General features: G+C 50.9%; 14 protein-coding genes and 3 long non-coding RNA genes across 40 annotated transcripts in view; 8 read left to right on the forward strand and 9 right to left on the reverse strand.

The window, feature by feature from the left end:
* Nucleotides 1-21,960: 21,960 nt before the first annotated feature.
* On the reverse strand, nucleotides 21,961-32,180 carry MVK (mevalonate kinase). 2 transcript variants are annotated; one of them, XM_035340122.1, is made up of 11 exons: nucleotides 32,022-32,180; nucleotides 31,787-31,934; nucleotides 30,881-31,028; nucleotides 29,572-29,727; nucleotides 28,495-28,509; nucleotides 27,177-27,280; nucleotides 26,287-26,332; nucleotides 25,457-25,547; nucleotides 24,895-25,011; nucleotides 22,767-22,920; nucleotides 21,961-22,653 (listed from the first exon to the last, which is right to left on the reverse strand). In XM_035340122.1, the coding sequence occupies exons 1-11, from the start codon at nucleotides 32,097-32,099 to the stop codon at nucleotides 22,502-22,504; spliced, it is 1,209 nt and encodes a 402-aa protein (XP_035196013.1). In that variant the 5' UTR covers nucleotides 32,100-32,180; the 3' UTR covers nucleotides 21,961-22,501. The 2 variants fall into 2 exon arrangements, with proteins under 2 accessions (XP_035196013.1, XP_035196014.1); XM_035340123.1 differs by lacking the exon at nucleotides 28,495-28,509.
* A 118-nt stretch (nucleotides 32,181-32,298) lies between these two features.
* MMAB (metabolism of cobalamin associated B) lies at nucleotides 32,299-38,091 on the forward strand. Its single transcript, XM_035340887.1, has 9 exons — nucleotides 32,299-32,587; nucleotides 32,669-32,762; nucleotides 32,874-32,931; nucleotides 33,805-33,877; nucleotides 34,245-34,342; nucleotides 34,673-34,737; nucleotides 35,402-35,461; nucleotides 35,848-35,973; nucleotides 36,248-38,091. The coding sequence occupies exons 1-8, from the start codon at nucleotides 32,299-32,301 to the stop codon at nucleotides 35,933-35,935; spliced, it is 825 nt and encodes a 274-aa protein (XP_035196778.1). The 3' UTR covers nucleotides 35,936-35,973; nucleotides 36,248-38,091.
* A 4,233-nt stretch (nucleotides 38,092-42,324) lies between these two features.
* Nucleotides 42,325-76,374, reverse strand: UBE3B (ubiquitin protein ligase E3B). Of its 4 annotated transcripts, none has more exons than XM_035340110.1 (27): nucleotides 61,104-61,125; nucleotides 60,552-60,721; nucleotides 60,344-60,464; nucleotides 59,214-59,273; nucleotides 58,785-58,889; nucleotides 58,585-58,681; nucleotides 57,976-58,061; nucleotides 57,263-57,345; nucleotides 56,446-56,551; nucleotides 55,656-55,776; nucleotides 55,134-55,311; nucleotides 54,584-54,753; nucleotides 53,684-53,851; nucleotides 52,830-53,001; nucleotides 51,946-52,064; nucleotides 51,708-51,822; nucleotides 51,179-51,278; nucleotides 50,513-50,632; nucleotides 49,994-50,170; nucleotides 49,795-49,905; nucleotides 49,342-49,479; nucleotides 48,867-48,932; nucleotides 47,059-47,117; nucleotides 44,873-45,055; nucleotides 44,501-44,612; nucleotides 44,038-44,130; nucleotides 42,325-43,593 (listed from the first exon to the last, which is right to left on the reverse strand). In XM_035340110.1, exons 2-27 carry the CDS (start codon nucleotides 60,710-60,712, stop codon nucleotides 43,402-43,404), a joined length of 3,213 nt encoding a protein of 1,070 aa, XP_035196001.1. In that variant the 5' UTR covers nucleotides 60,713-60,721; nucleotides 61,104-61,125; the 3' UTR covers nucleotides 42,325-43,401. The 4 variants fall into 4 exon arrangements, with proteins under 4 accessions (XP_035196001.1, XP_035196000.1, XP_035196003.1 ...); XM_035340109.1 differs by lacking the exon at nucleotides 61,104-61,125 and adding an exon at nucleotides 61,032-61,067; XM_035340111.1 differs by lacking the exons at nucleotides 42,325-43,593; nucleotides 44,038-44,130; nucleotides 61,104-61,125 and adding an exon at nucleotides 61,032-61,068 and having other exon boundaries at nucleotides 44,869-45,055.
* Nucleotides 61,558-70,077, forward strand: KCTD10 (potassium channel tetramerization domain containing 10). Of its 2 annotated transcripts, none has more exons than XM_035340124.1 (8): nucleotides 61,558-61,668; nucleotides 62,156-62,369; nucleotides 65,344-65,513; nucleotides 65,814-65,903; nucleotides 66,491-66,543; nucleotides 66,938-67,133; nucleotides 67,722-67,971; nucleotides 68,018-70,077. In XM_035340124.1, exons 1-7 carry the CDS (start codon nucleotides 61,666-61,668, stop codon nucleotides 67,938-67,940), a joined length of 945 nt encoding a protein of 314 aa, XP_035196015.1. In that variant the 5' UTR covers nucleotides 61,558-61,665; the 3' UTR covers nucleotides 67,941-67,971; nucleotides 68,018-70,077. The 2 variants fall into 2 exon arrangements, with proteins under 2 accessions (XP_035196015.1, XP_035196016.1); XM_035340125.1 differs by having other exon boundaries at nucleotides 65,817-65,903.
* MYO1H (myosin IH) lies at nucleotides 71,925-121,732 on the reverse strand. Of its 8 annotated transcripts, XM_035340115.1 has the most exons (37): nucleotides 121,690-121,732; nucleotides 118,045-118,116; nucleotides 115,963-116,118; nucleotides 113,135-113,136; nucleotides 109,257-109,412; nucleotides 107,841-108,002; nucleotides 92,904-93,062; nucleotides 92,251-92,366; nucleotides 91,278-91,476; nucleotides 90,744-90,824; nucleotides 90,127-90,306; nucleotides 89,697-89,795; nucleotides 89,259-89,372; nucleotides 88,895-88,966; nucleotides 88,109-88,228; nucleotides 87,725-87,792; nucleotides 86,867-86,972; nucleotides 86,091-86,171; nucleotides 85,239-85,330; nucleotides 83,758-83,852; nucleotides 83,131-83,177; nucleotides 82,507-82,587; nucleotides 81,934-82,039; nucleotides 81,594-81,711; nucleotides 81,240-81,353; nucleotides 80,563-80,639; nucleotides 79,943-80,011; nucleotides 79,215-79,299; nucleotides 78,649-78,808; nucleotides 77,737-77,820; nucleotides 77,173-77,266; nucleotides 76,407-76,462; nucleotides 75,669-75,804; nucleotides 75,063-75,130; nucleotides 74,574-74,671; nucleotides 73,673-73,772; nucleotides 71,925-72,734 (listed from the first exon to the last, which is right to left on the reverse strand). In XM_035340115.1, the coding sequence occupies exons 6-37, from the start codon at nucleotides 107,853-107,855 to the stop codon at nucleotides 72,711-72,713; spliced, it is 3,114 nt and encodes a 1,037-aa protein (XP_035196006.1). In that variant the 5' UTR covers nucleotides 107,856-108,002; nucleotides 109,257-109,412; nucleotides 113,135-113,136; nucleotides 115,963-116,118; nucleotides 118,045-118,116; nucleotides 121,690-121,732; the 3' UTR covers nucleotides 71,925-72,710. The 8 variants fall into 8 exon arrangements, with proteins under 8 accessions (XP_035196006.1, XP_035196004.1, XP_035196005.1 ...); XM_035340113.1 differs by lacking the exons at nucleotides 107,841-108,002; nucleotides 109,257-109,412; nucleotides 113,135-113,136; ... (1 more) ...; nucleotides 118,045-118,116; nucleotides 121,690-121,732 and adding an exon at nucleotides 106,624-107,018 and having other exon boundaries at nucleotides 92,904-93,064; XM_035340114.1 differs by lacking the exons at nucleotides 107,841-108,002; nucleotides 109,257-109,412; nucleotides 113,135-113,136; ... (1 more) ...; nucleotides 118,045-118,116; nucleotides 121,690-121,732 and adding an exon at nucleotides 103,250-103,390.
* Nucleotides 107,135-108,046, forward strand: LOC118174657. The gene is made up of 2 exons (XR_004754725.1): nucleotides 107,135-107,335; nucleotides 107,876-108,046. It is a non-coding gene; the product is annotated as an uncharacterized LOC118174657 (long non-coding RNA).
* Nucleotides 121,733-124,279: 2,547 nt separating the features above from the next.
* Nucleotides 124,280-139,987, forward strand: FOXN4 (forkhead box N4). 4 transcript variants are annotated; one of them, XM_035341052.1, is made up of 9 exons: nucleotides 124,280-124,362; nucleotides 134,259-134,422; nucleotides 135,293-135,408; nucleotides 135,489-135,605; nucleotides 135,753-135,880; nucleotides 136,276-136,372; nucleotides 136,457-136,664; nucleotides 137,669-138,052; nucleotides 138,564-139,987. In XM_035341052.1, exons 1-9 carry the CDS (start codon nucleotides 124,280-124,282, stop codon nucleotides 138,815-138,817), a joined length of 1,551 nt encoding a protein of 516 aa, XP_035196943.1. In that variant the 3' UTR covers nucleotides 138,818-139,987. The 4 variants fall into 4 exon arrangements, with proteins under 4 accessions (XP_035196943.1, XP_035196944.1, XP_035196945.1 ...); XM_035341053.1 differs by having other exon boundaries at nucleotides 135,492-135,605; nucleotides 138,564-138,817; XM_035341054.1 differs by lacking the exon at nucleotides 124,280-124,362 and adding an exon at nucleotides 128,845-129,146 and having other exon boundaries at nucleotides 138,564-138,817.
* A 1,669-nt stretch (nucleotides 139,988-141,656) lies between these two features.
* ACACB (acetyl-CoA carboxylase beta) lies at nucleotides 141,657-166,068 on the reverse strand. Of its 3 annotated transcripts, XM_035340877.1 has the most exons (53): nucleotides 165,821-166,067; nucleotides 164,630-165,054; nucleotides 161,177-161,309; nucleotides 160,599-160,737; nucleotides 160,303-160,412; nucleotides 159,808-159,889; nucleotides 159,351-159,449; nucleotides 158,936-159,045; nucleotides 158,651-158,761; nucleotides 158,255-158,464; nucleotides 157,870-158,040; nucleotides 157,404-157,565; nucleotides 157,044-157,207; nucleotides 156,672-156,822; nucleotides 156,484-156,587; nucleotides 155,763-155,844; nucleotides 155,145-155,290; nucleotides 154,925-155,075; nucleotides 154,690-154,824; nucleotides 154,278-154,424; nucleotides 153,968-154,156; nucleotides 153,417-153,517; nucleotides 153,253-153,341; nucleotides 153,053-153,177; nucleotides 152,487-152,600; nucleotides 152,294-152,407; nucleotides 151,944-152,033; nucleotides 151,708-151,826; nucleotides 151,364-151,501; nucleotides 151,184-151,283; nucleotides 150,977-151,084; nucleotides 150,813-150,869; nucleotides 150,426-150,467; nucleotides 150,127-150,342; nucleotides 149,853-150,008; nucleotides 149,074-149,277; nucleotides 148,682-148,837; nucleotides 148,427-148,549; nucleotides 147,975-148,244; nucleotides 147,601-147,698; nucleotides 147,322-147,442; nucleotides 147,017-147,127; nucleotides 146,645-146,788; nucleotides 146,441-146,561; nucleotides 146,178-146,274; nucleotides 145,900-145,996; nucleotides 145,504-145,639; nucleotides 144,992-145,169; nucleotides 144,397-144,509; nucleotides 143,635-143,789; nucleotides 143,213-143,383; nucleotides 142,449-142,585; nucleotides 141,657-142,321 (listed from the first exon to the last, which is right to left on the reverse strand). In XM_035340877.1, exons 2-53 carry the CDS (start codon nucleotides 165,043-165,045, stop codon nucleotides 142,195-142,197), a joined length of 7,140 nt encoding a protein of 2,379 aa, XP_035196768.1. In that variant the 5' UTR covers nucleotides 165,046-165,054; nucleotides 165,821-166,067; the 3' UTR covers nucleotides 141,657-142,194. The 3 variants fall into 3 exon arrangements, with proteins under 3 accessions (XP_035196768.1, XP_035196767.1, XP_035196769.1); XM_035340876.1 differs by having other exon boundaries at nucleotides 153,053-153,341; nucleotides 165,821-166,068; XM_035340878.1 differs by lacking the exons at nucleotides 164,630-165,054; nucleotides 165,821-166,067 and adding an exon at nucleotides 162,907-163,105 and having other exon boundaries at nucleotides 153,053-153,341.
* Nucleotides 166,069-166,342: 274 nt separating this feature from the next.
* On the reverse strand, nucleotides 166,343-171,081 carry UNG (uracil DNA glycosylase). The gene is made up of 7 exons (XM_035340946.1): nucleotides 170,916-171,081; nucleotides 170,231-170,434; nucleotides 170,030-170,125; nucleotides 169,282-169,379; nucleotides 168,528-168,616; nucleotides 168,253-168,431; nucleotides 166,343-167,723 (listed from the first exon to the last, which is right to left on the reverse strand). The coding sequence occupies exons 1-7, from the start codon at nucleotides 171,003-171,005 to the stop codon at nucleotides 167,583-167,585; spliced, it is 897 nt and encodes a 298-aa protein (XP_035196837.1). The 5' UTR covers nucleotides 171,006-171,081; the 3' UTR covers nucleotides 166,343-167,582.
* A 105-nt stretch (nucleotides 171,082-171,186) lies between these two features.
* Nucleotides 171,187-172,789, forward strand: ALKBH2 (alkB homolog 2, alpha-ketoglutarate dependent dioxygenase). The gene is made up of 3 exons (XM_035340888.1): nucleotides 171,187-171,427; nucleotides 171,612-171,810; nucleotides 171,952-172,789. Exons 1-3 carry the CDS (start codon nucleotides 171,187-171,189, stop codon nucleotides 172,259-172,261), a joined length of 750 nt encoding a protein of 249 aa, XP_035196779.1. The 3' UTR covers nucleotides 172,262-172,789.
* A 397-nt stretch (nucleotides 172,790-173,186) lies between these two features.
* Nucleotides 173,187-185,698, reverse strand: USP30 (ubiquitin specific peptidase 30). 2 transcript variants are annotated; one of them, XM_035340105.1, is made up of 12 exons: nucleotides 185,548-185,698; nucleotides 184,560-184,742; nucleotides 183,528-183,631; nucleotides 182,578-182,676; nucleotides 181,788-181,827; nucleotides 181,417-181,511; nucleotides 180,599-180,658; nucleotides 179,388-179,474; nucleotides 178,725-178,805; nucleotides 178,007-178,226; nucleotides 177,236-177,344; nucleotides 173,187-176,148 (listed from the first exon to the last, which is right to left on the reverse strand). In XM_035340105.1, exons 1-12 carry the CDS (start codon nucleotides 185,645-185,647, stop codon nucleotides 175,884-175,886), a joined length of 1,443 nt encoding a protein of 480 aa, XP_035195996.1. In that variant the 5' UTR covers nucleotides 185,648-185,698; the 3' UTR covers nucleotides 173,187-175,883. The 2 variants fall into 2 exon arrangements, with proteins under 2 accessions (XP_035195996.1, XP_035195995.1); XM_035340104.1 differs by having other exon boundaries at nucleotides 181,788-181,830.
* Nucleotides 185,699-187,861: 2,163 nt separating this feature from the next.
* SVOP (SV2 related protein) lies at nucleotides 187,862-209,087 on the forward strand. Of its 2 annotated transcripts, none has more exons than XM_035340102.1 (16): nucleotides 187,862-188,334; nucleotides 191,813-191,973; nucleotides 193,541-193,626; nucleotides 193,946-194,044; nucleotides 195,289-195,360; nucleotides 195,709-195,833; nucleotides 198,521-198,584; nucleotides 199,972-200,097; nucleotides 201,126-201,254; nucleotides 202,638-202,711; nucleotides 203,035-203,111; nucleotides 203,418-203,525; nucleotides 204,956-205,067; nucleotides 206,273-206,354; nucleotides 206,589-206,678; nucleotides 207,164-209,087. In XM_035340102.1, exons 1-16 carry the CDS (start codon nucleotides 188,300-188,302, stop codon nucleotides 207,368-207,370), a joined length of 1,647 nt encoding a protein of 548 aa, XP_035195993.1. In that variant the 5' UTR covers nucleotides 187,862-188,299; the 3' UTR covers nucleotides 207,371-209,087. The 2 variants fall into 2 exon arrangements, with proteins under 2 accessions (XP_035195993.1, XP_035195994.1); XM_035340103.1 differs by lacking the exon at nucleotides 187,862-188,334 and adding an exon at nucleotides 188,638-188,773.
* Nucleotides 209,088-212,416: 3,329 nt separating this feature from the next.
* LOC118174649 lies at nucleotides 212,417-213,169 on the reverse strand. Its single transcript, XR_004754723.1, has 2 exons — nucleotides 212,741-213,169; nucleotides 212,417-212,668 (listed from the first exon to the last, which is right to left on the reverse strand). It is a non-coding gene; the product is annotated as an uncharacterized LOC118174649 (long non-coding RNA).
* A 9-nt stretch (nucleotides 213,170-213,178) lies between these two features.
* LOC118174650 lies at nucleotides 213,179-222,131 on the reverse strand. Its single transcript, XR_004754724.1, has 3 exons — nucleotides 222,121-222,131; nucleotides 221,693-221,698; nucleotides 213,179-213,518 (listed from the first exon to the last, which is right to left on the reverse strand). It is a non-coding gene; the product is annotated as an uncharacterized LOC118174650 (long non-coding RNA).
* DAO (D-amino acid oxidase) lies at nucleotides 213,580-220,035 on the reverse strand. 3 transcript variants are annotated; one of them, XM_035340107.1, is made up of 12 exons: nucleotides 219,989-220,035; nucleotides 219,218-219,424; nucleotides 218,921-219,035; nucleotides 218,482-218,558; nucleotides 218,058-218,123; nucleotides 217,734-217,788; nucleotides 217,254-217,358; nucleotides 217,094-217,176; nucleotides 216,180-216,297; nucleotides 215,894-215,992; nucleotides 214,756-214,790; nucleotides 214,394-214,525 (listed from the first exon to the last, which is right to left on the reverse strand). In XM_035340107.1, the coding sequence occupies exons 2-12, from the start codon at nucleotides 219,409-219,411 to the stop codon at nucleotides 214,453-214,455; spliced, it is 1,020 nt and encodes a 339-aa protein (XP_035195998.1). In that variant the 5' UTR covers nucleotides 219,412-219,424; nucleotides 219,989-220,035; the 3' UTR covers nucleotides 214,394-214,452. The 3 variants fall into 3 exon arrangements, 2 of the variants coding, with proteins under 2 accessions (XP_035195997.1, XP_035195998.1); XM_035340106.1 differs by lacking the exon at nucleotides 214,756-214,790 and having other exon boundaries at nucleotides 213,580-214,433; XR_004754722.1 differs by lacking the exons at nucleotides 214,394-214,525; nucleotides 214,756-214,790 and adding an exon at nucleotides 215,708-215,781 and having other exon boundaries at nucleotides 215,812-215,992.
* On the forward strand, nucleotides 222,082-252,676 carry SSH1 (slingshot protein phosphatase 1). Of its 3 annotated transcripts, XM_035340099.1 has the most exons (15): nucleotides 222,082-222,172; nucleotides 225,482-225,522; nucleotides 237,834-237,937; nucleotides 239,260-239,324; nucleotides 239,606-239,727; nucleotides 241,858-241,926; nucleotides 242,347-242,412; nucleotides 243,682-243,876; nucleotides 244,124-244,217; nucleotides 245,374-245,502; nucleotides 246,643-246,689; nucleotides 247,945-248,091; nucleotides 248,775-248,975; nucleotides 249,937-250,558; nucleotides 251,015-252,676. In XM_035340099.1, exons 1-15 carry the CDS (start codon nucleotides 222,107-222,109, stop codon nucleotides 252,290-252,292), a joined length of 3,246 nt encoding a protein of 1,081 aa, XP_035195990.1. In that variant the 5' UTR covers nucleotides 222,082-222,106; the 3' UTR covers nucleotides 252,293-252,676. The 3 variants fall into 3 exon arrangements, with proteins under 3 accessions (XP_035195990.1, XP_035195991.1, XP_035195992.1); XM_035340100.1 differs by lacking the exons at nucleotides 222,082-222,172; nucleotides 225,482-225,522 and adding an exon at nucleotides 234,773-235,148 and having other exon boundaries at nucleotides 251,015-252,292; XM_035340101.1 differs by lacking the exons at nucleotides 222,082-222,172; nucleotides 225,482-225,522 and adding an exon at nucleotides 235,785-236,375.
* Nucleotides 252,677-259,895: 7,219 nt separating this feature from the next.
* Nucleotides 259,896-267,403, forward strand: part of CORO1C (coronin 1C) — a 46,086-nt gene continuing 38,578 nt past the window's right edge. Inside the window, exon 1 of the mRNA XM_035340692.1 lies at nucleotides 259,896-261,030. Within this exon, the coding sequence (XP_035196583.1) occupies nucleotides 259,911-261,030 (1,120 nt within the window). The 5' untranslated portion in view covers nucleotides 259,896-259,910. The remainder of the gene's footprint in view (nucleotides 261,031-267,403) is intronic.

The raw sequence follows: 267,403 nt of genomic DNA on the forward strand, positions 1-267,403 counted from the left end.
ATGGGATGGGATAGGGATGAGGATGGGATGGGGATGGGATGGGGATGAGGATGGGATGGGATGGGGATGGGGATGGGATAGGGATGAGGATGGGATGGGATGGGATGGGATGGGATAGGGATGAGGATGGGATGGGATGGGATTGGGATGGGATGGGATGGGATGGGATGGGATGGGATGGGATGGGGCTGTGCTCCCACCAGCCCAGCAGCCGTGCAGCACCCCAGCAGGTTCCCCTCCAGCACCTCGGATCTCTTTTTGTGGGTAAAACAGCACTGGCGGGGAAAACACGGCACGCCAGCAGGCCCTCTCCTTGGCAGGCAGAATGGCCACCCGCCAGCAGCGTTTTAATGCCATTACACCACAGATACAAGCTCTTAAGCATTAAAGATGGCTTTTATGGATCATAAAATCTATTATTGCCACTCGCTGCAGTCACCAGCCCAGCCGTGCGTGGCGTGGTGAGGCGTGGGTTCTGTGGGACAGGGCCCCTCCTGCAGTGTCCTGCTGGCACAGCCGGGGCTCGGGGGTCCCCTGGGGGGGACCTGTGGCCATGGGGACACCGTGAGGGACCAGAGGACCACCCCAGAATGTGGGAAGGGGCTTGCTCTGGAGCATTGGGTATAAAGGAGTTTTTACAGAGATGCTCGATGTGATCTGGAACTGTGAGGGAGCTCGGGTTGGAAATGCGCCGTGGCTGGTGCAAATGGAGAAGGAAAACTCTCCAAACACAGGATAATTCATGGGAATATTTGTACTTAGGTTTTTTTTCAAAATCTTAAATTTAGGGACAGCTATTACCTGCCAGGGCTCCTTTAAAGAGGAATTAGTGGTAGCTGTTGTAATTGCACACAAGAAGGAGTAGCCTTCTGTGAGAGATAAGCTCATAATAAGCTGTCACTGCCGGGCAGCTTTAGAGCATTAACACGTTCCTTAATAAACAGGTAATTGCTCGTCCCCATCCAGGGACGCCTCTTTCTGCGGCTCCCTGTGGTCAGCAGGGACACCAGGGCCGATGCTTTGGGGTGGCTGATGCTGAGCTGCCTGCACCGGTCCCTTTTCGTGCCGTGCCGTGCCAATGCGCACCCGCTCTGCGCTGAGCCTCTTGGTTAATGCTCAGCCCGCGCCGGGAGGTGCCGCAGGCTCCAGCTCGGAAAAAGGACAGCAAAGGGCAGGCAGGCCAAATGTCACCGCTCTGCCACCCGGCTGAGCACGAACCCGGCTCCCTCCTCCTGCCGTGCTGCCACGGAGGTTAAAAACTCGCGTGAATTCTTGATGGTGTCTGAGAGGCGCACGTGTGGCCAGCCGAGCGCCGTGGCTCTGCGGTGGGCGGCAGCGGCTCGCTTTGGCTGGGGTTTGGGTGGGTGCCACCTCGCCGCGTGCCGTGAACCCTCGGGACGGGTCGCAGAGCTCGGCTGGGCAGGATGGCAGCTGGACGGGACGCTCACCGGGCAGTTGGCTCCCTGCACTCGAGGCTCACCAGCCTCAGGGCTGGGTGGACGCGCCGCGCGCTCCAGGGCTCGCTCCCACCTCTGCCCCGGGGCTCCTCTCGGCGAGCACAGCCGAGAGGCTCTCAGTTATTAGCAACAGTTTTCATTGAAATTAAAAATATAATTCATGAAAGCCCTTCTGCTCGTGTTGGGCTCAGCAAATGCTCCGAGCTTCCTCCCCCTCCTTTTTAATAAAATCTAAACTGTGAAGCTAAACTACTTGACAGAGTCCTTTAAATATGTGCAAATATATATTTGCACTCATTTTTTTTTTCCTGGAGGCTCTTCCATTAGGTAATATTTGTTGCCAACATTAATTTCATTAGATTTGCATGGCATTTTAATAGGAGCCCCGGTGTTTTTTTGCATATATTAGCATGCACAAGAAAGCTAAGATCGACAAATTATAGTAAAATAAAAATCCGCTTTAAAGGCAGCGAAGGGAACTTCTCGGGAGCCACGTGTGAGGATCTCAGCCCTGCTGCTGAGCCGGGGGGGGGCAGCCCGTGCCCTGGCCGTGGTCCCATCCTGCCGCCCAGCGTGGGGCTCGCAGCCGGGCTGGGCACCGCGCGCTGTCCTGTGGGGAACGTAAAGCGGGGTGTGAGGGCTGGCAGCCCCGTAATGAAGACATCCCAAAGCTGATTGCCGCGCACGCGGGGTCTGATTGCAGCCAGAGACCCAAGTGGAAGAGCTCACAAATTAAATACGTGTTGATTATGCAAACTCGATCTCGTGTTTATTTCTCATACATAAGGCATGAGCCGGGGTTCGGCGCTCCCCTGCACGCTTCCGAGGGTGATATTTATTGTATGCAAATGGGGCGCGGGGCTGGGAGGAGAAGCAATCAGCCGCTTCTCAGGCGGCGCCTACGATCAGCCTGGAAATAATAACGGGGAATAGTTCCACGCAGGTTGTGCTGGAGCTTACACGGGGAATTACACTGGGAATTTACGGCCCAGGGGCGCGCGGCAACGGCCGGCGGATGCGACCCCCCCCGGCACCGGTCCCGGGGGTCTGCGATGGATTCGGGTGCATTTTGCAGCTCCCTGGTGCATTTTGCTGAGGCTGTGCCCTCATGGGCAGGATCCTGCAGTGCCCGGCCCCGGCTGCCAGCACGATGACAAATCGAGTTTGAAGTTTTTACAAAAATCTGCTCTGGCCGCCTGTGTGGTCCCGCCGGCAGTGCCACTTCGGGGAAGGCTTGGGAAGGAACCTGTGATGATGATAAATTCACCGAGGGAATTATTATTTTTTTTTTTTTTCCTTCCACATCATTTTATAGGAAATACATGTTGGAAATGAAATTGAAATGAAAATGAATAAATATTTCATAGAATACAATTACCGTGGCTCAGGACCAAGACAACTGCAGCAGATCCCGCCGCACTGAGCGCCTTGGCAATTCAGCCGCCACCAATTGCTCCCTCGCCTTTTAATCTGGCTTTTTCTACACAAATAACCCCCTGTGCCCCGGGAGGTGCCCGGTGAGAGCGGGGCGGTGGCCGCAGGCCTTGGCCACCACTGCAGGACCAGGGCACCCGCTGCTGCCGGCGCAATAAGAGAGAAAATCAAACCAAATCCAATTCCTCGCCGTAAAAGCAAGAAGGGGATAAGGGACGGCGGAGGAACAATGAGGAAGATGGAAAATTCAATAAGAGGTCCTGGCGCAGCAGGTCCCCGGGTCCCGTGGCTCCCGGTCCCCGTATTGATTTCCCGTCTGCTCTCCCCGTGCCGCGGCTCCGGCAGCCGGTGACAAACGTCCCTGCCTGGCCACAGCTCCGTGGGACGCGGCCATTCTCAGCCATCGCCAGTCCGCGGGGAGGAAGAAGCGCCTCTGCCAGAGCGCGGCGGGGAGCGGAGGATTTATGAGAAGCAATTTGGTGGAGAGTTTATTTGGTTTGCTGCCTTGTGGCCGGGGCCTGGGGAGCAGCAGGACATGGGGCCACCGGCCAGGTGGCACAAGACGCTGTCACCCCAGGGCCACCCCAACACATCCAGCCCCCCCTTGTGCTGCCCCCGTCCTCCTTACGGCCAGCACCCATCGCCTGCACGTCCTCCAGAGCGGAGGGGAAGGGAGGTGGAAGGCAGAGCAGCCTTCCCGGCACGCCACCCACTTGCGTTCCCTGCCAGGTGCTCGCGGCAGGGGGATCGGAGGCGCTTTGATGCTCGCGGCACGGCGGCACTTGGGCTGATCGCGGCAGCGCGGGGCGGCGGCAGCCTTTGAACAGGCATTACGGGGAAAGCTCAACAAAATGGCACAGCCGCAGAGGCGCGGCGGCGGCGTGTTTTCCCAAAGCAGGCATAAAGCAGACGCGCAGACAGTGCTTTGCAAACAATTTAATTTGCCTAATGCTTTGATATCGAGGCGGACGCGGCTCGGCAGGCGCGGAGAGAGATGAGAAACTCCCTTGGACGTGGGGGGTGGCTGCGCTGTGTGACGTGCTGGCGTGCCATGTGCTGTGTGCCGTGTCCCGTGTGCTGTGTGCCATGTGCCATGCGCCTTGTGCCGATGCCGTGTGCTGTGTGCTGGTGTGCCCTGTGCCTTGTGCCCTGTGCCATGCACCCTGTGCCCTGTGCCATGCACCCTGTGCCCTGTGCCCTGTGCCCTGTGCCATGTGCCGCGGTGACCCCAGCTCCCACCAGGCTGTGCCCCGGGAGGGGACGAGCATCACATCCCGGTGCCACCCTCGGTGTCACCCAGCCCTGCCCAGCACCCAAACGGGGCCGGGGCTGCAGGAAGCCTCCCCCCAGCACCCCAGGAAGCTAAAGAGACAGGGCTGGGAGCGCTTAAGGAGCGCGGCTGTCAGATATGGGGCGCGCTGAAATATTAATGGAACTAACATTTCAATTACCTTTTATCTGTACAGGCTCAGGCTGCAGCGAGGAGGCTGGGGCCGCCCCCCCGCCCCCCCGCGTGCTGTCACCCAGACATTCATGCTGTGCTGGTTCTTTTTATTGGTTTTCATCACTTTTGACATTGCCAACAATGAACCTTGAAGTAAATTTTCAGTAGTGACTGTGTCAGTGGAAAACCGTCTCCCCGTCATTTTTCTAAATTAGGCAATGATTTGAGTCCTTGTGGCTGGAGCTGGAGGAGAAGCGATGGGGCTGAGGAGGAGGAAGGGGGGGGGGGGGGGATTGAGCCCATTTCCAACCCCCTGAGCTCATGTCCAGCACCCCATTCCTGGCAGGATGAGACCCTGCCACCTCTCACCTCCCCGAACAGCCAGGAGGTGTGCAGACATCTGTGGGGCTGCAAAAACTGCTCTGAGCAGCTCCCAGGTGTGCCCCAGGGCCAGATGGACCCCTGGGCCAGATGTGCCCCAAAACCAGATGTGCCCCAGCACCAGATGTGCCCCAGCACCAGGTTTCCCCCCCCCACCAGCTGTGCCCCAGCAGCAGGGCCGTGGCCCGGCTGCCCCCCGGTCCCTGCACAGCACCACCAGCCCCCTTCCTGCCGTGAAGGCAGACGTCAGAAATCAGTCAGCCTAATTAAATTGCTACTGACTTCCACTTGCGTCCTCAGTCAATAGTTACTTTAATGCTATCGGAGACGGAGCTGGCTCTCAGCTGAAGACGTTTCCTCCGAGCCTGATGCGTTCTGACGGCGGGCTGATGGTTGGCGATGATGCTGGGAGGAGGGCTGGCCGCCGGGGACATCACCACACTGTGGGGACATGGGGCACGACAGTGCCTTCCCAGAGGGACATCTCAGACCTCCAAATGCTCCAAGGACCCCGGAGTGGGGGAGCCCCAGCCCGGTGTCCATTCCCCCCTCCTGCCCCTCTCCTGGGGCTCTCACTGTACCCTGAGTCCCGTGGCATTTGGGGCCAAGGCAGAGCCCCAAATCCAGGCTGAGCACACTCCAGGGGCACAGAGGTGGCAGGGACACAGATGGGGGCACAGGGAGGATGCAGGAGGGACGCAGGAGGGACGCAGGAGGGACGCAGGAGGGATGCAGGAGGGATGCAGGAGGGACGCAGGAGGGTTGCAGGAGGGATGCAGGAGGGACGCAGGCAGGGACCCATTGCAGGGTGGGCTGGGAGTGAATGCTATGACGCTGCTAAAGTTACCCCCACTAGTGCCACACTGAAATCGCCTCCCTACAGTCATGGCAAGCTCCTGGAAGCCGGCTCGGTGCCGGTGGTGCTGGGCTCAGCACCGTTGGGCTGCTCCAGTTCCCGCGTGGTGCCAGCGTGTCCGCACACCTCCACCGAGTCCCAGCCCTCTGAGCCCTGGGGAGACTGAGCACAACTTTAATTTTAATGTTCATCGAGCATGTGAAGGGAAAAAAAAAATCAATTTAATAACTTCTCTTCACAAACAGTGCCTGGAGGCTGCTCGGCAAGCACGGCTCGGAGAACTCGGGCGAGCCCTTCGTGCTGCGCTGGGTCCCAAGGGTGCTGGGGGACGCCGTGAGCAGCAGTGGGCATTACGAGGGGGCAGCAGCAGCGCCACGACAGCCCCTGCCTGTGTTCTGCTGGGTGCCTGAGTTAGTGTCAATCAAGCCGAGAAAATCACCGGCGCTGTGAGACAAACACAGCCCCGAATTTCTGGTTCCTCCTCGTTCCCGCGCACGTGGGTTGCGCATGGCACTGGGGCTGCCTGCATGGGCTGCAGGGGCTGTGCCTGCCTCTGTTCTCATGGGAAGAAGCTGGAAATGCTGCTAAGATTTGAGAATAACACATATGGTGATTAAATACACCTGAGTTTTCCACGGGTGAGGGGTACAAGCACGGCAGCAGAGACAGGGAGCTGTGGCATGGGCGCCGGTGGCCCCGGTGCAGCGTGTGTGTGCCCGCTGGGCGAGCCGCTCAGTGCTCTTGCTGCCTGGATCAACTCTGCAGGCATCCAGGGAATAATTTATTGTTGAACTATAATGCAATTCGCAGGATAAATTATTCAGCAAACTTTGTTCGACGTAGGGCAGCCGCCCGGCTGTCACAGCCGCTGGAGGAGCCGCTTGGTTCACTCCGCCGTGCAGCCCAGGTCGGGGAGAAGCCCGGCTGTGGGGCTGGCAGCCCCTGGCCCCGCCACCGAGGGGCTGAGCACAGCTTTAATTTTAATGCTCATTGAGCGTGGAAAAAGGAAAAAGGGGAAAAAAAATCAATGGAATGAGCTCGATTTGCAGATGGCTGGAAGGCTGCAGCGGGTAGCGCCTGGGGACACCGGCACGTGGCTCCTGTCCCTGCCATGCGGAGAGGCCGGTGGGGGCAAGGGAACATGGGGATGTGGGGACATGGGGACGTGGGGAGGTGGCAGCCGGAGCCATCAGTACGTCTGTCAGAGAGGGGAGAGGCTCCCGGCTTGGAAATGTAGCAGAGGGCAACAGCTCGTGTCTTACCTGTGATGCTGAAGGGGGGCCGCTACGGCAGGTTGGCGGTGCCAGGGAAATCCCTGATTATCTGCAGGCACAGGGGCAGTGCTGCAGCCCAAGCCTGCGAGCACAGGTGGGGGACAGCAGGGGACAGCAGGGGACAGTAGGGGACAGTGGGGGACCCCCAACACAGCAGCGCAGGGTTGGGGCCAGGGCCAGCCACCAGGCAGCAGCGGGTGCCTGCCCCTGCTCCGCCGCCGCGCCCAACGCAAAGCGAAGCAATCAATTCCTTCAGCCACGATTTGGGATTATAATGATTTTGCATTTAAATAATTATCCACTCTCCCCGTTAGCTCTGCTGAGTCGGGTGAAAATTTTGCATCTTATTTATGAATATGGTTTCCTTTAGTCACTCGCTGCCTTCCCTTTCCCTCCTCATTAAATGCGTTCGCAGCACACACTTCAAATGGCACATTGCTTGCAACATGCCTGCCCCAAAGTGCATATTAACAACTGTTTGCTATCAGCTTTTGATTACATTCCTTTTTATCTTTACATTTCAATATCATTACAAATCCTAGTGTTATTCAAATTACATCAATTATTCAATTTCTACTGCTCAGAAAGTGAAGTCAGGCTTCACAATGGCTGAGCAGTAATGATCCAGCCCTTCCGAAAGGATTTAAAATTCAGATGGGATCCATTTGAGTTCCATTAACCTGTACTTTTGGCTTCTGATAAAACCAATGAATTGATTCAAAAACACTTTCAAATTCATTTCAGGAGACAATTTGCGGCGGAAATTATTTGAATAAACTTTCTGTTTACTTTGATGGCAATTTCTCAGCGCCGCGGGTTGCAGCCCGCTTTCTTTTGCTGTTCGGAGAGGGGGGGGCTCCCGGTGCCGGGGCCCCATCCGGCCCCCCCCAGGACCCGGTCCCGGTGCGGGCGATGCTGCAGGCAGAGCCAGGCGCTCGCTGCCCCCGGCGCTTCCCCCCCCCCACCGGGGAAAACCCCCCCTCGCCCCCCCCCCCCCCCGACCCCCCCCCCGGGCCCCCCCCCCCCCCCCCGTTCCCCTCCTCCGGTTTACTGCGGGTGACACGCAGATAAATAGCCCCTGTCATCGCCCCCGTCCTGCAAAGAGGAGGTGTCACGGTGATTTATGGCACTATCTGCGGCGGGCCGTGGTGCGCGCCGGGGCCGGCAGCCAGCGCCGTGCCATGGGGCGGCCGGGGAGCGCGGCCACCGCTGGGACCCCACGGGGACGGCGGCACCGGTGACGTCCCCGGGGGTGCTGGTCCTGCAGGGCACCGGGTGCTGGGGCTGAGGTGCTGCTGGGGGATAAATACATCCCATTTCTGGGGGTGCTGAATGGTGCGGAGCTGCCCTCCTCACTGCGGAGAACCCACAAGCTGTGTCCTAGCAGTGGATTCTCCGGTGGCTCATATGGGGTTGAGCCCTCACCTACCTGCCCTGGGGGAAAGAGGGCAGCCCCTTTATTCCCTGCAGCCCTTTATTCCCTGCAGCCCCACCAGTTTCACCAGCTGGGATTCCCGGTGGGATGGGAAGGAGGCGGAGATGACTCCGACAGCCTCCAGGTGCAGCAGCCACAGGGCCTGAAAGGGCCGATTTGTGAAACGAACACCAGTTTCGGGTGAAGCATGTCGTCTTCACCAGACACACACGTGTGGCCCCCAGTGCCCCACTGGTGTGCTGAAGGAGCGCTCCCAGTGCAAGCCCTTCCCCGGCGTGGGGCAGCTCCCGGGGGACCTCGCTGCCCCCCCAAGCTCCGTGTTGCTGCTCCGCCTGCCCCCGCTGTTATTTTATTTTTGTGCACGAAGCCACGGGCAGATTTTGCCCGAGATCTACAATATTGGTTCTTTCCCACTGGGAGAACATTTTGTATAAAATTAAAGAGAAACGGCTGTAGTCAGCGCTGTCAGCCGCCGACCCAGGGCTACTTAGGAATTGCCTCGGTTAAATGAAATTGAAATAAAATCGGAGACGTGTGTGACATGCAGAGGCGGGCGGCACCGTGCTGTGAGGGCCCCTTGCCTCCCCCTGCTCCATCCCCACCCCGGCTGGGGGGCGATGCCAGGGTCCCCACAGCCCTGGGGACACCGACCCCGCTCCCCAAGCCCGCCAGCTGCCCCCCCCCATGCTGCAGCACCCCCAGATTTCTTTGCTTTCCGATATTTTTGCCTGGCACAGGCGTGATTAACACATCAAAAGGCTGCTTTGCTTTGCTTAACGATATTATATGCTTACCCGCTCCGTTAATTGAATCACGGCGGTGTTTGTTTGTTCAGGTTGGTTTCGTCGCAACAAGTCTATTTTATTTTGACTAGTTTGGTGCTTTGTTAGGACTTCTAATCCCCTCCCTGTGCTGCAGCACATCGGCAGGGCCGGTGTCCCCGAGCATCCCACTGCCAGCAGTGTCCCTGAGCATCCCCCTGACACCGGTGTCCCCAGGTGTCCCACTGCCCTGGACGTCCCCGTCCCCACTGGTGGCATCCCTGGGACAAGGACGTGAAGGAATCGGTCCCCACATCCCTCCTGCCTTTAGTGACGGGTCGGGTACATGAGCAGCCGGGAGGCAGCCAGCAGCTTCCCTGGTGGCTGAGCTGTATCTGAGGGGTTTCTGCATCCCCTGGCTGGGGGAGAAGACGAAGAAATCTTGCAAGAGTGACGGTGGCAGGGACACAAACCTGGGCAGGGAGGTGAGGTCGTTGGGGACGCTGGGGACAGCACCATGGGAAAGCCACCGGGCAAGTGCCACGAGAGGGGTGACATCCTGATGCGCCTCAGCAAAATGCTGCAGGCTCAGCCATGGCACGGTGGCACGGTGGCACGACGGCACGGTGGCTGGGAAGAGGCGCCCGGCTGGGCTGGTGCTGCTGGGGGAGCTGGGACAGAGAAAACCCTCGAGGGACCCAGACGGCAAATAATCTGGCTCTGAAAAGAGCTGCTGATGCCTCATTAACAACTTTTGAAAAGCATCCGGTGTAAAAAGCACTCTGCCCTTGTATTGGGTGTTTTCTGCTCATTCCTCCTCTCCTCCTTGATGAATAAGGACATTTGCATGCAAATTGCCTCCTGGCTCTTTCGGAGCTCCTCTGCAGCTCCAGGCTGTCCCCACCTGAAGCTCCCTCAGGCCCTGCAGCCACTGCCCTGCCAGGCCTGGTGCCGGTGGCATGGCACGGCACGGCACGGCACGGCATGTGTGACATTGCATGGCACGGCACACCAAGCCCCCCCATCCCCACGTTGCATTGCAGTGACCAGCTCGAGCTGTGGACATCTGCAGGGCTGGGGCGTGGGGCAGGGACGTGGGGCAGGGGCACAGGGCAGGGGCACGGCGCTGGGGAAGCCGCCAGCCCGCGGTGCCCGGGGTACGGCGCGCCGCTGTTGTGTGTCGCACGTCGGCTCTGAAATCCTATCCTGTCAAACTGAGAAGTGCCTCTGAAATGACTACTTTTCTGTTTATTGTATAAAACCATTTTACAATTGTTTGAACAAGCTCCCCTCTCCGAGCCTGCGCTCCCGGGAGACTTAATTTTCAAAAACAAATGCATTCACTGAATGCATATGGAAAAGTGCCTCTCAGTTGGGCAATCCGTCTGCCTGGGTTTGATGTGTCATTCCCACATCGTGTCAGTTTAAAAGGGAACGTTTTGTTAATGGCAAACACTTCGGGGCTCTTCCTTCTGCTCCTCTTTCTCCTTCCTGGCCAGGTTTGGGGACGGGCAAGCAGACGTGGTCAGCCCTGTGCCACCGCACTGTCCCCGTGCCACCGCTGTGGTGTCCCCGCCTGTGCCGCATGCCCTCGCCCTGCTGCCAGCTGTCCCAGCGCCGTGTGCCAGGACAGGGCCACCCGTGCGTGTCCCCAGCAGGACGAGGCAGCCGGTGGCACCGCTGTCCCCAGCAGGACCCCTGCACCAGGCCGCTCAAATTGCTGCGGAGCCACGCGGGGACGGGGGCGAGCGCGGCCCCAACCGCGGGGACCCGGTGCTGCTGCCCCCAGGGGGAACGTGCCCAGGCGCCGGCGAGGCTCAGCCAAGCGTGTGACGAGCCTGAGAGCCGCCGACCTCGTGACAATGGTGACAAGGGCGCTGCCTCGGGTAGCTCCGCGTCTGCAGGAGGAGGGCAGCGTTATTTTTAGCCCGGCGGCGCGCCGGAGCCCGGCCGCAGCAGGGACGGGGTTATTTTAAACCCGTTGCGTGCAGCGGAGTGCCACTCTCCGGCACAATGAATTCCCCCAGCCCCTGCTAATCAGGAGTGATTGCTTAATTGGCACATTTCTGCCTGTCTGGGGTCTCTGCCAAAGAGGGTTCCTCTCTGCTCCCGTCAGCCGTGGACTGAAGCCTCCCGCGCGCTCCCCAGGCAGAGCAGGGATTGTCCCGTGACGTGGGGCTGGTGACAAAGTGGGGACACGCCACGGGTGGTGGGGTGGCCCCGAGGAAGGCAGGGGACCCAGGAGGGCCGGGACGCTTGGCAGAGGCTCTCACTGAGCCGAGCTCCACCACCGACTGCACACAGCCTTGGTCACAGCCCGTAGCCTCGAAAGGGGCCCGGTGGCAATGTCACCACCCCTGTCCCTCCGTGTCCCCCGAGCCTTGGGCACATGTGGCACCGGAGCTGCTGGGGGCCCTGCAGCCCAGCGGGACGGTTGGGGTGTGGGTGCCGTGCATGGGGGTGAGGCTCGAGAGCCCCCATTTGTGTCGTTTCCAACCTGCCATCGCGAATCAAAGGAGCTGACACGCACGCTGCAACCCATTCTTCTCATATCACTCACACCATTTCCATGCTACATTGTGACAATAGGGTATAATTAAGGTGTCAGCATATCATTTAGCCTTTTCAATATAGAACCAGGAGACAGGCTGGGAAATCTGTAGTCTTCTTTAATGAGGAATGCAGGGGAAAAAAAAATAGGAGGAGGAGAAGAGGTAGCGACTTGGTGAGGGCGAGACAAAGGCCCCTCGGTGGCTCGGGGTGTTGGAGGACACCGCCGGGGGACGGCGCGCTCCCAGGCCGTGCAGGTCCTGCCAAAAGCGCTTGGGTTCAGGACGAGCTCGCAGTGCTAACGAGCACAACCAGCTGCGTGACGAGGGCTGAGCCACGTGCGCTGCGAGCTCCGGTCGTGCTGGTGCCACACCACGGACACGGACATCCCCGGTGCCCTGGGTGCTGGGCCCACGGTGTCGCCGAGGGGATGCACGGCTCCCATTGCAGCCCCGTTTGTATTTGTCCCAGAGCTCAGCAGCTGGTGCCCAGCGGGCACTGGACAGCGTGAGCCCAGCTCCATCACCGTGCTGGTGAGCGGGGAGCCCCTGTCCCCTCCCCGTCCCTCGGGCACCGCGCCGCGCTCGGGGACGCCGCAGTGCCAAGGGCAGCAGGCGAATTCAACGCCATCAATAACCCCCGATTTCTATAGAAAGCACTTTCCAGAGGAATAAATGCTCACTGCATCAAAAGGAAGCTACAAATCAAGGCAAGAGTCTCCGATCCCTAACGATGGGAACTCGGCTGAGGGTTTGGGGGCCGCACACGGGGCCAGGGCTGTGCCCCCACGGCTGCGAGGCTCACCCGCCCCAAAATTAATGACAGGACAGAACGAGAGCGGGGAGCAAAGAGGATCAGGGCAGGAGTGAATCTGGGGGACCCAGAGCCCAGCCCGTCCGGGTGCTGCTGCCACCGCACCGTCCCCTGGGGCCACCCGCCAAGGACACCCCGCAGGCTGCTCGTCCTGCTGCGAGCTGGAGCTGGTGGTGGGCAGGGGAATAATTTTGTGTCCTGATCCACAGCTAGTTTTCTGCGGGGTGAACCCCTCCACAAACGGCCAGGGCAGCTCGGGTCCCCCACCCGAGGAGGGGACGCGGCCCCGCGGCGCTGCCGTCCTCGGGCCCAGCCTTTGTCTGCTCCGGGCGCGCGCCCCAGGGAAGTTTCCGCGAGATGGATGTGCGGCCCCGCGAACGCAGACATGTTAAATATGAGATCCTGGGAAGAGGTTTCCTTAGCAACAATAATGAAGTGAGAGAGAGAGATAAAAGCTCTCATGGCTCCGCTCCCTCCTCTTGGGACTTTTTAGCGGTTTGGGGTACTTCCGACGATAGAAGTGCGTTTGTGAGCGCCCGGGGCCGGCTGCGGGAGCGTGGCGCTGCCACGAGCCCCGGGCACGGACCCTGCACCTCGGCTCCCTGCACCCGTACCGGGGTTTGTGCACGGGCTGCTCCCACCTGTGCGGCCCTGGCCCTACCGAGGCATCACCCTGGTCCTGCAGCACCTCTGCCTGCTGTCACCAGAGCTCCACCGCTCCCCGAGCCATCCTGCCGGGGCCGCCGGCACGGGGACAACCGGTGGCACGGCCGGGGCCAGGGCACGAGGCCGGGCTCCCCCCACCACAGCACCCTCCTGCAGCGTGTAATCGCTGATCTGCGTTTTTAATTATCTCGTTAGAATCATAGTTCTCCCCTTTCACCTTTCCCTTAATGAAACCACCGGTGAGCACACCTCCGGCAGCGTTAACTTGACGCCCCGGCTGGGAGCGGCGACGCTCCTCTCACGGTGGGGCCATGCCAGGTGCCCGGGGAGGGGGGGAACAGCTTTGTGCAAATCCCCTCGGGGTGCCGGGGAGGTTTAATGGGGCTCAGCACATGGTGATATTTAGACTTCCAGGGAGAGTCAATCAGCACCTTGTTAGCACCGAGCCGCACCGTGCTGCCACTGGCCAAGGTGCCGGCGACGTTCCCATCCTTCCCCAGCCCATCCTTGCCGCCTGCTGGGCTTTTGGGGGAAAAGACGTCCAGTTCAGGCTGTTGTTTGGTTTGGGTTCAGAGGGGTTGGTGCCCATCCACAGGGAAACCTCTCCTGGGACAAGGGCCAGGCGGTGGCACTGGGCACAGCCCTGTCCCTGCGCAGGGGACCCGCCAGCCCGGTGTCCCCTTCCCTCGCCCTTCGTCCTGCTGCAGTTTTCCAAGCTCGCCGCCAAGCCGTCGCGCTGCCCCTTCCTCCCTGGGCCCTGCCGGCTCGTCGGGTGATGGCACTGTGCCTCGAATCACAATTACAGCAAATAAATCCGATTAGAAGTACTTTTACTACCGCATGTGCCTCATTACAATATGCCAAAACCCCTGGCTCCTGGGAGCTCCACTATAATGAGGCCGGGATGTATGTATGCTGGAAAAAATTAATGCTTATTGGAGTTAATTTGTTTTTATTAGCGCACTTCGCCTGGCAGCGGGGATGTGGCCGGGCACGGGGATGGGCAGCCACGGGAGCCGCGTGCCATCGCCGTCCCCTGGGAGCACCCAGCTGGAGCAGGGGACGCGCCAGCCCATGGGGTGATGCTGACGGGGCAGCAGCATCTCCAACAGTGCCCCAGCCCAAAGGATGCTGGACGAGGTCATAGCTCGTTAATAGGCTAATTAAGAGGAAAGCATCAAAACCAAAATCCGAAGAGCCGTGATAAATAATCCACAGTGGGGTGAGCTGGTAATTAACTCGTTAGGGCCACGACGGCTGCTGTGCCCGCTCCTTCCCCGGCCGGTCCCTGGGAGCGCCCTCGCAGTGGGGCAGTCCCAGGGGACACGGGGGACACCAGCCCGCTCCCCGGGGCCGCGCCGTGCTCCATTTGATCGCAGACCCCAGGGGATGCCAAGGAATTTTAAGGCTTTTCCCAGCGCTACAGCACAGTCTCTCCGTGGACAGCATCATCCCCTCCCATGCGGGCAATAAACCAGCCCCGAAATCCTCCCGGGAGCGAGGGGCAGGGCGGCCACCAAGCGTCCCCATCCCCATCCTTCCCCCGTGGCCACCGAGTGTCCCCTCGGCCAGCCCCGGCACGCAGCACAAACATTTACAGCCGCACCTGTGGGGTCGGCCCGGCCTTCCTGCCGGGCTGGGAAATATAGATTGCGCCGTTAATAATACATACATTTATTAAAATTAAACCACCAGCAGATATTACATCCAGCAGCACTAAATTATGGATAGACCTCGTCCCCAACCTTTGTTTTTAATTAAAAAGCCCCTTTCAGTAATTCCATTAAGGCGGTAGCTTATGTTTTCTTTTTCTTCCCCTCTTTCAGTAATGCAATCCCGCAGCATTTAAGTTGTGCTGATGAAACGTCTTTGAAGTTTCATGAATTGCTGATGTAATTGAATAAAAATAATATTAAGGAGAGAGAGAGGGAGAGACAGGCTCTCCTCTAAACCCCAATCCTAATGAAATCACCTTAGCGCACCGAGCGGAGTGACAGCGAGCTCCGGATTTGCGCGGGTTCCAGTAATCCTAAACCCATTAGCGGGGAGGCACCGCGGGGGCCACATGTTGCGGATTATGGCCAAAAAAAAAGCCCCCCCAAAAAAAGAAAAAAGAAAAAAGAAAAAAAAAATCCTTGGTCCTCCCCTCGGGTCCTGCTGGGAGGTGCAGGAGCCCCTCGCAGCCCTCGCCCCGCTGGAAACCCTTCCTTGGCTCCTTCCTCGGGCGCTGTGTGGCCTGCGGTTCATGCGGAGGGCTTTCCGATTACTTTGCCGTGTGCTGTTATTAATGGAAACAGGAATTTTACATAAGTGCCTCTCGCCACCCTTAACGAAAAGCAGTTTTTGTAACACTCCCGGCCCCGCTGGGCACCCACTGCCCGGCAGCTCCGCTCGCAGCCCTTCGGCCTCGGCACCTCCTCGGCACCTCCCGGGCTCTGGGCTGCACCCGGCCGCCTGCCCTCACCTGTTTATTAAAAGCTAATTGAGCTCCGAGCCAGCGGCGGCTCCGAGGCCGCTCCGTAATAAAGGGGAATGTGTCAGGAGGGTTTTTGGCTCCGTTCCCCCATTAGACCTAATTGCAGCTTCCACCTTGCGAGCCGATGGCACGGCGGCTTCCCGGCCTCCTGTTCTTTAATTGTAATCGCCTTTAATGTATTGTACCAGCCGCCGTTAACAAAATGATAATTGCGACATCGATCTCGCAACAATCGCTGCAGAAAACACGGGCTGCTGCCTTCTCACACAGAGGTGAAGGGCAGTTCAGCCCACCGAGGGCAGGGCTGGCACCGGCCGTCCTGCACCTCCTGCATCCCCTGCATCCCCTGCACGTCCTGCATCCCCTGCACCCCCTGCACCCCCTGCATCCCTTGCACCTCCTGCATCCCCTGCACCCCCTGCACCTCCTGCATCACCTGCATCCCCTGCACCCCCTGCATCGCCTGCATCCCCTGCATCCCCTGCATCTCCTGCTTCCCCTGCACCTCCTGCACCTCCTGCACCTCCTGCATCCCCTGCATCCCCTGCATCCCCTCCATCCCCTGCACCCCCTGCATCCCCTGCACCTCCTGCACCTCCTGCACCACCTCCATGCCTGCTCCCCCATGGGATGGTTCCCAGCACTGTGTCCTGCCTGCACGGGATGCTCAGCCCCTGGCCAAGGGGTGATGCTTGGGTGGGAGGCGATGCCCGGGGAGGAGGTGATGCTCTGCCAGCCTCCAGCAGCTCCCAGCCAGACTCCAGCAGGGCCTGGACACACGGAGCATCCCGCACCTTCCCCACTGCCCGGGCTGGGGACCACGCTCACCGGGACGGGGAAGACCACCTCGCCTTTCCTTCCTCCTCTCTCTTCTCATTTCTTTCTTCCCAATTTAAACTCCTCTCCAGGATAATGCAATAAAGACATGAAGCACCTAATTTTCATTGGGGGACAACAGACGCAATGGTATATTTACCCAGTCATACCATCATGAAATCCTACAATTAAGGCTTCAATCAGATAAATGCAATTACATAATACGATCTTATACGATATAATTAAAAACATCTGCAATCAAACTGAAGCCGATGGTACAGTAATCCTTAATCAGAAATTACCCACCAGCGGCTCCAGTGGGGAGGCTCCACGCCGCAATCCAGCGGGACGCGGTGGCAGCTCCGTGGTCCCCCGTGGGCACGGCTGGGACACGGGTGGGTGCCCCGAGGGGACCCCGGCACAGCGAGGGGGACCTGATCCTGCACTGCCGTGCCCTGGAGCCTCGCCGTGCCGAGTGGCACCCGCGTGCGCCGGGACGATCCGTGCTCGGCTGGCTGCGAGCGTTTAGGCAGAATTGACTGTGTATTCAGGCACTTTCAAACACAAGTAATCTTCATCTGGGCGACGGGAAGTGAAATATGTTATTGCTGGCCGCAGTAAATTACCCGTGCCAGCCCTTGCGTATAAAACATTACAGTTGCTGGCCAGTGCACTTACTCACCGCGCTGTCTGCATCCCATGATAAATTATGAAATAAATGGATGCTGGTCAGTTCTGGCGTGCTGCGGGGGCTCGGCCGGGCACACAGGCACTCTGCCCAGCCCCGGGGCCAGGCAGAACCCAGTGCACGGGGCCGGATCCTGCCCCGAAAGCACCGGGGCCAGCTGGCAGGAGCGGGGAACAGGCGCTTGCAGGCTGCTTTATCGCCTCCTCCCCGGGGAGCAGCCCCACACCGGTGTGTCCGTCCCCTCCCCGGGACCCCGTGTGGGTGACCTGGGCCTCGCAGCACTGCAGGGTGCTGGTGCTGGTCCCGGGGCGCCTGCTTCGTTAAGGCTAACGAGCTGCGGTGCTGGAGGCCGGCAGCACCGTGCCCCGCGGAGCTGGGAGGTGAGCGGCGTCTCGGGCTCGTTTCTTTTCCCAGGGAAGGCCTTGAGAAAGCAAAACCCCGCAAACCGTAAAATAAATAAAATAAAATAAATTCCTGCAACTTTAACAATCATTGTGTTGGATTTGGGAGATGTTATTCCTAGTGACAGACAAGGGCAATTATCTGCTATCCGCCAGCAGTTTTAGCCTAATTTCATTACTGCTGTGCAATTCTTCCTGAGCCGCTAGTCTATCACTGTCTCACAGAAAGGATTAGCCGGCACTTTCTTCATCTTCAAATGAATTTTAGCTGTCATGCCCTTGATGAATAGAACGGGAGGAGTGCGAGCCCATGCCGGCGAGCGCGGCGGCGCGGCGGGTCCAGGCCGCGGGGCTGTGCTGGAGCCGCCGGGCCCGGCACGCGTGCGGGATGCTCCCGAGCACCACGGGCTGAGCTCCGAGCCCTGTGCTCTGTACTCTGGGCCGTATTCTGGGCCTGCTGCTGCTGGCAGGAGGGTTTGGGCACGGGTTGATCTTCCCAGAGCATTACAGGCGCTCGCCAGGCCGGTGCATGGGCAGCAGGCCTCCTCCCGGCGTCCGGGCTGGATTAAAACGACCGCGGCCGTGATGTAGGGGAGTAACCAACAGCCCGTCCTCCTCCTGCTCCAGGAGACATTTAGCTGTCGGTCCGGGCCACCGAGGAGCAGCGGAAAGCAATTTGAGCTTCAGAGCTGAGGCAGAAGGCGATGCTGTGGGGAGCAGCGAGCCCTCGGTGGCCACAAGCCCTCGGTGGCCACAAGCCCTCGGTGGCCGCAAGCCCTCGGTGGCCACAAGCCCTCGGTGGCACGTGCGTGGCGGGGGGATGCTGCCCAGCCCCGAAGCCCCCCGTGACTTTCTGATCCCCAGGGACCCGCAGCGCTCCCCACGCACCCGCCAGGCTCCGAGCCGGGCCGGGGGCTCCGTTATTTCACCAATGTTAATTCCCTGCCGGCGCATCGGCCCCCGTGGAATATTTTAGCACCTTTAATGCAATTCCCTCCTCTCCCTGAAATATCGTCTCAATACGAGCCAGCCGCACCGTGTACCTGCTCCCTAATAAACCTCTGCGACTTTAATGAACTAAATAGCAAATTACTTTTTTATTCAAGAATGAAATTTCATCATATTCATAATTCATATTTTATTTCAGACATCTGCTGCTGATTACATTACATTTAACTAAAATTAGATGATGCTCAGAATGTAATTAAGCCCCTGCCAAATTCTCTGGCCCACCAATACCAGCCTCGCTCAGCGGGGGCCGCTTGGAACCTAATATGTAATTAGGAGCTATTTTCTAGCTGTTTTTAAAGTCTGAAAATTAGCTGCCTTTATTAATCACACAGACAAATATAAAGCGGAGCCAACGCTTGCTGAAATTTCTAAAAAGGATTTTTTTTTAATTATACACCACATAGTGCTGAGACTCATTTTGAATGTTGATTTGTTGTGCACTGACATTTTGACAACTAGTTCTCAATTTGTCTGTCGTAGTTAGGCAACAACAAAGCAGACAGTAATACTTAACTTTCAAAACCTCTCGGCGTGCCGGGAGGGGCGCGGGGCGGCGACGGGGGCTGCTCCCCCCCCGCCTCCGAGCATCCCCGGCCAGGCTGAGCCCATGGCCGGGGGGAGCGGTGGGGAGGGACGGGGCTGGAGGCACCCATGGGTGCTGGATCCGGATCCATGGGGGTGCCCCTCCTGGGAAGGTCCTGCTCCGGGGGTGATGCTGCTGCAGGGGGGACACCGGTGGCACTCGGTGCCACCCAGCCAGGCTGGCGATGGCAGCTGGGGACACTGCCCGAGGTCAGGCACTGCACGGAGCTGGGGGGCCCCCAGAGCCCCCCGCCCCCCCCGGCGGCTGCGTGCTGACATTTCCTCGCTGTCCCTGACCCTTTTTTCTGTTCTCTCAAATAATGTCACTGCCTCCTTAGCATCTATTCATCAGAGCAGAAAGAAGCCACTGCTGACACGGATTAAAAAAAAAATGCCATCTGTGCCTCACAGGGCAGGGCAGCGCCCACCACGGCCACAAAAGAGCGCGCGGCCTCGTCTTGGGTGGGAGAAAACCGCTGGGGGCAGGGGCATATGAAGGGATTTTTCTTTTTTCTTGTAGTAAACACCAGTGTCCCCCAGCCAATGGAGCTTTGGTGCCAGGGAAAACACCCCTATCCTCCAGAACCCAGCAGTTAACTGCTGGGGGGCTGCAAAGCAACCCCTGAAGAGCGTCTGTGCTGGGTCCTGCTGAGGATGGGGAAGATCCAGGACCCCGTCCTGCTCCCCGAATCTCCCCACTTCTTCTCCTGCAGGCGGATGGATTGTGGCTTCCCCTGCCCGTCCCCGTCCTGGCTATTAGAGGCAAACCCCGGCTCGTTAGTCTTCCTGCAAAGCTCATCATGTGAAAAATGAGGCTCAAGAAAAATTAGCCAAATTACCAGGCTAATCCTTCAGCGGCAATCGCTGCTCCGCTGCGCATCCGTAAAACCAGACAGGGGAGAGGAGAGCAGAGGGGGCAGCGGCGGCGGGTCCCCGGGGAGAGCACCCAGGCTGGGCTCAGGCTGCGCTCCCCCAGCAGCGAAGCCCAGGGTTCGGGGTGCCCCCTGTCCCTGTTTGCTCCGTGAAACAAGCACAAGGGGTGGCCGTGAGCTGGTGCTGCTGCCGGCTGATTTCTGCGCCCTGCACGGATGCCAGCAGCAGGCTGATGCCCGGTGCCCCCCCCCCCGGTAATCCCGCTGAGAGCAGCGAGGCGCCTGCGAAGCCTCTGATTGAGCCTGGGAGGAAGGAATAAATGAAGGAGAGCGCGGGCACTCCAGCGCTCGCAGATGGATGCTAAATCTGTGCGTACTGCTAACAAATTGGGACCGGCTCCAGCTGCTGACTTATGCAATTCTGGTCCCAGCTGCATGGGGGGGGGCCTCCTGTGCTGCAGCCCCCGCCTCGTGCAGAGACGGATTTGGGAGACTGGGGCCATGCGGCAGGAGGAAAGCTGGGGAGGGGGCCGTGCCCCAGCTCGCCCCGCAGCACCCACCACAACCCCGATCCCTCCAAGGTCTCTGCCTCTGGGCTCAGCCCCCCTCCCTGCATCACCTCTGCATCTCTGTTGCCCCCCCAGCAGAGCAGAGGCCCTCGAGATGAGGCTGAAAGTTGGTGGCCATCACCGCCACAGGTCACAGCTTGCAGCGGAGCTCGTGCCAGGGAGCGCCAAGGCCTCCAGCTACGGCCCTGGCACGGCTGAAAGATGAGAAATGGAGCAGAGCCAGGACGCGGGGCCACTCACTGAAGGACTCAGTGGGCTGGTAGCAGGACCCCCACGTTTTAGTTACGATTTCAAGCAGCAAATCAAGGTTTTTTAGTTCTTTTCCTACCAGAGCTGCCAGGCCTTCTTCTAAGGAGAGCAGCTAACGCTGATTAACCCCCGAGACGTTGTTTGGAAGTGAAGTTTCTTCGCAGGGAACGTGGCATTTCTTTGTGCTCGCCAGGAGAAGCTACAGACACATTTAAGCGGTTATGAAGGCAGCACGCACCCAGATCCTCACATTGATTACACTGTATTAGAAAACGGTAAATTATTTATCAGGCTTTCTGACTTGTGATTAGTGTAAAGCTGTTCTGGGATGCAAATTGGAATTGTAATTAGACACGTAGAAAAGCAGCTTCTGAAACCTGGTTTTACTGAAGCAGCGTACGGTGCTTTTTTTTCCTTTTGTTGCCGGCATAATTATCAAAGAACACTTTGCACGTATAAAATGTCAATTTATTAAACACAGAGACAGCTTTATTTATGTCTGATCAGTGAACTAAACCTGGTCATGAGGATGGCAAGATGTTAGAGCTAGCAGACCTCGGCTCTCACGCTTGGTTTCTTATTCCTGCACTGGAAGGGGAAGGCGAGCTGCCCCACCCCTGACCATTTATCATTTGGCTTTCACGAAGTTAGTTCTTGAGCAGAGCAACACTTAAAAAAAATAACAATGACAAAATCTTCAGCAGGTATCGAAGAGACCCCAGCCACGAAGAGTCAGCTTATTTCTTCAGGGTACTCCGGGGTCCCGTACTCACCTCCCCGTTCCATCCCGTTGGCAGTACACCGGTAAAACTTCAGAGGAAGAAACATTTAGGTTTTATACCTCGCCAATTGCAAGCTGTGGTCAGCTCTTGAAACGTTATTTTTTTCTTACTTAAAAATAATTACTTTAAACTAGAACAAATCCGTGTTTGCTGTTGCTGAGCCCCGCCCCGGCAGGAGGCACAGCTCACACCCCCAGCAGCAGGCACGGGCTGAGCACACGCTCACTTAAGACAGAAGTGTGAGAGATCCCAGAAGAGCTACTGTAAGAAAATCCTAAATTCTAGTAATTCTAAAACTGCCTTGGCCTTCAGGCACCCTCCCTGCAGGTAACAGCCGGAGTCTGAACCAGACCTCGGGCACTTGAACAGAGTCTGCTTACAGGACCCCGCTTATCAGCCCAGACAGGGTGAAAGCAGTGATAATTTCATTAGAGTTGTGCTGGTTTTTTCATGTTAATTATCCAGCTCTTAATTAGTAACAGGTAAGAGCTCTATTGAAATGTTTCCTTTCCGCGGTAAATTGCAGTCCGGGAAAAACCGAGACCCAAGTGTCGAACCCTGAGCTGCCGAGATGCTTTTCACCCCAAAATGTCAAAGCACTCCGCACATCCGCCTCGCCAGCCTTGCTGCACGCCCTCGCGGGACGCCAGGGGAGACGCGCAGAGACACCACATGCATCTGAAGCAGGAGAAGCGAGCAGAGTGTCTTTATCCGTGCTGGAATCCAGCCCAGAGCTCTCCTCCTGCCCCTCGAGATTAGCACAGCAGTTGAGTAAGGAAATTCAAAAGAGGATTTCTGAGAGGCTGGGTAGGACTCGGACCCAGCGCGAGCAGTTGCTCCTGGGTCCTCATCGCGGTCCCAGCTCCCCGAGACACCAGCCCTGAACCCCAGCACCCAGAGGCACGCGGACGGGAGCGCTGGGGAGAAGCTCCCAGGCAGCGGGGCAGAGCCAGCCCAGAGCTCGGCCTCGCCAGGGGCAGTGGCTCAGCCCTCGGAGAGCGCGTGCAGCACTTGGGCGCTTAAAGACGAGGAGGAGTGCAGGGTCACCCCGGCGGCCCCGATGTCGGTCTCCCAGCATTCAAATCCGCAAGCGCACAGATCTCGCTTGGCTGCTTCCACGGCCAGCGGGGTGGTGTCTGCCAAGAGGGAGGCAAGAGCAGCCAGGAGGTCAGCCAGGCCGTGCCTGGAGGCAGGAAGGGGAGACCACGTTCGCCCCCGTGCCGCGCCGGGTGGGCGGAGAGGCACTGACCTGGTCGCAGCAGGGTGATGCCGCAGCCGCCGCCGCCAGCGCCGGTGAGCTTGCTGTGCAGGCCGTGCGAGGCCGTCACCCGGCACAGCCGGTCCAGGGAGGGGTGGCCGACTCCGATCACGTTCAGGTGGTGCTGGTTGATATCGAAGAGTTCCTAAAAGCGATTGCACACAGAGGAGATGAGCAGGCGTGGTGGCAGCAGCTCTTCCCGGCCGTGGGTCCTTCCTCGGGAAGCTGCAGGGGGCTGCCCTGCCTTCCCGGCCACCCGACAGCCACCTCGTGTCTGCGGGGAGCCTGGCCACCAGCACGTCTTTGGGTCCAGCAAGGTTGAGGCCAGTGCTTGAGCCCCGTGCTGCTCATCTGTCCGTGTCCCCATGCTTTGTGCTGCTCCTGCCCACCACCGTGACAGCGGTACAGCATGTTCTGGACCTCCTCACTCAGGAGGGAGAAAACCCTAGTCGCAGCGAGCTGCTCACAGATTATTTCAGGCACTAAATCAGAACTCCCCGATGCCTCCCGGCTGTTTCGCCTCTCCCATGTCACACAAGTGCTGAGCCAGGGACTGTGCGAGCCCCTTGCCGGCCGTGGGAAGGGCACTGCGCCAGCACTGCTTGCTGCTGGCTGTCACCCGCCCTGCCATCCCCCCAGCATCACTAAATCCAGGGCTCTGACACAGCCAGGTCAGAAGCAGCCTTGCTGGAAAGGTGACATGGAATTGCACACTGCAAGCCCAGGGAGGGAAAGCTTTCCCCTCCGTGTGGGCTGCAAGCCAAGGGGCCTCTCACCAGCACCGTGCCAGGCACCTGCCACCCGGCACAAGTGGGGTGAAGAGGAGCTCCTGCCCTCCAGGAGCAGCACGTTCCCCACAGGTTCCTGCTGCCCCCCTTGCTGTCCCGGAGGGTGCCACAAGCAAGAGCCAGCTGGGACGGGACCCAGCAGGACCCCGTGCTCCCTCTGGGCCACCCAGCACCTCCCTGCCTGCTGCAAGCTCACAGTGAGCAGGGAGGGGTGCTGAGCCGGGAGGGGTGCTGAGCCGTGCTGGAACAGACGTGGGAAGATGAACCAGCCCGCTGCACAGCACACGGATCACAAGTTTTGTGCTGGGCTGGACGGGCGGCCACCGAGAGGCTTCTTGACATGCCTGAGCGAGGGCACAGCGCTCCCCGTGCCGATCCAAGACACCTGTCATCTGCTCCGAAACCTGCCACGGGTCGGCTGACAGCTTCTGACACAGCAGACTGGTTGAGATGCAGCGCTGCCCAGATCTGCACGTTCCAGAAGCAGCCAGATGTGTGTTCACGTAATAAACTGCGCCTCCGTGGGCACTTCAGACTCGAGACGAACCCGCACAGAAAGCAGCTCGATGCGGCTCTGCCCTCACGGGACAGCCCCGGGGAGGGACCCAGATGTCACCGAGGAACCTCACTGCTGGTATTGATGGGCCCTGTGTGAGTTGCTCAGCACGTGTCCATGCCAGGTTTGCCTCAGCTGGGCACCACCACGCGTCCTCACCCCACACAAGGCAGTGCTGCACCGCAACGAGCTCCCCCCTCTCGGCAGTGCGTTCCCCCCACGGCAGCAGCCTCTCCTGCTCTGCACAAAGCCAAGCCGAACGCAGATCTCTGTGTGCACCTCATGCATCAACGTCAGGTCAGCTCTGGGCACAGCTCCGTTTGTCATCCTCTGGAGCCAGGACGAGCAGCGAGCGCTGGGAGCTGGCTCGTGACCAGCCCCTCGCCGACCAGGGGCTGCCGGGCTCTCCGCTCCAGCCCTGGCAGTGACAGCAGCAGATGAGCGAGGCTGGCGGCAGCACGGGGACGCAGCATCTCAGCCCAAACACACCCCGTTTTTTTCTAAGGGCACCAAAACCTCTAGGGCTGCAAGTCCCCACATCACCAGGTCTGCTCCTTCCCCCTCCCTGTCCTCTGTGCTGCCGGAAGACACAGAGAGCATTTTCTGTCCCCCAGCTCCCAGAAGGGCATTAAGAGCAGCGCACACAGACCACAGTTTCACTCCGACCTGAACGCTTCCTGCTATCAAATTCTTTCTTAGCCCTAATGGTCTTTAAATGACATTTTGATGTTCAACAGTAACGGAGTCTAAAAATACTGGCGAACAAGCCCCTTACCTCCAGCACAGGGTAATGCTCCGGTGATGGATTTGCAGGCATTGCTTCCAGAACACTTTGGCACTCCTGAGAAATGGCATCGATGGAGTCCAGCACTGGGTTCATTATAGCTGGGAACTGAGAAGCGGGGAGGCAAGATGTGAGCAGACCTAACGCCACCCTGATAAAGCCTCCCCGGCCTTTAGGAGCTGCACAATTAATTCCTCGCCCCACGCAGGGCTCTAATTCGCAGGAAAACCCGGTGCAGAGCAGGGCAGTGCCCAGTTGCTCACACCTGCAGACACTGGAGGGAGGGAGGGGAACAGAAGGAAGCAGGCCGGAGGAAGGAGCTGTTCTGTTTGTGGCTGCACACCGGTGATTTCTGCAGCAAGCCCTGTGAGCTGGATGGAGGGAAGGAAGCTCAGCTCCAGCCCCCAGCTGTTAGCTAGGAGCAAGCTTGAATGCAACGACCCTGAGAGCTCACGAGAGCTCCCTGCGAGCCCTGCACAAGGAGATCAGAGCTCACCAGGGTTACCTCCCCCCAGTGCACGCCCCCATCCCCGTGGCCACGCAGGCGCCGCACCTTCAGGATCTTCTCTTTGACCCCCGCCACCAGGACCTTGGTGCTTCGCGGGACTTTGGTGTTGGTCAGCAGGATCCTCAGCGTCGGCACCCTGCAAGCAACAAGACACCGTCAGCCTCCTTCCTTCAAGAAACCCCCACGGCTCCCAGAGCCCACCGGGCCTCTCAGGGCCTTCGGCTGAGCACGACAAAGCTGAGGGTCCCATTAATCTGGGGGAAGCTAGGCAGGTGCTCAGGCACCGGCTGGATTCAGACTTGTTCCTCTCGGTTACAACGAACAGCTGTACTAGCACAACAAATGGGACTGATTTACTGAAATCTGTGTTTTCCAAGTAAATTCTTCCCTTTGAAATACCGCGAGGCTGGCCAGCAGTAGCCATTAGCTGCTAATAAAGCAATTTCATGCACTGGGGAAGATTTTAATGGAGTCAGATTATCCTCCCGTGGCAGGAGGCATGCAGGGCCTGGACCTGCTCTCTGCAGCTCGCTTTTTCCGCAGCCCGGCCATCAGGTGCGCAAGAAGTTTCCCCCTCCCCACAATGTCATTTGCTGCCAGGAGCAGATCCGTTCCTGCTGCCCATAACGCCATGAAATTAATATTGATCCTCTGCGTGGTGTTCATCTGCTGTCGGGTAACGACCAAACATTTTGTTGCTCTCGCCCACCCCAAACCAAGACGCTCCCGCTCCCCACAGCCGGGACAAAACGTGGCCGCGGCGCCCCGCGGCTCGCAGCCTCTCATCCGTCTCCTGCAGTGCCACATCCACCCCAGGCATTTCTGACACGTTCCGCCCACTGCGCGTAAGAGTTATTTTTAAGCTCCAACGTTACCTCTTTAACGATTTGATTTTTCCTGATTGGTATCTCAGGGCTCCACCTAAAGTGAAACACACGCATTGTCTCAGCACACAGCCCGCCGAGCTGAGGCGGCATTGGAGGAGACAGAAGGTCTTTCATCTTCAGAACCTCACCCAGAGCACATGACAGTAATTGCAAGGAACACCAGCTAAATGAACCATGTTCGCAGGCAGCATGAATCTGCCCGGCCCCGCTGACTTAATGAGAGGGTCTCGCTGGACACAGTTAACCCAGTGACTTTCCCTCTGCCCTCCTCTACTTCAGGATCACGTTCATTTATTTATTTTTCCAAAGGCAAAGAGTTGGGCCAGCATTAAATCTTTGCTGAAAAAGAGACTCCAGCAACGATTCCCCGGGGTAGGGCCAAGCGTGCTGGTTTCAAACGGGACCGTGTGCGCTCGTGTCAGCGGCTGTCTGCTAGCAGGGAACTTCCCTGTCCTGGAAGGATTCTCTCGCCTGGCTCCCGCTTCACCAAGGCACTGCGATTAGGTCTCATTAGAAAGATTCTTAAAAGGCCATTTCCAAAACACTTGGAAGTCTCTGCTAATTGAAACTGCGCGACAGCTGTCCGAGTGCATTTTCTCCTGCCTCGTCCCGGGGACAGGATTACTGTTCTTTGTTCGCACCGGAACGTCTGGGTTCCTTGCAGCAGGGTCTCTGCCCCACAGCACCTGCCCGGGGGATGCAGATCCCTGCTGTAAACGCAGGTCTGCCAGCCCCCCAGCTCCAGTCCCAGGTACAGACGGGGCTCACCGCCTTCCAGAGCTGACACGCAGCCTGGACAGAAGCGGGGCTGCTGCTCTGGCACCCAAAGCCCCTCAGCACCCCCGTTCGGGGCCGGGGAGCAGCACACACGCACGTACCCCAAGTGCCAACAGCGTTGTCCACACCCGAGGGATTGCCGTGGATCACCCGCTCCCCCTGGAAGGCCCAGCTGTTGATCAGAGTCATCTCTTCTTCTGTCCACCTGGAAGGCAAGAAAAAGACTCAAAACCACCCAAAACGGCACACAAGGAGCGACAGAGAGAAGCACAGAGAGCACAGCCCGCACAGAAGCTGATCAGGGTCAGCTCACCGCACACCCAGCCCCATCCACACCTCCCGACACCGTTACCACGCTCTGTCCCGAGACAGCACCAAAAGCTGCACCTCACCCAGGCAGCCCCAGCCTCTAATTGCCAGCTGCTCAGCCGCAGACGCCTCACAAATTGGGTCAGGAGATGTCACTAGAATGCTCGAGCAAAGGCTTTGATTTTTAGGGATTAACTCCTAACACTTCAAGCCACGCTGGGTGCTGGCACTTAAAACACAACGGGGAAGCAAATGCCGAGGAGTTTATGCTGAGAGACACAGGGACGGGCTCTCTGTTGCCCTGGAAGCAGTCACACAGGCTGGAAAGTGCTTGGAGAGGTTAAACGCTGGCTGCAGGGCTCGGGGCTGGGGCAGGCTCGAGGCCCCTGACCGAACACAGCAATGAAGGGGCTGCAGCAGCACAAAAAGCCATCACGGAGCTGCCAGTTGCAGAGCACTCGCTCGCCCATTTCTCAAACCCAGCCACGAGGGAAGCCCGACGTCCTGCAGAGCCAGCGGGTGCTCCCGCGTCCTGCTGCGACACGCTCCAGCACGCACAGGCAGGCGCCTGTCCCGAGTGGTTTAACGCCCCGTGGGATCAGATATCCCAGCACCGGGACCTTCTGCAGAGAGCAAAGCCGGCGTTTGGTGCGGTGACAACGGGTTTTTGGACCACGGGGCCCAGAACACAAACTGCGTGACGGAGGCAGAGGCACAGACGGAGGTTTTAGATAAGCACCAAGCAGCCCTACAATAAGGAACAGCCGCTGACCCCTGCTAAGGCAGGGCAGGAATGAGGGGAGCTCCTTGCTACCTGGAAGCCTCTTCCTCAAACTTCCCACGTTCCCAGGCTGCAGCTGAACATCTTTATCCATCTCCAACACATCTTTCATTTCCCTTGCCAATATTTAATCTGCGAAGCATTCAGGAAAACAGCTCACACCACCGCTACTCAAAATAGAAGCGCAGTTTGCTGTAAACCACTTGTTTTTAATCCTCTTTGAGAGGCTGCGATTCTTCTCGACGCAGGAGTCATTATATCACGCTGTTCTTTTCTTGCAACGTTAAGCAAAAACCTTCTGAAGTCTGACACCCCCATCTCTCACTTACCCCTCTGCATGCCAGCTGGAAGAAGAAAAAAATTACGCTGCATTCAAGCTGAAGCTAAGAAGTGTGAGCAGGGAATGAAGACGTCCTTGCTGCTCGCTGGCTGCTTGAGAGCTGGCCTCTCGTTTCTCACGTCGTGTGACCAGGTTTGCCCGAGCCCAGCTTACAGACCCGCTCTCGGAACGTGTTCCTGGGTCAGTCTGCAGGCTCGGGTTTTGAAGCAGAACAGAGCCACCCCCCGTCACGGTCTCACTTTCAGGCCCCTAAAAAACCCACAGAGCCAACCAGAAAAGGCTGGCAGGGAGGGAACAACAGAGGGTTCTGCAGCCCCAGCTGTGATAGCATCTCTAAGCAGAGCCTCCTCAGACACACAGCAGAGCAGACCAGTTTTTCAGGATTGAACTTCAATGGAAAGCAGGGGAGAAGGGAAGAAACTCCCTTTCAACAGCCCCTGATAAAGGGCAGATTCTGGGCAAGAAATCAGAAGGAAACGGACCACGTGCAGAAAAAAATCCGTGTGGAAACGCAGGAAAAAAGACAGAAAGGGTCTTTGACTCCTTGACAACTCAAAGCAAAACCTAAAAGATGCTCAGGGACAGAGAAGAAAGAGCTAAAAAAATCTACCACATTAAAGCACGGTTTTTATTTTCTCAGCAAAATAAAGCTGCCTTACCCTAGGCAGAGCAAGCAGTGGGTTAAACGTGCACGTTTTACCAAGTCTCTGCGTCCAGGTGCTTTTATCAGGAGAACAGAACTGTAAACACGATTTGCAGGTCAGAGCCCTGGGACAAGACACGCCTCTGCTGCTGGAGCACAGGCAGCAACAGGGAGGGAAGGGAAACGAGCCGAGCTCAGGGTGCCACAGCCACAACTGCACCCAGGAGGTGGCCGGACAGAGCAGGAGAGGTGCCAGTGCCAGAATTTGCTCAGACAGAAGGAAAGAGGGGCACAGCGGCCACGTTGCTGGATGTGCTGATCCGAAGAGAACCCCCCCAGCCAGGGGTTTGGACCCCACACCGCGGCGTGCCGCTGTCAGAGAGCAGAGCTGCCCCCACGGCGTGCCTCCAAGGCGTTAGTTACCTGGCTGTGGTCTCCCCGTCCTTCAGAGGGCAGGAGATGGCTCCGCAAGCGTGCAGCAGCGCCGCCGCCAAGCACACCGCGTAGGCAGCGCTTGACCCCAGCCCGGCTCCCGTGGGCAGCTCAGACCACACCACGATGTCCACGCTGGGAATATCTCTGAAACGCAAAGGGCAGGCTTACAGTGACCTCAAATCCCACCTCGAAACAACACTGCAAAGGCAAAAGATGCCAATTAGGACCGATCAGAGGGAAAGCTGCTGGAAAACCGGCCCCATCAGCACATGCACACGCACCCGACGCACGCAGGCAGCTGAGGAGCCTCGCCGAGCCATTGTACCAGAACAAAGCCTGGCTGAATCGGATCTGTGATTAGCACAGCTCCTCAAGCAGCGAGGAGGGGCACTCCGTAACCAAATACTTGAGCAGCACCATAAAGAGACCCTTCAGAGACTGCTGCGGGATTTAAAATATGTTTTCAGTAAAGACCAAGCGTCACAAAGTCCCAGCCGCATCGTTACACCTCGCTGGAGCAAGAAGCTGCCGGGGATGATGAAAGGCACACGTGTCTGTGGCCACATGGCCTCTTCTCCACTGACCATGTCAGAGCTGTTACAGAGCCCAGCGTCAAAGCCAGGAGCCTGCACCGGCAGGCGAGCAGTGGGAACCACAACCTGGTGGTTTCAGAGCACGCTGGTCACCGAGGAGCACAGGGACTGCAAAGCAGGTCTGTGTCAAGGTCCTTTAGCCTTTGGTCCTTGGCTACCAGTACTGGCTGCAGGCTGTGATGGTGCTGCACGTATCACACCTCGCCCCGAGCACCCTGTCAGTAACTTACGTTATCACCAACAGCGCTGATCAAGATTAGAAACTGGAACAGCCGCAAGCTGCGGCGACCCCCAGTTCTCAAATTCAGGAGATCCTGCTTAGCAGAGGGATCAGCCACTGAATTCACAGCTTGTTTCCCTAGGTGTTTCTCTAACCTATGCTAAGCCCGGATGAAATGAGCTGCCTGCAGGGCAGGACGTCTGTCTGTCTGTCTGCTCCTACTGACCGTGCAGGAAGGGTGGGACGAGCCGCTCTGACTGCAGCGTCTCAAAGCCAGGTGTGTGGGAGCTGATGACTCCCAGCCCCCCACCAATTACACCAGCTCTGAAGGGGTCTCTTGAGGTGCCCAGAACCTGAATAAAGTGTGATTCCCTTCGGTTTCTTATTCTGCCTCAAAGATGTGGTTTCCTTCTGTGACCTTAAGGATTCATCTAATGCTGAACGCCCAAAACGCGTTTATTTTGGGGCAGGAGGACAGCCTTACCCATACTTAGCTGAAATAGCCAGGCACATATAAAGAAAGGCAAGAATAGCAAGGCTGTCGGGAGCTGAGGCTTCGGCAGGGATTCCAGCAAACTCTTTCAGTGCTTCGAGCAGTTCTGCGCTGGGGGGCTTAGACTCATCAAAGTCAGCTAGGGAGGCAAGCAGGGGAGAATTCAAACACTTAGAAGCCAGGAAATTGTTAAACTCAAAAGCTGCATTTACACAAATAACTCCTGTTAGAGGAGGCGGACACAGACTACGAACTAGTTTCACATTTTACCTACAAGCTTTCTGCTCAGGGTAAAATAAAGCAAAACCACCAGCCACCCGGAGAACCTGATCTTCCCCCATCCCCACACCTGCACTGACAGAGGCTCTCTCCCTGCCTTCACTTTTCCCATGTGCCCATCCACCACCAGGCAGGATTTGGCAAGCCAAGTATTTGTTATTAGCGAATGTGGATGCTGAGGTGCTTCAGATGTGTCTGGAATCCTAGCAGCCAGGGCAGGGATGAGCACAAGAGAAATTCTGGCCGCTGCAGATGCTACCAGCGTGCTGACCCCGCAGACTTTGTCCTCATAAGCAAACAGAGCCGGTGAGGGTCTGGGGGCTGGTGCCAGGTCCTGCAGGGGGAAGGGACCCAAGGGGTCACCCGGCACGAGACGCTGAGCGCCCAGGGGGTGGTTTGGGCTGGAGGGGACCTTACAGCCCCCCTGTTTCCAGCCCCCTGCCCCAGCCCCGGGTCCCCCCACCCCATCCAGCCCGTGAGGGACGGGACACCCCCTCACCCCGTGCCCCTGTCGGTTGATGACCCCCCCCTACCCCAACCCAACCCAAGCCCCCAACCCAACCACAACCCCTCCCCAGCCCAGTGCCGCCCCCCCGGCCCCTCCCGGCCCCCTCTCACCCTCGAGGCGGCCCCTGAGGGCGCGGAGGCCGGGCCGCTCCCAGCTCCTGAGGACGCCGACGCCGGGCAGGCGGACACGGAGCCGCTCCTCGCCGCCGGGCCGCAGGCACAGGAAGGTGCGGAGCCCCAGCGCCACGGCCAGCGCCGCCTGCGGGAGGAACGGCACGGAACGGGACGTGAGGACCGGGAACACGACGCCCAGGCCCGTCCCGTCCCGTCCCGTCCCGGCGCTCACCTTGCCGTGCACCACGGCGTGCTCCCCGTGCAGGATCACCTTCCCCGGCGCCGACACCACCAGGCCCCGCTCCGCCATGGCTGCCCGCCGCCGGGCACCGCGCCCCGCTCCGGCTTCAGCCGCCGGCCCCGCCCTGCTCGCTCTCAGCCAATCGCGGGGCTCGCAGAGGGGGCGGGGCTGCGGAGCGGCCAATCGGGAGGCGGCGGCGCGGGGTGGCGAGGCCCTGGCGTGAGGCCGGCAAGGGGCGGGAGGTGGCCCCGGAGGGGTTACGGCGGCGATGCTGCGGCGGGCGGCCGCGGTGGCGGCTCGGGGGCTGCGGAGGCCGCTGGGGGCTGCGGGGAGGCGGCAGCGCGGCGGGGCCGGCAGGTGGAGATGGGTCGGGACCGGGGCCGGGGACCGTGGCCAGGGATCGGGACCAGGGCCGGGGAACCGGGGCCGGGGAACCGGGGCCGGGGAACCGGGGCCGGGCCCGGGAGGTGCCCACCGCCCCCTAACGGCCCCCGCCTCCCGCAGCCCCGCCGGCGATGCCCGCGCCCCGAGGATCTACACGCGAACGGGGGACGGAGGTGGGCCCGGGGCGGCCGGGGAGCGGGCCCTGCCCGGCCCTCACCGCTCCTGACCGCCGCCACCCTCCGCGCCTGCCGCAGGCTTCTCCAGCACCTTCACCGGGGAGAGGAGGCCCAAGGGCGACCGCGTCTTCGAGGCGCTGGGCACCACGGACGAGCTGAGCTCTGCCATCGGGTGAGCGCTCCCCGGGGCATCCCCCGGCCTCCTCCCCGAGCACCGGGGGGGGGCTGCGGCCCCCTCTCACCCCGCTGCCCCGCTCACCCTCACCCCCTTTCTCCGCTGCAGGCTGGCCAGCGAGTTTGGCGTCGAGAAGGGGCACGCGTTCGTGGAGCAGCTTCACAAGGTGAGCGCTGCCGGCAGGCCGTACCCCACGTCCCTGCCGTGTGCTGTGCTCTTACGCGCCCCGGTTTTACACAGGATGCTCCCGTTGACACGCAGGGGTTTAATAAACCTAGTATGAAAACCTTAGGGTTAGGCAGCCACTAAACACTAAGACTCCGAGCCATAGATGCTCCCCAAGAAACAAACATTAACCAGGAAGGAAGCTGGCAGCTCAAGCCGATCAGCTGCGGGCAGATAAACGTATCTACACGTGCCCAGACCTGTGCCCCACACGTCACGGACACGAGTCAAGCCTTGTCACAGCCTCAGGTTTGGGGTCAGGGCACCGTAACGACGTGGGCACGATGGTGGGAGGCTGCTCCCACCGTGGCAGAATGTGGGGTTTACTAATTAGCTTTGCTGTGCACAGGACCTCACAAGGAGCTAATTGGACACCTTACAGAGCTTTTACCAGGCTGCCTCTGAAATGTCCCGTGCTATGGAGAGATGTTCCTCTTGGAAGTGGATGTGACACCGAGCCAGCACCACCTCCAGCTGTTTGTCACTGCCATTCCTAGAGGTTCCTGCTTTGGTGTCCCACCAGCAAAGGGATCCTGCGAGTGCTCCTGGTCCGCTCTCGCCAGGGTCACCCAGGGTGGTTCAATGTGCCAGTGAAAACGAGTACACGCGATAATCTGGTTTCTCATAAAGCAATTAGAGAGCACGTAGCTGATCCCTCCTGCCAGCAGGCTGGGGATGATGAACAACAAGGGTCGGGTCCTCTTTAATCAGCACAACCAGCTGTCGCATCCCAGAGTTTGCTGTGGTTGTACCGGAGCATCAAAGGCTGGATAACGTAAATGCTTCTTATTTTTGTCCTGATTGCCACATCTAGGTCCAGTGTATGCTGCAGGATGTGGGCTCCAACATCGCGACGCCTCTCTCCTCAGCCAGGGAAGCTCACCTAAGTAAGCCCCAGAGGATTTTCCTGGGATAACAGGTCGTGAATCCACGCTGTGCTGGACTGGTGCTGGGAGGCTGCTCCAGTGTGAGGCAGTGAGAGCTGCCCAAGGGCTGCTCCACACCGTGTGCCTGGGTGCTGAGCGGGTACTGCGTGGTTCCATGAGCTGCTGCTGCTGTGTCTGTGTGACTCGAGCGATGGGAGCTGGCCTGGGGCACTGCCGCAGCTGCTGAAGGGGAGCCAGCCCTGCTCCAGCAGGAAGAGTATTTTGGGGTGTTTTCTTAGGGCTTACCAGCCCAAGAAAGGTGAAAGGAGAGCCCCATCTGTGAACGATTCTGCAATTCTTGCAGTTGACTCTTCTTTTCCTTCTGTAGAACGAACCGCTTTCAGCGAGAAGCCTGTCCTGGAGCTGGAGCAGTGGATTGACAGCTACTCAGAACAGCTTCCTCCGCTCAGAGCTTTCATCTTGCCTGTAGGTATTGCTCGTGCCGCTTGCTGCCAGGAGTAGGCTGGCTCTGTTAGGGTCAATCTGCTCCACCACTAGCCGTGGGAGCCAGGAGAAAACAGGTTGTGGAGCTGTTATTTGTGCTGACAAATAGCGAAGAAAAGCATGGAGAAGGACCAGGCCGAGTTAAATTTCCACGTGCTTATGCATTTAGATCTCTCTTCCCAGTTGCCTGGCCTTAACAGAGCGTTTGTTCAGCTGCATGTGTGCGAGATGCGATGAGCTTTGCTGCATTGTCCAAGGAGGTGGATGGCTGGCTGTTAGCAGGCACTGATTGCTGTTTCATTGTCGTTGCAGTCGGGAGGTAAAAGCAGCGCCGCTCTCCATTTTTCCCGAGCCGTCTGCCGCAGAGCTGAGAGGTGGTGAGTGTTGGCTCTTGGTGTAACTGAACAAAATCAGTAGAAGATGATCAGACCGCTACAATAACAGCAAACCGGAGAGAAATCTCACCGGCTCGTTACCTAAGTGACTTGCGTATGAAGCCATTTGTGTTTGCCTGAGCCCGCTGTGCAGCAGCTCTAACCCAGTCACTGTGGGATCCCTGCTGAGCAGCTGGTGTTAAGGAAGATGTTACTGTAGATGTGCTCCCCTTGCAGCAGGGCAACCTAGTCCGCAAAAAGCTGACATCACAGTCAGTTTCTTCAAAAGACAGCTAGAATGAGGGCTGCACACCAGGCCAGAGGCAATGAACAGCTCCGTTCCCTCGCCAGAAAAAGGGTTCCTGTTTACCTGCAGAAAGGCATAATGATCCTTCAGGTTATTCACTTACAAGCTGCTCCCGTTATTCAGAGAAACTCACTCACAGGTATCCTTTAGCGGAGCACAACTGCAGTCCTCCAGACAGTTACGGTAACGGCCTGTGGTACGTGGCCACCACGGGTTTCTCTGGTGGAAGTGAACAGCGCTCACAGCTGCCACGGGGGATCAGGACAGGGGCTCCACGTTTGGTGCTCCAGGAAATTCACTGATTTGTTCATTCAGAGCTCGCAAGTTAAATGCACTAAAACTTTCCTCTTCTTGTTCTAGCGTGGTTCCTTTAGTACAAGCAGGGGAAGCAGATCCAAACGTGGCCAAATATTTGAACAGGTAAAAAAAAATCCACCCACCTCCTTATTCTGTACCACTGGAGCGTGCTTGTTGTTGTTCCCTTAGCCACAGCACAGAACTGTGGGGTTTTACATTTCGAGGAGTTTCCCTTCTGGATTATGATCCTTGAAGTTTTAACAAGCAGCTTTTTAAAAAGTACGGTTGCACAGCTTGTACCTCCCTGCAGACAGCGCTGGGGTGCTGGAGGGGCAGTCCCTTCACTTTCTTCTCGAAGGCGCTTTTGGGAGCCACATTTTGTAGGGGCTGCCTTTGCTTTACTTGACCTGTGCATGTTGTGCTGTGTGGAACGTGCTTTGTAGCACAGCGCGCGCTGCGGATACGCGGGCTGTGAGAAGGGATCTCACTGCTTTTCCCTTGGTTTACAGACTGAGCGACTACCTCTTCGTTTTGGCACGCTACGCTGCAATGAAGGAAGGGAAGGAAGAGAAAATATACATAAAGTCTGAGCAGTGACTGGGAGCTGGGATGTTTGCTTTCTAGATCATGGAAAGGTAAATCCAGCAGGGTGCTTTCCTCAGGCAGGACAGGACAGAGCAGGCTGGCACTGGGAATGCGAGCTGCCGAGAGCTTCCAACTAAAATAGCTAGGACCTTGTTCACAAACGCTGTAAGGAGCACAGCTGTTCTGGCTGGCCTTGTCCGAGTATCTCTGGTAGTAACACTGGTGCTGGCTTCAGAATTACTCTTTGTCCTACACTGGAACTGAGTCAGGAGACTTCTAATAACTACAGATGATTTCTAGAGATGTCTTAATTTCCCTGGGCAGTGGCAGGTTCTGTGGAAAGACTTTGACGGGGCTCTGAGGAATGAAGAAGGGAAAACAATCAGCTTCTCTTTGTAAGTCGCAATGCTCGTACAGAACAGCTACTGTGCAGAGATTCAGGAACTCCGTCCACGGGCTTTGAAATAATAAATGTGATTTACTCGTACCAAAGGGCCCCTAACTGTCATGCTTTAATACTGAGCCCAGCTTGCTTTTCTTTTTTAAGTTGCTTTCAATCCATCAGCCCTGGCTGGAGCTGAGCTGTGTAGATTTACAGGAACGCACTTCGAATTCTTTGGCTCTGGCTGCCTCTCCTTATGCATGTGAAAAATGTCTCCGTGCTGACAATGCCATGCATCCTCTGCCAGGAACGGGCTTGTGCTGGATGGGGATTCAAGGAGGAAGGGCCAGATCCTCCAGGTCAGGTGCAGGTACGACCTGTTCAGTTAGCTGGGCTTAACTCCGTGCAGAGCTGCCCTGCCAGCACGGAGTCCCCTTGAGCACGCCTTGGGCACAGAGACCCCTTTGGCTGCCGGTGTTTTGAGTCCAGTTCTCAAAATCCTATCAGCTGCAGGGCACTTGGGTCCAGTTTGCAGATAAAGGGCTTGTGACAAGTAGCAGAGGCCTGGAGCCTTTTCAGCTGGCACAGCTAGAGGTGGAAGAGGGAGGCCAGTACCCACAGAGGTTCGTACCCCACACGTTAATGTCCCTGGGAGTTTCACTGCTGGGGAGCTCTCAGCAGAGCGATGTCCTAAAGGACGTCCCAAAGCTTGGGGGATCTGGCTGCAAACACCACGATAGAATGCAGTGCTTCCAGCAGAGAAGACATCCTGTCTCAGAGCCCACCTAGGGCAGCTGAGCACTTCATCTTCCAGAACAGCTGCACGTTTTGCTGTTGTTTTTTTTTTTTTTACTGTTTCTTATCATTTTCAGTAAATTTAAGCACATCAGTGTACATGGTATAAGCTTAGCAGCCCAGTCTTCTAGCAGCAAGCCAAAGGCACCTCCAAGAAAACTGACAGAGCGAGCTAACTAAAATCCAGAGATCTTACACACGCTCTGTTGGAAGCTTTTTCAGCTTCCTGATGGATTGGACTGCCAAAAATCCTGGTACGTAAACAAGTGCGTTCGAGCCAGCTGAAAGACTTAACGCCTTGCTACCCACGTCGTAGGAAGAGCAGCCAGACGACTACAGTCCACGCAGTTAAAAGTCCAAGTCCCTCGCAGCTCAGCAATACAACCCGTCTCACACACGTTCTTCCACGTGGCTTTAAGTTGTCCCCTCGTTGTGTGGGGGAGCATCGCAGAAAACAGTGCTACAAGGTGATGGCACAGGCTAAGAGCACTCGTTCCGCCCTAAGAACACGACTTGGTGGTGGGAGCTCTTAACTCACGCAGCTCCCTCTGTTCAATTATTTAAGCAGACACAACTTCAAAGTTGCTCCCCAAAAGTCCCCTGGCTTTTGTGTTAACTTTTTAATCAGAGTGGGGTCAGAGTGAAGAATGCCCAGCGCTAATAGATGCTGCTGGCTCATTATTCACCCTTTTTTTAACGCATATTTCATGGCTATTGTTAATGCACATTTTTCACAGAGTAATTTTCCAAGCCTTAGCCTGTAACACATCCCAGTGACAAATGCTCTTGATTTGGACTGTACCGTCAGCTGCAATGTCACATCAGACATTTTCTCAATGCCTGCTCCAGACAGGCCATCCAGTTTTATGATAGCTCTGTCTCAGTGATCACTATTGAACCTTAAGAATCCAGAGGCTTTTCAAGTTTAATTGAATAAAATTCTTAGCAATATAAATTCTTCATGAATGCTACATAAATCAGCTCCAGGATGGATTTATAGTATTGTCTTTTTTTCCAGCTGGGGGGAAGAAATCTCACTACTGTTTTGGGACCAAAGCTAGCATTGTTTTGAGTGCAAGGAGGAATAAATTCAGCTACCGCACTTTTATACGATGTAGAGATTAAATTTATTAGAGTTCACTCAGCTTCCAGCTCGCCCCCTCTCCCTTTCTGCCCAGACAGCCCCGTGCAATTGTTTCAGCACAGCTGAAGCCCGGGGGCTGGTGTCTGGGGTGCCCCTGTTGTTCTGGATAAGCGGGCACAGTGGGCAGTGCCTGAATTTAGGCACAAGCGTGGTTCAGGCTGAGAGCGGTCCCGGCCCCAGAGCTCCCCCGAGGCCACGCTTGGCCCTTTGCAAGTTCACAGCCTGCAGCGCTCGCCTGCTGCTTCAGCACGGTGTAGCACAGCCCCGGCTCTATTAAAGGGACTCCTCTGTCCCAAACTGCCCCCTACCAAGGGAACTGCTGGCCGTAACCCTGCAGAAAGGCTTGGGTCCCCAGGCTCCCAGGGGCCACTGGGATGGAAGCAGGGACGTTTTGCACCAAGCTCAGCAAAGAAGTTCCAGTGTGGCTGAGCTGGCAGCTGCTAACGCCCAGGGAGCAGCACGCAGCAATGCATCGGAGCCTAGCAAGAGAGGGGACAGGTGAACAAAGTAGGAGTGAGAGTGAAGTACAAGCTTTAAAGTGAGCAAAGCCCCAGTGCTCCGGGTTAGCAGGTGTAGTTCCAAGTCCTTTGTCCCCACCTAGCAAATCCAGCCGTACAACACGGGGGTTGCACCTCATTAATATAACGGGAGGAAGGCAGATGCTTTGTCCGTGCTGACCGTATGCGGAGCCCAGACACATTCCTGCCTAGCAGGGAGCCTTATTTATGATTATGTTGGATCTGCCAGCGCAGACATATGTTGGTAAGGGTCGTTTATTCTTGTTTGTAAAATGTATGGCTGCTCCTAGCTTACGCACTGTCAAAACTGGAAGAACTGGCCCCAAAATCTCTTGCTGCATGATTGGATCAGATGCCTGTACATCTGTTAACGCTGTAGGAGCTGTAAAATGAAATAAGTTTCACTATAACTCAAGCACCTCGATTACTGCCACGATGTGTAAGCAGCAGAGCCGGCTGCTGCTCTTGCAGAAATGACACAAACATACATTTTGCCAAGTTGTATGGAAATTTATACAAGGCAGCATTTGCTCTGCTGGTGCAGAGGAGGAAGGGCCCATGGGAGTGGGCCCCCACCCTGCCAGGAGGCGCAGGGGCTGCCTCCAAAAAGGAAGCCAAAAAGCCAGGGGCCGGCAGCGGTCCCACACTGCTCCTGCCAGGCTGGGGGACCAGAAGGACCAGAGGGACCAGAGGCCAAGTCCTCTGCAGTCGCAGGCCCCTGAAACACTCATTTTGCCTGGAAGAAAATCCCTCCCTGCCCAAACAGCGGTTTTACAGCAAGGTAAGCCCTGGCTAGAAGAATGCAGGTGTGCAGTGAAGGCACCCCAGGGAAGAGGCACAGCCCCTGCATCAGACACCAGCAGACTTGGCCCTGGCTGTGTTGCCCAAATCCATCCTGCTCTCCCACCTCCGCAGCAGCCTGACCGCTCAGCCCCTGCACAGGTCCCTAATGGGCTGCAGGAGCCGGTGCGTCCTCCCTCTCCATCCCAACAAGCAGCCAGCCCCTGCCCAGCGCACGGCCACGGGTGTATAGAAGGAAGGAGTACCGGCCTGCAGCGGGTCGGGGATGTGGAACGGTCCTGGCGTGCATGGAGCCAGCCCCGGCGAGCTCCCGCTTGCTGGCTTGCCACGCAGCGACGGCGAAGCAGGCATTTTGCAGGCCTGGCTGGCTCTTGCCAGCTTTCTGCCTTTGCAGCATCTGCTGTGGGGTTTCTTTCTGCTGTTTTTGACGGCACCATATGCCTCGGTGTCAAAACAATGGTGCTTGCACACTGACTGGGAGCCCTCTTCCACGCTCCCGCCGAGCGCCCTCTCCCCGGCCCAGCCGAGTGCCCACGGGGCTGCCCCGAGCCCCCCGGTCCCGGCCAGGGAACGGGGCCGTCAGCACGGCGAGACCCAGCCCGGGGGGACAATGCGGGGCTCTGAAGCTGGCGATCGAAGGGCTGCACCACCACGCACGTACCCACCTGAACGCAGAGGGGAAGCTGGACCTGCGGCGACAGGCACGGCTCCGCACTCCTGCAAGGAAGCGATCCCAGAGCCAGGCGAGGGGAAAGGCCCAATGCGAAGGGCCCCACACGGGGAAAATAGCAGGGGCTTCCAGCCCAGCTCCTTTACCCCTACATCCAAGAAGCACCTCTACTCTCCTGAAGGTACCAAGGACCGAACTTGCGGCACCCTGTGGACCAAGCAGCGTTTCTCCAAGCACATTCTAAGACACGAGGACAAATCCTGCTCAGAACAACCCTGCCAGGTCCCTCCAGGCTCAGAGGTGCTCTTATCACCACCAGTGGCGCCCCAGGAGCCCATCTCAGGGCCACCCGAGCACAAGAAAGCATCCATCCTGAGTGACAGCAGCCCATTTGTGGTTGTGCCCCAAGCAGGAGCATCACACCCAGAGGTTTCCCTGCCCCTAGGGGAAGGAAGAAGAGTCGTCCACTCATCTTACTCATACCACGTTTATTTTTCTCTTCCCTGCGTTATCCAAGGGATGTACCAAAGGCTCCACAGCAGCAAGTCTTCCATAGAAAAAGCGTCCATCCATGTCCCTCGGCAGAGCCACCCGGCCCTACAAGGAACCCGCGGCACGCAGCAGCGCAGGCAGGGGCCAGACACGTTCCCAGCCCTCTGCTATGGGAAAAAAACGTGTTAAAGCCTCTCAGTCAGCCAGGAGCCCGCTACTCAGGAGCAATATCCTTGTGCACGCAGCCACCAGGGCATCTACCAGATGTTTTATACGCCAGCTACAAATCGGATGAGGTGCCTCGTAGTGCAACGATGCCAGGTTCGGAGGGACCCAGCAAAGGCTGTGGTAAGATCTCTTCTAGGACTGTACTCCTGAGGAATAAGGGGGAAAGGGGAGCAAAGATTTTTGCCTCACTGCACTCACCAAAACGTCTCATGGAACAGTCGTCGTGCTCTATTTAGACCCTGCGTTCTACAAGAGGGATCTCGTGTAAGATTTCAAGCCACGAATGGTGCAGCCCAGAGCCTAAACCTCTCAGCTACACAATCAACGACAACTTAACGCTGAAATGCTATGGAAAAGCAAACAAAAAACCCCAACCAAATCATTTTTACTATCAACTTTAACTTCCCTGGACCTAGTCCAGTACCTTGAGTTCTGTGGGCGCAGACGTTCCTGCCCTCACCAACGCTTCCAATCGCTCCTCAAACTTACCGAGACGACTCAGAAAAAGGCCCCCAACATCGCTTCCAGCCGCTGATTTAAAAATAAAATATACACATATAAATAAAATTCTTTCTTTCTTTCTGAAAACGTGCTAAAGCCAGGCAGAACAGAGAAGGATGAAGCGAAGGGCATTTCTTTCCTCTCGGCTGAACGTTGCCAAGTATTTTCTGGTCTGCTGGAAACGCGAACACCCGGCGGGTAACAGGGCCCCTTCCAAAGAGCCCAGGGAACCTTCCCCGTGAGGACAGGGATACAAATCCCCACTAGACGGACCAAGGCAAGGCAGAGGACGAGGCGGGGTTTGTCAGCCTCACACCAAGCAGCTGCTGCGAGCCAACGCGTGCAGCGAGGCCCCGACACGGCCGTGCAGCGCCGAGGGGCCAGAGCGCAGGGTGGGAGCCGCCAGCGCCCCAGGAAGGGGACGGGGGGGGGAGGCAGGCCAGCGGAGCTACCCACAGCCTCTGGGTTTGGTTTTGTTAGTGAGCGGTGATGGAGGAAGGGGAGAGGGTGGCTGGATTTTGGTCCTGTCCCAGAGCAGAAGGTACGCGGCTTTGCTTTCTGCCAGAAGCCAGCAAGGCCCGAGCGGCCCAGCAAAGTGTCCTCCCACCGGGCCTGAGGCAGGGTGTGCAGCAGCACAAGGGATGGAGCCTGGGAAGCTGCAGACACTGTACAAACAAGGCTCTGCACTTCGTTAGAAACAGCAGGAAGGGTCCACACCTTCCCAACACACACACGCACCCCCACACACGCTCCCACTGTCCTGAAACACAACGTCCTGAAATTCACAGCCACCTGAAAAAGCTGCCTGCTCCAGGCACACAGCAGCTGGAAAAGTAAGGCCAGGAAGAGACAAAGCAACCAAAAGAAAGCCTTTGGCAACGAAGTGATTGGGCTGTTACACAGAGGCCAAGCCTGAGTTCACCCGTGCATCTCCCTAAGCAAAGAGGCTGCAGACAAAGTGAAACTTCTGTCCAAGCGGGAGGAATTTTGCCAGCGGAGGCTTGCAGAGGACTCTCAGCAGCTCCACACGTTCCCCTGCCAGAGGGAGCAGGGGGCACCTGCCCCACTGCAGCGCTCTGCTGGGGAGCGAGGGCTGCCCGAGCTGCGTGCCAGCTCCCGAACTCTGGAAGCTAAATAAAATCAAACCTCTTCTGCTCCCAAGCAAATTCTGACAACTCCTTCCGTCCAAATCACAGGCTTTGTAAGAACTTGGCAGAGGCGCAGCTGGCTCAGCACGCTGACCCCCACGCCTGCTGCTTGAGCTCTTAACCTACAGCACTCCGAAGCCTTCCTGAGAGTGGCAGGGTCCATCTGCTCGCATTTAACCTGCTGCTTCTTGAGCCTGGACTAGTGGTTCATGCTCGAGACGAATGCAAGGCCTTGCACGCAGCAAGGGTGTCGGGAAGCCCCCCCCAGTACCTGACCTGAGTAAAGAGTGCCTGTCTGTGGCACATCCAGTGCTGCTGCCTCGTTCTCGTCTCCTTGGGGGCTCAGTCCTGTTCCTGCCCTTGTGCAGCTTTTCACTGACTGACTTCCACCCAGTAAGAAACTGGAGCAGCTCCTGGGAAAGGAAAAAAGAAACGGTCCCCGGTGGCAGCTGCCCAGCCCGCTGGGGGTATCACGGTCACTAATCTGACTGGCACTTTTAATGCTCCTTTTATGCTCCCCCGGGGTTTGCTTTGAAAGATGATTTACGTGGGTGTCAAGTGAAGTGTATTGGGGCAGGCCCAGCACCTCCTTCATCCTGGAGAAGTGCCCAGGAAGAGCCAGCCCTGTCTAGCCCAGCAGCTCTTCCCTGTAAACCTCTATTAGCAGCTGCATCTCTCCGGCCTCCGAGCGAGCAGCCAGCTCCCGCAGGGCTGATCCACTCTGTGCATGAAGGCCTCCACCTCCAGCAGCAGTCAGCAGCTCTGAGAGCCCCTGTCGTGGAGTCCAGGGCCGTGGCAACTAGGACAGCTCAAAGCCAGTGTTCATGCTGATGGCGTAGCGCAGCTTCTCCCGCAGGATGCTCTTCTTGCTGTAGTTGGGAAGCTTGAGGAGGTTGAAACAGGTAGAGGAGGTCGGGAGGCGCCCACCCGGCTCTTTCTTGCGGATGGTGAAGAAGCCCCGCAGCACGCTGCCCAGCGTGTCCCCGGTGTCCTGCAACGGGGTAGAAATGCTGAGCTCGTCCTGGCTACACACAAAGCCCGTCTGCTGGGAGCGGGGAGAACGAAACCCCAAAGCCCCGTCCCCCACGGCTGCTAGAAATGAGCCTCTCTTTTAACTGCAAGTGCCATGACATGTGCAGGGTCCCTCTGCAGGGTGCAGAAGAGGATCAGCAGCACAGGGCGGTCACATGCGAGGAGAAAACATAACCCTGCAGACAAGCAATAGGAGCCCAACTGCTGCTGTGCGTGGGAGAGGGGAGGTGCAGCCACGAGCATCCTATTAGTGGAAGGCTGCTTTCACCTTCCCCTGCGGAGCACATATCTTTGTGGTTCAGCTTCCTAGTCAGAGGGAGCAGATGAGGAGGCTGGGCAGGGAAGGAAGCCTGCCAGAGGTGAGGCAGGGAATGCACGGGACACGAGCGAGGAGGCTGCCTACCTGATCGTCAGAGACTTCCACACAGCGGATGGAAAACGGAGGCTTGAGGTAGGCAAAGCCCAGGAGTGGAGGCCTAGAGCAGCTGGTAACGAACTGAAAAAGTGATGGACAGTGAAAGACAGCAGCAGTGCGAGCAGCCTGGCTCCGCCAGCCACACGGCTAACGCAGCCGCACTGAACAGCTGCCCAGACTGGCATCTGAGCGCCCCGCGGTACAACGCTGCTCAGCTTTGGTGCTCCGCTAGCCTTTGGAAACTGCCGGCTCTGCAGGACTGTTTGTGGCAATGCAAGGGCATTTATGGGAACTCTGCCCCCAGGGCTGCCCCTCTGCTCGCCCAGGGGAGCAGGGTGGGGATTTTAAGGCATGAAGCGTTCTGATGCTCCCATTAGGGCAGAAAACAGGCTAGCACAGCACTGGCCCAACCACCCCGCGTTCCAAATTGGGCCGAAATGAGCGCATTTACCTTGAGAAACATCGCTCTCTCCTCAGGGCTGAAGTCATTGGCTAGGATGTCCCACAGCCAGATAATGACCCGGTGACTCCCGTGGAAGCCCCCGTAGTACACTGTGTGTTTTCTGGGGAGAGAAAGGTTGTGACAGGCTCATGGCCTGCTGTAGCAGCAGGGTCACAGCTGCCAGGTGCCGGGAGGATCAACACCGCTGCCATGAGTCAGGGTTCACTGCTACAGCAGGCACTGCCAGCACAGAGCCCCACAGAGGCACTGGATCAGAAAAAAGGGAAGGGCAGAGAGAAACTCTGCTCTCAGGAGCCATTGCATGCCAGTGGAGGAAAAGACCCTTCGGGTTCAAAGCAGCAGACTGAGCTGGCCACTTACTTCAGGTCCTCGAGGTCGATCTCGGCATTGTCACCGGAGATCAGTCGCTGCAGCTCCGGCGCGGAGAACATACGAATCCACTCAGGCTTGATGATGGACCTGAATCCACTGATGAGCGCCGCTGTCTGACTTTTGATTTGCGTGTGCATGCGGAAGTGAGCCATGAGATGGATGTAGCTGATCCTGCAGGCGAGAGGCACGGTGGCAGGGGGGAGCCGGAGCAGCACGAGACACCCACCCCACTGGTGTGACACGGGGCTGCCAACCTGCCTCTCCAGCCCCTGGGCACTAGCACTGCCTGGAGTGGCATTATTTCTTCTCCTCCAGGGTCCTGCTCTTTGTTGAAGCAGGAGGAGCTGTTCCTCTGCCTGGACTTTTTTCCTTCTGACTCTGGGCCTGCCTGCTCCTTCCTTAGAGCTCCTTCCCAACCAGAGACCAGCCGGCTCTAACAATTAGCTGAATAACCCTGGCTGAACAGCAGCTGACACAGGGGGAGCATGCAGCCAGCTCCTCTTTAAAGGATCAGACCCCCAGCGACAGGAACTTCTCTAGGTTTGAAAATCAGCTCTCTGGGGGCTCTGGTACTGCCTGCACTGAAACCCAAGGCTGATCAATGTGGTTGTAAGGGGTACCATTCCTGAGCAAGCCGGTAAGCAGGAACAGTTGGAAAGGAAAGAGCCAACAGATGATTTTGCACAGAGTTTTCCATGGCTTTTTCAGACAAATGCAGCTTATAAAATAATTTGATACTGCTGTGAGCGGCCATGTGGACAGAAGCAGCACTGTCAGAGCCTCACACGAGCCACATTTTCTATCTTGTTACAGTCCGACATGTTTTAGATGACCCTGAGAACACACGAATTGCTACGCAGTACAAGCAAAAGAGCATTCAGCGTCTGCTCACAATCGTTAGAAATACCATGCACACGAAATGCTTTGCTATTATGAAAACACAGGCCTGTTCCCAGCTCCTCGGGATTAACAGGTCATGCTCTGCGGAGCCTTCACTGGAGCCGGAACTAACACGCTAAAAAAACGCAGGTTTCCACGCGCGTCCCAGGAGCACAGAAGAGGTGCACGGTTTGTTAGAGGGAGGCACCATCACTATTCCTCTGCTTACCAACAGTGGAAATAACCGAGCTCGCTGATCATCAGTTCCTAGGCAGACACTACCACAATCCCGTTGAGAGGGTTTTCAGCTAGGTAACCTCACTGTGCCGTTAAGAGACAGAACTGTTTCCCGGTTGCTTTCACTTACAATACTTCTCCCGCTCCCTCTCGACTACCAATTTATGTGCACATCTGCACAAAAGCTTCAAAGTTCCTGCTGTAAGTGAGCACAGCAACACACAGGACTTTCAACCTCCTCCCCGAGCTGATTTCTGACAAGGCAGAGAGATCCTTTCAAATGCAAACTCCCTGGTCAGAGCTCAAGAGGGGAAAAGACGGGGAAGCTCAGACTGCGAAGCATGCTAACAAAGATAAATCTTCAGGTAGGATCCAGCTTTCACTTGCCATTAGAGAGAACAACCCCCAGATTACCAGTTCAAACACGCATCTGCTTAATAGATATTTTACCCTGCTTTTATGTTCACTGAAGGGTATAGAGAAGAAAAAAAACAACGAAGGGAACAAAAAGGTGGGTTTGGTTTTCAGGCTCTGGAGTTGACATTTACGATAACTATCTAAAAGCCGGTTATCTGTGAAAATAGCTACAGGGCTCAGTGTCTTCTCTGATTTCCTGTGTCTAAAGTACGACTGTCGACTGCATTTGAATTCAGCGCTGTCTCTTCTGAAGAGCAGTGCTTTATACAACTGCCACATGTTATCATTTTGAGAAGATCTGTCTGCTCCAAGGTGTCTTTGAGCATCTGTGCCCTCTATGTTCACGACTGTGTGCCTGAATTGCTTTGAATCCATCTGTCTGTATCTATCACCATCATTAAATCCTGCAGAATCTCACAGACTGTGTGCCTTTGACCTCAGAAGCACTGTTTCAAGAAGTAAATTGTCAATTTTTATTTTGCAAATCGAATTTAATACAATTTCTGCCGATGAACTGTAACCAGCAAATTCTATTAAGATATTTATGGGCTCCTTCTACTCTAATCTATTTCAATTCATTCCAGATGCAAGAATAAAGTATTTTGCAGTGATGACCTTAAAAATCTAATTGCTGTACTTACTTATTTTCATTGGTAACAGGAATGGTCTTCCCTCCAGGAACAAGTTCATGGCAAACAAGCTGAGGGAAGAAATGATTGTATTGCTAATTACTGCCTGGAACCACAACGGAAAGAAATGCCACGCTAAGCTGTTACCTCCCCATAAAACATTTATTTTTACAATAAAACAGTGGGATTTAAAATTTAAGTAATAATCCTGCTCCTGCCTCAAACCAGTTTCACTTAACTATTGACACGGTAATTGAGCAGCAGGGAACTCCAACTCTCCCACCGGTGGTGCCAGCCCATCTTCGAGGAAGCCTCCTCTCTAGGCTGATCCATCACTGCTGAACCGCACACAAATCAGTTCAAAGAGCCCTGGGGGACTGTCGCCATCCCAGAATCCAGAGACAACAATCTCAGAGCCTCTGCATGGCCCAGTCAAACAGCCCGATCCGAAGCTACCTGCTCCCCGAGTCTCACCTGGGACCACCGGAGTGACAGAGCTCCCCGGAGTTCACTCCCTCAAGCTGGGCACTCAAAACACGAAGCAGAGCATGCTCAGAAAGCGAGATTGGGGGGGAAGGATCCTTCCTGCCCTGTCAGGCCAAAGCCTGGTGCTCAGCCGACAGCACGGCTCACAGATAATGGCAGGGACCCTCGGGGTGCTTGCTACAGCAACAGTTAGGGCTCATCTACGCACCACCAGAGAGGCAGGAATTCACTATTCCCATGTTACACTGGCCTCTGTGCTTTGTTTCCAGGTGACTTCCAAGGTCAGAACGGAGCCTGGCACAGGGAACAAGCTCAGCTCCCTTGTGCCCAACACAGCCTCGTACCTAGCAAGGACGGACAAGTGCATTCAGGAAGCACAGGGTTACCCCACCTGGCTGCTTCAGGATGGCCAAAGCACAATGCAAACAAAAATCTCCGGGTTTATCCTGAACTTTTGAGTGCTGCAGCCTTCAAGGTCTTACTGCTGGGCTCTCATATGCTGGTTTCTTACTTTATTTTTAAAGTGGAAAGCATAAAACAATGTTTTTCAACTAGAAAAGAAAAAATCCTGGCACTAGAGAAGTTAAGGGTCAGAGGGCAAACTTGGTTGAAAGAGCTGTTCTCTGCCCACGCCTAAATATTGAACCAAGCCACAGAATCCCACGGCCAAGTTCAGACAACTTCTGAATCCGAGCCAGCCTTTGAGTCCAGGCTTTTTTTTGTGAAAGATGAGCAGAGCTAAGCCCTAACTGCAATCAAACACAAGGTCATTCATGAGACAATCTCCTCAAGATTCTCGGTCAGATGGGGCCACGTAAAGAATGCAAGTTACCCACCCAGAATCAGAGAGAAAAGCGCTCTGCGGAGCACAAGTTGGAACTGATTGCCTGTTAGATGCCCAAGACCAGCTATCAGAAAGCTCAGCAGAGAAAAATAGATGCCTTCTGCTGGCCACACAGACTCCAGGTGAGTATTGCTGCCCTACAGACACTAATAACAGTTAGATACTTCTGCTCAGGGGTCAAACCTACTTCTGCTGCTAACTGCTCATATTCACAACCTGCCACTTCGGGCATCACAGGCTTTCCCACAGCAGCAGGCAGTGATCCTCAGGATCGCTCTCAGCGCTTCTGAGGCTCTTCCTGGAAACATGAGGCAGGCAAGGGAGACAATTCCTGCAGAAAACAGCTAGGATCTAACCAGGAGCAAGAGGGATTGCCTGAGCCAGGACTGTGGACTCACTATCGGTGCTCATCAACAGATAGCACAGGGAGGGTGTTGAGAACACAGCAGGGACAAGGTCCATGTAATTAATAAAATGAATAAAAGCCTACCTGACCCATCACATCTTCATCGTAGGACAGCGTTAAGCCCAAGTCACTGATATCACCATCGTAACGCTACGGGAACAACAAAGAGAGGGAAAGAAGTTGGTGTTCAGCAGCAGGAACAGCATTTCTGTATCGCTCTCCCACTGCGTGATCCCTAGAAGGAACTAGGCACCAGAGCACAACAAATACCCAACTCGTATATGGGAGAGTGCACAAGATCTGAGGCTAAACCTTGGGAATTACTGATTTCCATTTCCAAGTTTACACCTTCAGACTCCTTTTTCATCCCTGCTTGCCCCAGTAAAAACAAGGGGCTGCTGCATGCCAACTTGCTTTGGTATCAGCAGGCAGCTCCACTAATGCTATTGCTTTCAGGGTGTTTTTCATGATCAGAACCCTAAAGGCATTTGCAAATCTAGTGTTCCCAGCAGCAGCCAGTGATAACGGAGTTCAGCATCAGGAAAAATAATGCTCAAACCTTAATCGAAGTGAGATTTTTATAGAACTCTGAGTCCAAGGAGGGAAGTTCATCTACGGAGCTGTAGAAGACACTGTGGTGGTGTCCAAGTAGCTGGCTCAAGAAGAAGGAAGCGAATGGCACATCCACAACTATTCCCTGCAGACAAGAAGAACGCAGAAGGAAAGTCACTCTGTGTATTTGCTACGTGCAACGTCTTTGCTTACCGAGCAGGCCTGCAGGGCAGATGATGTGTTGTGGGGCAAATGCAAAGATCTAAGACATTGAAATCAGCTAAGAAAGCCTCATCTTCTTAAAATCCATTAGTTAATGGAAAGGTGCAAAAAGGCAATCGCAAAGGGGAACTCTGTTTCCTTTAACGAACTACCTTAGTTGGAGAAGGTCATTCTGCCTCTGACCTATTTAGTGCAATGCTAACAGTAACAATATCCCAGCACGGCAGCTTTAGCTCACCTCGTATACAGCCTTCCCAAGCATCTTTCCCACAAACTCAAAGAGCTGCAGGTAGTTCTCATGAATGTAAGATGTTGGGGATGGATACAGCCTCTCATCGCCACTGGTTGTCTGCACACAGAGAAAAGAACACAGTGAGCCAGGCTGTTTGTGTTTGCAGCTACTCATGACAGCTAGCACCTGCAGCCCTGCAGCATACCTTGAACAAGTTGAGTGCAGGGTCGAACACCTTTTTTATAATTTCTTCCAGAAACTCTTTGAAGACACCGTCTTGATCGATACCAGCCTCATCGACACCCAGATCATTCACAAATTTCACTCTGATCACGCCCTTCATGGCGTTCTGGGAAAGCTGTCGTAGCTGCTCATATCCATCCTACACAGACCGGAGAGCCACGGGACAAACATGTGGTAAGACACGTGAAACACCCACGCAGATGTGCAGCAGAGACAGGAGACAGAGATACAACACGTGAATCTGCGTTTGTCGTTGCATTTGTGTGTCCAAAACGACTGGCGTTTTTCCTAGTCAAAACTCCAGGTCTGCAGCAGTCTGAACTGAAGCCCAACATTTCTCTTAGCATCAATTCATTAAAAAAGCAGACAGAACTGCCACAGGGTCCCTCAGCACCCACAGAGAAGATAAAAACATATTCACATCCCTCGTCAGGCCAAGTTGCTTGCTGGCTTGTTGGCTCCTGCAAGCCCAGTCACTCACCTCCAACATCCGTGAGCGGCGGATGGTGATGTGGGTGACGTGAGGTGACGCAGAGCTGGTTTCAACCAGGCCAAGCTTCTCCTTCTCCTTCGTAACCATGTTTCGGAAAAGAAGCACCCTCTTAAAAAGAAAACCCGGGTAAGCCTTCATCCACAGGGATCCTCACCCTCCCGTGCAGCAGGGCTATCAGATGTTCCTGATGCACGGCTACAACCAGCTCTTGGTTGTCCTGTCCCAGCTTGGCCCTATACCATCGTCCCCCGTTCACTAGACGTGGGGAGGATTCGCCTCCTTGTTCCCCAGTGAGGCAGAGAAATTCTTGAAGCCCTGCTTTGGAAGGGACAAGGTCCTGACAATATTGAAAGTAAAAGCACCTTTCCCATCACCACATAAAAATCCGAGACTCTCTCCAAAGCCACACGGCGCACTGCTGGCTGACTTCAGGCAGCTGCCCACACAAATAAGCTCTCTCCCAGTGAAAGAAACCAAGACAGCTTAGAGGAAACACATGGGCGAGAGCGGGGGAGGGAGGAAAAGACCTTTGTTTAACTAGCATTCCCGTCACAAGCTTCACCCCACGAAATGCTCAAGATACACAACCCTTCCGTCCCAGGCTACCCAGGTCACCCTGGCTTTTCAGCCATCCTTTGTCCCTGTCCCACTCACATTCTTGTGGGGAATGACATGCGGGATGTACTGCAGGAGCAGCTGGGCTCGCTTCTTGTCCTTGTCCAGCTCCTGGAAGAGCACGCTGGGTTTGAGGTCCCTTACAAAGAGAGGCACAAATTCAGAGACCCCTGGGAAATGGCCAGGTATGGTAAAACAGCTGGGGGTAGGACAGAGATGAAACCCGTAATGACTTCCAAAGCGACTGGAGGTGTACACATCTGAGAAGGCCAGAGCCACGCAGGCTGTTAGGAGCTGAGTCCCTTTTCAGAGCATCGCCCTCCGTGAGTAGCAGCTTATCATGACACCACAGAAGAGAAGCACCTCTGTGGGGTATTCAAACACAACGGAAGGGGTATCCTTAAACACAAACAACCCAGGGAGCACTTCCAACCTTGACCTCGCAGGCAGAATGAAAGGCACCCGATCTCAAGGAAGGGTTTCCCAAACCAGACTCCCCAAGGGGAGCTGTTGCACTGGGACAAGCAGAGAGCTGCACAGGACCCTTGCCGCGAGCTGGGACACTTACTTGCGCAACCAGTGGTCCTCAGGAGCAAAACGCCTGCGGCAGTCCCTTTCATACAAGACCATGAGCCAGCCATGGACAGAATGAAACAGCTCCAGCGTCTCTCCTCGGGCATTCTCTGAACAAAAGGAACAAAGCAACAGTGTCCAGGAACCCTAGGTAACAGAAGCTTCATTTTCAAAAATGAATGCCTTATATTGTTCTAATAGCACCCTCAACTTAGGCTACAAAAAGCGCTTACCCACAATTCCATCCCAGATCATCTTAAACACAAAGGAATTCAGAAAAGATGAGATGGTAACAAGCTCCTCCAGTTTGAATGAAATCTGCTCTTCATAGACTTCTATGTCATCAAGAATCCTGCCAGAGAAAACAAATGCAAATGTACAACTGTCAGTTTAATTCCCTTTTGATTTTTTTTCATAAAGGCACATTATCCTTTAGCAGCAGCTTATTTCTATGACAACTGACACACACGAGGATCTGCAGTCATAAAGAACTAAACCTTATTAACTGATTTTAATTGATATCCGATCCTAACAGAAAACAGTATGAAAGGTCTGAGGTAGAAGCAGACAGTATTTCATAGTTAAAAGGACCTATGCACTAGTCCCCAGGAGAGGGGACTTTTTCATCATCCAAGCTAAGAAAACTGTCTCGACTGACCAGCAAGGACAATTTTCCACCACCTCTCCCATCCCTTGTGCTGTACAAGTCAGTGAGCGATACAGCAAGGGTTGCAAACAGAAGCACGTAAGCTGCAGAGCTTCCTTGCAGCTATACCACCATCAAAAGCTCATCTGGAGTCACCAAGCTACATGCTTTGGACTGGTGCAATTGCTGCCCAGAAGCAGCAGAAACGTTTATGTCCCTTCCCTAGCTAGTTCTGCAATACTTTGTCACCACTTCAGCCATCTGTATGTTCCTGAAGCAGCCCAAAGCCGATGGGGGAAGTCCTTTTGAAGTGCTCTGTTCCTCAGGATTGCATTTGAAAAGCCTGCTGCCTTACTCTACCTCGTTATCTTTAAGCGAAGTCAGCACTACATTAACTCTTCCTCTTGAAACCTAAGAATCACGAGAGTTTCACGTTACAGATCCAGAGCGCGCCCTCCTCTCGCTACCTACGTGATAAGGTGGCGAGAGCAGTCACAGAAGAGCATCAGCATGGCCAGCAGCCTCTTAGATTCCTCCGTGTCATTATTCAAGCATTCCAAGAAGAGCTTTAACCCGCCCTGTGGTCCCAGCTCACAGATAAAAGCCCACAATTTGGGCAACAGATCGTCCAGGTAAGTGAGGCCTGGCAATGGAAGAATACAAAGCACACTCAGTAAAGCTTTCTCTGCCTTATCTGTGCATCCTCCAAGAGAGAAGTGAAACTTGGAGCTGACAGATCCTTTTGCAGAGCAACCCTTTGCTTGAAGGGAACATTGGCATCACATTGGGCTCCCAGGCCTGTCTGTATTACGAGGAGATGTGCAGTCACCAGGAAAGCTCCTCCCAGAAAAAGGCTTTTTAATGAGGGAATAATTGTTTGCATATCTGCAGCCCTTTCCCACTGTGGACTCCTTCCTCTGCTCCAGCCACCAGGCCAAAAGAGCACTCATCTCCTCCTCTACCCATCTGGAAGACAGGCAATTTGTTCTTAAAACGTATGAACGCATTCAGAGTTTCCATCACAAAGATTAATACTGCCAGGCTTCTTGAAAACACTGACTCAGTCTTAAGTTTGATATGGAGTAAGCAAGGTTTCATTATAGGAAAACTTGCTTCAATTTGTATTCTGGAGTGTTAATGCTTGATAAAGCAGTGATGAATGATATTGATCAGGTGTATGATGCAGGATGGAACAAGCCTTCCACCCCACCAGTCAATAAACTGTGGTCAGTAATAAAACTACCAACAAGTCAACAGAATTTAATAAGAAAAATCTATTTTTTCTCCACTATTGAGCAATTTGAAAAGCACAGATGTGCCCTCACCTGTGAGTATCTGCAGGCGGATCTGCGTTAGGGTTGTGAGGGTGGTCTGGTACAGGACGCAGATACTGCACACCTTCTGCACTTCTGCCGAGTCCACTCGCTTGCCCCCAACAGGCTTGAGAATGTTGCGGACGGACGCAGACTTCTGGAAAGCTCTCTTGAAAAGATCTGGTGACAGAGAAGCACATGAACCGTCAGCTCAGGAGACAGAAGCGCTATTCCAGACCATTTCTTATCCTCAGCCACTTGGCAACCTTGTGGTGAAGAGGATTTCAGCAAACTGGGTCACAGCACGGACAGCAGGTTTCGGTAGGTTTTTCTCACAGAGCACTGTATAGCTGCCAGCAACACAGAAGAATGTTTTGCTGGGGACATTACTCTGGAGCTTAAAACCTTACCAGAACCACAGTAACTAATGAGCCACAGGATCTAGTGCTATGGACAGCAGCTGGAAAATAGCTACCTGTCTTATTCGAAACATCCTGTCTTGTTCTAAATCTGCTTCTGCAGAGTCCCCGTGCTTCACAGGCCCAGAAGCCAGCTTCACCTCGCTTTTCACGTGGGAAGCTGGCCTCCCCATCTCGCCTCGGAAAGCACCAAGCTGTGCAGTAAGCACTTTAGCTACTTGAGCAACAATAAAGAAGAAAACTGCTAAAATAAGCACATATTTTCACAGCACCAAAGTACAAGACTTGCCCCAGGTCACAGAGGCATTGTGAGCTGGAATTACAAATAACTTAGATCATATCCCCACCTAAGCAGCAGCAGCTGCTGCAAGTAATTACTCAAAGCTTTTAGCTTAAGTGGAAAAGGCCAGCTCCTGTGAGACTGAAACACACACATGCACGCAACCCCTCTCCCCCCAGCATGTAGACACAAAAGCAGCCCTCCAAAACTGACTCTTCATAGGGAGGCTGTTCTGAGGGGAAGCTGGCTGTGCTGGCAGCTGAGCGATTTCCTGATTCTCTAGCAATTTCTTGCTGAGCACATCACTGAAGAGGATGCGAATCATATGGACTCCCCAGAGATGCTGCAGTTGCTTTGTCAGCAGAGGCATGGACTCATTCAGTCTGAAAGACAAGTCAGAGAGAGATGTTAAAAGGCAGGCTGGTATAAAACACCAGCGATCCTCTGATACACTTAGCTCACGACCAAAATGGAGTATGAACCCACCCTGCAGATGGTCCTCAAAGGAAAAAACAATCCACAGGTCCTACACCAAGCGTGCCAGCATGGCCACTGTTACCAATCTAACTATACTAATTGAATTTCCTCGTGTAATCATTTGTGTATGAAAGAGACAATTTGAATTGTGCAGATATAACCTGAAATAGCTGAGAAGTTACTCTGAATAGGGCCACCCTGTCCGTCTCAAATCATAAAACAATTTGCAGCTTACAAATGAACAGAGGCTTAAACCATCCATCAGCATAAAGTCGTCTTCACTTACCCATAATCCACGGTCTGTGAAAACCAGCCCAGAACAGGATGCCAGTGGGTGAGATTGGATTTCTTTTGGGAAACGTACTTCTGGCAGTAGGAGAGCATGTGGATGAGCACACCCACAAAATGAGCTGTCTCCTCCTCAAGAACTTTATCATTCAAGGAGCCCAAGAACACAAGATTACCTGGCAGAACAACCAGTACAGCAAAACTTAAAAAAGGCACAGATGCTGCAGGACAGTGGTTACAGACAAAAGAGACAAAAGGAGCTTGCAACAAATTCAAGTACACAAAAGGATTACTGATAAAAAAACTGCTATTAGAGGCTACCCGAGAGGAAGCCATTTCCATCACATCAGCCACTAAGGTGGTGCATCACTTCGGCATTCTCTTGCAGCCTTCTCATCGGTAACTATCTAAATAAGGGTAAAATTCGGTGAATTGGAGGCAGGTCTGACCCATGGAGAATGAAGATGTGAGTCAAGACGCTCTTCCAAGCACAGGAGAAGGACGTCTTACAGGTGCTTACCCAACAAGCAAAGAGTGTGGCTTCCTTCCAAGCACACGCAGACATCTCGGCACTGCGCTTCACGACTTAAAAACAGGATGAACTTGCGGAAAAGCTCATGAGATTCTATCACTGCCAGACGCTGAAATACAGAATTTAACTGCAGGTGAGGCTGAGAAGCACCACAGAACAACCAGAACTGGTCTGCTATCAGCAATCTGGATTGACTTGCCTTTCCAGATAAATCAGAAAGTTAAAACTGTTGAAGGGAGAAAATCCTCGACTCAAAGCTGGTCTAAGAAGTGAAAAACTTTGCAGCTGAACAGGCCACCTTCTAGTTATAGACAGACTTTGGTCTGCAAGAGCAAAGGATGCCCGTTTTGCGCAACAATTGCTGTCTGCACCAAGCTACGCAGAGGAGCAGACACATTTAATTAATTAGAGGACAGCCTGCTAGTTCCCATCAGAGATCCTCTGCCATGCAACAGACTGATTTCTATTTTGTCTGCCTACAATTACAGAAATGGGAGAATAAGTACGAGCAAAAATTCAAGCTGTGTGTCACATATTCCTTTATCTTTGCTTTATTTATTTATTTGAGGACAGTGCAGTCCATCACCTCACTGGTGTTAATAACTCCCGTGGTATATTAGAAGCCCTGAGCATGTGGAGGGATCAAGTACGTCCTCAACAGAGCTTGAAATTGGAAAAGAAATGCCAGTGTTCTGTTCTAAGAGCCGATAAAATGGAATAACAAGTGGCCCTGTGTGATACTCAGTGGATTTTTGGTACTGTTACCTCACCCACTTACCTCAGGTGTCAGAGTAGCGAGATGAGTCATTATAGCAGGCACAGACATGATATGGATCAGAAACGACCTCAACAGATTGTCTGAAAATTGTGCAGCAACCACAGGGCTACAGAGAGAAAAATACTTCAGTGCAAGGTACCTGACCTAGCAAAGTAAGAAGCAGTCTTTCTAACCGAGCCGTTCAGGACTGGCTTCTGATTCTATCCTCATCAAGAAGCGCGACTGGAAAAGAACACTCACTCACACTTCTGTTATCACAGCAAGTTCACAAAATTGGTCGTGACTCAAGGGAATAGAGTAAGTCAAACAGCTCACAGCATAACGTACTTTTACACAGCTCATCCCCGCAACCCAGAGAGCTATAAATGTTAAGCAGTTCACCTCCTAAGTTCCCCCTCTCCCCACTGCCACGAGGATAGTAATTAAATAATGTTTTCCTTAGGCAGAAGTCAGGAGACTTTCAAGAGCTCTCCACAGTAACAGATGAATGTGCAACAGCAGTTCCTCGTGAAGGGGCACAACTGTACTTATCCAGAGAGCTCCGGTCCCTTCTGAGGGTTCAGCAGAACAGCGAACAGATCCCGTATTCTGACCTGGAACTGCACTCCCAAGTCTAGACTTATGCTTGCACTTATTACTAACTTAATAGCATTCTGACCTGAAAAAACAATGACAGGAAAGTGAACTATTTGCCTACAGCAGCTCTTTTATCAGGGAGAAACTCTCAAAGGCACAAAGAGACTGGCAGAGAGAGGTCTGCAACAGCACAAGAAAGCCTTTGGCTGCACATCACCTCAAGCAGCTCTGGCTGCCTTACCGCAACGCGAGGGAGAAGATGGCAGTTAAAGAGCCTTTGGACAAGGATGGTCTGGATCTTGCCAAGCCATTAGTTAGCAAAATCTGGAATAAAACAAACAAAAAAAACCTGCAGCACTCAGAAAGGAGATTATAACTGTGAAAGATGCTGTGTTCATTTTCAGAGCAGAGAAAGAACACCAAAAAAAAAGAAAAAGAACTACTAGATATCTGGCAGAAACAGAAGGTTCAGGTTAATAATGGCATACAGAGAAACTGCATTCAAGTCAGGCAGCCTGTAGTTCTTATTTCTCTAGGAACTGTACTCAGAAGATTCCCAGGCCTTTAAAAATTAACGGGCAAGGCTCACAGGGGCTTGGTAGCATTATTCTAATTTAAAGGATTAAGTAAAATGACATTGGTTCCTTTCCCCACACAAACCAAAGCCGTACAGTAAGTCAGCAGCAAAGTTAGGAAAAACATTCACAAGTCCTTGCTCTTGTTACAAGACAACGAAGAAGCATTTAGATTTGGCGGCAGAGACAAAAGGCAGACAATGTATTTGGGCTCAGTAGGAAGACTCCGCTCTACTGCTCTTAGGAAAAGTACGCCCACACCAATCACCAGTGCTCCCCACCCAGAGATCACAAAAGCTTCCTCAGAGCACGGACTGCAGCACGAGGCTGGGGCTTGTTTGGAATAAATTGAAGACAATTGTAGCCGCCCGAGACTGACCTGCAGCACAGAATAAAATCCCTTCTGGTTGAGGTGTCCCATGATGTTAGCACAGATGTGGTTCATGGCAGGCCGCAGGGTTTCACCTTCCAGGTTAAAACAGTGACGTTACTAAACCAGCACCACAGTTGCACTGCTTATTCTCTTACAAGCTATCAATTGATGCGTCAGTTCACAAGCCCTTCTTGCACAAATTCCTTGCCCTCACATGCAAAAGAACCATTTTAGCAGCATGTCACATCAAGCCTTGGTAAAATGGAACATTTAAGCTGTAAGGGCCGCATTTCCTCACTATACTGTTTACTTTTTCTCTGTATTTCCTCCACAAACACAGAGCTAAATGTGCATCCCTTTATCCTCTGAACAATTCTGGTGAGTGAGACTCCGGAGAACTATAAAAACCTTACAACAGCTGTTGCTGTTCTAAGGGAAGTGGCCTCCTTCATCTCAAAGGAATCCTTACTGCCAATTCCATGCTTCGTGCAAGCACAGGCATAGCAAATCTTTGTGGTAAGCATGGGGAGAAGGCAGGTGCAGAAACAGCATTCAGGAGATTGGAAAAGCAAGTCCCAGCTCAGCGCCTTAAGACACTGAAGGGGATACACCCACCTTTTCCCCGGAGGATTTTCCAGGTGGAAGTGTCTGTGAAGGTGACGAGCATCGTGAGGTGCAAATTGACCAGCCTGGAGTCCTGTAAGATGTCAGGCTGCAACGAGAAGCACCAGCATTAATAAATCTAATCACCTCTGTGCCCAACTGCAGAACTGTTAGATGCAGGCAGACAAAAACACAAAGAAAATGTTTTTTACCTTAAGCTGCTTGAGAAATTCACAGCAGAACCACAGAATGTCCTTGATCTGTTTGATCCATAAGAGCGTGAGGTCTTTGGAGAGCGCCAGGGACACGTACCACACCTGAGGCAGGCAGGATACAAACGGGAGCAGCGATCGGTGTTTGGGCTAAATACATCACCAGGAAACCCTGGAACAAACCCCCCTCAGCGCCCACTGAACCCAGCAGCGGAGCCAAGTCAGCTCTTCCCAGAGATCCCTTGGTCAGAGCACACCACCCACCACGGAAGGACACTGAAAATGCTGGAGGGATAGCGAGGAACCTCTCCAAACAGTCACGGTGGAATCTCAGCCATGTTCGGGGGAGTTTGAAAGCTAAATAATTCCCACGTCGCCAACCTAAATCCCCACCCATACAGAAACAAAACAGAACAAGGTGCTGCTGACCTTGGGCTCGTTCTCAACATCCATGCTATTCAGAATGCAACGGCACAGCTTTTCGAATCTCTGCAAAAACAAAGTAACAAAAGCGATGTTAGTTCTAACTGCAGCAGGGGCTATTCTGGAAAAGCAGGAGGAACAGCTCAGCAGAGGGAGCAAGGTCTCTACGTATGGACACGTTCCAGCCACGTTCCCCGCGGGCAGTGCTGCTGGCTCCTTCCCCGAGAGCTCATCTACGTGCCCTGCCAGAGCTCTCTCCTTGGCCACGCTGCTCGTAAATAGGAGGAATTCCTCAGCCTTCCCAGGTCGGTATCCAACCTGAGGGGGGTGCCCAGAAACAGAGCGCCAAGAAGCAGAGGCCGGTCCCTGGCTCCCAGGGGGCTGCCGTGCTGCTGAAGGGGAAGGAGGGAGCAGAGGAGACAGATTTCAGCAGCACACCTCGTTACCATAACGCACAACTTCAAACGGATACCGGGCACCTAAAAATCTGTCTGTGGTATTCACGTTTGGTTTTCATGCTGTAAATCCAGACAAATGCATTTGCAGTCCTTGTCCCCCTGTCAGCAGGAGTTTATTGGGACAGAAATGTAAACAGCCCCCACTGCTGCTGCAATTTAAACACAGCCCTTCTGTTTTTTCAATTATTTTCCTTTCAATTAGCCCTCACAGCTCTCTAGGGAAAAAAAAAATCATCGTTTCATGGACAAGGCCACTGCAGCACAGGGCTCTACCCTGAAGCCACAAATTCAGGGCAAGGTCAGAACAGCAGCTGCAGTACAAACAGCCCGCACGCTGCACCACGCCGGGACAGACCTTTGTGGGCTGCCACAATGTACCTGCCTGGGGAGCTGGCCTGACAGAATCATGAGGCACAGCTCAATTACCGCTGCTGGCACCGTCACCAGGAAAAACAGCTGTTAAACTTTGCCCTGAGTACGGAACCACTCCTGAAAAATTCAGGGGTTCTTCTATTTCAATTCCCCAGTAAGAGCTCTCCGAGAAGGACCAGGAGGCAGAGATCACGTTTCTGAAGCCAAGAGATATTGCAAGAGCCTGCAGGAACGCTGGGAAACTATGCAAACAGAGTTAACGTATGTCACTGAGGGAAGAAAAGAAGGCTGGAGCAGAAGCCTCACCTCTTTGTCCTCTTTGTGGTTAAACACAAACAGCAGCTTCCGAGCAATTCTGAAGACAGAAAGCGCGCTCCTTTTGCTCGAGGCGGATTCATTTGCCCCAAAGAAATCCTCCACTTCTCTCCTAGGAAAGGGGGAACGCCAACACTGGGGGTTAAACCCAAGCACGCTCTGGTTGTGAGCAAAGCGCGGAGGGCAGACTGCCACACACCTGATCTCCCTCTGCAGCCGGCAGCGGCAGAGAAACCTCCTGACCAGGGCCTGGATCTGGACGGCGGCACGCTCCCGCTCCTTCAGCTCCCTGCGCTCCTCCCGGGCCTGGCGCGCCTTGTCGAGGAACTGCGCTTTGGAGGACTGGCTGGCGCTGAACATTTTCCCAGCCTGTAAATGTAAGGACAGAAAGAAACAAGAAGCAAACGTGAGGAAAGGAACAGGAAGCAAGCCTAAGGAAAGAGGCAGTCGCTGCAGCCAGCGCTGGGGACCAAGCAGGGACGCACAGAGAGGGCTCAGGACAGGGCTCCGTGCTCGCTCCCAGCGCCTCAGCAGGGCGGCAGCGCCGCAGGGCTCACAGCACAGAGCGGCCAGAGCCCGGTTACGGCCCCCGGGGCTGCGGGGAGTAGACGGTATCGGCGTCGGTGCCTAATGCAGGGCAACGGAATTAAACACGGAACGACCGAGTAACCGGCAATACCTCGCCGTACAGCCTCCGCAGTTGGAGTGCAGGCCCGGCGCTCCAGCTCCGGGCCCGGTGTAATAAAATCACCCGCAGACAGGAACGGGAAAACGGCAGGGACCGAGCCCACGGGAACCCACGGGCACCGACGGGCACCGAGAGGTCCCCGGGAGCGCCCCCGGCCGCAGCCGCTCGCTGCCAGGACTCGCAGGCCGGGCCCGGGGCTCTGAGGGGCTCTGGGGGGCCCTGAGGGGGTCCCCGGGGCTCCCCGGGCCGCCCCCCCCCCCTCCCGCCGGTACCGAGCCCGAGCCGGGCGCCCCGTGCGGCGCCGCGGGGGCCGGCCGCCAACATCGCGCTGCCGCTGCCGTTCCGCCCCGCTGCCGTTCCGCTTACCCTCTCGCTCCCCGCCGCCTCGCCGCGCCGCGGTGCGACCGCAGCGGGACCAAGCGGCTCCGCACCCGGCTCCGCGCCCCGCCGGTGCCCGCTGGGGACGGGCCGTGAGGCGGGGTGGCGAGGAGCGGCGAGAAGCGGCGGAGGGGTTTGGGGGCAGCACCGGAAGGGTTTCGGGGAGGCACCGCGCCGGAAGCGGCGGCAGGGCCGGAAGTTCCCTCGCCCCGGCGCTCCTGGGCCGCGGGGCAGCGCCGCGCCCTTCATGGTGAGGGGAGGGGGGGACGGGACCGGCACCGGGACCGGGGCGGGGGGGCTCGGGGCAGGGCCGGGGCGGCTGGGAAGGCCCCGCTTACCGCGGCCGGGCCTCCGGGATGGCGGCGGGGCCGGGCCCAGCGAGGCCTCAATCGGTGCGGTGGGGGGGGGCGAGGGGCCGAGGGGGGGGGCAGGGAAGGGGCTGAGGGAAGGGGCCGAGGGGGCTCGAGGCATGCGGCCTGTCAGCCCCCGGGGGCGGCTCCGTGCACCGGGGGTTGGCCGGCTGTGGGGCAGGTTACCCGCGAGGTACGAATTTGGGGTTTAAAAGGTGCGAGAGGAACGAGCGCGGCTTCTGTGGGAGGTCCTGGCCCCGGTGCTGCTCGCTCAGCCCTTTCCTGGCCGGTCGCTGCGCCGCCTCGGCTGCTTTCCGTCAGCCCCACGCAGGACGCGGCGCCGTGCGGTGGAAGCGGGTCTGACCGCCGCTGCCTCCTTGTCCCCAGGAAGAGATGTCGGGAGAAAGCGTGGTGAGCTCAGCGGTGCCGGCGGCCGCCACCCGCACCACCTCCTTCAAGGGCGCCAGCCCCAGCTCCAAGTACGTCAAGCTGAACATCGGCGGCGCCCTCTACTACACCACCATGCAGACGCTGACCAAGCAGGACACGATGCTCAAAGCCATGTTCAGCGGCCGAATGGAAGTCCTGACCGACAGCGAAGGTAGGGGGGGGATCCTGGCAGCCCTGACGGCGGCTCCGTGCCTCCCGGTGGAAGCGGGGTAAAACGGGCCGGAACAAAGCTTAGAGGGGAGAGAGAAACATCTCATCGCAGGCCTGGAGATCCCTACATTTTATTAGTGTTAAAATTTGTCGTGCACAGCCGAGGAAAGGCGTTGTTTCCTTATCTGAAGTGCAGATACCGAACCCAGACGTGTCTGAATTAACGGCGTGGCTGAGAGGTGTTGGTGTGGTGGCTGCTGGCGCGGTTTGGGATCAGCGTTCCCACGTTGTGGGGGCGTCGCAGTTTAATTCAGAGCACGGCTTTCTGCTTGTGTGCTGGCGTTGTGCCTGGAGCTGCGTTTGTGCGCCCGGACACCTTGTCTTCAGCAGCGGCTCCCACCTCGCTGACCCCGCGGGTTTAAAACACCTTTCTCACCACTCAGTCGTTACCTGGAATTTTTGCTTGAACTTGCGGAAAGCACCAAAAGCGCCTTGTTTGGCTGGGGGAGGGGGGCTTAGCTTTGGTGCTGGAGAGCGGCCTGTGCTCAGGGGTCACGCGGGACACGCGGTGGATTAGCAGGGCTCTGGCGATAAGCTGTCCTGAGGCAGGAGGAAGTGGATTTGGAGGAAAAAAATAGCTTAGAAAAAAAACAAAACACACCAAACCCGCCCCCAAAACCCACCGAGCTAATCGTCCCAATATCCCCGTTTGAGCTGGGATGCTGGTATTGAAGCTGGGGGAGGTGAAAAGCTGCCTCGTTCTGCTGCGGCCCTGCCTGCTGCGAGCGCTCAGCCGCGTGGCGTCAAGGCTGGAGCTGTGGTGGGTGGGCTCCAGGGCGAGGCGCGGAGCTGGCAGCTCTCAGAGGGCACGTTCTGCCTCCCAGAGAGCGGCAGGCAGTGTTACTGCTAGCACTGATGCTGTCTGGGCTTTAATCTGCTGAAAAATCCCTCTTGAGATGTAGAATCCCAGGCTGGTTTGGCCGTGGATCCCGCTGTGTCTGCGTGGGACCGTTGCGTGCAGCCAGCTGGTGCTCTAATAGGACCCCGAGGCTTCCCGTGCGGTGTCACCGCGGCAGCTCCCGCTGCAGCAGCTCCCGCTTCGTCTCCTGCTGCCGGGCACGGCGCTGGGAACGGGGACAGTAGCGTTAGAGCTGTGGGAGGAAACTCCCCGAAATTCCTCAAAATGCTCCCGATTGGTCACACCCAGCGTCTGGCAGAAAACAAAGTGGTTCTCAGGAAGAGAAGCCGGGCTTGGGGAGAAACTGGAAAGGAGCAAAGTCCGGGCGTGCTCTGTGGGGCGTCGCGTACTGCGTGCCCTCCTCTGTGAGCGGAGGCGTTCCTCAGACCCCAGCCCCATCTCCTGAGCTCCTCAGAGCTCCGCGATCCCAACATGCTGCTGCCTGCGCTGGGGGAGGAAAGGGGAGTTCCCTGCTGGGGGCTGGCAGATGATTGCAGCTTAGCTTAGAAATGGTTCATGATCTGTAGCCCAGCTCGGGGCTGCCGTGTTCCTGCCCCAGGAACTGCATCCCAGCACGTTTCCGTAACCCCGTGGTTAGAAATGGCTTTAAGAGGCTCCAGCTGAGCCCCGCTACTTGGGCTCTGCGCAGCCCTCACCCCGCGGCTCCGGGGTCGTCTTCCTGTGACTCATCTTCGTTTGGCTGCAGCCTCGGCCGTTGGGTTAAAACACGAGGACTTCTTCAAAGCTGCTTTAGCAGCCGCTTGTGGTTTGCAATGCTGCTCGAAATGCGTTCTCATCCCCCAGCCCGCCTGCCAGGGAGCAATTCTGCTTTGCTCTTGCCATCTGTACGCAGAAAGTTGCGGCAGATTTCTGCCTCGGCGCTGACAAACGGGCTGTTCCCTGCCCGGGCTGGGGAGGCGTGTTGTGTTGGTCAGCCTGGATCGGCCTCTTCTTTGATTTCTGCCTCCAGTTCTCCTGCCTCCAGCTTTTTATTCTGTTACTACAGCCTGCACAGTTACAGCTGGGAGCACGCGTTGCGTTTTTGTAGTCAGCAGGGCGGGGAGGGAGATGGGAAGCCTGTAGTAAACTGCAGGAGGCTGGCTGGGCTCTCCCCATAGCAGCACGAGAGGGATGTGTTTCCCTGCCAGGCTTACCCGAACGCTGGGCTTTTACCAGCAATCCCGTTCACGCAGAAGGCGCGGGGTCTGCTTTAACCTTCCCTTATTTGTCCAAAATATGACTCCTTCCCCACGAGCCTTTCCTCGCTGCATTCCTGAGCTGCAGCCCGCGAGTGTCCACCCGCTCGTTTATGGAAACTCCTTCGTGTCTCGGCGTTGCGAAACGCTTCGCGGGGTCCAGCCTGCTTCAGGCAGCAGGCGGGCAGCGAGAGGTGAGGCGCAGAGCTTCCTGCCGGCAGCTCGGCCCCGGAGAGTGGATTGTTGTGGCTGCATGGTGCCACTCGGCCCCTTCCCATCGCATGGCGGAGCTGCTGGGCAGGGGCCGTCGGGGCCGTCCCGCTCACATATTTCAGCTCAGCAGTTCGGGACCCCACACTGGTAACCACCTCGTTCTGCCAAACCATTCACCTGGGGAACGCGGAGCCCGGAGCCGTGTCGGCAGGGACACATCCCAGGTCTGCGCTGCCTTTTTCTTTCTGACCTCTTGCGCGTCTGCTGGAGGTGGTGGCTCACGGTGGTCCTGGCTCAGGAACCTACAGATGGCCCGGCCTGGCTGAAGGAAGAAAGCCCCGCGTGCGTGGAGCAGGGCCCTTGGAAGGCGAGAAAATAGTCAGGGGCTCTGCGAGCAGAGGCAGAGCAGAGCTGGCTGCGCTGAGAGCACGAGGAATTCATTCCTCTGTAACAACAACTGGGGAGCTGTGGGAAGCAAGTGAGCTTTGAGCAGGGGGCTGGAGCCGGTTCCCCTTGGCAGGAGCCTGCTGGGTGCAGCGCTCCGGGGCCAGGGCCGAGGTGTTGTGCCACGTTTCCCTCTGCTGGACTGTGCTCTTCCCCTCACCTAGGCTGGATCCTGATCGACCGCTGCGGGAAGCATTTTGGGACGATCCTGAACTACCTGCGCGATGGGGCCGTGCCGCTCCCTGAGAGCCGCCGAGAGATAGAGGAGCTGCTGGCCGAGGCGAAGTACTACCTGGTGCAGGGGCTGGTGGACGAGTGCCAGGCAGCCTTGCAGGTAGGTCACAGAGCTGGCTCCTGCCGTTTAAATACATGCAAACCGCTCGGTTTCTACAACTCCCGAGCAGCACAGAGCTCAAACAATCCGCTCGGTTGGTCCCAGAGGGAAGCTGCCCCGCAGCTGGAGCGCCAGCTTGGTTCAGAGCGTGGGCCAGAAGCGGGCTGGGCGCCGTGTGGCGGCAGGCTGCGCGCTGAGCCGGAGTTCTCCAGCAGAACAGACTCTGTGGGAACTTCCCGGTTAACAGGAGTGTGCCTTGAGGTCTGTGTGCGCTCAGCGTCCGTTTGCTTCTTGTTCCAGCAGAACAAAGACGCGTACGAACCGTTCTGCAAGGTACCGGTCATCACGTCGTCCAAGGAAGAGCAAAAGCTGATAGCCACCTCTAATAAGGTACGAGAGGCTGCGCCTGGGAGGGTGCTGGCCTGCTGCCCCGGGGCTTGCTTGGGATCTTGACCAAGTGTTTAACAAATATTCTTCAACCCTCGAGCTGCAGAGCGCTGGAAACCCACAGCAGACAAAATATTTCTTCTAAATTAAAAGACAAATGTTGCTCGGGGTGGGCCTGGCTGTGTCCTTCTCCACTGAAGCTGATAAAAGAGGTGTTGTTCTGCACAGGCTGCAGCAGAAGCAGAGTGGTGACGGGGGCTTGCAGATCCTCTGCTGGTTTGTTCCCTGCTAAATAACAACAGAGGCGTTCTTTAAAGTGGATCCTCCTGCTCCTGTCCTGCTGGCTGTGGTGGGCAGAGGGTGCGGATGGGAGCGAGTTAGGGTTTAGTCACAGAAGAGATCTCTGAGGATTGCAGGCCCCTTGCCAGCCGGTGCACGACCCGTCTGTGGCAACAACGAAATCCCACTGGGCGTGGGCCTGATGGCATCGTTTCATGTTGCAGCTCCTCTGCTGTGTGGTCTGGGGCTGAGCTCAGACTCCAGCGCGTACCGCGTGTCCTGGAACTGATCAGTTTTGTTTCCCTTTACAGCCAGCGGTGAAGTTGCTATACAACAGGAGCAACAACAAATATTCCTACACCAGGTAAGTGACTTCAGCTCTTGGAAGTTGTTTGTAGGCTGAATTCCACGATACGCGTTTGGTTTTTACTTCACTCAGTGACAGATTGGTGCTGGCACGTGCTCAGTTTTTTCCCCGGTTAATTTCAAACCTGGGTCGGAAGGAAGCCTCCTGCCACCAGCAGAAGGCTCAGCACGCGCTACTGCTGTGGCAGGCGCTCCCCTAAGACTTAGGTGCAGCCGTGGAGGCTCCTGGCCAGCTGCTGGCCTGCGCTCCCCACGGGCTACACACGTTAGTCAAACACAGGAAGCCTCCCGTGGTGTGGTGCTCTCAGCAAGTGGTGAAGTCGTGAGGGCTGGGACCGTGTCCCCCTTTCCTTCTGTCCGTATCCAACTGCTGCCGCCTTTGTCTCTCACAGCAACTCTGACGACAACATGCTGAAGAACATCGAGCTGTTCGATAAGCTCTCCCTGAGGTTTAACGGCAGGGTGCTGTTTATAAAAGACGTGATTGGAGACGAGATCTGCTGCTGGTCCTTCTACGGCCAGGGACGGAAGATCGCTGAAGTCTGTTGCACTTCCATCGTTTACGCTACTGAGAAGAAGCAGACAAAGGTACGAGGGGACCCCTGAATGCTTCCGGCACCGGGCCCAGCTGCTCTCGGGCTGGCATCCTGACATCTGTTGCTTTCTGAATGCTCTTTTCATTGTCTAGCATCTCAATAGAACAACACGTTCCCATTCAGTGTGAGGGCAGCACAGAGGAGCTCATCCTGGGGGTTGTTGGGGCGTGGGCTGCTGGGGCGCAGCACTCCACACAGGGCAGCTGGGACGTTCCGTGGTGCGGGTTCAGTCCAGCTCTTGTTTTCAGACAAACCCGTGCACTTACCCAAATTTGGTGGCCGGTCCTGTGTAAGGACAGTGCCTGGTGAGCAGCGGCATCCCTGCCCTCTTCCTTTCTACTTCTCCCAGGAGAAGTTTGACTGAATCTGCCCTGTGAGTGGGACAGATCTGAAAATAATACTTGCTGGGTCTCAGTGACTGAAAGCAAATAACAGAAACGTTTGTGCTAGAAAGGATTTCTACAGCTAGTGTACAATTAAGGTTTTTAAAAACTGAGCTATCAGGAGGAAGGAAATGAGGTAACTTGGTGCCTGCAGCGACTGGCACTAGCTGACAGTGACCTTCTCTCCCGGCGGGCAGGTGGAGTTCCCAGAAGCCCGCATTTACGAGGAGACGCTGAACATCCTGCTGTACGAGTCCCAGGACGGGAGAGGACCTGACAACGCGCTCCTGGAAGCCACAGGAGGGGCAGCTGGGCGCTCCCACCACTTAGAAGAAGATGAGGAGCGGGAGCGCATCGAGCGCGTGCGAAGAATTCATATTAAGCGTCCGGATGACAGAGCCCACCTGCACCAGTGAGCTGCCCGACGGCCGCGGGCTGCGCGGGGCCGTCTGGGAGGCACTGCCCTTCCCCTGATCGATTGTCCGCCGCAGAGGACCGGGCAGCTCCTCTCCTCTTCAACCAAGTCTGTAAATTCCGTTTTGTAACAAACTAGGTTATTTGGGGTATTTAAATGCAGTAGTTCTAGGACAGGAATAAGTAAGGTCCCTGGGCGTGCGGTAGGTATGTAAGGCCCCGTTGAGCATCGGGAGAAATGCCCTGAATTTTCAGCACTCTCGTCTTTGCTATTTTGTGCTTAGTGAGGAAGAAGGCTGGCTTCCTTTGGCTTTTGTAATTATCCTGCACTTTAAAACAAACCGACAGACAAACCCAACAGCACCAAAAGGTCAGTCAGCCGCCTGTCTTCCTCCCAGGCACTCCCTGGCCCTGTCTCCTCCCGGGCATCGCGGTGTGGGAGCAACGCGGCGATCCGAGCACCGGAGCTGCTGCAGAGCTCCCTCTCCTCCAGGGCTGCCGGCGATAGGGTTGGTAGCTCGGGAGTGCCGCAGTGCCGGCCCCACAAGCACCGCGTGCTGAGCACCGCGTGCTGGCTTGGCCTCGGCAGTGCCTGGGGCAGAGGAAGCCCCGCGCGGTGCTGGGCCGGGGGAGCTTCTCGTGCTGGGCCCGGGGGGCTGCCTGTGGCTCCCCGCCGTGCTCAGGGCCCTCTCCTCCAGCGGTTTGGTGGAGCTGCTCCAGCGCGGAACTGTGGAGCCCCAGCCCTGCTCTGTCGGTGCAGTGCTGGGGAGGGAGGTTGAAATCCCTCCGGCCGGAGGGTCAGGAGCTAGTTGTACTGGACAGCTTTTCCGTGGGGGTGTTGCTTCCAGTTGGAGCTTAGAACTTCTGCCTGACTCCACACCTGCGCTGGGGAGCCTACTTCCATCAAATTACAGATCAGCAAGCCGTGCTTTCTGTCCTGCTTTCACCACAGGTTAGATTTCATCGCGGGTTCAACCCCTCCGTGCCCGCCTCACGTAGGCTGGAGGCCAGCAGCCGTAGTTGGGTTCCGTGACTGATAGAGGAGCGTTGTCTCGCACTGAGCGAGGGCAGTGAGTACCACGGGGAGGAAAAGACGGCGGCCCAGAGGTGGCCGATCCTCGTTTGCCGTTATCCTGAGCGTATTTCCAAGTCTCTTTGCAGAAATGGCAGCTGTGTGTGAAAGGGCGGAGCTGAAACGTGTAGAGAAGGCTGTATCGTCTCGCTTCCCGAGAGTAGTCCTCTGTTATAAATGAGTGTTTTATCTACCTCCTAGTCTCGTGTTGCCTCGTGTGGAGTCAAGTATCAATTATAGCGGTAGATCGTGTGTAATTCAATCGGAGTGGATGCTGAAGGGTAGTGAGGAGAGCTACGGCTGTAACGGTCAACGCAGCAGGTCTTGGCAGGGAGAGAACCCAGCAGCAGCGAGTCTTAAACTTCCAGGCAGGATGGCAGCCTGGCAGGCACCACAGTACTTCAGTTTATTCCATCATTTTTGACTTTTCACCTGGAATATCTAATGCTGGCCTCGACAGCCAGCTGTCTCACAGAGCAGCAGCTCCGTGCCGTGCAGTGAGGTGGGTATTTGCTTCTGTAAATGTCGTGTTCCAAGGAGTCCTGCTCCTGCTCAGGGCTGATGACAGCATCCTAACGCGTCAAAAACCAAAGGTGCGGTCGGCATCACCAGCTACGTTACGCTGCTGCTCTTATCTCAAATTGCAGGGAAGCTGTCTGGGATCTACCTGCCACGTCTAAAGCCTCTTGTTTTGTGGTGGTTCGCTTCTGGAGCATCATGTAAGACTAAAAGCTTTCACGGTTAGGCTGAAGTTGTCTTTCTAGTAACCAAAGACTTTTCTAAATTACAGACCCCGTTTGTGGCAGATGTGATTGTTGTTCCTGTCTCCTCTTACCTTCCTTCAGCTACCAAGTAAGAGCTCAGCAGTGCCTGTATCGGTGTAGTTGAGCAGCTCCAGCTATGTCCTTCCTACCCTGGGCTTCTGTTTTAAGCCGTACCTGCGTGTGTTGGCACCAGTGCACGCTTTGGGTTCGTACAAGTCCATAGTGCAGATCGCTGGGAGGCCCCGGTGCCTCTCCCTTACCTTCCTCATGCGATAAGCTGGGGAGCATGGACGTAGAGTCCCCTGCGTTGCTCTCTGGCACCGTGTACTTTGACACTGGTGCATTACGGGGCTGTCTGTGGGGGTCTGAGGTCTGTAACAGGCCTGCTGCCCTCCAGGGGTCTGTGCTCTGCCCTGTTTTAGCCGGTCAGCTAACTCCCGTGTCTCAGCAGCTGTGCTCTTGCAGGCCATGGGGGGTGAAAACACCAGCTGCATCCTGTACAACAGCGCTAGCCCCACAGCAACCCCTGCTTCTTTGTTAATGTTACAGAACTGACTCCGGGATGTGTGGGGGCACCTCACCCTCCTGGTCAGCTGGCTGTGGGGCCAGCAGGTGGTTCAGCACGGGGCAGAGGAGCTTTGGCCAGTGCTGGCTGGTCAAACGCCACCCGCTCCCTTCCTGGGGCGCAAGAGCAGCTTTGGCTCCAGGAGATGACGTGTTGCCAGCAGTGCTGAGCACCTGACAGATGACAGCTCTGTGATTAACTGCTCTGTAAATAGATCCCTAACTGGCTTCGGGATTTCCTCTTTCAGGCTTTGCAAGCTACGTTCTTAAAAGATAGGGGATGATTTTTTTGGAATCTTTTACGGCTGTTTATTATAGGCAGTGGTTTAGTCACTCCAGGAGAGTCTGAGTAGGTTTCAGTTTTGGTTTTGGATTATGGGCAGGCTCTGCCTTAACACACTCCAGTCTGAACTAAGGGCCCCAGCTGTGTAATAACGATGTTAATAACGATGTATTGCTGTTGTGTTACAACAGCTTTTACTTACAGGCCACTTGTCCTTGCTTTGTTGAGACTTAATGAACAAAACCAGCTCCCGCAGCCCCTTAATGCCCTTGCACAAATGCTCCTAGCTTTTGAGCCCTTTGCTTTTAACGGTTTTGCCACTACAGCTTTTGGGGGAAGTGAGGGTGCAGGGCAGGCACCCTGCTCACGAGCTCATGGAGTACTGCAGGGCACAAACAGGAGTGCAGCCCTGCCTCCTGGGATTCGCGCACGTTACCCTCCAGCACCCACTGATACTGACAGAGTAGAGCAGGCTGAAGCCGTGCTCCTGGAAGTGATTTTTGTCCATTAGAGCAATGCAGAAAAACTTCAGATCAGCAGCTGGTGACACGGTTAGGGGTATACAGGACAGGCAGGACTAACCACCAGCCCCAGGCTAGCTGAGAACGCGATTGCTCCCACCTCTCACAATAGCTGTAGCTCCCCAAAGCAGCTGCTCCTGTATTTGTGCAGCCAGGTTCTGGAGCCCACCCTGAGCTCCACCTGCTGCAGGACATCACCTGGTCCAAGCCCTCCTGGAAGCCTCCAAGCTCCGCTCTTACCTTTGTGCAAGGGGTTGGAACCTTTTAGTCTTAATGGCGTTGTTGTGTTGTGTGTTCTGTACAATCATTCCCTCCCATTTTGTACTTACCCACAAAAAAGCCTACGATGGATTTCAGTGTATGGTTGATGTTTGCAATATATACTTTTTTTTTAATATAACAAAATAAATTAGAAAATATTTCATATTTACAGGGGAGTTGCTTTATTACTCATTTGAAGTTCAATGGCTAGCGTGCTGCCCTCATGGTTCACAGAGCTCAAAAGAACTTTCAGTAAGAAATATTGCACATCCTCCTCACCCAGCTGTTTGTTTTACCTCCTGGTAACCTCAGGGCCAAGTCACCCCTAATCTTGCTCTGACTGCGGAATTCAAGCTCAGCAAGTCAGGGCTCCTTAGGCTGCAGTTTTAGCCTAGACCAAGCAAGTTTGCCTCAACATGAGGCAGCAAAGCGCTACAACCAGCCTGGCAGCACCACTGCAGCTTCCAGGCAGGAGAGAGCAGAGGGAATTCCGATACCCTGCCCCTTCCCCTTGTAGCTGCCACAATGCACACCTTGGGGGAACAGTGCTGCCTACCCCCCTCTCAGGAGGGAGCAGAACCTCAGCACTGATAGATACAAAGGTTCTTAACCAGCAGGAGACTCTTTTCTTCTGAACTGAGTTACACCAAGGCAGCACGTCCCTCTTAAAAGGGAAGAACTGTGCTCATCTGTCACGTTGCCACTCCTAGAGGCTCACTGCATTGTGCACAGCTGCCTGCAGGGACAGGAACAGTCTCCTACTCCCCCATCAGAGCAGACAGAGCAGCTTACTGAGATATCCTGATGCTGCATCACCTCAGAAAGTTGAGTGCCAGCCTTATTGCTACGTTCAGACAGCTCTGCCTGCTGCTCGGGAGAAACAACTTCATTCATCTCCATTTCACCTTGTTCTTGTGATTAGTACAGTGACTTAAATACAGCTTGGAGAAAGCTCCTGTTCTATCTGAATCCTTCCTGACTGGTCAGAGCTCTCGCCCTTCGGCTAGACGTGGTGCAGAGATTGACATTTTACAAGTGGAGTTGCAACTTTTTGTTTAAACATCTCCCTGTGACAGCAGGGGACAAGCGTCGATGCTTCCTGGAATGTTACAGCAAGGTAAGGAGTTTTGATAAAACTGAATAGTTTTAAGCTATAAAAAGGTGCCTAACGGACACAAGCAAACTCTCAAAGCACAGCAGCCCTATGGCATCAAAGATTTCAGGGGTGATGCGGGTGCTGGTCTCATCCTGCAGGCTCCTTCCCGTTCCTAGCCATGACAGGGACCAGAAACAGGAACTGCTTCTCATCAAGACTTTGCTTGGGTTGACACCTAGGACAAGAACAGGAAGGAGTCAGTAAGTTCAGTACAAACATTATGTCCTTGATGTGTCCTCGCTGTGGGAAGGAGGTTGCGATGTCCCCTTTTAACAACTGGCATATGAAGACAACTCTTCCCATCAGGACTGCAAAGACAGCTAGCCACTTCCCCTGGGGTATTACAGCTTAGGGTGGAATTTTTCCTTGGAGCTGTCAGCTAAGTACCAAACCTGCCAAAAGCTCACTGGTCAATCAGAAAAACAATAAAAATCACCCCTTTTTCTTCCAGCCACACTTCTCTTTACTGCCTCACAGACACAGGCTGACAGAGGCAGGTTTAGCAGGCCCCTCGGCCTGAACATGAGGAAGGACAGAAGCAAAGTTCCCCCCCTCCGTAGCTACACATGGAGTCAGAAATCAGTCTTGGCTAAGCGGGGAGTTCTGCTGAGACTGCCACTAGGTCCAACACATCCTTCCTTCTCAGACAACCTGCTTGATTTAGCAGATAGGCTTTCTCTCTGTCCCACAACCAATTTCAGAAGTGACTTGGTTGATAAAGGCAACAAGAGGTGGAAAAAGGAGGGGTCAGGTGACGTTTGCAGGTGCATGTTTAGTTTAATCCAGACCCAGACCAGGTTCTCCAGGTTACCAAGCCAAGAGCACCTTGCTCTCTCTCCCCTCGCTAGCTTGGAAGAATAAGTAGCAGTGAAAGTTCAAGTAGAGGGCGAGTAGCTGCAACTCCCAACGAAGCAATTACTCTATTACACATCATATGGAGGCAGACAGTGACTGGGTAATTACATCATGCACCTCTGCTCTGTAAAAGGAATCGAGTCCTCCTGCTGAACTCGCACAACAGGGCCCTTGCTAGGACTTAGCTGTGACCTCTGCAAGGGCTGAGCATCAGAGGACAACGTGAGTCACGCTCCCGGAGCTTAGCTGAGGCCTTACCACTGTCAGTTGTCCATTTTTGGCCTTAAAGATCTGTGACTCCTGCCCAACGGTAAACACCATTGTTCCTTCCTTCCCAGAGCCAATGCGAAAACGAAGACTACAAATACAGACAATCACTTATTAGATGCTTTCCTCACGATAGGCTTTACTCTAAGCCCCCTTTATTTCTGTTCCCTTGGCAAATCTTGTTAGGTTAGAAGATCAGAGCCCTCTAGCTTAGGTAAATTTCCTAAACAATTGCATTACAACATACAGCCCAGAAGGGTTTGATAAATGGTGCGTGCCTGCCTGGGCTGGGCTCTTGAATTTTCCTGGTGCAATTAAGTATTAGAAGATAAGCAGATCTGACCCGGAGAAAACCACTGAACGCAAAGAATCTAATTACAATTGAAATGCAAAGGCCAGACAGAGAAGCTGGAACAGAAGCACGGGTTTCATATGCCAGTTTCAATTTAAGTATTGATTTGAGAGACAGACTGCATCCACCTGCCATTAGCTTGGTGGTGTGACCAAGAAGGTTCCTGTGCTCAGCAATCACATTTTAGGGTCTTCTGAATCTTTTAGGGAAATGAATGTTTATCCTGAAGTGACCCACAGGCTCAGCCCAGCAGGCTTTTCTCAGTCAGAGCTGGTGCTAATGAGATCTGCTCTGAGGCCGCTAAACCCACAACCTCAGGCCCAGGTCACATCAGCAGATGAGCGAGTACAGCCAGACCCAGCAGGCCTGCCAGTAACGCAATGAAAAGCATTTCAAGTACAGCCATCTGTAAACACGTTGGGGCTTTAAGCAGAGGGACTGCGGGCAGTTCTCAAAGCTAAGCAGTCCAGAACCAAGCCTTCGAAGCAGGTACTTCCACAAAACACAGCCTACACAACACTACCCATTCAACTTTCTTACCTTCCCTGCACAACTTTCACCAGATGTTGCTTATTGGCCAGCATGCAGAGTTTACTGACTACCTCAAAGATATGCTCACAGTGAAGGATCACATCTCCCTGGAAACAAAGGAGAGCACAGAGTTAGCTGGCGTTACGCCAGCACATACAGCAGCCAGCAGTTGTACGTTCAGAGAAACTCCTCTCTAGTGCTAGAGCAGCAACTTTTGTACAGAATTGAGTACAGGGCAACTACAACAGCCATGGACCCACAACTCTGACTGGTTAAACATCCTCTCCAGGGACTATTTAGGATTTACAGTAACTTCGACGCTGAACAGAAGCGAAAGCTTTTATGGTAAAACAACAACTGTTTAAGATGTAGCTGATTATCGATCAGTAAACATCAGTAATTGTGTATCTGAGTATTTCAAAGGAAAACATTTGAAGTGTCAGCTACAAGACTATTTCTAACCACACACTGCACAGCAGCGACATTTCATCTTCCTACCTTCTGTTTGTTGTCCTCAGGAACGTGAATGACTACAATCCCATCGCTCAGGTTACTGGTAGAAATACCTTCAGAAGAAACCCAAAGGTTAGAGGAAGGGCAGCCAGGCAGTTACACAACGTGATCAGCACCATCCCCTCGGGGTGCTGTTCTCACGGGCAGTGACTCCAGCACTGGCTTGTTTACAGAAGTCCCATTCCTGAAGAGGGGCTCTGCATCTTCTTAAGGATGCAGGAAGTACATTTCCCTACTTAGACTAATAAAAAGGAGCATTGTTTCATTATGTTCCAAGTTTTTAAATACCTTCTGAAGATCACTTTCTGCCATCCATTATCGAGTCCACATTTCCAACAGTAAGCAAGCATTAAGCATTTGCTCCATGCCCTTCCATGCTATCATGAAAGTACTACAATCAGCGTTCTTTCGAGGCACTTGGGGATCGTTAGTCCTGCCACAGAACAGTTCCCCCGCCTCTCCTCAAACCACTGCTTACTTCTAGTTCCCCAACCCAAGAAAAAAAATCTCTCGACGATTCAGAAGCTTGTCTTTCCCCAACCACAGGGTCACGGACAGGAAGGGAAGCCCCACACCCATTTCCACCATTACCTTTCAAAGTGGCGTAGTCTATTTTCTGCTTGATCTTTGCCATCTCCACCACATATGCCGAGGACTGGGTCAGAACAAGCAGCCGCTCTCGTGCTTTGAACCCGTTCCTGTCGTACTTCACCACGGGGGTTGCATACTGAAAACAACGAGGCGGTGTCAGCATTTGTCTCCCCAGCAAGGCCCCGCTCTGGAGGCAGCTCAGCAGGAGGGAACACTGCACTGAGGAGCTGCAGTGTACAGCTCACAGCACCTGCTGCAAGCCTCTGCTTATGATAAGCTCATATTTTGGTGTCCAACACCCTCTCACCCCCCTCCAGCCCATCTGTCCTCCCTTTTTAACACTTTGCATTCAGATAACAGAAGCGTGTTTAGAGAAAGATGCTTCACCCACGCCCATCTCTGCCATAAGCACAGGAAGAGCAATGCACCCAGCAACGCTCTTCCAGCTCATTGCAGTCCAAGTAGGGTTAATGATGCTTTTTAAGCTTTTATTAAAGGAAATGTTAAAAACTGTTTTGTCTGGGTACATTCTGGGACCTGTCTCCGATGTAAGAGCAAGGAAACACTGCACTGCTATTTAGCAGCCTGCCCTGCCACCTAGGAACAGCTGCAGGACAGCCTCGGGCATCATGGATCATGCCGTCTGCACGACTGGCTCCAGGACTCAGGATCTGAACGCAGCCAGTGCAAGGGCAGCACCTGCTGATGGGCTGCTGAGTTCCAGCTTTCTTCCCTTACCTTGATCTTCTCACCTTGGATGAGCTGCAGTACTTTGGGGTTTATATCATTCTCTTCTGAGGATTTAAACCAGAAAGACAAACTGAGTGCACGTGACAGATTGCCACCGCTCCCACCAGCAAAACAACAGAACTGCTGCATTATTTGCCTTAACCCCATTCATCCTTGTCCCACCGGTACGCTTTCTTCTAAACCAGTGGTTTAGATGCTACTCCTAAACCTATGTCAGTGATTTTACTGCGTGATAAGTAATCCATGCTGGGAATTGCTGGCTGATTGTGGATCTGTCCTTGGTTCAGGCTCTAACGCAGAAGGACTTGTGCTGAGAAGAATCCAGGTCACTTTTCTTTCTGCACAGTGCTTCAGCTGAAGCTGTCCAGGAGCTTCCAATAACAGCGGCTCCAGTCCTTGGGATTTGATCCCCACAGCTGGCAATGCTGCATTGCAACATCCAGCTCAGCTTCTCTGCTTCAGCACTGTAAGAACAGGTCCCCATCAGCCCCAGCTTTTTATGCTTGGTTTTATGGCCGTATACCACGAGATATTCCAGATACTCCCAGCGAGAGAACAAAGGTGGGCAGATTGATTGCCAGTGGCCACTAAATGGACAGGGCAAGGGAATTCAAATGGTTGGGTTCAAGCCCAGCAGGAGATGCTGCCTCTGTCAGGCAGGAGTTTCCTCTCAGAAACTTGATTTATTTTGTCAACATTTCCCTGACCTAGGACCACAAGGCCAAGTCCTTCAGGAGGTTTGGTGTGTACTCACTCAGTCGAGTATCTGCAAAAGGCTGGTTTATGCTCTGCGGGTAGCCTTCCTTCTTCCCTCTGAAAACGGCACTTGCTACAACTTTTTGCTGTAACTGTTTTGAGAAGGAACAAAACATCCTTTACCCTCCCAGAGTTTGTCCATGGGCAACAGCAGCAGTTCTAGAGTAAACAGCAATCCTGAACAACGCCATTCTTGCACTTAAGCAATATCTACCTGGCTCATGCATAATTTTTTCCAGAATCTTTACCTTTTTATTTGGTATTACACAGGAGTAAACTAACAAGGACTAAAGAGTCTTACAGATCCTTCCTTTCTGATTGATGGATGTATTCTATTTCAATGAAATGCAGTTTTAACACCGTAAGATGTGCATCTGTAGAACTGCACCGTACACTGCAAGTGCCACTGAAACAATTCCAGTCTCAGAAATGTTTGCTCAGCAAGAGGAACAGTGGCCAGTCAGAAAGTACAGTTTGCATTTGAAAGAATTCACCAGCAAGCACGTATCACATGTTCACAGCGTGTTTCAACTTGCGTGTTAGCATTCCACGTGGTAGTTACCTGCACTTTCCTCTCAGCAGTGACACCTCTGCAGTATTTTCTTACTAGGTTCCTAATGCAGATTTTCTTTAGCATCTCAGATGTCTGCATTAAAAAAAAAAAAAAAAGAAGAAGAAGAGAAGTGAGGCTGTGCAGACAACAGCTCCTGCAGTCCTAAAGGCAGCTTGGATCAAGTTTGTTAATATCCAGTCTCTAATCCATCTCTGCTCCCCCAGCCCGACCTACAGAACACCTTTATTACCAGAGCAAGGTCACTGCCCACGCAGCAGCTGAAGGACACAGGACACCAAGTGGCTGAGTTATTACCAGAGCTACCGAAAGCAGCAAACGCCAGCTGTCACCCACACACGACTGCAGCGCTGTGCAGGTAGCATGCCATTAGCGTTATTCTTTACGATACCTTTAGCTTTTTATCTTCCTGTGCCCACCTGCCCTGCTGCGTACTGGCCACAACCAGCATGGGAGTGATCTGTTCTGGGCCCAAGCTAGACTGAGGGCAGGATCGAAGAGGCAGTAACAAATATCGGCAGCTGTTTCTAAATGAATATTCTGCTGGAAGCAGTTAGTTTGTCCAATTTGCACACTGTGGATACCTGTCCTGCCAAATCCCAGACACAAGATGAAATGCTACAAGTCTATCTGTGCTGACAGTTTCAGAATTAATGCCATGATGTTTTGTTTTTAGTAGAGCTCATTAGTTCACTTCTCTGTTAGCACATCTTCCATTCTACCGCTTAAAACAAAGCTCCCTCCTTCCCCTTGGAAACCTGAGTGACAGTGCCATCCCTCCCACTCCTGTCCTTCCCCAAATACAAAGGATCTGTGTCCCCTGAAGGCGCTGCCACCATGCACACAAATGACCACAGAACAGAAGCCATCTTTATCACTCCCAAAGCCTACAGCAAACCTCACCTCTTCCAGGATAGAAGGAGGTCGGAGCCAGCTCTTGTCCAACACATTTTTTGGAACATGGTCTCTGAGCTTCATGAAGTAGTTGTACTGCACAAGCCGCACAAATTCAATGTTCTCTGGGCAAAGAGGCTTCTTCCGATTGATGAAGCCATTTATGAATCTACAAAAAACATCCACACTCTTACACGTTCATGTTTTTCCAAATTTCATTGAAAAAATAAAACCAGTGCCTTGGATTTAAAAAGGAAGATAACCACCACTTCAGAAGTAGTGTTTAAGGGTGTGGAGAGGCAGGACCACGTAAAAGTGGTGAGATACCTGAAGAGAAAGGACAGGCATGCAAAGGATTCGTTTGGAGATCCTTTGGAGATCCAGAACACCACAAATCTGTACAAGTTGGAAAATTCTTGAAGAGACAACAAGATTTACTGATCAAGCCTAGCTGGCAACTCTACTCTTAACTACAGTGATAATTTAGAAATAGATATGAAGATGGTTTTGACTATCACCATGCTATGACCCATCACCTGTAGCCCTCCCCATGACAACCACACAGTGATAATTACTTCCTGATTATCTGAACAGCCCATGTCCTCTTCTTGGCCTCCTTCCGTGCCAGTGCTCCACGCCAGCAAGCCTCCAGCTTGATAGCTGAAAGAATTAGTCGGTTACTCGTGTTAGTGTCAGAGGTCCTATGCAATGCTACTTGTGAATTCACAGAGCAGGAATTATAACTGTCTCTTTGCAGCTCTTCCCACAAGCTGATTTTTACAGTAATAAGCTGAGAACATTTTATTCTCCATAATAATTGGCTGATCCAGCACTACCTGCACTGAAAAGCTCAACATCAAAGCAGTGTCAGACCTTGCCATCATTCAGGCTCCCCCTGTACCCTGTGCACAGCACGCAGACCATCTTAGAAAGCTGGCCTTTGAGCCTCTAGTATTACGCAGCAGCCTGTGCCCTGTGATCAGGAGGTTTAATCCCCTAGCAGTTAGATGAGCAATGCCTGGGCACCCAAAACCCATCCCCACATGCACAGCAGAGGGTGCTGCCGCTGCACAGCTAACACCTGGGGCCTGGGAGAGGCCAAGAGCAGTACGTGGTGTGAGGAGCTGTACAGAACCTAAAGGGGCCTCTAACTTTTCCACACAGTTACCATCTGCATCTGAACCTAACACTCAAAGACCTGTGGGGAAGCTGTGAGTGCTACCCACAGCAAAATGGATTCGAGACTTCCCCACGCTACAACTCCTATTGGAAAACATAGCCCTGAGAAGGGAATCCTTGATACCTGCTTCTCTCTTCTTCTGGTACTCCCTCTTCCCAAGGCATCCTTTGTATTTGGCTTGTAGTCTTGAAACTGGCAAAAAAGCAGAGACATTGCTTGTATCTACAGAATCACTGCATTTAGGAACTGTGCTCAATCTCACAGTGACTAGACACCTTGTGCAGGATTTCCTGTGTCTGTCGCATTCACTGTGCACAGGAACAAAGGTGCCAGCAAACCAACAAAACAGGAAGAAAAGCAACCCGTGGCATCCCTGTCCCTGGGGAAAGGGACTAAGTGCATCCAGGCACCGTCCAACAGCGTCACTAGTATGACTGAAATGGGGAAGTAGCTCTAAAGGAGGCGTATACCCAGGACTCGGGCAATATAGCTACTGACTTGTCCCCACCCCGTTAAAAGGCTGAGTTTTCCTTAGAATCTCCAGAACTCTGCAGACCAGGGAAGGTCTCAGCTCTCATCATATTCATCTGCTACATGGGTCTGGAGCCCAGAAACACTGTCCACTCAGGCTCTGCTTTTCATCTGTCATAGAATCATTAAGGTTGGAAAAGACCTCCAAGATCATCTGGTGCAACCATCAGACTATAGGATGAACTATATGAGAAAGGGAACCACAGCCATACCTAGGAGGTGCTTTCTGAATTCAAATGCATCTTCAGTAGCAAACAGAGTCTTTGGGAAACGAATGAATATTTTGGTTCTGAAAAAGAGACCAGGAAAAGAGACAATTTGTTCATAGCGAGCCATCATTTCAGCTGCCCTAATCAGGCTCAGACCTCCAGCTAGCTGTAGGACTGACAAGTTAATGTCTTTCCTCATTTGTCTAGCTGGCACATCCCAAAAAAGGCAGGCAGGTTGCCTCAGGCTGCTCAAGCAAGCAAGAAGGCCTGGAGCTGAACCAAGGCAGCCCATCCCTCGTAACCCAGAGACGGAGGGAACATGGAGGGAACTAGGCAGGATTCAAGCTTCCATGGAAATACAAAGGGGAAAATAAAGTGGAAAATTATGCATCTGAGCTTCTTATTGATCCCCTTGCCCTGTGTTCTGTATGCCTTTGGGGTAAGTTTACTTGTTTTAAAGTCACTAAGTCAGTAGCCCTCAGGTTCGCAGATCCAGGTAGGTCTGCCCAGTTCACATGGTAAGCGAGAGCCAAGCTTTAGGGACCTGTTCACACTACCATGTCTTGCAGCTGTCTGGAAGGATAGCGTGGTGGCTTGTAGTCAGACAGAACAGACAACCCAAAATGGCAAGCACCATGCAGCTGACCAGCACAGATGACAGCTAGAGAAAGGAAGTTTACCTCCCTAACTTGTATTCCTCAGGCTTATAACCAATATGCTTGATGAGCCTCTCCACACCCTCAGCTGCTGGCCCGTGCCAGTGTGGCCAGGTAGCTGGACACAAGGATTTATACCTGAAAGATGAGCAAGACATAAACATTAATTAATTGACATTCGAGGAATTTTTCCCTGAACAACCTCCACTACCAATTTCTACTCCTCACTCAAGGCACAAGATGCTGAAGCAGATCGAAGTGGATATAGGCAGCCTCTGCATCTCCTAACTGTGACTTGGCATTTAAACAACCCTTGCTCTAAAGCCCTTTTGGGTGGGCAGATTGTACCTGGCTAAAGGGAAGAACAGCTCCGCTTACCTTTGCAAGAAGAGTTCGTACTTCCTCCGATATGCAAAGCCAGCTCGTCTCACCCGCAAGTGCTCCATCAGTCCCAGGTATTTCACCTGATGTCGGATCAGGAAATCATCAAACTTCCCTGTAGTATGAACAGATACATTCAGTGGTAAATACTGTCTGTGAAAGCTCACTCACACATTCATCTATTGGGACAGATACGGAAAAATTAAATCCACAACTACCCAAGGTGACATCTTAGCTATCTTAACTAAGAAACATATGCATGTTGTCCCTAGCTATAGCTAAAGCCTCCCCCTCTTTGTTCCCTTATCTCAACTGTGTGCTCAGCTTAACGCCTTACCAGGCTCCTTGTTCTCATTTGGTTTAATACAGCGCACGTAAGAAGGCTCCTTGGACATCAAGATTTCTATTAGACTCATCAGACTGTTTTTGAACTGGGTTGCAACCTAAGATGACATTGAAAAAAGCTTGTTTAGCTTTGCAACTCAAGCACTGCGGTCAATGAAATCAACTTGTTCACTGCACACTTCTTAAAACTAAGTAAAAGGCTGACATATGCATTAGTACCACAAAGCTTTAGAAGCATAGTTAATCATCGGTTAACTGGACAGAGTGCTTAGCTGGAATATTTGAATCCCTGCCATACATCTGGACACGCAAGGTAGCTCTTCAGAAACTGAAGGCTGCTAGATGCTGTGCACAGAGCTCATTTTAGAATGATGCATTAATAACAACATTAAGGTCTGTCACACTGGTTGCTGCTGTTTCAGCAGTATCACTGTTGAACTACCAGGAAGTTACCAGGAATATAACATCAGAAAAAAAAATCAGGATGAGGGACAGGAACAGCAGTTAAATCAAGACTTGGGAAGTTCAGTTTATATTCAAAGTTAAGACTAGACATTGAACTCACAGTCTCTGGCCGCCTCCTGTTGTCTAGTTCTGACAGTAAAAAGCAGTCCCTAATGATTCCATTTTTAGAGTTGCACAGCACCTGAAACAGGAAAAATGAGAAAGTGTTATAGTTAGCGTGAATACCCTAACTCTGATGCTTTTAAGCTTGAGCAGCACGGCTGTAAGGATCTTTAACAGAGAACTTCAAGCAACAGTCTCTAGTGCCGAACGTTAAAATAGAAGTGACCCCTGCAGCTATCTGACTTGCTTCACATGTACAGCATCATGGCTAGAAGTTACGTATCTATTAGGATAGCATGTTCTGTATTAAAGGCTAATCTACAAAGTTTATAGCCTGGCTTTCCAAGTTCAAGTCCTCTTGAGTCATCAGGTCACCTATGGGTCCAGCATGAAGTTGCTGTATCTGTCTTGCAGATAAATTCATTAAGAGCCTTTCAATTGATTTTGATTTCATCTAAGGATAATCCTCTTCTACCTAGGCAGGCTTCATGTAAATGCCTGAAGAACACTACAGAGAAATACAGGTTCCTGGTTGCTACAGAGATTAACTATACCTTCTGCGAAACATCTCTGTTTCAAGCAAGATAGTGTACAAAAACAGCATGCCCCTTTTCTCTCTTACCTCTTTCAGGTTTCTATATAGCAGATCATTGTTCTTTTCCAGAAATCCTGAAGAGAAAAAAGAAGGTTTAATTCTGTTTGAAGGCTATGCACTTCTGTGCTAAAGTTTCAAGAGCTTAGGAAAAGACCTGATTTTGCTGGGAGGCAAGAACTCAGCATACCAGCAGCCCTGGTACCCTCCCCACAGCCACCCTGTGTCTCAGTGGGACTGCTTAGAATATGATGGTGAGCATTATTTATCAAGCCACTGGAATATATTTCCTGCTGTAACCACTACCAAACACTAGTTCAACAGATGCTTTCTGAATCTGACTCTAATCAGTGGCAGCCTGTTGCCCAAGGAGTACAGGGCAACACATTTGAGTTTCCTTCCACAACTCAGTGCAGGTAAGTATCACTGCTATGAAAGTCGTCTCTGCAGTGCTAAGGTTCTGTAGCAGGAGAACAAATTCATTTTCATTTTCCTTCTGAAAATTTACATCCTGGGAATTCACACTGCATTTGTGTTTAAGACTTCCCAGTAACAGTATCTTCAGATATTTTGTAATTCAATTTCACGTGGAGTTATTATCTACCATATTGGCTTAAGTGCTCAAGTAACTTCTGGTCTGGCATTTTGTTCACTCACCAACAGCACAGTACGTGACTTCTCCTGCATAATGGAGGAGGCGGAAATCCACCCAATCGATTGATTTTCGTGTTTTCTGATCTGCAAGCTTGCGACTACAGGGAGAAAAAAAACACAGAGAAAAAGCAGGAAACAGATTTCCTCAGCTTGTAGAAAGTGACCTGCACAAAACCCAGCTGTATGACTGCTGGAAGTCTATTAAATGCCTGTTCCTATCAACATGGCTCTGATTATACAGTTATGGCCCATAATCAAAAGATTATCTCTTCATTCTTAACAGCTAGTAGCAGAAGCCAGTGCTAGAAAATGAGAGTCATCTACCACACACTACTGAAAATACCTGCAACCCGTCCATTGCCATTTGGCAGTGATCACACATTCTGGATGGTATTAAGATTTCCTCTTATAACATTTATTTAAACATACTCTCATTGCCTACATGCTAAAAAGATCACCAGCTTCCTCAGTCTCAAGCTGAAACCAAAAGGAAAGGAGTGTTTGAGATATTTTGCCCTAGAATAAGAACACAAATACAAAGGAGGAATCAGTTTTTGAGAACAGCAGAAAAATTTTAGTAAGCAAGGGCTGGAAAAAAAAAGAGCAACTTAATTTAAGTTTCAGCTTTGTAAGCAGTCCCTAACAGCACAGAATTGTGTCACAATAGCACATTAGTAGAAAGTTTCCTTCCAAGAACATTACCAAATACAGCTTCTGTTTAAGTAGCTCTAGCACTTCTATCTAAAGCTTTTAATCAGGCAGAGCAGTATTAAGGCACATTGTGGTGACAAGGAAGTTGGCTACAAATTTTCCACTTAGCTGTAATGATCAGAGATCTAGAAACAGTGACAACTCAGCAGCATGACTCTGAGTTGATGACTAGTGAAAACCTTTCAGTAGGCTTCTGTTAGGATCTGCCAGAACAGCCTAGCGTGCATGTGTTAATCAGCCAGCAAAATCAAGTCTTCAAACATTACAAATTGAGTACTAACTAAAGTGCTATTCATGTGGGACATTCTAGCACGGACATGTTTCTTTTCTCTTCAGATCCCAAGCTCATACACTTCAAGATGAACTCCTCCAAACACATTTATGTACACCTCACAGCCTGGGGTCCTAGGTTCCTCCTCTTCACAATACCTTCAGCTTTCCCTGAAGTCAGCTTGGGACAAACTATTTTAATACTCACAAGATTGGTCTTTTTTTTTTTTTTTTTTTTTTTAATGCAGTACACACCAACATGGAACAAAGCAAGATTCAAAGATCTGCCACCCACTAGTAAAAAAAGACCAGAAACCCCACCACGACCTCCATAATACCCCGGATAATACCCTACTAGGGTAGCACGTTACAGTGGGAGACAATGGACAGGCTGCTTGATCTTCTCCAGTAAAAAGCAAAACTGTTCCCTCCCCAGTACTCTGTTATGGGTGAGAGGTGGAAAGAGTTTCCTTTGTGGTAAGATACAAAGCATAAATGCATACGTCACAAAGTGGGCATGGTCTCCTACTTTCTCTTCCAGCTTTTCCAAGAAGCTCAAATCAGTTGCTTCACCAGGTCGTAAGCATTCTTCATCCTGAAACAGCAGGCAACAGACTGAGCGCTAATTCCACTTCAAGCTTGGCTACGTGACTCTACAGGAAGGGTACTGGATTTCTTACTAATTAGGGTTTGCAGTCAAAAAAGTATCATCATCAGAGTAACTTGTGTGCTCAAGTCTCTTCCATTTCAATTAACTGAAATGAAAAAGGTACTTGGTATTGCAAAATAGGATCCTCGTGGAAAACTCCACGGAGAGTTCCCTTCAGCCTCTCCTATTTCTCCTGCCATCCCTAAGAAGGCACAGAGGGTGTCTCCTTCAGATCAGCAGTTTAGGAGCAGTAACAACAGAAGGGAAAGTAAACAAGAGCAAGACCGAGCTCAGGAGGAGGAAGGCAGTTTGCGTTCTTCCTGCCTGCATGAGCCCTTCTGAAACATCAGGCATCAAGGCTAGCAAGTCACATAAGCACATAGATGGGATGAATTGTCACTTTTACAAGAGTCTGAATAGCTGGCTTCAGGTAGGAGAAAGAGAGAGAGAGATCTAAGTCTCTTAGCCAGCAGAGAAAGTTGCTGTAGAAGCAGCATAGTTCTTTTAAAATCCACTTTTTTTTTTTTTTTTTTTTTAAACAAGTGGATATTCTGCTTTGGAATCTTTGATTATGAAGTCTGGCTATTCGTTAGGTTCTGAATAATGCAGAACCATCACATAATTAGAAAAAAAAAAGTTATTATGAACCATTACAATAGAGCACAGGCAGGCACGATAATTTAAGCAGCACAAACTCTGTTCTCACCAGGATGGAGATTATTCCTTTATGCTTCTGCTCAACCAAGTCACAGATGATCTTATTGTTAAAATATGGAATTGGTTCCCACTGGAAATAAAAGGAGAAAAAATAAAGGGTTTATAGGGAGGGAAGCCTTTTCCTAGCAATTTTTAAGTTCTTTAGGGCCAGGCTCTGATCCCACTGAAGATCAGTATAGCAAATGAGAACCAAGCACAGCAATCCATTCCCCCCACATTACAGTCTTCCTGTTCTCAGCAGCCTAGACAATCCTCCTATTCTCTGTGTTAGTGCACTCCCTCTTTCAATGTCTTGCACCGTGGAGTTCATTTCTACAAGGATATCGTGCCTGTTAACCTTTTGAGTTTTGGGGACTGTCCTACTCCTTTCACAGATGATACAAATTAAGTCTAGGCTAAATTACACTGCAACAGTGGTTACAGAATGGGATCTATGGCTATCCTATACATCACATGATGAACCGTCCTTTGTGAATTTCTCCTGAGTGAGAGAATGACAGGTATATCCTATACATCACATGATGAACCGTCCTTTGTGAATTTCTCCTGAGTGAGAGAATGACAGGTATACCCTGAAGCAGAACAGATATACAGGGGAAGTATTTAAAGTGAGTATATAAATATACAAAAAGGATAGCTTCCAGTGTGGGCAGAAGGAAACATGGCGATTAAAAAAAAGCAAGATGCCTTCTTCATTGACGATCTAAAGCATTCTGTGTAGCAGCTGTTCAAAGGAATAAGAGGGGTGGGGGAATAATAAATTACCTCTATTCCTTCCAGTTCATACTCTTCCTGCTCTGCTTTCAAGGTCATCTCAATCAACAGCTGCTGGAGTTTCTCATTGCAGTAATTAATGCAGAACTGCTCAAAGCTTCAGAGTTGTTAAGTGAGAATTAGTTTTTAATAATTTCATGAATACAGTCTTATTTCTCACACCACAACCTACTGTTTCGCAGTCAAACAGTCTACTCCTCAGCAGATCAAACCCCACAGTTTTTTTAAAATGAAAAACAAGTTAATTATTTTAAAGTAATTGCTCCCTTTTATCTACCTGCTCCTTAACACTGTAACCAGATTAGAGGTCTTGTGTGGGTGGGGAGACAGAGGGAAGAATTGGTCAGGCCTGCCTCTGTCTCCCTAGACATGAATCTTGTCAGCTGTGCTGCAGTCCTGAAGTCCCAGCACCCACCCAGGACACTAGGCTGGGCAAAGAGCTCATTCAGGTCACAAAATCCTAGAACTTGGGCAGCTGGTATAACTGGCATCTCCACAGCACTCCTTCACTTGAAAATGTATGATGGGCCTGAAGTGATTAGGAAAAACAGAACTGTATTTGACTTAAAGCTACTTTTTAATGTTCTTGTTTTTAAAGCTTTAAAACTTCCTCCTAAAAGGGTGTGCATACTGCATAAACTCCTCCTACTCTGTTATACCAATGGCTTAAATCAGGACAAGCAGTCTTAGCTAAAGCTTTCACCATGGGGATCAGCTAATCTGGAGCATTTGCAGACACCTGTAGCGTGTTTTTGCTGGGACAAGACTGTGCTCAAGAAGCCCTGTAGCACTCAGCACATGCTCCTGCCACGAGGGCAGATTACCCCAGGTCTCAGGAGCTGTTGTTACCTGTTTGTGTCCAGCACTTCAAAACCATAGATATCCAGCAGGCCAATAACTGTTTTCCGAGTTGAATCCTGTTGAAGACACCATTTGTAACCGTTGTTTCAGCTGCTGCTTCCTCCCTGCATGATTTCATGTTCTTTTTTTCACCTAAATTTTAAACTTTCACTTTCGGAGCTTCATGTCACACACCAATGGAGTGGCAACAAAGCAGGTAGGTAACTGCTAAAACTATTTAACATACCCCCTTCCACACTTCACTAAACAGTTTTCCAGCTTAGAGCTGTGGGATGCCTCTACATCAAAATGCCCAAGATATTTGGCAACGAGCGCTGTAGGGCCCCACTGGAAGAACTCAGTGTTTAGGTGGACACTAGACGAGTTACTAACCTTGTTGGCTAGAGAGCCATTAATTTTGTTGACCAGCCAAGTGAAAGTCCGTCCATAAATTGCCTTTGCAACTGCATCCCGAGCATAGAATGCCAGATCCACATTCAATGGGCTTAGGACCTAAAAATGAAGGTGTTTGCCAGGTACAATAAACAACACAACTGATCAGAGCAAACTTCTGCAAACCCAGTTCACACTTCTGGCTCGGAGAACTAGCAATTGCTGTAAGCTGAGCACTGAGCTACAGCGTATCTGAACTGTGACTAGCTAGATCTTTATTTACTATTACCATTATTTCAATCATTTCAGTCTGGTAAATCTCCACAGGACTGTGATTCTACATTTTGGAGAGTATTAAATATAGAAAAGTGAGGAAGAGTATTCTGAATTCTTTTTAGTTTTATTTTATTAAGCTTTGTACAAAATGCTCAAAGAACACTTTATATCCGAGCTTTCCTCTATTTATGCAGTCTAATTTCCCAAGAAGCACTTCAGGGACAAAACAAAAGGAAGTTGGCTCAAATACACGGCTGCTTGCACATGTTTTTTTCTAGCTTTGTAATAGATACTACTTCATTCAGCAGTAAAATTCAAAACTAAATGTATATAAATATATAGTCCCAGTATTAAAGTCTCAGGCTAGAACAGCAAGGAAACACGGGTGAGAAGGACAGCCAGAGTTATCTGTTTTTACTGTAACTCTGCTGAGAGCAGAGCTCCTCATCTGTCACTACCACTAGCTGCAGTGGCTCCCAGCTGCTAGGGCTGCACAATACTACCCCTTACCTCTTCGGATCGGGCTTCGATCTTCCGATGGGTGAGGGCTTCTTGCAGAATGGACAAGTGGACACCTAGCAGCTGTAAAGGAATAAATACTGCTCTCAGCATGGCCAACAGGAGACTGCTTACACAGCATTGTGTGATTGTTAAGGCATATTACATCCCCCCCCCCCCCCCCCCATTCAAGTGTTCACACACTGTGCTGGGGGGTAAGGGGGGGGCTACAGTTTGAGATCATTTATAGCAAGACCTGGGTATTAAAATAGCTATCTGTGTCTGTTCCCCAAAGCAGACAAAGAGATAAACAGCACGGTTAAGGCTTTCTTCATGCCATTTGTAATACTAGCACTACCTGGGAAGGGAGAGATACCTTTGAAATCCATTTGATCTGAGCGCCATTGCGAATGATGGCATGTCCGTTGCTATCTTCTTCAAACTGAATGTTCCCAAGGTGCAGGACACTAGCAACAATTCCAAAGAGATGCTAATAATGAGAAATACACCATTAGAAAACAGGTTGCCACAGCTCCATGGAATGGGACTAATTTTCTCTGCAAATGCTCATAAACAGAGTATGGCTAGGCTGAAGGAGGTGGTTCAGACAGTCTGTTTCAGATATCACAATGTACCAAGCAGTAATGTTCCCTACTCACCCACTCCACCCTCCACCTCACCCCTTGAAAAAGATGTCCTCTTCCAGCCTTAATGGATCTCCCAAGCAGGACTGCCTCCATCACTTTCAGAGAGAACACCGCGCTCCTTACATTGCATTCACTTTAGCAGGCTCATTCTCTTTTCATTTCCTTACCTCTAAATCTTTCTCAGTAAAGTCAATGATAGAAAAAGCTTTGCGGACTATTTTCCAGTCATTCTTGTCATTGATAGAAAACACTTTGGCACATCGACCCTACACATTGAGAGAAAGATAAATTAATACAATTTGTTGGTAAAGCAATTTTATCATCAACAACAAACACAGTCTGGCCACAACACTTTCATTTCCACTTTTCTTCGGCTTGTATAGATGCAGTCTGCACCCTTAGGCCATCACATCTGCAACAGTTCCTGCTACAAAAGCAGCTATGTTTGCAAACAATCTGCCTCTGAGTTTCATCCTAACGTGACACACAGGGAGATGATCACAGTGGTTTGCAGAGCACAGTCTTGGTAAGTGAAGAAAGCTGCATTGGGAGATCCTTACAATTCCACAAGTGGGAGAGAGAGAAGTTCTCACTGACCTGTATGAGATAAGCGTACTTCTGGGGGTTGCGCTCCAGCCCAAGCCAACAAAGAAGATCCTTGTCTCCACCCTCTAATAACTGGTAGAAAATATGGAAATTCCTCTCTCCGTGGTTTTGATGGACAACTCGGGATTTCTCAATCAGGTAGCTGAGGATGTGCCCTCCTACTGGAGCTCCCTAGCAAAACAAAGGGGTCAGATCAACCCCAGAAGCTACATAACACCGAGAGGGCTGTTTGTCCACATGTAGGAGGAAGCAGCAGCATCAGGAGATGCATGTTACTGCTCTTACTTACCTGCTAGCTTTTCTGTTTAAGAGTTAGTATCCAACAGCAGTACAAGCTGTATGTAAAGAGTTTTCTGTCCTCCTAGGGCAACTTATGCTTTATAATATATATTAAGTTTCTACTGAGTACCAGCAGCATTGCCAGTAAAGTAGGAAGCTTTCAGGATATATAACTAGTCACCTTACTTACAAAATGCAAGACCTGTAAAAGTAAGGTCAGAAATCTGCAGTGCTAGTAAGCCTTAATAAATCCTCTGCTGCCTGGTAAGTGTCCAAGAGGTTCACTGATACAGCTTGCTTTAAAAGCAGTCCATTAAGTTTGTTCTCACCTTAAAATCAAATTGGATATCCATGTATTTCCCAAATCTACTTGAGTTGTCATTACGCAGAGTTTTTGCGTTTCCAAAAGCCTATGGATAAATAGATAAATTGAGTCACTTCTCATCTTGTCGAGAACCTGACACCCAAAACAGGACAGAGTTCTGGTTACAAGGGTTTGCTGCCTCAGCTGAGGCTCACTACAGCATCTAGAGGGATTAAAGAAACATGAACTAATGTATTCCACAGCTTCAATTGGAACTCAGCTAAACAAATTATGTCTGTTTCCAGTGTAACCTGTAACTGAAGCCACAAGGAACTCTTGTATGGTGTACAGTTTCTCCATACTCCCAGTTTCAGCTATTCTCCATTATTAAACCAAGTTTAATTTTTCTCAATATTAAATGACATTAAATCCTAAGCATTTCTCAGACATTGTGCTACAAAAGAGGCCATTCCTGGATGCAAGTGTATAGACAGACATTAAATTCTTGTGGAGTGAAGCCATCACTAACTCTTTTTCATTATGTCCATTTAGTTTTTACCTCCAGAACAGGATTGGACAGTAGCAGACGATCACGGACGATCTGCAGCTGCTCTGTAGTTGGACAGGTTACTGCATAGTATTGCAAAATCTTCTTGGAAGCCTCTGTCTTTCCAGCTCCACTCTCCCCAGAGATGAGGATGAAATGGTTGTTGTATTCGCTGCACATCACCCGGTAGGCATTGTCAGCTATGGCATATCTGAACAAGGATCACAGGAAGTATTCAGAGAGGAAGCATCCATCAGAAAGGTGTGTAGTCCTCAATTCACATCACAGGCGTTGGATGCGATGGGAAATCAGAGCTCAAAACAAGAGTCTACAACCTAGAATCTCACAGTAAAAACAGTCTGAGGGACTGACAAGGCTTGTTCTTCTTCCACTGTTGATACAGGATTTAAACGAGCTGCATGTATTTATGGTGAACATAGTTTACAGGCAGTAAAGACTCCCTCTTCTAAAGTAGGGTTGTGATTCCAGCAGAGGGAAAATCCCAACTTCTGCTTATAGAGACAGACACAGAAATAACCAGGAGTGGAGCCTTCATCATACATGCTAATTAGCAAGGAAAAAGGAGGAAAACCAAAAAAAAAAACAACCAACTCCAATCACCTGACAACTTCCAAGCACCAAAAAAAATCTGGCTGAGAATTCTGATTTTCAGATTTCCTCCCCCTCCTGCCCAAGGAGAGGCCGTGCATGAGCATTACGCTAGCCTTGAAGACACGCACAGGGCTATTTCAGTGTCTCATCTCCTACAGTTCCCCCAGTATCACTTCTGCAGCCCTTCTGTTCCCCTTTTACTCTCACAGTCAGCTCAAAGACAAACAAATTCAACCTTACCTACTGAAAGGTAAGAATATCAGCATCCACCAGACCTAGTGACTCTGGGTACATATCCTTGTTGCTACTACACAGCATCACAGGGGAAATCCAACGTATTAATATAAGCTGAAGTTTTCAGGGTTCTACTTACAGATGTGGTGGCAGTTCAAAAAAGTTCACCCCTCGATAAAGCTGCATCTGTGTCACTGTGTAGATATCCAGCTCTTTGTAAGGGTTGACAGATACAAGAAGAGTACCAATGTATGTCTGCAGGGAGAAAGACCATAAACAAGTAGGAAATCTGTACCATCACTAGAATGACAGCTCCTGAAAGACGAGTCAAGTACAGCAGGACATTATGTGAAAACAACTGGAAAAGATGGCACAGAATGGGAAAAAAAGAGAACGACCACCTCCCCTCTCCCCCTAAACACAGCCTCCCTCCACCAAAAAAGAGAAAACACTTATCTACTGGCTTTACCATTTCCAAACCTCAAAGCCAACACTAAACTTCCAAAGCCTGCCCCACTGATAGTGGAGCTGAATAATAAAGCAAGCTTAGAGCCTTACATTACCACTCTGCTGGGTACTACCAACACCTAACAAGGTTTATTGTCTCTCTGCTCAAGGAAACCAAAGCTGGAAGAGCATGCTTGCTGTTCTCTGTATTTACAGCTCTTCCTGCCCCTGCAGCACTAGCTTACATCCTATCTAGGTGGGCTATACACACGCACACCCCTCTTCAACCTACCACAGGCTGCATGAATCCCCATGACCAACACTCACACTGGACCACGTACTTACATAGATGAGGTTCTCTTGGTATCGCTTGCGAAGATTGTTCAGGAAAGAGGTCTCACTGGTGTGGGAGTCCAGAAGCACAAAGTCCTGCACCCCAACTCTGTCCCGGGCTATCAGAGCCCCTTCCATGTTTGCGTCAGTATTATCTTCCACCTCTTCCTTCTACAACACAAAGGTGGTGCGATACAGGCTTAGGGGACAGCTGGTAGGGATCCTAGAGGTCAGTTAAGTCCTTCCCCATACCACAGGGCCAAGTCAAGCTTGCACAGATAATAGCAAGGTGTTACTAACACCTCTCCCAAAGGCAGCAGTTTCATGCCAAACAGTTCTGCGCTCTAATTTCTGTAGAGTCAGGAAGTCAGAGATCCATTACTGCGATCAGAGGAAGACCAGAGCTTCCAGGAAGCCCTCGCTATTGGCACAGTTGTCTGAAACAAACCAAGCTCCAGAGATCTGAGTATGATCAGCGACACCTCGTTAACTCAATCTAGACCAAGCAGTTGCAAGCACAAAGTTGGCAGGGAACAGTGGAAGATTTTGTATTTGCTGGTGGTGTAGAAACTACTTTACACGGATAAAAACTGTGCAGATGTAACTAGGAAAACTGAGACCCTCCTGAGGTGGCGGCATTTGACTAGACCTCGACCTGAAAAGATGAATCCTACATGGCACTGAACAAGACTGCTTCATTACTACAAACGGGTTCCAGGAGCAGATCAGAAGCTTTCAGATTCGGGCAGCAGGTGTCTCCACACACCAGCGAGAGATCTGATGTGAAAAGCCAGTCCGCTGATTTGATAGAAGTAATCAAACATTGATTTGGAATAAAACCAGCTAAATCTTTATTAGCACCCCCAACCTGTTTCTCAAGAGGCAGAGGCATGCAGAAAGGGTATCGGTGACCAAACCTAACCCCTTGCATGCTCCCCTTCCAATTCTTTGTCGTGCAATTTGACTTTCTATTGAAAATACTGCTGTGGATCAAGCTCTTGTTTCAAAGGCTATAAGAATTATTTCTATATTTATTGTTTTTAATTAAACCAAGCTGATAATTTCATGTTAGCAAACAGGCAAATGGGGTGTTCTTTATTCTATCGTCATAATGTATTTTTAAAACAGACAGATTACACAGTTCATAGAATAATTCCTGCTCTACGACGTAAAACAAACACTGGCCTTATGACAGAAACGCAGGCAATGCTTTGAGCAACTTACCTTTTAGAGTTCCTGGGCTTTGCAAATTAAGTGAGAGAAACAGGCTGAGTAACACACACGGCAGTTCCTCGGATCCAGAAGCGTGCACATGAGCCCAGCACATTTGCTATTCTCATATTGCCCTTCATGACATTGGATTTTTTTTTTTATTTTTTGCTGCTCCACTGCTCAGGAAGACAGCGCGTAAGATTTTGAACACGTATTAAAAGAGATGGCAGGATGTAAAATGTTTCTGCTAACTCCTGGCAAACCCTGGCTTTGGAGGCAGGCTTTCAGCAGAAGCCTGCACAGCACTGGTGGAAGACGACAGCACTGGGACACTTGGATTTAGATGCAAAATTTCAGTGCATAAGCATTATGAATGTAATTGCAAATCCATTTTTAAAACAGAGCCTTTGGCACGGCTGCTGCAGCGTAAGCCCTCTGTACTCCCAGTACGTCTCCACAGTAAGCCATGAAAGCACACGTGGCACGTCCGTGGGCAGCCACTGTTACCAGACCAGGACACCGGAGCCATTATGTCCTGAGTTAGAGCCACCCAGACATTTCTACCCAACTGCCGGATATTAACATGACACACAGGAGGAGCATCCTCATCTGGAGGACCCCGCACTACCTCTTTTAGGGCTCATAGCATAGGAAGCCTCTTACCCTCCAACATCGTTTTCCCTTACCTGGGAGTTCCTGGTGCAAGCTATTTCTGGCAGTCTGAGCAAGAAGCTACCTGACTTGTGTCCTAGGGTAAAGCAGTTCTTTGACGGAGTTATTACTAGCAAAAAGAATACCTGAACAGCTTCAATGCTTTCAAAATGTGTACAGCATTAATAATAAGAGTGCTCTGAAACCCTCCTTCCCCTACAGGTACCTTGGACCAGGCCAAGCAAAGATTTTTAAACAGAACGCTCTAAACTAAGATTCACCTAAGGAATTACAGAACAAACAGTAGCAAAGCCAAAACTGCTTCCCTTCTTTTTCCCCTTGAGCTGTTGATGCTCATTTTCTCACTCCAATTTGGTGACAGCACGGTGGCTGCCTGACAAGGTTAGAGTTTATCATTTTTTTTGGAGAGATGCCCTGCACGATGCCTGCTGGCACTTCAGGTGGATTTGTCCTCCTGAGCAAGCACTCAGGACAAACCGAACGCGAGCATTTTACCTTCTTTGCAAGCTCGGAAATGTGAAAGAACAAGGCTGAAACCACAGCAGCTACCCAGCTGATCAGGTTTCTTTAACCTAATTCTTTCACTCGTATGTTAATTGGTAAGTGACACTGCTCCCTCTTAAAAATCCCATACTCTTTTCCGGGCGACTTTGTGCTCAGATTTTCTGAGCATTCTGTTGTCGCTGAGGTCAGACAATTTTATTATCGCAGCACTACTTCGCACCTGCCCCCCTCCCCCCCAAACAGATTTTGGGAGCTTTGTGCTTACCTGGTATTATCCCCAGTAACAGATACCTCGGCAGGACTCATCGGCACGCGTTACACCAACAAGACGCTGCTGACTGCTCTTCTTAAAGGATTCTTTTCCTTTCCTCCTCACTTAGCTGTACGTGCCAAGAGCTCTTTCTTGCCTACTGAGAAGCAAGCTCTACCAGAAGACCTACCCCTAACTACGGTGAGGGCTTTTTGTTCCACACAAGGATTTGTCTGTCAACACTGATAGCTACCAGGAGCTAAAGTGTTTCAAAACTAATTCATGAGACGTGCAGCAGTTTTAGGAGGAGCTAAAATAAGGTCAGGAGCAACAGACCAGTTTGTCTGACCAAGCTTGTACCAGCTTTTAGCAAAGAAAGAAGTCCTGACAAGGAACAGTTATTAAAGAAGAAATAATAATAATAATAAAAAAGAGGCAAAACCAAGCAAAATTCACAAAATTATTATTTACCTTTGCCAGAGGCTCAGAACTTAGCTTCAGAACAGGCTCCTGTGTTAATTTTGTTGTTTCTTTGATTGGCATAGCACTGAAGAGGTCAATGTGCAGGGGAAGAAGGGGATCAGTTATGATGCCCTTGTTATTTTGGGAGCACTGAGGAAACACCATGCTACGTGCTGCCCATGCAAACACAAGAAGAGGTCAGAGCTTTAGCTGGGCACCGTCTGTCCCAGAGCATCTTCCGAGTGTCCATTTGGACAGGCAAGCACCTGTACCTCTAGCAAAGGGTCACACAAGGCACCAAACTCTAGATTTATTGTGTCTGTTCACAAGGACACCAATCCCCACAAGAGCAGAAAATCTTCTCAGGACTCTGCTGCTCACCCCCGAGCTATCCCGACCTGCCCGAGATGTTGAATTTCTTTAACGCCGCCCTACAAATTCAGAAGTCTCTTTCCCTCCCACGTGCCTCCTTCCCACTTTACCTCTGCCACCTAAGCCGCAGTGTGCCATCTCCTGCCAACTCCTTCTCCACAACGCTCTTCTTCCATGAAGAGTTAACAGGCTGGAGGTAAGGCCCTCTGATACCCGGGATCGTGTGTCCGCCGGCTGCTCGCCTTCCTCCTTGGGCACAGATCCTAACACCCTGGCTGCTTAATGAATTATCTAGCAAGCTGGCAGCGCTCGAGCTGCGATGAGGTTTATGCCTAAAATCTCATCAAACGGTACTGCAGGATGCTGTCAGGGGGCAGAAGTCTGAGTCTGGGGGCAAAGCCGCAGCCTGCAGCCTTCTGATGGTTCACGGGAGCAAAGCTGGGTACAAAGCACCACCGCCGGCTCGCTCCCCTTCCAGCTTCGCTCCCCACTAGAGGTCACCACGAAACCCGTTTTATTTTGTTGTCTGAAGTTTCTACAGGTTTTCTCCTTTTTCACATGCATCAGGCAGGGTCCCCCACTCTGCCACCCCAAAATGACTTTGCAGCCTGGATCAGTGCTCACTCACATGTACCAGCTTGCTCCCTCCCTCCTCCACCTGCCTGTCAAAGACATCAACAAGCATCTCCCCATGATTATTCTTCTGCATAAGCAACGGTGAGCAGAATAAAATCCCTCCATTTGGGCAGCCAGTGATCCAGAAGTAGCCGTGAGAGCGACCTCCTGCTTCTGTTCAGCCCCAATCCTGTAACAGCTCTGTGTTCGAGAAGCTTCACACCCAAGCCCAACCTCACCAAATAATGGAGGCGTCCTTCAAAAGGCACTCAGAGCAACCTGAGGGTCTACAGAAGTGGAAGGACCCTTTCCGAACCACAGAAGGTCTCTGCCTGGTCTCTCAGAGCAATGTTAAGAAGTTAAATAACTTACCTGATGGCTCGGAGTCACTGAGGAAAGAGGTGAACTGCAAGATCTGGGGAGCTGAGCAGGGCTAAAACATTTCTCATTTGTCCTCAGCTAGTAAACGCTGATTATGACAGGAACACTCAAGACATAAAAACCTCAGTCATTTATATTTCTAACAGACAAGTAAACAGGTCTCTGTCCAACAGGCAGTTTATTTAAAATCATCCATTTCCCAACACAATCAGTTTTTGCTAACAGCGAAAGATAATTCTTACTGACAGGAGCACACTTGTGTTACAGTCTGCAATAACGCTTCCCCCCCCAAAAAAAATCAGAGCCTTATCTAAGGCTGGACACAGTGATCCTAAGGCACACTTCAGTCTATTTGTTCAACTCTGTTTCCAGCTGGCATTCTAGAAAATCTATTGTGATGCCAAACGTTTATGACCTTTTTGCCTGTTCTTCTGTTGTTACACCCTTGAGATCTAAGCAAACACAACTCATGCCACAAGAATGCGGCGCAGTAAGCAGGCATCTCTGGAGCCATCTGATTTAAAATAGAAATGAGTCTCAGGTCTGCCAAGACAGATGAGCTTGGAGCAGCACTGCTAACAGATTCCTTTAGAAACGTCAGCGCTCTGTTTTGGAAATACTCACTGCAACGGGCAGAGCTCCTTGACCCAGGCCTGCACCCCTTGTGCTCAACAGGAATTTGCTCATTAAGGCTCCTCAAAATGGCACAGAGGCACCGCAAGGATTACACCAAGGAAACTCCTTAGGCTGCGCTCCACCTTCCTCCACCTAAGGCTCTCCAAAGCAGCTGTCCAAAGAGGCAGTGACAGAGCTTGATCACAAAAAGCAGTTAAAAAATAAAAGAAAATAGAAGACATTCCGCAAGGCAGGCAGCGCTGCGGAAAGCACAGCCTGCTCGCCCCGTCGGCAAGGTCAGCAGGAGAGCGAGGACGGACCCTGGCAATCACGTGCCCTCCCTCGACCCTGGCAGCACCTTCAAGGTCAGGATTACAGCGTGCCATGGGGCTGAACGCAGCTGCCTGCACAGCATCTGCTCCGAGAGGAGCCCGGACCCTGTCCTGCCTTCCCCAAAGGGAATTTGGGTTCGGTGACCATTGAGGAGCCGGTACTGCTGTATACCTGACGATAAGGCTTGAAGCAATGCGTTACCGCCCTGGAATAATGGCGAGCCCGGGGCAACAGGGAAATGCTTCCCTCCTACTGTGGAAGCTTTGGTGTGGCTCGTAAGAATTAATCCGTTCAGAGTAATTTCCAGATAAACCAGAACTGCATGCAAAACCCATTAAAGCAGATCAGATCTGTACCAAGGGACCACGCTACATTGGTCTGATTGCAGCATCACCATAAAAAAGCCCAAGATTATTACTATTATTATTTTTCAGGCATTTCAGCTAGACCAGCCCCAACATCTCTGGGAGCCTCTTCCAGATTTATACAGAAACAAACACTGCACATCAACCGTGCCTGAAAACACAGAGGCCGTGCAGAAGCGTGATGCTGAGGGTCCGTAAGGCAGCACTCAGGACATCTCGAGCTACTGTACACACTTTGAGGTAGCAGAATTCATAAATACAATTATACTGTGGAAAAAATTACACATTGTAACCTAATTTCTTTTCAAAAGAATACAGAGTAAGAGGGTTTTAAGGTTAATCAACAGCCTAGGGAAACGCCAACAATTCTTAAGGCCTCTTGTCTGTATCCAGGGAATAGCCTACTATAGACTTGTTAAAGGGTGACTGTCTGTCTTTCTCAATAGAAGAGAGGTCGAGGTGAACTACTTCACTTTCATAAATCAAAAGAAAGAAAAAAGTGAGAAAATCTCCAGAGTTCAAACATTTCTTTAAAACCCAAACTTTAAATACTAAATGGGCTTCATGGCTGCCATTTTGAAAAACATTAGTTTGCCAAAGGACCCTTTTGATTTCTATTTGAAATGTAAGAGCTCACAGATAATCCATTGAGAATCAAGCCCCCACAAAAGGCTTTCTGAAACAATCGTGGTGCTTGTGAAGGACAACATTTTTGTGCGCAAAATAAAACATTTTAATGCGCTACAATCCATTACACATATATTCCTCCATTTCCTTTCAGTAATTATTCATTAGAAAACATTTAACGTCACTGCAGATTTCACACTGGGCAGTCTGCACACAAAGGAGAAGAGTTGGCCCATTTATAAGGGACTGAGGCCTTCTTTTCTAATCTGAGAAACTCCAAGGAGGTGGGGGCTGCTGGACACAACGGGCAGGCTAAATTGTGCGGTTAACGGTCAAAGCCCCCCTGCCTACTTTGACACTCATTTAAAGATGACAAGGAACAATAGAGATTTGTTCTTAGCAACTCTTTCTTGTTATGCGGTCTACATCGGCTAAGCTGGGCGGCTCAATACATGAAACCGGCCCTGATACCCGGTTCCACCTGCCATCGCTCGCCCTCCCTCGGCCTGCTCTCTCCTCGTCCCCCCCTTGTCCTTTCCCCACTTTAACACAATGAGACAGGTAAAGAATATCATTAAAAAGAGTCCCATTCAGCGTGTCAGCTTTAATAAAACAATTGCCTGTCGGGTTAATATGAGCAGCTCGAATTTTGGGCTGCTGCCAGTAATCCCGCTCCTCGCGGCCAGGTTAGCGAAAGCAGCCCTTCTCTCCCCCAAATTCCCGGTTCCCTCAGCAAACACCAGCGCTTCCAGGTTGCAGCACTGTCAACAGGCACCGCTGCGTTAAGGCTACCTGACTTCCAGCATAAAACAACTCTTCAGAACCTTTAAATTGGCAAAACCATCACAGAACTGCTAGAAACGGTTGTTTTCCTTTATCAGCTTGTTTTGCATTCAGCAGATATTCTGCTGGCTCGCCCCAGACACGCTAACTTGATCGGCTAGGAAAGAAACAGCAATCGCACCTCACTTGGGAAATGGAAGCCTGTAAAAAAAAAAAAAAAAAACACAAAAAGCAAGCTACAACTCCTGCTAGGACAGAAGACCGACAGTTAAAACCACGTGCACTCTCCCTCTGTGATGGCTTTTTAGATAAAAATGCCAGAGATTTCTTCAGCACTGACATTCTTGCATCTCCTGCTGCTGGGCCGGAGGCAGCTCCTTAATGAATCCTGAACATTAGTTGCAGAACAGAACAAATGATCAGAAAGCACAAACCGCTGGTAAGCTCCATAAAACACGTTCCCTGGGTAACAGGACACAGGATTTCCAGGTGGAGTGCTAACATTCAGAAGTTAAAACTTCTGGAAAGAGGGGAGAGCTGATTTATTCAGTTTCTAGGAAGGTGAGGACAGTCCTTGAACATCTGGCAGTCCGTATGGTACAGGGTAGCACTAAGCAACAGTAAGGCGATGTATTTAGAAGTCTTGCAGATGACCAGAAAGAGATGCCTTGCTTGCTACGGTGCCTTTTGTGTAAGCCAGAGCCCAGCTCAGACCTCAGTTGCACTCTGGTAACTACAAAGAACACATAGCAGGACAGGGGCGCTTCTGGGAAGTTTTCAAAAATTAAAATAAACTACAGGGAAGATGTAAAAGCATCTTTTCTGCCTCAGGTTGCAGTCCCTCTGTATTTACCATTATCGCTTGTTGTGGTCTCAGTTGGGAGTTTGGCTGCTCAGAACAAGCACTGAATTATTCTTACTTGGCATAGGAACAGCGATGGAGTGACTTCCCCCAGCTGCGCGGTGCTGCAGGCAGGAGGTCCGGCCCTCTGACCGGGCTGCAGGTCTGCGCAGACACCTGGGAACCAAAGGCACCTTCTCCTCCTCTCACAGAGTGAATACTGGGTTTTGCACAATCACAAAAGAAAACCAAGTCATGTTCTTTGCCGCTGCTAGAAGCCCCATTCCTCAAATTGTTCCTTCTGTAGTCTGAGCAGTGAGTAAGGAGGAGCATACTGCTCCCAGGGCTGCGGACAGCCCTTCCGTACTCCATTCCACTAAGTACTCCTGGCTATTTCTCAAAAGGCTAATGAAATCTACAAAGACAGGCAATTTACTAGCAGCAGCCACTAGCAAATATGTCAAAATCAGTTTGAGAAGCAAATCTGAGTTCTAATCAATTTTTATCTTTACTCTTAGGATAGAATTCCAGATAGAAAAAGCAAACAAACAACCAAACACCTCGTGATCCCTCAGTGCTGCAGTCCTGTTTTATTTAAAAAACGAACACACTCTCATGGCATTTAGCAAGTGGTCCTGACATCACAGGGGCAAGTCTTCCAAAAAGAACTAGGGGAAACCTGAATGCAAACACCTGATTCTGGCCACAGCAAGAAGGCCATAGATGAAATAAACACTGATACCACATCTCCTGCAGAAGCGTCCTAACACAAGCCCCGATGATAAAACCCTTTGGACATCAGAAAGCAGAGAGATGTTGGCCTGTACAATCACATCTCTCAAGAGGTGACAAATCAGCATAGAAACTGAAAGCAGACGTGCTGAGCAATGTCTGGGACAACAAATCCCTACCCAAACCAAGCTTTTTGTCTCATCATCCCACGGCAAAAGCCAGTCTTTATCCCTGCACCAGGGCCAAGAAAAATCAGGGCTTCCTTTGACAACTATAGCAGAACAGTCACCTGCACCGGCTGCAGCGCAAGACCTCATTCACGTGAATTACAGCAAAGGTCACCCAAACGCTCGCGTTAATTTACGACGTGCACTTGCTCTGGGCCTGGCTCGTCAGGCTTGAAGGAGCATCGGATGCCAAGGCTGCAGTTTTGTACACAGGTAGGAAGAGCTCAGAGGCTGTGAACAGACTCATTATCTAGCTGTAGATTTACCGGCAAGTGTAATATTTCAACAGAGTCTGGAGATGCAGCCACAGTGCAGCAAGGGAACGTTCCTGTGAATAAATTGATTCAGAAGACATCTTTATCAGACATTCCCTGTTGTTTTTAATTTTCCTGGACCTCTCTGTGCACAAAGCACTTTGCTAACAAGCATTTCAATTTAGTAGTCAAGCACGAAGGCGTTATCAATGGGCCACATAATTGCTTCATTCTGGAAGCTACTACCTGGAGCCACGAGAGAGCCTTTTACACTCCACCAGCCAAAACACCTAGCAGAAAGGTTAACAAATTAGACTTGCTTCAAAGCCACCTGCATCATTAAGCAACAGTGTGGGGAGACTTAATACAAAATAATTTTCTCTAAAGGAAAGGAACGGGGTTATCTCCAGGAGCCGTCCCTTTACTACCCCTGTGATACTTTGCAGGGCACAAGAGCTGGTTCTGACAATAGGAAATGTCTGGGCACAGCAGCCACGAGGAGCTTCCATGGCTGCTTGCAGCTCTGAAAGCAAGCGAGGGGAAAGGACAGCGCTCTCTTGTTGACTGGCTACCAAGGTGGGGACAGAGACAGAAAGGGAAGCAGTACTGTGACCCCCTTCCCCCTTAGAGGGTCTGAGTTACTTTTGCTCCACGCTAGGTACAGAAGTGGGGGGAGGTCTCCCCCATCCTGCATGCAGCAGGACCCGCAGGTCAGGGCCAGCCAGGGGCACCTATTCCCATGCTGGTTTTGTTATTAAAATAAAGGTCAGGGCTCCTCAAGCAGTCACATATGAGTTCCCAGGCATTTTGGTGTGTGTACAGATGTTGCAAGTCCCCTTCTCTCCCGATCAGAAAAACATTCCTTTTTTCCTCCTACTTCCAAGTAGGTGAAAGTTAGCTCCTGCCCTCCTCCTTTAGCCACAGCATTCACCCCAAATAACCCTGGATGCAGTTCTACTTCTCTTCCTTTGAGAAGAAAGGAAATAATTACCCCCTACACAACCCAAACCAGGCACCCAATTTGCCAGGATAGCTGTCCCTCCTAATTTAGCAGGAGATTCTCATTTTAAAGCACATACTAGCATAAAACCTTGCAAAGAGCTCTGAACTTACCCCCACTTCCTCCATATTGCTACAAAAAAGTAGCCTAAAGCAAGCTGAGCAGGAAAGGAACAAAATTAACCCCCACCCCCTGAAACAGCAGATTACCCTCTCTGACTACGTTGCATATTCCCACAGCAGAACAAGCTGCAGGGAGAAGCGACATAGCTGCTGGCTGGTATGGTTAAAAGGCTACTTAATGCCTGACATGAGGAAACTTAATCATTTGCAACAGGGAAAACCTGCTAAGATAGGTAAGTGATGAGGTAGGTTTTAAAGGAGCAAAACATTAATACCACCTTAGCCTCGATCCTTAACAAAATTACTGCTATGGTGCAGTTGCTGTAAAACCTTTTCCTTTTTTCTCCCATAGAAAAGAAGAAAGGAAGGTTTTGGTTTCATAAACCAGCAGTATATAAAAGAAAATATGATATATTCTATAGGGAGTGATCTTAGTTGTGCTTAACAGGGATAAGAGAAGAAAGAATATACAAAAATGCGGTTGCTACAAGCAGATTTTTGTATAGAATACCTCAATTTTTAAAAACATTCCCTAACTGAATAGTATGACTGCTTTCAAAAGTGAGACGGTAGCATGATTGCAGGCTAACAAACGTGAGACCAATGTATCAGCAGGTGCTTTTGTATTTTACTATATTGCATTTTATAAGACGGCATGAAACTCTGGGATTTACACACTTGGCTGAATCAGAAAGTATTACTGCTAGAGTATGTGCTCCTCTTTGTCTTGAAAAGTAAATCTGCTCTCATGTCCCACCTGCAGCCACCGAAGTGTTCAGAGTCAGGGCTCCGTGCAGCGCTCAGCTGTCCTGGCTTCTATGAAACAACAATTATCGCAGTAATGAACGTGCCCAGCCCATTTGCTGTATTTCTGTCTCCTGTCATTAATACAGTAAATAACTAGACAGGGAGCCCTGTCTGAGGATACAAACACAGGCTGTGCCAAACTCAAACCATATGCAAGTTGCTGTTTGGTCCTCAACAGTTCACATGGCAGATAATGTCTTCTTTGTTTCGCCTTTCATTATGTTTGTAAAATCTCCCTCTCCATGGCAGGTGGCCACATCCCCTCCCCCAGACACTAGCGCAGTGCCCCCAAGGAGCCCGTATCGCATCGCCCGTGCCCGCCTCGCTCACTGCCTGCCCAACCAGAGCTCGTCGATGCCAGGCAGAGAGGAAAGAAAGCTTGGTTTCGGAACAGGAGAAATTCCTCCAGCCTTGCAGTTCTTCTGCAAATCCGAAGTTGAATGCTTGTCCAATAGTTAGATGCTGCTCCCGTCCCCGGTGGATTACCGCCAGTTAATGAACTGTTCCAGGAACAAGTAGGATGTGACATGCCAGCAGGGCCTGGGGACACTGCAAGCCCTGTCACAACGCTGGAGCTCAGGAGTTTGTGAAATACAGGGTGAGGATACACGAAGCCTATTGCCTGAGGAATTACTCCTGGGTACCACGAGGATTACTGTGCTGATTTTACGGTCCTTAAAGCTGACCTTCAAAAGGACAAATTGAGAAGGAGCAGGGTATTCTGCTCTGTTTTTTGGGGGGGAACGAGAAATGCACATCTTGCCTGTTTTTTCCTGGGAGTAAGAATAAAGAACAAGCAGGTTTAACATCAGCACGGCCAAAGAAAAGGCATGGGGTTATCTGATGTGAGCAAATGATTTTTCTCTCAAGCATGTTTTTTTGTCTGATAACTGTAATTTACGTCAAATACCTGTCAAGCAGTATAAGAGTGGAAAGGAAAACTCTCACAACAGTTCCAAAAGGCCTCAGCTACTACAAGCTGTTCGTAAGTCTGGGTCTGTCCAACAAATATGCATTAACTGGAAGGATAAGATTTTTTCTTTAATTGAAAAAATATAATTCTTCCCTGGGGGAAAAAAAGTAATAATTTTCAAGCCTTCTACAACTATTATTAGGAAGAAATTCCCTCATTCCTGTATCAGTTCAAAACCTCAGCAGCAAGGTACCCATCACACCCCATGAACCAGCCTTACATTTACACTTAACTACAAGCCAATCTGGACCGCTGAACTAGGGCTCAGCTGTCTCTCATTCACGTAGACTATGCACCACGGAGTAGCAACCCTGAAAATCACATGGAAAGTAAAAAGCTCTCAGTGTTGCAATAAGCAAAACCCCAACAGATTTAACAGGATCGTTGCACAGCCAGCCAACCACATCACCTCCGAGTTCAGCAGGCAGTACTTCAACTGACTAAAATGCATTCCTTTCTCTCTCTGAATGGTTCTATCGAAGCAAAACTGATATTCCTTCCTTTCACTGTGTGTTCTCACCAGACATAAGATGGGGAAGGAATTAATTACGGCTAATTAAAAATTAAATCCTCCGTCTTGCCTTTGGTTACTGCATTTCTCTCTGTCTCAGAATATGCAGTTTAAATGCTCTGTTACGTTCCACCTCTGTCGCCTTTTATTTGGGAATAATTTGCTTACTTCTCTTCGGCTTCAGCATCGAGCTCTGTCATTTGGTCCTCACGGGGCCAGCTGCACAGTTCCAGTCCGGCTCACACCTCTGCTCCCTCCGTGCTGCTGCTCGCAGCTGACCACCGTCGCTTCAGCATCCCTCCCCAGCGCCTCGGTGTCACTCCTCACTTCAGGCATCCCCCCAGCCTGCAAGGGCCTCCCTCCCCTCGTGTGCCAAGCTGACTCTCTCCAGCCCAATCAGTTGATGGAGCGGCTCTCTGTGAAGCTTTTCAACTGCAGTTCCTCCTTGGACACCACCTCTGCTGCACAACTGACCTTCATGAGACATTTCCTGAGTGTGAACTCACTGTCCCTGTCAAACACCGACAACCATTTTCTACAGGGAAGAGGAGAAAAGGATGTGCAAAGGCATCATTTTCCCTTTGAGCGGGTCTCAACACACTGATGCTCAATAAATAAATGGAGGATTAACAAAGTAATTCTGCAGCCCGTGGAATGTTTGCCAGGCAGATCACAAGAACTGCACAACGTCTGTCACTTGCTTACAAGCTCTGGACCAAGAATGTCAAGGTTACGTGGAGGTCTGTCCTACAAAAACCATCACCAGGTTTTGTGATGAGATCTGACGGAGATTGCTGGAGGCAATAGTGCCACATCAAGACTGTGACCACTGTCTAAACAGGTCAGCTTCAGAACTTCCAAAGGATTTAGAAAGACTAAACTGGAGTATTTAAGAGAAGTCTGTGGTAACGATGCACGCCATCTACGGAGGTATTACAGAGTTTTTTCTAGAAGTTTTGCTACAATCTATGTCAAGAGAAAAGTCATCAGCAGATACCTAGAAATGTCCAGCTTAATTGTAAGAGCTGTTATAAACCTTTGAATGTTAATATCCTGCTGGAAAAAAAAGTAGCTGTTTTGATCCTGGAGTTCCATCTGTCATCTCCTCTGTCAAGACCTCATTAGCATGCAAGTGAGATGTCACCCCAGTCACAGCTTCCCAGAATTTTCTTTGTCAAAGTCCAAATTAAATTAGCCAGCAGAGAGGGAAAGTGCACACTTATGAACGTACAGGCATCGAGGCTAGAAGTAGTTCCTACTGCTGAAGGCATATTGTCCAAGATAAATGCAACACACGCTCGCTTTTGCACCACAAAGTTTTTGAAATGAGTCTAGATATTTGTGACTGAATTACATAGTTGTGTGCTTTACAAAAATATTAGTTCAAAATCATTATAGCATCACCTAGCCTATGAAACGCACTACTCAAGTATTTGCTAATGCAGTTAATAGAAATTGGAACTACATCTCTAGCTGCTAACAGATCTATCACTACCCCCACTCAGAATTAAAGTTACCTGGGTATCCATCTTGAATGCTGTTAAATTCAGCTGTTAACAATTATTCCAGCTAAACCATTCAAAAGGTGCTTTGAACTTGTTTATGGTCCTTCGTAACACTGTGCTGCTAGGTAGGAGACTACGTTCTCACCCGAACAGAATACCATTAATAATTTACACTGTGAGTCAGGGACTTTGTCCTAGGGTACTTGCATAGGCATAGTGGCCACTTTTCCAAGATAAGAACTTGAAACTCTATCTTCCTTGAGGTTACATTGCAGACACCAGTGATCTTTGATGAGCCGGTACAAACGTTTTCTGTTAATTACAACTACCAGAATAAGTGACTGCATGTATCTGCTCTATTAAAACTGCCCCTGGAATCAGCCCACACCAGGACCATGCCAGGGTTGCAGACCCAGTGGGTGCTCATCTGCTTGTCCGGAACCCTGAGCATCAGTCTGTAGGAGCTGACTGAAGCTGGAAGCTTTAAGGTTAATAATGTATATCCCCTTGTTATAGTATCTCTCTTCCCAGGTTGAGGCTAAGACATGCTTAAAAATTAAAAGTGCAGATATCCTACAGAGGAGGAACAGATGCTAAGACTATACATTAATCTTTAATGTGATTCCAACTCAGAAAGTCGATTTTACTAACTTTCCTGCATTGCTGCAACCTCTATGATCTTGTAAGCCTGCTGTATAAGGTGCAGGGCACAGGTGTGGATACAGACTCACCCAAAGTAGAACAGAATCAAAACAATGTTGTAATGAGTGAGTACTCGACACTCACATTCACATACTGCATTCTCTCTTTTTCTTCTACAGGACCCTGATGGGTTGCAACCAGATCTAAGGACAGGCAGTCCTACCTCTGCTGGCATCCTTGTAGCGCTGTCCTCACACTCAGTCCCACACACAGGAGCTGAATTGTTTGACGAGCTTCAAGCAATTTCTACAGCATAAATAAAGACAGAGAACAATTATTAGTTTGTCAGGTTTATCTAGCCCGTTCCCCTTTACATATCACACAGAGCACCTAAAGTGCATGTGCATATTTATGTGGTGTCCCGCTCCTCCAATAAAGCGGCAATGTGCATAGCTATGTAGAACAAGGAGTGATGAGTACGAGCATCAGAAAACTAAACAGCAGCAAAAGTAATGCTAACAGTCCTGGCTAAATTCTGTATCTTCTGTGTACATTTGCATCACAGGAAATGCTGATAAATACTGCAGAGCCACTCGCCTTAGATCTTCAAGCACATTCCAGAAAAGGGAAATAAAAAAATAATATAGTATCACAGTATAACACATAGATGAAAAACATATGAACTTGCATTTTTGACTTCAGTGCAGAAACCACTTAGGAAAACTCCTCAGTTTATGCTGGGCTAGACGTCAGAGTGAATTTGAGTGTATCGCTGAACGTTGTAAGAGATGGAAAAACAAAGAATGCTCGTGCTTCTAAACTCTTGGAAGCAAGTGCTTCCAACTACTGATCCCTTGCAATCACTTACTTTGCTGATGAAAGCTTTTGTGCCCATCCTCATTCCAAAGTCACTGTCCTTACAAAGACAAGGCAGTACATTTTGAGAAGAATGGTACTGCGTGTTTATTTCAATGCGCAGTGGTGCTGTTACCTTGGCCACCAACAAAAGCATTGTTACTCTTTCAGACAGTTACAACTTCAGCGTTGCTACCAGCTATAATAGATGTTTTTGAGCCATCTGTTTTGGGTAAGGAATGTTGAAGAATTGTTTCACACGAAGTAGGATAAAGCAGACACAGAATTACAGGACAGAAGGAAATACTACTCTCTGCTGACAAACGCAAAATGGCAATTAATTTTACTTGGAATCAATGTGCTGATAGGCAGATATGAATGGGGCTCTTCAATAGGATGAAAAAGTCTTTACAGTTGTCCTGGTTTCAGTTAGGACAGAGTTAATTTTCCTCCTGAGAATTTAACACAGAATCTTGCGTTATTTCAGCATTCACCTTGGTAAAAATAGAGATGAGAATACTGCACTGCACTCCCACTTGCACAACAGAGCAGTAACTCCGTGCCTACAGATAGCTCATGGAGATATCTCACACAGGAAATCATTTTAATATGTTCTGTTCTTCCCTGGACACGGTGCACTTGGGTAACTGGCCTCATTACAGAAGGAATATTTTAGCAGTTGGAAGTGGCTTCATGCTACAGTACCTTTGTGTAGAGAGATCACCTTCAGCGATTATTTATTTCAGGAGTTCAGATTGCTGCCTTCCTGTGACATGATGAATGACTTTTAAGTAACATAATATCTGGTTTCCTCCTCTTTCACACACCCATTTCATTGCCAGTTGTCTTTAGTGACCAGATCTAAAAGGATTGTTTGCAGTCAAAAGGGAAAGAGAAATTCTTTACCACATGCTCAGCCTCCTCTTGTTCATATTTAATTGAATTCTTGCTTGTTTTAAAATCGTTATCAATTATTCACCCTGAGCTCATTAACTCCAAACATCACAGTATAAATAGGACTGCTCTACTGCTCCGTTAAAAATCCCCAAATTATTTTCATTTTCCCTTTTAATCTGTTCTCTATGTAACCGTAAACTACTGAGTGAATTATATGGCTCTTTCCTGTATGTATTATTTAAAGCAGAGAGCAGGCTAGCAGGCAAGGTACAAGAGTCCTGTGATGTCAGAAGGTAGCACGGGCAGATCCATCAGGCCCCGAGTCTCCCCATCATTGTTGGGCCAATGATGGCTGAAGAGCACTGAGAAAAAAGTCCCGTCCTTTCAAATCAGCAGCTCAGACCTCTCTTTCAGCCTCAGTTTTAAGACTTGAAGAGTACTTTTGATGAGCTAGATTAAATCCTTGACATATGTTGTTTATAACCTGCATTCTTCTCAAGCCAGTTGAGAGGAAACAAACAAACAGGAGATAATCTGATCCCAGTAACATTTAGGAAACGCTGTATGTTACTTCAGCTCAGCAGAAGATGTGCTGTCTGTACACAGTGCTACTTGACGGAGCCTGCGCAGTCACTCAGACAGTCAGAAGGCCTTAACCTTTAAAGCCCTGTTGAAAAGAGAATGTTACAAACAGAAGCCTTTTTTTTTTCCCTTTTTTTTTTCTTTTTTTTTTTCTTGCAATTCTTTTGTATCAATCTGGCGTGGCCATGACAATCCATGAAGTTTATGTAGCAACTGGGTAGTTTTGTGCAAGCAATGGAATTGTGAACATATCCCATTACAAACTTCATCTTCACAAGGCAAACGAGAAATCCACACAAATATGATGCATCCTACTGAACAATTCACCGAATGCCTCGGTTCTCCTACCTGTAAATGGGACTTGGTTTACATTTGAATTTTTAATGCCATTGCTCCGAATGGTATTTGGAAGCTTTAAAATCCAGGACGACCTACCATCTCCTGGTCTGGGTCTCAGAGTCTTTTCATGGATTTGGCAATCTAGCAAAACAGATAAAATCATGTCTGACAAACTTGTCTATACCCACTTCATTGCGCCACGCAATACACTAAACCTTCCTTCTCACTTCTTTTGAAATAAACATATCCTGCTTAAACTTGAAATTAGGGGGAATTTCTTAGACCAAGCATTCAGAGTTTCACCCTAAATTGGAAAGCATTCAGACAGAAAGCAATGCTGTGGCTTGACTGTAGTGCCGAAACATACACAAGGTAATTAGCCTGACAAATATGGAAGAATTTTTTTTAGCTTTGTTCTCCTGCTAGCAACAGAGGGGGTGACGTGAAGTATTTTAGCTCTGTAGCTGAAAGGGGTCATTATGCCTACTGCACATATGACAACAACACAGCACAAAGCAACCCTATGTATATTAAATCAAACAAACAAACAAACACCACAGAAACTGGCCTGCTTTTCAGGATCTGAGCCACTTGGGTCCACCTCATCTTGGTCTGTCCACAGCATTGTGCTGTGTCACACAAATACACCCTGAAAGCTTCACTTCCACATCTGTAAAACACAACTAACAATAATTCCTCTGCCTTGCATGGTTGCTGTGAATATTCAGATGAAAATTGTTGCTCGGTGCCCACGTGGTAATGAATAAGGAAGCCATTAAAAACACCAAAGATAGATATAAGGTTTCTAGGAGCACATAAAGCTGTAATAAATCTATTCCAAATTCACTTCTCACACAGTCACTAAATCTGTGCCTATAATATTAGGAGTGTGCTGGCTAACTGGCCACTGGCTATACAAAAGCCTTTTCTCTCCAAGTTCAATCAAAAGGACAACAGCATATGACAGACCCCTTGTATCTTTTGGTATTTTAGCCTGTCACAGCAGGGACCTCCTGCAGTGCTAGGAAAAGAGAGGTTTTTTGCTGGCCAAGCTAAAGCTAACAAAAATACCTAATGAGTAGAGGAGCTGAGAAGCTCATGCATTTAGCTATGTCTAAAGTAGCTTGTGCATACTGAATGCAGGCATGAAAAATTAATTCCAGAGATCCTATTGGATATACTTTTGGATGACTGTTTGGACTAAAAAAAATAATACTATTTTCTGTAATGCTTTTTACTTCAATTACAAATATTTTGTGGAGAAATTAAACGTAACCACCAGCTCCATTTTCTCCCTATAACAGGGGGAAGGGAAATTCTGCCCTGCCGCCTAAACACTGTCAGTGCCTTATGTCTGGCAGGCTTCTGCTTTTCCCTTCCTCTCTCTAGCACTGGTTTCTCTCTGTGCTGATAACCTCCATCCCTCTCACTTGTACCACATTTTTTCACCCATCTAAGCCAACTTCCCATGAATTCAGCCCACTAAATTCAGGGGGGAAGAAGACAAGGTGGTTTGAGGTGCTCGATGCAGAGTGGCTACGCCCCAGAAGGACGTGCTGCGAAGCGGAGCTACAGAAGCCCCATCCTATCCTGAGCATGCTGGAAATGCTGTGCTGCAGCAGCACACTTGTGTGTGCAGCCACGAGGAGCACCATGGCACTGAGCCTTGGGGTGTATGTGGTAGGGAGACGTGGCAGCACGAAGCCGTATGAGGCTGATGGATATTAGGACACACTGTGTGCTGGGCTTTGGGAATGCAGCGTGTGCACTGCAGTTGAGGAGCATTCCCTAAAGAGCTGCAAGGGGGAGAGGTGTGTAACAGTAGCTATGCCAATGTCCTCCCACCAGTGTTACCTGAGATTCCCGTCAGACTTTCAGCATGGAAAATATTCCCTACTGTTGCTCTAAAATCTAACGTGCATCTCTGCAAATGAAATAAATTGAAGTGAAAATGAAAAACTCTAACGGCATCCAACAGCAGAAAGGAGCTGCATTTCTTAGGAGGAATGAAGGTAGAGCAGACCTTTCATATGTGATGGCACCATTGTTTGAAAAAAGCAGAGCAGGGAAAAAGAGCTAGAGGTTCTGTCTAGTATAATAGACAAAAAAAGTATTCATTCAGATATTAGATTATGCTCCAAGTGTAACGTGCTTCAGAAGATTTAGAGACACCTAAGAGATGGCATAACTGACATTTGTTCTGGAATGGATGCCTATGCTCAAGCCAAGAAAAGCAGTTAGAATGGTACAGTGACTATATAAGCATTGGGTAATCCTTGTTCTTTTTGTCTAGGACAAACTCAGCCTATAGGCTTGATGACATAATTTCCATGACTAAGTATCTGTTAATTAAACGCACAATATGTAATTATTAAATGCAAGATGATTGAGCTCTTAAGAAGCCTAGTCACTGCTGTTCCCAACAGATGGATACTTGTCCTGGATTCCTAAATTTACACACTTTGTGAAAAAAGTGTCCAGTTTGATTTTGGTTACGTTTGGCACATCCCATTAGAAAAGTTTTATAGTTTATGTATTTGTCCTTCAAGCAAACCTGAAGAGGAAGCTAAAGCAAATGCAAACATAATAATGCAAATGTACTTTGAAAGAAGTATCTGTTTAAAGGAAAATCCAATATTTAATCAAAGCCTTCTGTAATTAGGAAACTTGGTTCCAAAGTCTTCAATTGAAAGAGGAGTATCACTGGTGGATTACTTGCGTCAATGACATATTGTGGCAAAGCTAAAGATTCAGTAAAAATTGACATCTTGCATTCCACTGTTGACTCACTATATGCTGCTCAGAAAGAGCACAGAGAAGCACTTTACAAACTCTTGTATGACTTAAGGCTACTAGAGCAAGGATTGTGAGACTGACCTCTTCTTCCGTGTGGATTGGTATGTTCCTTCCTAGCCCAAATTCAGCAATCATTTATAGATATGATACCTAGATATTTATAATATCTAGATATTTCAATCACTATATTTATAATATCTAGAGTAACACGCATCTGTGTAACAGGATGGTTTAATTCTTTCTTTAGTCAGGGGTGTCCTTACAGAAAAACACTACTTGATGATTACAAAAATATTGGCTTCATGACAGAAACAGAATAGATTCTCTGCTATGAAGTGGTAAAAATGCCTTTGTTGAGGTATAAACATATACCTTAATTTTAAAGTTCTAAACAAAACTTCCACTTAGGAGTTTTGGGGAAGCTTTCAGGATTTTCTCATATTTGCAAGATCGGTGACTGAAAATCTGTTTAAAACTACGTTAACCATTCTGTATGAAGCTATCACCAAAACAGCTGAGTTTATAGGAGAATAAAGAGTTGTTCATCACCCCCTCATACCTACATTTTCAATTTTCCTATAAAAGCATATGTAGTGATAAGGCACAACAGGTGCTTGAGCAGGTCAGATACTAATTAACCAATATATCATCACGCAACATGCAAGTTTTAAATAATGTAGAGCTCAAAGCAATAAAACTATATAAAAGTGAAGCCTGGAAACAAACACTGTTGTTTCATTAAATTTAAAATACAATTTGACTCTACCATACCAATGCATATGAGCTATCTGCATTAAATTGCGTTTAATTTAACTCTAGAACTATAGGGCCCAATTAAAAATAATGAGGCCTGTCTCCAACTGTCAGGCTCAATTAGAGATAATGGGAACTGATAGTTCCTGGAATAGATTCATTTTTGTCTGATAGACGAACTGGGGCAGGGGTCTTGGCAGGGGTCATTGGAATAGACCTGGCAACAAAACATGGGTCACTCAAGCTTAAGGAGTCTTAAGGAACCCAGTTATTAAATAAGGAAGTAGGAAGTAAATCAAATCCAAAAGCACATGAATAACCCCAACAGATTCTCTTTTTCTGTTCCATACACGTATATTGCAATTCATCTAATCATTAAACTGCCCACTTTACCCCAACAAAATAGATATCGCAGAAAAGTTAAACCTCTTTGACAAGATGAAAGAAAAACTGGAAAAATAAATGCCTAACTTCATATTCCAGTACCAGCTTTCAAGAGTGCAGGAGGACTGATATTTTTATGTGATGTACCAAAGATTTTACTAGAATGGCTGAGCTTTTATTTTACGCATTATAAAAAATAAAACCAGGAAAGTTAATTTGGATATACTAAGAAACCTAGCTCTCCTGACAGATGTTACTTATGACGAACAGAGTACTTCCTCTTCAGCCGCAGCAATAAAAATAGGAAAAATATGTCAGCTTTTGCTAAGCACTTCCAAAGATGTCACTGAACAGTCAGGCAAATCCAAAAATGTGTCTGAGAGCAAAGCAGCCATTTGTCCCTGAAGAAACATGAGTGGATGATACAGCCCCTGACAACTTTTAGGCACTAGACAGTAGCTGTCATTTTAGATGAGTAATTAATCTTGAACTGAGAGGGAGATGCAGAGTACTGTTGACTGTTTATTCAGCTACAATGACAGCGTCTGTTAGAACCACTTTTACCCTGCCTGGAATTCATAACCTCTCCGAGGCAAAGCTTGCCTGTGCATCTATTGTCAGCAGCAATGACTCTGAAGTTCGCGTTGGGCAATCCTGACGTGCTGTGCCTTGGCTCGCCTTTTGTTTCTCTGTGAAGACACTTTTTTAATCTAATGATATCTTTCTCAATGTCTAACGATGCTCGTGCAACATGCTGCCGATGGCATTTTATCCTCTGGTCCCCTCCCCCCTTACATGTACAGGCCTGCAAAGTCATGCTTTGCATTTTAAATCTGTTCTCTGTGACTTCTGAAGAAAGAATTGTTGAGCATTTGAGCTTCTCCACAATGAGCCTTACTCTTTGTGCTGAAAGAATGCACAAATTTATAATTTGATCCATTATTTTCCTTCATGCTTCCCTTCTTGTACGCTAAGAACATCGAGAAGAGACCCTCTGTGGCCACACGAGAACACCACAAACACACTGCTATAACACAGTGGAGAGCTACTGGCAATACAAAGGACCACTTTTTTTTTTTTTTTTTTTTTTTTTTCCTTCTTCCAGTGTCCTCTCTTGGTTAAATGCAGTGAAAGGCAGCAACCAGAGGCTCTGGGTGACAGCCTCCCTAACTTGGTCCATATATGTGTTCACTTCTCAAAGGCTATACCCAGATGGGAATTAACATAGGCAGGAAGATCTTTGGAGCTTGCACCCCAGCTCTCTCTGCCCCTGTGTAAGATCTGAAAGAACTGGGCATAGTTTTCAATGAGAATCCTTAGGAATAATACAGTGTTAAAAAAAAAAAAAAAGTACATATTTACTCTAGTCTTAAGTATACCCAGCTCATGTCATGCAGCACATGGGAAAACAGAAGCACAGAGATTCTGGCGAGTTCTGTTACTCGTAGCAATACACATCACCTGCACTCAGTACCAAAACTGCTCTTCGGACACGGGCTGTCTCTCTCTGCTGGGAATTTAGGAGTACACAGAGATACCTCAGGAAGCTGTCAGTATTCCACAGTCAACATGTCATGGAAATATGCATTTGTATACGTGTGTGTACATATAGGTTCGTATGTGTGCATTTTTAATCCCCGGAAAGCATTATTACCTCCACTCATTGTTGCACCCTTCAGCTGGAAGAATCAGACGTTTTGCTAGCTTCATTCTCAGTTGAGCCTTGTGACTTTGGTCAATGCCAAGAGGCATACTCTGAAATTTTCATGTTCCTCTGTCTTGTTCTCATCCTGCGAGTCTCACGGGTATAGAGCACCTTTGAAAGACAAATATAAGCATCATGAAAAACTGTAACAATGAAATTCACTTAATCCTGCCAGATATTTAAAGTGAGTTAGCATATGAACATTTAATGGGTAGTTGAATTTAATTCCCAACTTTGAAGGGAGTTCAAGGCCCCTGTAACAAAAAGATGCTGGATTTCCCAAGCAGCTGAGCTGGAAGAGGTTTCTTACAGTTCAGTTTTTGCAACATTTCAAAGTCAAAGCCTAGTTTTCTTAAGTGTTAACATTAGGATTTGTGGAAGCAAGCCAAGCTGAATTCATCATTTTTTGCTGTAAGGAAATTTATTTTATTTCTCCTTCATTGCAACAGTGAATTTTTGATATATTTGCATTTCTACAGTCTCTTCCATCAAAGTATCTGAAAATTTTATAAAAAAACTAATGAAGTCTTAGCACAGAAATAGCAGGCATTAGCTGCTTTACAGAAGAATTAGCCAAGCCCCAGATCACCACATTATGCTACTCTCTATTTTTATTTTACAGAACTCATCTAACCAGTTATTTACCAGTGAGTAATTCCAAATAACAGTTATATACCAGTGAGTAATTCCAAATAACAAAGTTTTCAGGAATTGAAGTTCATGTTTTCAACACCAAAACTAGAAACAGATTTACTGCATGGTGTTCCTACCTTGGGTGTCTAGTTCAATTCAAAGCCTGGTATTCAGCAGTTTTTGGCACGTGCTGATAATGAGTTATTAACTTCATTAGCAAAAACATAAAGTATTAGTAAATACTTCAGAAAATGTGAAAATCTGTGACTATGCAGGGCTATACGTATGGTCTATGACAGCACTGGGAAAAGAGCTGTATTTCTACTATGTTATTTGCAATCATTTAAATAAAAATATATAACAATAATAATAATAAACTAGTTTCCAGACTTGCTTTTCCTCCAGTTGCTCTTCATTCAGAAGCTCATTTTCTTTCCCACTAACCAGCTTCCTCCCAGCTCTCCTGAGTTACCCTTGCAGCAGAACAAGCAGCAGAGGCGTCCTGCAGGACGTGAGTACTGCAGTAGCCTGGAAGAAGCAACAGGGGATGTTGTGGGATCAGAGCCTGCGGCACAGCCAGGCCGAGGAGAGCCTGCTCCTCTGAGCTGCTGCATGCTGGAGGCCTCAAAATGACCACAGCTTACATTCTCTAAGATTGCTTTTCCTGTGCAGAACATAAAACCAATGAGAAAGAACGAAGCATCTGATTCCCTCAGTGCACCTGTACTCAATATGCATGGGAAACAACAAGAAAATGAAAAAGGCGAGGAGAAAAGGCATTTGGATTAGATTTCTTTTTTTTTTTTTTAATCTTCACCTGAAATGGAGACAATGAAACCCAAATACGATGCACTAAAAGACATCCTGTAAACTTTGTGAAAATTCTTAGTTCTTAGGGATGAGAATGAATATATTGAATTTCCATTTGCCAGGTTGGTCAGGCATAACATTCTGAAGCTGAGTAAAAGAAAAATAAATAAAACACTTCTCTTCTTGGCTTGCAAAATGGTGCTACATATTTATACAGCACTGAAGTAAAAGCAAAGCCAAATGCCACCTGACAGATTGCAATGTACATGTATCAAATCCCATATAAAAGATAGTTTTATTTATGGTTAATTCTGCCTCCCTCATGAAACCAGAGATTCTTCTGACTTCAGTGGCCAGGACTAGACCCTTGGTTTCTTTTCAATTTCACAATAAAATCAGCTCACTGTAGCCTGACAGCATAATCTTTCTTAAGGGGCTCAGAGTGCATATGCCTGACTTTCTTCAGCAGGTGCATCTTCAGAATCGATTTCTGTTGCTCCACAGAATGCCCTTAATTTGGAATAAAGAGTGAGATGTTGCTATCGCTTAAATCTGAAGACTGTCACCACTGGAATAATCAGACGTTTATCTTACACTGGCATTTGAAGAGGTTTCAAAATACAAAGAAACTCAGCAGGCAGCCGATGAATTCCCCCTGGCCCCATCCTAAAGAAAAAAAGAAAAAGAAAACATTACAGAGGAAAGAGAAAGAGACACACAATTCATCTTGAAGATACCGGAGGTTTTCTTTTTTCCTGTTGAGTGGTTCTAGTTGTGAACAGGCTATGCTGGAGTGCATCATAGCACCGGGGCACCTCCCATCATTCACTTGGTCACCTCCGTACTGTAGCAGAAACTGCCAAACAATCGGTTTATTCTCTTGTGATAGTAACCCAGGAAACAAATCTATGATGACACTGTTACATGCATTCGTGAACTTAGTGGCCTTGTAGGTCACTGGACAAATCTCTCTAAACTGAACTGTTGACAGTTCTTTGCAGGGTTCCCCACAGGAAACTGAAGGTTAATTGACCATTCTTTCAAACCATGAAATGCTTTTGAAAATGTTAGTTTTAAGTACCGTAGCCTAAAACCTGATGAAACAGCGTGTCTGTACTGGGGGCTCTTCTAATTACTGAAATTTTAAATTTTGGCCATGGAAGGCGCAGAAATGGTTTAATTAGATTTCTGTGTCACTGTGATATTGTTTAGAACAGAGATGCTGAGGTAGCAAGACACCTGCCAGGGAAGCTATTTATAATAGAACTGACCACTTATGGTAATTTGATGATGGCCTTATTAAGGGAAGAGACCATACATTTTCAGTCCTAGATCCTTAGAAAAATATGTATGTGCGTATCTTTGCTCACGTGGATTGTCTCACCGACTTTATAGGAATTGGCACACTTGGTTTCTGCAGAATACTTCCACCTGTAAAGTTAGAGTTATGCAAATACTCACATAGAAGGAGAAATTCCAGAAAACAGCCAGTGCTCTTCAATGACTGGAAGGAAAGTAAATTTGCTTTATGAGGTTCAACACAGGCAAAAAACTATTTATATATTCACTTAAGATCTGCAGAAGCTATGAAGAAAATGGTTACCAAATGTTCAGTCCTTTACCATGCTGTATTTGAGCTTTACACGCTGTACTACCCTGACATTCTACGGGTGTTATTTTTTATTTGAAATAAAATGACGTTCAAAAGTCAGGGTAAGGATACGTTTTAATCCCAGCCATTTACACCAACAGATTTTCATCATGTATCTAAGTACAGACGATGCCACCTTCCACACATGCTGGCACTAATAGTTATCCACACCACCGTATCTACAGACAACAGAACGGTTTGAGGAGGCAGTTTTAGCCTCCACCCTGATTTTTCTCATTTCTCTATGCTTGTATTAGATGCTGTATCTCTGAAAGTAACTATTTTGCTGGAGGCTATTTAGATACACACTGAAACTACATTTCTCAGAGATCACTTTCTTGTTAATGAAATTTCGAGGGTTAAAATTTGCTAACAGGCAGCGATAAAGGCAATTATGTCGGACATTTGAAGTGGTGGAACACGTGCCAGCCAACCAGAAATCTCTTGTCACAACATTTGCTTCATAATATTGCATATAACAACCATTGTACTGCACAATTACACTATCTATAAACTATGTTTTGCCCCAAAATAGATACGTATCAAGGCAAAATACTCTCGTAGTCCACTCAAACAGATATAATTGTGCTATGCTTAGGCTTAAGTGGATAAATTATGAACAGATTGGCAGGGTTTGTGTTTCCTAGTGGGCCCGTTTTTGTGGTTTTGCCAGCTCTTAAAGTACATATAATAATGGCTCTGCGTTATCTGCGTTACTGTGGCATTTAGAAGCCCCAGGCCCATTCTTTCAGGCGCTCTGTAAAAATACAGCAGTGAGATCATTTCAGCCTCCAAAGAAATTACCTGTCAAATGCATGGCTTCATTTAGCACAATTCTAAGGCACATATAAGTACAACAAGAAAGGTGAGGCAGATCAGCTAGCTCTACTTTTTCCCTAAATTTTAGCATTCTTCAGCAACATGCTGCTCTAAAAATGACATCTTAATCCATAAAAACATGCCAGCAAAGCAGTTTCTCTTTCTGATGACACACCTCACCCTAACTCACCCAGATTCAGTACGGTGGGTTTTGTTCCTACATATTAACAATTGCACATTAGGATCAGTAGGCTACACAGGGCAACGGTATCATCTTCACAAGGATAAAGATTAATTTCTTACAGGCCAGCCTACCAGCACTCCACACAGAGCACGACAACTGGATAAAGAACACCAGGAATCAGTTTTAGTAAGAAGGGCAGTGATGGTTAAAAGCTGCCAAACTCCTACCACAGGAATCGCTGTTTCTTTGTTGCCTAAAGACGCAACGCAAAGAAAAGGAAGTAAGAGAAGTAGTAATCTCCTTAGAAATTAAAAAAGGCATCTTAACAGGTGTATAAAGCAGGTTTCCCTGTGTTTGGGATATGAGTTATTGAACTTTTAAGCGTAAAGGCATTTTAAAATGTAGCTTTTTCTGACCAAGTCAGGCACTAGGACCTCCAGTGTATTTTCCTTACCTTAGCCGTGAGGAAGGCCTTTTTGTCCGTTACATCCATGCATGTAATCAGTGATTGTGCCCATTGTAAAACTCAGATTCACCATCTGTATGCTCCCAAGTGGCTAGACGAGAACTAAAACCCCATCCCTATGGGATTAATCTGCAATTTCACACTAAATGATTTTTAAGAATAATTTGTTACGATACAGTATTCTAAAAAAAAGTCGGTGCTTTTGCATTTTAATAAAAGGAGGAAGCTTGTAAGTTTCCTATATTTAAATGGGTTGTACGGAATCCACTTGCACTTTAGTTTCATTTAGACATGAATGAATGTCTCAGGAAAAGATCCTTTTGGTAACTGAAATAGCTGCTTTTTATTTCTGAGGGAAAGAATACAAAACCAAATTCATGACCTGTGCACTGAGAAGGGGATAAAGGAAAAATGATTTCTGATTTTGTTCTGGGACTGGGACTTTGCATCATTAAGCTGCAATTTATAATGCAAAGAGAGTATTTCAGTTTTGTACTAAGGGGAATGGAGCGATAAATTGTAAAGGCACTGGGTGGAGGTGCCTTTCACATTAAAAACATCCACTTTCACATTAAAAAACAAAACAAAAAACATAAGGAGATAAAAAAAAAATAGTAACTTCTAAGGCCAGTTCTTTATAGATGAAACTTTGTTTTTAAAACTGTTTCATAGGTTTAACAGTGCTTTAGCTGGTAACTGGCAGACCCTACCGCCTGCTCTGCTTAACAGTAGTGAAAACACCAGCCTGCAAAAATATTTGTATGTGTGTTTGGCAAGGAGTACTACATGTCACTCATGGAGTCAGAGAGTAATTCAGGTTGGAAGGGATCTCCAGAGGTCTTTGCACCAAACCTCTGCTCAAAGCATGGCCAAAGCAGAGTGATTTGGCCAGAGCTCTGTCCAGCCAAATTCTGAGTATCTCCAAGGGCTGAGATTCACCATCCTCCTGTGCCCTTGTGAAAACTTCTTCATAATGTTTAACCAGAACTTTCCGTGTTGCAACTTGCTACGTACTCTTCTATGTGTTTGGTGAACTAAGCTCTTTATCCCTTTACATTTCAGTTTAAGCTCCCCTAGTGAGCAAGGCAGGTACAAACTACCTACACGTCTACTTCATACCTGTTATAATCCGGCCCTTCCAAGCAGGAGGTATGCAAATCACCTGAATGAGAGAAGCAAATCTGTACGTTATATGTATTACTACAAGGAAACCAGGTGAGCAGAAAGTTAAACACAATGGCAGAAGTAAATTCTCAGAAATTCTGCAAGAAGTATCATGTTTTATCTTTACCTCTCCTACAAATATTTTAGCTACAGGAACAACAATGAAAAAAATGTTTTTAAGTTGCAAGGTAAGATTATAAAGACTGCAAGTAGACCTTAAGTTAAAAAAACAACAACAACAACAACAGTACACCAGATTGCAATTTAGGAAACACTTGCAACTGTGCGAACTCTATGCCTTAGGCTCCAGCAGTACTGTTACTTTTTTAATGCTCCTTTTTGGTTCTCCACATGTGCCTGCAATAGGCCCTGATGCTAAGAAGTATTGATTACTCTCCGTTTCTATTGGCAGTAATTAACAGAGGGAGATTTGATGCTCATCAAAGTGAACAGATTCTCATTAAGAGCAGAAGAAAAGATCTGCCCTGACTTCACATTCCATTCCCTCTGTACCACATGGCAAACTGTCAGGCATAAGCAAATAGATTTCTCATGAGAGCTGCATTTTCATTCCACACATGTGAAGCGTTTCCACATTTATACTTTATGCAAAGCCTAAACAGCACGGTTTCATCACTGATTTCAAACTGCTTCTACGTAAAGGCCACCTTTCATGACAAGTAAGGTAGATACCTGCTTCGATGTTGGATTTACAGGATAATAATCTGGTAAAGCAAATCAAGACCCGACAAGTCCAGGCCAATATTTTCTGGGGTTGTCCCTCCACTGGCACAGGGTTTGCCTTGTGGTTCAGGCGTTTTGCTCCCATCTCAGTTACGTGGAGGTAATACTGGCCTAACCTCGCACCTTTACAGTTCACTTCTGGGTAGGTGCAGTGTGCTTAAAAACCCTCTGGAGAAAAAGGTACAAGTGTGAGGTTACTCTCCGTGGCACCCCCAGCTCCCAGCAGGGAGAGCAGCTTCCCCTCAGCCCCCTGCGAGGAGAAGCCCCCCTCGCCTTGCAAAGGCCGGGCTCTCCCCTCACCCATTTAGTTTTTTTTTTTTTAAGGTTTAGGTTTTTTAAGTGGCCCTCTGGAGTTCCCTCGCCCTGCCTTGTGCCCGACCCCGCCACCCTTCTCCCCGCCGGGCCGCTCTCCTCAGAGCCCCGAGGCGGGCCGGCGCCTCCCCGCGGTGTGCCCGCCGCCGGGCCCGCCTGACGGAGGGCTCGGGGCCGCCGCTCGCGGGCACCTTCCCGCGGCCGCCCAGGGGGTGGAGGCCGGCCCGAGAAGCGGCGGGCCCGGCGGCGGGCAAAGCGGGGCTGCGGGCGGGGAGAGGCGGCCCCGGGCGCTGCCTCCTCACCGAGCGGGGACCGAGCGGGGACAGCGGGCACCGGCGGGCGGTTCGCAGCCCCGCGGCGGGGGGGGGTCCCCGGCGGTTCTCCCTCAGGGGTCTCATCCCCACAACCGCCGGTTTGAACGAGGCGGGGCGGGTCGGTGGGTGTCCCGCCCCCCCCCCCCCTTTTCCCTCAGCGCCCTGCCCGGGTGCTTAACGCCCCCAGAAAGTTGGGAGAAGTTTTTTTTTTTTTAATCTTTAATTTATTTATTTATTTTAACTCCCCCTCCCCTCTCGGCTCGTTTAGCGTTAATCACGGCCAGGTCTCCACAGCGTGGAGAGAAAGGGGGGGGGGGGGTGGTCCCGAGGGGGGGTAGGGGGGGAAGCTCGCAGCGCTGCCGGGAAACGCCGCGCTCCGCCGGCCCTGCCCCGGCCCTGACCCTGCGGGCGGCCCCGGCCGCGCATGCTCCAGGCTGGACAGCTCCTGAGAGGGAAATTTAAAAACGGGCTGGAGCCCGGCCGCGCCGCCCAGCCGCCGCGCTCCCCGCCGCCGGCACCCCGTCCCCAGCCCCGAGCCGCCGGGGGAGGGCTTCACCCCCCTGGCCTCCCCACCCGGAGGGTCGGTGCCCCCCGAACCGCCGGGCCGGGCCCCCCGCTGAGGGCAGCCAGCGGACTCCGAGCTCCCCCCTCGAGGGCCGCCTGAGGGAGACCCCGCCGCGCCGGGCCCCCCCTCCCCCGAGGGCCGCCAGGTTTGTGGGAGCGGCGGGGGCGCGGGGTGCGGCCGAGCTCCGAGGGGGGCCCAGCTTCGCCTGGCGGGGGTCCCCCCCCCGGGGGGCTGAGGCAGCGCGGTGAGGGCTCGCCGTCCCCCCAAAGGGCACCGGGAGCCGGGCCAAGGCGCTGGTCCCAGCGCTGAAGCGGCACCGAAAGCCCCGCCGGTGTCGTCCCGGCCGGCCTCGCTGCCCCGCCGGGGCTCCGACGCTCGGGCTGAGGGGGATTTCCCCCCCGGGAAGCCTCGCAGGGCCCAAATAGCGACCGGTGGGCTGGTGGGTGATGGCAGGGCGCCTTTGGCTCCGTTTCCCTTCAGCCCAGGTGTTTCAGAGGGGATTTTGTAGATTCTCCCCCCCTTCTCCGCTGCTGAAATGCTGGATAGCTACCCCACGCCCGTGTGAATGCTTTCTTTCTGTTTTGTTTTGTTTTTGTCTTTTGCGAAGGAGATGATAGAAAGCGATCTCCCGTCCATAATGTCAGGCGTCATTAGGAATTCAGGGCAGAATCACCTCCCTTCACAGGAGTACAGGTGAGGACTTTTACCAGTTCAACGCTACGCACTGCACTGTCAAAGCCCGCTGACGGATGTTATTTTAACAGTTCTCGTGGTTTCCTTACCAAAATGTAGTACATAGAAATCCTGCTATCCTAAAAAGCTAGCTGCATGACTTCTCTGCTCCGCATTGGATTTCTCAGGTGGTGACTGCTTATAATGCTTTACTTATTTACAAGTGTTCCTGTCTAAAGCGTTTTGGTACTAAGCCATTTTTGATAAATACACCGCCAGAGCCTTGGGCTGACCTTCTAACAAACTCTCTCTACTGTAAGAATGTTGCCAGACAAGGATGTTCTTCTTTAATTATGTAAAAGTTCCCTTTCAGATTGCATTTTGCATTATTATGAAGTAGTCATTGAATGACTACATCACATGCAATACATGCTGGAAGAGTTTTTCATTAAAACGAGTACTTACGTAGTACTTCAAAGCGCTGACTTATGTCAGAGTTCTGCTACTACCAGTGGGAACAAATCTGTTTTTTTCAGCAGCCCCTGATAATTTCCCTACGCCAATACGCATGCATTTATCATGTAAAAGTGTTGTTGGAAGTCATGGGACAGTTGTGCATGAATTGCAGTGCGCTGGGTTAACTTAGGTTACATCTGTCACATGATGCCAAGTTCCAAGAAACACATAACAGCAGAACGTGATCTGGTTCTCACAATTAAAAACAAAACAAAACTCTTTTTTATCATTTTAAAATAAGGAGTGACGGACTATCACCTTCCTCCCAGCCCGAGGGTGTTCTCACACATTTCTGTGCATTAGAGCGGTCAGCCGCAGGTACTCTTCTAACAGCCTCTTTCTATTCACAATGCAAGCCCTGCGCTGCAGCTTCTTGCAGCTCAACAAGTGATTTGTAATACCCTCTGAAGCCACTGTGGAAAAAAAGGTTTGTGGAACTCTGTTTTGCTGTTTATTAAGATGCTGTTTGCTCTAGGCATTTTGTTGGCTATGTAAATATTTGTAAAGAAATTATTCAGTATTTAATGAAGGGTGTGTATGAGAGAGGCTTCTGGGTACTCATGTGTAAGTCTGTACCGGTGCCCTGAAGAACTCACCACCTCAACAAAGACCCGTAGTGTGGAGAGAGCTGTTCTTTAACTCAGAGCTGCAGAAAAACAAAAACACTTTTTTCTGAGAAAGGTTGAATTTCTCTTACAGCCAGCAAAGGAATTGTAAGAGTTTCTCCTTTTATCGGGGTCAACTGCTTTTTAAAACTACTGTTAATTCTCTGTTAAGCATTTTGAACTCAGTGATCGGAGTTCTCTAACGTTTTCCACCCATTTGTGATTTCTTTATTGCAGTTCTAAAATTAATTATTTGACCTCGTTTAATAGTGGCAAATTCTGATAAAAATGCATAAAATCTGAACTGCACCATAAATGCAGAGCAGTATTTGTCCTACTTCATGAGAAAACACTTTGGATTATGTAAAAGAAAATCTTTTAGACTGAATGATTTTAAGAAAAGAATAGACCTGTCAAATTCTATCAGCTCTGTTTACTCTCCTGCTGTCACCACAGTCCAAGGCTGGAACCCACAGTCCTGAGTGCTCCATGGGGGAGCATCAAGGCTCCACAAAATGGGAATGGCCTCCAATTAGTGAGTGGGAGGCTGGGGCTGTGCTGAGAATACTCTTCTGTCTCACTTGGAATCTTTCAATTGGGCAGTTGGACTTAGAGGAGACCAGGCTTTCCTGGGAGGCTGCAGGAAGAAACGCTGCAAGGGAGAGAGCGCGTGTGCATGTGGGCAGGGGATCAAAACAGTAAATGCCAATACGTTTTCCTGCATTTACGAATAGAGCTTGAAACTATGGGTTTGCTTGTTTGTTTTTAAAAAATAGGGGAAAAAAATCCTGATTTTAGCAGACATTAGAATTCTCTGGATCTACAGTAAATTTGCGATAGATTTGCTTGGACTCTATGCAAAGTCCAAGCACTATTTGCACTATAATGAAATGATTTTAGACAAATATCTACTCTGAGGATTCAGCTGTTGGATATAAAACATAACACTGTTTGTGAATGATTAAGGGCCATCTTAGCTTCCCCAAGTCCTGTGTTGTTATGGAGCTTTCACTGCCTGGCTATCAGTGCAAAGTAAAACTTGGTATTAGCAGATTTTCCCAAAGAAAATACTGCTTCCTTCAGTGTTTTCGTAATTGTAGTGGTGACAAACATTTCTAATGATTTCATGTTACATTTCAGGGAAATAAAGGCAGAGAATAATAACTCTTGGAGTTTTTAAACACTTTACTAACACTTTGTTAATTATTATTAAAAACCTAATGTTATGTTTTAGTGTTAACATTTTGATATCAGCATCAAAGCATTAAGCAGGGTACCAGTGTACCGTGCAATGGTGCACATGTGGTTATCTCAGCACAAAGCCGCGTGTGTTATAGGAGTGGACTCAAAGCTACCAAACCAGTGGAGAGCTCCCGTGGTCTTCACTGGGTTTGGAGCTGGTCTTTGAGATCCAGCTCGTGAGTGTTGTGGTCTTCTTGCAGTATTATTTTTCCTGAAATTTGCAGTCCATCTTCATGCAGTCTAGTTTAATTGGTGCAAGAGAAGTAGAAGATCTACGGCAACGTATGCCAGTGCAGAATCAGATTGAATATGAAAGTCTTTAGCATCAGCAGCCCCAGTGAGGCAGATGAGGTTACAGGAACGGATTTACAACAGTTTACTTTTGGCTTGGCTAAACTGGACTTGAACTCCAGCAGCTCAGCATTTTGTGTAAGGACAGTGGTCTTATTCTTTCACTGTATTGCAGCTGTGCATTATTACGTGCTTCCGACTGACAGAAGCCTTATGTAGTATTTTAAAGGCCTTGTAATGCATTTTCTATTCACGTTAAACTGAAATCAAGTTCTGAATAGCAATCCTGGAATCAAGTTCTGAATAGCAATCCTTTTGGTTGGTCATCAGCAGTTACTCCAACATAAAGCATTAGTGCGTTAGTGGACTACATCCCCCTTCATCCCATTTTAATTGTCCCTTTGCTTCTTAAATAAATTGGTCTATATTTAGCTGATTAGGCACTCTGATGATTATATTTTGCTGTAATAATGACTTTATACTACCGTAGTTTATCATCTAATCATGTTTAAAAGGCAAAGGGTTTTCTTGGTTAAGCTGTTCTTCAGTTCTTGTCCCAGACAGTTACGGTGTCACTTTCTCCAGCTATTGATCCAGCAATTACTTAAGACTGGCATCAAATCCCCTAAGCATTGAATTGCCACGTGTATAAATTAATGAGATACACGTAACCACTGCATTTCCTGTGTTCCAGATGTGACTGCATGCAGTGGTGAAAAAGGTGGACAGTCTTTACCTTCTGTGATGCCAGGTACCTTTCAGCTCCCCTAAGTGGTGGTGTCATGGCTGGGTTTGAAGTAGGGAGAGCGAGCTACAGTTCGGGATGTCTGCCAGTCAGTCCCGCGGGTAGATGGCGGCTGGGAGTTTGCAAGAAGTAAATTTCTGCAGACAAAAGGTTACAGATGCATAACTAACGACACCGTAATTGTTCCTGAAGAAAATGTCAGTGGCCATTCCCTTGACACCATGTGTGTCTGACAGGGAGTGAGATAATGACTCGATGTGTCGGAGGAATTCCATCACAGTAGTTGCTTCATTCTTTCAAAAAAATGTGAGAAACCTCCTAGGAATCAGTCAAACTCGGGCTGCTGTGGATTGATTTAAGTGGATTAGCTCAACTGTTTCCTATGCAGTTCCTGAAATGTGCTAATCAGCATTAATAAAAAATAGAGGCCCTTGCTCCTCAAATTGTCCTGCAGCTACTGCCAGAGCTAGGAAGGACTGGTTTGTACCCAGGCAGTATCCCGTGGGCTTCTGTGGCTTCTGTTTGAAAACAGTTCTGTGAAACCAGAACTGAGCTCCTGTGTTACCTCACAAAAGGTGCTTGACCTCCAGCTCAGGACAAGGAGGCAGAAGAGGAATCTGTATCTTTTCAGCATTCCTCTGAGAAAGCTCCCGTGCTCAGGGCGCACCGCTCTTATTTCACCCATTGACCAAAAACCTCGCCTGTGCAGAAAGCAGACCTGCTGGGTGACCACAGCAGCCACTAAGGCAAGGGAGGCAGGTTCTTGCACCGGTGCAAAACACGGGATGGTGTATTTTATGTTCCCTGTACACTGGAGTAAATGTCTACACAAGATCCCAGGCAAGTAAATCAGTTCAGTGCTAATAAACAACAGCTGAAGCAATGTTAAAGGAAAAAAATAGCTTCCCTGGTAGACAAGACGATTGATTTTTACAGAAAACGTTCATGTAGCGCCAGATACTTCAACACATTTTTGCGTCAGGAGAAACTGATTTTGACATTAGTCACAGCAGACTTATTTTTTTAATTTTATTTAAACAAAACAGATTGTAGATTAAGATACAGGCTGCATTGGGCAAATCTTACTGTACGGGAAGAAGGGATGATTGTGTGGGTGAAGCAGAGCAAGGAGCGAGCGTCTGGGGGTTCAGGGCTGACATTGCTGCTAACTTCCTGTTAGGCTTAAGCAAATCATGCAGGTCACTCGTAATTCAGTTTCCCTTCATCCCATCCCGAAATGATGTAACGGGCTGTTGGGAAAGCCCGAGCTGAAATGTATAAAAGTCTCCAAGAGCATGTATAGCTGGAGCTGTTAGAGCATAAGTGTCCTTGTGGGAGGTTTTTGGAGAATCGTCTTCTCTTCTGCACCATGGTGTAAGGAAAGGAGAACAGCAACACCTGACAGGGTAAATTGTGTTATTTGCTTTTTCCTCGCTAGCTTTGGTTCATCTAATCCAAAGTTTCCTGAGTTGTAGCTGAGGAGGGATGTTCTGGCTGTCCCTAGAAAGCTGCCTAATTTCTGTTCTTGTTTCCAGCAAACCCAGCAATTGCTAGAACTTGAAGGCAGGGAGGAGAAAGGCAGGCTAGACATTTGGGACTGGCTGGGTGGCGTGACTTCTAAAGGCGAGGTGGAACTGAGGAGCGAAAGCAGTGAGTGGTGAGAGCTGCTGGCTGTCAGCAGGTGAGGAGCTGGAGGAGGAACGGGGAGGAAGGAGGCAGGTGGTTGTGCAGCGTGGGAAACAGAACCTAGTGCAGGGAAACACCTGCAGAGGGGGAAAGTGCGAGGAGGAGTGTGTGGAGGGAAAGAGCAGAACAGATGGGAGCAGAAGGAGATGGGGAAGTTGACTCCTTTAATAAAGTGGAGTAATTCTCGCCATGGAGACAGCTGAAGAGGCACAAACATAAATATTTTCCTTGTGTTGTTTTACATAAGGGAAATTGTTGTGCTTGTTCTAAGGACGTTGCGTAACCCAGGACAAAAGCAAACAGTTCCTCATAACTGCTTCAAGAATGGGTTTTCTGAGGACTTCTCCAGTTCAGTTGTCACTCACTGGGTGAACTGTTGCAAACAGCTGATTAAGGATCCATCACCCTGATGGCTTCTACTTGTTGAACAGTGCCATTGCCTGTGCATAAGAAAAAGCTCAGAAGTCAGTGCTAGCAATGGTAACAAAAATTGTCTATTGAGTGAGAGGTGTCCTGAAACTGTGGCTGAAGCTGAATATGTCAAATGCAACCACGATGTTTGGTCTGAATTTGTTTAGAATAGAGGCAATGACGAGTCACCACCATGCTCTCATCCCTTTGGGACAGCCCGTAGCACTAGATTCACCCTACAACATCAAGTCTGAGTGCTTGGCATCTGTTAGGGACGCACTCCAAGAAGGCAGAGCCCCCTGAAGTGTGGGAGGTTCAACGTGCACAGGAACGTGTAACTTCGCATACCATATCACAAGATAAAATATTTTAGGGTGTGCTGGCCACTGCCAAGCTTTTCCTTAGTCTCAGCAGGCGTGTTTGGCAGACTTGAGTAGTGCTGAGGGTTCTTGCACTCTCCAGTGCCAAGTTCCTCGCACAACAGAGTGTGGAAGCAGGGAGTTCACGCTGACAGCAGCCTGCGGTGGCGCACCACGTTACATCCAGCTCACTAGGTCCAGCTGCGTTAGAACAGCTCAAGCAAGGAAGGATGCTAAGGTCAGGTTTACGAATATAGAGCCAAATTCAGCTCTTATGTCGCAGGCTTCTGCAAGGTGGTGCCAGGAATGAACCTTTCCCTGTAGCTAGGTGCTCTGTTGGTGTCTCCAGCCAGTGCCATGTAAACTGTTTCAAACAGCAAATGTGCCAGCAGCACACGTGTACGTGAGGGGAGGAAAGTGAGCTATCCTTCGGTACGTGTAACACATGATTTTGCACTGCTGACGGGCTCTTGTGAGCTTGGTCAGACGTGCAGCCAGTGCGGGACTCCAATTTCTCAGGGATTCCTGGCAGGAAACTGTAGCTCAGCATAAGGAGGTCTGGAAAGGGGACTCATTTTATCAGCCACTTTTCCTGCTTCAAGTAAACTTTCTGCGGGCTGGCTGCTGGCCAAGGGCTATTTCCCTGAGCAGGTAAATATTTTGGGCAAGGTTTGAGCAGACAGCAAAGGCGGATGTTAGCACTGAGCACTGCGGCATCACGTACCGTAGCATAAATCTTCACCGGCGTGTGGAGTCTTACGGATGTGGTGCCCTTTCTAGGACAGAAACACATAGAAACAGAAGGGTTTTTCCTGCAGAGATTTGAAAGGAGACAGGTAAAAACGGAGTCGATAATTTCACCACACCTTTAAAAACTAATATTAGGTTTGCAACACGTTTGGCATGACGGGAGCCTTTCTGCCTGGGGGTGCAGTGGCTCCGCGTGTGTAGCAGGCAGCCCTGGGGAATGTGCAGCTGGGGACACTTTGGGCAGTGTGCATTAATTACAGCGTATCACTATTTATCTCATTTACATGTCTTGAAAGGAAATGGCTGCTTTTACTACAGTGCCCCATTGTGCCAGGGCTGTGAACACCCATCTGAAGGCACGATCTCTGACTCCTGAAGTTTACCCTCAAATGCGAGATGAAAGGGATGCTGGAGGGGAACAGAATCAGAGTGCACGAGATCACAGCCCGTATTTATCCATCTGTAGCTGGCCTGGCACAGCCCATTTTGCAGGTCGGACAGATTGAGCCCCAAGAGATGAAAACATTAGGTATTACTGTGCACAGCTCTCCTTCCAGAGACAGTTAGCTCAGCGTTTCTCACTGAAAGCTGGACTCACACTGAGCTTATCTGCGTGCTGAGATAAGCTGCTTTTAGCTGGGCACTCAAAACACCTCCGTCAGACAGCAGTGGGTGTGCTGTGAGCAGCCTCACCTTCGTTAGGGTGTATGAAATTTCAGCATTGATTTTGAGGACAGCCAGATGAATAACCCTTAACTGAAATACTTGTTTTACTCTGATTAAATTTACTTTTAGTTCCATGATCAATGAAGACAGTTATTCTGGCGGCTATTCAGTGCACGTGAGCAGCAGGGGTGACTGCAGAAGAGCTGTAAGCTCAGTTTCAAAGAGCCGTGCCGTACTAGCGTGGGGAAGGGAAGAAAATGTCTTTGTTTTGGAACAAGATCTGGCTTGCGCACCTTGCCCTGTTACTGTATGTTATTGCATCTTGGTATGAGTTTAAAATGGAGCTTGGTGACTGTGGTAGCGACCTAAAAATGCAGCCACTGTCCTCGCCACCACCTGGTCCACACTGGCCACGGGAGAGCAGGGATGGGATGGGATGGGATGCGCGTGGGCCTGCGTGGCCAGGGAGCGATGCTGCCCAAACCTCCAGGACGGCGCCCAGCGCCCCGCAGGAGCTGCGTGTGGAGCCACCGGTGCAAGAACTGCAAGAACAACGTGGGGAGACCTCTTCCCCCCAAAGAGACGACGGCTGCTGCTGCTGCGGAGCCGTGCAGGGCTGATCCCCGGGCTGACAGGCGGCGTGTGCAGTGGGTGCTGACCCGCGCCGCCCAGCTGACCCCGGCGCTCGCTGCCCGGGCTGCGGGGACCGGCGGGGAGCGGGGTGCCAGATGGCGGGTGTGCGCTTGCTGTGTGTCGGCTGTCATCCGGGCAGATTAATGTGGGGTTTGTAAAAGGGAGGAGGGGGGGAAAAAAACAATTAAGAAAGAATCCCAAAAACAATCGAGGCCACGTGCCACTGGGCAACAGTCGTTGCTCCACAATGGGTTATCGGCTTACAATGAAGGGGGCCAACTGTTGCAAACGACATGAGCCTGCCCAGTTTTCAAATCATTTAATGCCCTTGTTTTCTTCCGATCCAGCCAATGTCTGGGCCAGCAGAGCGGTCACCTGACATTCTTTTTATGTATTTAAGTCCCAGGCCTCACAAAATAACTGAACAGGGGTAACCATGGCAATGCTAATTATTGCACTATAACTACAGTAAGAGAAAGAAGCCAGGGGTAGGCTAGGAGAGAGGTTCGAAGATGTTTTGGCCAGGATTTGGGCTTTTGGCTCCTGCTCATGAGTGTCTTTTCTTTTTCTTTTTCTTTTCACAGTCTTTTTACAAACATACATTAAATTCTGCTTTAAAGATCTAGTAGATAATAGTTTGGGGAGGTTTGATGCGTGTTTCTGGAAATCCTGAATAGAGGTGCTGAAAGCTCCTGGGCAGCCAGGCACTACAGCTCTGGCTCCCTCTGTTAAGCTGCTTTGGACTCATGTAAAACATAAAAGATGCTCCAGCAAGAGACCAGATTTATTTAAGGCTTCTGCATCATTATTTGGCAGCGAACACGCGTTAGTGCCATGCAGCTGGCTTTAACACTTCTACGAGAGAGCTCTTTAAAGGCTTCGCTTCAAAAGCAAAATCAACTACATCCAACCAAACTGTTCTGGCCAAGAAAGGTGTCTTCTGGACCGGAATCCTGCTGGGTTTGCCCTGGGTCTCTGATGATACCGTACATGTCCTAAGTGCTGCTGCACTCCTCAAGATGCCCGTGACTGCTGGGACAAAGTTTAACACAAGTAAAGCAGTTTATCCTTTCATTCGCGATAGTTTTTGTTGACTTTAATTGGAGTTTTGACCACACAGGAGCTTGTGAGTACTATAAATATCTCCCGTTATTTCAGCTTTGTCCAACACATGCCATCAGAAGCAAAACAAAGGCAGGTGTTAAGGAGCATGCAGAATGTGTCAGAGCAGAGCTTTAAACCAACAGCAGTCTGGCACAGCTCTGCCTCGGTCTTGTCAGCTGAAGACAGACTGGATGGTCTTGTGTACTCAGTCTGTAGCTCTTCCTGCCGATCATTTAGGATGTGCAAATTGCCTAAAAGATTTGTTTCACGTGCCTCATGGTTCCTTGTAATGTATCAATAACTTCATATGCCCAAACAGAAGAGATCAACAGCTCATTCTGTAATTTTGTCTATGCAGCAGATCTCTGCCTGTCTGTCCCCACCAACGGGTACAGGGGCTGGGAAAAGCTCTCTCCAGGTGTTAAAGCCAGCAGCAGGTTCTGGAGGATCTCAGCACAGAACCTTCTTCCAAGGCTGGCTGCTCACTGGATTTCAAGGTTAATGCAAATTTGCCAGGTTAAAAATCTTGACAGGTTTCTTCTACATCAAGGCCATAGGAGTGCAAATTTCTGACAAATATGAAAGCAATGAATCAGCTTTGGGTTTGTTTCTAGGCAGTTTCTCTTCCAGGTTCTCATGCTTTCTTCCCCTCCAAATGCTGCAAGAGAAGTTTTCTTAACTAAAACATTTCAAATTGTACAAAGCAACACATGATTACAGGCTAAGGACGTTGGTAACCAGCTAGCTGTGAAACAAAAGGTCGCAGCTGAACTCTGCAAGCAGAATCCCAGCCTGATGTGTTTTCCCCGCTGACCTTCATGAGCTTCGGCATCCCAGACATCTCCTGTCTTACCAGGGACAGTCTAGCAGCATCTCTGCCCTGTTCTAACCTTTCACGCTATTTTGCAGGCTCTTAGCTTCTGACCCCTCCCAGCTGAGCGAAGATGACCTCCCCAGTGACTTGCAGTCCTTGTCGTGGCTGACATCTGTTGATGTTCCTCGTTTACAACAGATGGCCAGTGGAAGAATGGATTTTAGCCTCGGTGCTCAGAATGCATTGCTACAACAGACAGGTAAACTGTCAGGAGGTTAAACAACCGCTCTCGAAATGTCACGGCCTCCTGCCCCTTTTACTTGCCTCCACACATGCCAGCTTTCCTCTTAGTAGATCTGTTTTAGGTACATTACGTTTCACTTCCTGCCAGAAGACGGCAGGCTGTCGTCTCCTGATAATGAGGATATCGTTGATATAGTTTTTTCACTTGAAGAGGCAGAGTGCTAGCAGTCACAACAGCACTCTCAGGGTCCGATTGACTGTTCTGCTCAGTGTAGTTGCTGTTGCCTTGTGTGAACTCGGGACAAGGTATTTAAGACTTGCATTTCAGAGGTTTTCAACAGCTTTGAAATTAGGTAATTAATCTTTCTTGTTTGTTTCAACATTGATAAAATTAAGAGCATCTTATTTACCCCATACCTGTTTGCTTCATACAGACTTACAGCATGTGTTCACTGAACGCCTTTCTTTTCGTTGTGAACTTTCTGTAGGTAAACACACTTGCTCCCTACGGCATTCTGCTGAGAGAGCTCAGTGTATCATCCTGCTTCCTTTAGAGCAGAAATATATCTGGAGTACAAATAGTGCTGAATTTGTGTTTTTTCCCCCTTTTTCTTTAGTAAGATACAGTGTCTGTGACACCGCTGTGGACTGTTAAACAGCTGTCATCTTTCATTCCCCGCATAACAAGTTTTAGAAGCAGCTGAAGTCATCTTTGCCATTTGTGAAACGTTCAGGGTTCTTTGGGGATGGAAAGCTGTAGAGAGGTGTGATTATCCACTCCAGAGCTTAGCTGTGTTAACTGCATCTATTAAAAATAAATGTCAGCTCTCTTTTCTGAAGTGTACTTTCATGTGAACATTTATTGCATCTGCTTTCTCCAAAATAGGTCCTGTGGCAAGCAATATGCACTCCTCAGGAGCACCTGGAGCAATGATTCATGTCCAGGCCAGCCTGCCACAGGGAATCCTGGGTTTGAATTCTATTTCAACACATGGAGCAAATGTAAGAGCAACCCTTGCAACAGTTCTTAGGAAAAGATGTTGGTAATTTCAAGACTGACATGTCTGTTGTCTTTATCTCAGCAGATGAGCCAGTACCCTGTAGGTGGGCAGCCATCTCCTGGTTTACAGACACAGCAGCAACTCTTCCCTCCTCCTCATTCACAGCAAGTGTTTGCTATAGCCCAGAACACACCACAGGTACTGTTATTTCCTTGTGATCTGTGTCTCAAAGTACCTTCCAAGATAATCTCTAGAACTCTTTCAAAAGGGAAAGAAAATCCCTAAGCCTCCATACCCGTGGACATTCTGCACCTGACACTTTCCTTCTTTTCCTTCTGCATGTAGTGTAACCCAGCAGCAATCTACAACACGTCCTTTGGGTCCCAGACACACTATTCTCAGCCACGCCTGGCTCCTCACTCTGCCCAGGAGCTGCATCCAAAACATTACCCCAAGCCCATCTATTCGTATAGGTGAGTGGGTAGCAGCATAGCACACTGCTTACAGTGTTCAGCGGGATGGTTTGAAATACTGTAAGCACGATAGCATGAGAATGTTTGATTCCTTTTGAAGGGAACAAAAATCCCATCAACCATCAAGAGTTCTGTGAAAACCGCCCCTGGCAGGTAGCAGGAACGAATGAGCAGCTGGACAATCAGCATAAAGGGAGAAAAATAGCACAGAGGCGTAAAATCTGCAGGATCGCAGGGTGACTTCTGAAAACCCCCAGGCTGTAGGTGCCAGGGGAAGCAGAGCACCACGGGAATCCCATGATCAGCCAGGTGTCTGAGGTTGCTAGGCCAGGAGACGGTGTGATGGGATGGCTACGTGTATGCAGCCTGTTGTTAAGTGGTTCTCTGTCCCCTAGTTGCCTGATTGCAATGGCGCTGAAGAACAGCAAAACAGGCAGTCTCCCCGTGAGCGAGATCTACAGCTTCATGAAGGAGCACTTTCCCTACTTCAAGGTACGCATACACCTGCAAGGTGGGGGTAGAGCATCACAAATATTGCTCACAACGTATTGTCTGACACCTTCCTGCATCTTTCAGACAGCCCCCGATGGCTGGAAGAATTCTGTGCGCCACAACCTGTCCCTCAATAAGTGTTTTGAGAAGGTGGAGAACAAGATGAGCGGCACCTCTCGCAAAGGGTGCCTGTGGGCTCTCAATCCTGCCAAGATTGACAAGATGGAAGAGGAGATGCAGAAGTGGAAGCGGAAGGATTTAGCTGCCATTCACAGGAGCATGGCTAACCCAGGTAGGGATTATATTACACTTTAATTACTTACATGAGAGGCAAGGGTTAAGAATGTCTGTTTGCCCAGGAATACGTGCGTCTTAAGAAATAAGTTCTGTGGTGCAGAGCCGGCTAGCACAGAGCCCCAGCCTTGCAACAGCCTCCTCCTCAAACCCGCACAGCAGAACACCCCCTGTGCTCTGCACTGAGACAAGTCACTGCTGCTGCCCCGAGGCTGCGCGGCAGGGCAACGCTGCTGCAGCCGGAGGTAGCCGAACTGACGGTCACGGCTGGAGGCGCTCAGCGTAAATCGGTCCCCAGGTTCAAGGCGGGTTGTCTTTTTCCCCCACGCTAACCGATCTAGCACATCCAAGACCTTCTGAGGAGTTATGCTGCCTCCAGCGTTAGTATTTATAGTGGCAGGTTTTAGCTTTTACAATGCAAAACTCTTTAGTAAGACTTTTTCATTTTTACTTATAAAGAATGTTTTTGAAGCCTTCAGGAGCTCAATATTGGCAAAATCAACTGGAGGTTTTTGCTGTAAAATCTGTAATACGCAATCAATAATGAGTAGCATTCTCCTTTGCTTAAAAACAAAAGTGCCACTGAAACAGTCAGGAGGCTCTCAGATGAATCTTACCCAAAACCAAACAGAGTTCAGCGTCCCTGGAAGCAGGAGACCTCCTGAGGATGCTGAGTTCTGCAGCTGTGGGTCAGCTGCCATCAGCAGCAGCTTGGTGGCTCTGTGTAAATCTCATGTGATCATTTCTTCAGCTCTGTTAGGGGTTACCATGGAATTTGACTAGGGTAAGGGTTAAGGGTAGGGAAGTAGATGGCATTTCTTTGCCCTTTGCACAAAGATTGCCTTCTGTGCTGCTCTCACACAATTACACTGTTTGCCTTCTCAGCTTGATGGCAAAAGTGCGTGGCTGTGCTCACAAGCAAAATGCTTTGGCAGGGCCCTGCTTGAACAAAGGGGTTCAACTCACTCTTTTCTTTCTTGGGAACGGGTATTGCATGCGCAGAGGAGCTGGACAAGCTGATCACTGACAGACCGGCGAACTGCAGGCGGCCCGGCAAACAGGCAGAGGCTGAGGTCTCCACCCTGACCCACATGGCAGCAGCCCAAGGCCGGATCTCCATCTCGCAGCTGCATCCCCAGCCCATCATGACGCTCTCGCTGCAGTCCATCCCCCTGCACCACCAGATCCAGACCCAGGCTCGCATCGCCCCGGACTCGCCGGCACCTGCCCAAACGCCTCCTCTCCATGCTCTGCCTGCCATGAGCCCCAGCCCCCTTCCCCACCACCCCATGGGCCGCGCACCTCCCGACTTCCTGACCATGAGCACGGACATGAACGCGGAGGTGGACGCCCTGGACCCAAGCATTATGGATTTTGCGTTGCAAGGTACAGGAGAGGGCACGTGGGGGAGTGGCGGGCAGGATCTGTACAGCTATGGAGTGGCTGAGTATAGCAGAAGGGCTTCAGTCGATTGCACTGGGGTGGGATTAACTGAGATAACAACTTGTGCACTGTGGTAGATGTAAGCAGGCATGCCTCACTAAGGACCTGGGGCACCCCATCTCTCTGCCCTGGGAAACCATAGCTTTACCTGTGCTGCGGTTTTGCCCATTTATAAAAGGAGAAATTCTTTGTTTTATAGAGATGCTTAGCACGGTCCCCGAGTTTCTGGTTAGCCTGTGGTAGATAAATACTGTCTGGAAAGGTCCCGACTGCTGCTGGAGCCCAGAGGGCCTTGGGGGGAAGAGACTCCTGGTGCCTTTGCACTACAGCTGGTACTCTGCGAGCCGTGCTGTTTCTGAGCAGCACGTAAAACCCGTTAGTTAAGGACTGACCCCCTACACAGTGCCTGGGCAGGGTGGATGTGTTGCTGTGACTGGAATTTAATCTCTTAAAGGTAACATATGGGAGGAAATGAAAGACGACAGCTTCAGCCTCGACACCCTGGGTGCCTTCAGCAACTCCCCGCTGCACCTCTCAGACTGTGACCTAGGCACTCCCGGCCTCACCCCGGCCTCCAGCGGCAGCGACCACTCCTTCTCAGACTTGCAGGTCACGGGCCTTTACACCACCTACACGGCCCTGGACAACGTGGCGGCGGCAGCTCAGTACATGAACCCCCAAGGCAACAAGCCCATCGCTCTGCTCTAAGTTTTGCACCATTCCACGGACCTCTAACTCGGGGGCCGGTTTCTCCCAACCCTGAAAATCTGACCCGAAAGCAATAAAACAGCTCCTCCTACGGACGCTTGGAAAGCGTTGGCTGTTCACTGGGACGCAGCACGTGATGCCGAGGTAACTCGGACTGGTGGCAGTGGAGCTCCTTTCACCCATGCCAGGAGCGAGGAAGGGGCATGGACGGCCGTGTTGCAGGACTGGGGAGCTCTTAAGGACTTGGAAGGCATCACTCAGAAGGAACTTTTACTAGAATGTAACTGAGCTACAGACGAGCCCAGTTAAGGAAAACGCATTTACCTGACACTGTGACCTGGACGTGGACGTTGACGATGTCACACGCAGCAGCCAGTGCACGCCAACGGTCTGCTCAGCACCAAGGTGAAGCCCAAAAGAGTCGATCTCGTACCTCGTTTATCTTTTTTCTTCAATTGCCAAATGACTATTGCCATCGAACAAAGATCGCATGCAGTCTCTGGAGACACTTGCACCTCTAACACTATTTTGACGTGACTATTGCTAATTTATTGTTACGAGATAGCAAAAAGGAGCAAAAAATAAAAATGACAAAGCAAATCTGTAGCAGACAACTGTTATATCGAGGGTTAAGAACAAAGTCCTTACCCGCGAAGGAACTGGTACTACTGAATTATGAAGCTGATTGCTGGCTAGAAGTTTTTAGGAATTATGCCTGTTTTTAGGATTTTTTAAAAAACTAGATTTCTTTGTAGTACTGTGTATTGTGTCTCTGTCTATTCTTGTGCTAGGCAGTATTACTATTTGTAAATTTATTTATATTTATTGTTATGAAAAGAAATTATGTAAACTGAGCACTGTTCAATTTTTTAAAATGCTGCAGTAACCTGTTTTACATCAACTAAATTATTCATATTCAAAAATGCATAAATTTTAATCACTGTTTGTTACACTACATTTCTTTTAAATAAGCACTTTTGATACTGTGAAACTCATGTTTTTTAAAAAAATTCAGAGACCAAATATCGTAACTGTACCACACCGATTCAGAATCGTCTTCCTGTGCTGATTAATCCCAGTAAAATTGATTCTAATTTAGATTTTTAGATTTACAAGCCCTGCTGTATACTTGGTAACACACATTGCAAAAAAAAAAAAGAAACAGTAAAAAAAGAAAGAAAAGTGTAAGTTGAAATTTAGCATTTAGTCTACTTATACCTCTGTGACCATGAATAATATTTATATCTCGTGTGTTTGTCTATTCCTGTTTGTTAAAGGAGTTTCCTGCTCCGCTGGTATAGGTATCGTACCCCCAGGCCCCACCGTCCCACACTGCACGTGGCCGGGGCTGGCCCGAGGCAGAAAGCTGACCTCCAGGTACTGAACACCCACCACAGAACCAAACGCTGCAGCCAGAGCTTTGCAGCTCCCCGCTGGGAGTCTGCAGCAGCCCCAGTGTGGGTTCCTCATGCTGAAAATCGCGGTGGTGAGGGTCAGGGGCCGGGAAGCGTTGTGTGGCTGCGTCTTCCCAAGCGCACACAGCCCCTTCCAAAAGGGCACGACGGTCCAAATCCTAATTTATTGTTCAAGAACAAATGTGAGTAATGAGCATTTGCTGTGACTGGTTTCATCTACGATGTCTTCATTTTTTAAAAAATAAATATTATTTCTTAGCATTAAGCCTGGGTCATTCTAGATGTGCTGCATCACAACTGCTCCGGTGTCAAGCAAGCCCATGCCAGGTGGTGCACTGCAGCTCAGCGCCAAACAGCAAACCTGGGCACCTGCTACCAGAAAACCAACCCAGCTGGGAAACAGTTACACCTGCAAATGGAAGGGGTTATTTCTAAAAAAAAAAAGCACCTTTCCTCGGCCTTCATTGTCTTTACAGACATAATGCTGTGTCCAAGTTAAGGGTTTTTCCTGGCTCAAATCCTCCAGAAGAGTTTACAGGTATTTACTGCATGAACTCTTCTTCCAAGAGCTGCTCAGTACCAAAACAGCTCCTGTGCTCCAGGGAAGGAGGCTGCTACCACAGAGCGGCAGCCACCATCCCCTCCTCAGACCCTCCCTGTTCATACAATGACAAAATCAAAGAGCTCAGGAAAACCTCCTTGAGGGCAGTGCTCGTTTTATTGGCGCTGGTTTGGCTGCATGTTTCTGCCCACCTCCCGCGCAGCGAGCAATGCCCCCCACCTTCCCCTGACAAAGCCCAGTGACACCTTTCACACCAGAAGACATCTCCTCACACCCTTTTCACCCTGACCCAAGGACAAGGAGAGCTCCCCCTGCAGCCCCCAGCACGGCCAAGGGGGTGTCCAACACCGCCGCATTGCCCCTGAGCCAGCGTTCCCCCTTCCACTGCCGGAGCGCTCCCTGCTCTGAGCGCCAAAGCTAAACCTGTGCAGGTGAGGTGATGCCTCCGCAGCGCGAGGTCACGCAGCCAGAGGCGCTGCAAGGCACACAGTCAACTTTTCCCCCACGTGGACCAGTCTGATTAGAGGCCACCAGGGAACCAAGGCACGGGTGCAAGCAGACAGAGACCTCAGCCCGGCTCCTGTCCTTCAGCAGAGGAGCCAGGTCACTGGGAACGGGGCAGGGGCACCCAGGGTTGTCCTCCCTCCTCTCCAGCATCCGTGGGAGCTGCAGCACAAGCCAGAAAGGACAAGACGGGAGCAAGGAGCAGATGGGTCGGTCGCCCTGGTCAAAGTGTGGCAGCTCCGCTGATAAACCTGCTGCAACCGGGCCCAGCATGGCTCACGATGTCTCCTCTGGGCCACCAGCTACTCGTAGTCCTGCCTACTGACTGCTCCTCAGCACAGGGAAGGATGAGACAAACTGCTCCTCACAGTTCCTGAGTTTATTTTAAAGCGTCTGTTTGAGACTGCTTCTTCAGCAGGATTTACGTTTCCTCGTGCCAGTGCATGGTCAGCCTCAGAGCCGGACGGAGACCTCCTCCTCTGTCCTCTTGGTGCCTCAGCCATTCGGTTTGTACTTCCAGCTCCATCCAGTCTTGTGAGATACACCTGACACTGGTGCTCATTTTAAAGATTAAGGCCAAGGCTTGCAACTAAAACACAGTAAAAGATTTTTAGTTCTTTTTAAAAAATCAGTGTTTGCACCAGATCCGGGCTCCAGCCTTGGCTCGGGCCAAGTTATCTTCTGCCAAGCTGCCCCTCTGACGAACGCCCGCAGCGCCAGAGGGCCCTCCGCACAGGCAGAGAGAATGTCTTCATAGCTTAAAATACAAACATCGGCATTTATTTAGGCACAGGGTAAGAGTCCAAGGCTCCAGATCGAGGTCTGAGGGACTGGGTGGGGAGGTGAGGTCTGGCCTCTGAGCAGCAGCGTGTCCCGGTGCCCCTCCTGCCGCCGGCTCAGGAGGGGCTGTTGTTGTCCACCGTCGAGAGGTGACGGGCGACCTGAGCCTTCTGCGTGCGGGTGATGTGCTGCGCCATCTGGATGATGCAGTCCATGGCCACCTCTGGATTGGCTTGGACCAGGCTGCAAGGCAGATGGGAGAGCGCAGCTCCCTCAGAGCATGAAGCAAGAACTGCCTTGTCTCTACCGCCCGCAGGCCCCAGCCCAAGCGATGGGATCGGCCTTCACGCTCGGCTCCATGGCCACTCACCTCCGGATGTGCTTGAGCACGTAGTCCCGCTTCAGGTACTTGATGTTCTCTCGGATGGCTGACTTGGTGCCGTCGTCCTCCTGCATGTGCTTCTCCAGCCACTCCACCACCACCTGGTTGTTGTCCCAGAGGTAGCCCTGGGGAGAGCAGCGCCGTGTTGGGGGAACCAGTGCCCACACAGGCTGAGCCCCTCTTCTGCTACAGCCTCGGGCTTTTTTCTCCCGTGCCACAACCAGAAAACAGGAGTATTTTTCTCAGTGCTGCACGTATGGCACGGTATGCGCCCCCAGCCCATATAACAGCCATGGAGAGAGGGGTCAGTATGGAAATCAAAACTCAGGAAAGCTTCATGGACTACTAGAAATGCAGAAGGTTAAGGGAGAACACGTTTCCTTTGCACGCCTTCACTCCCCAGCTCAGCAAGCACAGGACCGAGCTGGTGAGGTGCATCACGGCACCCACACTGCCTGCAGCTCAAACGCCAAGACCCCACGTCTCACTTCTGCCCAATGCCACTCATTTCTGCCCAAATGTTGGAGGGTGGAAATGAAGAGGCCTGTAGTATTTGTTTGGGGGCCGCCTTGCTACAACTGAGCACCAGCACACAGCTGAGATCACCCACCCTGAGGGGACAGCCCCACATTGGCAGCAGAGCAGCAATTCCCATCGCGGGTTTCAGCTCAGGGAGGCACGGATGACACAGCCCAGTGACAGCAGAGCAAGGTGACAGCGTTGGAAGGACGGGGCCCTGGGGCTCAGCGTACCTTCTCGGCTCCTTCGGTCTCCATGAACCAGCGCCGCAGCATGGACTGGATGTGGATGTGGCTCAGCTCACTGTTGGCGTTTAGGATCTCCATCCTCACCACTTCCTCCAGCAGCAGCCGTCGCAGCCGCCAGTAGAGGAAGGACCGGGCGTTTTTCCACTCCAGGATGTCCTGCAGAAAGGGGGCAGAGCCCAGGGAGAGGAGCTGATGCGTGGTGACCGCTTGCTCACAGCCTGTGCTTGCAGGCCTGCAGGCAGATCTGCTGGGCTGGAGCAGAGGGCAACACCCGGGGCAGGAAAATGCACAGAGCTGCAGCCCAGGACCCCGGGGGGGACTTTGGCTCCCACCTTTATGCTGCTGCTGCAACCAACCCCAAACCCACACCAAGCCCCCTCCCCAGCCCCGCTGCTGCCCTTGCTCACCGTGATGACGCCTTTCTCCTGCATGCGGCCTGGGGTGTCGTGCAGGTCGGCGAAGTGCACGGCCACCTGGTAGTAAATGGGCAGCAGGAGCTCCTCCCGGGCCTTGAGCTGCTTCTCCAGCTCCTTGCGCTGAGCCTCGGACAGCTCAGGTGTCCCTGCAGGGGCAGATGACTGTCATTTCCCAGCAAGGGGCCTGGGCTCTGCTCGCTGTTCCTATCTCAGCCATCCCAATGCGATATCCCTCAGCTCTGACACATCCACAAGCCTGCCCAGAGCCCAGCCACAGAACCCCATGTCTGTGAAGGGGCCATGCTGTGCTCAGTGCCTGCCACCAGACAGACACTTTGTGGGACTGTGTTTAAGCAAGGTGGGGAGGCAAGAACCTCCCAACACAGCAGGCAGGAGCAAACCGCAGGGCAAAAGTAGACCTGGTTTATTAAAGGAAGCTTCTGTGCAGCTCTGTAATGATTATTTAATCTAATTTAGGCACAGATGTAGCATGGCTATTGCAATTCTTCATCTCAAAGCATGGGAGCAGTTGCTGCAGCAAAGTCCAGCACCCTCCACAGAGCCCCAGGGGATATGGGGATTTGAAAGTACCACCACAGCCCCTCAGCAGGCCCCACATCAGACAAACCATTAGGAATTTTCCCAAACTGATGAACACAGAAGGGTTTCCTGGTGCTTGCCACCACGGTGTCTGAGGCAAGCATTTTAACTCACCACTACCAAGGCCCAGAGGCTGAAATGCCCTTCCCTTACCCAGCTGCTCAACAAGCCTGGCATAAACCGTATCGATCCTCCTCATGGTCTTCACCAAATCTTTCTTCCTGAACTTGATCTCCACTGTTCCCCCAGGCTCCAAAATGCCGCCCCTGGAAGGAAAATTTGGTAAAGCAGGGACAGGTCAGCAGGGGAGAATAAGTCCTGGGACAAGACATCACCGCTGGTGGCAAAGCCTGGCAGTTCAGGCAACTCCCTCTAAGAAATAGGGACAGAGAAAACCTAAAATAAATTTGTTTCCAATCTGGGATTCTTGGCTATTCCCCCACTCCTTACAGCTTGCTCCAACGCACATTAATTCAGGCTAGAGAAACCCTCCAGGCCCCCAAAACAAAGCTTTCACCCCCTGCAGCTTTTGCTGGACACAGGAGGATCTCCCCAAGGAGACACCTGCCACACTGCTGCCACACTGCCCTATAAGAGCCCAGGGACTTTTAGCTGATTGAGCAAAAACTCAAGAGCAAAAAACACAAATCTCCAGAGATCGGAGGTCTCTGAGCAGGACCCTGACTCTGCAGACCCTGTGTGTCAGGCTGTGAAGGATGCACGGTCTGGATGGAGCACCGAGGCTGACCTGCTCTCCTTGTCCGCATAGAGCTCCACGTACAGGGGGTTGATGGTGGAGTCGATGACCACCCAGGAGCCGCCCCGCAGCTCCGCGTGCGGCGGGATGTACACCAGGATGGGCTGCTTGAAATCCCGGAGGCTGTCGACAATGAAGGCGCCGAACTTCAGCATTTGGTCGTACATGTCTGAAAGCCAAAGGGACTCAGTGGCTGGGCACCCCGAGTGCCACAGGGTGGGCTACTGCCCTTTACCTCTTCTCAGCCTTCTCCAGTCTAGCAGCCCAAAGCCTTTTTCCTCCATCAGAGCCTAAACAAGTCCCTCAAACCAGCCCAGTGGGAAGCCACCAAGCCCTGGAACCTGGGTCCTGGCAGCACCCCATCACCTCCCCATCCCAACCCCGTGTCCCTGGAGCAGCTGGGCAGGACCCTGCCATGCTGGGTCATCCCAGGACCCCAGCGGGTGGCAGGGGGCTGGTGGCACAGCACAGTGCAGGGATCCGGGCACCCCGAGGGCTGGTACCTTTCATGCCACTGGAGAAGCCCCTCCAGTTGGCAAAGATCATCAGCGGGAGATGCTCCCGGTTGAAGTCCCGAATAGCCTGGGCTGTTTTAAAGGCAGAGTCTGGGAACCAGACCTGTCCTGCCTGCTGGATTATCTGAAAGAGACAGCAAGCAGCGTTGCTGAGACCAGTGTCAGTGCTTCCAGGCACGCTGTGCCAGCAGGTCAGCGGCACACGGAGCGTGAGAGCTGCAAGGAGACAAGCTGAGAGCGCACGCTCAATTTCACCAGTCTTTAAGGAGAATCAGGACGTGCCAAAAGATTACGCTAAGCTTTTTCCCCCCCACTTTCCCCTCCAGCCCCCCTGCTGCACACTCGTCCCCTGCCACTTGGTGGCACAGAGGTCTCCCCACGCACCTTTGCCTCTGAGTCGGGGTTGGCAGGGTCTGCGGGTATGGTCACCTCCACCGAGCGGGTCTCGACAGCGATGACACCCACGGGGAGCCCTCCCAGCCTGCGGCAAGGCAGGGCGCCTCAGCAGGGGCCAGTTCCCCTGCATGCTGCAGCCCTGCTCCACCAGAGATGTTCCCCCCATAACCAGCCCCACGGGCACAGAGCACTTGCACTCAGCTGTGCTTGCAGCCTCCCCGCCCCAGGGCTGGGCAGAGAAGCCCCCCCCCTGCACCCAGCAGTACCTCGCTCTGCCAACCACGACTGTCTGAGCCCACGGCCTCATGATCTCCTGGAAGCTTCCCTGGTCAAAGAAGCCGCTCTGCCACGTCCCCTTGAGAGCTGCAGAGCAAAGGGGAAAGAGGAGAGACACTGCTGTGAGCGCTGAAGGGTTTCCTGTGCGCTGATGTGCAACAAAAAGCACCTTCTGCACCAGAACAGGAGAGTTTGCAGCCATGGGATGCTTTTGGGCACGCAGCTGCAGAGGTCTCGGGTTGTTCTCACTTACTTGGGTGAGGCCTCCCTGCCAGCATCCACCTGGGGTCATAGGGGACTTTGGAGGGGACAAAATCAATTTCTCTTTCAATGGGGTCGCTTATGGCAGTAACGGGCACTGGGCTCCGGTTATCCTGTAAGGGAGAGCCCCAGAGGGCAGGTCAGCAGCCAGGTGCCCCCTAACAGCCCACGCTGCCATCCTGCAGCACCTTCCTACCTTGGGCATGTACGAGAGCCACTGCAGGATGGTGTAGACACCTTCAAAGTCATCTGGGACAGTGAGATGGGAAACGCCGTTGTTGTGCATGATCTGCACGCCCCCCAGCTGGTTGTTGGATGTGTAAACTTCACGCCCCAACACCTAGGTGGAACGACAAATGGAAACACAGATGCTAGAGCAGCAGCTGCCTCTCCTTACTCTATTTGCTAGGTTAAACCTTTGTCTAGGTTCATTCCCTCTGGTTTGAGGGATTTGAGTTTCCACCTCTGCCTACACGGGCTGATGTTAAAGCCAACTGCCGGGGAACTGCCACCTCTTCCCACGGGACGGGGACGGCACTGGGGGAGGCTGCGTGCTGGAGCACGGTACCTTGTTGAGAGCTGTGACGCCGGTGAGGATGATGTGGGAGTTCTCCACCTGGATGACGCGCTGGCCCAGCCTCACCAGGTACGCGCCGATCCCGATGGCACGACACGTCACCTGGGCACACACACAAGGACACACGGAGTTACGGGGGAGAACAGGCTGCAGCAATGATGCCGTCCAGCTCTGCAGGGGGCTGCACAGGTGGGATGCATCAGGTCACTTGTTCCATCCTGTTATCCCCTCCGGGAGACCTCAAAACCAAGGAGGAGAGGGGAGGAGTGCAGCAGGGGAAAGGCGTGAGGCTGTACCATGCTGATGGTCACGATTTCATCGTAGGCACGAGAGGACTCCCCAGCGATGGTGCCAGCAGCTCGCAGGTTTTCCACCCCAAATCCATTGTCCTTCCCAATGATGTCCAGGAGGACATACCTGGGGAAAAGGCAGAGCTGGGATGGCATAGGTAGGACAGGGAGAAGCATTCCCTTGTGTGATGGGACCAGCAGGATGCCGGGCCAGGGTGTGGGACCTGCATTGGCAGAGATGCAGGGCAGGGCTTGGGGCTGTCCCCACAGGACAGCAGGGCTCACCTGGACTCGCCCCCTTCCTCCACATGCTCACAGTGCACCGAGTTCATGGCACTGATCCTTGTGTAGTCCTGGGGAGTCAGGTACAGGTACTTGAAGCCCTGAAAACAAAGAGGAAGAGAACGAGCTGCAGTGCCCGCTTTGTGCACGCTCACGGGGGACACAGAGCGCTCCAAACCCATCCCAGAGCTGTCCTCACAGCAGGGACAGGACAGAGCAGCCATACCAGCACAGGCACCTTCACCTCCACCCCGCCAGGGAAGGTGAAGGGAAGTGGCTCACATCCCACTGTTTTGTCTCCCAGTTTCTCTCTGGTCCTTCCCCAAATAAGTCCTCTGTTGCTCTCTCTGACAGCCAGAGGTGAGGTGCCCACACACCTTGTAGGGGTCCTCGGGGTCCACCCAGGCCACTTGGAACATGTGTTTTATCTCCTCGGCGAAGCCGATGCGGGCGCCGCTGTTGGCGGCGATGTAGACGCGGGGGATGCCTTCAGCCCGGGCCAGCTCCGAGGCCCGCAGGAAGACCAGGTCCTCCTCCGGCCCGAAGGAGCCGATCTTGTGCGTGATGTCGTTGCAGATGAGCACGATGTCCCGGCCCTTCGGGTACTCGGGGGTCTTCAGCTTCATTTTGAAGGCAACCATCCCCACCTGCCCCAAAATGGCAGTGTCACAGGGCTGGCTCCTCCGGAGCAAGGAGGTCACAGCTGAAAATTCATCAGCCGACAGACAAAGCTCCTGTCTGGGGAGCATCCCCCAGGCTTTGTGCACAGCTGGAGTGGGGAAGCCACCAGCTGTTCCCACCACCCTGCTCCCAGATCACTCCCTGCTACCTCATTGCCTCCAGGGAGCCTGTTCATCTGCACCAGGTGTCCCTGTGAGTCCAGAACCAGCTCGGTGTACGTCAGGACATCCTTGGGGTACAGGTCTGAGGAGCCCCACAGCTTGAAGAGAGCCTGCAGAGACACGGCGCATGGAGCATGCCAGCTCAGAGGAAGGGAATTCCACTCAAGATAGGAAAACTTGGGAAGGAAGGGAAAGAAAAGGAAATTCAATAATCTGGAGCCTCTCTGCTTTACCAGACCCACCTGCCTGATCATCTCTGGGAAGTCGTACACGTAGGTGGTGCCCAAGGACTGTGCCTGGAAGCGCTTGGCCTGAAGCAGGTCCTTGGTGACGTAGGGGGTGTTGATGAGCATCCCATGCTGCTGCCCCTGCTTGTCCCCGTACGACTGGAACATGATCTGGAGAGCAGGGCAGAGCGTTGGGGCAGAGGGGAGGGACACAGAGAAGGTCGCTGCACAGTGCTGGGGGCTCTGGGACAAACCAACACTGCAGGTGCACCAGGGTTTGTGCAGGAACAGCCCCACAGCTGGCAGCTGCTCGTTCTTGAGCACAGAACCCTGCCTGGGGACACGGGAGTGGTTTGGGGTGGTCGCGGTGGGGTTCCTGCTTGCTGCCACCTCCTGTGGGAACTCACGTTGCCGGTGCCGGAGTCCCTCACTTCCTTGTAGAGGCTGATGTCCAGGTAGTAGCCGGACTCGTTGGTCAGGAAGAGGCGGATGGGGATGGCCGCGGTGGTGGGCGTCAGGCGGATGTTGATCTTCACCTCGGCCTGCAGGACCCGCAGCTTCCAGAGGCGGCTGCCATAGCGCATCACCATGGACCGTACCGACTCCTCGATCTGGGTATGGGACAGCTCGTGGGTGGGTGGCTCTGCAGCCCCAGGGACACCACTGTCCTCGAGCGTGTGATGCTGAGCTTGGAGAAGTCCCATCACATCCCCACCTCCACAGCCATTTCAGGTTTGCTCTGGGCAAGCGCCTTCCCTCCCTTCCTCCCTGCCAGTGCTGCCATCCATTCTCTCCCCTGGGAAGAGGGAAAGATGCTGCCTTGCATTCCCCTTAATGTATACAGCCTCTGCTCTCATGCTGGGTGCTGCCTGGGGGCAGAGCCCTCCACTCACCCTTGCACCTTCCAGCAAATCACTGCTTGTCCAAGCCCTGACTCATTGAGAAGTGTGAAATCTCAGCATCTCTCTGGCAAAAAGCTCACAGTGAACAAACCCACAGACACAGAACTAAGTTGCAGGAGCCCCTGGGGCTGCCAAATCAACCCCCCATCCAAGGCTGGGTGTGCACTGGGTCCAGCAGCCGGTGTGGAGGGCGGCGGCCCAACCGTGCAGCAGAACCGAGCCCGGGGATGAGGCAGCCTCCATCCCCAGCTCAGCACCAGGAAGCAGGACCCCCAGGAATGCACCTTGGAGGGGTCCATGACGACAGTTGGGACAAAGTTGAGGAAGATGTGGTTGCAGTCGGTGCGGACGCTGGTGTTGTTGAAGGCCACCTCCAGCTCATCCATCGCCTCCAGGAGCAGCCGCTCGCCCTCGTTCTGCAGGTACTCGAAGGAGGCCTCCTGCGGCGCATGAGGCGGCTCTCAGGAGGCCAGAGAAACCCCCGTGCCCAAGGTGCCCCAGCCTCCACCCAGGACCAGGGCTCGCCCGCAGCAGTGCCAAGGGCCGGGGCCGCCTTGCCTTGGTGATGAGGTCCGAGTGCCGCACGATGGCGCGGATGAAGAAGCGGTAGTCAGTGGCCTCGGTGCCTGCCTGCACCTTGGCGGCGCCCAGGTAGAGGTGCATCTTGTGGTTGGCGCAGGGGATGGCCGTCAGGTCGAAGTTGCGCATGCGGCTCAGCTCCAGCTGGAAGGCCAGCGCCGGCTCCAGGTGCCGGTAGATGCGGTCCTCCGCGAACTGGTGCGGCACGGGGCGAGCGAGTCAGTGACCAGCCCGCACGGACAGACCCCGCTCCATCCCAGTGGGGGGACAGCTCCTACCTCGTCCCTGGCTCTGAATGTGAAAAACTTTGGGAATTCTCTCTAGAAAAAAAAAAAGGGAAAGACAAGACATCAATAAACCTGGCACAAAGAGGCTTTTTCTGATTTTCAGAGAACTCACTAAAAATAAGAACTACTAGGCTTCCTCCACCCCAAGAGAAAAGAGCTGTGCCTAATCAATGCCTCTTAAAGGGAACGGAAAGGTATGGAGGGACCACACGGTACCGGACACAGCATGAAGGATAATACAGGAGATAAATCATTCATGGAATCCCCTGTTGGTTGATTCCCAGATCTCCCTCCCGACACGTGGTACGTCATCTCTCAATGCTCAAGTGGCAGAAGCACAACATGTCCAAAGCCACTCAGCACTCAGTCAGCACTGACCTGCTGGGCAATGAGAAACGTGATTCTCCGGAGACCGCAGTCAACAAGGATGCTTTTCTGCAGGGAAATAGAAAAGAGGGTCAGAGAACAGGGGCCGGCCTGTGGTGGGGGCAGCCATGGGGGTATGGGGTCGCAGCTGGCAGGGTCCGGCCCATTTGGTGCACCTTGGACTGGGCAAAGGCTCTGAAGATCGGCACCAGCTTCTCATCCTCCACGTGGTCTGCGCAGCGCAGCGCGATGTTGAGGATGTGGATTGGCTCCTCGCGGATGTTCTGGCAATGAGACCCCCGCTCAGCCCTGCTGCTTCAGCCCAGCAGTGCTGCCACCAGCCCTGCACCACCCGGAGGGGACAGCAACAGTGCAGTGCCCACCTTGGCATCCTCCTCCTCGTAGACCGTGGCTCGTGCCTCGCTGAAGATCGAGCTCTCCAAAGGCGGGTCGGCAAAGCATGAGATCACTTCATCGAAGTTCCTGCCCAGACAGCAGGGATGGGGTGAGAAGCCAACACTCTGCGCCCCCAGCCCAGTAGGACAGCACCACAGCCCTCCCACCTCGTGAAGTCCTCGAATTTGTCGAAGGCCACCATGGCTCCCATGCGCTGGCTCAGGGGAGAAAAGCCACTGTCCATGAAGAGCTCGGTGCTGTGCCGGGCCAGGTCGGGGTTGGAGATGCTGATGGGGACAGACATCCTGTACGGGACAGCAAGGCAGCTGTCAGCCGTGGGCAGGCAGCACTCCTTGGTCCCAGCAAGGAGCACACAGGTCCCATACAAGACCCTGACCCAGAGAGGGCTCATCCTGCTCCCTGGCAGGGTCCCCACACTTTGGAGAAATAAATCCAACAGCTTTGCCAAAAGGACCACACCTGGAGGAGCAGGCACGAGGGGTGGGGGTACCTGTTGGGGTGGGAGAAGGGCAGCATGAACTGGAACTCCACCAGGCAGGTGCCATCCGAGAGCTGCCGGTGCTGCAGGCTGTTCAGCTCGTAGGCGATGTACCCGCGCCGCACGTACACCTGGGAGGGGGATGATGGGGGTTACCGACGCGTGCTGCTGCATCCCTGCTCCCACTTTGAATGCCTGCACACCCCAGGGAAGGTGCAGACACCCCCCTGTGCCCCCCCAGCCCTCACCTCCAGCGCTGCCATGCGCACAACCTGGTTGCTGTGGTAGAAGAAGATGGGCAGCACATCAAAAATGGTGGTTTCCGAGAGGATCAGTTTCTGGAGGGAGAAAGCGAAATTTAGGGAAAGGATGGAGTCGGACCCCCCTTGGCCCATCACAGGACAGTGGGAGGCAGATTTCAGGGAGGTCCCCCCGGGCTGCACAGGAGCACTGACAGTGGGACAGGCACTGACACCGCAGCAAGGCTTTAATTGCTTTTTGGGCTACTTTTAAGCCTAAGCCACTTGCAGAGCAGACCTCCTCGCCAGAGCCACCCAAAAGTAAAATTTCTTCTGTGGAGAAACACGAGGTTCCCAACCTTCAGGTTCTCAGGGCAGAATTCGTGTCCATACATGTCGATAGCAGAGAGGAATATGGACTCCACCTGGTTGTGCCGCAGCTCGTAGGAGGGCAGGTGAGAGGCGATGAGCACCTGCAAGAGGAGAGGTGACTGGGAGTGGGGACAGGGATGGGGACAGGGACAGGGACAGCCCTGCGCGATGCTCACTGACCTGCCGGGCTCTCAGCGCCACTTTGGAGTGTTCAGTCTTGCTGAGCTGTGTCAGCTCGTTTAGGATGGCCGTCAGCTCGTCCGTCAGCGTGGGGTCACGGCCACACAGCTGGTCCTGCAATGCACACACCACGATGTCAAGGTTCGAGCTGGCTCCTTGCTGCAGGCAGCATCACCACACGTCCCCAGCCCGGTGGGGACAACAGGGACAAGACCCCATGCAGGGAACAGGGATGGCAATGGGCAAAATTCTGCTCTTTGAAACAAGTGCAGCAGTGTAATGCTGAGGAGGGGACATTAAGACCCCCTTAACACGGCAGCCGTGTGGTGAAACAGAAAAGGATGCTTGAATGCAAACCCAGACCCTGTGGACGCATTGAACAAAAGAGAGGGAAGAAAATTTATCAAGTGCCTGCCCACTTTCAAGGGGAAAGCACAGGGCTGTGATGGCCACAGGCAGCGGAGTACTGGGGCAGTCTTTTCCCATCCCACAGTGACATGGAGCTCGCCTCAGCTTACAGGGTTTTTCCTACCACAACCCTTTGCTGCTGCACGGGTCGCACTCACAATTAACATGGTCACCAGCAGGTTCTTCTTCGCCACCTGGGCATGGGAGAAGATGCTCTCGAGCACCGGAGTCATGTCAGGTTTGTACTGTTCCCGCAGGCTGATGACGCACTTGTCGTAGTGAGCTGTGGGGCAGAGCACCGTGAGCCCTGCAGCCTCCCCCGAGAGCCCCCCGGTCCCCAGAGCCCCCAAGCCCTCACCTTGCTGGAACTGCATCTCCACTTGCAGGTAGCGCCGCAGCAGGTCCAGCACCACCGCCTTCATGTAGCCGCGGATGCCACTGCGGTACCTGGGGAGCAAAGAGCCCGGCGTGCTGTGAGGGGGTAGGGGGGGGACAGGGGGACACAGGGAGCACCAGGCTCACCTCTGCACCAGCTGCACCACGCTCTGCGTGTTCATGAAGAAGACCTCCCGCTCGGCCTTCCTCTGCAGTGTGGCTGCGTGGGTGTCCAGCACCGTGGCGATCTGCAAGGGCACGGGGTTTGGCACTGCGCAGGGCTGCCTGCTCTGCTAAGGAGAGCACTGCCATGCACTGGGACTTCCAGGGTCCTTCCCCCCACCCCCAAGTGAAAAGCTCAAATTGACAAATAAATATAAACATAACAATATAAACATAAATAAAAATTAAAACATAAATAAAAAACAAATACACATAAAAACACAAATAAAAATACACATAAACATAAAACATAAACATAAAAACATAAAAATAAAACAAATAAAAATATAAACATAAATTATGTTTATATACATAAAAAAAACTGAATAAAATAATAAAATAAAATAACTAAATAAAAAATAATAAACCAAAATATAAACTATTTTTTTTTTAAATCAGCTCTTGGTAGGACAAATTCAGGCAGAAATTCCTAGCTGGCTGTAGCTGAAAAGGGAAGTGAAAGCCAAGCTTCTCACCTGCTGGCTGGGAAAGCGGCAGAGCACGGAGGTGATGTTGCTGGCATACTGTGCCATCACCTTCCGGATCGACTTCTCCACAGAGAGAGGGATTCTTCCTGAAATGCTTGTCATGATTTCCTGCAGCTCCAGGAGGGGCAGGGAAGGGTCCCGCAGGGTTTTCATCAGCTGCGCCACCCACTCCTTCACCTGCAGGGAGCAGGGGCTGGTGCTGCCTGCACCCCAGCACCGCGCGCACCCCCGGTGCTGCCCGTCATGCAGGGCACCAGGACTGCCAGGAGCCGAGGATGCTCTTTGCCCCGGCACCCACCTTGGCACTGAAGTAGGGCTCGGGCAGGCAGTACCCATTCATCACATTGGTGAGGTTGTCCAGCACGTTGCGGAGAACCTGATGCTGCTTCTCGCCGGTGATGGGGAGGGTCTGCTGGGCCGGGAGCCCCCCTGTGAACGGCTGCGCCTGGAGAAATTGGAGAGAGGCAGGCTGGCCTGCGTCCTTCCCAATACAGGGCTGATGTAGACAAAGCATTATAGCTACACTAAAACATGCAAGTTAACTTCTATACCCCGAGCAAGCATGCACAGGATTCTTACAGAGCACAATGCCATGGGCGTGCAGTGCCACCCTGTGCCAGGACAAGGGCACATCCCCACCCACACCCCAGCCCCGGGCTGCTTCTCAGCTCTGTCCCCCAGCAGGCATCCCCGACACCCCGCGGACTCACAGGCTTCACTTTGGTGGGGTCGTCCAGCTCGAGGTGGGCTATGACGCAGCCTGCCTCCAGCAGCGCACCCGGCCGCTTGACGTAGTGCACCCGACCTGCCTCCTCCACCGTCAGCGTCATGATGATCTTCATCACCTGTGCGAAGACGGGGGAAAATGCAAGTGCACCCACCACCACTCTGCTGCTAAAGGGTTCGATCCTGAGCCACACGCCAGAGCTCTGGGAACGCGCTCACCTCGATCTCTGCAAACACGCTCCCTTCGGCGAGGTGCCCGCCGTCGTCCACCGTGTACTGCAGCAGCTTCCCCGCGGAGGGCGAGCGCAGCACCGTCGGGTCCTTCTCCTTCTCGAAGTCGCACGTTTTGTTGCCGATGGTGATCCGGTACCTTAGGGAGAGGGAAATGTCTCACCGTGGCCCCGTGGCCGCCCCGGAGAAGGGCGCAGCGAGGAGGTACCTGTCGATCTCCTCCTTCATGTAGGTGGTGTAGCTGTTGCCGTTGTAGGAGAGAAGCAGCCCCCCGTCGTTGAGGCGGTGCACGTCTATCTCGATGTGAGTGCGGTTCATGATGATGACGTACGTGGTCAAGGACTGGCGGGCAACCTGCAGGCAGCAACCAGGGACAGATTTCAGCGAGACCTCTGAAATGTGTACCATGGGCTTTCAAGGGGCTGGTGGTGTGTTTGTGTGAGCATCCCCAGTGCTTGGGAGAAAAAACTGCCATGGGACGGGAGGTTGGAGGCTCTGAACAGCTGGTTCAACACTCAACCAACTCACAACCATGGCTCATCCTCTGCTTTTTTTAGGGAGTATTTTTCATGAAGTTCAACTTTAAAAGCAAGAAAAGGAGGCTCTTTATTAAGATCTGGGCAATGGGATGTATGACCGTGTCTGTCCTGTTTAAATGAGGTTATCAAACTCATTTTTATGTTGCACATTTTTAAAGGACAGCCTCATATTTATTGCATCTCTCTCCCCTCAGCAGGACGGAAGCACATGTCCTTGTCCTGGGGAGAAGCCTGTGGTGCCAGCGAGTGCTGCAGCCAGCTCCAGAGGAGCACAGCACAACCCTTACCTGCAGAACGTACTTCACACCCTCATAAATGAGCTCCACGTCAACGATGTTCAGCAAGGAGGCTGCAGGCAGCACCTGGCCCCTGAAACACAATGGCAGGGTCAGGCACCACAAGCGTTTCATTCCTCGCCTGTGCAAACCGTCAGGGAGCCAAGTGTGTGAGATGTCAGCGGTGCTGCTGGCACCGGGCCACATGGGGAGGGCGCTAAGGTGACCAGAGGGGACAGGCAGCCATTTATACACAACCCACGTGAGCGCCTCTTAAAAACACATCCGGAGGCAGGCCAGGCGCTGGCAAACACCTTCAGATAAAGGCATGGAGGAGAGCTCCCCGTGTCCTCCAAGGCCAGAGGAATAACCTTGGTGCTTGAGCACAAAAACAAAAACAAGCTGCATTCAGCTGAGCTGCTTTCCCTTGTTTTCATGGCCATGCGGAACATTGTTCCTCTCTCTGGATAAAACAATGTTGAGACACCAGAGGCCTGTGAGTCTCAGCACATCCCGTGTCCCCGTGCTGCTACACTGCCCAGAGGCGCTGCCTCCAAATTTGCAAAGCAAAAATAAGAAAGAAGGCGGCCAAGGGAGAGCAAAACCCTGGCTTCCATGCTTGCAGGAGCCACACGGATTTCAGGAGCAGCCCTTTAGGGATGCACTCCCTGTGTGCCCTGTGCCCATGGCTATCAGGTCCCACAGCCCTAGCACGGGCAGCTCCCCCCCGCACCTCTCCAGCGAGTGCAGAAAGTCAGTCATGCACGTCCTGAAGGCAGCATCTGCGACATTCAGGGCACCACAGATGACACCCAGCATCGTGTCCGGCTTCTCTGCCTGGGGGTTGCAAATAATGGGGTTGGGGTCTCCTCACGGAAGGGAGAGGTGACCCCGGGGGCTGCAGGAGCCAGCCTCCTCCACCTGCACTTTCTCGGCGATCAGGTGGTCCAGCCAGCCAGTGTCGATCTCGTTGTTCTGGAAGCTCTCTGTCTCCAGAAGTTTAACCAGATACTCCACCGTGGTCCGAAAATCCCCGCGGATGGAGAGCTCTTTCAGGGCCACCACCATATTCCTTTCAGGGAGAAAAACAAACAAACAAAAAACAACAACAAAAAAACGATGTCAAAGACAAAGCAGGGCTCTGCTGCATCCAAACACACTTCGCCTCCTTCAAAGCTGTCCCCAGGCACTTCAGACACCAGGAGCTGCCCCTGTTTTCCACCCCCTAAGAGCTGGCTTTCCTGGCTCAGCACCTCCTGTGAGTCTTTCTAAGGACCCGAGTGCCACACTCACGAAATGGCCTCCTCCCGGTTCTCTCCCCACGAGAAGCAGTGCCCAAACTGGGAATCGGCAAATTCGTGCAGGCCCCCGGCAGCTGCCACGCTGAAGTACCCCCAGACGTTCTTGCTGCTGCGGAAGTTCAGCTCCTGCACTGTCCCTGAGCTGGGCTTGAAACCCTGAACAAAGAGCAGAAGGCTTTTAGAAATGGGCTTGGAACTCACGCAGCATAAATAGGGAAGGGGGAACCCCTCTGGTGTTTATGAAGATTTAATTCACCCCACGGGTTGAATTCCCTCCAACTCTGTCCTGCTGGGGAGGACCGTGCCCGGTTCACCCCCCCAGCAGCTGGGTCCTCGTGTCCCCAGGGCTCACCTCCTCGGGGTTCTCGCTGGTGATGCGTGCAGCGATGACGTGGCCCCTGGGCACGGGGACGTTGGTGGGGCTGTTGAAGCAGATGGGCGTATCGCCCCACGGGCTCTCCCCGTACAGCACTCGGATGTCTTTTATCCTGTGCAAGGGGATGCCCATTGCAATCTGCACGAGCAAGAAAGAGGCCTTCAGCTGCTGGAACAAGGCTTTAGCGTCAAAACTACAGCTCAGCGACACCGCCAGACGGTCCGAATGAAGAGCAATGGGAAGAGGAGCTGTGCTGCAGACAGCTCCTCCAGGCAAGGAGCAAGAGGAGAAGGAGGGACATCGCAGTGATTCTGCCTGCACCCTACGCACTGGTATATGGGGCAGCTTCCCCCTGCAAGCCTCCAACCTAGTGCTTTTCCCTGAAGTGCAACATTTATTCATTTTATACAGCTTGCAAAGTCACCCACGTGCATGCAGGTACCTGGAGCTGGGCAGCAGGGAGGTTCACATCTGCAATCATTTCCGTGCAGGGGTGCTCGACCTGCAGGCGCGGGTTCAGCTCGAGGAAGTGGAAGCTCCCGTCCTCACTGTAGAGGTACTCCACGGTGCCCGTGCTCACGTAGCCCACCATCTGCGCCAGGCGGACCGCACACTGCGGGAGAGAGTGAAAGCACAGCGCTGAGAAATGCCCCTCTGCAGAGCCAGGGTTGTGCCGGGCAAATCAGCAGCAGTGTCCCTGCACGGATCAAAGGACACGAGCAAGGCCAACAAGCATTTCTAGAGAGCTCCTGGTGCCCCAAACCAGGGCAAACCCAGCAAGGAACAGGCCGTCTTCTCTTTGTCACCTGCAGGCTGGGGCCACCCACCTTCTCCATCACCTCGATGACAGCAGGAGCTGCGATAGTGGTGGGTGCCTCCTCGATGATCTTCTGGTGCCGCCGCTGAATGGAGCAGTCACGGCCGAAGAGGGAGATGGCGTTGCCGTACTCGTCGGCCAGCACCTGCACCTCCAGGTGCCGCGCGTGCTGAGCCAGCTGCATCAGGAAGATGGGCGAGCCGGGTGCCTCTGCCTGCACCTGTGGCACGGAGAGGGTCACACTTCAGCATCCAAATTTAAATTAACCTCCAAAATTAATCCCAGGTCCTGCAGGAAGCCCAGGAGGTGCCACTAGGTGCCTGGGGTGGGAGCAAGACCCTGGTGTGTGTCCCAGCCTGGCCGAGGGGACACGGGGGACAAAACAAAGGCTCCAGGCACCTCTCACCTGTCGGAAGCAGGCACCAAGTTCCTCTGCTGCCTCCACTTTTCGGATGCCTTTGCCCCCACCACCTTCTGCTGCCTTGACCATCAGCGGGTAGCCGATCCTCTTGGCCACCTGAGGGGAACAAGGACTGGGGAGGCCCAAGTGCTCTGGACCCCAGCTGGATCATCCGGAGCTGCACCCACACGGCGGACACACTGCTGTCAAAATGTCCTCGCATTGCTTCAGGCTCCAAAGAGAAAAGGTGGTGCACAGGGCACAAGTGGCTGCCCGTGGGCTCAGCTTTACCTCCAGGCCTTCCTCCACGTCCTTCACACAGCCCTGTGCGTACGTCTCGAGGGGGATGCTGATCATCTGCTGACCCTTCTGGTCCTCCTCAGACCACTGGGCCACTAGACCTGTGAGCACACCCAGGAACACGGTCACCACAGGGGTGGCAGGGCCACCATGGGGACTGCCTGCTGGTTATGCCCAGGATAGCTAGGACATGGGGACACATGCCATTTCCCCTGGGTCCATCCCCAAAAACCCTCTGCCCAAACCAGCAGCCGCTCAGCTGCTGTGGGGTCCCCAGCGTCCCCAGCCACCCTGTGGCCAGCCGGGTCAGGGACCCCCAGCCCTGGCGCTTGATTTGGGAGAGGAGAGGCAGGGAGTAGAGAAACGGGCATGGGGAGGGTGTGCAGGGCTTCATGGAAGCACTTACCGCTCCCGCTCCATGGCAGAGTGGGGATCTGGACTGTCTGAGCCACAATGGTGGAGGCGACTTTGTCCCCCAGTGCCCACATGGCATCGCTGGGGGGACCTTAGGACAAGGAGGGAAGGGATGAGCTGGGCCAGCCGGCCCATCCCCACTGCCCAGAGGTGATCCACACTGCAAAAAGCTGCTCCCCACTGAGCTGGGGCCATCAGCCATGGGGATGGCCCTTCCGTGAAGACAGGGGTGCAGGAAATAACCCCCCAGACCCGCTGTCCAGTGCGGGATGGAGTTCAGCTCCTCTCCAAGGGGCAGCCCAGGAGGTCTGCTCCCATCCACGACACACAAAACAGGCAGATGCATGCCCAGATGCGTGAAACTGGTGTCACTGAGGACCAAGCATGCATGCACCCGCTTCCCAGTGCCCACTGCTCCCTCCAGCAAACAGAAAGGGGTAAGCCCTTACCTAGGAAAGCTATCCCATTTTTCTGCAGCAGCTCTGGCAGCTTGGGGTTTTCCGAGGCATGTCCCCAGCCAGCCCATACAGCCTGGCACAAGAGAGGGAGCAACACAAGCCATTATCCCCTGCACCTCCCTTTGGCCATGGCATCATGCCTGGCTCCTCTGCTTGGGGGGGGGACATCATCCCTGCTCGGAGCACCCTTTCTGCTCTCTGCATTTCCCTTGGGAGCTCCCAACAATTAATCACAGCCCTTGCTGGCGTGGGAGCTGGGCATCCTGGCACCAGTATGGCCCTAAAGCACACCTAAATGGTCCTAAATCACAGCAAATCTTTGTGCCTTTCCCTCTTTCCCAGACCACGGGGGCCAAGGGAAATGTCTCCGCCAATTTCCACACCATTCCCTTCAGCTTCACCCACCTCACAAAGTCGGTACTCCCCTAAGTCATCAGGGCAAGCCCAGCAAAGAAGTGGGAGGCCAGCGAACTGAACAGCTGTTACCTGGACCGGGATCCGTTTGGAAATGTCCACGATCAGCTCCACATTGGCGTAGTTGTTGTTGTTGGCCCCCCCAGGGACGGGCACGTAGTGATCAGCCATTTTGATGTACTCTGAAAGACAGCACGTGGCGGCAGTGGGAGCATCCTCCCACAACCACGGAGGGGAGAGTTATTTACTCCCAGCTCTGGTTGCATGGAACTGAAACGGGTGACCCCAGGCTGAGCAGAGCATCCCTCGTCCCAGGCAGCAACGGGGGAAGGAGGAGAAGGCTGTCCTGGAGCACTTTTAGAAGTTACCTGCATTAGCCTTGAGATCTTCAGGGGTAACCATGACCACAAAGCGAATGGCACGCTCGTTTCGGAACATCTCGTAGGCCCACCGGCGGATGGAGCGCATGCACTTGACAGCGGCGATGCCGTTGTTGGCGATCAGGACCTGCGGGGACAGAGACAGGGGTGTGAGGGGAGCAAGTGTGGGGACGTGGGAGCTGAGCCCCTCCTGGCTGTGGGGGTGTGCAGCCCTGGGAACGGCAGCACAGGGGCAGGATTTGGGGCAAGATGTCGGGCAGTTCCAGCTGGGAGCAAGGTGAGGAGAAAACCCAAGCCACAGACAGGCTGGTGAGGCTCATTAACAGCAGCCTGGAGCTAATGAAGAACAGGACTTTGGCCTTAATTTGCATCACCCATGCAGTGCAGGAGTGCACAGCATCATTCAGAGGTCCCTGCTCTCCAAGAGAGGGTGAAGCCGAGGGGACAATGTCTCCGTCTGCTCCGGGTGGCACGGGGAGATGTGGGCAGCACAGGCAGCACAAGGATACACGGCGAAAAGCAACCACCCCACAGCCAGGGAAAGGCAGGGCTGCGTGGGAAGCCACCTTCTCGATGACACGGTTCCCCCCGAAGCGGGTGACAAACTCGGCGGGCGAGGCGACGGTGAAGTCCCGCTGCAGGTCCATCTTCCTGTGCTCGCGGCCGCGCTTCGCCAGGTGCAGCCCGGACATGCTAGGCCTGCAGTGGGACAGGAGAGACATCAGCGAGGGGCACAAACCAGCCAGGAGCACGGCAAAGGCTCCTGCCCGCCCAGGCTGCCTGGGAGGAGTCAGTCCTGTGGGCAGCCGGTGGCTTAGCGTGAGCCAGCAGAGACCCAGATAAGAGTTTGCCTCCTCCGCGGTTTCCTCTGATGAAAGCAAAAAGCCAGCCCTCAGCTGCTGACCCCCGCAGGGAACACAAAGAAGGCACTCTCCGTGCTACCAGCTCCCCGTCACCCCGTGGGCTCTCTCCAGGGACATTTAGCACCTGCTGCAAAACTGCAGTGAAAACCACTTCCAGCTGAGCTAAACAGGACGAGCGGTTTGGGATGCGCAGAGAATTTTGTGATCTCAACTCCCCACCCCTGGGAAAAGCGCAGGTGATCTCCAAGGACACAAAGCGCCCGCAGGTCCGTGTTTATGCACCACGTTTGGCAGCCCCGGGGCCTGGCTGAGGCCCTGGCACAGAGGACAAAGCCCTGAGGTTTTGAAGCCTGGGGAGCAGAGAGCTGCCGAGGATTTCTGGCCGGTGCCTGGGAGCGGGCGCGCACGGAGCCGCACACAGAGCCCTGCTCCCACCACGGCACGGCCGAGCCTCTGCACCGATAGCAGCTCGCAGCCCGGCTGCAGCTGGAAACACGCCACGCTGCCCTGTGGCTGGGGAACTGGGACCCCCGTGGAGCTGAAACTTGGCCATCTGTGTGAGCTGGAGGCGAGCGGCCCTGGTGTGAGCAGCAGGGACGAAGCTGGAGGTGCCCTGAGCCCACCCTGAGCCTGCCCTGGGGTTACTGAGGAAGGGCGAAGAGCAGGCAGCGCTCTGCGAGCAAGACTTGGAAGGAGTGTGGTGTTCCTTCCCCAGAAGCCCTTTTGGGGATTTGCTTTTCCACAGCCTGCAACGACAACACCCCCGGGTCAGTTCTGGGTCAGACCCCATCCTGCCCGCTCCATGGCCCCGAAATCCCTGAAATAACTCCCCAGGGGCACCACGCCACCAGCAGGACTCACCCCTAGCACAGTTTTCCACTGAAGGCATCTCCACAGGCACCGGAGCTGTTCCTGGTCTCCCACCCCAGCCCACAGCCCCAGGGGGCAGCCAGGGGGCCCGTGCTGGTGGCCAGGCCAGCCCCGAGGGCTCAGCAGTGGAAAAACCCTCGTGCCCTCGCAGCCATACAACACTGCCATACACTTCCCTGCTGCCATCCAGAAAGTTTTAAGCACCTTTCTTTTTAATTACCAGATCCACATTCTCCCCTCATCACCCAGCCAGGCCTAATGACATTGGACCTGTGATTGTAATTCCATGAGTGAGCGAAGGGAGAAGGACAAGCACCCCCAAATGACCAGATTTCACACTAGCGGCACATTTCTTCTAAGGAGAAATATGCCGACACCCCCAGGAGGTCAGGAAATGTCCCATTCTCTCCATACACTCAGGATATTTTACAAATAGCCACAATTTTACAAGGATTATGATTAAGGATTATGGATTTATCGCTTCCCAGTGCATCCCCCTGCCTCTCAGCAGCTCGGCTTCCCTCCCGCAGCCCCGAGCCCCCTGCAAACCAGCGCCAACGCACCCGTGCCATCCTGCACACCGCATCGACCGCCTCCCCAGCGCGCCTCAGGTGCTGACGGAAGAAAATTCCTCCCATGTTGAAGCACAGACAAAAACCAGCGGGGCCCACTAGCAATGCCTGACACCTTCCAAACTCCCAGCTCAACAAGAAGACACCGTTTGGCTGAGCTGGGCGAGCGGGCTGACAGTTTTCATAAGGCGTTCCCGCAAAGGTCTTTTATTTTTATCTGCGGTGGGAGCGGAGGAGCCGGGCAGCAATGCTTTGTTTCCAGTTATTTATAATTGTCGTCAGCTGGGTTTGCATGGGAAGCTGTTGTGTGCTGCCAGCAGGCAGCGGCTCCTGTCCCCTCGCACAAATGGCACGGAGCGTTGCTCCCGCAGGCTCGCGACCGTCTAGGCTCTTACTCAGACTGGGGTTTGAGAAGCCAAGAGATGTTTTGGAGAACTCAGAACTGACAAGAGGAAAAAAGCTTCCCCATTCCTCCATCTTCCGTTGAAATAAATAAATAAATAAAAGTTTGGTTTTGTAACTCAGCCAGAATAAGTGGGGCACCGCCCGCAGAATAAGGCTCACCTGCTTTTCATCAACTCGTCACACAGCAAAACCACCAAAGTGCTACTTTTTTTTTTTTTTTTTTTTTTTTTCTGTTAATAATCTGGAATGGCTGCAAGGGCAGAGGATGGGCAGGAGGGCTTCGCTGCTTTCCCAACCACCACAGCAAAACCACCTGCAAGCACCTCGCACCTCCAGCCGCTCTGGGGCAGCCCTGGGGACAGCTGCAGCGAGCCTGCCAGGACGTATGGGGGCACGGCAGCACCCCACGAACACCTGGGGGCACATCAGTGTGCCCCCCCGATAGCAGAAGGAAAGTGCCATGCAGCAGCTGGGCTGGCAGCAGGACCAGGCCCCCATGGGACCTGGCCCCAAAGGTGCAGGGCAACGCATGCGTGTACAAATACACGTGCAAGTTCATGGGTAAAGTGCACACGCAAGTGCCCCATCACAGGACTCAGCTTAATTTGCAGATCTACCCCCTGCTCCCCCCCCCCCCCCAAATGCAGCCAGTGATGCTTGTGCACAAAACAGGCACCCAGGCTGCAGGGCAAACACCAGCAGCACCCGTTGCTGCTCGTCCCACAGGCTCAGCACCAAGACCAACACCAATTTCGTCTCATTGTGCAAGAAACCCCCCCTGTGTCCCAATGCCCCCCCCCCCCCCAGTCCTGCACCAAGCACAGCTGGGGCCAATGCGCGGGGAGGTGGTGCAGGGCCAGAGAGAAACAGGAAAACAAAAGAGGAAGAGAAAAACAGCAGAAATTCGGTAAGTTGGCTTCAGCGCTGGGGTTTGCACTTAAAGGAATATCACACGCACAAAAAGCGGTTTCCAACCCATTTCTTGACATCTAAAATCATTGTGAAAAGCAGTCCCGTTCCAGCCATCCTTCCTGGAGATTCAGACACATGACACTGCTGTCACCCAGGGCCACTCAGACACATCCACCCCTCTTTCCAGGGTGCTGCTGTTAGCCTCATTACTGAGGTTTTTATTGCAGCACCAAGAGCACAGGGGGCAGGACCAGGACATCAGTGTGGTGATCCGTTGAGCACCTGCAGGTGTTTTTTTTTTGCAACAAGGGCCCCAAGCTTGGAGAAACACACCACCCAAAAAGCATCTGCCTGGCTTTAACCTGCTCCTTTTTGCTCCCAGCCCCTCACATCATACCTCATGCCAGCGGTGGGCTCCGACGAGGCGGTCACGGTGGGGGCCTCAGCACTGGATCCCCCTGCACCAGCCAGGCTGCTGCGCCGGCTGCCCACCCTGAAGGCTGCAGCCACCACCTCATCGTCGGAGGAGTTTTCATCAAAGGAGCCCAGCACAAATTTGGCCAAGGCCGGCCGGCGGAGAGCGGCGGGGTTGTACACCGCGATCTGCTCCTGCTCCCCCATGGCAGCCCTGCCAAGCTGCAGGGGGAGGCTTGGGGCCGGGGGGCTCGGCTGTGCCAGGGGGGCTGCCAGCCCTGAGGGGGGCAGCGAGGCCGGGCTCTGCTCGGGCATCTCCTCCTTCCTGTGGCTAGAGCTGGACATCTTGAGGCAGATCAGCAGCGCGAGGATCAGCAGGAGCGCGGCCACCAGCACCATTCAGTTGCCCTGGGGAGAAGCCGGAGATGCTCCCTGAGCAGTTTTGCTGCATCATGGGCTGAGCTCGACCATCAGGGGATCCTTTCCGCCCAGCTCCGAGCTGCCGGAGCTAGTGGCAGCTCCGACACTGCCAGCCATCACATCCCCCCCCCCCCCCCCCCCCGTACCCTCCCCGTGCTCCCCACCTCAGCCGCCAGCACTCGGAGCTGCTTTTTCACTTCAAAAACCAGCATCTTGGCAGCAGCAGCGCTGCTCTTCTGTCGGGATGGGAAAAAGCCACCCCACGGCTGGGGGCTGCTGCTCAGGGGGCTAAAATGGGTGCCTTGCAGCAAGGGGGTGGCCCCAGCCCCCCCAGCTGCTGTCACCCAAGGGTAGCAGCAGCCCTGTGGTGACAGGGGTGACCCCAGCCACGCTGGGTCCTCAGAGCAGGGTGGCTGTTAAACCGAAAATTCAGTTCTGTGAACTGTTAACGGGGGTAGGGGACGCAGGGGGGAACCGTCATGCTCCCCTCCTCTGAGGAGTGACCTCCTCCCCCTCCACCTCAACAAACAGCCAGCACTAACGCTCATTTTGTCAGTTTATTATTAAGAAAGAGCCCATCCTAGGGGCTGCAGGGCTCTTCCATGCACCCCTCATACCCCCAGGGCAGCCCCCCCACTTCACAGGTCAGCACACACCCATGCATGGGGTCCCCAAACCCGCCACCTCCCCCAAAACCCCCAGCAGCAGCTACATTTAACCCCCTGCACCACAAAACCCAACGGGGGCCACTCACCATCGCTGAGCCCGCGGCGTCCCGGGACGAGCCCCAGCCCAGACTTGGCCACCTGAGGGGCCTCAGCTCCTGGCCGGGCCCCGCCACACCGCCCTGGCCGCGTTTATCAGGGCCAGTGGCACTTGGTCCCCTCGCCAGGCCGGGTGACCGCTGTGTGCTGGGGGGAGAGCGTGTCCCGGCCCCCCCCAGGGCCTGCAGGCCGGGGACATCGCCTGACCGCCCGCCGGGTTTCACGTTTCAGGCCCCCACAGCCTGCGTTAGGTTCTCCTCGCTCACACGTGACGTTAACGTCAAGCTGAAATATTTCCCTGTTAGCACGCCTGGAAAACTTCTGCTGGAGGAGAGAGTGGAAAGCAGAGGCGGGGACACACGATCCTTGTGGGACAAAGGTGCCGGGCCTGCGGAGGGTGACAAGGAGAAGCTCCCGGCCAGCCCTTGGCCGGCAGCCCCCACTCAGGTCTCCCCCAGGCTCCCCACTCCCTTCATCGCTTGTTTCCAACCATATCAGACCACAGCACAACATAAACCAAGAGGTTTTTATTTAAAAAACAATCTGGAAAAACAAACAAAACCCAACATATTCGAAAACTTGACTAGTGTTACCTTTCAGAGTAAATACAAAAGAAAAGTTTACAAGGGTATTCTATAAAAACTTGAGCACAGAACAAGGCACTTCCGTTAAAAGAAAGTATGAAGTCAAAGCTGGACTGGAAACCCAGAAGCAACAAATCCTCATCTTCCACCTGGAGTGATGAGTTATTTTCTAGTGTGGCTAGAACCCTCTTTTTACTTCCATGAAGGCAAAGCACAAAACTCTCTCTGTATTACAACCTTAAGAGATCTGATCTGAAACCTCCAGCCCATCAACTGGCAAATCTTGATGGACAGAACTTCTCTTGAAATCAGCACTTACCGGTGGTCAGTGAGATCTGCAGGAAAATCCCCCCTCAGAACAGGAGCTTTTTTTGTGAGACCACATTCATATCTTATGTTCTGATTTTAGAGAATATCCAGTGATCCAGCTCCAGTGGCATACTCCATACAGGATCACCCCAGGGTTCGTCATCACAGCTTACCTGTCATCCGAGTGATTAACACAGAACAGAGTCTAAAAAAACCCTTAGTTCCCCCTTTAAAGGACATGTTTCCTTTGGGAACAAAAAGCCCAGAACATGACCGGAGTGCTGGTCACAGGCTGCCCTTGGCTGCTGGGCAGGTTAGCCCTGAAACCTTGAGGACACAGTGAGCGAAGCCTCTGACAGTGTATTAACAGTCCTAAGAACTTGTGTTTCTAATAAAGCTTGCATCTGAAGCAAAAAGGGGAAAAAAAATAAGTCTTGTCCCACAAGGGGAATCCGAGTGGCTCTAGTTTCACTCCCCCAAAAAAGAAATCCAGATTTGCACAGCAAAATGATAAGGAGGAGGTAAAGCAAGGCATTATTTACAAAAGCTGAACAGCTTAACCTGTAACAATTCACATCCCTTCACAAGCAAACATCTTCCCATCATAACAAAAACAAACTAACACCGAACTGTTTTCCTTTGATTCAAACCAGGCTGAAATCTGTTCAAAAAAGTCAAACAGTCCACATAACATTCCAATTTGCTCTTAAAAGACAAGAAAATCTGAGAGTTCAGTCTTTTGTTCCTTGAGCAACATCAGGAGAATAATCTCAGGTCAGCAGAAGTTCTTCAGAAACGAGACAACCCTTGAAACAGGGGCTGTTCCTGACCCCCAGACCCCACAGCTCATGCTCGCAGCTCAGAGCGCTCTCCAGTCAATGGGCTTCTTGCCGGATTTCTTCAGCAATTCGTTCGTCTTAGAGAAATGCCGACAGCCAAAAAAGCCCCTGTTCACAGAGAGAGGCGAAGGATGAACCGTCTGCAGGACGTGGTGGCGCTTCTGTGAAAGGTAAAAGGAAAAAACTCGTTAGATCTGCATGGTTTTAGCTCCCTGGACGAGGCTGGCTGCTCCACTTCCTAGCAAGCAGATGTAATTTCCTCTCCACATTTCCTCAGTTATCAGAATGAGAAAGAAAGGCCCAAAAACCCAGCCATGAAGGCAGAAACTTTTGTCCCACTGAGCAGAGGCAGGAGGAGTGGCTGTGGGCAGAAACAACAACACCCAGCCCATTTTTCAGTTGCTGTAATCCTAACAAATTTTACACTTATTCACAAGCCCCTTCCTAGAAATACCCTGTCTGGGTCATCAACTGGAAGCTTTTCTGACAACAAGAGGTTACACTTGCTCCACTTTTGTTGCCTAATTCCGGCAAAGACCAAGTTAGAACAAAAAGGCAATTAAGTTTGACAGCAGCGTTCAGGCAGGGAGAAAAAAAAACTCAACTCTGTATGGAAACTGCCCTCTAGTGACCACCATTCAACCGGCAAAAAATAAAGCAAGTCCCAAGAGAAACAGAAATCATCTGTACCCTGTCAATGGAGCTGCCCTTCTTCTGCGCGTAGGCTCCCCAGAGCATGAAGACAACGCCGTCCAAGTTCTTGTTCAGCCAGGACACCACCACATCTGTGAACTGCTCCCAGCCCTTCTCCTTGTGGGAGGTGGCCTGGTGAGCTCGCACCGTGAGGACAGCATTGAGCAGGAGCACGCCTAGCACACAAAGAAAGCCACGTTACTTGCCTTTTCCTGCTTCCCCTCAGCAGTGGTAAATAACTGGAGGTGTCCCTAGGATCTCAGCTAACTTACCTTGCTTGGCCCAGCCTGTTAGATCTCCATGACCAGGATGAGTGAAGCCTTCAATATCAGTCGACAGTTCCTTGTAAATATTTTCTAAACTGGGGGCAGGAAGGGAAGAAGAAAAGAGATCTTAAATTATGCTTCTGAGGCAAACTAATGGTCTGGTATTTAGATATTCAGCGGAACTTACCTGATTAGGTATCTTAGAATCGTTATTCAATTTCTACTTAAGTTACTACTACTCCTAGGTAAATCAGATCTTTGCCTTTCCTACCAGTTATCAAGTCCTAACCTTGCAAGCACTTCCAGCAGCATCCAAGTGTCTTAAATTCACTGCCAACAACTAAGACACACCTGTGCTCTTTGAAGTGCACGTTTAAAGATAAGAGCAGACAGCACCACTTACTGCTCTTACACTAAACAATGAGATTATTGATTTTAATTTAATCCTTTAAGATAACGCAGCCGTTTGGAGCAGCTGGGCAACAAGGCTTCTTTGTGTGCCTGGCTAGATGCTTTAGGAGAAGGCCTCAGCAACATAAGTGTACGTTTAGCTGTACGTTTAGGTCTAAGCATGTTCTTCAGAATACCATCTCCAGAGAATTATGCACATTTTCAAAACCATCTTTCCTCTAGGCAACACACAACTCAGGTTTCAGCAGCTGTAACACATCCCCTGTCAATGATCTGACTCACAGCCATGAGTAACAGAACAAATTAATTTGTAAATAAAAGTACTTTTGCAAATTGAGTACTGCTATACCTGGGCGGAGGTGGAACGGGTTTCTGGACACTGAAACAGAGCCCATGAGCTTGATTAGGTCCATGATACGGATCTTGTCCCAAGATTACAACCTTCACCTGAAAGCAGAACTTCGTTATTACTGAGTTGCAATCAGCATTATTGCCAAAAGTGGAAAGAGAGCTTACAAGCAAGCTCTATCCTAAAACAGGCAGACAAATACCTAAAGAACTGACATACCTCACTGCACACAAGTTAAGGAACACAGCCCCTGCCTAAGTCTAACCTCACCACAGTTTTTCTGATTATGGAAGTACTTTGAGTACAAACAACCAAAGCTTTCAAAAATCCACAACACTACAAGGGTATTTTCCAAGGAAGTTTCCTTAGACTTGAATTTTACGACACATTCACAGTGATATCCACAATTACAAACACAGCTTATTGCCAAGGGAATTACCTAAGACAGTCACATATTTTTTTTAATTACAGTTCATTAAGATAGTGGAAAAAAAACAAGAGGTACAAGATGCAAGAACAGGCACTATGTTATGCTGGTAATACTAAAAATAAGGTCAAGAGCCCCACTGAAATTTTAAGGGAAAGCCCACAGCTGGTAATAAAACACCAAAACCAAACTTGGGTGTGGGAGGAGACCGACAGAGCGGGACCCGCGGGTGCTGTGCACCAGCAGCGCCCACACTGGGGCAGCCCGCAGGACCCCACAGCTGTGCCTGTGCTCCCCCCCGAGACTTGCAGCCCCACTCACATCCCTGATGTCGCACATCTGCGTCCAGGTGAAGACCTGCTCCGGGGGTGGGTACACGGTGTGCCGCTTCCTCTCCTCCGCCACGAAGGCCATCAGCTGCGGGCAGAACAAGCGACTCAGCGGGGACCGGGACCGGGACCGGGACCGGGACCGGGACCGGGACCGGGACCGGGACCCCCCCCCCCCGGCCCGACGGCTCACCTCCAGGAAGTAGGGCTTGGAGAACTCCTTGGCCAGCTGCCGCCGCCAGCTCTCCCCGAAGCCCGGCGGCACGTTGCGGTCAGCCAGCCGCTGCAGCGCCGCCTCCTTGTTCCTGCGGATCCGCTCCAGCTGCTCCGGGCTCAGCGGCGAGGCCCCGCCCGCCTCGCTCCCCGCAGCCTTCACCTTCTTGGCGGCGGCACCGGCCTGGAAACAGCGAACGAGCAGGCGGCTGCAGAGCGGGCCCAGCCTCGGGCCGAGCAGCGGGAGCATCCCGGCCACCATTCCGAGCCGTTCCGTTCCGGGCCCCGCTCCGCCCCACTTAGGGCGGCCCCGCGGCGCACCGCGCCCCACGCGGCTTTTTCGCGGCAAAACAGCGCCGCGCCCCGCCCCCCGCGCGCTCGAAATTTCCTATTGGCTGCGGGCCGACAGCCCGCTCCTCCCTATTGGCCAGCAGCAGCAGAGCAAGGCTGGTCTACCTAGCAACCGTACCGTGAAGCCCATGAGGCACCGGCGGAGCGCGGGCTCCATCAGCCGGCAGCACCGCGGCGTTAGGACGGGACCGGAGCCCCGCATCCCCCCCACATCCCCCCGGGACACCGGCGCCCACTCCCTCCCCCAGCGCCCCGTGCACCCCTAGCTCCCCGCTCCCCCCAGCAATCGCTCCCCGCATCCCTCTCCCCATCACCTCCTCATCACCGCCCGGCTCCGGGGAGCGGCTGCGCTTCCTGGCGGGCGCGGGGCCGAAGAAGGAGAGCAGCGTGCGCTGCCCGATCATGGCTGCGGCGGCTCCTCCGGGCAGCGAGCGGCGGCGGCGGCAGCGGGACCCGCGTGGACTGGGGAAGTGAATTGGCGCCAAAACCGGGCGAGGGGGCGGGGCGAGGGGCGGGACGAGGGGGCGGGGCTCCGCGCGCGCGCGCGCGCTTCCGCAGCTCGTGGCACCGCGGGAGCGGGCACTGATGGCGGGGGGCGGCGGGAAGAGGCCGCGGCCCGAGGAGGAGGAGGAGGAGGAGGAGGAGAAGAAGGAGGAGGAGAAGAAGGAGGAGGAGGAGGACGGGAGGGCAGTGCCCGTGCTGCCGCCGCCCCCCTGCCGCCAGATCCGCGGGCAGGGCCTGAGCTGCGAGTACCGGCTGCTGTTCGGCCGCGCCGAGGCGGACAGCGTCCTGCGGCGGCTGGAGAGGGACGTGCGGTACCTGCCGGGTGAGCGCCCGGGAGCCGGCTCCGAGCGGGGAGAAACGGTGGTGGGAGGCTGTTAGCTGCTGCCTGCAGGACCCGGGAACTCGGGGTGGTGGCATCCCCTGGGGGTGGCATCCCGGGACGGTGGCATCCCCCGGTAACCGTGGCACGGAGCTAGCCCCGACCCCTTTGCTTCTCGTTTGAGCAGACGACCAGACCAAGCTGCACATCTTCGGCAAATGGCACAGCATTCCCCGGAGACAGGCGGTGTACGGAGACCCCGAGCTAACGTACACGTACTCGGGGGTCACCTTTTCTCCCGAGCCCTGGATCCCAGTTCTCGACCACATCAGGGAGCGTGTGGCCTCGGTCACAGGACACAATTTTAATTTTGTCCTCATTAACAGGTATGTCAGATGTCCAACTGCATCGAGCAGCTTGCCTTTCAAATGAAAAATTGCTTGCTTGAGTGTGTCATTAGTTCACTGAAAAGTCCCTTGACATTCGTGTTATGGAACTGGGAGAAGAACTAATTATTTCCCTTACAGATACAAAGACGGTCTGGACCACATAGGTGAACACCGAGATGACGAGAGAGAACTGGTTCCACGCAGCCCCATCGCATCTGTGTCCTTCGGAGCCTGCAGGGACTTTGTTTTTAGGCACTGTGATTCCCGAGGGAAAAACACGAGGCGCCGCATCGAGCCCGTCACGCTGCAGCTAGCCCACGGCAGCCTGCTGCTGATGAAGTACCCCACCAACGTGTACTGGTATCACAGCCTGCCCGTCCGCAAGAGGGTGCTTAGTCCCAGAATCAACCTGACGTTTCGGAAAGTGATGGCTATAGACAAGAAGTGAGATATCTGGCAATCAAGCGCCCGGTCTTTAGAGTCTGAAAACGAAGGCTTCCTTCCCCAGCATGGCTGCCAGTTTCTGCCTCAAAGAGTCTTTGACAATCCAAAGCGTTAAACCAGAAGAGTCGATAGTATACCTGGTACCTTGCTAATAAATACTGCAACTGTTGATCCAAAGCACCAAGAATACTCTGTATGTGCACTGTGGCTGGAGTCCTGCTGATAGACATTTTTCATGAGTAATACCCTTGAGGAAGTTGTGTTCTCATCTGATCTGAATGCATCTCCTTGCTCAGAAAGATTGAAATATTCTGTGTCCTTGACAAAGTGGTGAAACAGTTTGTAAATACCAAAAAGTGCAAGGTGTAATCATCTGGAGTGAGCCGGTAAGCTGACAGTATTCATTGCCTGACACTTTCCAATATGTTCTGTCAATAAGCTACGGTTTGCTTGTTTTTAGAAATAAAATACAAATGAGACCAACATGAGAGGATTGCTAAGGTACAAATAAATGTGCAATATGTACAGTCACTATGACCTGTCAAAATATATTCCTCTGTTGCTTTACCTCGTCTGCTGGCACGGAAGACTGGATTCTTTTGGTCAGCAGCGTGGTGGGACAGGACGGGAGGATGCAGGAGGTCCTGAGCCAGAATGGGAACTGGTCCCCGTGTAAGCAGGCTGTAAGCACGTGAATAGTGCTGGGCTGCAGCCTTCAGCAGTAGGTCTGGCAGGGCTGTGGAATTAACAGATTAGACAGTTTGGAATGGACAATCCCCACCCTCTGCCACTACCAGGAAGTGGGATATTTAGCGTGGAAAGCTGTGGGAATGCATCTTACCCAGTGCTGCTTCTGTCAGATACACTGTATGCGGTCTGGCTTAGAGCTTGGTCTTTGTTTCAAGAAATTACCACCTGCAGACAGCTACTGTTTCTATTAAGTTTGTTCATTTATTGCTACTGTACAGTTACAAAAATACCCTGAAGTGAAAACGCAACTTCCAACAGCAGTGCAGTGGTTCGACTCTAATATCATATACTTTTAAATAATACACAAAATAAGAAGAAACCAAAACACAAAGATGTCGCCTGGAGGGCCTTATCTGATGCTTTGTAACCCACGTTTTCTTAACACCCTTTCCACCAAAAGCTTGTGAGTAACGCAACAATATTGGAGGATGCTCAGGTGCCTGCACAGAGCCCACTGCCTTTGAAAGGTGAAGGCCAGGGTGCCAACATCTGCAAAGGTTTCTGATGCTCCCAGCAGGCTGAGAGTATCCAGCACAGCACAGGACCAGGACTGAGGTGCCGACACTTGCCACCTTCCTGATTGAGCTAAGCCAAGGCTGCCTGCTCCTTCCCAACAGTGAAAACCAGAACAGACGCTGACTATTCAACCCTCATCTCTACAGCCCTTGAGGAAGCTTTCAGAGTAGGTCTGCAGCTGAGTGAAAGCGAGCAGTTTATTAATGTCACACAGCTTCCATACTCAAACTAGTCCCTGCTAGAAAGCAGCTCTTTGCAAAAAAAGACATTAAAGGTGCAAGTTTGCAGTACTGCGTGGCTTTATGTCACTGTTCTTTATGCCACGCTGATGAGGTTAAGACTGTTAGTCCATTGTGTGCGTATGTTCTGACTCACCTCCAGCATTGCTGCTTTCTAAACGAATGAACTTAAAATTCAGAATTTAAAACCCTTAATCAAACCCAATGAAAATAGATACTGCAGAATATACGCTACTGGCAGTGGAAATGTTTGAGGTACAAATTGTAGACCTGGAGCTCTGCAGGATGTTTTCCCTTAGGTGATCCCCAGCACCGCTTTACAGAATTCCTACCACGCACCCGTGCTGCCCAGAACGGAGGGGTCTCTCCCCTCTTAGCGTCCCCAAGTCTGTTAGATCTTAGTTCAGGACATTTTTGGCATTTTGCATCTTTTTTTTTTTTTTTTCCCTTAACTTAAAAAAGTTAAAACCATGCTACTGCTGGTGCCCTAGCCTAGACAGGGAGGCTTCTTCTGATTAGTACGTTTGTGGAATTAGAGCGCTTTATGTACTACGAACGTTACCTGGAGGAGTTGTGATCCATACTCCGGAACAACGTGACTGTAGGCAATCTTTTTTCATGTACATCTATTACCACTCCTATTTTAGCTGGTTTTGAGCTTCCCATTGAGGAAATTGACTGCCTGTGAGCTTCACGCAGTGATACCAATACATGAAGTTGAAAGTTGCCTTAAAAAAAAACTACTAAGACAGTTGGTACCATTTTAAAACTTAGTTGCTGCAATACACTGAGAAATCTAGTCTGAGATTGTTTTTTTTTCCTCCAAGCTACAAGGATAGAAAAGAGCTAAAACCAGCCTGCATACTTCATTCCCGATAATGTAAAAAGTCAAAAATAGATTTTGTTTCTCCTTTCCTGCTTTGTTTGGGCATTTTTTCTTTAAACACATCAATCCAGAGCAGCAAAGTACAACTTCTATGTACTTTGCAGGTCTCTCTACGTACATCTAACGCAGTGACAGCCTTTTCTGACTACTTTGCCAGACAAGCGCCCATCAGTCCTGATTCATTTGCAGATACTCTAACGAGGATGCTCGGGCTGCTACTTATCTTAGCTCACAGTCACAACCAGCATAAGCCCTAATGCTCAGCTGCAAGCCTGACAAGGTGTATCTGAATGTTGATGGAAAATGATGGTTTGCAACATTCAAATAGGAAGGGGGCAGCTAGAACACCGATTACAGTAGCTTCAAAGTAACGGCATTAAAAGTTGTAGTCCATACTACAAGCAACAGCATTCACAGTTTCATAGTGACCAAGGAAATTACAATACCGATTGCTAACAAAAGCTTCCATGTCTTAATTTCACCTATAGAGCACAGATACAGGGCAACAAATCAAGGCGTCAGCTCTTCTTTGATACAAGAATTTGATCTCTTCTCCTGCAGTTTGAATCAAGTATTTTTGTGATGCATAAAGAACTGAAATCTTAGGAAAACAGCGAAGAGGGAAATAGGTTTTTGGATTGTGCATATTACGTAGAGATGCCTTGTTTTATTCATTAGCTGTGATACCAAAAGAAATCTTGTTCATAATTCATCCCATCATCTTGAGACATTTATCAGAACACAACTGACATGCAGTGGACTCAGACAATGGTAACCTAACTGTTCAAATAAGCTCAAGGCACTTTGTTTCTCAAGTCATTGCCTTTGATAACAGTAGCTTCCCATCAGCCGCTTCTGGGGCTCCCTTGTTAGAAATGTCTGCAGTGAAATGTACAGGATTAAAAGCATCTCCCTTTGAAAATGTACATGTCAGGATAGGGAATACGGCCCTGGGAAGTCTGCTTGAAATGTCTGGTTTAGAGCTGTGATGTTGACAAAATTACTACCTAACAGAATAAATGCTTCTGTAATACAAATACGTTTTGGACTGCACAACGTTAGCAGACCAACTTTGGGTAGCATCATTTTGGTACAAAACAACTCCCACAGGAGCCATTGCCATAGAGGGAGGGGAAAGTTAAAGGGCCTGCGGTGGATTATTTGCATAACAGACAGGAGGTGCAACGAGGATCTCGGAAGAATTTTCGCAGTTTTTGTCCTCCTTCAGCTCTCAATCATTCTTCAGCCCTCAGCTCCAAACGTTGGTGCTGTACCTTCGAGTGAACACGCTCATAAAAAAGCAAGTACGCGCTAGAAGAAAGGACTTCCTGCAAACTGGCTTTGCGAACTGTGTCATCTGAAATCCATAACCACTGACTGCTGACAGAGAGCGGGTTTCTTGAAGAGGGTGGAGAGCGGCGGTAAGTCACAAAGTGTCCAGAATGCATGTCTCCATGATGAACTACGACTGCCATCAGACGGTAAAGGTATACAGGGGAACTGAAGGAAAAATGAGAAAAATGAAAAAAAAGGGTCACCAGACCTCGTGGATCACACGTTCCTAAAGAAGCTCCAGTTGTTTTCTCTTCAGTTGCAATTTTTTTTCAGCAAATAGATGTCTCTGTGAGAGACGTGCTGCTTTGCAATTACTTTTCAGTGTACTACATCTTCACTGCAGTGCTGCCTTATTCTGCTGAGAAAACCAAACCTTTTGTTTCAAAAGTTTAATGCACCAGAGGGCTACCATGTTTTGCACAGTGTAACTGATTGAATTTTTCAGCAGTGGTTTCCATCAGGTGTACCAAAATGCCAGTGTTTAGTTCTTGCAGCACTAACTGAACAGAAAAGTTATTCTAGAAAAACATAATTTTTAACTGAAAAGAGGTAAAGTTGTGTCAGGTAATCCCCAAATGACAATGGATGTACTTTCAAGGACTTGCTCTACAACTGTGTTCGGAACAAATGTTTGGCACAAAATGCTTCCAGGCTCCTCTTCCCACAGAGACCGCAGGAAGCGTGTTCCCCATGGAAATAATAAGCAATGGGAGACGGAAGAAACATTATAGAACTATCATTGCTCGCAGCCATGAAAACAAGTGAATTTTCTCAAAGGCCAAGAAAACAGATTATCAGCAGAAGCATCAAGACTGGATTTACAAAGTAGAATCATTGCAGCTGCAACTTAAATTGAGCTTGTTAAATATAATTGTAAAGAAAAATCTGTAAGAGTTCTAAGAATTTCTTGCAATAATTATAAAAACATAAGAGGAAGATGTAAAATAAAGGGGTAGTAGAAAAACGGTTAGAATAAGAATATGGGTATTCAGAAGAATGACTGCTGCATCATGAATCATAGAAAGGAGACTGAATTTTGCTTGTAATATGCTATACTCTCTTTTTTAGTAGCAGAGAAATGGAGCCAAAGACAACCACTAAAAATCAGCCAAGAGAAGAGAAAAAAATCCTGCACAGGAGCTAGGACAGATGTAAAATGCTATGGCCACACAGCCTTCTGCTAAAGACAGAATAAAGAAATACGTAATTTGAACAAACAGAAATAGAAATAGGGTGCACATTTCTCACTTACCTGCACTCAGGGAATGCAGCGAGCGGAAAAGTTCCCGAGGACATTAAAAATGAAGTGGAGCAGGCACCATTCATAATGAGCGATTTAGTACCATGTGTCTGTTCTGCATCTGCAAAAAAAAGTAGACATTCAGTAATTTAACTTAAATTAGGACCGCTAATAACTGCTTCTGTTTCTACTGTATCTAAGAAGTATTGTGAAGTACTGTGAAAGTATTTTGCTTGATTGGCAACGTCAGCACCATCCCTTAGCAATGAGAAGAGTAACACAAAAGCAATTACCATGTCTTTGGATATGACACAGGTGAAAATGGCCACGTGTACAAAATCCCAAATAATTAAAAAATCTTGAGTTGCCTAAGTCGTAGACTTCCTACAGGTAGATTTTCAAGTTGGTTTTTAAGAAGTCACCATTCCAAGCATTCCTTCTGCACCTGTTCTGAAGCCTCAGAAGAGATCATTAACAAGCTAATCACTAGGACTTCCTGAATGCAATGTTCATCAGTCCTTTGGATCTGAAACGTTCAAGTTCTTCACTACGTGGCTTTTGTTTGTTTCTATGTTTTTTAATATCCAGTAGAATCAAATTAATAATTAAAATTGCCATCTAAGCCCAGAACACGGCTTATTACTTGCTGGGAAAGGGATTTTTACCTGTCCTCTTTGCACAGTTTAAGTAAAGATACCGCTCTTAGGATGACATTCTGCAGATCAGATGTTTTGTCACTGAAATGGAGAAACACCTGACTTATTTTACTTTCAAAATAAATACCTGAAGGTTTTACTGCTACCCCATCCTTTGTTCCAGGCTTTGTCTCTTCAGAGTTTTTCTGGTTCGGATCATTCTGGCTTAATTTATGAACAGGAACGTGGTATTTGTAGATGTCCATGATCAGAAACTCATTGAACTGTACATGTTCGTGACGTTTCAGGGGTGTGCCTTGGTTTGACCAGCTCAGTCTTTGCAGATGGATACATAAACACTGAGGGAGCTTCAGCCAAGTTCCATACAAAAGGAAAGCCGAAATACATTTTAAATGAAGAGAAACAGCTGTTAAAGTTTAAAGCACACTAATGGAATGGGTAAGTCTAATGGATAAGGAAAAAAAATGAACTGGTGTTTCTTTATGTGCTCCTCTATCTGCATTAAACTTACTGCAGTAGTATCTGTGAATCACAATAAAAACAAATAAAAAGGAAATCAAGAATTAACACATGACATGTGAACGGCAATTAAGCTAAACTCATGTTTAAACACTTCGCTGAATAAAAGTAGAATATTCACATTCTTTAAGCTACAGAGTTGATGCTTTGCTGGAGCAAGGCCTCAATGACTACAAATATTTCACAAGTGAACTTTTTTTTTTTAAAAAAAAGTTAAACATTAAAGTGCAATACCAAGAAGCAGACATGAAGCAAACATCAAAAAAAAAAAAAAATACTGTTTAATAGGATTGAAAGAACAGATTTGGAGGGTTAGCTTGCCTCACCTTCCCTAACTTTAATTGCTTAACAAATGTTGTTCTCTGGTTTTCTATGCTCTCTCCATTCAGAGTCCCTGCTGCCTGAATCTGCAAACAAAGGGAAAAAATAGCCATTTGATTACTTGTTGTATCCAGTTACATACAATAATACTGCCGTTTTGCATACTGCAACCAAAAGTAACTTTCTGGCAAGAGCTATGCTCACTTCATTAATTGCACATACAATTTCCACAAATGTTTTCAAGAGTTGTTGGTCTGTCCTAATGGATCACAGTTGTAACACAAAATTAAGCAAAAATGAGTATTTAGAAAACAAACCCAGTCTCCAGGTTTACGTGTAGTTCTCTGCCTCTTCTGTTGGTTTTGAAACCAACCATTTTGGCTGTCTATTGTCAAACTGTAGGCACCTGTAAAGTACTGTTTAAAAATACCAGAACAACAACAAAAATATCTGCAGTATTATCTAGATCCAAATAAAGCATTTGTAAATTGTTATATTAGTAATAAATAAAGCTTAAAAAAAGTGAGGTAGTAATTCCCTTTTTATCATAAGGGATCCCAGGCAGGCTGGAGGCTTTAGTCATGAAACAAGTAGAAAACCAAAGCCATAATTCTCAGTCAAAAGGCTTGAAATCGAGCTAGAATGTTACATAAATTAAAACTACATACTTTTGTGCAGTTGTCACACACAACATCCTTCACGGATTCCGAGGAGATGAAATGATGGAGGCAGTGATCCAGCGTCAGTGGACGACCCTTAGAACAACACCACCAACAAAATTATTTGCAGTAGTTTTAGGGCGCATGCCATTTAACTCTGTGACAGTATTTCATAATCTCGGTGATAGGAACCATACAATTGCAGATCTGCTTCTGGAGAAAACACAGTAACTGGCTGAGTATAGAAAGTACATCATACAACTAACTGGGGGGGGTTCTGCCTTACACTGGATTCCGCATGGAAAACATCGCAGCCTCTAGGTATAAATAACAGCTCTGACTCCCTGCATGCCTCCTTTTGTGGCGTTTTAAATCACAAATTCCTGGGCCTGTTGCTATTTTTCCTCCAAAGCTCCAGCACCTCTTGGGTCACTTTTTACACTTTGTCCCTCTACACAGGAGAAATACACAATTCATTGAGTTTAGGCACTGCTTCCTATGCTTCCTTGTAGGATGTACTACATGCTGCCAGTGTGAATGGCATTATCTCCAATGATGGTATAAAATAAAACACAAATAGCAGCAGATGTGTCAGAATCAGAATTCTCTAGCTATCCAGGAGCATATTCTGAAGACAGAAGCCAGTTGAAAGCCATGTGAAAGTTGTTCCTTGTCTGTAAAGATAAATCTCTAGCAGACATTAGGTAACCAGCTGTTACAGCACAAAGGTCCTGCACATTTTGCCCCAGAAATCTACAGTGTTTTTGTCATTTAAAGTTTTTTTCACAAAGCCCAAGGGAAACAGAAACAATTTCTAGTTGAAATCACTTGATCTAAAAGACTGTATTGGGTAATAGCGTGCTATCACTGCACAGACAGAGCACTTGAAGGTCACCTTCTGAGGCTGCCAAAAACACACGGCCCTTAGGATACGATCTGGTCTGTTCAAATTACGACGAAAGGACCAAACACTTCACCAGGAGAAACAGAAAGCTACCGGTGTCAAAGTCACACTTGTACTAATTGGTAATTTGCCCTAACACATTCGTGGTAAGGTACTGTGTTAGCACAACAGGATCATTTCTAAGGAAAATGAAATAAACTCTAGCTGCTCATTTACACAGGCTGTAGCACCTTCAAAAGACACTAGTGAAGATAAAGCTATGACGACAAGGCAGTAGACAGACCCACTGGATCGTGCATCAGAAACAGATACGTACCCACACAGCTGCTGGGATACTCAGTGAGAGGCTGTCGAAGGTATCATACCTCACAGGACTCTGCAAGAGAGTATTTCACATCCTGTGAGCAATAGGCTACAACAGACCATAAAAAAACAAAACCAACCACCCACACAACACTGTCACACAAGACAAATGTATACCTCCTGCTGCCTATGTGTATCTGGTGGAATAGGGTCAAGAACACCCAGTGCCAGGAAATACCCGGTGCAGTGCACAAGGTGCTACTCTGCCTGTTTCTATTGAAGCTGCCCCTGCTCACTTAAATTTGTTTAAACGTTTTTGAAAAGTAAAAGTACTAAATGCACTCTTATAGTTTCATCTATTAACTAGATTGATTTTCTGTATTTTATTTTTTTTAAATCTAGATTTTCTTTATCTCCTTACTCTGGAAAACTAGACCACAGCTTAATTTGCCTTTGCATGTGCAATCTCAGTACTGCATGCTGAATGAATAGCTAGTCCTAATCCACGTGAGTGGATTTTCAGGTATGATACTGTGATATCGGATAATAAATGTAGTAAGACACTTATTGTCTGATAAGACAGCTGTTATCCCCAGAAAGTGGGTCACACTTCATTTTCTTCCATATAGCGATAACGTTCTTGTTCATCACCAACGCCATAAGTACCTGGAAAAGTAACAGCTGAAGCTGTCAGTCCTGCAAACCTTTGAGCTTAAACCAGCGTTGTTGGAAACAAGGGATGATGATTTCACCTCAGAATGCACTCTGAGTCTCAGGCATCCTTTTTTTTTTTTTTTACATATACACATTATCAGACCTGCTTTGTTATACCTGGTGTTCACAGTGTTTGCAAACCATGTTGCTGGTCAGCCTTCCATGAAAAGGATGCTGAGACTTCCAGCGATTTGACACAGGAGGAAGAGACCCTGAAACACCAAATTGAAATTGCCCTTTTATTTTCAAAACATCCATGTTTATCACTGTAATTCCCCCTTCTTGACCCACAGCAACAAAAGTAACTGCTCTAAAACACATTCTGTCCCTCTGACAAATAATTAGTGGTATTTTACAGCTGAAGGGGAGATGTACTTCAGTCCAATAAAGACAAAGATCATTTAATCTTACCCCCTTAATAAACAAAGTAAATACACTATGACTTAATATTTATATTTCAGGATGACAAAAAAAAACAACACACATACCTCTTGTTCTGCAGCTTATTTGCTTTTGGGTTATTTCTGGCTGCTACAGGGGAAGATAAGAGATTCATTAACTCTACCTCAGAAAACCTTAAGTATTAAATGTGTTCTTATTTCATGCCTGATATGCCTTTTACATGTTAGAACAATTGTATGAATTTCAGTGTCATTACATTCGAGAAAGAACAAAAAACCTGGCACACAACAAATTTCTAAGTGGCAAAAAAAACACTTCTAACAAAAGGAGCAATTAACCTATGGAATTCTTTGCCTGAGAGCACTGAAATAAAAGCCTAAGAGATTTGATAGACTTTTTATATGTGTTTTAGACAAAAAGAGATATAAATCTATCAGCATTAAGCTGACCACTAATATTGCAAGATAAGCTACAACTTCACCTCCAAATGGATTATTCCTTAGGTGTCCATTCTGCAGTTTTCAAACCTTTTTCATCCGTCTTGTCTTACAGATAAGAAAAATTGGTTAGGTGGACTGCTGTTCCACGCTAGCACTTCAATCCCGACATTCAATGGATTTAGGGATGCAAAAACCCATGTGGAACTGGGATTGGTATAAACCCAAATACATTTGCTTTCAAACTTTTTTATTATTTGTTAGCCCGAATTAATAATTAATTTCTATCAGAGCAGTAAAGAGCTGTGTAAACGTAATGAAAATGATTTCAGTTTCTAAGCAGACACCTTATACTTGACATGCTTAGGAATCTAGGCAGACTACCAAGGAGATTTAAGAACTTCTGCTGTTAATGAAATAACGTCAGTAAAGGGGTCACCTCCAGCGAATGCACATCAAACAAATGTGTGACACGTGGGTGTCGATCCCGTTCATCTTCCAATGAAGAGGTAAGGACGTGAAATAGTTCATGAGCATCCTATTAAGTAGAGGCATAAGATTTAGAGAAAGCAGAACCAAAAGAAATCCAAACACACACCTGGAGTACTGATGCTCACATGACTACGTCACCACACTACGCAATTTAAGGAAAAATTACTGCTTAGAGCCCATCTTACACCTTAATAGCAATCATTTGTGCATCCACTGCAATTTTGGCAAAAAAAGTGTTTTATATGAAGCTGAACTTCATAACAGCACACATTATTAACAATATTCTGCTTTGAATAAATTCAAAAGGTTCTAAAATCCTTGGAGGAAAAAAAAGGATGCACAAGTGCCAGCTTCCCTGGGCTTCAATAAGAGCTTCATTGAAATCTGTGCTATTTGTTTTGGCTCTGAAACAGAAAAGAAGATACAACCGCATTTTGTGAATGAGATCATTGATTCGGTTCGTTGGCCATCTGGATTCACTTAGTGGCTGAAAATACTGAAAACAAGGCTTAGAAATCTTGTATGTTACATGTGACTGAATTTGGAAATGTTGGTGGAGCTCATCCCTGCAAGCAGGGTGGTACTTTAGCACAGAACCCTAAGGTATGGCGAAGTTAGGGCTGTATGCCTTCTGTTTTAATATTACTGGCTCCATTTTACCAAATCTGGTGTAATTAAGTATGAGTTTTGAAGCAGACAGGGTTTCCATGACAAATATATACGCAAGCTGAAAACACCATTCATTAATCACATGGCTGATTTCCTTCACTATTAAAAGCAAACTCTTTGCTACAGCAAATATATGACTCCCAGTGTTATTAGTACTATAGCTTCAGCTGGCTATTATTCCTTATCTAAGCTGTGTACCAGGCAGTTTAGCTTGAATTTTGTAATCACCTGCTCTTCAAATGATGAGATCTGCCACCTGTAAATTCTTAACACTTCTAATAAGCAGCTGGCATCCAGGACATCATCTTCCATTACCTCTTGACAGGATAAAGCTAAAGACATCACATTTTAAAACGTTAGAAGGGGCCACAAAGAATGGTTAGAACACAGATCTGCTCATTTTAGGATTTATGGTACTTAGGTGTAACTGATTACCACAAAGTTATTCTTGATTAAGACAGATAGATAGCGACAATCAAACCAGAATTAATTAGCATTCTCACCTGACAGTGCAACGGACTGCATACATTTTCCTCATCTAATACATATGCAAAATGAAAGGTTTCTCAACTAACTGATACAGAGAGAATAAATAATATTAACTGCCTGAAAAGATACATTTTATCCAACATAAAATGTCTTTCATTTAATAGTCTGTATTTTTGACAAAACAGTAGGCTTAGAAAAAATTCTTAAACTGTATTATAATGCATTAATTTTCTTGTTATGGATTTCCGAGGGCCCATCTCATTGTGAAAGCACTTTCCTACTTACACTGCAACCATTTTTATACTGTTTTCACCATTAATATTCTGTAAACAACAAATGCCTTAAGGCCTGTGGAATGGGTTCCATAACCACGTTTTCAGCACCCCTGCTGCCCTCTGCCTCAGTTTGTTCGACCTGCTGGCAAATGGCTTCTTCTGAACAGGGTGTGGGATGCTTGACTAGCTGCTGCTTCTTGATTGCCAGGCGAGTCAAGGAAGACCTGAAACCTTCCGCTGTTGGCCAGGGAAACAAACAGCTTCAGGGACACGCAGTTGGGCCTTGTATTACCCGGGCTTGGGACGTTTTAGATCTCTACCTGTCTGTAAAATTCGGTTGAATTTGGTCCATGAGTTTAAAGTTAATAGGGAGAAATTTAAAAAAGAGAGCAATGAGAGACCACCTGACCATCCTTTCTTTAGGAAATAAGACTTACCAAGAGTACTTATGCTAAGTATTTTCTTAATTTATCACAACATGAAAAAGTTAAAGTACCTCTGAGGAGATGCAGCAAAGTGAGTGACAAGTATTGATGCTCGGTGGATTGGTTCTGCTCTGTCTTGTACTGCGCTGTAAATTCCTCCAGCCACTTGATGAAAGACGGGCATGAAGATAAGCCTTGCAGCAAAGAGTTCATGAAACAGGTGTTTCCTAAGTTCAGGAGGCCAGGTACGAGCCCTACAAATACATATGTCAGAGTTTACACCATGAAGCCTAGGAAAACGTTACTATTTTCACTGGCAGGTGTTCCGTTAGGTATTAAAAGTACATTAAAATTAGATTATTTCAGTTTACTTGGTGCCTGAACCCACTAAAAACTAGAAGGCTCCCACACACATGACAGCATACTATCGCTACATACGTGCTGGTCTCCAGGACTTTCAGCACTCCAAAAACCTTTCTATTTTTTTCTCTGAAAAATATTCACTTTCCTGATAGGGATAGATTCGTACCAACAACGCTAAGGTTCAGGATTATCTGCAAATTACTGTACAAGCAGGAACTTAAAAAAGCTTGGTGCCAACAGATAGAGGGCTGGGAGCCCCGGGGTCACCGCTGTGCCTCGGCGGGGCCTGGGGAGGCCAAGATCCCCACACCGTGACAAAACCTCGCCAAGGGCTGGCACAGGGCACGTCTGCACAACTCCGCTTGGCGAGAGGCTGTCACTTACCTGGTACTGAGAAGGTATTTTGCATCCCAAAGCACAAAATAAAATAAAAGCCTGCCTGCAGCAGTTTGGTAATGAGCTTATACAAAAGCAATACAAACATACTCCTAATAAGTCATAATTTAACAAAATCAATTTATACAGGGAATACTTTACGATAGCAACAGAAGTCGGCAGTTCAGCCCCCAATTTCCTAAGGCGTTACGTTTCTAAACATGACAAGAACGGCCAAAATCGTCTCCTCGGCCACAGCAAGGAATTACGAAGCCGAAAGCGGAACCGAGCGCGCTCCCAACGCCGGGAGCGGGGCCGCACCTCTCCGGCGCCTCTTCCTCTGGGCGATGGGCCCCCACAGCACGTAGACACCGGCGGCCAGGGCAGCCGCCAGCCCCCCGAGCACGCCCCAGCTCTTCATCGCCGCACCTGCAGCGGGACGACGCCGTCAGGGAGCGGCTCCGCGGGGCGAGGCGGGGCGAGCCGTGCCTACCGCGGAGGGCTCGGCTTCCCCCGCCCCCGGAGCCGGTGCCGGTGCCGGTCCCATCCCCGCAGCCCCGGTCCTGACCTGGCGGAGCCGCCCCCGGCCCGCAGCCCCCCTCAGCGCCCCCCCCGCCGCCACGGAACCCGTTCCCGCAGGCTGTGGGGGAGGCGGACGGCGAGAGGGGTGCGCCGGAAGTGGTGCGGGGGGGACCGCTTAGCGGCCGGACTGCCCCTAGCAACGGTTGCTAAGGCCGCGGGAGGCCCTGCGCGGCCTGGCCCGCCCCGGCCTGGTCCGACCCCGGCCCGCAACCGGAGCTGGGCCCCGCAGCTCGCCCCGCAGCGCTGCCGCCTTGTGCCTGCAGCTGGGGGAGCTTCGGGGGTCTGTTAGCAAGGGGTGTGTTGGCGTCCGGGCAGTGCTGGCGGCCACAGATAGCTCTTGAGGGATCTCACCTCGAGGTGGCAGCTGCTGAGCGTGGCTGCGAGGCTGCTGCTGCTCACCCTCCAAATTAATCCTGCCGGCATCGGGTAGCCAAGGGCCTGCCTGGTGCTCCTCGGGTGCCTGGCCTTGCTCCACGCGTGGCAGAAGGCAAGGGAGCAGCCCGCAGGGTACAGGAACAGCCAGTGAGAGAGGCCCAGAGAAGCAGGGGAGTGACAGAAGGACAAATAAAATTGAGAAGACCAAATCTCACACCCTTAACTTACTGGAAAATTGGACCTTATTTAGTAAAAAAAAATAAAATAAAAATAATATAGTTGCTATATGCTGAAAACAAAGTTAGTGCTTCTATCCAATGCATTTCTCTCTATTCAAAAAAAAAAAAAAAAACTATTTTCTACCAAGCTTTTGGGAGAAACAAGCAAGAGTTTCAGTGAACACACGTTCATGGCAGCTTTGTGGATTAATCTCGGCCTGGAATGCAGTCAGGCTGCTGTGCTGAGGCTGTTCTGAACAAGGCCCGCAATGACTGCTTCCCTCTGGAAGCTTCAGTCCAGTAACTCCTCCCATTGTAGACCTTATCTACAGTATTTTACCCAGAGAAACAGAACAGGCTTCTTAGATCACATAAAGCATTGAACTATTCCTTTAACGCGTATTTTCTGAAGAGGAAACACAAATCTTGAAAATCAGGAATGTGTTGGTAGACCAGTTCTATCTACCAAAGCCTTTCATTTTTTTAATTGTTATGGTTGCCTTTCGTTCCAAATAAACTGCTGAGCTCCTCTGTGGTAACAAACAGCTGGATCGATGCCGTTCTTCACCCCAGTCATGTCACCACCCTAACTGAAGACAGGTAAAAGGGTGCACCACTGAAGAGACATGTTGTCTGTGCAAACTTGTGTCTGGGAAGGACTAGCAGAAAATGGCAAGGGAGGTGACAGAGAATGGAGAGTCCGGACCTAGGCAGAATTCACACAGGAGGCCACAGGAGACGCGCAGTTACCTGCAGTGGAACCCAGACCCTTGTGTAGGAACCAGCATTCCAGGGCTAGGCACAAACACATCATTAAACAATTATCTCGCTACTTTTAAGGAAGCTGAGACTCTAGCTAGATCAATTGTGAGTCCTTTCCTGTAAATGCTACGCGCTGCTAACATTTTCAATATTTAGTGTCACAAACTAAATCGGCGTGACAGTTGAACAACTCTCATTCACAAACTGAAGCGTGAAGGTTTGTCATAGCCAGGCCAAGCTTCTGGCACCATCAGGTGTTCCTTCACTGGAATTTTTGCACCTTCTTTCTCACTGTAGTGCTTTTCACCTGTCTTTGACTTTATTGTGTTGATTTCAGGCCATTTCTCTAGCTTGCCAAATGTAATTTGCATTTTAATCATGCCAGGAGCCCTCCAGTCCTCTTCCTAGCAGATTCTTCCTCTTAATTTTCTCCTGCAGGCCTTTCTCTAGAAAGGATTCTTCTGTAAATGCAGGCCTAAGCACAAGTCAATCGTCTCCTCCGATTAAAGGAGGTCTATAGGGATGAATATACCAGAGCGACAGTGTATTTTCCAGGTAGATAAGTGCAATTTTTTACATAGTGATCACATTCTGAGCCTGAGGAGCGCACACTGGGAACCCAGTGGGGTTGCTACCGGGGGTCCCCATGCAGGACCTGTCCCTGAGCATCTCCATCAGGCTCAGTGACCGTGGGGGGGCTTCTCTGCCAAGCCCCTCACCGACGGGACGGCTGTGCAGCCCACCTGCCTGTGCCATGAGCTCGGGGAAGACCCTCCGCTGCCCTCCAGGAGCAGCAGCCCACGGGGAAGCCACCTCCGTGGTGCCCACCTCACTTGCAGCCGGGGGCACGGGGCGAGCATTGCCCGCAGCGGCACGGCACGACACGGGGAGGGAGTCGCTGCTGCCTGCCGCCTCTACCCACCGTGCCGTGCCGTTCCAAGCCGTGCCACGCCGTGCCGTGCTGTTCTGAGCCGTGCCACGCTGTGCCACGCCGTGCTGCTCCGAGCCGTGCCGTGGCCGGCCGCTCGGTGCGGGCTGCCGGAGCTGTCCAGCTGCCCGCGCCTGCCTGCCCGCAGCTCCAGCCATCCCCGCCATGCGAGAGCGATGAGAGCAGCTCCTCCAGACGCAGCCCGGCAATGGAGGATGATTTATTCCAGCTGAGACAGCTGCCGTAAGTAGCACCGGTAGGGGAGCGGGGATGCGCGGGGTTTCTGCTCAACGGGCTGCGGGGATGTTGTGCATCCTGGGGATTTTGAAGGGAATTGTTTCGGGGAAGTGTCTTAGGCCCCAGGAAGCAGGCCATTTTCCTTGTGTAGCTGCCTGGGTTCAGCATCCTGGGGCACGCATGCAGGTGTTCGTTTGTTATGTAAATTCACTCCGTTTTAATCTGTGCATGAACTTGATGGCGGTAGAAATAAGGAGGGGTGGAATAAAACCCTGGAAGTGCCAAAAGATTTTCTGAGAGGAAGCACTGCTATTGCATTTGCAAGGTGGATTGCATCTGTAAATAACGTTGTGCTGGGGAAGGCATCTTCCTCGGCTTCCTGCTTCGTGCCATGAACTGATTGCAAATTGCAACCTTTTTTTTTTTTTGCAAAGGTGTGTGTGCAGTGAGTATCGTTAATATTTCCTCACTGTCTGTTTCAGGGAAGCAAACGCTGCTGCACAGGGAAAATGCTGTTGTTTATGACAAACTCCTTGCTGTTGGGATGTGGTTGTTAGATCTGTGCAAGAAGGTGATAAAAGCGCTGCTGCCTTTTAACAGCAGGATTTCCTTTCCTTTTCATGAGTTCAAACTGTTTTCTTTAAAAATAAGTGCATTTCTCCTAATGCCCCATTATCGTGTGGTTTGAAACACATTCCTGTTTGTAAACCATTGACTCTGCACGGCAGGGAATGAATGTTTAAACTTGGTTTTAAATATTAATGAGCTCGTGTCAATGACAGAACAAACTGTCCCATAACATTTCTAATAAGTTGGGAAAATGGACATGAACTCCTGGTATTTTCAGATACTTCAGCTGCATTCGGCTTGTAAGTAAAAAGAATGAGACTTGATTACATTAGGCCATCTTTCCCAGTCTTTTTTTTTCCTTTTTAAACAAAGCTCAGGAGAATGTTCTAATGTACTTTTCAATGTAGGTATAATTAGATTTATTCAGTACTGTAAGATCTTGCAAACAAATGCCTCTCACTGAGACGTCTCAGCTGTGAAGAATTTAGGAAGTACGGAACAGTGAATGTCTCTGTGTGTTTTTCTTCATTTGTGTCAGTTTGCTTCATAGGTTCTTAAGTGAAAAACATTTTCTTTTATTGTCTGCGATGAGGAACGTGGCCAGGGAGCTCTCTCCTAAGATTGCCATTGAAGTATTTACGATTTTTAGACCAGTGACTGTACCTTTGTACAGCCTCTGGAACCATCGTCTCCAAAATGGTCAGTCCTGAAAGTCTACTTGAACAAATATTACACAGTATGGGGTTTTGTGGTTTGGTGATCAGGTACTTTATGGTCAGAAAGGGTTTTATTGGTGTAAAAAGTTTTGCTTGTGGCTTGCTAGAACACTGAATAGTTGCCAGTATAGATTGTGTGAATGAGATTCTGTCACAACCCCATGGAGTAATGGCACGTCAGACCTGAAATCTGGAGAAAACGTGTCCATATACTTCAGTGGGCTTTGCATCAGGCTTTGGGACTACCAAAATGGTAGTAATAGTTCTTATTTAAAAAAAAATGTGAATAAAGAAATTTGCCTTCTGTTAGTTAAACCAGATGCTTGTTCAGCTTTTGCAAGTAAGATATGAATGGTATTTTCATATTAATTGCCCTTTGTAATGAAATGTCATCTCACAGGCATACAAATTTCAGTTTGTTCAGGTTGTTTGCTATGTATTTTTTAGATCATATGAGGCTTCTGTCTTCAGTGACTATTTTAAAGCAAGTAATAATTACTTGTGTTTGTCCTGTTGGCTCAACAAGAGAAAAATCAAAACAAGATAGTTGGAACTAGATAGTTGGACTAGATTGTTGGAACCAGGTGATCTTTCAGGTCCCTTCCAACCCAGGCCATTCTATAGTTGTAGTGAGTAAAAAAACAAAAAAACAAAAAAAAAAAAACAACAACAACAACAACAACAAAAAAAAAACAGGTGGAGAGAATTTAAAATCGAGTTTCTGAATGGAGCTGAATAAGAACCTGAACTTGGAGGAGTTTCCTGATTTTGTTCATCTTTTCTTATAACTGAGTGAAGAATCCTCCCAAATTGAGAGTGAAACTAGGACTGAAGGGCTGGTTGTGGCCAGGACTCCTTTATCTGTAGACCCCATGGGTAGATGAGATATTCATTCCTCCATCCTCTTGGTCTACACTGGACCAAAATCAGTTTACTGGAGTTTTGTAGGTTGCCCATCATTTTGCCCTTGTATTGACTGTGTCATCAACACTTTAAGAGAAAATAAGATTGCCAAACATACAAAGCGTTTCAGATCACCTTTAGAAGTGTCATACATGCGTGTCAGTTTGCTGCAGCTGTGGCTGGCAAGGATGCTGATAGTTTAGTTTTGGCAACCTTTAAGGCAAGGGATTCAACTGAAATTCAAGAGGCTCTTTGCTAATCCTTATCATAGCATCAAAATGCTGAGGTGTTGGAAGTCAGGAGAGGCAGCAGCAAGACTACTTTAATCCATTTCCAGAAAAATGCTTCAATGAGGTCCAAGAAATTGCCGTTTGCCAGGATGAAAAAGTTACACTGATGTTGCAGGTAGAGTGAAGGAGGATTGAGGAGCGTGTTACTCCAGCTATCGTAGGTCTGTTTCAAAATCTTTGTTTCATCTCATGAAAGCTACGTGATGGAGACTGGCCCTACTCCTCATTACGTGAAGCATTGCCCAAAATCACCCTTAACCAAAACATGAAAGTTGTGTCAGTTGAGCAAAGTTCTGGTTTCGTGTCTTGTTCTCTCCTTGGTCTCACTGCAGAGATTAGCCAATTCCCACTCACCTAGTGCCAGAAATGATATAAAACACGGGCAGTTGGGAGCATGGCACTCACGTGACAATGGATATGTCATATGTCACAGCTGTAGCTGTCAGGCTGTTACACGCTTCAGTCCTGATTTGGTCTTAATGACAGAAGTATCCTTTGATTACTTTCGTATTCTGTCCCATCTCATCACAGATTCAAAAAGTGCACAGATCAACCAAGTATGGGAAATCAAATAGTTTCTTAAAATACGGGTACTTAAGTAATTACATGATGTTGAAGACTTAAGTTCAAGACAAGAGATGAAAGCAATCATATTTATAATCACAGAATCATCACCATGGATTTCATTGTATGTTTACAACGTGTTTATTATTATAACTTTATATATTAGCACGATGACATCCTGTTTGTACAAAAATGATGACTCTATCCCATAGCAGTGTGGCGCTGCAGTTTTTCCAAAGATAGTAGCAACCAGCAGGTTACCATATCTAAGAGCACGTACAAATAAAAGTCACAGCATTCTCTGCGGGCCTGAAATGGAGACAGGAGGGTGGTGGGAAACCTGCCAGCCATTTGACCAAATAGTCCTTCAGGACTAACCAAACACAGCTTCAGCCTGGAAAAGACCCAGCAAAGTGTTAATCCTCATTTCTGTTTTCTCAGGGTGGTCAAGTTTCGCCGCACTGGGGAAAGTTCAAGGTCAGAAGAGGATGCCATTTCAGGAGAACATGAAATTCAGATTGAGGGTGTTCGGACAGAGCTAGAGGCTGTCGAGCTAGAGGATGGAGCTGCAGTGCCAAAAGAATTTGCCAACCCAACTGATGGTGAGCAGGTTTCTTGTTTTCCTTCACGGAAGAAAGTGTGGCCTCTTCACATCAGCCAGGATGAATACACTGGGTTTAGAGAAGCTAAGGATCCCCAGATCATAAAAGGAAAGAATAACAGGCAAATTAGGTTGTACCTAAAAGCAATGATTTAGAAACATTGTCCTCTGAGGGTTCCTTTATGTGTTTGATTTTATATTACCAGTACTAGATCCTTTTAAGGAGTTGTATATCCAGTTGTCACCACCAATTTCAGATAGGCAGCTTGCTAAAGTTTCCTTTAAAATTGATCGGTACTCCGAAATCATCTCCAAGTTTACTGGAGCAGTTACACGTGGCTCGACTGAGCGTGAAACCTCTGTGGTGTTCCTGTCTCCCACTTGCCTAGAGGACAAGAGGGACAGAATAAATTTACATCCCTGCCTCTGCTTTGTGCCTAGGAGAAAAGTGCTGACTGCCCTGAAGGTAACACCACTTCAGAAGGTATGAGAAGTGCTGGTTTAGTCTTAGCACAAGGCATACTCACATTTTCTAGGATGGCTATTTTCCCAGAGACTTATTTATTAACATATTAATGCAATAGAAAGCCAGAATAGCGTGGAGTGAGTTGGATGAGTTTCTTGAAAGACTCAGTACATCGATGCAAGTCTGCAGATATCTGTAGAATTTCAGTTGGCACATCACCCAAAAAAGCCCGAGTGATGCAGCCTGCCAGTACAGTGAGCTTCAGTGCCAACACATCAAACGCCTGGGTTGCAGTCACAGACTCGGGTCCTATGGCATCTCTGCTTTATCAGTTGGGTTTTGTTTGATTTCCTTTTGGTTGGTGTTTGGTCTTTTGTTTTGTGAGGATGTCCGACTCTTAGCTAGATAAAGCTTTCCTGTGGCAAATGTACTTTATTAGCTGCTGGAAGTGTTAAATCCTTGAAACTTAAACTGATTAAAACAACTTGAAGATCAAAAGTTGGTTGTATTTTTCATTTTGCATTTGAGCAAAGGAATTTTATGTATCTTAGCCTCTTCAGATAGCACAAAATAATGAGGTCATGACAATGTGTGGGAAACAACCATCAGCATTTTTAACAAAACTCTTTTAAGATTTAGATGTCTTGGGAAAATTCTTAATTCAAATAATTAAAATTTAACTCTCAATAAATATTCTTCTGCACTTTCCATCTCTTGTATAGTATTGCTGTGTGCTGTTATATACACTTCTCACCAGAGGAAGTTGCAAGGGTGGAGTGAATATTGGTGGCTGGTGGAGTCACTCCTGGTAGTAGTGAGCTGAAAATATAGCGAAGTCGGTGGTGCTACACTGATTTACTTCTACGTGAATAAAATATTTTATGAATATTTAGGATTGTCTTGGCTTTAGCACAGTTCCTGAAAACCATTGAGATTTTCCTGGGTAAGCTTTGTATACTAGCTAGGTAGCTCTGCTATTTGTTTTAAATCTAAGCAGATTACCCAACTAATAAGTGATTGCATTGACAGAAAATGCTGTCTCAAGGGATGTGTCTTACTAGGAAAGGAATACACTTCTGCACTAGAATTGTTTTCTTTCTAGATACTTTCATGGTGGAAGATGCGGTGGAAGCCATTGGATTTGGAAAGTTCCAGTGGAAGCTCTCTATCATTACTGGATTAGCATGGGCAAGTAATTTTTATCAATATCAATCGCATGATCACTAGTTAGAGAACCTAAGTGATTTCAAATTATGTAGCCATTCTCTGTAGACAAAAAAAAAATCTCTAAACAGGTAATTGTGCAACGAAGAATGTTACCCGAGATTCTAAAATCATAGCTGGACTCAAACTTGTTATGTAGAGGTAATGAGTGGCTGGTTGGTTTCTGTGTTGCTGAAGTTGTTGAGCAGAACCAAAGTTAATTTCAAGATGCTGGATTAAGAACTGCTATATCAATCAAATTTTCAATCAGTTATTTGTTTTTATTTCTTTTTTACCTTTCTAGATGGCAGATGCTATGGAAATGATGATTTTAAGTATCCTAGCTCCTCAGCTTCATTGTGAGTGGCGATTACCAAGCTGGCAGGTTGCATTGCTCACATCGGTAGGAAAAATAACTGACAGCTCCTGTATTCTGTAAGGTTTTTCCACTCATTGTTCAGATATTATGCTTTAGATTCCAAAGTTAACTCTGTTCATTGCCTTTACAAATTGTGTTTGGCTTAAAAGAAATAGGATTCTTTATTAAAACCAGAGCTTGAAGAAGAAACTTAGGGAGAACTGAGGAAAATTTGCAAGTTTCAGTTTCAAAGTTTCACGTGATTTCTAGGAAAATATATGAAGTGACTCAGATTCATCCTAAAATTCAAACCATTTAACTAATTAAAAAAAATAAAATGGTAAATTTTGGCCATCTTTCTTGAAAATCCTTTTCACCGTATGCAGTTTCCCTTGTATATAGCCAGATTGGGAGCCATAAGGGAAAGAGCAAGCGATCACTTTTCAAGGTGGATCATCCAGTGATCTTTGCAAGCAAAGCTCTTATAAAACCACTTCCAAAAATGGGGCTATGATGTTGGAAACAAGTAATGCCTTTGGAGATAAGAAAACTGGTTTGGGGAACCTTCTCTCAGCATATGCCTCTGTTGTGTTGCGTGCCCTTTAACTCCTGCAACGTTTCTTTTTCCTGTAGATTTGATACCATTTGTGGTTTTGTGTAAATTGGTCAAAATACTCAGTAGATTTAAATAATTTAAGATCATGTAGGGCCTTGCTGTGAAGCAGAAGAAAGATTTTTTTTTTTGTGGGTTAAAAAGACCCTTCAGCAAAAAAAAAAAAAAAAAGGCAAACATCAAAACCAAGACAATGATTTGCATTTAGTAGCAAATTGTGCTCTCCAGTCATTTCTTATAATTCAATTTCTTTCCACTTATCAAAAGCTCAATAATATTCAGCACTAGTCTAATTCAGCAGTTCCCAGATTAGCATTAAGGGAAGGTAAGGGTACGGTGATGGCGAGTAGCCTGGCAGAGATTTGGTCTGCTGAAACTCATCCCCATTCCTGAGCAATAGCCAACTCCCTTTCAAGTCAGTAGAAGTGAAGGTAGGCTAAAACTGCGTGGCTTTTGAAAAATCCCACTGTATGAATAATTACCTTCAATAGTCTCTACTGCAGAGGAGCTAGACACAGAATACCTGGGCATTTTGCTTTGTTACTGATGAAGTTTTCTAGTTTAATTGTGAAGCTGTGTTTTCTGTGCTGTCATATAGAAATTTTCACTTGTCTTGTTGTTAAGGGGAAGATTTTTGTTTGTTTGTTTGTTTGTTTGTTTGTTTGTTTTTTCATAGGTGGTGTTTGTGGGAATGATGTCCAGTTCCACCCTCTGGGGAAACATTTCAGATCAGTATGGGAGGAAAACAGTAAGTCTTCGGCTCTTACTGAAATATATTGAAGTACTGCTGCAGTGTGAGTGTTTGAGTGCGTGGTGTTCACAAATGTCATAGCCCACATGTACAAAGAATTAAGCACAATTAAGCAGAACCAGAAGTGACCTCCCATGAAATAAAAGGACAAAAGTTTGGAGAGGAAAGCAGAAAATGAGAAGTGAGAAAAATAAAGGCTGATATAACAGCCTGACTATGTTACAAACTGAAGTATGATTTTTTGTTGTGAAAGCTCTAGTTTTTTATTTGAAGCTCTAGTTTACATTTTGTTAATTTGTGTTACAGCAGAAACTTACTTTTCTCTTGCTTGTCTGTTAAATACAGGGGCTAAAGATCAGTGTGTTATGGACGCTCTATTATGGGATCCTCAGTGGTTTTGCACCAGTGTACAGCTGGATCTTGGTGCTGAGGGGCCTGGTGGGCTTTGGCATTGGAGGAGTACCTCAGTCGTAAGTAAATATTCACGAGTCCAAATTTCTTTTTTCTATCTTCTTTGGTTTATGTTTTTAATACGCTTGTATCGAATTGAAGACATTCCTCAATTTCACTGTCCCATGCTCATTGTTTTTTAGTATTTGCAACTGATATATTTAACTCTGAGGAGGCTTTGAAGATATCTAATACATCACTGAAGTGAATCAGATTTACAAAGACCTCAGTGTGAACAAGCTGGGTACTTAAAAGTAATACGTTGTGTGTCTTGAGACCTGGTAAGCTTCTCTCATTCCCTCAGGTAAACTGTGGTGAAAATGAGAGGCCCAGGTAGCCCTCCGAGAAGTGGATAAAGCACAACAGAAAGTGTTTTGTAACTGTGCCCAAACACTGCATTGCCAGCTTGTAACGGGGAAGTCAGTAAGGGATGATGTGGACTTGTTGCAATACACTAGCAGTTAGAACAAAGGTGTAGAACAAAGCCCTGACTAATGTTGTTTTTTAAGAAAAACTCCAGATTATCGTTCAGTCATAGCCTGATCTTTCGGTTCTGAACCTGAATTGGAATTCCAAAATCACATCACCCGAACCTGGAGCAGCTGAGGTATTTTAATGGCTCAGACACATTTCTAACAAGAAAGTAGCATCAGGATATTTCTCTATTACTCTATCACTCTATTCACTGAAGAGGAGGATCTCTAAATTTTCCACCTTGAATAAATAAATCTGCTCTTGGCTTTTAATTATAAATGGAAAGGAATGAGTACATCCATTCTCTCTCCGTGCAGTCTTTTTTCCTTATTAATAATTGATATTTTGCCCCGTGGAGGTGCTATTTCGGAGTAGTCAGAGCCTAAGTTTGATGGATGGCTCACAGACTTCTTCACAAGGCAGGTCAATATCCTGTCTTTTCTATTGCCATTCCCAGATAAAAGATTCAGAGCTGAGATGGAGCATCATAGTATTATTAATTTCTTTTTCTGCTCACATGACCTCTTTTAGAAGCTGCACAAAAGCATAACGGGTGTGTAAAATGGGAAAGTCCTTAGCCTGCCCTGTATCAACCTACAATGAGGCAGTTTCTGCCATGCAGTTCCAACTGAGCACAACTGGAATGAAGCAGGAGAACAACAAAGACAAAGCATCAGAGTTAATAATGCCTTGTACTGCAAACACATATTAGTGTTGTTCCACAGAGCCTCAGTGGAACGGCTGCAGCTTAGCTAATGCCATTTTACAGAGGGGTGGATAAAATACAAAGGCAACGTGACTTAACGAGAGACAAAGAAGAGAAGGTTACAGAACTCAGAGTGGATTCTGCTGCTGCTGAGTCTTTTTCTTGCTCTTACTATCATAGTGATACCTTTGCCAAAAAGAATAAATATATAAGTAACAGGAGTAATCGTTCCTTTCTAATATTAAGTAGGCTATATAACTTTGCATATGAGTAGCTGAATTTCAGTGGAATGATGTAGGCATCCTTATTGTATTATTGTATTCTACAATGGATATGGGAGAGAATTTTAATGAAAGGTGCTATTAAAAATAATACATCCAGCAGTAATAAATCAACAAACTATAGCAGATATCCCCTTATGTATGTAGGACCTGCACCTAAGGCCTCCTCTTGGAATCTTCTGTGAGATATTACGTAACCCTGAGTATGACTATTAATTCACTTTTCCAGCATCCAGTCTTGCAAAGATATGTTGTATTCTCTAAAGGGAATGGTTCTTTATAGCATTAATTTCCCTCTGCTTCCTGCTGTGATATGTAGGGAACTGCTCTGCATTTCATGACATGTGATTCTTCTTCCTTTTCTTCTTAATTACTGATTTAATAGCGTACTTTGATGAACCAAATTCTGGGAAGTTAGAGATCAATCCACTGTTTTTCAAATCAGAAGGAATTTTACCACAGGCATTAAAGACAGCCTAAGGAGTTTACAGGCAGAAACAGGATGAGTCAGTGGAATGCAAATAGAGTAGGAGCAAAGAACTACAAGTCTTACCGGACTGAAGAGGACAAGAGAGCCTCAGCTGGCTGCTGGCCCCGGGGTTCCATCCTCAGGAAATATTCATACAGAAGCTGTACAATTACTCCTTGGCACAGTCATGAGACAACTCTGCAAAGTTAGGTGATTTCTTTTTGAATTTCCACAATAAAAGAATGCAAATTATTTACCAGTGTTATATATTAAGTATAATTATTAAAGTATTGTATACCAGTAATGCAATCAGATTGAGAAAGTATTTACCTCTTAGAAAATTGAAACCTGGCAGGGTAGGCCAATGTGAAATTCACTGAGCCAGTTGTAAAGCCCTGAAGAAATACTTTACCTAGCAAGCGTTTGTATTGACTGCTGATGGACCACACTGAAAATACAGGCATCATGCCTGTCCCAGCCCAAAGCAATGTTAGGAAACTATGCTCCAAGAACTGCTACATTTAGCCAACAACTATAGCGTCACAACGTCACATGAACAGAGCAAATTTTGTCCTCTCTTGCAATGATGAACTAAAAAAGATTGTTCTGTTGTAGCAAGTGGAGCCTGAACACTGTCCACAGTCCTGCTGGCTCTGAAGACCAGGAAGGGGTTTCTGTTACCATTGTGGGTTTGGCGATTTTAATAAAAGACGTGTATTGCCTGAACATCTCTCAATGTGCTAACGTGACATTTTTCTCAATGTTCACTCTTTACAGGGTAACCTTATACGCTGAATTCCTTCCAATGAAAGCCAGAGCAAAGTGCATTTTATTAATAGAGGTGAGCAGTGTAGCTATGTGTACTGGTCTATAGGGGGACAAATTCTGCTGTTGCTTACATATGTTCAGTTAATGTGGAACTGAGGTTAACCTCATACACTAGATCTAGTTCAGGTCTGAAAGCAGCATACTGTAAGGGTTTTTGTAAGGGTTTGCCCTTGTTGCTGGTCTGCCATTGTGCAAATTACCATGCATCCAGTGCTGTATAAGTTTTTGTTGTGATCCGACCTAACATGAGCTGGCTCATGAAGATCCAGATCAGGAGGGTTTGCATTTGTATTCCTCAGTACCAATAGGATTTGTGCCTGAAATCTCCTTTTCCCAGATTTTGAGATGAATGCTCACATGGAGTGAGCTAAGACAAGCCTGCATCCGGCTCTCCAGCACTAAGGCTAGGGGTCCCAGAAGCAGTGCCAAGCACTTCCAAGGGTAGCACGCAGGGAGCCCTTTGGGTGTGACCTAGGGCCATGGTGAAATTAATCTACAGCTCACTACTGGATAACGGGGAACTGACTTTTCAGTAAATTGAGAGCTAAATTCAGCTCTCCAGACTCACTCCAAATATATCAAAGTCACAGAGAGCAGACCTTTGCCTTATAAATACTTTAAGGCAATATTTGCAGCCCTGGAATGGACGGTTGAAGGGTGCCAGTCCTGAGCAGAGAACAGTACTATTACTGGTCTGCATCAGTCCATTTGGAAGGAGTATCCTCATGAAAAATACTAAATCCAAACAGCTTCTCAAATACAAAATCAGTTTTCCAAGATAACTGCTGGCTAGTCCTACTTGCTGTTGACTAATCTTTTGGAAACAGAGTTTTATGTCACTTTAACACCCTGGGTTAGAAATACATTCTGAGCATTAAATAGTGAGCTACCAGGAAAAGGAAACTAGCACTTGCGCAGATTCATAATCCAAAGGAGAATAACCGTGCATGGCTAAGATATGCAAGAGGATGCCAGGAAGCTATCAATTCCTTCTTTCATTTGCAGGACACATTCTGTGGCTTTGGTAGCTTGGCTTTGTAAAGGAAAACAAATACCATAAATCTCACGGTGATAGGTGGGAATAATACCCCTAGACAGATGTTAGTAGTTATTTTGCTTAAGAAGCACATGATGAGTCTTTTCATTATGAGAAGCTACCTACAGTTAAACATGAGTGTCTGAAGAAAGTTGATGCTAAGTTTTCAGAACTGAGCTTCTGCAACATGTAAACAAATCCCCTTAAATGTCTGGATTTCTGTTGAACACAGTGGTGCATATTTGAAATGTCTCTGGCATTTCTCTCTCCAGCTGTCCCTCGAGAGCACATTTTAGAATGCTACAAAGAATGCCTTAATAGCATTCTCATTCTCATTTGTGACTGTTTCTTTTCCCTTTGGCAGGTCTTTTGGGCTATTGGGACCGTGTTTGAAGTCCTCCTAGCAGTGTTAGTGATGCCCACTCTTGGATGGCGGTGGCTTCTCATTCTTTCTGCCCTTCCGCTTTTGCTCTTCGCTGTCCTATGTTTTGTAGGTATTCTTCTAAAGATGTGCAACCTGATTGAAGGGTACTGTGACAGCTTTTGAACTTTGAGTTGATGTATTTGTGAAACATCTGAAATAATGACAAAAATTCCATTGTTTCAGCAGAGTACTAGTAACAACATTGCAGTGAGAACTGTGTTTATGTGACTGTAATTGCTAGAGGACAATGGTGGGCTGGAATTTATGAAGCCAAATCAGGCCTGGCAATCTCTTTCCAATTTAATGACTTTGTTTCAAGTCATTTCTATGGAATCAACATTTTATTAAAATCTGTTGCTGTTTCCCTGACTTCTCTTTAGATTCTTACATTATTTTACCAAAAATCATAACTCCTGTAGTTCATGTCCATTCAAAAAAAATGACCCAATCCAGGGGTAAAATCTGCATAGTGCAGGCCAGGTTCTTAAATAAGGATGTATGTAAGTTAAACCTGAGCTTCAGAGTGCTGTTAGGTAATATGTCTGCCATTCATTTGGTCTTCTCAAACAGGTATGTCCTTGTCAGGTTGTTTAGCAGCTCTTCTTATTCCATAGTCGCTGTCATTGTTTTTCAGGAATACCTCCAAACAGTTATACAAGTGCTTACATGCTTGTTTTTAAAAGGAGCTTAAAAATGCAAATTTTGTAATGCCTGGAGCATCTTGTTATCTGCCCTGGGTACTCTGCCTTCCCCACTGAGAAAATATAATAGCAAGATCCTGCAAAAATGTCTAATATTTCGCAGGAGTGAAAATGAGGCAACAGAAGGGAAAGATTTAGGCTGGAGTTTCTGAAAATGCTGTTTTGCAGTGAAAATGATGTTTTGCAGTTTCTTAAAGTCTAATAAGGAACTTGATGTTTGACACAAAGATGTTTTTCTGATCTGTTAAAGATTGGTTCTGTGATCCTTTCTTATGTTAGTAGTCTGCCAGTGTCACAGAGATTTCCCACTGTAAACCCACAGAGAAAGTCCCCAGTTTGTTTACTGCTGTGTTTTTGACGTCTTTGTGCATGTGATGTGCTTTGCTCTGCTAGTGGCTGCCAGAAAGTGCCAGGTATGATGTATTATCTGGAAATCAAGAAAAAGCAATTGCCACTTTAAAGCGGATAGCAACAGAAAATGGAGCTCCGATGCCCTTGGGAAAATTAATTATTTCCAGACAGGTAGGTACAGGGAACAGACACCTTAATAATGTGGGATGCAATGAAACGGTACTACAGTCATGTGTATTTTTATAAGCAAATAATCAATGTTAAATTTAATTTTAATGTCTCAACCACTAATTAAAAATGAGAGATGATCACGTATGCCTATTCCACAGTGAGGAAGACTTAGTTTCTCATTTTTATTTACATGGAAATCCCGAAAGTCAAAATGACCTTCAAAATGTTATTTTGCCTCTCTTTAAGACCCTTCTGTTAAAGAAAATCAGATCTTGTGGCTGTAGAAGAGCTCAGATCAAAATTCCCAGATCTAAACTCATAAGGCAAGGTGGAATTGGACCCTTTAGCTGTATCTCATTTTGAATCTAATCCTGGTTTTGTGAAAGCTACAAGCTCCTATTCAGTCCTAATGTAGGGAGTAATTCAAGCTGTTACTTCTGAACTGCATTATATTACTGCGTGAATTGCACTGGATTTCTTTGACATATAAAACTGGAGTTTTATATGGCCAACTTTTCAGCACCTCTGTCAACATACAAAGTGGCTCTGCATTTACAGAATGAAGAGCAGACTTTTATAGTAAAAGAAAGTCACAAGAAAAGTTACAAGAAAAGAAAGTTAGCCAGCAATCAGGGACAGCAGAGGGAGACCTGTAGGTCTGAACAACAGCAAGATTGTAGAATTAGGCAGGAGCCCGTTGGTAATGATCTTGCTAATTGGAAATACAGGTTTGATTTTCCGTGGTTTGGATCAGTGATGACTGGAGATCATGTGCCTTTCACAAATGCTTGGTTCAGTTAGGGGAATTTTGATGGGCTGTGCAGGAATGGTCTGCAAGTTTTGGAAGATTCTGTTTTCAGGGTGGGGTGGGAAAGCACTTTTCCTTAACCACAAGTTTATGCGCTGAGCCTGCCAGTCTGTCTGTCTAAGAAACTCAGTTTAAAAGGGGTCTGCTTGCCGGAGGGCTGCTTATAGTTCTGTGGGACCTCACCCTAGATCAGAAGCCCTGATGGGCTGTGCTAATTTACCAGAGCTGACTGTGGGCCACATGGATCATATGAGATCTGTGGGTTGGCAAAGTTCTGCTCTGCCTCTTTCCAGCCTCTCCTTGTTCAGATAGATTCTCACCTTCCTTGTGAAGCAGTAGCATGCCCTGTGCGTGAACTGTTTTGACAATGTTACGCTCCCAGAGAATTCCACTTGGCAGAGGATTCCAGCTTCAGAGTGCCTCCTCCAACCTGAAAAACACCAAGTCAAAACTGAACGCTTGTCCTGAGCTATAGTAGATCATACTTGGTGTTATGTTGTCCCTTGCTAGTGTACATCTTCCAGTCCAGGACCAGTGAGTACCATGATTGTCTGACTTCCATTTGTTTTCAACAGGAAGATCGAGGAAAAATGAGGGACCTTTTTACACCACATTTTAGATGGACCACGTTGTTACTCTGGTTTATATGGTAAGAGAAAATATAAATGGCTCTGTGCCAGCACAATTCTAAATGGCTTTTGATGGAGGTATTTTATAGTATCACTAAAATACAGCAACTTCCTCCTCAAAAAAAAAAAAAAAAAAAAAAAAAGTATCGATTTGTAATTTATTAAACCACCCAGTCACCAGCATTCTAGATCTAATTGCCCTTTCATTTTCTAAATGCTGATAGGAAATAGCTTTGAGGTAGCACTTAGCAGAAGTCCTCACACAGTGAGTTCAGTTTTGATTTGTGTTGTTTACTACAGGTTTGGTCAGCTGAGACTTCCTCTCTTATTTTCTTCCTTGCAGGTTTTCCAATGCTTTTTCATATTATGGGTTAGTTTTATTAACTACAGAGTTCTTCCAAGCAGGAGACGTCTGCAGCAGTGAGTACTAGTCCATCTCTTCTTTTTAAATACACCCTATAAAGTAATGGAATATCTTTTATTGGCTCACTTTCTGCTGTTAGTTTGAAAAGGACTGTGGATACCAGTCTGAATTTTAAGACATCAAAACTGTTCAGTTCCAGCTGTATCTTCTGAGCAGAATATACGCACTGTTCAGCAGGGTTTCTTCCATACGTCTCTTCTATCAGTTTCAGCAGGAAGAATTGTGAGTAAAGGAAGATGAGTGGAGAAGAGATTACTTAAATTATGTTCAATTTTTTTTTTTTTTTTTTTTTTCTCCCACAGTTTCCAGTAGAAGGAAAGAAGTTAAAGCAAAGTGCAGCCTGAGCTGTGAGTATCTGACAGAGGAAGACTACACTGATCTGCTCTGGACAACTCTGTCAGAATTCCCTGGTAAGTGGCGATAAGAAGAAGCACTTCTTCAATGCCAACGTGATCGGAATGGACTCTGGTACAGCAATGAAATGGGCTCTTCTGTCTGGCCTAGTGTCAGTGTATTTCCAGCTTGGACGGCTTGATATATGCATTACACACAGTAGCTGTAGCTCTCTTCAGTGTCCATATGATCTCTACAGATAAAATCACTACTAATTGCTTTGTGAAGCTATAGTGGCCTGTCTCACTGTGGATTCTGTCCAAGCAACACATTACGCATTCAGAGGAAGAGTAACAATTAAATCAAAGGGGCAGGATTGCTTGAACTTTTATCCATAAATGAGTATCCAGAACTATTTGAAGGGGATCGTGGGTATAGCGAATCAATGGAGGACTTGCTTCCTAAAGCTCTGTGTCCAGCATTAGTCATGATTTTTAGTCAGTTTTAAGGGAATTTCAATGAACAGCTTGACACAGGACAACCAAGATAGTATATGATAGCCACTGTTTCTTCACACCTAGAAGATGATCTCTCAGTATTAATCTGTTCGATATAATAGTGTGAGGCAGTGGTAGGATATTTTCAGTGCTCTGCATTGTAGTTTCAGGGACTCAAAGAAAAGCCATTTAATAGGTGAAAAGTTGGAAGGCAGTCCTGTATAGCAGTCATTCTGAGAAGGACCTAAGTGTATTGTGGGCAGAATACCGTATGTACTCTTGGACTGATGCTGTAGCAGAACAGACTGATTTGATCCTGAGACGTAATGAAGTGGGAGTAAGAAATAATAACTGGGTATCTCTGAATGACACAGGCAACACTGATGCTTGCATAATCCTCACACTTGCTGTACCTCTGCTTTGAAAAAGATCTGGAAAAGTTGCAGAAGAGAGTATTTGAGATTGGGAGACTTAAAGAGCTTGATCCATTTCTTTTATTAAAGAGCAGGTGAGAAGTAATTTGATGGCAGCATGTAAATTACTTAATGGAAAGAAAATACTATGTTCTAAAGGGCCTTAAATCTAGCAGGGGAAAAATTAGTAGGGGACAGTGGTTCAAGTTGAATGAAAGATATTCCAGTTAGACATGAGTCAGGCATTTCAGTGCTCAGGTTGGTAACCTCTGCAATAACCAGTATTTAGCAGATGTCAGAGTTGTTTGCTTGCTCTTACATCAGGCTGTGTCCCCTGAATGTGCAGGCACGTGGGTGCTTGGACCACTGGGGCTGTGAACATGGCACAAAACCATCTGAGACATGGAGCTTCTGTTTTGCATGTAGTACCAGTGACTGGGCCAGTCTATTCTACTCCCCTGCCTGATGCCTCTGCCAGCAAAGTATTATAAAAAGAGAACATTTTTTCAGACCTCAGTAACAGCCTATGTTAAAAGCTAGCTGATGCAACCTCCACCTGAGCTCTGTTCCCAACAGTCAGCTTGTCTCCTTCTACAGGTGTGTTAGTAACACTGTGGATTATTGATCGGATAGGCCGCAAGAAAACCATGGCCCTGTCCTTTTTTGTCTTCTCGTTTTGCAGTCTTTTGCTGTTCCTCTGTGTTGGAAGGTAAGTAAAACACAATGAAAAAGTGGTACTGATTCTTCTCTCTTGATTGTAGCAGAAGTGGAAGTGGAGGTTTGAACAGCTGTGAGTTGGTTGTGCTCAACTGGAGAAAATTAAGGATGAGCTTAGGTTTTCTCACCAGGGTTTGATAGAAGACTAAAAGAAGTGGGAGATGAGATGTACTTCACTAATTTTGCAGACCGAACAATCCAAAGGGGAATTAAGACATCATGTGTGAGCAGGAGGTAGCCATTGGACAATTTTAAAATCAGATCTGATGTCACGAGCCTTGGTAGCTGGTTCATGTACTTCTCCCGGTGCCATTCATTACTCGGGTTTTCCCCAGGCTGACTGTGTAATAATTACCAGGGTGGTGCTTCACAACTGAGCCCAGTCTCTGCCTCCCATTCAGAGGCTCTGACCTCTTCGCTTGTTTTCGTGGGCTCTCAGTGGTCTCAGTGCTACAGCACAATTGTGTGAGAAGCAACAGGCAGAGACTGGCACAACCAAAAGTTGCATACAGCATGGGGGAGTGGAGCTCGATGTAGTCATTGCAGATACGTGGGGCCTGACTTCAAAATAACTTGGTTTCACATTTTCATATTGTTCAGCCAAATTTATGGCTGAGCACTGAGAGTCTGCCTTTGACTGCATCTAGCCTCAGTGCCACATGCATGCAACGTCTGTTTCTTGGGGCTGAAGAACAAGGAAACGACAAAATAGCTGGTGGAGAGTTTTCTGAATTTAAACCTTTTCAGGCACTGCAAGAAACCTTACAGTACAGAAAACGTGTAATGAGAAACCTTACAAAGCTGCAAATATTCAGTTGGTATGTAGGTTCATGTATTTTAAACAGGAAAGCTGCAGTCTGATTTCCTTCTCGTCTGTGCCATTTTTTTCTTAGCACCATTCATAACATGGAATATATTTTTCTTATTTATACAAGCTTAGGCACTGGCTGTTTATTTCAATAATCTGCAGCTGTCAGTTAGAATGAATACACTTAGAAAACTGATGTGATTGTGGGAATGCACATTGTTTGGCATCATTATTATATTAAAGGTCCAGAAAAAAATAAAAAGGGTTCATTAAAAAACAAAAGGAATTGCTCTAACAAATTTAGCATTTTTTATTGCACTTGCCTCCAAGTTAAACAAACAGATTGTACAGAACAATCCCAAACACTGCTCTCCTTTTTATTCTCACAGAAATGTTCTTACTGTGCTGCTCTTCATTGCAAGAGCTTTTATTTCAGGAGGATTTCAGGCTGCTTATGTTTACACTCCTGAGGTAAGGAGGTTGATTTTGTAATGAGAATATTTAAGGGGAGTGAGAACATGGTGGGAAAGTCATTTTATGACCTCTTCACAATGGACCTAACCCCACATACGCGTTCATGATCTTGTTGTCACTGTCTAACAGAATGTGCTCTCGTGCCACTTATTAATTTCCATTGATTAAGGAGATGGAAGGAAGAGCAGAGAGCTGCCCACTTGGATTAACAGCCCAATGCTTTGTTCACAGGTTTATCCAACAGCCACGCGTGCTTTGGGGCTGGGAACGTGCAGTGGAATGGCCAGAGTGGGAGCCCTCATAACCCCCTTCATTGCACAGGTAAATTCCCTCCTCCCGAGGCTGATGGCACATGAAAGTGATGGAGAACCCACCTCCCTGCTGCAAGGGCCGTACCAAGGGCAATCTGTGCATGGTGTGTTGAGGTAGGGTTGTTGTTCCCCGTTTCCTGAGGAGAGTTCAGGCTCACCTCTGAATTTCTCTCTTACTCCAGAGGTCATATGGTGGGGAATAAATAACCAAGGAGCAGGCTGCTGCATGGATGTAAGGGTGGTTTGTGAAAAACATCGCAAAAGATAGTTAGCCAAGGGAGACTGAGGTCTGAGGCAGAGGGAAGAGCGCAAACCAGATCAAGAGAGCTCTTGCTGCAGTCTCCCTTCCAACCACATTCCCTGTGCTGGAGAACACTAAAATGGATTAAATTGCCACGGCACTAAAATTCGTCCTACTGCATTAGGATTTACACTTTCTTCCTGTGATAAGGCTCAGGGGTACTATTTTGTATTTTTTGCCTTTTTTTTCTGCAGGTGATGTTGGAATCTTCAGTCTATTTAACACTGGTGGTTTACAGTGGATGTTGCCTGCTGGCCGCTGTGGCTTCGTGCTTCTTGCCCATTGAAACAAAAGGCCGTGGACTGCAGGAGTCCAGCCACAGAGAATGGGGACAGGAGATGGTTGGGAGAGGATCTCATTCCCCGGGAGTCACCAGGTCAAACTCTGGATCACAGGAATGATGGGACACGAAATCCTGAGGAAAGAATGGATGATATGATCAAGATATGTTTCACAAAAGTCCAAGCCTGAAGCATAGAAAGCAGACCATACTGTCACTGCCAATGTCACGTGTCAAACTGCAGGAACTTTTGGGCTGAGCCTAAGCAAATTGCATCTCTACTGCTCCTTGCTCACACTCATAAAAACTTTGCTTCCGTATTGAGAGGCATTTGATCCAGATATCATTTGAAATTTAGCAGGAAGGGTTTTTCTTAAGTTTCTTGTGCTTGCATGGTCAGCTATTCAGCTTAAAATGTCCCGTGTCAAGCAAATAGCTAACTGGATGCCACTCAGTATCAGCTGTAATTAAAACAATGTACTCTTGATGCCTAAAATCAAAAGATTTCTATTTATTGTGTACCTGGCATAGCACACGGTGGATTCCATACACTACAGGATAGGTTTTATGAATTAGATGCCTGCCTTGCACTTTTTAGCCACCGACAACAACAAAATGAGGTAACAGCAAACCAACCAATGCTTTCTAGTTCCCTTGCTTACGGGTTCTGCTCCTTGAGAATTTACAGGCGCTGTAAGTGAGACTTCTTGGAATCTATTTCCTCAACGTTTCTGCCTCCCAGGGCAGGTAGTTTTGGTTGGTGAGGAGTGGTATTTGTTGCAGAGATGGAACCTCATATGAAAAATGTAAATCTTGATGGTTTGGAGCAGAAATTGACTTTTCTGACATTGCCAGAAACACTGAGCACTCTGTTTGTTGCCTGGTGAAGACTGCTTCGGCTGTACTGGTGTCTCTGTGTGTGTGGAGATGCACGCTGTGTTTTTCTGCATGGGTCCAGGTCTGTTTCTGCTCAATTTGCCTAAGTATGTTCCCGCAGTGGTGTAGCCAGAGCCTTTGATCAAGGTGCCTCAGTCGGAACAGCTGCGTGTAGCGGTTTGGATGGAGCGGCTTTCAAGCGGCTCCCAACAGAAGTTGGTCTCCTGACAGCTGGACTGAACTTTTTGATAGCTGCAGATTGTACATCGACTGCAACGTCAAGCTGGTGACAAAGGAATGTATCTGGCATCATGTCATAAACATACAAAAATCCAGGGAAGAGCCAAACCACAATCTTCCTTGGAAGAGGAACTGCACCCCTTCAGATGTAGCTAGCCTGCGGAGGTCGATGACCCTGGAGAATGTAAAAGTTCAGGTGGGGATAAGTTTGTCTTGTTTGTCTGAAATCTGTCACTATGCAGGGAGTTAGGTTTCAGAGTCTGTGGACATGCAGCAAGGAAATACCTAAGGAAACTGAGACCTGTCTTAGCCATGTCTCAGTTTATTTTATGGATTCCAGACTGTGGAGCACACAACCAAATGTGAGATGGACTGGATGCTAATCACTAGGCTGTGGGAAAGCAATACATTTTTGTAATACGTGTGGTCAGTTGTCTCACATTACCATAGGTAAGTGTGCAACAAATTTTGCACAATAGGCTATTTTAAATATTCTGGGAACCAGGCCCCTTTTCCCTGGGGCGATAACAGGTCACTGAGTCCGTGTTTGGGTGCAAACCAAATGAACACGGTTGGGGTTCACCTTTCACTTAGGGATTTGCAGCACTGTAGTGTGGTACAATGCTCTAAGATAAGTTGGGCTGTTTGTTTGTAGCACTGAAGGAAAATCATAAGTGGATAATTCCTTAAAGAACCTGAGGAAACTCAGACTAATAAAAAAAGGCCAAAGAGTTTGTTGATATTCTGTGTTTGCGTATCTTCTGCTGAGAAAAGTTAAAGTTTGACAAGGCACCAGAGTGTCTGTCCACTCGTTTACCGCTGGGTGATGGTGGCTGCAGTGAGAGACTCCAGAAGCGGTTGGTGTGAGTGGGCAAACTTTCCTTCTCACAGCTGTGAAAATGCAGTTCGGCTCGCGGGGATCCCGCTGTCGCTGTGGCTGAGGACGTAGAACCACGCTGTCCGTCCCTGCGGCCGTTGCTCTGTGTTGGTTGGGTTCGCTTTGTCTCTGCTGTGTCTGTGTCCCGCATGCTCAGTCTCCAGCAACCTCAAGTTCCAGTCAGTCCTCAGCAAACAGACAGGGCTCTCAGAGCTGACAACCAGTGCAAAGAATTTGCTTTCACCTCCTTTTGTCAGGCTGTGGTTGGAAATTTTCCCAGTGTAAAACTGGGGCAGCTCTCCGAGCAGAGACACCCCGACGGGTTGCCCTCTCGGAGCGTGCCAGCCCACCCCTGCCTGGGGGCACACCCAGAGGCTCGAGGCTCTTCTGGCCACGCGTTTGTGCTGTTAATTGTGTTTGCAGGGTGGTGTACCCCCAAAACTGGAGGGCCTCAGGGGGAATTCAGCTGGATGTGAGCCCCCGTTAGAGTTCAGGGTGGACACAAGTGCATGCAGTCCGTGGCCTGAAGGAATGCTGCCTCACAGCCTTGCTGCTACGTCCGTCTGTTATTGAAAGCCTTGGAGTTAAGATTCTGCTTTTCCAGTGTTAATGTTCACATAGCACTTCATTTTTCCTGAGTCAATATTCAACAGCTTTAAAAGACCGCATTTCAACGGCCTTCAAAACGCGCAGTCGGAGAGTTTTAGGGAAGTAGATCTATCTAATAAACTTGCAGCTGTACACTTCAAATAACATTTTCCCCAGGTAACGATTTAGAGGTAGTGCAAAGCCTTTTGATGCTGTTGAGTAGTTCACTTCTAACCTGTGACATTTACAGTATTAAAAAAAAAATGAAGGCATTTTTGCTTTTCACTTTTTACAAATTCTGCTTTGAGAACGTGTATAATGGTACAAATGCCAAGACTGGTCCTGCTGGGACAGCTTCACGTTCTGGGTCTTTGATTTAGAGCCGGTGATGCCTGCAGCATGCTCCAAAGCTCGGTGAAGTCTGCGAGAGCCTCCCACGGACGTTCACGGGCTTCGGGCGAGCTGAGCAGAGAGCACAGGAAGGAGCCCACCACGGCTGGCATCAGTAGGAGCCTCTTGCGCGCGCAGGAAACTGGAGTTCAGGTTTTGCAGGTGCTTGGATATTATTCATAATGGGAGGACATTTTAGGTAGTTCACTGAAAAATGGAAGAACATTTGGCTTTGATACACAATATAAATGATCACAAGTCATATTTTGTTAATATGGCAACACCATTGATGTATATAATAAGCTTCCAAAGATTGTTTTACACACCGTCGAGTATTTTTCACTGATGGAGGAATTAATAGAGCTAGTTCGTTTAAAAAAATAAGGGGAGATAATTTTGGATTAAAACTGAGAGCAAACAGAATTGTGGGGTTCGGAGTTTTGCTAACTGTCCAATATCTTTATGTGCAAAGCTGTTGTGGGAAAATAATTCTCCAAGTGTGCTTTGATGGAATGATTCAGTATTCCTAAATGCTTGCCGAAAGAACATTGAATGTTTTCTTGTGTTTGAATGTACAGTTTCTAAGCTGGATACATTTTAATGTTTAAAAACTTTGTGTATATCAGGCTTGTTGTAAAATACTCCTTTTGTTCCTATGTTACCGATGCAACATTGGATAGTTTAATTCCACACTCGATATTTTATGTTAAACAAATAAATAGTTTTTTCAGTAAAATTGCCGTTGGCTCTTCTGTGGGACTCTTACAAAGGGTAAGTAACTTCACTGGGCTGTTCGGTCTTGGCCTTCCGCTCTTTGAGATGTGCAGCTCTGGGGGCTCAGCTGAATCCCACGGGCTCAGAGCTCTACAGACCTGGCTACGTCTGCGTGCTTTGTGCGTTTGGACCTGGAGAAAAGTCACAGGAGTCACGTCTGCCTGATACGTAACCCCACAGATTACTACAGCTAAGTAACTTTAAAATTATCTTACAATCTTTAGTTACCTCTCGGACTCCATTTAATTTGGACAATAAGAGCCGGTCAGTTTTGCTTCTCGCCTGTGGGCTGTTCCAGCACTGCCCTTAATGCTGGAACACGTGGCTGTGTATCACGCGGGCCCGCTGGGAGCGGGGAGGTGGCTTCGCGTGTCTGGCCTTCAGGGCAGGGAGGGTTCTTTCTGGTTATTAACTTTTTAATGTAAACTTTTACCTATCTTGTTTTTATAAAGTATAATTACGTGCACAGCCCTGTGTTCCCCTACCCTTTAAATGATGTTCTTGTTTTGATGTCCAGTAATTTACAAACAGTTGCTCATGGCTGAGTCAAAAAGGCGACCTGCACATACTCCGGATGCTAATTCGGCGTGCTCCCGTCCCGGCGTGCAGCAATTTTCCCCCTCAAAGCTGTGACAGCCCGCTGGGATGAAAAGTCTCATTTCTGGGAACGGAAACAGTCGGTAGCTGCGGAAGCGATTGCGTCGTGGAAGCGATGCTTGGGGAGAATATTCATTCCTCTGTGTTCGCTGTGATGTTTTTGGCACCCTCAGCCGTTTCTGAAGCTCGTTCTGCTTTCCAAAATGCCAGAGCGGCTGTTTGCTTACAGAGGATAACTTTACTGCTACTTGATGTCTTTCCAGCTTTGTTTTGTGTCACAGGCAATCGTTGTTGGGAGCTGTGAGTTCGTGAAATGTGCTGATGCTGGCCTCTGGGGATGGCATTTTTTGCTTATCAAGGAAGTTTTTGCAGTGGCTGTCCAGGCTTCCCCCTGCTTCTCCCCTACCTTACTGTTGCCACAAAAACGGCCTTAAATCTCCATGACTTCTACCCCCCCCGTGTTTCATTTGTGGCTTCCAACAGCAGAAAATACCCTTCCTGTGGCTCTGGTCTCCAAACAGAGCGATCAGCTGAGCCAAGTGAGTGTCCCAAACGTTTCTGTCCAGGTCTGGGCGTTCGTAGCGGGCCGGGGGCTATCGGCAGCAACGTGCAGGCAAACACATCACTTCACACTGAGGTATTTGGGGTTCAAATGCCTCCTCTGAAAGTAAATGATGGCTTTTCCTTCCACGGGATGAAATGTTCAGGAGAAACGTGCAGTTAAACACCAGGGAGATGAAATGACGATCTACTGAAGTGTTTCTATAAATCAGTGTTTGAGGCCCTGTCCGTGCTGTCATTAATAAGAAAAGCACCACACACGAGGTGTTTGAGTATGACCTTTACTGTGCACGCATTAAATTGTGACCTTTTAGAAAATAAGCAAAATTAGGCTGCAAATAAAATTAAACACCTAATCACTTCTGTTTGTTTTCCGAGAGGCTGCGTAAGACTGCATTTGTCTGCTGGCCCCCCCAGGACAGCTGCTCCGAAAGGCTCTAAGGTCAGAGGAATCAAAAGCTTATTGCAAGCTTGCTTATTGCTTGCTGCTACCCCCCTGCCTCCCGGCTGTAACTTCTGAAACCAGCCAAGGGGTTTGGGCTTGACGGCAGCACAAATGGGAGGAGAATACGGCCCTTTGCATCTCACTTGGAATGAATGAAATTGAGTGGATGCTATCGCACTGACTGGCTTTTACTGCAGAGGCACCACAGACCATTACGTTTGGCACTAATCAATGGTAATTTTTCTCCATCTATTGTCATCTTTTCACTGTCCTTTTCTGGACTATCACCCTCCGAACGTGGCTGCAATCTATCAGGTGAGCTGCCAGGTGAGGTGGGAAACCCTCCTGGCACAGGCCGGACGCCACAGCAGCTCCTATTTTCTCCTATGCCTGTCTTGTTGTTTTTTTAACAGGCTGCAGAGGCGCATCAGCTACCGGCACCGGTAAAAGGGCAGGCAGTTAGCTGATGCCCTCAGCAGAGCTTGCCAGGGTGTTCTGACTTGCGAAGTGCATGACACCGACAGTCCCACGGTGCTCGGTGGAAAGCTGTGCCGCTGGAAGGTTTCCCGTCCAGTGCATGCCCTTCCCATGGGCTGCTTCACATCCAGGGCCCTGGGAGGCAAGGCGAGCCCGCCTGCATGGCAGCCTGTCTCATTCACTGCCTGGTACATCCCCAGCCAGGCTATTTCTGGCATCCAGGGGGAGAGGAGCTGCAGCAGCAAGGGGCAGGGAGCCGGCTGGGCTGCAGAGGAGCCCGAGGCAGGCACCGCATGCTGGGCGTGCGGCCACTGCCTGCCTTTGGGTTTGAGGCTAATGCTGCTCGACCCTTTCTCTTTGGGAAGTCATCAGAGCGGGAAAGGCACCCAGCATGGGACAAACGGAGGGGCTGAACCTTCAGAGAGGTGCCCCTAACACCAGCCCCTGCTCCAGCCCCATCTCATGGCCGAATGAGACGAGGAACCGAAGCGCCCGTGGGAGTTTCAGGGACGAGAACGGCTATTTTGCGTAGGCTCTCTGCTATATATAGCACCTGGCAAGTACACAGGGCTGGAACATGTTGCTTTTGTTACTAAAAACATCATCTGGAAAGCCCATTTTAGGTAACTGCTGCAGTCTATTGCCAGCTACACTAACCAGGTGCCGTAGACCCGTGCTCGGTCCTGGCATGAGCGTAAGGAAAGCTGTTGTAGCCGGAGCACGTGCCTTGAGAGCGGTTGTCACTTCCCTGGGAGCTCCAGAGCTTCTTCCTACTAAGGAGCTTTTGCCTCCTGGGGGGAGCCTGCAAATCTAATTAGGTGCTGGGTGTCTGGGCAGTCGGTGAAGACCTCGGGTGGCACCGGCTCGGTTTCAGATCCCGTCCCGTCGCGCAGACGAGCAGCAGGACTGCCGGGATTGCAGCCGAACCCTGCCTGCCCTTTGCAGACTGATCCCAGGGACAGAAGAGCACTTTGCCACAGATAATTGGTGCATGTTTTAAAGCACTTCCTTTAGGTAGGTTGTGCGAGGCCACGGCGAAGGAAATTCAGCCATCTGGCTAATGGCAGCGACAGAACTGGCAGCAGCCTGAAAACAAGACACCGGGAAGCGGCGCCGGAGCTGGCAGGAGGGTCGAGCAGCCCACGTGTGCAGCACCACCTTATTTGCATCTTTCTGCTGTGATTTCTAAGCTACTGCTGTCACGATAATCCCGGCTGAGCAGGCAACTCACAGGTGGGACTGGGGCGGCCTGGCCAGCTGCTTCTCCTGCAGGATGCTCCCCAACAGCCTGGCCGCTGCCATGGCGCAGCCCCAGTGGATGGTGATCCCGAAGCCGCCGTGCCCGTAGTTGTGAATCACCTGGGGAGAGGAGAAGGCTTCAGTGCTGTGCTGGAGCCCCTGGGGTTAAGGGCAGCAAGGAGTCGCTGTGATGCCCAGGAATATCCTTACCGGATTTAGGCTGAGTCCTGTGGGGTGCCAAGGGAAGCTCTCCTGCTGCTTGTCCCACCAAACCCCGACCTCCTCACTGTCCCTGCACCTGCCCCCAGCCCGTGGGTGCCCACGGATTCCCCGGGGCTGCCTTGGCCCTGCAGCATGGCTCCATCACCCTCTGTTCTCTCCCTCCCTCCTGAAGCTGCTGCCCCCCGAACGCAGCGGCGCCACTCGCCGCCGTGGTGCTCAGAGCACGAGGTGCTGGTGCCTGCGCAGCACCTGCTCCTGCCAAGGTAAACGACTTCGCTTCAGCTGGAGCCCGTCTCGCTGCTGGAATCGATAGCTACACCTCTCCTGTGCCAAGGCAGCGTAGATATGATGTGCTGATACAGGAACAGAGCGATCCGTAAATTAATTCAAACCCGGCGTTGCTTTGAACCCTGCTCGGGGCTTTGCCTAAATACACCGCGTTCCTTCCAAGCCTCTCCAGCTAAAGATTGAATATATTTTCACTACATTTAATTACATTCTGCAGTCACCGTCCCCTTTGGAGCTTTAATCTCTTCTTCAAAGCTGTAGAGAGACATGCAGGCAATCAAACCAAGGATTCCCTCTGCAGGTCTGCTGCTGGGCTCTCAGACAAAAGCGCCAAGGAGCGATGCGGTCCTAGACCAGCAGGCGCTGTGCTGAGGGTGCAGGGACAGGTGGCACGCTGAACCCGTGCCATTCCCAGTCTCCTTCCTCTTAAAAGAGACATTAGCAGTGCATCGCCTTTGTGTCTGAAGCAGACACCTGGCTTCACCTGCGCTGCGACGAATCTATCAGTCCTCAGCAGCCACAGCCCCACGGGGGTCCCTCTGCCTTCACCACGATCCCTTTTGTGCTGTCCTTTGTTAAAGGAGCTGTGATGCTCCCAGGCACGAATGCCGCATGCAGAGGCTTCCCACAGAAAATTGCACCACTACAAATACCACCAGCACTGCACGGATCCTGTGTGCCTCGTGGTTCTGGGAGCAGCAGGGTCGGGGGGGTTGGTGTCTCCAAATTTTTCTGCCTTCTCTTTTTTTTTAGTCTATGTCTGTGAAGGACTAAGCTCCAGCTGCAGCTTTTTCTTTGGCAGGAGCACTCCCTGCCCACTCTCCCCATAAAATCCATTAAAAAAAAATAAAATAAAAAATATTTTTTTTAAAAAAAAGGGGCTGAAAGCAGCCCAAGGATTTCCCCGTTACAAGGGGGAGATGGCGCAAGGACCGACAGCAGGGCAGCGCGGCTGAGCAGCGTTTGCTGGGACTAATTATCAGTGGCTGGGTGCTGATGTCGCACGGTGACCGGAGCACAATTAGCGCTGTGGTTAACGATGTTCAGCTCTGGGGGGCTGTGCACGGTACCTCTGCCTGCGAGTGCTCGTGGCGGAGGGTCTCCCTCTCCAGGCGGACTCTGGGGCGAGCCGGTCTCAAGCCGCTCCACTCCTCCACGATCTTCGCTTTCTGAAACCAAAAGCCCATCAGCCCCTGCCCAGCAATTCTCCGCGTTAGGCAGGTGAAAGCACAACGGGGTTACAGAAACCCCGCCAGCTCTCCTGGCTGCTGAAGGCAGGCGTGCCCAGATCCAGATGCTGGGGCTTGTCCTCAACGCCCGTGCCCGGTGCCACGGCGCTGGGTTGGGGGCACCCACCTGGAGCGCGGGCAGCAGCTTGCAGCACGTCTCCCAGATGGTTTTGTGGTCCTGGGCGCTGTTCTCTTCGTTCCAGTTGCCTTGCTGGAATATCCCACCCAGGACCGTGAACTCACTCCTGCACCAAGAGCACAGGGCAATGAATGCAGACCCTGGTGGGGCCCGCAGATGGGGACGTGGTGTGGGTGTGATTTGTGGGTCCTGCCATGCCCCAAGCCTGCAGCGTGCTCCTGCCTGAGAGACCCTCATGCCAAGCAGGCGAGAGAGCGGTGCCTGCGCGTCTGCTCCCTTGCCACAGGTAATTAGCCCAAGTCATTCATTAAGCACTATCAGCACCCAATGGGCCCTTGCCTTGGCAGAACAAGTGGCAGCCTGCGCCAGGGCCTCGCCGCCCCCTGGGAGAAGAATTTCTTCCTTATATCTAATCTAAAACTCCCCGCTTTTAGTGTAAAACTGCTCCCCCTTGCCCTGTCGCTATCCCCGTGCCTGCGTGCTGGAGCTGGCGGCTTCCTTTGGGAGCCAGCCCGGTGCCCGGCCGTGCCAGCGCCAGCAAAATGCACACAGGGAGAGGATTTGCTGTGCGGCTGGGGCTGCGATAAGCAATCAGCTTGGAATACTTTGCCTGGGAGCTGCGAGCATTCAAAGTCCCTATTTACCTAATGGCTTCTTGCCTAACCCTGACATATCAGCACAATGGGAAGTACCAGAAACGCAGCACTCGAGTTACAGCTTCAAAACCCGTCTCTGCTGCCAAAGCTGGGTAGACAGCCAGTCTCGGGGGGCAGCAGGCAGGACGGGCAGCAGACACGTATTTAATCAGCCTCTGTGGGGCAGGTGCCGGCAGGGAGCCAGCCTGGTGTGGGTGCTCTGCAAGTACCGAGCATCGCCGCTAACACCATGTCGCTGCTACCTACCCCGGTATGACGTAGGGCGAGTTGTAGATCCCGGAGTCCATGTCGTGAGTGATGATGAAGTGCTTCACCCACGGGGCCTGCACCTGGGGGAGGAGGGCAGGGGGTGAGGAGAGCGGGGTGCCCGGCCGGGGGGATGCGTGCGGTGCAGGCGCAGCCTCACCTTTAGGACCTGCCCGCGGGCGGGCTGCAACGCTGGGTCTGGCTGCAGCTCCCCGGCACGAACCCCGGTGCAGTTGATGACCACGTCCACGCCCTGGGCAAACATCTGCCAAAAGACAGACACGGCGCGGTGAGCAGCGATGCTTTCCGAGGGCGCTGCCCCAGGGGGCACCAGATTCCTGCACCAAGGCCACGCTGAGCGGTCGCTGCAGGGCTCTGGTGGTGAATCCAACACGAGGGGCAGATCCACGGCACAGCTTCCCCGGCACGGCTCCCGCTGAGATCCCACGGGTACAGGCAAGGAGAGCGCTTGCATTTAAGACACAGAAGTACTGCCTGTGCCTGATGGCTCCATGCTCCACACCTGCCAGATGCTTGCTGTGCTGCAGCACCGGGTCAGGGCAGAAATCCCTGCCCCATGCCTCCCAGCATCGCACCCCGTGCTCCCCCCGCTCTGCCACGGCCCCCATGCCCAGCTCACCTCCTGGAAGGAGCCGACCTTCCTGTGGAAAAACTTCACTCCTCTCTGCGCTAGCCTGGAAGAGCAAGTTCATCTGTTGCCAGCAAATAAAAGTAAATGTACCATCCAAATCAGCGCCTGTAATTGATGCCCAGAGTAGGTACGGCTTGATGCTCCTTGTAATAAGCACCCGTGGTCTCCTCAGTGGTTCCTAGATGGTCTCCAATTATTATTAGCTCGTTTCCCTACCGGCCCAGAGCTGCCGCTGGCTCGGCCAGCCCTGCTGCGCCCTCCAGCAGACTGCAGAGCGCCAGGGCAGAGCGGCAGCACCGACTCCGGACTCACCTGTTGGTGAGCCAGGGCAGGTAGCTCCTGCACTCCAGCATCAGCGCCGTGTTGAACCAGCCGTAGCTGCAAAAAATAAGGACAGAAAGCGATAAGGGCCCGCAGCAGCTTCCCGAGGGCGGCCGCCCCCTGCCCCATGCAGCAGCGCTTTGGTGGCTGCTGCAGCTCCGCTCCGGGCCTCAAATCCCCAGGGTACAAACGGGGTGCTATTTTTGACCCTGTTTACAGCATTAGCACCTCCTGCTGATTTTGTTCCCCCAGCTCCACAATATCTGGCACGGTTTCCATGCCTCGCTGTTGTTTTCTTTGCAGTGACTCCCACCTATTTTAAGGGACGCAGCCGCAGTGAAGCCCAGCTCATTTCCCACATGGGCCGGCAGAGGAAAGCCCACCCCCGATGCTCCGGAAAAGGGACAGAAAATACCTATAACCAGGGAAGAGTTCAAGCTCTCTCGGTGTCAGGTTCCTGAATCCCAGGACAATGTTCTTCCAGGACGGATCCTGCGGAAGGGGAGAAGGCCCTTAGGGAACCTGATCGGCCGTAACCAGCTGGCAGTGCCACCACGGCAGGGGACAGAAGCGGCCGGGGGGATGTCCCCGCTGCCCAGCCGCTTCCCAGGGCACCCCGAGCACTGCTGTGGGCAGCGAGGCTCTGCCAGCTTCCACCCTCAGAGGGCTCAGCCCGTCCTTTGGACAAACATTGCATTGAGGGAGCCAGAAAACGCCGAGTTCCAGGCGAACTGTCACAAGACAGAGCGCTGGAGCCATTTGGAAGCGGTTAGAGCATTGTTGGGGAAGAAACACAAACCTGCCCACCGCCGGGCAGCCTCGGGGCGGGAGGCTCCTCACTGCCTGCTCCTTACCGGGACGGGCCGCGTAAAGAGGTTGTAGCCAGAAATTAGGAAAAGCCCCATCTCCTTCGCGTCCGGCGAGCCGAGGTACCCCAGCAGGTGATCGAAGGTCTCCTTGTTCCACAGCCTGCGGGGAAAAACACGGCGGCACCGGCTCCACCAGCACCCTGCCCACGGAGCCGGCGGGCAGGGACGGCCGCTTCGCCCCGCGCCGGGCTGCCACCGAGCCACAGCGGAGAGAAAGGGCACGAGGTGGGGACGGCCTCGGAGGAGCAGTGGGGACGGTGAGGGTCGTGCGAGCTGACTCACGTCTCCTGCAGCTCGCCGTGGTCGCTCAGGTAGGGCTGCCACAGGCCCGCCGCCCCGTCGCTGGTGGTGTGCGGCGTGAAGCGGTCCGCGTAGACCTCCAGCTGCAGGCAGGGCACCAGGGGCTGGAAGCGCTCGTGGATGCACAAGGCGGTGGAGAGGCCGATCACCCCGGCCCCGATGACGGCGACGCGCATGGCTGCGGCCCCTGCGTGGTGAGAAATGGGCAGAAAATGCCTGAAAGGCAGCGTCGGGGCCGGGGCCTCCTGGTGCTGGCTCCTGCGGGACTGATCCTGGCTCTGCAGCCCCCCTCAGGCCCCTCACGGCTGCTCCTCGTGGGAGCTTCCCTGCCCTGCAGCACGGACAGAGCCCCACGGTCACAGAAAAGGGGCAAGGACTGGTGCAAGGAGGGAGTGGGGATGGGACGGGGCAAGTCACTTGAGCAGGCAGGGGAAGGAAGCCAGCACCACACCAGACCTGGTTTGGGGCAGGATTAATAAATTCTGGACCATGGTTTTATTCGTGGAAGCACGGCACCTGTGTGGCACAGTGGGCCTGGCACGTGCCTGGGCTGGGATGAGTCCTGGGGACGGGGAGCACCGCAGGCAGCAGGATGGGGCCAGCCTTCTTCCATCTGCTGTGGCTTGGCAGCTCACAGCCGGCAGGAATCGGGGCTGCCTCCACTAAAAGCGGCAGCAGCAAGCCCCACAGCACAAGCCAAGGCTCTCCAGCGGCTCACTAAACAACCAAAACACCCATTTTTCACCAACTTACCTGCCGAGCACCTCCGGGCAGCCCCCGCAGCTGTCAAAGGCTTCAGCAGAGCCACCTCCTCGCCGCGGCTTGTTTACAGCCCAGCGAGCCGCCCGCCGTCCAAGGTCCAAGTGCCAAGGGCTCGCAGCCGCCCCCCGCGCTGGGCAATGGGGCCAAAGTCTTTGCTCGGGACCCCGGGAGGTGGAGGCCCCCGTGCCCCGCACGCGGCTGGAAGCCAGCCCTGCAGCCCCTCCGCTGAAAAGCCCACGGGGTCACTGTGGTCCATGGCAAAGCGCCGTCATTGCCACTTGTCACCATGGTGACTGCTGGCTTGGACGGGAAAAACTGGGAGCTTGGCGGATGGGGACACGGGGGACGGGACGCGCCAGCCACAGGACAGCACGGGATCTGTGAAAAGTGGGTGCTTCATGCTCAGTTTTTGTGTCGTAAGAGAGAAAAGCGCATTGCCTCCCTCTAGACAGACCCCAGGGGCTGTGCTGCCCAAGTCAGAGGGCTTCATCTCTCATTTTCTGGGCTGAAAAGACGGGCTTTTTTCCGTGCAGATACAATTAGCATCAGCAGAGGCAGCCCTGGGAGCGCAGGCGGTGCTTGGGCAGAGCGCTGCCTAAAGCTTTTACAAAAGAGGTGGTGGGGATACAAGAGACGGGAATGGATCTCCTGCACAGTCAGGCTGGAAATAAGTACCTGGGCCCAGGACTTCAGCCGTGCAGCACGGCTTGGCCCAGGCAGAGGGAACTGGGTCCCACAGAAGGCAGAGGAGAGACACGGGCAGGCCTGAGCAGAAGGATGTTTCACCCCGAGGTCAGCAGGGATGGCGAGGAGCGTTAAGTCCACAGGCTCACACGGCTTAAGCACCTGGTACCTTTAATGCTTCTGTTAGCAGAGCAGCGCTCGCACACGGTTCTGACCCTGAGCACTGTGTCGGGGGCTCCCGTCCTCCCTCCTGCCACGGGGTGAGCGATGTGGTGCCTCCGTCCCTGCCACTCGAACAGCTTCCAAGGGTCACCATGAGTGAAGGCACCACGCAGGGGTCCAGCTCCGATGGGAGAAGCTTGGGTGCGGCCTGCTCTACCCCATCATCACCTCCTGCCCAAGGTGCCACCAGGAAGGGAGCTGAGAAAAGAGCTGGTTCCTCATCGGGATGCCCACCTCTGGGGGCTCCAGGCCATCTTCACACCTCCCCGTTTTTCCCTGCTGTGTTGCAGAGGCAGAGGGGAAAAGGCAGCCATTTGAAGGCCTGAATTATTAAGGGCTTTACATACAACCAGCAAAGCCTCTTATACTAATTACCCCATTACTTGTGTGCCTCTTGCTTTTGGCACTGCTGACCCCTCACACTTTCTTCAGCCCGGTTATCAAAGGGTTCCTTTCTGCTGTACCTTGCAGCTGATGCCCTGCTGGTGCTTCACCAGTGTCGTCTCAACCCCTGCAGCACCTCCTTGGGGTGGCCAGGACCACGAGAGGACATTCTGTGATTGCCTGAGTGCTGTGCAGGGTGCATCAGCAGCACTGCTCGCTAAGCGGGGTGGCCGGGCTGCTTCGAGCTGGGACATCAGGCTGGGGGGACCCCAACCCCAAGCCACCAGCAGGGCCGGCTGCACAGAGCGGTATGGGCGGGAGGGGATCTTATGGACCGCTTGCTTACAGCCCCCAGCCCCATCCAGCACCCCCAGCTCCTCTGGGCAACCCACGCCAGGGCCTCACCACCCTCTGAACGATTAATTTCTCCCTTAAGCCTAACCTAAAGCCTCCCCTCTTTAAGTTTAAAGTCTTTCCCCCTTGCCTACTGCTACACCCCATGATGAGGAGCACCCCCAGGCCCTCTTCTCTTCCCCTTCCCCAGCCGCCCCCACATGCCGGGTGCCGCAGAGCCCCACGCTGACCCTCCCGAGCCTCCTTCACCCGTATCCCAGCCCCAGCTTGCCCCCACCGGGCGCTATTTAGCAGCGGCCGCCTCCCGTCTCCTCCCCACCCGCCTGGGCCCGGCTCGGCTCCTCCCGGCTCCTCCCCGCAGCGCGGCGGCCGCCGCCGGGGCCGGGGCTGCGCAGCCGCCGGGGCCGGCTGGAGGCTGCCGGCGCCCCGCAGCCGCCGCCGCTGTAACCGGGCCCCGCCGCAGCCATGGCGCTGGTCACGCTGCAGCGCTCGCCGACCCCCAGCGCCGCCTCTTCGGCCAGCACCAGCGAGGTGAGCCGGGCCGGGCCGGGCTGGGCCGGGCAGGGCTCCGGGGGCCGGGAGCGGGGCGGGCCGGGGCTCCCGCAGCCGTCCCCGGGCTGGGCCCCGCGTCCAGGACTCGGGCTCCCGCAGGGCCCCGCGGCAGCCGGGGACGGGTCCTCCGAGCCCCATGGGGTTGCCCCAACCTCGGCCCACCCGGTGGGCCCGTGGTCGTGGAGCAGCCGCAGGGCCCCACGCCGCAGTAGGGCTGGCACCGGCTGCACCCCGCTGCGCCCCATCCCCGCACCACGTTTGTGCCATGGGCCGCATCCCGCCCGCACCCTGCAGCTCCTCATCCATCTGTCCCAGCTCTGCTGTGCTCCTCCAGCACCCCGGTACCCCCACAGTCCCTCCTGCCGCCCCGCTCACCCCTCTCCCTGCCCCAACCTTCGTAGCCGCCGCCGCTCCCCGCAGCTCCCACGTGCCACCCGGACACGTCCGCTCTGTTTTCATCTTCCCCATGCTTCCTCTTCGCCTTCCTAACCCGACTCTTTGGTGACCCCCAAAGACAGGCCTGGTGTTTCTCTCCGTAACCTTCCCGCACATCATCCCTGTCCCTGCCATTTCCTTGGGCACTCGCTGCTGCCATTCCCTGCCAGGTAAACAATCCTATTTGTGCCCCGCCAGGTCGCGGTGACCCCCGCTAAGCCGTGGGGTTGAGGGCTGAGTGCTTGCGGTGTGCTGGCAGGCAGTGACTCACCCTCAGCCCTTCCCATCCTCATCCTCAGCCCTTCCCGCAGCCATGGTGCTGCTGCTCATGTCCTTCGGGTTCCTGAAGCTGCAGGGACCGAGCTGGGCTATGTTCCCTGAGGAACCCGGTGTTACGTTGAAGGGGACAAGAGCTCGTGGCCACCCTCTCCCTGCAGACCCAAGTGGGCTACGACCCAGTTGCAGCCCGTGCAGTGAGACTGGATTTAACTGGTGCCGGTGGGGCAGGAGTCCGAGCTGTCCCTTACCTTTCCACGCATACCCGCGGTAGGCGTTGTGTGGTGCGGGGGCTGATGAAGCAGTTCTTGGCAGGGCGACCACGCGGTCCTCCCCGGGTGGCATTGCCCCGGACTTGGTGGGACGTTGCTGCCCGTGGGCCTCCGTGTCTCCGGTGTGCTCTGGTGGCTCCTAAAGGAAGCCGTCATCCCCTGTCCCGTTTAAGTGGTCCCTTCTGGCAGGAAATCCCACACGGCTTTCAACCATCCTTTTCAAAATACCGCATGGTTTTTTTATCTAGTTGATTTCAAAGGAAAGTACCCCACGAAGTGTCAGCTCCCCCTGGCCTTCTATGATCTCGCAAGGATGGGTTTACAGGCTCTTCGGGGTTGTTAACCCATATGAATAATTACCAGAAGATTTATTTTTTTAATGGAAAACGACCAAATGTTCCTGCTAACTGTGAGCAAGCTGCTGCAGCCTCTCCGCTCCTACAAACTGGAGGACTTTATAAAATGGATGCTGCTGCCTGCGAGGGGCTTGCTGCCTTGTTACCGTGGCAGGCCGAACACCCTTAGGGGTGTTTTATCTGCGGAGAGCGTGGCTAACGCACGTTGCTGAGCCCCGGTGGGTGCTGCTGCCCGGGCTGCCCTCTCTGCGCCACACCACCCGAGCCGGGAGCTGCGAGAGGCAGCGGGTGTGAAATCTGGCTGCAGGGAGGGATGCTCAGCCCGAAGGGCAGCGCTCGATGCTGCCCTGTGGTGCTGAGCGCTTCTGTCTCGGCCTTTCGTCAGCAAGGAGAGGGGCAGCGGGCTCGCGACCAAGTCAGGATGATGAACCCGAAGCAGCGTCGGGGCCGGCCCAGCTGCGGGATCTCGGCTGACGGTGGTTGTGATTTCACGGCCGCGTTTGTTTAAAAAAAAAAAAGGCATCTCTCTGGCCCGTTGCTGCATGACCGACCCAAACAAACAGGCCGGGGACCTGCCCCGGGGCCGTACGCCCGCCGGGGTTGGGGAACCACGGGCAGGGGGCTGGGGATGCTGCGGGGCACTGCCCGGGCTGCTCTGGCTGCGGCCGCGCGGTGTAAACAAACTAAAAATAGGGCTGGTATGCTTCCCTCCACAGCTCCGTCAGCTGCGGCGGTTTTAGATGGGATTTGTGCCTCTCTCTCTCTTCCCCCGAGTGGCTGTACGTCCGATATCCAGGCCGTGGGGTTGCCTTGGGTTTTTTTTTTTCTGGGCACCGCTGGTTCTGGCAGATGGCAAACGGGGCTGCCGCTGCCAACTCCGACCTCCCAGACCTTAATTTCAGGGGGCCGCAGAACAACTCGACTCCTGCGCACACTTGCTCACTCAAAACTCTAAACTTGAATGTTTTGCGTGAAACTATTTGCTTATTTTTGAGTTCTGCAAAACCACCTGGAAATCAGTAACCCTTAGTGTGGCCCTGTTTGATGTGGGTTTTGAGCAATGCTGCAGTAAATAACAAGATGTTCTCTGAGTACTAATGGAGCACGCTTTCCCGCAGCCTGTGTCTCCGAGCTAACGAGGCTCTGGTGTCCGGTCTGCTGCAAGCTTCCATGAAGGTTTTTCCCTTTTCAGAGCAATCCTTAAGGTCCTGGGTCCCCAGTGCAACCTGGCCCTTTGAGGGATGCTCCTGGCCCTTGCTCCTCTCTGGTTACGCAGGGACAAAGGAGGAGAGCCGTCTTTGAGCCTCGTCCCTCCCGCCAGCTCTGGATGCAATTAGCCACGATTCTGTTTTCCTTTGTCAGGGAATTCAGTCCAAAAGCTAGCGGAGAAGCTGAAGGAGGTGGCTGGAAAGCTGGGTTACGTGAAAGTGCTTTTCTTTGAGAGCAAGCTCAGGTCAGCCCGCGCGCCTCTCTTAAGGAAAGCACGAGCGGCTGAAGGGCCTGTCCCAGACCAACCAGCTCCCGGGGCGCTTGCAACCGGTGCCTGCGACGCTCCCAGCTGGGCATCGTGGCTGCATCTGCAGGGCACTTGTGCCGTCCCTGAGCACCCCAAAGCAGCTCCGGAGTGCCCCCCGCTCGGGCCGGGCGCTGCTCACACGTGTGCACGTGCTCCTGGTGACGTCCAGGTCGATCTTCAAACTGATCTGCGCTCCGGGACCAGCTGCAGGATTAGGCCCTAAGAGCCTTACAAAGCCCCGTGAGCCCCTCTGTCACCCGGCAGCGGGTGCTGCCTGCGCGTATTGCCCGGGGACGGCCGCCCCGAGCCTGTCGCTGCTGCGGTGGGTTTAAAAAACACGTTTTGTTTTTTTTTTTAAAAAAAAAAAAAACAACTTGTCCTGTGGAGACTACCGGCATGTAACTTGCTCTGTATCCTTCTTTTCTCCCCTCAGCTGGAGGCTGGCAGCGATGAAGAGCGTAAATTAAACGTGAGGTAAGCAGAGCTGTTTGGCTCTAAGCATGTTTCCACTGCTGTTAATTGTCTGCCACGCATCTCAGCCCTGATCCCACACAGGGCTCTGGCCCGAGCACGCACGCCTGCCGGGGGGATTGCGGGGCCGGCCCTGCAGGAGCTGAGCTCTGGGGATGGCGTTTCCCTTATGTTTAAGTTTGGGACCTGTGTTTAAAGCATAAAAGAGGTTTTTTGTTGTTTGTTGCTGTTGTTTGGTTGGTTTCCTGGTGGGAAGAAACCAGAAAATTGCAGGGAAGTGGGGGGTGCTCCTGGGGTGGGAAGGGACGAGAGCTCTGCTCCCTCCTGGCTATGTTGCTGTCCTGTATAGGAATCCTGCTGCCTTGCTGCTGGGGTTGTGTAGGGCTGCTTCCTTCATACAGGAGGAGAAGGCTGGGATGCCCTGCTGGAGAAGGGAAAGGCTGCCCTCGCTGACGCTGTGCAGACACGAGAAGCAGCAGCGATACAGCTGGTCTGGTGGGAGCCATTATGTGGGGTGTCCCCTCTAAATCCAGCTGCTGCCGACAGCGCTTACCCTCTAACCTGTGAACCGTAATTTGAGAGATAAAGTGTAAAAAAAAAAAAAAAAAACACAGCAGAGCTTTGGCAGGCCTGTTCCCTTCTTGTTGCTACTTCCTTCTTTAATTATCCTCTTTCAGATAAGAGTGAAGCCGCTAACGCTGCTGCGCGGAGTTCGTTCTTGTTATTTCCATCCCGTTATATGCTTTGAGACAAACGTGATGCTGGTGGCAGCTTTCTCTTCAGCCTGGTGGATCAGCTGACAGACGAGGACAGAGCAGATTCGGGTTGGGGTCTGGGTTACCTTGCAGTGAGTGGATGGATGTTGGGGGTTTTTGTGTGGTCACGGGGGATGGACACATTGAGACAGGGCGTAAAATCTGACGCTTTTCTACTGGCCACTGAGAAGTGCTGCTGTAGCACTGGGTACTGAGGTCCTGGTAGCCCCTTGAGGATACTTTTCCATGTACCATTTTCCAGATAAGAATCTGGTAATTAAATTGCTGGATATGCCTGGAGAATAGGGCGGCTTTTGTGCTGACCCTTTGCTGTATTTGGGGAAACGCTGCCGAGGACTGAAGAGGACTTGTGGCACAGATGCAGACCCACCTCAGAGGTTAAACGAGGCTCCTCTGCGCAGGGGCTGGATGGATCCCACCTCCCCTTCGTGCCACGCTGCTCCGGGCCAGTTCCCGGAGACTTTACCCGGTGCCCATGGGGTGGCAGGATTGCTCAACTTCATGGTGCTGCTTCTGCAGCAGCTGAGGGTTCAGGTTGTCTCCTCTGAAATAGACCCAGGAGCAGGCTGTGATGTTATTTGTGAATCTTTAGACCCTGGACTAGCCTTGCTGGAGGCTTAGGTGACAGCTGTGCTTTGCCACACGTGCCCTGGGTGCAGGGGTCGGCGGGCCAGTGCCCGGCTTTGTAACCTCAGCGGTCCTCGTGGTTAGGGAAAGGAAGGGGTGTTGGAAACCAGAGCCCAGCTTGCTGCCAGCTCAGACTGCATTTCATTGTTACGGGATGGATGTGCTACTACTCACTTATAGCATAGCTCCTTCATCCACTCGCTGAACAGATCATTTTCATTCACTCCAAAAAAAATCCAGGGTTTTCATTCTGGACTGTAGAGTTGGATCTGGTTTCGTGAACTATTGATTTTTATTTTTCTCTCTGAAGCACCGGGACACAAACCACTTCTCCCAAGTTTTAGAACCAGCCCAAAGTGCCAAATTTTAGTGGTTTCCACGTGGAGGGAGCTGCCTGGAGCACCGGTGTGCTGCTGGGGGGCGAAGGACAGACCAGGGTCTTCCTCTCCTTCCCAGTGCCATCCTCTGTGTCTCACCAATCACTTCATGTTCCCGAGCCCCTTTCTGCTCCAGTTCCACCTGCTGCCTACAGCTGACATTGCTTTCTCCTGTTCTGAAACGCTCCGAGTCGGTGTTGGATCTGTGTAGTTCTGCTCAGTGGTAAAACCTTTCGGTGGTAAGAGTCAGGAGTTTTTCAGCTCCGTGGGACCTGCTGCTGCTTTCAAACTGTGCTGGAAGGGCGGACGGCACTGCGTCCCAATGCGTCCCCCTGCTTCCCACCTCGCCCACCAGGTGGAAAAGTGCTCTGCGTGACTGCCAGGTCGCTGCCGCAGCGGTTTGGTGACGGCACAGTTCCTTCTGTTCCTGCTTTTCTGTTGTACCTTAATGAAGTGGTCTTTTCCTGTGAAGGTAGTGGGCTCGTACCAGGTGTTTCTGCGATCCCTGCAGGACTCAGGTGGAGCCTTCAGGTGTACGGGTGCTCCCTTCACAGCCCCGTCAGCAGCAGGAGGAGGAATGGCTGCGGACAGGCTCCGTCGAGAGCATCGGCCCGGCTGGCACACGCAAAGGCCACGTTCCACGGAGCCCGTTTGGTTAAAATCCTTGTAATAAAGGCGACTCGTGGCTGGTGCACCGAGGTCCTGCTGCAGCTGGGATGGCTATTTGCACTTTGTTGTATTGCACTGCACAAAAATACTTCCTGCTACCTCGGTCTTCATCATTTTTTAGGGATTTTTGTGTGCGTTTCGCTGGTGGCAGTGCTGAGCGAGCGGCTTGTGGCCGTGTGTTGGTACTGAGGAGCTCTATGGGGCTGGGGCAGCCGTCTGCGGGGTTTATTTGTGGGGACGGTTCGTTTTGGGCTCGGCAGGTCCTGCTCCCTGCTGCATTTATTGTCCCACAGCTCCTTGGTGGGAGATGGCGGGGCAGAAGCTGCTGACTTTATTAACTGCTCAAAACAGGACGCTGAATCACATCCTGGCGAGGCTGCAGCATCCTGCCTTAGCGTGCTCCATACAATGGGGAGGCAAATTCACAGGCTCGTGACCCTCGGCTGCTCGCTGGCCGGTAGGTGTGGCCGTGGAAGCCGCTGGAGATATAATTAGGCCTTTACATCTCGCGGTGGGTTGTGTGGGGACGTTCAAAGAGCGGGGAGCTGAGGAAGCGTGCACTTATTTGACACTTATTGAAGGCCTGGCCTTTCCAGGAAACTGTTGCTGACTTGAAGTTGAGCAACGCGATGAGTTTACTTGGCTGTAGGTAGGGTAACAGCAGGAGGCCTGCCAGTTTGCAGATGTGGTGATCAGACCGTTCAGGAATTGTATATAAAGCTTTTTCCTTTTTTTTTTTTTTTTTTTTTTTCCTAAAGCCTCAGCAGTTTAAGGGGAAAAAATACCACTGGCCCTGTTATCAAAGGTACTGGCTTTGTGCTGAATGTTGTTTTTTTTTCTCCTGGAAAAGGCCAGTGTGGTTTCTGTTTATTTAGGCGTTAAAGAGACGGGTCAGAAAAATATTTTGGTTCCACATGCCTCTTGATTTTTAAATACCTTAATCTTTGATAATCGGTTGCCAAGATCCGTGAGTCAAGGATTTCTCATACAAATCAGAGCTGTGGCCAGCCTGACAAGTGTAAGATGTTTTCAGAGGATGTGAAGTGCACAGGACACCAAGGTTTGAGGGGCTCCAGTTGGCACAGCTGAGCCTCCCATGCACCCTCTTTGTTTGTTTGGCAGAAACTGCTAGTTCTTGAGTTACAAACCTGCCAGCACCGCACCGGCTCACCTATGCTTCCCGAGGAAATCCACGCTGCAAGAATCAGAAATGAAGGCAGCTGCAGGGGGATGCACGGTGATGTGCTGCTGACAGCTGGGCAGAAAACCTCTGGAGCTTAGCATCGGGGGCCAAGGCATCCAGAAAGGCAGGGAATGGCACGAAATCTCCCATTAGGTTTTCTGGAAGGCTGCCAGGTTGCTTGTTTGCCGTCACTTCCAACGCTGACATCCACACGGAGACTGCTGCCTGGGGGGCTGCTCGCACTGCCTGCGTGTGGGCATCTGCAGAACTTTTTGGGCCGTGGCTCTCTGCTTCTCCGTGCAACACCGATTTTAAAAGGTGGCCAAGTTTGGAGGGGAGGCGAAAAAGATGAATACTCTTAAGGTTTTACCAAGCCTTTTCCTTCTGGAGGTAGCTTTGCCCCTGGCTGGCAGCCTCCTTGCTTTCTGGGGTGCTCCTCATCATGGGGTGCTAGCTGTGCACACTCGGGGGAGCTGGGGAGGCTGGCTGCCTCTAGCTAAACACTAGAGGGGGTGTCTGGATTGAGCTAGAACTTCTTGACCTGCTTTTACCCTGTGTGATCCGCTGAGATTTATTTTATTTTATTTTTACGCATTACCAATGTGTCAAGTACTCCCTGGTCTGTGCTGCCTTTTTTGGAGTCATTCTGAAACCCAGCGGCTAAGCTATTTTTTGGGTTGCTGCGCCACTGTTGCCTGTAGAGTTTTCAGCCCTGCTTCCCATCCCGTTGCCTGTGTCCTGGCTGACCTCCGCTCGCTCCGTTTGGAAGCTGCGTTCTTCATCCTTGAATCTATTATTCACCTTCCTTTTCTTTTCCAGCCGTGCCGTTGGAGAGCTTCCACTTGTTTCTCTCGCCCGTCTCCGGGCGACGCTGCTGAGTGGGTGAAGTAGGGTGACTTAATAAAATAGTTTGAAGGATTAAAACAATGAGCTGACAGGAGGAATGAGGAGGAATGCAGGAGGATCGGTGGATGTGCCGACAGCTCGGCTGGGGATGAGGATGGACGGGGGCAGGATCAGCTCCTCCCTGCGGAGCTGGAGGCTCTGCCACAGATGCACCAGCCACAGTAGCTGGGATATTTGGGTGCTCCTCTTGCGCTTCCCTGCACCGTTTGCTCTCTCCTAGCATCGCGTGGGGGCAATCACAGCCACCCATGGGTCCCAGCAAAAAGCCCTTTCCCAGGAGCAAAAGAAAGGTTTATTTATTGCAGTTGTGCCGGCTGAGGTTTGTAGAGGATCCGGCCCCGGCCTCGTGAGGCCGTGGCTATCGCAGAAATGACATCATGTTTCAGTGGGAATCTCAGAAATGCTCACTGCAATCTGAAGCTCCAAGTCCATCACATAGCTGGATGATGCTGTGATCAGCCTTGTGCCTTTTTGAACTCTGCGATTAACGGGATGAGCAAAAAGGATTTATTTTTTCCTTGTGAAACAATCCCTTATTTTATTTGGCCTTTCACCATCAAGTACTAGGGATTCCTAGAATTTTCTCTTTCCTGGCCGTTTGGGAGTTGTTCTGCTCGCTTATTTTGCGCAAGTCTCTGCTGGAACGGGGAGCGAGCCTGCTAATTTGTTTGCTTCCCTCTCTCTTGGACGGGGCTCCAGCAATTTATCCGGGTCACGCTCTGCACCACAGCCACTTGATGTGCCGGGATGGAGCCGGGGTGGGGATGGAGCCGGGGTGTCCATGGCCCTTTCTGCACCCTGCAGAGTGCCACAGCCACCGTCTGCCCGCCTTGCCTCTGCGCGGGGCCGGGACGAAGGCAGCCAGAGCGCCCTGCGTGCACGGGGTGGGCAGCAGCGGCTGGAGGCACATCATTAGCAGTCTATTTATGTTAGGAAATTAGCTTTTGTGGGCTTCATGATTGATTTCATTTTTCTCTTTCCTCTTTGTGCCGGAGGAGAGTTTGTATCTGGCGCTGTGAATGGCCTGCAGTGTCTCAAACCCTTCTCAGCATTCTTGCGCTGTGAATGTGGCCCACGCCTTGCAGCCAAACAATGCATGCTCAGACTCTCCTTTTGTTGCTGCAGCGCTAGAAACATGAGGGGGAAGCCCGCTGGGTCTTCCTGCCAGCCCCACTGTCCCCAAGATGGATGGGGAGATGCTTGCCCCAGCTGTGAGGGCTGCTGCCCTGGGTCCCCCTGGCGACCCGTTGGTGTCCCAGCTGCCCTGTGGGACATGGAGATGTTCCCCGTGTGTCCGAAGGAGCTTCGGACCTTGCTGTGGTTCGCAGCCGACGGTTTGGGTTTCTTCTTGGAGTGACTTGTCTTCAGCTCGGGAAGGCCGAGAGCAGGGACTCTATAACCCATCAGAGCCGTGCCCTGACATAGCCACAAGTGTGAAAGGAGCTTTCACGCCTCACATGTTTTGTAATAAAACAGTATTTCAGAAGACAAACGTTTCCAAAAGTTCCCTTGAAGGCAGCTGCCTCAACTCAAGGTGCATCGGGGAGATCTCGGCAGAGGTCGAGCTCCGCAAGGCGACGATGCTGGCAGTGCTCCCTGGTGTCTGGAGGTGTGCTGGGCACTTCTGGCTCGCACCACAGGGCAGTTGGTGAAGGAATCACAAAACCTCCTCACATCTGCAGCAGAGCCTTGTTTTAACACTGGGTTTGGTATGCTCAGGCTGGGTCTTTCCCTGCCATGCTGTACGGGGAGCGCTCTGCTTGGCCCGGGCCGTGTGGAGCGAGCATGGCGGTGCCACCAGCCGTGTTGGCAGCGGTGACTCCATGGTGCTTTATCTCATCTCATTGTGGCCCTGGGTTCTCTGTGACTGCTGCGTGACACGGAGCAAAGGCCGTTTGGAAAGACACAAAGTACTTTTATTAAAAGCGTGAGAAATGACCTGCTGCTGCCTCGGAAGGCTCCCGTTCTGTTTCTCAGGTTTTACAGTAGTGCCTCAGCAAGCAGCTTTGAAGTTAATTTTTCCCTGGCGCTGTTTGGTGTTGCTCAGACCCCTTCCGAAGGCCCCTTTCGGTCAGGAAGCGCTATCTGCTGCGTCTCCTGTCAAGCCAAAGCCAGCAGCCAGCGTGCTCCGGTTGTTGCCCTGCCTTGGGAAGCAGGGACATGCAGCTGCTGCTTTGTCTTCCTGCTCCGTGTCGCCCCAAATCTTCCCTTCCATCCGATGTGCTGGTCTCCAGTTCGGTTTATGTCGCTGTTTTGGTGTGGCTGTGTGACTGCCCTCAGCACTTACAGCCTGTCCTAACGCCACGCCGGGCCTGTGCTGTGGGAGCAGCCTGGGGCCGGGCCCGGTTCTGTGCTCGGGGCCTTCAGGGCTGCTTCGTGTCCTTGCACAACTGCTTGGAGCTGCTGGGCTTCCCCCAGACTGAGCAGAAAATGGTGGCTTGGGGGGATTTGTTCTCCTCCCCCGTACCTGAAAAGCTGTGGCAAAGGGAAATGTTCTTAATTTGGTGGTGCTTGGGAGACCTGCTGTTTGTGTAACGTGTAGGCAGCGCGTGAGGAGCACGACTGCTGCTACCCGCTGCACTGATGGATGCCGAAAGTAATTGTGCTGGGGCAGGAGGTTGTGCCTGCCCTAACGCTGCTGCTCGGGGAGCCGGCTGTCAGAGGAGCCCAGAGGCAATCTCTGTCCCCAGAGAGCTGCTGCTCAGCCCTGATGGATGACCTCCTCTGCCCCCACACCCCATGTACGTTCTGTTCCATTAATGAGGGGGAAATTAAGGAACTTAATTTGACAAAGATTTAGTGGCAGGAGAGCATGGCGTGGCCCTGTGCCTAGGCAAGGCTCCGTTACACAGCTGTGCTGCGACAGAGCACGGCACCCGAACTGTGCAGGCACAGCACAGGTCAACGGAGAAGGACTGCTGCAGATGGAAGGTTAAACAGAAGCAGAGAAAGCTCCCCGTGTGAGCAGGTCCTTTGAAAGGACATCTGGAATAGTGTCTGAGAGAGGGCGACTGAGCTTACAGGTAGTATCCAGCTAGAGGAACGCTCCAGTAGCTGAAGCAAACCCCAAGGTAGGTGCCTTGCTCCCCTGGTGGGGCACGAGCAGATCCCAACAGCGGTTGTGATCAGCAGCAAATGCAAAGGTAACGAGTTCGTTACAGCTCCAGGAACAGGAAGGGGAATTGCAGGTGTGGTGATGAGACGGGCTGCTCAGGCATCATGCATACAGGGCAGTTCGGGGAGCAGCGGGGTGCCTGGGCAGCACACCGTGTTTCTGTGTTCTGCCTGTCTTAGTTCAATATTTTAATTCCCAGACTAGTAAGAGGCTGCTGAATCATCCCTAGGCTTGGCTGAGCCTTCCTGCTGAAAGCGGTGTTCTCCGTGCTAACATCTGTGTACGGATGTTTATTTTGGGATGAAACGAGTTAAGTAGCTATAAGATACACCAGCAGAGTGTTTTCTTGTATCCCTCAGTGCGTGATGGTGATTACGTATTCTGTGAGATTTCCCATTGAAGCAGGGAACTCAAATACCCAAGGCATACAAGTTTTATTCCTGGGACATACCACAGCCTAAGCCACAACAGCAAAGCAAGCTGCATAGGGAAAATTGTTCCGTAACTGGCAACTGGCTTCCAGCTCGGTCTGTCCATCCGGTAGCTCGAGCAGCTCTGCCTCTTGTTCCGAATCCCAGTGTTTTTTACCAGACTGCTTGTTTGCCTTTGCGGACCCAGGGAGCGGCATTTTGAAATGATTAAAAGGCACTGCCTATTGTGTTCTTAAGCAACTTGAAATGTGACTGATGTGTGTTGCAGCCACGTTCTTCTGGAGTTTTCCCAAAGGGGAAGAAATATTTCCTTTTAAAGCTGAGCAGCGCAGAGCCAGCGGATGGGGCGAGGGACAGTGAAGTCAGGAGGTGCTGGACCGTGTCTTGGCGATGCTGTGGCCTCTCCTTGCCCAGCTCCAGGTGCAGAAGGGCTTCTGCTTTATGGACAGCGAAGAAATGTAGCTGTCAGTACCCTCCTGCTCACACGTGGCTCTCCCAGGTGCCTGTAAGAGTAAGACTTTACCCCCCTTAGGGGCTGGTGTGGTCCCGCTGAGATAGCACCATGTCCCAGGCCATGATGAACCCCCTGGGCTTGGCATTTATTTGGGAGCCAAAAGGGCCTCCTGGGAAGTAACTGTGCTGGTCAGGATTCCTGGAAGGGCATCCAGGGAATCGGCGGTTTTTGTTGTGCATGCCAGTGGGGCAGGGTAAAGGTGGAACAGAGAGCTGCTTCTTCCTCCGTCGAGACTGGTGGTGCTTGGGGAGCGCCAACGTGTCATCGTGGTTTGTGGCTGGAGAAGGAACTAGTCAGGGGTCTGTAAGAAACAAGTCTCCAGTGAATTCGGTGATAGCCAGCCACTAACAGATAAATACCGAGCCACCTGAAAGAGTTTCTTGTTGGGTAGGAGCTCGGTACCGCCTGAGTCACCGCGACGCGGCACACCGAGATGCACCGTAAGTGAAGAAGTATTTTAATTTGGCAGCCAATTCCTTTGTCACATATACATTACAGCGCTGGCACGCAGGGCTTTAATTGTAAACCACAATCAGGCAGCAGTCAAAATGATGCTTTTCATCCCGTCCCGTCCAAGTGATCACAGACCTTCCAGAGCACCAGGCTCTTGCGCTGCATCGAGCTCAGAGCATGCGAGAGGAAACAAACAAACAACACCAGCCTGTAGGAGGGAAGTGATTAGACGAGCTTCAGCTGTTTTTTTCCCCTCCTGAATGGCCTTCTTTCATCAGGATATGTTAGGACAAGTGCTTTTTCAAGCCAGGATATCAGTGGAAGACACAGTGTTCCGTAAAAGTCATCCAGTTCCTGGGGTAGCATCAACAGACGCGATTTCTCTGCTCCGCACAGAATATACGATCAACCTTTTCTTTTTCTGTTTTTCTTTTTTTTTTTTTTTTTTTTTATGGGTTTAGAAGCGAAAGGATGTGAGCTTTACGGCTAGTTATGAATCTTTTCGAATTTACTGACTTCTGTCTGACTCTTGGGCCGGCACAATGCTTCTGCTGTTCAAAGAAAACCAGTCCAAATTAGTATGTATAAACCACTCGTTTTTATGCTGCTAACAAACGCCGCTTACTTGGGCATTTATCACTGCTGCTGGGGGTCAGACGCGGGGGGTGTTCTCTAACGCTAGTATTTTTTCTGTTCTTTGGGAGCTTTTTAAAAAGCTGGAGTTTCGATGTTTACTGGGACTGCAGGATTTAAGTGTTTTTGTTTTTAAACTGGGTTGGAATATTGTGTCTTGCCTTTTTCTCGCTTTGATTTTGCTAGCTGTCTTTTGGAGCCGTTGTATGAAGTGACTGAGGGTGGTGAAGTGCTCCTGGAGCAGAGATAAGGGACAGTGTCGGGTAACAAAACCCCAGCCTTGGGTGCGCTGCCTCTCCCTACAGCCCCATGCTGGTCCCCTCCAAACTGGGGGAAATCGGGGGAAATCGGGGAGCACAGGTGGGGCTGGGGAAGTCCAAGCAGTCTGACCTAAGGAAAGCTGCTTTTTGTAAGGTTTGTGTGTGTTTTAGGAAACAACTTTTAGATCAGAAAAGAAATCTTGTTCTCAGTTGTTTCTTTAGCTTTGCTTTCCAGTTCATTTCCATGCAGATACATGCGTGGTAGCAAAAAACAAATGCCGTGTGGATTGTCTTTTTCCTGCTTTTTCTGCTCCTGCAGCACAGCTTTCTCACTTGCCTACAACTGGGAATAATCTGCTTCACTGGAGAAGATTTCCTGCCTGCAATGAAGGCGAATGTCAGGCCAGATGAACTGCTGGAGCAGGCGTTACCGATGCCTTTGGGAAGGAGTCCTGTTCTCGTCCGCGTTTCGTCCTGCTGTAGCAGTCTCAGCCAGCATTCCCTAGGGATCAAAGAACAGCCTTGGGGATATTTTTCCATTTTCCCAGCAAAGTGTTTCCTAAAATTCTTGAGACAGAAATGCTGTGAATGATTTCCTTGTGCGTTATCTGACCGCTCCTTTCCTCTTTGCTGAAAAACCAGCTGAGTACGCGTGAGGCTGCTATCTGGCTGAATATCCTATACATTGTGGTGGTGTCACTGCTGGTATGTAACTCCCGGCCTTTTTTTTTTTTTAACGCTTTCCTGTTAGATCTGGGGGCAGAAGGAAACAAGACTCTTCCTGGCCCGCTTATGGAGCCAACTAATATTTGTCTGCAGCAGTTCTTGCCGTTGGTGTGTGCCGGGCAGGTCAGAGCCGGGGTTTGGGATCGCGAGCAGGCTGCGGGGCTGGCGTTGAGGCACAGCTCGCTGGTGAGCCGAGCGGTGAGTGCCAGGATGCTGTGGGAGTGTAAAAGGAGGAAAGCTGGTTTTAATTAGTGCGCTTGTCCTGCTGGCACTTTATTGGTCTGATATACGGCTTACGGAGCCTGGAACTTAGGCTAAAATTTTAGGTTGCTTTTTAAGATTGACAGAAATATAAAATTTAAACCTGATCCTGCTTGAAGGTTTGGTTGAAAAATCTGGGAACCTTGGCTCTGTTTCAGAGGAGAGAGGAGCTGAACTTTCAGCAGAAGCTGAAAAGGCATGAAATTGATGTCTGTCTCCCAAAAACACTGGAGTAGATTGGAGCGTTAGTGCTAACCTCTACCCAGAGGCAAAGACCCGAGATAAAGCACGGAACCGAGGAGTGCTGGGAGCAGAACCTCCTGTGGGATCACTTTCTGTAGCATAAATAACTCCCGGGCAGCACAGGCTCGTAATGGGGCATTTATATTTAGTTGATAGCAGACAGTAATTAACGGCGATCTATGTTTGGAAGTGCAGGACAGCAGAAAATTGAGCTTTGTAACGAGGAATGCCTCTTGTGATGGTCGTTGCCTGATGTTTTGAGTGGGGTAGGAAATGCCGTGTAAGCAGTTACTGTGGCAACTAAAAGGTAGCTTAGTAGATGTTGATTTCCAGCCTTGTGGGAAATGCTAACTTTACCACTGATGTCCGAGTCTATTTCTGAAACGCTCCGGGTGCATTGTGGTACTGTGTAATTAGGCTTGTGCCGGGTCTTACTGTAACTGCTGGTTTTGTTCAGCCTCCTCGTTAGCTGTGTTCTCGGGCCTGTGTTGCAGTTGACTCTGGCAATACAGTTTACATGTGCAGGCGTTGTGACCTCCCTTCTTATCAGCAGCGTTTCTCCAGCTGGCTGTATCTAGCCAGAGCAGAGCAAAGCCTTTGCTGTTGTGTCTGTTGCTTTTTCCCCTGAAGTTTCAGGGCAGCTCTTTCTCTTGAGCTGTACAGGCTTCATCTCCCCTCCCTTTCCCTGTAAACCTACAGACAATTTATGGTTGCATGTTCTTGTTTTTGCATTCCAGAGAAATTTTGAGAACTGGAATTAGTAGGCACTGGTTGACTCGGAACCTGATCTTAAGTCATTTCACAGGTCTAAGCCTGTAAAAGGCCTTTCCCGCTACTGTTTTTAAGTTGCAGAATTTGATTATCAAGTGATAAAGTCGTTTCCAGTTCGTGACAGCTCAGGCAAGTATCTCCTCCGATGGCCAAGTAATAAAATGTTGCTGGAAAATGACACAACGCTTCATGAATAATCCTGGAGCCATGCCTCGCAAGTGGCAGGATCAGCCTTTGGGAACAGCTTCTCGTGGCAAAATCCTACTGTGTTTTAATGAGGAGAAGCCCTTCCTTCCCCAGGCGTACGGACTCGAGCACACACTTTGCTGGTACTTCCTTTCCTGACTTCCTCTGTCGTTTGTTTTCCAGCCTCAGCGAGAGCTTTTTCATGGTGAAAGGAGCAGCCCTTTTCTTACAACAAGGAAACAGTTCGCAGGGCCAGCGAAGCCTCCAGCATCCTCACAAACATGCAGGTAGTGGATGAAATCGCACCGAATTTCTGCTCCCTCGCGCTTTGCTGCTCATCTCGTCCCCGCTGACAGGCTAATAGCAGGCGTGGGAGGCTGGATGACTCCTCTGACTGTCACCGGGGGCCTTGTACAACCTGCTGAGGAAAACCAGGTTTTCAGCCCACTTGATTTGAATGGGAACATATGATTATTGTGTCTTTGTTTAAACTTTTGTCGCCGTCTTGGAAGGGTAACTGGAGTAGAAGTGTATTCTCTGCAGACATTATGGCATTCAGCACGGCGTTCTGTAGCCAGGGAAGCCTTCTGAGCCAGAGCCTGTGCTGAGTATGTACCCCTGTCTTCTGCAGCCTCAGATAAAGAAATGTCACTTGCTTCTGCTTCAGTGGGTTGATCTTTGCCTTCTTTGGCCCGTGGGGAGGCAAATGCAATGGGCTGTCACAGGGCTTGGGTTAAGAAAGGTGGGTCCTGCCCGCCCTGTATTTTTATGCCTTCTGCTCTTGATGGGCTTGGAATAAGTGATTACTAGGAAAGAAGGAATAAAACCATCGGGGCATTTTGAGTGCAGGAGCGTGTGGGAAAGGCACAGTGTGGTACTGTGTGTCTGCTGCTTAGTAAACACTCCAAGCACAAAGAGGCTGTTTGAATGCCAAGCTTGGCTTTGGGTGTCTTTGATTGTCAGCAATTTCATATCCCCAGCAAACATCCTACGGACGGCATTTTATCTTGCATGGAAAGTTATGAGTGCCTTACCGAGTTATTAGATGTGAACTTGTTTTGTTTTCTTGTAGATCCTTTGTTCTTTTTACTTGCTTTCACTGAACAGAAATGTACCCACTGCCTTAGTCTAAGTGACTTGTGGCATGAACAGTCCTTTATTTGAGACAGAAGGGATCGCCCGAATCGGGCCCCTCTTGCAGCCCTTCCTCCCCAGAAGTTTCTCCTGTTCAGATATGCCCTCCATAAGGCCCCGTCTCCTTTGTTCCTTTTATAATTGGAATTGTTCCTTCTGCCTCTTCCTCCCCTGTCCTCGGGGCACGTAACTTTGTCTTCCGTGTGATGCTGTAAATGGCAGTGTCATCATTTATGCCCCTCAGAGGTGGTCTCTGGATTTGGTAGCCCCCAAATACCACACAGCCAGGTAACACTGCTCCAAGCAGCTCGCTTCTGTTAGAATTCTCTGGGACAGCAAAGTTAATTGGCCTGCCTTAAATGTTTTTGTTTGCTTGTTTTCACTTAAATGTCCAATTTCATTAAAAGCCCAGGCTATGCCTGTTCTTAGCGCAACAAGTTGGAGACCCCCGATGATTTCCCTGCTCTCTCTGCAGGTGACTTGCCCCAGCACCTCCAGGTGATGATCAACCTCCTTCGCTGTGAGGATAGGATCAAACTGGTAAGAACAGATGCATTTGTCTGCCCTTCTTTCTGTTGGAAGCATTGGGAACAGACCTCTGTGGGGTCACAAAAAGCATTGGCAAAGCCTGTGTTAATTATCCCCTCTAGCATGGCTAACATCTAACATGTTTCAGGAAGCCTCTGAGCTTGTCTCTGTTTCTTTGTTCAGTGCGTTTACCAACTTTTGGGCATGATTACACCTAAAAAATACTGGTCAGCATGAATGTAATAATTATCCGAAAGCTGGTTTGCAGAGCTTGATTTTTTTTTTTTTCCTAGGCTGTCCGTTTGGAAAGTGTGTGGACAGACAGAGTCCGGTACATGGTGGTTGTATACAGCAACGGGCGGCAGGACACAGAAGAGAATATTTTGCTGGGTGTGGATTTCTCCAGCAAGGAGAGGTATGTCTAAGGCAAGGCTTGGCTTGGAAATCGGGCAGGCTGGGTTCTATGGAAAGCTTGTCAACAACAAACTGTCCTGAGCAGTTAATTTTCACTTATCTGCATACTCTATCAAGAAAAGAAACACAGTTGTTATTTTTTCTGACCATTGTGAGGGTGAGAGGGTCCTCTTTGTTCCAGAAAGCTTTCAGTCTCCTTAGAACCTCTGGGCTCTCTCCGTGGTTGTGGGCAAAGCATTTACTTGTAATCCATCTGTAGGGCTGTGGTATTTACCTCATCTGTGGTAGTTTGCTGTCTCCTCGCTACAAAACCCTTCTGCAGACACGTTTGCAAAACTGGAACTTATTTGATCCATCGGACTTCAAGTCTGGTGATGGCATGATGCAATGGAACTGTTCAGGGAAGGTTTGTTGCCAAATAGCCTCAACAGCAATACTGCAAAAGCACCTCCAAAACCAACAAACAAATGTGTCAGTAATGAGCTGTTCCCTTTGTCTAACTGATAAGAGCTCAGAATATTTTGAAAGGCAAATAAAACATTTAGTTACTGCAGACCCTCTCACATCATTCCAGTTATAGGTGAGTAAACCAAGGCAGAAAAGTTCTTGGCTCGGAGAGGTGGGGCTGCTTTGGCAGAGCTGGAGTTAGAAGTCAGAGCTTCCAGACTGTTGTTTCTGTTCTCCGGTGATTTAGCACGCTGCCATGTTGTGCTGAGGTGGGACTTTTGTTTTCTTTCTGGGAAACCTCGGAGGAATTAAGTGGAAGGAGGGAGCTTCTGCACTGCAGTGAGTCCTGGCGGTAAACTCCTAGCAGTGTCTTCCGAAGAAGATGATTGTCACCGGCTTTGATGCCGCTTCTGTGTCTGCTGTTAATTACTGCTGTTGGCACTGGGGAGGAAATTCGAATGCAGCGTTCCCTTATGGCACACTTAGCGTGTACAGCGGGGAGTGTTGGCCACCTCCTCTCCAAGTCCGGGGTGACCTGCCAGTAGCTTGCTCCTGGTGGTGATTGGACGAGAGGAAAGATGGAAAAATCCTGACAAAAGGTGAAGTTAGCTGCTTTTTCAGTTAGTTTCCCCTGAAAGCTGGAGGTTGTGTAAATTAAGGAAAAGTTTCATGCATAAAGAAGTCTCTTGGCATCGGTGACTTTTATTGAGGGACTGCGTGGCTCCATGTTGGGGATGAAATGTCACTGCTCAGCTGTAAGTGTTCTGACTGCTGACAGTTTGACTAGTCAGGCGCTTTTGTGGGGTTTATTCCTTCTACATGTGTTTAATAGAAAACATTTTTCCTCGCAGAGCTCTAGAGTGCACATTGTCCACACGTGTGTTCAGACTGGCCTGTCAAAGCCTTTGATCTGCTGCAGAAAGTGGCTGAAGGCTTTAAAAAAAAAAAAGAAAGAAAGAATAAAACAAACCTGTACTCTTTGCGAACTGTCTGTGTGCATCTTGATTTCCTTTAAAACTTTAATATCTCAGCAGCTTAATTATTTAGCAGTTGAAAGTTACTGCCCCCCATTACAGTACAGCTTTCCTGCCAGATTGCATCTCTGAAATAAAAGTGCTCTTTTGGGTTAGGTATACTCATAAAATCCTTTTTGTCTCTTCTACCAGCCAAAGCGATGAAGTGCAAACTGAACACACAATCCTTTGAAAGGCCCCCAGGGTCCTCTTTGGAAAGGGCAGGCGGCTGCTCTGCCACCTACCAAGGCTTGCTTTCTGCCTCGCTGCAGCCCGAATCTCTGCAGCCAGATCGCTGGGATCTGCCTTTATATCCTGCTAGGGAACTTCCCTGCACCGAGCTTAAGGGGGTGATGAGCTTATGAGCAGGAAAGGTGATGGGGAAATACTGCAGTGCTTCCTGGCAGGCTGTGTGGGGGAAGAGAGGAGCTGGGATTCTGACTTCTGGCTCTCCAGCTCAGCAGAGCAATCAGCACGCTAATGGCAGAGTAGACCTTTAGACTTCAGTTGCTGGTCTCTGTGTGTGTTGTGCATTTGATGGCCTACGATGTTACGAGGAATTACTAGAGCAAGGCTTGAGGATTTTAAAAATTAACGAGTATTAATAATTGAGGATATTGGCATGACCGCATTGTGGCCTATATTTAACATCCTTAACATTTCTCTTCCAGTAAAAGCTGCACTATAGGAATGGTTCTTCGGCTGTGGAGCGATACTAAAATCCATCTTGATGGTGATGGGTAAGAAACCACATTAAAAGGATAGATGTGAATGTCTTTCCCTTCTGGGGGCTGCTTTAGGAGAGATTCTCTATCACTGTGCAAATGAAGTTCCAATTCTGAACTCATATCTGCAGGTTTTTTATTCAGACACTGAGGGCTTTTTGCCCTCAGACTGCTCAGTGGAACCTGTAATACCCAGGAAATGCTTTCTGAAATCTTGCTCAAAGGGTGGAGCTCCCATTCCTGGCAGCGTACAGCAGGGAAAGGTGTCCACTTGCCATTTTGGGGGGGGGAAGATGCTGGAAAATCAGTGATAGAAATTCTCATCCTTGATTTTTTTTGAGTGCTCCTGTAGCTGTCTTGCATTAGCTGTTTGTAGAGCGCAGCTTGAGATGCAGAGAAGAGCAGTTTGTGACTGTTTTTTCCCCTCTCTTTCAGTGGCTTCAGCGTGAGCACTGCAGGGAGAATGCACATCTTCAAGCCAGTGTCTGTGCAAGCCATGTGGTATGGATGCTAATTAGCTTTATTGAAAAAGAGACTCTCATTTCTGTGAATAAATTAAAAACAAATAAACTGCATTTTAGCATTCTCCGTAACTGGAATTTAGTGAGCTGAAGCAGAGATGCTGCTTCCCTGTGTCAGCTGGTAGCAATACTATAAAGGGACTCTGGGAGTACTGATCTGAGAACAGCATCTTCTCCTGCTTCTGTTTGGAGCAGCTGCATGCTGCTTAACACAAGGGTGATGGGAAGTGGCACTAATGAAATGTAGAAATGTGAAAGCCCAACCCGAATTCATCGGGCTGCAAACCCAGTCTTCCCTCCCCGTGCATACTTTTCTGTCTGGAGGAGTCTCACGACCCATTGCCAATCTGATGGCGTTTCCAGTTCTCTGCCTCGTTGCTGGGGCTCCTGCCGCGTGGAAACTTTCCGTGCCACTCTGCGATCGCGTTCACCTTTCAGCTCCTGTCACCCCTCCCATGTGCAGGGATTCCAAAACACTGAAGCAGAGAGGGCTGAATCAGCAGCGGCTGTGCCAGCGAATGCCTTCTTGAAGAGGCTGCTACCCTGCCCCAAACAGAACATGGCTCTTGGCCTGGGCGATGTGCTGGCTCCTGTCAGAGCCTCATGAGATCCTAGTCCTTGGGGCACCTGATAGGAAAAAGATGCAGAGGTAGAGAAGGGTGACGTGCTAGGGATGATTTGGTACAGAAACAGAAGAAACTCTTGTTCCTGTCACTTTTGAGCTCAGCCCCTCCTGTTGGCAATCTTAGATGTGGTTAATAGCTTCACTACAAGGACATCTTCAGAGCACAGCCTAAAAAAAAAATGAAAAAAGGAGGAGGGAATGAAGGAAAAAGTAATGGTAGAATTTACAAAAACAAATGACCCAATTTGGCCCTGTCCCCGGAGCGTGTCGGGGCCAAGAATGCTGGTAAATATGCATTTGACTCCTTGCTGAAGGTGGTCTGAAAATTGTCCGTATTCTTTATTTTTCTTGGGTCTGGCTTTACAAGTTAGCTAATGATTAGATCCCAGAGTGGCTTGTGCCTTGTGCTTGCCTGTTAATCAGGAGAAAATGTCAGCCTCTGCCTCAGCCCAGCTCTTAGAAGGCCTCCAAGGTGCCTTCTCTGAACTCTGATACAATAAAGCTGCTGCTCTCAGAAAGCAAACCGCAACAAGCGGTGGTGAAAATCTTTTCCCTCTGTGAAATGAGATCCTGGCTCTGTGTTTGTTGCTCACATCTGCACAAATTTGTTCTCCAAACTTGCAGGTCTGCTTTACAGATCCTCCATAAAGCCTGCGAAGTTGCGAGAAGGTACAACTACTTCCCAGGTGGGATGGCCTTGGTCTGGGCCACGTACTACGAAAGCTGCATCAGCTCCGACCAGAGCTGCATCAACGAGTGGAATGCAATGCAGGACCTGGAGTCCACCCGCCCCGACTCTCCAGCGCTGTTTGTTGACAAGTCAGTTCTCAATTTTATTATTTTATTAGAAAAAGTTGGCCTGGCTCACAAAAGAAATCTCACCTTCTCCCTTTTGTTCCTCCTTTCAATTGATAAATATCTTCAAGTGTTTTTCTTCCATGATTCTGGTCAAGTTGCTTTTCATGCAAGCCCTTCCCACCGTCCCTCTGTCCTGTACAAGTTGCGTCGTCTCTGGAGAGCACGTTTACTGCTCAGGAAGGAGACCTCCTCTCTGCTTACTTTCCAGGCCAACTGAAAGGGAACGAACAGAACGGCTCATTAAAGCCAAACTCCGGAGCATCATGATGAGCAAAGATCTGGAAAACGTGACTTCGAAGGAGGTAAATATAAAAATTCCTGCTACCGAATCCTTCCTGCTAGGCTTCTTTTCCAAGGAGTGCTGTACTGACAGAGGCACCAGCTGACTGACTCCTCGCTGCATCCGTGTCAATTACACAAGCCAAGGTAGCACTCTCAAAAGATGCAGGTGGTGGGCTCAGCCCTCACCACTGAGCGTACACGGCTGTTTTAGATGAATATCCTGGACTTCATTTGCTCAGGGACAGCACAGAGCAAACGGTGCGCTAAAAACAGCGTCTTTATCTTTGCTGGCTTAATCTTAAGGTTTTATTTTCTTTGTTCCTGAACAAAGCCAGAGAGGCATACAGGCAAAACTTTATCCTCATCCTGAGCCTCTGGATGAGGAATCACAAGTCAAGGCTAAAAGCTTGGATCTGTCCCACAGGGTGATGTAAATGCCTGCATCTGCAGTGCAGGCATTCTCAGAGTAAATGGTAAGAGTTCTTTTTGGGTTCAATTTTTGTTTGTTTTGCAAGGAAGGCTGCTAAAATGCAGGGCTCTCCTTCCTAAAGCTTAGCACTGAAGGGTTTGGGTGCACTCTTGTGTAACAGCAGCATTACAAGTTGTAGGCGTAAGCTGAGAACTCGTCTGTCTGTTCATGTATTCTTAACTCTTGGTGCAGTCAGGATGGTATGATTTTTTTCCACCATTTTCCAAGGTGGGTTCAACAAAGTTGTGTTGCTTTGCGTTACGCCTTCTTGAAGCTGAGGTGCAGTGAAAGGACTGTACGTCTGTGTCAGGACACTTTGAAAAAGGGAGGCTTTAGAAAGCCTTCTCCTCAACAGTACTGCCACTGTTCACTTCTTGCTCCTAATGGGCTTCTTGTTTGTTTCTTAGTTATTCTCCGGGGTCTTTTTTTTTTATTATTATTTCAAGCTTTTTGTTAAGAAGCAGGTACCTCACAAATTCTGTTCTGTACGTGGATGTTATCTGAAGCTTTCTTTATGGATCTTAAATTTGTGGGCCTAAAATACTTGGAGAGATGCCACATCGTGAGATTCCTTGTCTCCAAAGGGTCAAATCCCTGCTGCTGTCTTTAATGAAGTATAGAAAAAGTACTTTGTAGAGGAGTGCCAATAAATGTTTCTATTGCACAGACGTGATTCTAGGTGGCATCCTTTGTTTTGTGCTCTGCAGATACGAAATGAGCTGGAGAAGCACATGAATTGCAACTTGAAAGAATTCAAGGAATTTATAGACAATGAAATGCTGCTTATCCTGGGTCAGATGGACAAACCGTCTCTGATTTTTGATCATTTGTATCTGGTAAGTTGCTGTCATAGGAGCTCCAGATGAGCTGGAGACTCAGTGGGAGTGAGCTGACAAGTCAGGGGGCTCAGGGGGATCTGGATTTGGTGTCGAGGCTGAATTGTGCAGTGTGAGCAAAAGATTACAGCCTGCTATCCAGCCCTCCGTGCGGAATACTCAAGGACTCTTACTGCTTGTAAAAGCAATGATTGTATTATTATGTTTCTATCAATGGAGGTCTTTCAAAATGAACGGAGGGATCTAGCTGTGGGCGCTGCCCTGTGTGACGGTTGGTTTTGGCTCTGATGAGGGCCACTGCATTGGTTTTCTCAGCCGAGCCTATCAAGTGGTGTGTGCGTGGCCAAAGCTCCATGAAGACTAATGCTGAAGGTGATGTGGGTGATGTGCTCCTGGGGTTTTACGCAAAAGGTGTGCGTTGTGTGTAATCTTTTGCCACTAGATGGTACTGCAAGCAAAACCAGGCGCTGCCATCTGGAACAAAGACGCTGGAGATGAGCACATTTGTGCCCATTATGCTTGGGTCACTTCTAGTTTGTTTTTCCTGGAGAGAGTCAGAGGAAATGCTGATGTTTGGGGGCAAAACCCTGCTTTTTTAAACCCTTTTTAGCTTTTCATTTTGTGGATGTGGTGAGATCCAAGGTAACCACCCCCAGAACTTTCAGGATTTGCCTCGCTTCTGATATAACTGTGATCGCAGTCACGCCACGTGTAATTACTTGTCTTTGTCTGCACAATTTGTCTCCGGTTAAAAATCCAGAGTGTCTGGGCCATAATGATGTGGGATGAACCGTCTCTGACTCTCATGTCATACAGGATTTTTTTCTGCACAGCCCCTGTGCCTTGTAGTCCTCAATTCTTCTGATTTCAGAGGGACTGGGAACTGTCCTTGTGCCACATTTGAGGATGAGCCTGGTGGGGCTGCTAAAGTAATCCAGGCAGCGTCCTGCACTCCCCACAGCGTCCTGAAACTGGTGTGCTAATTGTGCCCTTCAGGGGCTATCAGCAGTATTTCCATTGACAGCTAAGGAATTAATATTGCTGAGGCTGGGGCACTGCAGAATCTTAGAAAACGGGGAGGGTCTCAGGCTCCTTTGAGACGGGACTTACTGAAATGTGACTTACCCGTGGCTGTTGCAGGGGTCGGAGTGGAACGCCTCTAACCTGGAGGAGCTGCAGGGCTCGGGGTGAGTACCGCTCCTTTCAGGCTCTGAATCCTCCAGTCCTTTGGGTCCATTCCTAGCCACGTGGGTAACTTATCTTCGGGACCTTGATTAGGAAGTCTTTCCTAATCGTTTCCATCACAGGTGGAATGAAAATAACAAAACCTTTTATTTTTGAAGTGTATCAGGATCTCTGACACCCCACCCCCTTAGCAAGTAGCAGCCAAGTGTGCAATGGACACACGTAGTGCTGTGCTGGGCGTGAGTTCCCGCAGGCTGTGGAAGAGCAGTTACAGCGCTGCGTTTAGGAAAAACTCAATCGAAATGGAGCAGAACTTCCCGGGGATGAGCAAGCTCCGTCTCACCTGCCCAGACAGGCAGCTGCAGGGCTGTCTTTCACCACTCTCTCATCACCGCAGCGCTTCTTGGCGTGATTTACTTTCACGCTTTTTGGACGAGTAAGAGTTCTGCAGCGTATAAATATTTGCTGCTTGCCCAAGGCGTGCACCAACCCTGACATGAGAAACTGAAAACTATTGCTCAACAGCATGACTAAAAATGTTTTAGCTTGGAGTCCTTGGAAACAGATGTCTGAACATCTTTAAGCAAAGAAATCGACCAGCGTGTTAATCCTTCTGATCTGTGGCAAGGGTATCGTGACGTGCAGTGTCCAAAAGTCAAAGCTGGACGAATTCTGAGAGAAGCATCCTGTGCCCTTGTTTTGTCTGAATGGTGTAAAGTAATAAATTAATATGGGCATTCATTCTCCCAGGGCGCATCGTAAACCTTGCCGTAATACTTGGCAGGAATCAGGGGATACCATGTGGCTATTATTTCATATTTTTGGTCAGAAAGAAGAGAAAAGGTTGGTTTTGTAGCTAGAGCCTGCAGTTGAAACTTGTGATTCCTGGGTTCTGCTCCCAGCTTTTGCCCAAGTGAGCCACTTGCAGCTGTTGCACTTCTGGGATGCTGAAAGAGAAAGCGTGCAGCAAACAGCGGGGAGCCTTTGAGTAGGTTACGAAGCCCTGGCAGATGGGCTAAAATAAACTTCTCCCTCTCTTGCTGCGTTGAATGGGATGTGCTGGTAGTGAGAGATGAGTGACTGGGCAGGTCCTGCATGTCATGGGTGCGACTTGTGTTGTGGTCTGTCCTGGGGATCAGGATTAAGGCTGTAGGTAAAACCTTACAGCTCACGTGTTGTCAGGTTTCATGGACTTCATGTGAATTGGTTCCCCTTCCAGGACCACGGTGGTTTAACTCTAATTTTTGTTCTCCGCAGCATTGACTACATTCTGAATGTGACCAGGGAAATAGATAACTTTTTTCCTGGTTTGTTCGCCTATCACAACATCCGGGTGTACGACGAGGAGACCACAGACCTCCTGGCTCACTGGAACGAGGCGTATCACTTCATCAACAAGGCCAAGTAAGTGGGCTGGGAGACGTGGCTCGGTGCGAGAGCACGGCCGAGCCCCAGCCGAAACTGCTTCAGGTCTGGGTGACGAGAGTGACACCGTGCCCTGCGTGCTGGACCCTCCTGAAGCCACACCGCAGCCAAAGATGGCAATGGGGCCTTCGTGTCACATCTTTCCCAGGGGTTTTCTGTGTCCCTGGAGCTTCCGTGTTCTCTGTCTCTTCCGGCGCAGGCATTAACCCGCTCCTAGCCTACGGGTTTTATTTATTACTATTATTTTGTCTCGCTTCCAAAAGGAAACGAGGACATTTCCTCTGCTTGAGGTGTTCTGGAAATATTCCAACACATGTCCGTGTTGGACTAGCCCAAGAGATGGTGACAGAGCCCGCGAAACGTTGCTGGGCCTTTACACTCGGGTTGTTGCTGCTGATTCCTGTGTCCAAAGACTTGGGCAGGCAGGCAGGGGGCTTCGTGGTGGTCTCTGAAAAGGCGGCATGGCTGCGGCTGCCCTTCTCTACCTCTATTTTTCGGGAGCAAGGTTCTTCTCGTGGCCACCTCAGTCCAGAACATTTTTCACCCACCGAGCTAAGGCGTTAGGGTGGTCAGGAGGACAAAGCGCTGCCCCTCCACCACTGAAATGCTAACAACGGACACAGTGACCAGAAAGATGAGACACTGTCCTTTTTGTCCTGCAGGAAGAATCACTCCAAGTGCCTGGTGCACTGCAAGATGGGCGTGAGCCGGTCGGCATCTACTGTTATAGCTTATGCAATGAAGGAGTTTGGCTGGTCACTGGAAAAGGCTTACAATTATGTGAAGCAGAAACGCAGCATTGCAAGACCAAACGCAGGCTTCATGAGACAGCTTCTGGAATACGAAGGCATTTTAGACGCAAGGTAAGGCGACAGAACGAATGGAAAGGTGGCTTTCAGGAAATAAAAGGACCTGGCTGTAGGCAACACCTCTGGTGTTTGAGTATATCACAGAATATTAATGGAGTTCTGTGGATTTCTGTTCAGGCAGGAGGTTCCTCTGCCACGGAGCACAACGCGTGTTGCAATACAAAGACGGTGACAGAGCGAGCATGGTGGAGCAGTCTGAAGGCAGAACACTGTACAGAGGGGCTCCCCTTCGAAGGGCAGATGCAGGAGCTGGGGCTAATTGTGCTTTTCTAAACCTTTTCTATGCCAGGCCTCCGCGGATGGAAATTAGCTGTCTTCTAGGGAGATCTGCTCTGGTTTAATTCATTGAGGGTTTCTCTGCGCCTGGGAAGCGTGTTTGTGTTTCTCAGCAGCCAACGCTGTTCAGCAAAACATTGTTCTTGTTTTATGAGGCAGAACTGAGCTCAGGCAGTGTTGGAGGCACATCGTTCGCAGTTCTGGGTGACCGTGCCAATCATGAGGCCTTGTCACTGCAAGTGCTGTAGTATCTAATAAGGGTTTCTGCACGCTCGGCTTGGCCTCTGCTCTAGTGGGGAAAGAGGAGGGAAACTTTCACTCTGGTTCAGCAGAAACTGTGCCGTGAGATGTGGAGAGGTGTTGGTTTGGGGCATTTAGCGCTGGCAGACGTCTCTGTTCCCATCGTGTCTGTGGTGCAGGGCCCTGCCAGGAGTCTGCTGGGCCAAGGAGATGCTGGAGTAGGCAGGCGTGATGGGCGAAGGCCTGATTCTGGAGATGGCTTTGCCCAGGTGGGAATGCAGGGCTGCATTTGCCAGCCAGCCTGGCTGTTTGGGGCTGTGAATCTCCTCCGTGTGAAGAGAGGGAGGGATGCTCCTGCAGCCGAGCAGCCGTCAGCTTCTGCCATGGCTGTCAGCAGCAGCTTAACTGTTCTCACTCATCTCTCTGTCCTTTCCCCCAGCAAGCAGCGCCACAATAAGCTGTGGAAGCAGCAGGCAGAGAGCAACCTCCCTCAGAACACAGACGGCAGCACAGGCTCGGGAGACTTCTTACTCGAGAGCTTAGACGTCGACCTCGAAAACCGCCTGGCTGACCTGGACACCCCGTCGCAGTCGGTGTACCTGGACAACCGAGCCGGCCCAGAAGTGCCCGTGGGGTATAATTACTGCTTCCGCCGCCTCTCGGACACGCTGCTGGAGAACAAGGTGCCCGGTGACAGGGAGAGCTTCTTCCACGTGGAGGAGCTGGAGCGGGACGCGCTTGCGGAACGTGCCACCTCGCTGGTGAGGCAGCCTCCATCTGTGCCTTCGGAGGGGAGGCCGGAGGTGGTGAAGGGCCTGGAGACAGGGGAGCCGCTGCCGGCGCTGAGCGGTTTCCAGGAGGTGAAGAAGAAACTGGACTTCAGCCCCCGGAAGGCAAGGCTGATGCTGGGACCCGGGGAGCCAGGGGAGGATGGTATCAGGGAGGAAAACCCAATGGAGAAGTGGAAGCGCCGTTTGTCCGTGCACAAGGAGGAGAGCAGGCTTAATAGAGAGAACTTGAATAACAACAACAGCAAAAGGAGTTGCCCAGAGGATTTTGAGGTGCGTATGGAGTTGAAACGTAGGTGATTAGCATGGCTGACTCTGCTGCAAGTGAAATTGCTCTTCTCATCTTCAGAGCTCAGTTTCATTTGACTTGGATAAAGCCTTTCATTCCATGATGAGCTTCTTCCTTTTCGAAGTGCTTCTGAACATGGCTTTGCTTGCCCAAGCTATGGATTTAGATACCAGAGAGAGCACACAGGTGTGAGTGCACTGTAAGCTGCTTTGGGCAACTTGCTTGCATGACCATCGCTCGAAACGGTAGGTATTCTTCCACTGAAAATGTTGTCTGCTGGGAAAGTACGTAGCTTTTGTTCCTGCTGCAGGGCCTGAAGAGAAGTGAAATGGGCTTCCTTTCGAAGCTGCCTGGCTGTAAATCTGTTTTGATCTGTGCCTCTCGCTCTGCCCATGCGCTTTCAGCCCACGTTTACCTGTTCCTGTCTTCTTTTTTTGCAGCACGATGCCGTATTTGGGATCCTCAGCAAAGTCAAACCTCCCTACCAGTCTTGCGCTGACTGCATGTACTCCTCGGCCGGTTTGTCTCCCGACTCCTTCGGGGAGCAGTGCGAGAAGCTGAACCCCGGCTCCGCGCGCCACAGCTCCACCATCTGCACGCAGCCAGCCCTCCTCTCCCACCTCCCCTCCAGCTTGGCGGACCACCTGCCCAGCAAGGCGCGCGCAGAGGAGGTAATCAGAACTAAAAATAACGAGGCTCCGCTTCCTCTGCCAGCGGGAACTGGCACTTTGGAAGCTGGTACTTGTAAATCAGCGGCTGATCAGCAGTGCAGCCTTTCAGAGAAAGGGAAGGACGCACCAAAAACCCCGGTCAAAACCCTGCAGCCCAGGAGAAACTCACACTGTGACAAGAGCCTCCTTAGTGCAGAAGTGGTGAAAGAAGAGTCTCTAGCCAGAAAAGACAGCAAACCCACCAAGGATCTGAAGTACTTGTTGTTTAGTAAAGACTTGGAAAAGCCGACTGCAAGCAGTTACTTAATGCAGCATCAGGAGTCTCTCATCCAGCTGCAGAAAGCGGGCTTGGTCAGAAAACATACCAAAGAACTAGAGCGGTTGAAAAGCCTGCCCTCGGATGCCTCGTCCCTGCTCAGAGAGGGCTCCCTGAGCAGGGCTGAGCCCAGCATCGTGGAGGAAAGCGAAGACCTGATTTCACATCACGGCCTCGTTCCCCTTCTGAGACCAGCACCGTTGATACCTGAAGACGCCGAAAATGAGGCAAAGTTAGAGGTCAAGCGCTTGTTGGAGGGGATCTCTCAGAAAACCTCCACGCCGGTCGTGTGCAGGTTGGAGCACACGAGCAGCTTCACCAAGGACTTCCTGAAGACCATCTGCTACACCCCCTCGTCCTCCCGGAGCTCCAACCTGACGCGCAGCTCCAGCAGCGACAGCATCCACAGCGTGCGGGGCAAGCCCGGCCTGGTGAAGCAGCGAACTCAGGAGATCGAGACCCGGCTGCGGCTGGCTGGTCTGACTGTTTCGTCTCCTCTGAAAAGGTCCAATTCCCTCGCCAAGCTGGGCTGTCTTAACCTGTCCTCCGAGGACTTGTCCAGCGACATGGACGTGTCGACCATAACGGACTCGAAAGAGGCCGTTTCCAGCGAGTCTTCCGTGCTCTGTGAGCCACAGCCCGCTCCCAGGAGTGTGGATGCCAGCTCCAAGCTGGCGGCGAAGCCAGCTGTCGGAAACTTGAAGAACACGCTGTGGATGGGCAAAAGTTGATGCCTTCTGTGGGGGGAGTAAGAGGGAGGCTGGATTTCTGGGTTTTGTTTTTTTTTTTAAGGCGTTTATTCGTTGCACCGATGCAGTTTTATCATCTGACTTGCAGTAGTTCATCTGATGCCGCCTCTCCTTCCCCTCCGTGTACTCTTCACTGGGGAGAGAAAGAAACGTGATGGGTCATGATGAGTGGCACAAGGGAAAATAAAATGTGTTGCATGGCTTAGAAGAGGACTGTGTGTGAATTGCCTGTTGTCCTGCAGGATGCTACGTCTAGTGCTGTTTGCCAAGTGTAATAACGTGGTGTTGTGTGTGTCTATATATGGATAGATACTTGCATCTCTTCATCTATCTATATATATAAAATGCTGAAATGCTCCGTTTCAAGGTCTCCACAATGTAATTAGTCATGACTTTTTTTTACAGAACAAACACAAGCCTCTAGTTACAACAAGCGCTTGTGGAAACATCCTTAAAATGGTGACGTGAACACTACCTCTGCTCTTGCTGACTTTCCGTCTTGGTTTGGTTTAGTTTTTTTTTTTGAGAGGTTTTTCTCACAATGCTTGACCGAAGGCGTTCCCGTCCTGGTAACCGTGAAGTCCCGGAGGAGAGGAGACGGGCTTTACGGCACCGAGTGCTGTCGTCACGTGAAGGAGCGTAAAGCTGTGTTCGTATCGGCGGTGTGACTGCTGGCGTTAGTCCCGTGCTGCGTGCCCAGGTGAATTGTCGTCGTCTCATGTCGGTGACGGAATGGCACCCGGACTGTGCTGCTGTCGGAGGCTCGTGCTCACGTGGAGAGGTGTCTTGTCCTTTGGGTGTTCTTGCTGTCGTTGTGGTTTGTAACGTCCCGGTGATGATGATGAGCCTGGCCAGGAGGTGACCGTGGACCCTGGTGATGCTTTGTGTGGCGCTGTGTTGGCGGTGGGGAGCCTTGGTCAGGCTGTCGGTGGCACGCGGTGCCTGGGTGGAGCGGTGGCTCTCCCGGTGCCTGTGCACTGAAACCCCAGCAGGCAATAGGTGAGCGTGCATCTTCTGCATGAGCGCTCGTGTCTTTGGGGGATGAGGGTCAGTTCCTGTGCCCTCGCTTTCCCAGCAGCGTGTGCCAGTGGGGAAACTCCCACGGCGCTGCCAGGGGGTGAATCCTGCTCTGCCCTGGGGGCGCGCAGCCCATGGGGCACGCAGGGTTTGGGGGCCCAGCACAGGGCAGCGGCGCAGCAGGGGGCTGCTTCCACCTCCCCGAGCAGCCGGAGCTGTGCAGGGTGGTTACAGAACATTGGGATCCTCCCCGCGGCACTGCAGCCGCCCGTCAGGGGAGGCTGCCAAAATTACGGCTTCGCTCAGCTGGGATTTGGCCACCAGTGAGCGAGTCCTGGCGTAGAGACCGTGCTGCCTCCCCCAGCACCCTGGACCCGCTGCCCGACGCAAAGGCTGCGTCCCCGGGAGGGCCCCGCAGACCTGGGCACGAGCCTCGGGCTTCAGGCCTTGACCATTGAGCAGGAAAACGGGCTCACTGCGGAGAGACCAAAGCAGCAGCTAAGGTGCGGGTGAGGGAAGAGCTTGGGAAGCATTTAGGGGATGTGCTCCCAGTGCCGGGGCTCCCCACGTCCCCCCCAGAACCGTGACAGCTGCCCCGCTCCTTCAGGGCCGTAGCTTGAAGCAGGCCTGGGGGTCAAAGCAGACCTCGGGGGTCAGGGATGGCAAACTGATGTCTGCCTGTGAACGCGCAGGCTGGGAGTGGGAGCTCCAAACCTGTACGAGCTCTTAAAAATCCCCTCGTTGAGGTGAGAGGTGAGGTGCGAGCCGTTGTTCTGAGTCTGTGTTAATCAAAGACAATGCCTTGAGAAAGGGAGCTGTGTTTTACTGCCCTAAGTACCCAGAACTTTTTTTTTCCTCCAGTATAACACCCTGCTCTTTTATATTAGCAGTGGAAGGATTTACGGGGACTGGCAATCAGCAAATGAGCGTCCCTCTTTAAGGAGTCTTACATTTCATGGACCTTTTTAAAGGCACGCTTCCTGGTGTCCCGTGAAAGGTGCTTGGACGTGGAGGCTCAGCGGGAGGGAACCTGGAGGAGACGCACGAGTCCTTGCCTCATTTAGGGTGGGGAAACAGGAGCTCGTTTTGGAACCAAACCTTCCCTGGTGCTCAGTGTCTGCCCGAGGTGTCCTGGCTCCGGGGGCTGGCAGTCCCCACAGCCGTGTCGTTGCTGTGTCTGTACCAGATGCTGATGCCCGCAGGGGCAGCGGGGATGCCAGGGTGCTGCTGATGCCTGCAGGCTCCGTGCAGCCACCCAGGGCCCGTTCTGGTGCCACGCTCCCCCCGTGGCTCCCAGCGCACGCAGCAGCCCTGAGGCTTGCAGGGGCCGCCCGCAGGGCCGCTCGTGTTCCACGCCGTGCGTTTTGCCAGCTCCTTTCCCAGCCCTGCGGACACCTTCCTGCGCTCCCCGTTGCTGCCCGGCCGGGGAAGAAGCAGGGCCTCGGCTTTGAAGAAGCTCAGAAAGACGCCCTTAGCTGTTGCAAGCGAACGCATTCGTTTCCTTCCTGTTCTCCTGAGTGCCTGCCAAGCCCTGCTGTGCACCAGCCGGGGCGCGGCGTGGTGCCACCGATGCCCCCGCGCAGCCCCTGTGCGGCACGACGCCGTCGGGCAGGGCCGTAGTCCAGGACAAGCGGTGCTCGCGGCCAACGTGCGCTAGAAGCACCCGTGTGCCATTTTGGGGGGGGTTCATAGCCAACCCTGACGCTTGCAGACTTCGTTAGATTTGTTGCATGAGAAGGTAGATGTCTTTTTTCCCTCTTCCACGTATCGTAATTGTTCTTTTACAATTGAGTGCCTTAAGAATAGTTTACAAATACTGTGTATTTATGCTGAGCTGTTAAACTCTGCTGATTGCTGTTCATTTTTTTGGTGCTTTTTGGTGTATCCGGTGGCAGTGAGGCCGTTACCACTTCCGCACGTCGACCTCCCAGCCCGCAGGGCTCGGCGCTGCTCGATGCTTCCCCTCCGCCCGGCGCAGAGCCACGACAAGGCAGCGCCGTGCGCGGTGCCCCCGTTTATCTATGCATTGTTCATCGAAGCGCAGAAATGGGGGGAGCGGGGGTGCTCAGACAACTGCCAGGCACGGCCCCAACCCAGCCCCATCCCGACAGAAAACCCCAAATGCACAAAACTGGCACCTTATTTCCAGCCCGGGCGTTGTCGGTCCGTGTGATGCCCGTAGGCGTCCTGGCTGGGGCCGGCGGGCGGCCCGGCAGCGGCCGCAGGCAGGAGAGGGGTGGGTGAGTAACGTGGAGCTGTCCCAGTGCATTGCTGTACTCTCTGATAACGGCGTTCCTTTTATTTCAGCGTATTTCTCAATTCTGGTTTTATATTTAAATGCGCAGTATCTTTTGTACTGTACGTTCGCGGGAGGGGATGCATAATGCACTTTTTTTTACTTTGGTTTGTAAAAACGTACTGTATATTTTATGTGCTTCTCGTGAGGAAAAATAAACTCTTTTTTTTTTTCCCTTTTACAAACGTGGTTTGCGGTGGTTTTGGAGGTGGGGAAGGATCAGCCCTGCCGTGGGGAACAGTGGGGTGGAACGAGAAGGATGCGACCGGCGTGAAAGGTCCGAGCAGCGGCCGCCCCCTGGCTCTCATCTCCCCTGCCCCATGAAATCTCTTCCCAGCTGTGCTCCCGGCTGCCCTCTGCCTCCTTGGGGTCCTGGCTCTTTTCTTCCACCCTGAAGGCCGGTCGGGGAGCTGCCTCTGTCCCTCTTGGTTGCGTCCTTGCCATGCTGGACGTGTTTTAGCTGCCCTGCTGGGATGGCGAGCAGCGCAGAAGCACACCCAGGTTGTGGCCATGGGCTCGCCTGTGGGTTTTTTAAGGGGAAAATGGAACAAAATAGAAATATGCTTAAATCCCGGAGGCAGAGGTAGAACAGAAATCAGTATTTCTCTGTCCAGCCTCTTTTCAGAGCCCCGGGCTGGAAATGAGGACCCGCAGGGAGCGAAGGCTGGCAGCACAGCAGTCACACAACAGCGACGCCTGCTCCGTGCTGAGCCGCCCAGCGCGGGGCGAGGACTTATTTGGAGAGGGCCCTCGGTGCTCCGGCAGCGCCGGGGGCTCTGCAATCCCACCGACCTGCCCAAGGCTCTACTCCAAAAAGCAAAACCCAGCGTGGAAGCTGGGGAGCTGAATCTGCTGCCCCCAGCCGAGCCTGCTGCCGCCCCCCGGTCCGCCCGGCATGAGCCCAGCCCTTCCTGGGCATCCACCAAATTTTGCCTTTAAAGGCAAGCAGCGAGCATCGGCCCCGCGGCCCTGCGAGGAGTCTGGTTACTGCCCGGGATTGTTCTCGCTCTCGGAGCCGCTTCAGGGAGGAACATGTCAGTGTTTACCTTGGCAGAGGAGCGAGGCGCAGGCTGGGGATGCTCTCCGCTCTTGGCACCCTTTGCTAATTGCCTCAACCAGTTGTTAACCCCCCACCCCCATCAGAAATATTTGCTTTTTAGGTTTTCCGGCGCTGCTTTGGGCAGGCAGCGTCCATCGTCCACCTGCCAAGGGCAGCCGAGCCCCAGGTCCTGCTGGCCTCGCTTTGAGTGGCGCCGGGGACAGCGCGGGGCGAGGCGCAGGATCTGACCCCGCTGGCAGCCAGACCCGGGAAGGAGCCGACGTTTGCTGCTGGCTTCACGCCTCGCCGGTGCTAGCATCCCCCCTCCTCACGTGCACAGGGTGAGGAGCAGGGTGTCCGTGGAGTCACGGGGCTGAATTAAATCATTTAGCCCCAGCAGGGCCGGGTGCGTGTCACGGGAGGCACGACTCCGCTCGCAGCGCCGTGGGGATGTGGGCAGCAGCTCCCCGGCCGGGCAAATCGGCTGCAAGTGATGGAGGAGCGAGTTCTGGGCTCCTTGGGGAGGTTTTGGTCTGCTCGGCCCCCTCGGTGGGCACGGAGCCCTGGCGGGGAGCTGAGCAGAGCCCCCCGGCTCCGTGTCAGAGCCCACCCGGGACACCAAGTTCTGGTTTTTTGTTCTGGTGCCGGTGGAGCAGCGGCTCCCGGCGGCGCCGCGCTCGTTTAGGGCCGAATGTCACATCCTGTTGTGATGTTGCCATGGCAAACCTGGGCAACATCTGGAGCGACTGCGTTCCCTCCGAGGGCCGTCAGGGCGTTATTTATAGCGGAGCCCCCGTGGGCAGCTCGTGGCTGGGGCGCAGCCGGGATCCCGCGGGACTGATCCCCCCCAGCCCGTCCCGGCTGCGTGGTTTGGGCTGGGTGACCGCAGGGCTGGAGAGCAGGCATCGTGCTGCTGCTTCTGGGGGGAGAAAACTGGGGCTTGGCGGGCGGGTGAGGGTGGTTTCAGCGGCCAAAGCACTGCAAAGGGAGGCAAGGACCAGGAGACGCCGCTGCCCCTCGCGGGCTGCCCGCAGCCCCAGCACGAAGCCTCTGGGGCTGTTCGCGCTGGGTCACGGTCGGACCCCGCTCTGGCTGTCCAAAGAGGTGGAAACGGGAACGTTTCCCAGAGCAGAAGCTGGGAGGTGGCACTGCCCAGGAGCAGCGGGGCTCAGCCCGCGGGCGCCCACGTTTTGTCCTGGTCACGGCAACCGAGGATGCTCCGGGGAGCTGTGGCTGAGCTCGCCACATCCACGCCAGCCTCAGCCCCTGCCCTGGCACCACGACTGCCCTAAAAGCGTCCTCCCCTCCGGCTCAAGGGACGGGCGGCAGCGGCGCGGCCGTGGTTGCCATTTCCTTTTATGCAGACAGCCCGGGAGCAGGCACGGCGTCGCTCCCCCGTCGGGCTTTCCGTGGAGTTCGATAAGCAGCTCCCAGGGGAGAGCAGGGCGGCCCCGGTCCATGGTGGCTCCTCCTGGGCTCGGCCGCAGGCTCAGGGCCCTTTCCCCTCCCTGCTTTGCCCGCAGAGCTGGGGAGAAGCTTTGCGCCGCCGGCTTGGTTTCGCTGAGCCCCTCCTGGCAAGCTGGGGGTGACAAACTCAGGGCGTGCCAGCCCCGCTGTGCACCTGCCAGCCCCAAAGTCAGGGTAAGGTCTCATGGAGAAAGAGAAAATAAATTGGTTTTGTTACGGGCAACCAGGCCATTGCCTCAAAGAGACAAAAAAAAAACCTGAGTTATCGATCAAGTGTCTGGAGCCCCTGGAGGGTTTGTTTTGGGCAGCCTCGGCAGGGGCTGAGCCCTTCCAGCGGTAACGAACTGCGCTCGGTCTCGCTGCGGAGCGGCTCCACGGCGCGCACCGAGAAATCTCCCCGCGAGGGCCCGGCCGGGCTGATGAGCGGGGCAGAAGTCGTCCCTCGCAGCCTCCCGCGCTGGCTGGCAGGGCAGGGAGGCGATGCTGCCTCGGGGTAACGCGGGAAGCGGCACCCGCTCGGCGTGCCCTTTGGGACAATTTAGGTGTTTTTTCTGCGCCCGGGCCCGGGATCCTTCCCCAGGGCCGCGCGGGGCGGCCGGCAGCGCTGCACCATAAAAGGCAAAGCGCTGGGGAGCCGCTCGCGGTGCGGCCGCTGCCATGCCAGGCATCCACGGCTGCGCGGCCAGGGCCCGAGCCTTGCAGCCCCCCGCTCCCCCCTCCGCAGCCGCCCGAGGATTTGCAGGAGCCTGCTTGGCAGCAGCAGCAGCCGAAGGGAGCCCCTTCCTGCTGGGAGGCTTTGGAGAAACACCCGGCACGTTTAGCCGGGGGGGTTTTGAGAAGTTAAGGTTTGCAGGCTCCGAAGGGGGAGCTTGTTTCCGAGGCTGCTGCTGGGTTTCGCTGTTTATCTCCGTGTACTTCTCATGCCCCAGTAATTCCCTGAGCCGTAACGTATTCCTGCCGATAAGTGCGGCCGCTCCGTGTCTCCGCGAGCTTTACACGGAGCGGATCCGGAGCCGGGGGCCCCGTGCCAGCACCGCGCCACTTCCCAGCAAGGAGAGGGCTCGGGGGCACTGGGGGGGTGCCAGGAGCTGCCCAAAATCCGCGGCGGAGCCGAGGGGGGCGATCCTGCCCGCAGCGGCGTTTGGCCTGGCAGTAAATCAGTGGAAGCAGCGAGAGCGGAGGGGAGCCGGGGAGTTGTCGCTGCAGCGGGCTGGGGAAAGGAGGAGAGCCCCCGGAGAAAGATGTGAGTGCGGAGTGAGTCCCGCCTGCGAGGGGCTACGGGCCAGCAGAGGAGAAGCTTCTGCAGCAGTTTGGGCAGGGAGCAGCTCTGTGCCACGAGGGAGCCCCCTGCCCGGCCGCGGGCGCCGCCGTGCCAATGTGCATTTTCCACCCCGGCTGGCCGTGAGGCTGCGAGCCGCCGGTTCACATGACCCAGGCTCGGAGGCTTCCAAGCTGTCCCCGTGTCTCTCGCAGCGCCGGAGGAAGGAGAAGGCGGTGCCGACGGTCTGCCGAGACCCAAGGTGGGAAGGGAGCCCGGGGCGGGTGGACCGGGGATCACGGGGACCGAGCTGGCAGCCATGGAAGCATCCACCTGGCAGTCCTGCGGATATTTACGGGATGACACAAGTCAGGCACGAGGCAGAGACTGCGCCACGTCCCGGGCAGCCTCCGCAGTGGCATGCCAGGATTACGCCCTGCTGCAGCAGAATCCGCGCGGCCAGGAGGGCCTGGGGCACCTTCCCCAGCCCGCGGCCGAGGCGCACGTCCCTGCCGGGGCCCCGATGAGCGGCAGCTCGGATGAAGGCGCCGCACGGGCAGGGCGCGGGAGAGGGGAGGAAGGAGAAGCCCCTCCGAAGGTGTACGAGATGCAGGTCGGGCACAGGTGGCCGGGCTCCAGCCGGACGGTGAAGCCCGTGGTGTACCGGCTGGAGGAAAGCGAGTACCGGCGGCTGCTGCAGGAGGCAGAAGCAGAGCCTGACGAGGAATGGGAGGCGGAGTACGAGGTACCTGTGCTCCAGGAGAGCTACCCCGGGAACGGGAAGGTGGCGAGTCCGAGCCTCAAGAGGATCAACGCTTTGCAAGGAGCCCTGCGCGGGCAGCTGAGCCGCTCGGACTCGGAGAGCAGCGTGGAGAACCGGCAGGTGAATAAACCCATGCCGAGCTGCCCCTCGGAGGGGAACAAACCCAGCGTCCCCATCAGGTCAGACAGCTTCGAGCGCAACGCCTTGCTCATGGATTACATCCTGCAAAGCAAGCAGGAGGCAGCGGCAGCCGTTTCCCACGTCCCCAGGGACGGCAGCAAGGCGGCCGAAGGCTTCAGGCAGGCGCTGGGCTTCGCCCCGCCGGCCGGCAGCACCCCGGACCCTTGCCAGAACGGCGAGGAGGACGCGGTCAGGAAGCCTGAGGTGGACTGGCAGGTGGCGAAGAGCCTGGAGAGGATGGTCTCGGCGGCCGCAGCGGCTAGAGACGCCGGGAAGCTTTCAAGGCAGAACAGCAGCCAGCTCCTGGAGAGCAGGGAATGGCTGGAAGAAGTCGATTTGGAGATGCTGGATTCGTACAGCATGAGAAAAACCCCTCCGGCTCCTCCGGTCAGGTCGCACAGCAAAGAGAGCTTGGCTTTGAGCATGAGCAAGACGGTGGCGCTGACCGAGGCGCTGCTGGAGCCGTGCAGCTCCCTGGCAAAGCCTGCCAAGGAGCAGAGGGCGGCCGTGGGCGAGTGCGGCGCGGAGCAGCCGGCGGGAGGGAGGGCGCCGGGAGGAGGGGGCCCCGAGGAGCAGGAGCGGAAGGGGAGGAAGAGCCAGGAGGAGGATGAGAAAGTGCTCAAAGTCGCCGACGCCAAGAAAACCTTCGAAAAGGCAAAGGCAGCGGAGGGGAAGGCAGCGGCCAGCAGCGCCAGGAAAGGTGAGGTGGGGGAGTGCAGGGGGGGTGGGGGGGGGGGGCTTGGAGCAGCGCGGGGGGCGCAGAGGTGGCGCGGTGCGGTGGCGGAGCTTCGCTGAAAACCGGTGCTGGAAGGAGCACGGAGCAGCTGGGAGCCGCTCGGGGCACGGCTGGGTCGAGCTGCGGTCCTGTGGAGGTAGGAGGAAAAGCAGGCGTTGGTTCGAGTTTGGCAGCCTCGAGAAAACGCTTCTGGCAGTGAGTCTGTTCTGCGGGAAGGGGCTTTGCTGGGCAAAGCTTTCCTGGACACAAGATATGAAATATCCAGCTGTGCTGCTCGTCATGAACAGATCCAGTGCCAAAGCGCCTGCGCTGTACCTTCTCCCCCTTTCACGTGTGCTTATTTGCCTCTGTCTAGCCAGCCACTGGGCGACCCAGTGTCACCTACCTCTGTGTAATTGCGGCACAGCGCGGAGGCATTATTTGCCCCGGGTTCTTCCCCTCCCGCACAGTGACTGAGCTGAACCTGGCACCGCCTTGGAAGCCATTTCACTGCAAAGCTGTGAATAACTGAGTTTTGTTGGAGCTGTGCTGGCGAAACAGCAGCGCTGTGCGGGGATGGGGCGAGGTGAGAACTGAACGCTCGGTGCTGCGGGGACGGGTCCGCCCCGTGCTTCACCTGCACCTCCTGCTTACTGACAGCCCGCGGTGGTGGAGCTCCTTATAAGGGAAAATACACGTGCTCGGGCACAGGAAATCTATGCTGGTTTGGGCTGGAATAACATATTTACTTAAGAAATAGGTGTGATTGTCCCACCAGGCTGGGTACGTGGTGTTGCCAATGCCTCGCCTTGAAAGCAGCCGCAGCGCCGAGCCAGAATGAGAACCCTGACGTGGGGTTTGTGCGTGTGTCAGCGGCAGCAAACAGCCCACGGCCAGGAGAAAAGGATCTTAGCCTCTCAGGGAGCCTCCGGAGACGCGTTATCCGTCTCACGATGTAAAGAAATAGGGCTGGGAAGGGATGGCAAGCTCTTGGGTGCTGAGCTGCGGAGGTGCCGCACTAGAGAGCGGTAGGGGCGGCCGCTCACGCTGCTGGCGCCGGGATGCGGTCCGTTCGAAACGTACCTGCTTCTAACCACGCACCTTCCCACGCCTCGTGCCGCCCGACTGCACCAGAACGTCCTGCTTGTACTGACCGCCGTGTGATTCCTTTCTTATGCCTCTGATTTTTCCAGCACCTTGAGCCCAACTTGGTCCTAGACAGCAGGGAGAGAAACAGAGCAAGATGGCAAAAGGCTTCCAAACTGATTGACTAATGAGGACGAGACTAGGATATGTGATAAGTGTCACGTGGAGTGCCGCGGGAACCCCAGCGCCCAGCCTCACCTCACTGGCCACTCTCAAAGCCCCTGCTCACTGTGTGGTGCCTTTTTTTCCTGCTATTCAGAAGGATAGGAAGTGTCAACCCCGGGACGTTCACCTTGTAAATAAAATACAGCTTGCTTTTTTCATCCCTTTTTTTTTTTCCTTTGTGTTCTGCTTTCTTGTCCCTCTCCTCCTAGTTACTCGTCTGGTATAGCGGAGATAGCGGCAAAGACAAGCCCATCTGTTGCAACTCATTGCTTCGTTTTTATTTGGTGTCCCGACGTCTTAACGAGGTTTTGGGAGCACCTCCCCTGTAGGGCAAAAATGGGGAGAAAAAAAAAAAAAAAAGGAAGATGTATTTCACAATCACGGGCAATGATGGGGAAGAAAAATACACGGGGATGGAGAGGACAAAGACTAGCTGGAATTTAATTTCAGGGTTTCCTTTCAGGGGGTAAAACCAGTGGGCAGCAGGCATTTCTGTGCCTCTCCTACAGAGCGCTTGGGATGGATGTGTCTGACGGCCGCGTTACTGCACGGAGCGTGCAGGAGGGTGTGCATACGTAGTCAGAGATGTGCTTTATGAAACGTGTGTTAAATCATTGATAGCAGCAGCATCAATGATTGATAACCGCCCCGGCATAATGCTGCCTCCTTACCGCTTGCCGCCCCCGGGGGTCCGTGGCCGCGCTGCGGGGAAGGGGCTGGAGCTGCGACGCCCTTGGCTGTGCCGGGAAGCGGTGCTGGGCCTCGGTGGGGCACGAGGGGGGCAGAGCTGGGGCTAAAACTAAAACAGATCTGGGCTAAAAGTGAGGCTCTGACTCCTCGCCCTCCGCCTTGATTCACACGTTCCTCTTTCCTCCCCGTCCGCCTCTCCGACGTGCTCTCACTCTTCGCCCTTCCCGGCTGTTGTTTCAGAACAGCTGAACGTTTTGCTCTCGTTATCTTCATTTCCTAATTCCACAGCTCCCCTTTCTGGCCAAGGACTGAACAAGGCCCAGCCGAGCGGGCTGTGCTCGCGCTCTCCCAGCCGGGTGCTGGGCCCAGGAGCTGAGCACCAAGGGCCACGGCCGCGAGCCGGCCGCTGGCACCTCCTAGAGCCACCGGACCTCGGCAGCTCTCGGCGTTTGATGATCGTTGAAATACCCCTGAGATACGAGGTGAGCAGCGTGGTAAAGCCACCCTCGCCTTTCAGCGTGAGCCTGATGGCCGGTGGGGAAGCAAGGCAGGAAGAGCAGATCGAATGCTGTGCCTTGCATAGAAAGCGCTGGGATTTTTCATTGCAAGCGGCTCAGATTGCTCCACATTAAACAAAAATAAGAAAAGATAAATAAATAAGCACGCCCAGTAGCACTGAGTGAAACAGCACCGCACCAAAGGGAGCAGCTCCCCTCAGCACTGCTCAGTCCGGCCTGGTGCAGCCCCACCAGGAGAGAGCCTGTGGGAAGAAATATAAAAGCACAGCCTCCAGGTAGGGCAGCCTGGTGCTCCCTCTGATTTTTTTTCCTTAAGAGTAATAAATCCAAAGGCTTCATGAAATAAATAGAAAGAGAGCGGACACAAATGTTCGGGAAAAGTTGCGTAACTCGGATGCTTCTGTCCCAAAATCTGAGAGAGAAACTGCCAGGTCGGGCAGGGTTTCTATGACTTAGCAGTTAAGCCGCAAAACAACCGGACTTTAAATTGCTGATCTCTCTAAACCCCCTGCAAGCCGTCTTCCGTCGTTCCCAATATATTTAGCCACGAGGATTTAGGCAAATTGAAACGTTTGAGATAAATTCATCCCCCAAGTGGTTTTCCTGGGGCTGGCTGCCTGGGTTGCCGTCCGTCCGGGCTCGCTGAGCCACCCCGGGCCACGTCGCACAACGCCAGCCAAGCCCAAATGCTTCTCCTCGGAGAGGTGCCGCACGCAGCACCGGCATCTGCCCTGCCCCGGGGAGCTGCTCAGGCCCTATTGAAACCCAGCCCAGCAGACAGTCACTGCTTTCCATGAAGGGTATGCTCAAATGTCTGATTTAGTTGTCTTAAAACCTGTGAGCATGGTGCCCACCCAGCATCGGGGGGGGGGGGGACTCGCACGGATGCGAACTCTTGAGGTTTGTTTCAGATTCTGCTACGGATTTCCCCTGTGCTGTGCTGGGAGCCGCATCTCGGGCAGGTGACGAGGAGCTGTGCTCCAGACCTTTGAAAATAGCCCTAGCACCTTCAGGTGCTCCTTCCTTCACCTTTTCTAAACCAGAGCTGATGATACCGGGCTGGCAAAGGCGGCTGGGGGCATACCGAACGCGTTACTTATAAGGCACGTCAGGATCGTCTTAGTAATTTATGGCATGGATGGAATAGATGCATATTTGCAAGCCGGCTAATTTTAGCTGCTGACATAAGTTTCAGAGGTGGAGTCTGCAGACGCGGTGCTGTTTCCCTATAAAGGCTGCGAGATGGGCTGTTTGCAGCAATCCCGCATCAGCGTAGCGCAGGGTGAGATGCGCGACGGCTTAGAGCAGTCAGATGCACTTTTGAACAAATTCTCGGCCTTTTCTGCAAAATTTAATCATCAGGCGTGCTCGTGCCGACAAAATAGAAGGACAAAATTTGTTGTCGGATTCCTTGTAGCTGCAAGGATTTGGTAATAGGCTATTTTCCTCTGCAAAAATTAGAGTTTGTGACATATTTTGACAAGCTGCTGGGCTTGCATCACACTGGCTATAATTTAAGTACTGTTTGTTAGAATTATTTCATTCAGCTGAAGTGATGAAGATTACTGTTTACAGAGGAACCGCAGAGCATGTGTAAATCCTCAGCCATTATTCCTGTTGTTGAGACTTCAGCCCGAAATATTTGTCATTTCTTCATCGCCTTGTATGGCGATCTGTTGGGATTTACACGGCTCGTTAATCCAGGTCGGGATCTGAGTGATGTTTGGAACGTTTCCACCCAAACGTTCGATGAAGCGTTAGAGAAAATTCAACAGGTATCATTTCCTCTCATTTTAATCACTCCTGTTTTAGACGGGGGCCAAAATCTCACTTGTTTTTATTTCTAAGCTGTTGGGTAGTGCTGGGTACTTCTGCCTTTGCTGTTGTGTTTCAAAGCCAAGGAAAGCATCGCCTGCTACGCGATTGCATCCTTTCAAGCTTGCCCGCTTGTTTTGAGCTACAAGCCATCCACATGCGGTGCCGTAGCACTACAAGTGCCATCGTGTATGTTTGCGTTAGCAATTTCAGCAACTTAACCCAGATGCCCAGGTTCAAAACATATCATGCTGACAGCAAGAGGGACCGGCAGCCGAGACATCAGCTCTGTCACTGACTCATTATGTGACCTTCAGCGAGTCACGTACCTGTACGGAAAACATGAATCACAATCCAAACCCACTAAACTACAGATTAGCTACGGGTCTGCTCCGGGGCTGCTAAACGGCTTTTTTTCTTCTTTTTTAGCTGCAAAGAGGTTGTCTGAGGGATGAGGGCAGAGCGTGAGAGCTGGGCTGGCGTTCAGAAGGCAGGCATTAAGCTCGTGGTAATTGGTGCTGAGGGCGGGTCCTGGCGGGGATGCAGCCTTGCCGCTCTAATCTCTGGGTGTATCGCTTCTTATCAAGGTGTTGCTCGGTACGTAAGGGAGACTTTCCTGCTTATTGAAGCAGTGGTTAGACTTGTGTAAAGGTTCAGCGAACGCCAAATAGCATTTGTTTGTTTAATTTGTAGCTACTGGGGCATCTGGCGTTTCCATCAGCTGCCATCCAGTCAGACCAGCAAAACCATGGCAAATGCACCTCTCAGAGGCCTTCTGCACGCTGGTACACCCAGCTACCACCTAACGCGGCGTGCCTTGCGCTCCTGCTGCAGCCTGATGGGGGAAGAGGAGCCTCGTGGCTCGCCGCGACCATTTCACCCAGCTCCGCGCTATTGCAAAGGAAGTCACGGGCGCGCCTCTCCCCTGAAAGAATCGGGCCCCTTAAGCACCTAACCGCATGCAAATGCATTTGAGAATATTGGCTAAAACGTGTAAGGAAGTCGGGCTAGCTTTGGGTTTTGGCCATGTATGGTAAATACCGCGCAGCGCGGGCCTGGTGCCGCCGGCCCCTGGAGGAACTGAAGCGTGGCGGCGCCTTGGGGTGCTCGCTGCACTAACCCGGCCGCTCGCTGCTGGCGACAACTGGCCTCTGCCGCGGGATGGCGGTGAGGAAGGCAACCCGCTTTGCAAATCCAAGCTGATTTCCCCAAAACTTGCTTTACTTCTGGTGCAACCGTGCAAGTCTCTGGTTTCCAGGCAGCTGCTTTGCTCCCCCCTGAAGCGTGGTTTGGGGCAGAGGCTCAAGCTCCTGCTCTGTCACCGTCTTGTTGGTCGCACTGTTTCCCACCAGCTAACCACCATGACAGAGGAGGCAACGCTTGCTTTTACTGCAGAATCGCTGTGGTTTTTTTTTCAGTGTTTTTTGCTGAGAAACTGGTCTGGGGGCTCAGGAGGAGCCAGCAGCCCTGGCTGTGCTGTGTCCCCAGCCCCCCCCATCCTGTGCTCAGCACCTCCGTGTCCCCATCTGTGTGCACCCTGTAGATGAAAGCACAGCATGGGGCTGGCTGTGAGCACAGCGAGGGGCTGAACGTGAGGGAGCTGCTGCTGGGCACGGCCATGCTGTGAGAGAAGAGGCTCTGAGGGGCAACGGGGACCACTGTGGGCATGGACTCAGCGAGGAGCTAGACACTGGTGGAGGTACTGGGGTGAGATGGCTGAGGAGAAGCAGCCATCCATGAAGGGACCATGAAGGGACCATGAAGGGACCGTGCCCCCCTCGGCAACCCCCTCATGACAACCACCGGGCCCCGCTCCCTCATGGCACGGCTTTTATAGGCGCCCCCACCAGAGGGGCGGGGCAGATAGAGCGCGCGACCGCGCGTGGCGGAGAGCGCCGCTTCTCCATTGGTTCACCACCCTGCCACTCATCGGAGACCAAGCGAGGCGGGGCCCGTACCGGCGGGGCGGGGCGGGGCCTGCCGGCCGGGTGGGCGGGGCCAGGCGGGGGCGGGGCCCGCCCCCG

Source organism: Oxyura jamaicensis, chromosome 15 (assembly GCF_011077185.1).
Source record: "Oxyura jamaicensis isolate SHBP4307 breed ruddy duck chromosome 15, BPBGC_Ojam_1.0, whole genome shotgun sequence".
In the NCBI taxonomy this organism is placed as follows: domain Eukaryota; kingdom Metazoa; phylum Chordata; class Aves; order Anseriformes; family Anatidae; genus Oxyura; species Oxyura jamaicensis.

What these genes read in the sequence shown, in the direction of transcription:
- DAO (XM_035340106.1), bottom strand. Translation starts at nt 219,411, where the DNA reads ATGCGCGTCGCCGTCATCGGGGCCGGGGTGATCGGCCTCTCCACCGCC. An exon ending in AGGTCGGCTCCTTCCAGGAG is followed by an intron (nt 217,359 to 217,733) that starts GTGAGCTGGGCA and finishes GTCTTTTGGCAG; the next exon opens with ATGTTTGCCCAGGGCGTGGA. An exon ending in TCGCCCTACGTCATACCGGG is followed by an intron (nt 216,298 to 217,093) that starts GTAGGTAGCAGC and finishes CTCTTGGTGCAG; the next exon opens with GAGTGAGTTCACGGTCCTGG.
- MVK (XM_035340122.1), bottom strand. Translation starts at nt 32,099, where the DNA reads ATGGCGGAGCGGGGCCTGGTGGTGTCGGCGCCGGGGAAGGTGATCCTG. An exon ending in GCTATTTCAGCTAAGTATGG is followed by an intron (nt 29,728 to 30,880) that starts GTAAGGCTGTCC and finishes TTTGCGTTTCAG; the next exon opens with AGATATTCCCAGCGTGGACA. An exon ending in TCAAAGAGAAGATCCTGAAG is followed by an intron (nt 25,012 to 25,456) that starts GTGCGGCGCCTG and finishes CCCGCTTCTCAG; the next exon opens with TTCCCAGCTATAATGAACCC.
- KCTD10 (XM_035340124.1), top strand. An exon ending in AGTGCCAGGCAGCCTTGCAG is followed by an intron (nt 65,514 to 65,813) that starts GTAGGTCACAGA and finishes TTCTTGTTCCAG; the next exon opens with CAGAACAAAGACGCGTACGA. An exon ending in TGATAGCCACCTCTAATAAG is followed by an intron (nt 65,904 to 66,490) that starts GTACGAGAGGCT and finishes TTCCCTTTACAG; the next exon opens with CCAGCGGTGAAGTTGCTATA.
- SVOP (XM_035340102.1), top strand. Translation starts at nt 188,300, where the DNA reads ATGGAGGATGATTTATTCCAGCTGAGACAGCTGCC. An exon ending in AGGTTGCATTGCTCACATCG is followed by an intron (nt 194,045 to 195,288) that starts GTAGGAAAAATA and finishes GTTTTTTCATAG; the next exon opens with GTGGTGTTTGTGGGAATGAT. An exon ending in AATTAATTATTTCCAGACAG is followed by an intron (nt 201,255 to 202,637) that starts GTAGGTACAGGG and finishes TGTTTTCAACAG; the next exon opens with GAAGATCGAGGAAAAATGAG.
- ALKBH2 (XM_035340888.1), top strand. Translation starts at nt 171,187, where the DNA reads ATGGCGGGGGGCGGCGGGAAGAGGCCGCGGCCCGAGGAGGAGGAGGAG. An exon ending in GGACGTGCGGTACCTGCCGG is followed by an intron (nt 171,428 to 171,611) that starts GTGAGCGCCCGG and finishes TCGTTTGAGCAG; the next exon opens with ACGACCAGACCAAGCTGCAC. An exon ending in AATTTTGTCCTCATTAACAG is followed by an intron (nt 171,811 to 171,951) that starts GTATGTCAGATG and finishes TTTCCCTTACAG; the next exon opens with ATACAAAGACGGTCTGGACC.
- MYO1H (XM_035340113.1), bottom strand. Translation starts at nt 106,651, where the DNA reads ATGACAGATGGAACTCCAGGATCAAAAC. An exon ending in GAGGAATACAAGTTAGGGAG is followed by an intron (nt 80,640 to 81,239) that starts GTAAACTTCCTT and finishes TCTCTTTTTCAG; the next exon opens with AACCAAAATATTCATTCGTT. An exon ending in TTTTGCAGATACTCGACTGA is followed by an intron (nt 76,463 to 77,172) that starts GTGAGTACACAC and finishes TTAAATCCTCAG; the next exon opens with AAGAGAATGATATAAACCCC.
- FOXN4 (XM_035341052.1), top strand. Translation starts at nt 124,280, where the DNA reads ATGATAGAAAGCGATCTCCCGTCCATAATGTCAGGCGTCATTAGGAAT. An exon ending in CTCCCTTCACAGGAGTACAG is followed by an intron (nt 124,363 to 134,258) that starts GTGAGGACTTTT and finishes GCTATTTTGCAG; the next exon opens with GCTCTTAGCTTCTGACCCCT. An exon ending in CAGGAGCATGGCTAACCCAG is followed by an intron (nt 136,665 to 137,668) that starts GTAGGGATTATA and finishes TTGCATGCGCAG; the next exon opens with AGGAGCTGGACAAGCTGATC.
- UNG (XM_035340946.1), bottom strand. Translation starts at nt 171,005, where the DNA reads ATGATCGGGCAGCGCACGCTGCTCTCCTTCTTCGGCCCCGCGCCCGCC. An exon ending in AGCCGGGCGGTGATGAGGAG is followed by an intron (nt 170,435 to 170,915) that starts GTGATGGGGAGA and finishes CGCTGTTTCCAG; the next exon opens with GCCGGTGCCGCCGCCAAGAA. An exon ending in AGGGCAGCTCCATTGACAGG is followed by an intron (nt 167,724 to 168,252) that starts GTACAGATGATT and finishes TACCTTTCACAG; the next exon opens with AAGCGCCACCACGTCCTGCA.
- SSH1 (XM_035340099.1), top strand. Translation starts at nt 222,107, where the DNA reads ATGGCGCTGGTCACGCTGCAGCGCTCGCCGACCCCCAGCGCCGCCTCT. An exon ending in CTTCGGCCAGCACCAGCGAG is followed by an intron (nt 222,173 to 225,481) that starts GTGAGCCGGGCC and finishes TTCTCCCCTCAG; the next exon opens with CTGGAGGCTGGCAGCGATGA. An exon ending in CACTTCATCAACAAGGCCAA is followed by an intron (nt 248,092 to 248,774) that starts GTAAGTGGGCTG and finishes TTTGTCCTGCAG; the next exon opens with GAAGAATCACTCCAAGTGCC.
- ACACB (XM_035340876.1), bottom strand. Translation starts at nt 165,045, where the DNA reads ATGGTGCTGGTGGCCGCGCTCCTGCTGATCCTCGCGCTGCTGATCTGC. An exon ending in GCGTGTTTGCAGAGATCGAG is followed by an intron (nt 154,825 to 154,924) that starts GTGAGCGCGTTC and finishes GTCTTCGCACAG; the next exon opens with GTGATGAAGATCATCATGAC. An exon ending in ACCCCACCAAAGTGAAGCCT is followed by an intron (nt 154,425 to 154,689) that starts GTGAGTCCGCGG and finishes CAATTTCTCCAG; the next exon opens with GCGCAGCCGTTCACAGGGGG.
- USP30 (XM_035340104.1), bottom strand. Translation starts at nt 185,647, where the DNA reads ATGAAGAGCTGGGGCGTGCTCGGGGGGCTGGCGGCTGCCCTGGCCGCC. An exon ending in GAGGAAGAGGCGCCGGAGAG is followed by an intron (nt 184,743 to 185,547) that starts GTGCGGCCCCGC and finishes ATGTATTTGTAG; the next exon opens with GGCTCGTACCTGGCCTCCTG. An exon ending in GCAAACACTGTGAACACCAG is followed by an intron (nt 180,659 to 181,416) that starts GTATAACAAAGC and finishes ACTCTCTTGCAG; the next exon opens with AGTCCTGTGAGGTATGATAC.
- UBE3B (XM_035340110.1), bottom strand. Translation starts at nt 60,712, where the DNA reads ATGTTCAGCGCCAGCCAGTCCTCCAAAGCGCAGTTCCTCGACAAGGCG. An exon ending in AATTTCTCAAGCAGCTTAAG is followed by an intron (nt 58,682 to 58,784) that starts GTAAAAAACATT and finishes TTCTCGTTGCAG; the next exon opens with CCTGACATCTTACAGGACTC. An exon ending in CCGCCTGCAGATACTCACAG is followed by an intron (nt 53,002 to 53,683) that starts GTGAGGGCACAT and finishes TTCCATTGCCAG; the next exon opens with GCCTCACTTACCTGGACGAT.
- MMAB (XM_035340887.1), top strand. Translation starts at nt 32,299, where the DNA reads ATGCTGCGGCGGGCGGCCGCGGTGGCGGCTCGGGGGCTGCGGAGGCCG. An exon ending in CACGCGAACGGGGGACGGAG is followed by an intron (nt 32,588 to 32,668) that starts GTGGGCCCGGGG and finishes CGCCTGCCGCAG; the next exon opens with GCTTCTCCAGCACCTTCACC. An exon ending in TCGTGGAGCAGCTTCACAAG is followed by an intron (nt 32,932 to 33,804) that starts GTGAGCGCTGCC and finishes TGCCACATCTAG; the next exon opens with GTCCAGTGTATGCTGCAGGA.